Source organism: Schistocerca nitens, chromosome 7, assembly GCF_023898315.1.
Source record: "Schistocerca nitens isolate TAMUIC-IGC-003100 chromosome 7, iqSchNite1.1, whole genome shotgun sequence".
NCBI lineage: Eukaryota > Metazoa > Arthropoda > Insecta > Orthoptera > Acrididae > Schistocerca > Schistocerca nitens.
In genome coordinates this window covers 427,435,805-427,724,162 of record NC_064620.1, presented here as the reverse complement: position 1 = coordinate 427,724,162, position 288,358 = coordinate 427,435,805, and the positions used below count along the sequence as shown (strand labels likewise).

Below are 288,358 nucleotides of genomic sequence, written 5' to 3'. Positions count from 1 at the left end.
TCGCTGGAAAATCACTTTTGGTATGGTCCGCAACTGCTCCGTAGAAATCTGCATAACTTTTTCCCTGTTTGATATGTGGTCCCTTTCAGACTCTTTTCCAGTTTAGGGAGAAGCGAGAAGTCACTCGGTGGTAGGCTCTGGGAATAGGGAGGCTAACAAATCATAGCCGCGTTGTGTTTGACAAACACCTCTGAATTAATTGAGAACGATGAGCGGGTGCGTTGTCGTGGTGATGATGCCAACTGCCCGCGTATCACGAGTTCGACTGTTTGCGTCTCACTACTTCATAAAGGCGACGCACAACTTCTTGGTAGTACTCCTCATTTACATCAGTATCTTTTGTGGCGTATTCGTGATGGATTACTCTGTTGGAATCAAAAATACCGTCAACATGATTTTCACAGCCCTGCAGACCTGCCTCGCCTGTTTGGGTTTCGGGGACGATGGATGCTTCCATTGCAATGACTGGAACTTTGTTTATGGGCCTGCAATTGAACCCAGGACTCATCACCAGTGATCACTGTGTTAAGCAAGCTGGGTTTTCTATTCACAATAACCAGCATGTCCTGTGCGGTTTCCAAACGAAGTTGCTTCTTCTCAGTTTTTAGCAACTGGGTACAAATTTTGCCAAGATCCTCCTGGGGTCCAAATGTTCCGCTAAAATGGAATGAGTGGATCCAATTCTAATTTTAACCCAACCTGCAAGTTCTCTGGTCGTGATTAGTCTATCCTGCGACACCAGGATTGTTAAGTGATCGACAACAACTTTTTTTGCGGATATTGAGGGCCTAACTCAACGTACTTCCGGCCTCACTGATGAGCAGACCATTCTTTTATCTGTGTAATACCCAGTGATTCGTCCCTAAACTCTTGTTTAATCTTGCAGAGTGTTTCAGCTTGGGAAGCATCAAGCTTAAAACAAAATTTGATGCAATAACGTTGTTCCACTTTTTCTGTCATTTCGCACATAACACAAAATCCGACAAGTAACACTTACACGTCTTCACTTGTCAACTTCTAGTCAGCGACTGGTTGTTTCCGCAGTCCAGGGTTGCCAGGTTTTTCCATTTCTCTGTAGCAAGTTGCTGAAAAAAAAAAAGCCAAAATATCGCCATATTTCTATCAATAAATATCGCCATTTTTAATCAGTTAACTAACTTTTGCTGATTCTAGATCAAATTATCCTATAACTGGTTGTTCCAGCACGTTCGAATTCACGTATGTCAGGCTGCACATGCCAAGAAACATCCTTCTTCAGAGAAAGATTTCCCGAATCCATATGTGTCCGCAGCTCGTGGTCGTGCGGTAGCGTTCTCGCTTCCCACGCCCGGGTTCCCGGGTTCGATTCCCGGCGGGGTCAGGGATTTTCTCTGCCTCGTGATGACTGGGTGTTGTGTGCTGCCCTTAGGTTAGTTAAGTTTAAGTAGTTCTAAGTTCTAAGGGACTGATGACCATAGATGTTAAGTCCCATAGTGCTCAGAGCCATTTGAACCGAATCCATATGTTACGTAAGTATCTATGAATGGTAAACCTTTAAAATTCGCCTTTGATGCTTGTCACAGGCCTATCTTATGACTGAAATACTGGAGTTCCTTAAAATAATTCAAGATTGTGGACAATCTGTTTAGGAGTTGATAAATAAATATCGTAACATATTGCTTTGCTCTGATCTGCAGTTGAAGCAACTTACTTGTCGAGCTTAATTTTTGCCAACACACGATAAAGTACTGACCTTAGGTCAATATCATTATTATCTAGCTACGCCAGATAGTTACTGAAAGAAGCTGTTATTCCTTGCAAACCATTTTGCACATGTTCGAAAACCATTATAATGTAGGTAGCAACGTGATCAACATTTTGACATCATGATAGACAAGCATAATTTCGACATTTGCTTGCTAAAAAATTAGATTGATTTCATTTAAAAAATAATGGGTTTCAAAACTGTTAAATATGCATAGTTGATATCATCTTTCAAAATCTGATTTAGTGTCCTTAACATAAATAGTTTTTCTTTGTGTACCACATTATGAAAACGCAGTTTTAGTGCAAGTAAGAAGGGCGTACCATTGTTTTGCTTGTAGAGTGTCACGTTTTGTTGCATCATGAGGTAATGCAACATCAGCCATGAGAAACAGGGCAGTTAACATATGTTTAGCCGGTATCATAAACAATGATATCCTATATCACAAGAAGGACTGCTTTACTTTCGTTTCATTTGCGTTCAAGTAAAAGAAAATAGCCAGTAAGTCGCGAAATAATTCTTTTAGCAGCCAAATTTAAATGCTGATCGCCACTAAAAGAAGAAAAGATATCCCGGCAAATGTAGTGAAAAAAAAATCAGGCATGCACATTACGTTTGGTTTCAACCACAAAAAAAAGGTTGGATACTTTTTGAACAGCCCTCGTAAATGTCATCTTTTCATCTGTTTCTCTCTCTCTCTCACCTTATGTTAAAGCTACCAACAGTAATGAGGCGGAGCGTTGCGGGACAGACGGTGTAGGTGGAGATTCCTGATTCTGTTCCAGATGTACAAGTTGTCACCTGATCGCTTCAAGGTTCAGTGTAACAGAACAATATATACTGGCCTCAGTGGGTAGAGGCTGAGACCACGTCTCTAGGCTAAGGGCTGAAACTGAGAAAGAGGTGTAGCAGCATACGTACACTTCTCTAGGCCCCTCGAGTGAATGTAGTATTACGACATAAACATAAAAATGTGATATGATAATAATGGTAAATAAATGGTAAATAATTTTTCTAATGTCAAGAACATATGTAGCTGATCACAGAGGATTTAACGTATTAACGTAGGTTTATCTTACAGTGTATTTTTAATTTAGGCATAATGTACTGTACTAATACATCAACATAATACCATAAGAAACACTACCAAAGTTGGATAATATCTTTATTTTGTTTAGCAGAATACGTGTGCAATCAGTTAATAATTCGGTAATAATAATGAAGGGTGGATAGGAAGCTCCCATACCCCTGTAACGCCTGTTCAGTATCAATTGTTAGAATTCATATTTACATGTTTTATAGTCCCAGTAGATTTTTAAATTTGTAGCCGTGACAGTTGTGAGCGCTCGTAGTTTCACTGTTGAGAGGAGGAGGAGGAGGAGGAGGAGGAGGAGATACGCAACGTCCCGCCGTCATCGAGGTGATTAGAGATGGATCACAAACTCGGATTAGGCAAGGCTGTGGAGGGAAATTGGCCATGCCCTTTCAGAAAAAGGATCCCGGCGTTTGCCTGAAGCGATTTAGGGAAATGACGGAAAACCCAACTCTGGGTGACCGGATGCGGGTTTGAACCGTCGTCCTCCAGAGTGCAGTGGCCTAAGGACTGCGGTATCTCTCTCGGTTACACTATTGAGGAGCGATTAGTAGCGTCTGGGTAGCCGAAGGACAACACACAGGGCAGACAGTGAGGCAGATTATGGGAGCATTCCAGGAAAGATTTAATAAGGGTCCAGAGCGAAAGGCAGCACTTCTGGGTTGGGAAAGACGCGCTTCTGCTCTAGGTAGTGTTGTAGACAGGCCGCGGAGTGGAAGGAAGAAGAAACATATCCTGGAGTCTCTGTTTCGATTGAACAGTCTTCTATGAAGTCGACATATAAACGTGCTTCGGATCTCAGTGTACCAAACAACAACAAAGCAGGATCATATGACAAAAATGTCAGGCCTTTTCGACCGACATTGTAAACGGAATGACCGGAATGACCGCGTTTTAGCATGCCTTGCTTTATTATCTCAGTTTTCAAATACAGTGAACAGTACGAAGATAATGTTTTCAGATGAATATGGCATTTACCGCAACTCAGGTGCTAGAAATATTGTCGTTTGGGCCAAAGAAAAATCCTCATAGCACAATCGAGTTACAAAGGAAACTGCCTCACATGATGATATGGGCAGCGATGACATTACAACAGCCGCTTGGACTGCACTTTTTTTGAGTGGACTGTGGGTAGGGCAAATTATTTACACATGTTATCCTCAGCTTGAGGGGGGGGGGGGGGGGATAGCCACACAGAACGCATAAGGTTGCAGCAGGACGGAGCGCCTCCTCAGTATGCTCTTGAAGTGCGCGCGTTTCTAAATGAACATTTTCCAGGACGGTGGATAGGTCGTGGGTCATCAGGAACATCAGTTCCTTTGAAATGGCCACCGAGAAGTGCTGACCTGACCACACCTGCCAATCCGTTATGGAGAGTCATTAAGGCACATATATCGGCGAGCCACTATGCTACCAACGAAGAACTGCTCAATGCAGTTGAGAACGGATTTCACACTATAACACCGACATGCTCAAGACCATGTAAATAAGAACATGGAAGCATAAGGAAATGTGCTTATAGGATGATGGGAAACATACTGATGTATTGGGCACTTAATACGTAACTACGATACTTCCCTGCCTCTGTTATTCTAAATTACGATGCAACGTTCCTTCGGACATGGATGAATATTTTTGCCATACCGGGACTCGAACCCGGGTTTCTTGCTTATCGCGAGCGGTCGCCTTACCATTAAACCATCTGAGCACAACTCACGGCTACACTCAAAACTTCCATATGTCGTCAACCATGTGTCCACAACCTCCACTCGCATATGCATTAAGTGTGTTCCCGTCCAGCAGGGACATTTTACTTGAAAAGCGCTTACTCGGTGTCGGCGGATAAATATGATATTGCACTGACTGTGTTATTCTAATTTACGATGCAATCGACTTTCAAGTAAAATGTCCCCCCTGTACGGGAATATACGTACAGCTTGGGGGCGCAAGGTTGAAGACATATGGGAGTTCGTGTGTGGCCATGAGTCATGCAGGGATAGCCTAATGGTAAGGCAACCGCTCCCGATAAGCGGGAAATCTGGGTTCGTGCTCTGGTCATTGTTGTCATTCCATTATAGTGCTGATGCAAGTGCGAGTACATTTCATGTGCTTAGTACGTAAATTAGCATTCGGTACTAGGGGCTACGGGGATTTTTCTCCAATCCTGTAGATGTTACACGACCTTCCAGTGTGCTTACAAAGATTAAAATTTAATCTCGTCTATTAAATAAATAATGTTAGTAACAGCATGATTAAATTAAATTAAATTTGAGGTGCCTTTTCTTTTCATAGCAGGACACCTTTGGTTGTGATCTGCCCCTCTGCCAACAGCACAGCGGTGCGTCAGCTATATTCTACGCCCCGTTTTGTTACCCTTAATGGCGAGCCATCCTGGGCTTACATTTCAGCAAGATAATGCCCGCCCGCACTCTTGTGAGAATTTCTACTGCTTTCCTTCGTGCTTGTCAAACCCTACCTTGGCCTACTAGGTCTACGGGTCTCTTTTCAATTGAGAAAGTGTGGAGCTGTATGAGCATGGCCCTGCATCTGTCTCCGGACTTTGACGATCTAGTGCACCAACTGTACTGAATTTGGCACGATATCCGTCAGGAGAACATCCAGTAACTGCGTTAATCAAAGCCAGCTCGAATAACTGATTGCACAGGAGCTAGAGGTGGACCAACGCGTTATTGACTTGCTCAGTCAGTGAAGTTCTATCACTTCGATAATTCATCCAGTATTTATGAAATTGTAATTATTTGTTTGTGTGTATGTACACCACGTCTACTGATTTCCGTCCAGTTTGGGTAGTTGCTACACTACGTGATCAAAAGCATCCGGACACCTAAATGAAAATGAGTTAAAAGTTCGTGGCGCCCTCCATCGGTAATGCTGGAATTCACTATGGTGTTGGCCCACCTTGATGGCAGCTTCCACTCTCGCAAGCAGACGTTCAATCAGGTGCTGGAAGGTTTCCTGGGGAATGGCAGCCCATTGTGCACGGAGTGCTGCACTGAGGAGAGGTATCGATGTCGGTCGGTGAGGCTGGGCACGAAGGTGTTCTGTAGGATTAACGTCAGGGTTTTGTGCAGGCCAGTCCATTACAAGGATGTTATTGTCGTGTAACCACTCCGCCACAGGCCGTGCGTTACGAACAGGTGCCCGATCGTGTTGAAGACGCAGTCGCCATCCCCGAATTGGTCTTCAACAGTGGGAAGCAAGAAGGTGCTTAAAACATCAATGTAGGCTTGCTGTGATAGTGCCACGCAAAACAACAAGGGGTGCAAGCCACCTCCTTGAAAAACCGACCACACCGTAACACCATCGCCTCCAAATTTTACTGTTGGCACTACACACGCTGGCAGATGACGTTCACCGGGCATTCGCCATACCCACACCCTGCCATCGGATCGCCGCATTGTGTACCGTGATTCGTCACTCCACACAACGTTTTTCCACTGTTCAATCGTCCAATGTTTACGCTCCTTACACCAAGCGAGGCGTCGTTTGGCATTTACCGGCGTGATGTGTGGCTTATGAGCAGCCGCTCGACCATGAAATCCAAGCTTTCTCACCTCCCGCCTAACTGCCATAGTACTTGCAGTGGATCTGATGCAGTTTGGAATTCCTGTGTGATGGTCTGAATAGATGTCTGCCTATTATACATTACGACCCTCTTCATCTGTCGGCGGTCTCTGTCAGTCAACAGACGAGGTCGGCCTGTACGCTTTTGTGCTGTACCTGTCCCTTCACGTTTCCGCGTCACTATCACATCCGAAACAGTACCAAGGTATGTTTAGGACTGTGGGAATCTCGCGTACAGGCTTGTGACACAAGTGACACCCAATAAGCTGACCACGTTCGAAGTCCGTGAGTTCCGCGGAGCGCCCCATTCTGCTCTCTCCCATTGTCTAATAACTACTGAGGTCGGCGATATGAAGTACCTGGCAGTAGGTGGCAGCACAATGCACCTAATATGAAAGACATATGTTTTTGGGGGTGTCCAGATACTTTTGATCACATAGTGTATGTGAGCGTCGTTTTTTTGCGTTATATAGAAATATAAATCAAGAGGATGGAGAAGCGAAGAAAGACACCAAAACAGATGGATGAATTTAGTCTTGTACCCAGAGTAAAAGGCGAAGCCTAAGAGCCTCTCGTAGCTGCAGAAGAAGGAGAAAAAGAGGAAATACAAAAAAAAAAAAAAGTGTTATAAGTTTGGCTACGTAGTGTTTCGCGCCGGAGTCCGTGCATAAAAATGTCTCGAATTTCCGAATTTGATGCGGCAACTGAACCTACGAAGTGTTTATACAAGTCTTATAAGTTGTTTAGTCCAGTAATCACGATAGTTAGTTTACGACAGAGGTACTCGTTCACCATTTGTTATTTCCAGCGTTGCGCGAAATCCCCTACATTAAAAAGAACTGAACCACATGCCTCATTCCAGCGAGCATTCCACGGAAGGTCCGCAGTCGCTCGTCACACGCGCTAACCCCTCCCACCCATTCGGAGACCGCGGTGTATTGTGCTTAGCGGGCCACATTTTGTGGCGTTATTAGATATCTGCTGCCGCGGCGGGCACGAGCGAAAAAAAAAAAAAAATAGAGAAAGGAAAAAAAGAAGCACGCGCGCTGGGCGCAGGGAAAAAGAATGGGGTTGGAGGTGATGGGTAGTGTGGCTGGCCAGGTAGGGCGCAGCTATTGTCATCGAGCCCAACAACAGTATTTCAATGAGAAGGGAGGCGCGCTGTCGTGTGATAAAAAAAAAAAAAAGAAAAGCATCGCTGCGGGGAGTTTGTTTGGGCTGCGTGTGTGCGCTGGGGCCTAAAATAGATTAACGCTATCTCAGCACACGAGGGCGGCTCTGCGGCGGAACTGAAACGACCGACTGACAAATTCAGTGTGGGCGCAGCTGCGCCGGCGCACATGTGGAGTTGTCGAGAGTGAAACGGTTCGGACCGTGTAGCCGTGCTAAACGGGAGACCGCTGTCTGCGCACACCAGCCACCTGGACTGTCGAAAGTGCCCGTCTCTCGGAGTCTGTATGAGGGCACTTTTTAATGGCGAATAAATTAAATATTCCGCCTCCCCCATCCCCTCGCTTTCTCATCCTCTTTCTAGTTGTAATACGGGGCCACTATAACTGATTCATTCGTTCTTAGATTTCTAATTTTCCAAAGTATTACATGTACAAATGTGTTGTATGCACGAATAGAACCGAGTCTGCCTTCTGACCAGCGGTTGGCGCTACGAGTGCAGTGCCTTGTCAAAATGGCGACAAAATAAGAAAGGAATTTTTGCGTGTTGGAATACGTGGGATGTCTATCTTTTTCAACAGTGCAACGTGCGCCGCGCGGGGTAGCCGCGCGGTCTGAGGCGCCTTGTGACGGTCCGTGTGGCTCCCCTCGTCGGAGGTTCGAGTCCTCCCTCGGGAATGGGTGTATGGGTGTGTGTGTGTTGTCCATAGCGTAAGTTAAAGTTAGATTAAGTAGTGTGTAGGCTTAGGGACCGATGACCTCTGCAGTTTGGTACCATAAGACCTTACCACCAGTGCAACGTGCATTCAGAAGGAATTATGGGAAAGAAAAATGTTTGAAATGGCTCTGGGCACTATGGGACTTAACATCTGTGGTCATCAGCCCCCTAGAACTTAGAACTACTTAAACCGAACTAATCAAAGGACATCACACACATCCATGCCCCAGGCAGGATTCCAGACTGTAGCGCCTAGAACCGTTCGGCCACTCCGGGCGGCTCGTAAAACATGGTGCCAGGAGCATAAATCCTGCACGGCTTATCAATGGAAACTCGTCATATTGTCTGACGAGTGAATGTTTTCGTTATTTTCAACATCGAGCGGGATTTACGTCTAGAGAACGCCAAAACAAGCCTACATTCCAACGGTTAAGCATGGAGGTGGAAGTGTGATGGTGTGGGCAGCCATATCGTGGCATTCTGCTGATCCCATAATTACTCTCAAAGGCCATGTTACAGCCGACGATTATGTGAACATTTAGGTGATCAGGGTCACCTCATGATTCAAATGTTATTCCCCAACAATGACTCCATATTTCAGGACGGTAACACATCTATTCACACAGCCAAGACAGTACAATCGTAGTATGAGGAGCAAGCAACTGAACTGTATCGTCTTTCCTGGCCAGCACAATCCCCGCACTTGAACATTATCGAACCCTTGTGGGCGGTATTGGAGAGCATACTCCGGAGCAGATTTCCACCTCCCTCGTCACTGCAAGGGTTAGAAGAGGTTCTGATCGAAGAGTGACATAAAATTCCCCTGAAGACTACACACACTATATACCGGTCTTTCAAGAAGAATCACAGCTATATTACGGGCAAATGGGGCTCCAACCCCTTATTAATAAACCATTCCCAAGTAAGTACAGTTGTTCACATTATTTTGCCTGTCCCCTGTAGCTGAAGACTGAGGCAAGGCTGATGGGGTGGTAGGAATAGGTATCTTTGGACGGTTTATTGGGTTCGACGAAGTTTGATCCAGTTCAGGCACTTAACCCGAGGAGTGATTTCTCGCGAGTGTGAGAGTGTGGCATGTGCGTAATTTCATTTCACTGACGCGTCAAGCAGACAGTAGAGACTCACCGATTTTGGCACGTCTTTGGCGTGAGTCTGGTGTGTACCTAGATGTAACAAATGTTGTTCTAATATAACGCACTTCTCAAAAGTTTTCTAGAAATCGAAGTTCAGTGATTAACGAGTCTGGTGAATACTAGATAAAAGCGAGATCCGTCGAGCTGCGGCATTAGCGCAACAGGCTAAGGCGTCTGACGATTTTTGCCCGCACCGCATTTTTCTGTGGTATTCCACAGAACACTTCAATCACTACAACGAATCATGTTTATTAGCAGAGGGTCAATGAGTACAAGAACGTTTTCGCCACCTGCTCAAAATCTGGTTAGCTAGCGACAGATTTATTCCGTATTTCTGCAGTCTCCCATGAAGTCATACACTGAGAACAACAGATTCCTGTATAAAGTGCGTGTGTGACCATCAGCTGCTTTTTTATTTAAAACCCAAATATCGACCGGTTTCAGTCCCAGACCATCTTCACGGATTATCGTTAAAACAGTTTAAGCAACAGCTTTACATCTGTCATTACTTAAATAATGGCCACGTCTCATATGTAGAGCATGCCATGAATTCCAGTATAACACACAAGACTTTCAAAGGCAAACATAATGTATATTTGGATTTTTTTTAAAGCAAACATGCATCTTATACGTTACTTGGCGGCTGATAATACACTACTGGCCATTATAATTGATACACCAAGAATAAATGTAGATGATAAACGGGTATTCATTGGACAAATATAATTCTACTAAAACTGACATGTGATTACATTTTGACGCAAATTGGGTGCATAGATTCTGAGAAATCAGTACCCAGAACAACCACCTCTGGCCATAATAACGGCGTTGATACGCCTGGGCATTGAGCCAAACACAGTTTGGATGGCGTGTACAGGTACAGCTGCCCATGCAGCTTCAACACGATACCACAGTTCATAATGAGTAGTGACTGGCGTATTGTGACGAGCCAGTTCCTCGGCCACCATTGACCAGACGTTTTCAATTGGTGAGAGATCTGGAGAATGTGCTGGCCAGGGCAGCAGTCGAACATTTTCTGTATCCAGAAAGGCCCGTATAAGACCTGCAACATGCGGTCTTGCATTATCCTGCTGAGATGTAGGGTTTCGCAGGGATCGAATGAAGGCTAGAGCCACGGGTCGTAAAACATCTGAAATGTAACGCCCACTGTTCAAAGTGCCGTCAATGCGATCAAGAGGTGACCGAGACGTGTAACCAATGGCACCCCATACCATCATGCCGGGTGATACGCCAGTATGGCGATGACGAATACACGCTTCCAATGTGCGTTCACCGCGATGTCGCCAAACACGGATGCGACCATAATGATGGTGTAAACAGAACCTGAATTGATCCGAAAAAATGACGTTTTGCCATTCGTGCACCCAGGTTCGTCGTTGAGTACACCATCACAGGCGCTCTTGTCTGTGATGCAGCGTCAAGGGTAACCACAGCCATGGTCTCCGAGCTGATAGTCCATGCTGCTGCAACCGTCGTCGAACTGTTCGTGCACATGGTTGTTGTCTTGCAAACGTCTCCATCTGTTGACTCAGGGATGGAGACGTGGCTGCACGACCCGTTACAGCCATTCGGATAAGATGCCTGTCATCTCGACTGCTAGTGATACAAGGCCGTTGGGATCCAACACGGCGTTCCGTATTGCCCTCCTGAACCCACCGATTCCATATTCTGCTAACAGTCATTGGATCTCGACCAACCGGAGCAGGAATTTCGCGGTACGATAAACCGCAGTCGCGATAGGCTACAATCCGACCTTTATCAAAGTCGGAAACGTGATGGTACGCATTTATCCAATTTACACGAGGCATCACAACAACGTTTCACCAGGCAACGCCGATCAACTGCTGTTTGTGTATGAGAAATCGGTTGGAAACTTTCCTCATATCAGCACGTTGTATGTTTCGCCACGGGCGCCAACCTTGTGTGAATGCTCTGAAAAGCTAATCATTTGCATATCACAGCATGTTCTTCCTGTCGGTTAAATTTCGCGTCTGTAGCATGTCGTCTTCGTGGTGTACCAATTTTAATGACCAGTAGTGTAGTAACGTTCCAAAAATGTTTAAGACAATTTCTTCTCATTTTCGATTCATGTGAAGATAAATCCATGATAAAATCTTTCGAAACAACATGTGCGTAGATCATTCCATGGAAATGCTCACTTTTGTGTTTAGCATTGCGATGTATAGTTTTGTCACCATATCAAAAATATCTAGAAACGACTGCAAAATGCTTTTAGAATATAGGAAAGGGAGGAAAGTATATCATCTGGGATAGATGCTGTTATCCTTCACTCCCTGGTACCGCATCACTTAACAGCTTCGGTATTCGTAGGTATGTGGAAAGATGCACGGATTGTCTCAAAAGAGATTTCTTAATGGGCAAACTATTTAAATGTTATCGGTATTAAAAGTAATTTATGGTAGATACCCGAAATGCTGTCGGCCAAACCGTTAACGACGAAGGATTATGTCTATTGATCTCACGGAGATAAATTTTTAATAATTGGATAAATAAATGTCGTGCGAATAGGGCCTCCCGTCGGGTAGACCGTTCGCCGTGTGTGCAAGTCTTTCGATTTGACGCCACTTCGGCGACTTGCACGTCGGTGGGATGAAATGATGATGATTAGGACAACACAACACCCAGTCCCTGAAGGGAGAAAATCTCCGACCCAGCCGGGAATCGAACCTGGGCCCTTAGGATTGACATTCTGTCGCACTGACCACTCAGCTACCGGGGCGGACAATAGTCGGGTGAATGTATCCATAAACTTGTAATCAAGTTTCGTTATACTTCGATTATACCCTGCGAAGAATGTCCCTTTGCGAAGAAACAAGATTTTTTGCAGAGGTACAAATGTATAACGGACTATTATAGGGAAAAAATGACGAGACCCGAACGCAGTACAGGCAGACTTCTAGTTACAATGGCACCGACAACGGTCGCCAGACGCCATCGCCAGAGGTCGGCCGATAACATCGAAGGCAGCATGGTCTTAGCACATCTGACATTCTTCATCAGTTTCTTGACGAGATGAATTTATGTCGTATGTAACACAGAGCAAAAACTGAGAAGTGAATCGCCAAAGAACAAATCGGAAATTGTTTTCTTTTACTATCAGCTTTAAGTTATTTGGAATTTATCGACCTTTAGCTGCAAGTGAATGAGTTACCCAAACATATAGGGCAAGTCAAACGTGTAGACGGAAAATCGGCCGCGAACGTGTACTAAGGGTAGACTCTATGGAAAGTCAATGGAAAGAACAAAGCCGAAAAAAAAGTGGAGCTCCAAGAAGGACAGAGAAAACGAAATAAAACCTTATGGGTCGAGGGGTAACGTGACGTTATTTGTCTGGTTACAATATCAAGTCAGATATACAAAGAGCTTGCTATTATGAGCCCATTGATCAGTATGACGTTGTCCCCCCCCCCCCCCGGACTGGCTACATGCATTCGTTTTGTTCGTAAGTGTATCGTAAAGGCCGGCCGCGGTTGCCGAGCGCTTCTAGGCGCTTCAGTCCGGAACCGCGCGACTGCTACGGTCGCTGGTTCGAATCCAGCCTCGGGCATGGATGTGTGTGACGTCCTTAGGTTAGTTAGGTTTAAGTAGTTCTAAGTTCTAGCGGACTGATGACCTCCGCTGTTAAGTCCCATAGTGCTCAGAGCCATTTGTATCGTAAAGTCCTTGTAGCCTCTCCTGAGGCAATCTGACCCACAACTGTTGTGACTGATCTCAGATATCCGGGATACTGGCACTGCGGTGGAGTCGACGTCCAATCTGGTCCCAATTGTGTTCTATCGAGATCTTTCTGGACGTGGGAATACCTCAACATCATGCAGACCAGAGACACGTGCCGTGTGTGGCCGAGCAATGTACTGTCCAAATATGGCATCACGATACTGCCGCATGAGTCTTAGCATATGAGGATGTCGTACGTCAGTGGCATGCGGTTGCACCTTCAGAGTTCCCTCAATCACTACCAGCTGCGACTTAAAGTCATACCCGTTGGTTCCCCACACAGTGATGTTGGGAGTAACGCCGTTGAGTCTCCGGAAACATTGCAAGAAGGGGATCCCCCAGGTCCGCCCCACACTCGCGGACGATGGTCGTCCAAGGGAGTGCAGCACAGCGATTCATCGCTATATACAGTGCGACGTCATTCGTCAGCAGCACATGCTTCCCGATCACAACACCACTCCAAACGCAGCCTTTTGTGTCGGGTCAAGAGGCAACCTATGGGACGACAATTCTCTAGTTTTTCTATGTTCATCCTCGTGATTGATGGTCTGCGGGACGTCGGTCGTTCACTTGCATAATAAAAAGAAACACCTGCATCTGTCGTTTTTGACGTTATTTTATTATATTGCAACCATATTCGCTGTACTTAGTCACAGAAACTGATTGCAATTTATTAAACTAACATCAAAACTACGGCTACAGTTGTTTCGTTTTATTGCGATAATTCGCCAGTTCGACTGCTGATAGTCTCTGGCCAATGGTGCAGGATGACAAAGAATAGTGTATGGGATCCATTACTTGTTTTATGGTGGTAAGCGCAAATGTGAAGGGGTTCGATATGCTTGGTCCACAATACGGCGATCCTCCCTTGTGGTGGTCGACTGGGAGGTTGATGACAAGAACTGAGCGAGGTGGTCCAGTGGTCAGTACATTGGACTTGCATTTGGTAGAGCTCAGATCCGCCTCTGGCCATCTGGATTTAGGTTTTCCACTATTTCTCTAAATCGCTCCAGGCAAATGCCGAGATGGTTCCTTTGAATGGGGACGGGGGCTTTCCTTCCCCATCCTTCATGGGTTCCGATCTTTATCTCCGTGTCTCATGACCTCATTGTCGATGGAACGTTAAACCCTATTCTTCCTTCCTGTTTTGACAACGAATGCACCTGCCCTCATGTTCCCATGCGTTCAGCCATCTGGACAGTGCCATCTGCCGACCAAACAGAGACCCACAATGACGCCCTTTGGAAAATTTGTCAGGTGGGCCAGCGGTCACTCGGCATCTGACGCTGTTCAAAAATGTTTCAAATGGCTCTGAGCACTATGGCACTTAATATCTGTGGTCATCAGTCCCCTAGAACTTAGAACTACTTAAACCTAAGTAACCTAAGGACATCACACACATCCATGCCCGAGGCAGGATTCGAACCTGCGACCGTAGCAGTCGCGCGGTTCCGGACTGAGCGTCTAGAACCGCTAGACCACCGCGGCCGGCTCTGACGCTGTTCCTTTACCTTTACGCGATCGGGCCCAGAGGACATGCGGAGCTACAAGGCTCCTCTTCAACTGGATTTTGTTTACTGCCTTCGTCGCCAATCGCTGTCTACGCCGATCTGTAGCAAGTCCTCATGGTTTCCATCTCTTTACCTTTTATTTGGTCTTCCTAGAGGCCTTATTTCACAGAGCATAAAACCCATTGATTTCAACAGCCACTGATGTTTATTCATCCAAACGACACATCCTGCGCGTACAGGCTATTTGGTTGTGGTCAGGCCTACAGTGTTTGGCCTGTTGTAGATTACATGCAGCTCACACTTAGTCGAGATCCTCCATTCTCCAGTGATAGGCATTTGCGATTCATTTATAAGGAGGCAGATCCTTTCCGCTGCCGCTTCCAAGCTTTCGCTCTTCTGCACCAGTTTTTCCTTAAATCTGGGCAATAGGACCATGTCGGAAAACATGAGATTGATTTTTCCTTCTCTCTACCTCGATCCTGCCGAAGTTCTTATGGAAAGCTTCCCTCATTATTGTTTCGTCAGGTTGAAGAATATCGATGACACGCCATCACCTTGTCTAAACCTTGTGTTTATGTAAAAGCTGTCTGTTACCTGCTTCCCAAGCCTCACTTTGCCTTATGAACAGTGGGATAAACTTGAACAAGACTGACGAGTTTCTTGGGAATTCCAGACTCGATTAGGCCATTCATCAGGCTCCTCCGGTGGATGCAGTCATATGCCTTTTTTAAAATCTATGGAGAGCACAGGATATCTGCCATATTCCTACGTCTTCTTGGTTAGCTGTCGCAGCATGTACTCGTTGATGTCCACAGTCGAACGGCCCTTTCTGAAGCACCCCTGATATTCACCAATCGCTTCTTCTCTAAGTGGCCAGATTCTGTCCAGTATACAGTTGGACAAGGTCTTATGACAGACTTCCAAGAGGGCGATTTATCACCTTTCTTGTATATAGGTCGATGACGCTGTTCTCGCCACTTACATAACCTACCAGGCCTGGCGACAACACTAGACACTAACAACACTAATGCACTTTGGTGGTCGTTGAACCTGTCACAGAGAATTGCAAGTGTAATCATTTACATACCAGCCAATGTTGCGTACGTGTACTAAGTTATATTGACAACCGACCATGTCTTCTGGGCGCTTTTCTTTTTTTGTCATGTAATGAATTTAAGGCTGTCTGACGGCTTGTGAACAAGGTCTGGATCGCAAAAGCACTGCAACTGTTAGTGAAACACTAAATGGTGCAAGATCTAAGGTAAAATTCAGAGGGAGAAATTCCTTAATATTTTGACATTAAAACAAGAGTGAGATAAGGTTGTGGAGTCTCTCTACTTTTGAACTGTCCCTTAGAAAAAGTAATCCATGTGCAGCGAAAACTAAAATCGGAGCTTAAAATTAACGAAACGATGAAATTAGAAAGAAAAAATATTAGCCCAGACTGCTTAGTTTCTGTAGGCGACCAGGCAGTCATACGTCAGCAGGTAGATTGTTGACAGCAGGTACTTTCACTCTGTGAATATGCGCCTTCACCTGGTTGAAATGTACCGGTGAGGACAACAGCAGGGCATACCATCGAATAAGTAGTTGAAAAGTATCCTGTGTAAAAAGTGACTTGTGATTTCTAGAATTCCTTGTTCCTTGCCATTTTCGTGACTCCCAGTTTTCGTGCTTCTACACTGACGGAAAAAAATGGCATCACAAAAAAAGATAAAAAAAAGTTAATGCAGAGAACAGAAATTTCGGGAATGCATTTGTCTAGGTAACATATTTAAGTAATAAACATTGCAGGTTCACCCGTTAATGTAAGCGCGAGATAAGCCATTGCAAATGTAAAATGCTGGTACATTAATAACGGTGTCACCGCCAGAATGTTGAATGCAAACGTGCATGCATTGTGTTATACAGGTGCCGGATGTCAGATTGTGGGATGAAGTTCCATGCCTGTTGCACGTAATTTTGTGGATGGAGTTGCATGACTGTTGCATTTGATCGGTCAACTAAGGCACCTTTAATGGTGTTTGTGGATGACACTGGAGTTGTTGTCCGATGATGTTCCATATGTACTCGATTGGAGAAAAAAAAATGTTCAAATGTGTGTGAAATCTTATGGGACTTAACTGCTAAGGTCATCATTCCCTAAGCTTACACACTACTTAACCTAAATTATCCTAAGGACAAACACACACACCCATGCCCGAGGGAGGACTCGAACCTCCGCCGGGACCAGCCACACAGTCCGTGACTGCAGCGCCTTAGACCGATTGGAGATAGATCTGGTGATCGAGCAGGTCAAGGTAAGACGTCTACACCCTGAAGAGAATGCTGAGTTACAACAGCGGCATGTAGAAGAGCGTTATCCTGTTGGAAAACACCACTCGCAATGCTGTTCATGAATGGCTGCCAACAGCTCGGGTTGGTGTACAGGTTTGCAGTCAGTGTGCGTGGGATAGTCACGAGTGTGCTCCTGCTGTCATGTAAAATCGCACTCCATACCATAACTCCAGATGTATGTCCATTATTTGTAGCACGCAGACGGGTTGGTTGCAGGCCCTCAACTAGCATTCTTCTAACTAAGACAGGGCAATCACTGGCACCGAGGCAGAACCAGCTTTCATATGAAAACACATCGCCACCCCCCTGCCCTCCAATGAGGTTTCTATTGACACCATTGAAGTCGCAAATGACAGTGGTTGGGGTCAGTGAAATGCACGCAAGGTGTCTGGCTCGGAGTTGTCCTTAAATTAACCAGTTTGTAACAATTCATTTTGTGACAGTAGAGGCAACTGCTGCTCCAATTGCTGCTGAGGTGCAGGACGATGCGCCAGAGCATACTCCGAACACGATGGCCCTCCCTCTCAGCAGTGCCAGGTAGCCATCCGGAGCCCCGTCTTCTTCAGATCGTGCTTTCTCGTGACCACTGCTGCAGGCAGTCATGTACAGTGATTACATTCCTGGCAAGTCTTTCCGCAATATCGCACAATGAACATCGAGCTGCTTGTAGCCCTGTCACACCACCTCGTTCAAATTCAGTGAGGTGCTGATAACGGCATGTTTGTCGCCGTAAAGGTATTCTCGACTAACATCAATTTACGAGGCCCAAAATGAGAGGTAACTACCGCTCACGCCCATTACTGCGTGTATTTAAAGCAAACCTGATTTGCATCCTTATAATGAAGCTACTAGTGCCACTCTTACGCGACTAGCTGAATAGACATCGTCTTTCAGATGTAGAAACACGTCTACCAACTTTCGTTTTATGTCGCATAACTCCTCCTTAGTGCTGCGATTTTTTTCCGCCAGGGTATATTTGCCGAATGTCAGCTGTGATATCTGGAATTTGATAGGAGTACGAGAATATGACCGCTTCTGCTTCTTTTCTTTTTCTTGGGAGGGGGTGTGAAGACCTACAAATCATGCTCCGCCCCCCCCCCCCCTCCCACGTTGCCCACCTCTCCCCACATTGGATACGCAACGAGAGTTCACAGTTCCCTTCTCACAACTCAGATGCTTCTTCAACCTCCTGACTATCGGCGAGTCCTTGGGCTGAGTCAGCCCTTCAGGGCCACCGGCGCGTATCTCGGCCATCGCCAGGCTGCTATCTGCAGGCAGCATCTTATTGTCGCAGCTACGGCACGGCGCGGCCCCTTTGATCATAGCCGCCTTTGTTAAATCGGGACCCGCCGGGACCTCAGCAGGAGCACCGCGAGAAACCTGGAACTCAGGGGGCGCAGTGATTGCAGACTCCCCCATTAATGCCTGGCTGCGCCACGGGGAAGGGGGGGGGGGGGGGAATTCAAAACTCGCGACCTGCGACTCTTAACAAACCGCTCCACCGAAATAACACATCGCACGCAGCTTTTTGTCTTCTTTCCCACCTCTTGACTCCGTGCCGTCAGCATCCCGTTGCGCCGTGATTCCTTTTGAAGCCTACGGTAAACTTCTGTAATGTCTGTGCGCGCACACTCACCGCGAAAAGTAATGCCTCTGAATTTTTCTTCTGTGAAAACTCCTTAACCTTTTTAAATAAAACAAACGTTATTAACATTCTACATCTCTGTTCATCGTGTCTACATATTTGTTTCTCAAAATAATCCCAACGAGATATCGTCACCATAGAATGTTTGTTGACGGAGGCACAGCCTCATCTCTGTTTATAATGCTTCATCGCTATCAAAGTGAAGTCCTCGAAGTGTTCTTTAAGTTTTGGAAACAGATGAAATTACGATGGGGCAAGTCGGGACTGTATGGACGGTGAACGATGGCAATGAATCCCAAGGCGTCGGATTGTTGCAGAAGTCGCAGTGTCCGTCTGTGGTCTGGAATTGTCATGCTGAAAACGCGGTGCTCAACGTGTGGACGAACACTTAGAAACTCAATTTCAGCAAGCTGTTTCTCACGAAATAACATAATTACTCACACACCGCCATATTACACGCCACAATTCGTAGTCCTCTGGTGGCAGAGGCTTGCGAAGCGGGAAAGTCGATCGAGTAATACCACATGTAATACCTCAACCGATATTAAGAATGGAATAAACAATTTAGAGGCATTACTTTTCCGAACGCCCTCTAAAATGTGCTCTGGTGTCCAGAATTAAAACAACAGCTGTTGTCTCCTCGACCTGTGTCTAATTCACGATATAATCATGGAAACTGTCAACAGATGTCATTACTATCGTGTTCTACACGGAATATGGCATTCCTACCAACGAACAACCACGCCAGCAATGACGTCAGTGCACCTACCAAGCGGGGTAGTGTTTGCAGGGTAGTCCCACATCCACAATAGCTGTGTACACAACTACAGGCGGTGCAGTATGGCGCAGAGAAGACGCCTACAGAATCTCTGCTTTGGAGGGCCATAGAAAGAGTGGAAGCAGGAGAGTCACTAACTGATGTGGCCCGGTGGCTTAATGTGAATGGTTAAAATGGCTCTGAGCACTATGGGACTTAACTTCTGAGGTCATCAGTCCCCTAGAACTTAGAACTACTTAAACATAACTAACCTAAGGACTAAACACACATCCATGCCCGAGGCAGGATTCGAACTTGCGAACATAGCAGCAGCGCGGTTCCGAACTGAAGTGCCTAGAACCGCTCGGTCACAGAGGCCGGCTTAAAGTGAATGGTTATGTCGTTTCTCGGATGATGAGACGGTTTATAGAGACCGAAACTGTATGGGGGAGACAAGGACAAGGCCGACCGCGTGTGACATCAGAAAGCGTAGACCGTTATTTGGACGTAAGGACACGACGGTACCGCCTTTGTACTGCACTGTATCTGGCATCTGACCTCGCAGCATCCCCTGGTCGTGTTGTATCCAGGCAAACGGTGTACAGAAGGCTTCAGCTGAGTGGTCACTATTGTTGGAGACCTGTTGTCTGCTTACCTCTGGCGGGTCTTCAAAGAAGGGAACCTCAAGAGAGGAGCCATCAACATGCCACCTGGACGGTCGAACGATGTGCCAATCTTCATTTCACAGATGAGTCCCGATTTGATCTGGAGAGTGATTCTCGGTGCATTCACATCTGGAGGGCACGTGGAGTACGATTTCGAGACCCAAACATTGTGGAAAGAGGGTCCCTAATGGTGTGGGGAGGGATTATGCTGACCACTGGAACACGTCATCGTGAAATTGTACGGGTAAATCAGCAAGATTTAATTGCTGTCAAATACACTGAGGAGATCTTGGGATCTCATACGCAGTTGCTGCGAGATGCTGTGGGCCCGGACTTCGTATTGATGGACGATAATGCTCGACCTCGAAGAGCACGGGTGGTTGGTGTTGTTTTTGGAAACGTAAGATATTGCACGCATGGCGTTGCCTGCTCGCTCTCCCGATTTGAATCCATAGAGCATCTCTGGGATGCATTAGGGGGACGGGTTGCATCACGTCAGCATTCACCAACCACTTCCGAGCAGCTCTGCGGGAAGAATCGGCGTTATTGTCTCACCAGGAGATTGATGACATCATTCACAGAATGTTCCGCCGTTGTCCTTCCTGTATCGGTATCAGAGGTGGTCGCACCCCATACTGAGCACATTTAACAGTTGTCAAAATGTGTGTGCAAATCAATTTAAGTTGGAAAAAAAGGAGAAAATTTTTGTCTACTGGTATACCTGTTGCAGTTGATTACGTTATGTATTCTTTACATTGTTTCTACTTTACTATCACCTGTTTATACTGTTTCGTGGCACAAAAAACGTAACCTTGCAGTGCAGGATCGTGCACCCATTTCAGGTACGCTGAAACAAGAAAGGGACTCGCTTGTACCGCCGGCCGTGGTGGCCGAGCGGTTCTAGGCGGTTCAGTCCGGAACCGCGTGACAGCTACGGTCGCAGGTTCGAATCCTGCCTCGGGCATGGATGTGTGTGATGTCTTTAGGTTAGTTAGGTTTAAGTAGTTCTAAGTTCTAGGGGACTGATGACCTCAACAGTTGAGTCCCATAGTGCTCAGAGCCATTTGAACTTAATGTTATTAAGAGCTGGTAGTTGACAGCAGTTTTTGATTCGAATTGTGGAATGTTTATTGTGTCTTCTTTGATGAAAGAATTTCTGGAAACCGTGTTTAGTAATTCAGCTTTAGTGGCTTTGTCATCTGTAACATTACCTTTGCTAACTCACAGTCAAGGTATTGATTGCGTTTTGCCGCTGGTATACATACGACCAGAATCGTTTTGGATTTTCTGCAAGATTTCGAGACAGAGCCTCATTGTGAGAATTATTAGATCCATCTGACACTGAATTTCCCGCTAAATTTCGATCTTGTGTAAACATTTACAATCTTGGAGATTTTGCTTTTTTGTATATGTCGCATGCGTTTTTCGTTGCTTCTGCAACGGTGCCTTGACCTCTTTTGTGTACTATAGAGGGTCTGTTTGGACTCTCAATTGCTGTTAATTCTATTTCTTTGAATTAAAGTCACATCTGGTCTATGCTTACATAGTTCGCAAATAATGGAGGCTGTTCCTGAGGAAGGCGTCAAGCGAATTTTTATCTGCTTTTTTTTAAGTAGATATATTTTTGATGTATTTGGATGTTTCAGTATTCAGTCCGTCGCAACGACCTTGAGGTAACTAATCCCTATATCCGGTACGATGCTCCGTGTTTGCTTAGGGCTATTTGTTGCTAAGAGGTCAAGTATGTTTTTGCAACTATTTACACCTCGAGTGTACTCCTGAACTCAATTGTTCAAAATACATCAATACAGTGAGGTGACAAGAGGCCATGGGATAGCGATTTGCACATATACAGAAGGTGCTAGTATCGCGTAGACAAGGTATAAAAGTGCAGTGTATTGGCGGAGCTGTCATTTATTCAGGTGAGTAATGTGCAAAAGTTTCCGACGTGATTATGGCCGAATGACGGGAGTTCACAGACTTTGAACACGTAATGGTAGTTGGAGCTAGACGCATGTGACATTTCATTTCGGAAATCGTTAGGGAATTGTGTGTTCTGCGGTCCACAGAGTCAAGAGTGAGCCGAGGGTCCCGCCGTATCGATAAGCTCCGGCACGAAGACGAAGATCACAAGAGTAAAGAAGGCGGTGACACGACATCAGCCAGAAACCCGCTGACAAGGACCACACAACGACAGGAACGCCCTCTAGCCGAAGAGAATATAAGTGCCGCTCCTGCCAGCCTCGTCCGGACGGTATTACGACGATCACTCCAAAAGAAATGCACACTATTTTTGTAAAAATACAGTTTTCATTTTGCATATGTGAAAGTCTTACAGTGTACTGATACATCGTTCCCGCTTGTTTTAAACTTAGTTCAACCTGTTCCCGTGAGTGGCGCCGTCACAGCATGTCTTCAAGTTGGCTGCTACACTTGCCGTTCGTCAGAAGCAACGTGCTGTCATAGAATTCCTGTGCTGTGAAAACGAGACAGTGGGAAACATCCACAATAGGTTGAAAAAGGTGTATGAAGATGCTGCTGTCGATCGCAGTACAGTTAGTCGGTGGGCAAGCAGGTTACGTGATGAAAGCGTGCACGGCAATATTGAGGATTGTCCTCGCAGCGGCAGGCCTCGTACTGCACACACTCCAGACAATGTGCAGAGAGTTAACGAACAGGTGACTGCTGACAGACGCATCACAGTGAACGAATTGTCACGCTACGTTGGGATAGGGGAAGGATGTGTTTGCAGAATACTGAAAGTGTTGGCGTTAAAAAAAGTTTTGTGCCAGGTGGGTTCCCAGGATGTTGACAGTGGCTCACAAAGAAACAAGAAAAACGGTATGCAGCGAACTTTTGGAACAGTACGAGAATGGTGGAGATGAATTTCTTGGAAGAACTGTGAGAGGTGATGAAACATGGCTCCATCATTTTTCACCAGAGGCGAAGAGTCAGTCAATGGAGTGGCATCATGCACAATCACCCAAGAAAAAAAAATTCAAAACCACACCTTCTGCTGGAAAAGTTATGGTTACGATGTTTTTCGATTCCGAAGGATTCTTGCTTGTGGACATCATGCCAAGGGGAACCATCATAAATTCTGATGCTTATGTGACGACAATAAAGAAACTTCAAGCTCGACTGAGTCGTGTTCGACCACATCGGCAAGAGCAGGATGTTTTGCTGTTGCACGACAATGCACGGCCACATGTCAGTCAAAAAACCATGGAAGCGATCACAAAACTCGGATGGTTCAAATGTCTCTGAGTACTATGGGACTTAACATCTGAGGTCATCAGTCCCCTAGAACTTAGAACTACTTAAACCTAACTAACCTAAGAACATCACGTACATCCATGCCCGAGGCAGGATTCTAACCTGCGAACGTAGCGGTCGCGCTGTTCCAGACTGAAGCGTCCAGAACCGCTCGGCCACTCCGGCCGGCAACTCGGATGGACAACACTGAAACACCCGCCTTACAGTCCTGACCTGGCTCCATGTGACTATCATCTCTTTGGGAAACTGAAAGACTCTCTTCGCAGAACATGGTTTGAAGATGATGACTCCCTTGTGCACGCTGCCAAACAGTGGCTCCAACAGATTGGTCCAGAATTTTACATTGCGGGTATACATGCGATGGTTCCAAGATGGCGTAAGGCAGTTGGGAGCGATGGAAATTATGTGGAGAAATGAAAATATTGTTCCTAAAGGATGTATCTACACACTGTAAAACTTTCAAACACGTAGAATAAAAGATGGATTTAAAAAAAAAATAGTGTGCATTTCTTTTGGAGTGATCCTCGTAGGACAGCACTAGGAGAGCACTATGCGTGGATTGGCCGTGCGGTTTGAGGCGCCATGTCACAAACTGTGCAGCCCCTCCCGCCGGAGGTTCGAGTCCTCCCTCGGGCATGGGTGTGTGTGTGTGTTGTTCTTAGTGTAAGTTAGTTTAAGAATTCACACACGTTTGAACATTTTTGAGCACTACGATAGCAGTGACGTGTGATCCGTATCAATCGCTTACATATACCTTATATACAGCAAAGGACTTTGTTTGCATGTCGCCCATCACTTTAGACACCATCGTAAATTCACAGTATTGTCAATCTGCTTATTTGTGATAATAACTATTAATGTGATTTCTTTGAATTGTTGTATAGCATTCCTTTAGGGACCGTATACGAGACGAGTGGGCGGGACACCCCACACCGAGAATACCAAATTTCAGGCATTACCTCTCACCCGGCCATTCCAGTGGCCGACGGCCTTCAATTAACGACCGACAGTAGCGGCGTTTGCGTAGAGTGGTCAATGATAACAGACAAGCAACACTGTGTAAAATAACCGCAGAAATCAATGTGGGCTGTATGACGAACGTATCCGTTAGAGCAGTATGACGAAATTTGGCGTTAATGGGCTATGGCAGCAGACGACAGGCGCGAGTGCCTTTGCTAACAGCTCGACATTGCGCCTGTAGCGCTTCTCCTGGGCTCGTGACGATATCGGTTGGACCCTAGACAACCGGGAAAAGGTGGCCTGGTCAGAAGAGTCACGGTGGTAGAGCTCGAGTGTGGCGCAGACGCCGGGAAGCCATGGACCCGGGCTGTCAACAGGGCACTGCGCAAGCTGGCGGTGGCTCCATAAACGTGTGGGCTGTGTTTACTGCTCCAACTGAAATAGTTATTTTCGGCTGCTTGGAGACCACTTACAGCCATTCTTTCAACAATGATGGAATTATGCATTACAATGCGCCATGTCGCCGGGATACAATTCTTTGCGATTGGTTTGAAGAACACTCTGGACAGTTCATCTACATCTACATTTATACTCCGCAAGCCACCCAACGATGTGTGGCGGAGGGCACTTTACGTGCCACTGTCATTACCTTCCTTTCCTGTTCCAGTCGCGTATGGTTCGCGGGAAGAACGACTGCCGGAAAGCCTCCGTGCGCGCTCGAATCTCTCTGATTTTACATTCGTGATCTCCTCGGGAGGTATAAGTAGGGGGAAGCAATATATTCGATACCTCATCCAGAAACGCACCCTCTCGAAACCTGGACAGCAAGCTACACCGCGATGCAGAGCGCCTCTCTTGCAGAGTCTGCCACTTGAGTTTGCTAAACATCTCCATACGCTATCACGCTTACCAAATAACCCTGTGACGAAACGCGCCGCTCTTCTTTGGATCTTCTCTATCTCCTCTATCAACCAGACCTGGTACGAATCCCACACTGATGAGCAATACTCAAGTATAGGTCGAACGAATGTTTTGTAAGCCACCTCCTTTGTTGATGGACTGCATTTTCTAAGGACTCTCCCAATGAATCTCAACCTGGCACTCGCCTTACCAACAATTAATTTTATATGATCATTCCACTTCAGATCGTTCCGCACGCATACTCCCAGATATTTTATAGAAGTAACTGCTACCAGTGTTTGTTCCGCTGTCATATAATCATACAATAAAGGATCCTTCTTTCTATGTATTCGCAATACATTACGTTTGTCTATGTTAAGGGTCAGTTGCCACTCCCTGCACCAAGTGCCTATTCGCTGCAGATCTTCCTGAATTTTGCTGCAATTTTCTTATGCTGCAACTTCTCTGTATAGTACAGCATCATCGGACGAATGATTCGGCCACCCAAATCGCCCGACAGCAAAACTGTCGAACGCTTATGGGACATAACCGAGAGGTCAGTTCATGCACGAGATGCTGCACCGGCAACTCATTGGCAATTGTAGACGGCTATAGTGCACCATGTCTGAATATTTCTTCAGGGGACTTACACGACGCGTTGAGTTCATGCCACGTCGAGTTGTACGGAAGGAGGTCCGACACGATATTAGGAGTATATCACCTGAGTGTAGGTGTCTGCTAGGAAACTTGGTGGTGAATAAATCTGAGGCCGAAGACAACCTCTGATCGGCCTCAGTGACTGCCACACACGTATTGCTCTGTCGCACCGCCTCGACGTCCCAGTGGAAGCTGGAAAGGCAGCACTTTCACCTGCCAGAGGCCGGCACGTCTCTGGGCAATTGTGTCGGCAGCACGCCCGTGGGAGTCCCGGTCCGGCCGGCGGAGAGGACTCGGGTCAGGGGAGGCTGCAGCTGTCGAGTGGTTAATGGCCGCCGCGCCGGCACAATGGCCCTCCTGACGACGTGCTTCTCTCGTCGAAACGGCCGCAATTCTGCTCGCGCCGCCCTGCTCTGCCCTGCGTTACGTGTGCGGTCAAACACGGGAACGTCGCTCTCTACGTGTGTGTCGTTTGTACAGAAATTAGTCACTCCTCTGCTTCAAAGCTCGACGTTAACTCATACGCAGTAATGGACGTGCGAAGTAAAATCACAGATTTCTAATATTTTTTTTTACAACTGTTCATTCTGGATATGCTCACCCTTTTGATTACTGCAGTTTCAAAGATAAATAGGTACGAATGTCATATTTATGTAAGATACAACAACAATAATAATGGCACGCGGAGTGGTCGCGCGGTTAGAGCCGTCATGTCACTGATTGTGCGGCCACTCCCGCCGAAGATTAGAGTCCTCGCTCGGGCATGAGTGTGTGTGTGTTGTTCTTAGTATAACTTAGTTGTCCGCAGCTCGTGGTCGTGCGGTGGCGTTCTCGCTTCCCACGCCCGGGTTCGATTCCCGGCGGGGTCAGGGATTTTCTCTGCCTCGTGATGACTGGGTGTTGTGTGATGTCCTTAGGTTAGTTAGGTTTAAGTAGTTCTAAGTTCTAAGGGACTGATGACCATAGATGTTAAGTCCCATAGTGCTCAGCGCCATTTGAACCATTTATAACTTAGTTTAAGTAGTGTGTAAGTCAAAGGACCGATGACCTCAGCAGTTTGGTCCCTAAGGAATGCGTACACATTTGAGCAATAATAATGATAATTTTTGTTTGTTTTCGATGTTATTCATGACATTGCGCTAAAACAGAATTACTAAACGCGGTGAAATCCGGTTTCGCGGGACAGTGCGGATCAGGTTGTGGAAAGGGCCCAAGGTCAATTACTGTTAGTTATACAAGAACACACAACTTTATTCCTCAAACCAATGCACAGTTTTCTCTTTAAAACAACAAAGAGCAGTTCACAGCTGAGGGCCCAAGTAACTTCTCCAGAATAAGTTTAAATGATTGCTTTTAAAACACCGGGATTCAGAGTAACGGCTGAAGGCCTTACTTAAGCAAAATTGCAATATCTTCTCGGCTAAAGACCGAAATAATATTTCAGATCTGGTAAGGAAATTCTTTAAAAGCCAAGCATTTACAAATTTCGGCTAAAAGTCATATTAAGAGAAATTCAAACTAATTCTTCGGCTCAAAGCCCAATAATTTTTTTTTTTTTTACATAATAAAAGAGAGGTTTTAAGGATAAGCTTTTACGCACTACAACAGAAAAACATCTTAAGAAAACTTGAAGTATCTTGTCGGCTGAAGGCCCAACTAATTACTCAAGAATAATTAAAGACAACTTTAAGATAAACATTTACAGAACACGGCTGAAGGCCGGTTCAAGAATCCAAGATAATAAAAGAGAAACCTTCGGACAAGTATTTACATATTAAGGCCACAGATTCAGAAACAAACGCGCTGAACCCGACTCGGTGTCCGTTCGGAATTCGGAGACACGGCGACCCGGCCACACCGGCTCGGACCCATCCATCCAGAGGTAACTCTTGCCCATTGGCCACGACATCCCTGCGCAAGGAAGGAACCGCCCCACGTCCGGCAAGATGATCTAACTGACGAGGCCCAGAAACGGTCAAAAGACAATACACGTCGCCCGCTGAGACGACCAACCGAACGACCGACCAACGGTCGTCCCGCTCCATTCGGCGAGCACTGGCTGTCCGCACCCCACTGGCGCTCCGTCCCGACTGCTGCTGCTCCGTCCCCGACTTCACTGCTGCTGCGTCCCGCCTGAGCTCCCAACTAAACTCCAGACACGCGACGACCCGGAAATACTAGCGGTCGCTTCAACGATAATACGGCAGTGCTCTTATCGATTAGCGCTGCTGGTGCCACTCACGGGCAGGTGAGACAGGAACTTAGTGACGCTAGTAAATCGAATAAGAAAACGAGGCGGTAGTATCGTAAAGAGAAGATGACGTACAATAAAGGCCATGAACACGAGCCGCGCACGGCTCATACGGTTTTCCGAATTTCCTTCCCAAAAGAAAAAGTAAATACTCCAGAATTCGAATCCAGTACAACTGGCAACATGAGTAACTTATGTTACTTGAAGGAATAATACATTCATGGTAGAGACAGGCGACCATTTTGATTTGACACAACTTTGAAATATAGAAAGGTCATGAATACACAATTCTTTTTTAAGCGTTACACTTATCAAAATTTCAGCATCAGACGGAAGATTAAAATCCAACTTTAGTACAGAGCTCACGAAAGTCTATCTGCTTTCGTGAGCTTTGTATTTTTGATTTTAGTCTTCAGTCTGATGATCAAATTTTGAAACGCGTAACGCTTAATAAAAAACTGTGCGTCAAGACCTTTCTATATTTCAAAGATGTGCCAAATGAGTAACTTACAAGTGGATATCCTCGGTGTAGCGAAACGACTTAAAGCACTTAAGGAAGGCAAGGTTTCCGATCCCGATTGTATACTAGTCAGGTTCCCTTGAGAGTATGCTGATACAATAGCTCCATACTTAGGAATCATGGACAGCGCTCGGTAGCAGGAAGATCCGTACCCAGAGACTGGAAAGTTGCACGATTCACAGCAATACCTAAGGAAGGGAAGAGGAGTAATCCTCTGAGTTACAGGCTCGTATCATTAACTTCGATTTTCAGTAGGATTTTGGAACATATACGGTGCTTCAATATTATGAATCACTTCTAAGAAACCAACGATTTACTGACAAATAGCCAACACGGATTCAGAAAATATCATTCCTGTGAGACACAGCCAGCTCTTTATTCTCAGAGTAATGTGTACTATCGACAAGGTACGTCAAATTGATTCCATATATTTAGATTTCCAGAAGGTTTCTTTACTCCGTTCCTCACAAGCTACTTTTAATTATATTGCCTGCCTATGGAGTATCGTTTCATTTGTGTAACTGAATTCATCACTTCCCGTCAGGCGGTTCACAGTTCGTAAGAACTGATGGAAAGTCATGGAGTAAAACAGAAGTAATATCTGGTGTTCCCCAGGGATGTGTTATAGGCCCTTTGGTTTTCCTAACTACATAAACGATTTAGAGGAAAATCTGATTTGATTGTCTGCAGGTGATGCTGTGATTTACCGTCATGAAAAGCCACCAGATGATGAAAACGAATTGCAAATTGATTTAGACAAGATATCTGTATAGTGGAAAATGTGGCAATTGACTCTAAATCATGAAAAGTGTGAGTCATTCACATGAGCATTAAAAAGAATGCACTAAATTTGCGTTGCACGATGAATCACACAAATCTAGAGGCTGTAAACTCAACAAAGTACTTAGTGATTGCAGTTACGAATAACTTAAATTGGAGCGATCACATATATAATGTAGCGATTATTGGCAGAACACCCAGAAAACGAAATAGGTATACTAAAGAGACTGCTTACAATACGCTTGTCCGACCTCTTCTGGAGTAATTCTGTGCGGTGTGGGATCCGCATCAGATAGAACTGACGGAGAACATCGAACAGTTTCAAAGAACGGCTGCTCATTTTATATTATCACGAAATAAGGGAGAGAATGCTACGCATATGATATACGGATTAGATGGGAAATAATTAAAAAAAAGGTGTCTTTCGCTGCGGCAGGACGTTCTCATGAAATTTCAATCGTCAGTTTTATTCTCAGAGTGTGAAAATACTTGTTTGGCGCACACCTACAGAGGGAGAAATGATTATCATAAAAAAATAAAAGAAACCTGTGCTCGCACGGAGAGATGTAAGTTTTCCTTTTTCTCGTTCGAGAGCATAACGGTAGAAAATTGGCTTAAAGGTGGTTTTAAAAAAAAGTTCAAATGGCTCTGAGCACTGTGGGACTTAACATCTGAGGTCATCAGTCGCCTAGAACTTAGAACTAATTAAACCTAACCAACCTAAGGACATCACACACATCCATGCCCGAGGCAGGATTCGAACCTGCGACCGTAGCGGTCGCGCGGTTCCAGACTGAAGCCCCTAGAACCGCTCGGCCACCCCGGCCGGCCCGATCAATCGAGAAAAGAGGAAGAAGTTGTGTGGAACTATGAAAAAAATAAGCAAAATATACAAACTGAGTATTCCATGCGCAAGATAGGCAAGATCAAGGATAGTGTGAGCTCAGGAGCACCGTGGTCCCGTGGTTAGAGTGAGCAGCTGCAGAACGAGAGGTTCTTGGTTCAAGTCTTCAATCGAGTGCAAAAATTTAATTTTTTATTTTCAGACAATTATTATCTGTCCGTCCGTCCGTCCGATGCGAGGTAACTGCGCCGTAGTATGGGGACACATAATCAACTTCGCTCTCCAAAATTCGAGGACATGTTCAGATTTGCTTGGACATATGTTGGATTTGACGGTCTACACAGGGAAAAATTTGAAAACGTTAAAAACATATGTTTTGACAGAGCACAGGGAAAACTATGCGACTGTGAAACTGTTGCCTTCATTTGTTGGAGTTTATGTGACAAACTCTTATGTTTTCATCACTTTTTTGGGAGTGATTATCACGTCCCTAAGAAAACCTAAATCGGGAAAGGTAGAAGAATCTTTTTACCCATTCGCCAAGTGTACAAGTTAGGTGGGTCGACTACATATTCCTGTCATGTGACGCACATGCCGTCACCAGTGTCGTATAGAATATATCAGACGTGTTTTCCTGTGGAGGAATCGGTTGTCCTATGACCTTGCGATCAAATGTTTTCGGTTCCCATTGGAGAGGCACGTCCTTTCGTCTACTAATCGCACGGTTTTGCGGTGCGGTCGCAAAACACACACACTAAACTTATTACAGTGAACAGAGACGTCAATGAACGAACGGACAGATCATAACTTTGCGAAAGTAAGTAAACTTTTCACTCGTGGGAAGACTTGAACCAAGGACCTCTCGTTCCGCAGCTGCTCACGCTAACCACGGGACCACTGCGCTCCTGAGCTCACACTATCCTTGATGTTGCCTATGTTGCGCAAGGACTACTGTTTGTATATTTTACTTATTTTTTTCATAGTTCCACAAAACTTCTTCCTATTTTCTCGATTGATGACTTTTCTGGAGACTAGAAATCTACTCTGTAGGAATCAGCATGGGTTTCGAAAAAGACGGTCGTGTGAAACCCAGCTCGCGCTATTCGTCCACTAGACTCAGAGGGCCATAGACACGGGTTCACAGGTAGATGCCGTGTTTCTTGACTTCCGCAAGGCTTTCGATACGGTTACTCACTGTCGTTTAATGAACAAAGTAAGAGCATATGGACTATCAGACCAATTGTGTGATTGGATTGAAGAGTTCCTAGATAACAGAACGCAGCATGTCATTCTCAATGGAGAGAAGTCTTCCGAAGTAAGAGTGATTTCAGGTGTGCCGCAGGGAAGTGTCCTAGGACCGTTGCTATTCACAGTATACATAAATGACCTTGTGGATGACATCGGAAGTTGACTGAGGCTTTTTGCGGATGATGCTGTGGTATATCGAGAGGTTCTAACAATGGAAAATTGTACTGAAATGCAAGAGGATCTGCATGGTGCAGGGAATGGCAATTGAATCTCAATGTAGACAAGTGTAATGTGCTGCGAATACGTAGGAAGATAGATCCCTTACCATTTAGCTACAATATAGCAGGTCAGCAACTGGAAGCAGTTAATTCCATAAATTATCTTGGAGTACGCATTAGGAGTGATTTAAAATTGAATGATCATATAAAGTTAATCGCTGGTAAAGCAGATGCCAGACTGAGATTCATTGGAAGAATCCTAAGGAAATGCAATCCGAAAACAAAGGAAGTAGGTTACAGTACGCTTGTTCGCCCACTGCTTGAATACTGCACAGCAATGTGGGATCCGTACCAGATAGGGTTGATAGAAGAGATAGAGAAGATCCAACGGAGAGCAGCGCGCTTCGTTACAGGATCATTTAGTAATCGCGAAAGCGTTACGGAGATGATAGATAAACTCCAGTGGAAGACTCTGCAGGAGAGACGCTCAGTAGCTCGGTACGGGGTTTTGTTAAAGTTTCGAGAACATACCTTCACCGAAGAGTCAAGCAGTATATTGCTCCCTCCTACGTATATCTCGCGAAGAAACCATGAGGATAAAATCAGAGAGATTAGAGCCCACACAGAAGCATACCGACAATCCTTCTTTCCACGAACAATACGAGACTGGAATAGAAGGGAGAACCGATAGAGGTACCCTCCGCCACACACCGTCAGATGGCTTGCGGAGTATGGATGTAGATGTGGATGTGGATTGATCGGTGTTCAGTTTCTCAAGGCCTATCCACCGTGACAACTTATAACTAAATCTGAGGGGGGTGCGATGGGGAGGTTCCCTTGTCAGTATGATAGAAATATGATATAATGTCAAGATTTAGGTGTAAGAGAGTTGATTGCAAAGCTTCGTACCGCAACATCCTGCCGAAATGTGCAGTCGGGGCTCGGCCCGACCGGAATTACGGGCCGTTTCGGAAATGCATCGCCTTTTGGACAGGAAGTGGCGTTGCCAGAGCGGTGGTAACGCGCGGCCGCCTCGAAGCCGGTGACGACTCGGCCACAAAGGGCGGCCTTTATCCCATTCCCAGCGCCGCCGAGTGGTCCGGCCGATGCGGGGGAATTTAATTTCCGCCCGCTGCGGCAAGGCGCTCGCTCGCCTGGCCTGACGACATCGTCAGCGCCGCCGTCCGAAACGCTCTCGCCGCCGCAGAACCGCGTGATTTTTTCCTCTTTGCGTCCACTGCGGTTTCGCCCTCCGAAACTTCGACAAACGAAAGCCAGGCAAACCAACTGATGGTACGACAAAAAAAATTTCAAATAGTGCGTTATTTTCAACTATTTCATTGAAAGGGGTTGTAACGTCCTTCGGATCTTCGGTCTTTGCTAACACTCAGCGCAGAGCAATGAGATTGTTATTTCTTATGTATCGGTATCGACGTTACACACACAAACACAAAAAATTGATGAACTGAACTCGCGACTTGTGCGAGATATTTACTTCACCAAATGTCGTAATTAAATCGTTTATAATCGATGGTTTATCAGTTGCTATTTAAATATTAATGATAAGTTCAAATTAGTTCCAGCGACACCAAATTCCCTATAGATTGAATGTTATTAATTCCTAACGTCAAGGAGTTTCTATAGAGCTTCAGTCAAATAATATCGCAGCACGTCATCTCTATAAATAATATTGTAAAACTTGAATGATAAACGCGTGAATTGACAGGATATGCTAATTTATTACCCAATATTAGTCACTTCCTAACAGAGCTGTGAGGAAGAAGCTTTCCCAGGTCTTGGGGAGAATTATAAATTATAAGAGGAAGCCGCCTGGTAGAATTTTGCACAGAGCACAGCTTAATCATAGCTAACACTTGGTTCATGAATCATGAAAGAAGGCTGTATACTTGGAAGAAGCCTGGAGATACTGACAGCTTTCAGATAGATTATATAATGGTAAGACAGAGATTTAGGAACCAGGTTTTAAATTGTAAGACATTTCCAGGGGCAGATGTGGACTCTGACCACAATCTATTGGTTATGAACTGTAGATTAAAACTGAAGAAACTGCAAAAAGGTGGGAATTTAAGGAGATGGGACCTGTATAAACTGACTAAACCAGAGGTTGTACAGAGTTTCAGGGAGAGCATAACGGAAAAATTGTCACAAATGGGGGAAAGAAATACAGTAGAAGAAGAGTGGGTAGCTTTGACGGATGAGGTAGTGAAGGCAGCAGACGATCAAGTAGGTAAAAATACGAGGGCTAGTAGAAATCCTTGGGTAACAGAAGAAATATTGAATTTAATTGGTGAAACGAGAAAATATAAAAATGCAGTAAATGAAGCAGGCAAAAAGGAATACAAACGTCTCAAAAATGAGATCGACAGGAAGTGCAAAATGGCTAAGCAGGCATGGCTAGAGGACAAATGTAAGGATGTAGAGGCTTATCTCACTAGGGGTAAGATAGATACTGCATACAGGAAAATTAAAGAGACCTTTGGAGAGAAGAGAACCACTTGTATGAACATCAAGAGCTCAGATGGAAACCCAGTTCTAAGCAAAGAAGAGAAAGCAGAAAGGTGGAAGGAGTATATAGAGGGTTTATACAAGGGCGATGTACTTGAGGACAATATTATGGAAATGGAAGAGGATGTAGATGAAGATGAAATGGGAGATACGATACTGCGTGAAGAGTTTGACAGAGCACTGAAAGACCTGAGTCGAAACAAGGCCCCCGGAGTAGACAACATTCCATTGGAACTACTGACGGCCTTGGGAGAGCCAGTCCTGACAAAACTCTACCATCTGGTGAGCAAGATGTATGAAACAGGTGAAATACCCTCAGACTTCAAGAAGAATATAATAATTCCAATCCCAAAGAAAGCAGGTGTTGACAGATGTGAGAATTACCGAACAATCAGTTTAATAAGCCACAGCTGCAAAATACTAACACGAATTCTTTACAGACGAATGGAAAAACTAGTAGAAGCTGACCTCGGGGAAGATCAGTTTGGATTCCGTAGAAATACTGGAACACGTGAGGCAATACTGACCTTACGACTAATCTTAGAAGAAAGATTAAGGAAAGGCAAACCTACATTTCTAGCATTTGTAGACTTAGAGAAAGCTTTTGACAACATTGGCTGGAATACTCTCTTTCAAATTCTAAAGGTGGCAGGGGTAAAATACAGGGAGCGAAAGGCTATTTACAATTTGTACAGAAACCAGATGGCAGTTATAAGAGTCGAGGGACATGAAAGGGAAGCAGTGGTTGGGAAGGGAGTAAGACAGGGTTGTAGCCTCTCCCCGATGTTATTCAATCTGTATATTGAGCAAGCAATAAAGGAAACAAAAGAAAAATTCGGAGTAGGTATTAAAATCCATGGAGAAAAAATAAAAACTTTGAGGTTTGCCGATGACATTGTAATTCTGTCAGAGACAGCAGAGGACTTGGAAGAGCAGTTGAACGGAATGGATGGTGTCTTGAAGGGAGGATATAAGATGAACATCAACAAAAGCAAAACGAGGATAATGGAATGTAGTCGAATTAAGTCGGGTGATGCTGCGGGAATTAGATTAGGAAATGAGACCCTTAAAGTAGTAAATGAGATTTGCTATTTGGGGAGCAAAATAACTGATGATGGTCGAAGTAGAGAGGATATAAAATGTAGACTGGCAATGGCAAGGAAAGCTTTTCTGAAGAAAAGAAATTTGTTAACATCGACTATAGATTTCAGTGTCAGGAAGTCAAAAAAATCAAAATCTGTGTGAAATCTTATGGGACTTAACTGCTAAGGTAATCAGTCCCTAAGCTTACACACTACTTAACCTAAATTATCCTAAGGACAAACACACATACCCATGCCCTTGGGAGGACTCGAACCCTCGCCGGCACCAGCCGCACAGTCCATGACTGCAGCGCCCAAGACCGCTCGGCTAATCCCGCGCGGCCCAGGAAGTCGTTTCTGAATGTATTTGTATGGAGTGTACCATGTATGGAAGTGAAACGTGGACGATAAATATCTTAGGCAAGAAGAGAATAGAAGCTTTTGAAATGTGGTGCTGAAGGTTAGATGGGTAGATCACTTAACTAATGAGGAGGTATTGAATAGAATTGGGGAGAAGAGAAATTCGCGGCACAACTTGACTAGAGGAAGGGATCGGTTGGTTGGACATATTCTGAGGCATTAAGGGATCACCAATTTAGTGTTGGAGGGCAGCGTGGAGAGTGAAAATCGTAGAGGGAAACCAAGAGATGAATACACTAAAAGAGTCAGAAGGACGTAGGTTGCAGTAGGTACTGGGAGATGAAGAAGCTTGCACAGGATAGAGTTGCATGGAGAGCTGCATCAAACCAGTCTCAGGACTGAAGACCACAACAACAACAACAACAACTAGCTTCGATACTATCGCCAAGTTCCATAGTCCATTAGTTATTACGAATTAAATTGTCTGTCTGTGTTCACTTGCTAAATAGTGTTAACTTCAGGTTATCTAATTAAAATTCACTTCTGTCTAATAAATGCAAGTCCTCTATCTGAATTCTAAATAACATAATATTTGAAGTCAAAGTATCGTATCACTGCGTCATACTAGGTCGCAATAATTAATTCTGAAAAAACAATCTAATTGCGCCTACATATATGAGCATTCAAAAGTATGACCTGCTTCGGCTAACTCTCGTAACGTAGTGATAATGGATTGAATTATCCTTAGTCATTACTCACCAATCTCAAAGAGTACTCACAGGGAGTGTTCTTTGGGAACGTTGGTTATACTTCGCGAATTTTAATTATAATGATTCTGCTATTTACTATGATTTTGAATTTTGAGTTTGATTTTACTCGAATCCTATCTTTCTTTCTTTTTTTTTATTATTTTGAGATTTTCCTCATTACAGAGGCTTATCTCCAACATAACAATTTACTTGGAAATTACAATACAAACAATCAACGTTCTTAAACGATATTCTCAAAATATTCCTCCAGGTGTTTCGATCTTGTGTGTCTTCTTCCTCTGCGCCCATTCTCCTCATTGTGTGCTGTACATTTTGGAGCCAGGTGGTCATAGGTCGTCCTCTTCTTCTTCTCCCCTCCGGTTCCCACTCCAGTATCAATTTTGGTATTCTGGTTTTCTCCATTCGTCGTACATGCCGGTACCACTGTAATTTCTTCCTATCCATTACGTCATATATTCTTTCTTTTATTTCCATTCTCCTCATTACTTCGGTGTTCCTTATCTTTTCTTTCCTGGAGATTCTTGCCGATCTTCTCCAAAAGTCCATCTCTAGAGCTTGTAATTTTTTAATGTGCTTCATGTTAATTGTCCAGGTCTCCGTTCCATACAGAACCACACTCTCTAATATGGATTTTTATATTAATTTTTTAGTTCCGCTCATTACATTCCTGCTCCATAAGACTGAGTTAAGCATCCCAATGACCCTCCGTCCGCTGCTAATTCTTTTATTGATTTCTGACTCTGATTTTCCCTCGATTTCTAAAATGTATCCCAAATAACAGAACGTGTTTATCTTTTTGATTTTCTTTCCTTCAAAGTATAACTCGTCTGAATCATTAGTCAAGTATTCTGTTTTTTGGTAATTAATCTTCAAACCCCAAGTTTTGTATGCTACTGCTAGTTGATTGCACATATAGTTAGCGTCCTCCCCATCTTGTGCTACGACTACTTGATCATCAGCAAATAATAAATGATGTAGGTAAACTCCATCTCTTATTTCTAATACCTTACTATTACATTTACGAGACCATGTTCTAAGGCTAATATCTATATAGATTTTAAATAATGATGGTGACATGGGACAGCCCTGTTAAAGGCCTTTGCTTGTTCTAAATTTCTGTGAAAATTTATTACCAACTTTCACCTGGCAAACGTTATCTTAATACATCTGTTGTATTATTTTAATCAAGAAAGGGTTTATGTTTGCCATATGTAGTGCTCTCCAAAGTAATTTTCTTGGAACAGTATCATACGCTTTTTCTAGATCTATGAAAATTAATCCTATATTTTTTGATTTTTTCCTATGTTTCTCCAAAATCTGTCGTAATGTGAAAATATGGTCTACAGATGATCTCCCAGCCGTGAATCCACATTGTTCTTCTTGGGTTCTAAAATTTTTTCCAGTTTGTTTTTAATTACTTTCGCAAAAATTCTCATTAATGTGTTTGTAACACAAATTCCTCGATAGTTTGAACAAATTTTGCGATCCCCTTTCTTAAATATTGTATTAATGTAACCTAGCTTCATCTCGTTGGGTATTGAATCTCCATGTATCATTTTGTTGAAGAGCTGTGTTATCAGTTTCACAATTTTGTCACCACCATATTTTAGACACTCCAGACTGATATTTCCTGGTCCCGGTGATTTGCCATTCTTTCCTGTTCTCAACGCCTGAAGTGCTTCACTTTCTAAAATCTGGATCTCATCATCTTCAATGCCTTTATCTTCCCCTGTTCCTTCTTCTAGATATTCTTCTCTGTCCTCATTTAATAATTTTTGGAAATACTCTTCCCATTCCTTTTGTGTTATCAGTTGGAGATTAGTTTTGCTTTTTGTATCCTGTCGAAGCCCTTTCAATACTGACCATGCTTCTTTTGCTCTCCCAAATCGTAATTTGCTATTCACCTTGGCACATGTTCTTTCCCATGCTTCATTTTTTGCCATCCTTATTTTTTTCATCACTTCACTCTTCTTTTCCTGGTATATTGATCTTGTTTCTTCTGATTTATCATTCAACCACTGAAGGAACGCATTTCGTTTTTCTCTAACGAGGACCTCTAGTTCCTCTGACCACCACTCTGCTGCACGGTTGTGGTTGCTATCTTTTGTACCCAACACCTCTGTTGCTATGATTTTCACATTAGCTTTTATGTAGTCATATATTTCCTCTATGCTTCCTTCAAATGATTCAACCAGTTTCCTTTCCGTCCTGGCCGCAAAGAGTGTTCTGATACTTTCGTCTTGTAGGCTGTCAATATTAAAAGGTAAATTTTCATCTTTCTCAGTCTGGTTCGTTTTATTTATGTTACTTGTATCACTCCTTGCATTATTCCATGGCCAGAAAGACTTCATTTTAACTAGACAGTGGTCTGATCCACACTGGGCTTCTCTATAAGGTCTGACGTCTACTGCTTTGAAACTACTTGTTTGCCTATCTTTCTTTCGTATGTTAATAAATTACTAAGTATTAGATTCCTGATTCAATTACTGGTTAATATCCAAATAATAGTGTTGACTGGAAATTTGTTTGCTTGTTCATTTTTCATGGAATTTGGAACTTGTTTTGGTGAAATCTTTGGGAATTTTGGAGCTAATTTTTGATTTTCATTTCTCGTCGGAGGAAGTGGCATTACATGGTTCAGAGATATGCGGGTCGCTTTATAAGTTTTTTCAACAAACTAGTAACGGGCCCTATTTGAAAGAGGCATTATTATGGTTCCACAATACATTTATCATTGACGAAGAACGCACCGAGTCACAAGTATATTCGCTTTATAAATAAAAACCGCCTTTTTCTTGCTGCAATGTGGTTTATTTATTCCATGCTTTCTGCTTTAAGGCATCTTCACCGGAATAATTATTCGGCTGGCATCTGCGTTTCCTCTCAACTGGTCACATGCTGGAGATCGCACTGTATCTTCACTTACGAAACATAGCACACTTTCGCGTTACGAACTTTTTTCTTCACAATTTTCATGTTGTTTGCGCTAATTGTTATGGAGCTCTAACATTGTTCTGTCACTAGTCACAGACATTTTATTGAAAGCCGTAGTTGCTGTATGTTTGCTTCATGTCTCTTCCCACATTGCATGTGAAACACATGTCTGAGGCTGCAGCTTACTGATATTACGAAGTGTCTGTGTACCACAGTGGGTTATTTAGAATATGTGTGGCCGGCCGCGGTGGCCGATCGGTTCTAGGCGCTTGAGTCCGGAACCGCGCGGCTGCTACGGTCGCAGGTTCGAATATTGCCTCGGGCATGCATGTATTTGATCTCCTTAGGTTAGTAGTAGTAGTGAAACCTCCCCTTAGAAAAATTTATGAATGATTGTGCTGATAAACCCCTTACGTTATTTGATTTTCAAACAGCTGAGCAAAACTGAACGTGTACAGACATTTCTCTCTTTACTTATTCAGATCATCAATAAACTGACACACAATATTTTTAGCGCAACGCAGTCTAACTTTCAATAATCCCTATAAAAGAATGGCCCTGACTAACAGCCGGCCGGTGTGGCCGTGCGGTTAAAGGCGCTTCAGTCTGGAACCGCGTGACCGCTACGGTCGCAGGTTCGAATCCTGCCTCGGGCATGGATGTGCGTGATGTCCTTAGGTTAGTTAGGTTTAATTAGTTCTAAGTTCTAGGCGACTGATGACCTCAGAAGTTAAGTCGCATAGTGCTCAGAGCCAACCCTGACTAACAATAACCTATACCTTTCATGAATCACTTACCTCACAAAAATCTTCGTTACTCGAACTACTGCAATACAGCGAGCGCCAATACTGCCAGCTAAATAAGAGATTCTAACTACTGAAGTCACTAACTGCTGATAGGTATACATAGCAAATGGAAGATTTTGATAGAGAACAAACAATGTATTTACCTTAACAGTGTTCAAAAAAAAAAAAAAAATTGGCTCTGAGCACTATGGGACTAAACTTCTAAGGTCATCAGTCCCCTAGAACTTAGAACTACTTAAACCTAACTAACCTAAGGACACCACAAACATCCATGCCCGAGGCAGGATTCGAACCTGCTACCGTAGCAGTCGCGCGGTTCCAGACTGTAGTGCCTAGAAGCGCCCGGCCACCACGGCCGGCAGTGTTCAAAAGTCATAAGATATATATATCAGTTCATGAGATCCATTCTTACAAATTTACTGTCTCTGATGGACACATGTCCAGATCATCCGCTCTCAAAACTCCTCCATCTCTCTCCCCACATCCACCACTGCTGGCGGCTCACCTCCAACTGCGCAACGCTACGCGCTGTTCACATCCAGCTGCCCAACGCTACAACAGCAAACAACAGTGCAAACCAGCCACAGACTGCACACAGCACAGCCAGTGATTTTCATACAGAGCGCTATGTGGCGTTACCAATAAAAAAACCTAAACAGCCTACTTACAGTAGTTCTAAGTTCTAGGCAACTGATGACCTCAGCAGTTAAGTCATATAGTGCTCAGAGCCATTTGAACCATTTAGAATATGTGTGCTGTTTGCATCCCATCAGTCTGTGCTTCGCCCTGTAAAGGGATAACGACTGAAGCAAGACGAAACGCCGTACTCGGAAACGGGTTAAGAGAGTGTTGTTATTGTTGATATGATATTCAGTCCAGAGACTGGTTTCACGCAGCTCGCCATGCTATTCTGTCCAGTGCAACACTCTTCATCTCCAAGTAACTACTGCAACCTACATACTGAATATGCCTAGTGTCTTCATCTCCTGGTCTCCCTCTACGGTTTTTACCTTCTGCGCTGCCCTCCAGTATTAAATTGGTGATCCCTTGATGCCTCAGCATGTCTACCAATCGATTCCTTCTTCTAGTCAAGTTGTGCCACATATTCGTCTTCTCCCCAATTCTGCCCAGTACCTCCTCCTTAGTTGCGTGATCTACCCACCTAATCTTCAGCATTCTTCTGTAACACCACATTTCAAGAGCTTCTATTGTCTTCTTGTCTAAACTATTTATCGTCCATTTTTCACTTCCATACAAGGCTACACTCCATACAAATGCTTTCAGAAAATACTTTCTGACCCTTAAATCTATACTCGATGTTATTAAATTTCTGCCGGCCGGTGTGGCCGAGCGTTTCTCGGCGCTTCAGTCTGGAACCGCACGACCGCAACGGTAGCAGGTTCGAATCCTCCCTCGGGCATGGATGTGTGTGATGTCCTTAGGTTAGTTAGGTTTAAGTAGTTCTAAGTTCTAGGGGACTGATGACCTCAGATGTTAAGTCCCATAGTGCTCAGAGCCATTTGAACCGTTCGAACAAATTTCTCTTCTTCAGAAACGCTTTTCTTGCCATTGCCGATCTACATTTTATATCCTCTCTACTTCGACCATCATCAGTTATTTTGCTACCCAGATAACAGAACTCATCTAAAGCTTGAAATGTCTCACTTCGTAATTCCCTCAGCATCACCTGATTTAATTCGACTGCGTTCCATTGTCCTCGTTTTGCTTTTGTTGTATTAATTTTATATCCTCGTTTCAAGACACTGTCCACTCCGTTCAGTGCTCTTCCAGGTCATTTGCTGTCTCTGACAGAATTACAATGTCATCGGCAAACCTCAAAGTTTTTACTTCTTCTCCATGGATTTTAATTCCTGCTCCAAATGTTTCTTTTGTTTCCTTTACTGCTTGTGCAATATACAGATTGAATAACATCGGAGATAGGCTACAATACTGTCTCACTCCCTTCTCTTCTCAACCACTGGTTCCCTTTCGTGCCCGTCGATTCTTATAACTGCCATCTGGTTTCTGTACAAATTCTAAATAGTCTTTCGCTTCCTGTATTTGACTCCTGCCACCTTCAGATTTTCAAAGAGAATATTCCAGTCAACATTGTTAAAAGCTTTCTCTAAGTCTACAAATGCTAGAAACGTAGGTTTGCCTTTCTCTATCTTCTAAGGTAAGTCGTAGGGTCAGTATTGCTTCACGTGTCCCAACATCCAAGCTGCTCTTCCCCGAGGTCGGCTTCTACCAGATTTTCCATTCGTCTGTAAAGAATTCGTGTTAGTATTTTGCAGCTGTGACTTATTAAACTGATAGTTCTTTAATTTTCACACCTGTCAACACCTGTTTTCTTTGGGATTGAAATTATTATATTGTTCTTGAAGTCTGATGGTATTTTGCCTATCTCATACACCTTGCTCACCAAATATTTTTGTCAGGGCAGGCGCTCCAAGGGCTATCAGTAGTTCTAATGTACTATTGTCCTAGTCCCAGGGCCTTGTTTCGCCTTAGGTCTTTCAGTGCAGTGTCAAACTCTTCACGCAATATCATATCTCCCATTTCATCTTTATCTACGTCCTCTTCCAATTCCATAATATTGACCTCAACTACATCGCCCTTGCGTAGACCCTCTATTTACTCCTTCCACTTTTCTGCGTTTCCTTCTTTGCTTAGGGGGTTTTCCATCTGAGCTCTTGATATACATACAAGTGATTCTTTTTTCTCCAAAGGTCTCTTGAGAGTATGTGATGTTATTCCAGTGATTACAAAATCAAGTCATACTAACAAGGAAATTAGCAGTATGAGCCCACTCATCAGTATGACGTTGCTCTTCCTCTCTCCTGAATGAATGCACTCATTGGGATGGGAAGAGGGTCATAAATCTGTGGTATGCTCTGCTGAGGCAAGCTGGCCAATAACTGTTGTAACTGGTAATTGATATCCCCTTTGCTGGCACTGGGATGCACGTGTGGGCTGGTGCCAGATATATTCTATTGGGGACAGATCTGTGGATTGTGATGGCCATGGGAGTACCTCAGCATTACGCAGGCAGTTCATAGAGACATATGCCATGTGTCGACGAACCATTATCCGGTTGAAAAATGGCCCCACGATACTGTTACGTGAGAGGTAACACATGAGTACACATGAGGCCCGGGACGTACCGTTGTGCCATCCGAGCTCCCTTTGTCATTACCAGCCGTGACTTGAGGTCACACCCGATAGCTTCCAACACCATCACGCGAGGAGTAACACCGCTGCGCCTCTCCACAACGCTGAAAGAATGGGGCCTCTCTCCAGGTCGCCGCCATACACGCCGAAGATGGTAATCTGGAGTAATGCAGAACCGCGATTCACCGCTGAATGTAGTGCGACACCATTCGTGGTCTCTGATCACGGCACCTTTCCAAACGCAGCTGTTTATGTTGTGGTGTTACTGGCAGCCTTCGCATGGAACAGTAATTTCGTAGTCCGGCTGCAGCTAGTCTCCAGTCAATTGTGTGGGCTGACAAAGAATATTACAGGGAGTCCAGTACTTGTTGTCAGATGGCAGGCGCTTGTGTGAAGGGATTACCTTGTGCTTGTTGCCACATATGGCGATCCCCCCTGGTGGCGGTCACACGCGATCGATCGTAACCCTGGCGACGCGTATGCCTGCTCTCACGTTCCCAAATTTTGACGGAATAGACGTTCACTGTGACTACGGAACCATTGTTTCTAAAGTACTGCTCGACAACGAACACACGATGCTCTACGCTCCAACATTCCATTACGACTGAAACTGCATTCTATGGGCAGTCTGCCAACATTCATTCAAGGTCAATACCCCCTCTCGTCGCCGCGTACTAGCGGTTCCAAAAACATGAGTTTCCTCTGCTCCACCCTGTATAACCTATTAGTCTGTCTCTATAACCGTCCGTCATTACGAACGTGTTTCCAGTGCACTATTTTGTGCCCAGACTGACCTCTCGGTTATATCTCATAAATGTTCGATATTATTCGTATCAGGCGATCTGGCTGGCCAAAACATTCGCTCCCATTGTTCAGAATTTTCTTCAAACCAATCACGGTGGACTGTGGCCTCCTGACATAGTGAATTATCATCCATAAAAATTCTTTCATTATATGGGAGCATGGAGTCCATGAGTGGTTGCAAATGGTCTCCAAGTAACCGAACGTAATCATTTTCAGTCAATAAAATGTTAAGTTGAACCAGACGACCCAATCCATTCCACGTAAACACAGCTCACACGATTATGGAGCCACCAACATCTTGCACAGTGCCTTGTTGACAACTTAGGGCTATGGCTTCGTGTGGTTTGCGCCAGATTCTAAAGCTACCATCAACTCTTAGCAACTAAAATCGGGACCCATCTGACCTGTCACGGTTTTCGAGTCGTCTAGGCTCCAACCGATACAATCACGAGCCCAGAAGAGGTGTTCCAGGCGACGGTGTGCTGTTAGCAAAGGCACAGAAAAGGCACTCGTGTCGGTCGTCTGCTGCCATAGTCCGGTAAGACCAAATTTCGGCACACTGTCCCAACGGATACGTTCGTCTTAGACCGTGCATTGATTTCTGCGGTTATTTCAAGCAGGATTGCTTGTCTTTTATCTCTGACAACTCTGCGCAAACGCCACTGCTCTCGGTCGTTAAGTGAAGGCACCAGCCACAGCATTTTCCGTGTTGAGAAGTAATGCCTGAATTTTGGCATTCTCCACACACTCTTGGTACTGTGTATCTCTGAAAATTGAATTACCTAACGATTTCCGAAATGGAATGTCCCACGCATCTAGCTCCATCTACTATTTCCCTTTCGAAGCCTGTTAATTCCTGTTGTGCGGCCATAATCACGTCGGAAACCTTTTCACATGAATTCCCTGAGTACAAAGACAGTTCCGCCAGAGCAGTGCCCTTCTACACTCTGTGTACGCTATAATACCGCTATCTACGTGTGTGCATATCGCTACCCCATTAACTTTTGTCACCTCAATATACTCCTATATACCTGCCCGGGAGTAGACAACATTCCATTAGAACTACTGATAGCCTTGGGAGAGCCAGCCCTGAGAAACTCTACCATCTGGTGAGCAAGACGTGTGAGACAGGCGAAATACCCTCAGACTTCAAGAACAATATAATAATTCCAATCCCAAAGAAAACAGGTGTTGACAGATGTTAAAATTACCGAACTATCAGTTTAATAAGCCACGGCTGCAAAATACTAACGCGAATTCTTTACAGACGAATGGAAAAAACTGGTAGAAGCCGGCCTCGGGGAAGATCAGTTTGAATTCCGTAGAAATGGAGCACGTGAGGCAATACTGACCCTACGACTTATCCTAGAAAATAGATGAAGGAAAGGCAAACCTACATTTCTAGCATTTGTAGATGTAGAGAAAGCTTTTGACAATGTTGACTGGAATATTCTCTTTGAAAATCTGAAGGTGGCAGGGGTAAAATACAGGGAGCGAAAGGCTATTTACAATTTGTACAGAAACCAGATGGCCGTTATATGAGTCGAGGGGCATGAAAGGGAAGCGGTAGTTGGGAAGGGAGTGAGACAGGGTTGTAGCCTCTCCCCGATGTTATTCAATCTGTATATTGAGCAAGCAGTGGGGGAAACAAAAGAAAAATTCGGAGTAGGTATTAAAATTCATGGAGAAGTAAAAACTTTGAGGTTCGCCGATGACATTGTAATTCTGTCAGAGACAATAAAGGACCTGGAAGAGCCGCTGAACGGAATGGACTGTGTCTTGAAAGGAGGATATAAGATGAGCATCAACAAAAGCAAAACGAGGATAATGGAATGTAGTGGAATTAAGTCGGGTGATGCTGAGGGAATTAGATTAGGAAATGAGACACTTAAAGTAGTAAATGAGATTTGCTATTTGGGGAGCAAAATAACTGATGATGGTCGAAGTAGAGAGGATATAAAATGTAGACTGGCAATGGCAAGGAAAGCTTTTCTGAAGAAAAGAAATTTGTTAACATCGACTATAGATTTCAGTGTCAGGAAGTCAAAAAAATCAAAATCTGTGTGAAATCTTATGGGACTTAACTGCTAAGGTAATCAGTCCCTAAGCTTACACACTACTTAACCTAAATTATCCTAAGGACAAACACACATACCCATGCCCTAGGGAGGACTCGAACCTCCGCCGGCACCAGCCGCACAGTCCATGACTGCAGCGCCCAAGACCGCTCGGCTAATCCCGCGCGGCCCAGGAAGTCGTTTCTGAATGTATTTGTATGGAGTGTACCATGTATGGAAGTGAAACGTGGACGATAAATATCTTAGGCAAGAGGAGAATAGAAGCTTTAGAAATGTGGTGCTGAAGGTTAGATGGGTAGATCACTTAACTAATGAGGAGGTATTGAATAGAATTGGGGAGAAGAGAAATTTACGGCACAACTTGACTAGAGGAAGGGATCGGTTGGTAGGACATATTCTGAGGCATTAAGGGATCACCAATTTAGTGTTGGAGGGCAGCGTGGAGAGTGAAAATCGTAGAGGGAAACCAAGAGATGAATACACTAAACAGATTCAGAAGGACGTAGGTTGCAGTAGGTACTGGGAGATGAAGAAGCTTGCACAGGATAGAGTAGCATGGAGAGCTGCATCAAACCAGTCTCTGGACTGAATACCACAACAACAACATACCTACCGATGGTGTGTATGGGTATGAAAGGCGGGGGGGGGGGGGGGGCATTGACATCCGACCATGTCTTCTGGGTGCTTCCCTTTCTTTGTATTTACCGACTTCACACTTCTCCGTTTGGAGACATTGTCTGCGGATGTCTTCGCCCGTAGAAATGAGATCTAACTACAAACTGAAATATGGTATAGGTATGTAGTGTTATAGCAGATAAGCTTTGGGTGCTATAGTCCTGGTGATGTAACGACTCACAGGTGCGGCTCCACAACGAGGCCAGAAAGCACTTATTGCGTCATATTTCAAGGTAAAACACGCACCCCGCTAAGTTCTACAAGATTCAAAAGTGCTTATCTTCCGGAAACCGAGTTCGTTTTTATAAGAACTTCACACTTAAAATGTTCAAATGTGTGTGAATTCCTAAGTGACCGAACTGTAGAGGTCGTCGGTCCCTAGACTTATACACTATTTAGACTAACTTATGCCAAGACCAACACAGTCTCCCATGCCCGAGGGCGGGGAGGGGGGACTCGAACATCCGGCGGAAGGGGTCGCGTAATCTGTGACGTGGCGCCTCAAACTGCGCGGCCACTCCGCGCGGCACGCACTTGAAGAATCGACTTGATTGCATTTCGCAATTCTCTTTCCCTACACTACTAAGGAGTTTGTAAACGCTGCGCTAGTGCACACGCTACTCCTCAAAGCCTGTACTATAGTAAGTTGACGGGCTTCACCTTAAGAGAAAGGATTTTTGTACAGGCATTGACCGCGTGTACCTGAATGGAGGCAAATCAGACTTACACCCACTCAGTAATAACAATGATACGTCAAGCAAGTCCGAAATGCAACTACACGTCTGGACGGACAATAAACAACACAGAGGATGTTACCAATTTGTTAATAATACGGTCGCCAGACTAATTAGGCATTAACTGAGTTTCTTCCCTGTACAAGTTGATGTACGTTCGAGCATAACAACACGTAGTAACACTGCATAATATGGTAACTTTTAGAACCGGAAAATCTACTGAACTGATAATTTCACTTTCTGTACCAATATGGATAAACCATAAATATACAACATTATACTATAATGTTTACTACGAAACTTCGTACTGTCTATTGATCTGATTAAAATCGGGCATAGGTTACCCTAGAAATAGCACTTTCGAAACACACACACAATGTCAATTTTGATAAATGTAAAACACTGATAAATTTTGGTTTTTTGTATTGGCTTTAACTTTGCTGGTCTAATCAGTTTAGAACACTTCAGAATTCACATGAATAAGAAAGAAGGGCGGGGGGGGGGGGGACCCTGAAACTGTTACGATCACTGTATTACTTGACTTTACACGTGGCTAAGGCCTTATCGACCATACACCTGCTCTACGAGCCTCTTCCAATTATTTCTATCCAGGGAAATTGTTGTCCAATCAGAGTTGATGCCCATCCTAGCTGCATCTTCCCGGATATTCTCCATCCACCTAATTCGAGGTCTTCCTCTTCTTCTCTTTCCTTCTAATTTCTTAGTGGATGCTATTTTGGGTAGTCTGTTCTCCGGCATCCTTGCTACATGACCAGCCCAGTTCAGTCTTCTCTTCTTTAACATTTCCACAATGGTACTATGTTTGTACAGCTCCCGTAGTTCTTCATTTTTCCTTATCCTCCACTCCATGACATTTTCATCGAAGATTGGTCCAAATATTTTTCTTAGTATTTTTCTTTCAAATATCAACAGTTTTTCTTCTTCTTTTTTCCTGAATGTAATAGCTTCACATCCATATAATGCTACTGGTACAATAGTTGACTGATAAAAACGGATTTTGAATTCAGTACTAAGTGATCTCATCCTTAAAATTTTGATACAGCTGTAAAAAGTTCTATTAGCTGCTGCTAGACGGGCGTCTATTTCTATTTCTGCTCTATTGTCTCTGCTAAAAAGACTCCCTAAGTACTTGAAGTGGTCGGCTGCCTTGAAAGTGAGACCATTTACGGTCAGTGGTGTATTCTTTTGGAGTTTTTTACTTATGACTAGATATTCTGTCTTTTCATTCACATGAAGTCCAGCTTTCTCAGCTATTTTGTAATAATTTTGCATCATCCTGATTAATTCAGCTTTTGAAGTGCTTATTAAGGCTACATCATCTGCATAAGCAAGTCTAGTAATGTTCTGTCCCTGCAGTTGGATCCCTTGTGGATTAGTTTTGGTGAATTCTCTATCAATCTTCTCTAAGATAATATTAAATACACTCCTGGAAATTGAAATAAGAACACCGTGAATTCATTGTCCCAGGAAGGGGAAACTTTATTGACACATTCCTGGGGTCAGATACATCACACTGACAGAACCACAGGCACATAGACACAGGCAACAGAGCATGCAAAATGTCGGCACTAGTACAGTGTATATCCACCTTTCGCAGCAATGCAGGCTGCTATTCTCCCATGGAGACGATCGTAGAGATGCTGGATGTAGTCCTGTGGAACGGCTTGCCATGCCATTTCCACCTGGCGCCTCAGTTGGACCAGAGTTCGTGCTGGACGTGCAGACCGCGTGAGACGACGCTTCATCCAGTCCTAAACATGCTCAATGGGGGACAGATCCGGAGATCTTGCTGGCCAGGGTAGTTGACTTACACCTTCTAGAGCACGTTGGGTGGCACGGGATACATGCGGACGTGCATTGTCCTGTTGGAACAGCAAGTTCCCTTGCCGGTCTAGGAATGGTAGAACGATGGGTTCGATGACGGTTTGGATGTACCGTGCACTATTCAGTGTCCCCTCGACGATCACCAGTGGTGTACGGCCAGTGTAGGAGATTGCTCCCCACACCATGATGCCGGGTGTTGGCCCTGTGTGCCTCGGTCGTATGCAGTCCTGATTGTGGCGCTCACCTGCACGGCGCCAAACACACATACGACCATCATTGGCACCAAGGCAGAAGCGACTCTCATCGCTGAAGACGACACGTCTCCATTCGTCCCTCCATTCACGCCTGTCGCGACACCACTGGCGGCGGGCTGCATGATGTTGGGGCGTGAGCGGAAGACGGCCTAACGGTGTGCGGGACCGTAGCCCAGCTTCATGGAGACGGTTGCGAATGGTCCTCGCCGATACCCCAGGAGCAACAGTGTCCCTAATTTGCTGGGAAGTGGCGGTGCGGTCCCCTACGGCACTGCGTAGGATCCTACGGTCTTGGCGTGCATCCGTGCGTCGCTGCGGTCCGGTCCCAGGTCGACGGGCACGTGCACCTTCCGCCGACCACTGGCGACAACATCGATGTACTGTGGAGACCTCACGCCCCACGTGTTGAGCAATTCGGCGGTACGTCCACCCGGCCTCCCGCATGCCCACTATACGCCCTCGCTCAAAGTCCGTCAACTGCACATACGGTTCACGTCCACGCTGTCGCGGCATGCTACCAGTGTTAAAGACTGCGATGGAGCTCCGTATGCCACGGCAAACTGGCTGACACTGACGGCGGCGGTGCACAAATGCTGCGCAGCTAGCGCCATTCGACGGCCAACACCGCGGTTCCTGGTGTGTCCGCTGTGCCGTGCGTGTGATCATTGCTTGTACAGCCCTCTCGCAGTGTCCGGAGCAAGTATGGTGGGTCTGACACACCGGTGTCAATGTGTTCTTTTTTCCATTTCCAGGAGTGTAGAATAGGTGAGATGGCATCCCCTTGTCTCAGTCCAGTGTACACCTTAAAATTTTCAGTCTCTCCTGCAGGTGTCTTAACTTTGCATATGGTTTCTTCCAAACACATTTTAACTAATTTGATTAATTTTAATGGTATTTCAAATTCTTTCATGGTGTTTAAGAGTGTCTGTCGGTGTATGCTATCATAGGCCTTCCTGAAGTCTATAAATAGAATATGGATATCTACATTAAATTCCCATGCCTTCTCACTTATTTGTCTCATTGTGAATAAGTGATCCAAAGTGGATCTGTTAGTGCGGAAATCACATTGGTAGTCCCCAATCAGTTCTTAGGTTATGGGAATCAGTCTGTGTATTATACACATCGACAAAATTTTACACGTGACATCGAGTAGGGCAATTCCTCTGTAGTTATCACAGACAAGGGGATCATTCTTCTTAAAGATGGGGCATATAATTGCAGTTTTCCAATCGGCCGGTATGTTTTCTGTCTCCCAAATTGTTTCAATTAAGGAATGTAGTTCTATTTCCAATTGTGGTCCTCCATTTTTTAAAAGCTCAGCATATACCTGGTCTTCCCCACAGGCCTTGTTGTTCTTTAATTTCTTTATTGTTTGTCTTATTTCATTTACTGATGGTGTGTTGACTTGTATATCAACTGTATCTGGTTCTTCAAATGTAAAGTAATATTGTGGATCAATGCAGTTGAGCAGCTGTGTAAAGTATGTCTTCCATGTTTCTTGTATGTCATTCTTGTTTGTAAATATTTTCCCATTATGGTCCTTTATAAACAGTTCCCTTTTAGTGAATTTTCCCAAGGACTTTTTTATATTCTGGTACATCTGCCTTGCTCTGTGATGCTTGAAATCATCCTCCGCTTCTGTTGTTGTAGTGTTTTCTCTTCTCTTGTCTTAGAGTTCGTTGTGTTTCCTTGCGGATTTTATAGTATCTCTCCTTTAGTGTAATATTGTCCATGTCTTGTAACCATGCCTTCCTCGCATTTTGCCTCTCCAGTACTCTTTCTTGGCACTTTATATTAAACCAGATTTTGTTAGTTCGTTTTCTTTTACCTATATTTTTGGAAGCTACATCTTGAATACTGTTTCTGAGGTGTCTCCATCTACTTTCCACGTCTTGCTGGTCACTGTGTGTCAGTCTAGATTCCGATAGGTTAATTTCTATTTCTTTCCTAAAGTTTTCTTTTATTTTTTCTTCTGCCAGATTTTCTACATCGTACCTTTTAATTTCAACCCTATTTGTACTTTGTTTCTTTTTTAGCTTTATTTTCATTTGAGCTATGATTAACATATGGTCTGTCTCACAATCTGCTCCCCTAAAAGTTCTAACGTCTTTAATACTGTTTTGAAATCGTCTTTGGATGGCGACATGGTCAAATTGGTTCACTACTTTTCCATCTGGTGATATCCATGTCCCTAAATGAATGCGTTTGTGTTGGAATTTTGTGCTGCTTAATGTGAGACCATTTGCCATTGCAAAGTTTATGAGTCGCACACCATTCTCTGAACTTTCATCATGTAAGCTGTAATTCCCAATGGTTGGTTTGTAGATTTCCTCTTTTCCTACTTTGGCATTAAAGTCTCCTAACACTATTGTTACGTTATGTCTACTTATTGAATTATATGTCTGTTCCAGTTGTCTATAAAATTCTTCTTTCACGTCATCTTCCTTATCTTCTGTGGGTGCATGAACATTTATAAATGTAATATCAAACCACTGAGCCTGAACTGTAATGTGTGATATTCGGTTATTAATTGATTTGAATTCCTTTATTGTGTCAATTGCTGTTTTATGAATGTAAAAGCCCGTTCCAAATTCATGGCGCTGACCGCAGTCTCCATACATTATTGTCCCGTCTCCTATTTTCATTGATCCCGTTCCCTGCCATCTTATTTCTTGGAGCGCTACCAGTTGTACCTTGTATTTTCCTAGTTCGTTTATTAGTATTTGTGCGCTTCCTGGGCGGTATAGACTTCTGACATTCCACGAACCAAAAGAGAAATCCTTGTAACTTTGCCAATTTCTGTTCCAGTAAATTCTGTCCTGTTTCCGAGGCATACCTTGAGTGTCCTGACCGGCCATTGTTTTACATGAGTGGGTTGGTAGCCCTCTGCACAACCCCCAACCTGGAGGACCAGGAGTCTTGATTTTGGGGTACTCCACCCCTAGGGATTTGCCTTCACCATGGCTTAACGAGTCTTCCCTACCCGTGCTAGTTTTGGTCCGCCCCGGGTATTTTATTTCCTCGGTACCCCCCATATCTGGAGAGCATTCCCCAATCCGCCACCCGGGGAGGCGCCCGATGGGGGACTAGCAACCCCACACGATCACTGTATTAAAACAATTAATTTATTGAAATAATTAAGCACTCAAAATTTCCACTATATGAGTTACTACTCTTTTTAGCTTATTTCCTGCTCATTTAATTACCATTATATCTGCCTCAAAATAATTAAACTTCATTACTAAACCAATTTCAAAATTATCTTCCCACTTTGTCAGACCTTTGTTATTTACCTATAGATTCATTAACAAAACAGTTCTTTAAACATCATTCTAACATAGCTAGGTCTGCAAGTAATTATTATTAACATAACTTTAAATCTTCATCTCGGGACACTCGGATTGCACAACATGTGGAAAGGACCCTGTCTAGGTTAGTTGTGAGGATAATTAAATGATAGGACAGTTCTGGTAAAATTTAAGTTGTTATTGAACAGTATGGAACAAAAGTAACACTGGTCCACACGAATACAGTACTAAAAGTTTCAACCTGTTCGTATCGATGCGGCGGTCAGCAGGCAGCGAGATGGCGAGGCACAGGGCACACATACAATCACAGCAATGGCTCTTGATGTATCGGCACTTTGCTTCTTCTTAGCGTCGCAATTCTTTTCCATTTAGTGCCTATGGAATTTTGCCATGCTGTATAGGCGTCGGGACGGCACATTTGAGGCTCAATGAAACTACGTCTTCCAGGAGAGCCTCCTCGATCCAGAACGTGTGGCTCAGACCAATGCCCAACTCCGACTACTACTGCTGAGCCCGTTAGGCCGTGCAGCGCCCGTGTGCATTTTCCCGCTCTCGCCTGCCATCCACCTTTTACCGCTCCCCTACAGACAGGGTATTCACCAGAGGTTTTGCATTCTACATATCCCAATACATTGCCTACGTATGGACCAGACGCACAATTACAATTTTAACATCTTACAATAGTTTCAACGTTTCTTATATTTCAATTCTGTTATAATATTGCTTGAAATTTGACATAAACATTAATATTCACATCGAAAATTGTTTACAGTTTCTTTAACATAATGGCATGAAACAAAAAAAAATGAAATGAAATCACAACATCGATTACACTAATTTATCGAAAATCAGAAGAAAAAATTATTTATTTGTACAATAGTATAACGTTGTTGTTGGTACAAGTTCTTTTTCGTGGGTACCGTGGCGCCTCTCGGTAGAGTTGAAATTAATTTTATTGTGCGTAACATATATTATTTTACATGCTGCTGAAACGCAGCAGTGCAGAATTATAATGTCTCATCTTATTTTAGGTGATACGTGATTGGCTTACATAATTTGGTCGTTGTTATCCTGAGACCGAAGACTAATTTGATGTAACTGTCTACGCTAGTGATATGACGGGTTGTCAGAAATAAATTGTTTTCTGCACGGATGATAAATGACATGATTGTTGCACGCGTAAAATTTTTAGAATTGTGATGGATTTACATTCAAAATGAACACTTATCTTTTCTTATACAACTTCTTCTTTGCCGTGATTGTATGTCAGAGCGTAGATACATTTATATACACCGATGGAACCAATTGGTATGATCTGGAGCGTCGTTTGTAATACAGTTCGAAGTACTGCTTATAGACGAAGTTCACAACCATATGCAAAGACTTGCAGATTAACTTGAGAGAGTCCACCTGATCGCCTGTAACTCTGTTGTCGCCGAACAGGCTGACTGGAACGTAGCCTGGTGTTGAACTGACTGTGTCCGCTTGTCCTTCTGTTTGGCGACCGGTCGTAGTTGGTGACAATGCGAACTTCTGTGAACGTATCTTGCTACTTCCGTCTCATTGGTGAGGCCAGCGATAGCAAGGAGCATCTTTGTGGTGTTGACAGCACGCGCCAGTGCTACGCCAGCGACTACACCACAGTTAGCCTCTCTTTTCCAATCCTCGTCATCTCTTGATGACTACATTCTAACCTACTCGCTTAACTCAAGTCTTGGCCTCGCTTTGGAACTTTTACCACTTCATCACTTACCTCCATTACCTAATTAACTATTCCTCGATGCTGCAGGTTGTGTCCTATCAATGAGTCTCACCTTTTAGTCAGGTTATTGAATAAAGACGTCTTCAGTTCAGTACTTTCCCGTGTTTCTGTGCTGTTCGAGGCTTTCCCGACGCAACAACTACTTGAAAGGTTGTCGGACGAAGCGTCGAATCGCATTGCCTAAACTGCATAATATTTCCACGAGGCAGCAGCTCGTCGTCGTCTTCAGGTGCGACTCTGTCTATTTGTTCGCTTGCAAAGTGCCAGTGCTATTGCGGGGGATGTTGACATGTAGAACCTCCTGTCAGAGAAGTTATCGGCGGACTCGGCGCTCCATATGCAGTGGCAAGGTATTGGGGTTCGCGTTAGCTGCCCTGGCTACGATTCTCCATCGGTGTTGTCTTGCTAAATTCATCTACCTACAGCCGACGATTCCTTAGTGCCGCCAGAGCTAGTTCCCATACTTTTCTTAGTTTAAAACTCGTGTCTTTGAGACTTAAGTTTTTAGTCATACGTGTTTCGACTGCTTCTTTAAAGACAGAGTCCTAGTACGTGGAGACGGACGAGGGCATATACATGAGTTCCCCATCAAGATAGTGTTCAGCACCACCAGATTTTTGTGGCTGAAATAGACTTATGTGATATCTGTGTTCGTCGTATCTGTATTTTACAGTGCGACGCGTCTGGCCAGTGTATGATTTTGCACACTGGTATGAAATCTCGTGTATGTTGCTGGTCTTCTCAGACCGTGATTGTCTTTTACGGAACCCAGCATGGTTTGCAATCGTCCCGGAGTACGGAAGGCACATTTTACTCGGCATTTCTTGTAGATCTTGCCGACGTTGATGGACACTACGCCAGTATAAGGCAAAAATACCATCCTAGCGGAGTTCTCCTGGTAGAAATGCAATGCGTATCTGTCTCTCGTAGTAAACATTCTAGACAAACACAGTTTTTATTATTTCTCTCCGATCTTTAATGGTTTTTTTAAATTTCTACTTGGTTTTCCTTTTTATATTTTTCTAGCTTCTGGTTACACATATGTTATCGTAACATATTTCAGTTTCTTAGAAATCCATTACTACGTTTGTTAGGTCGCTACATTCGACTGGAGAGTGCTGCCATCTCTAGAGACATTTGTACCTGAGGGATACTGGTCAGTAGGCCGCATCTCCAAGGGAACATAAACGGTAAACTCGCGGCTGCGAGGTAAGAACAATTGTGAATGGTCTCTCGCCCGATTGGCTGTCCTAAGCGTCATACTCGCTGAATGGCAAACCTGTATATTTTAACTTGTGAAAATTAGCTTAATGTAAATAATAAGTGATTATCTATCAGCTGTCGTCATTCATTTACAATTCGAATGGATTCGAATCATTATACAGTCGTCCTCCGGTAACATGTAAGATTTACATTTTCGTCTGCCGGCGTAAACAACGTTGTTTACATTGTATAATAATTCGCCAACGTAAAACGGAACCGGCCCAGAGAGGCACTCAAAACAGACCCGCGCTCTAGCTATTCTAGACACAGATTCAATAACGTGGCAGTAGGTTAGAATCCTCTCTCAGCTACTAACTCCCTATAATGTCCTTCGACTGTTCGAATTCAATCTGATTTCTGTACAAGTTCTAGGTAAGGTTATAGTTCATGTATTTATGTTGATGAGAATTTCAAAGTGAATGTTCCAGTTAACGTTATCAAAAGCATTTTGTAAATCCGCAAGTGCCAGTATCTACACTACTGGCCATTAAAATTGCTACACCAAGAAGATGACGTGCTTCAGATGCGAAATTTAACCGACAGGAAGGAGATGCTGTGATATGCAAATTATTAGCTTTTCAGAGCATTCACACAAGGTTAGCGCCGGTGGCGACACCTACAAAGTGCTGACATGAGGAAAGTTTCCAACCGATTTCTCATACACAAACAGCAGTTGACCGGCGTTGCCTGGTGAAACGTTGTTGTGATGCCTCGTGTAAGGACGAGAAATGCGTACCATCACGTTTCCGACTTTGATAAAGGTCGGATTGTAGCCTATCGAGATTGCGGTTTATCGTATCGCGACATTGCTGGTCGCGTCGGTCGATATCCAATGACTGTCAGCAGAATATGGAATCGGTGGGTTCAGGAGGGTAATACGGAACGCCGTGCTGGATCCCAACGGCCTCGTATCACTAGCAGTCTAGATGACAGGCATCTTATCCGCATGGCTGTAACGGATCGTGCAGCCACGTCTCGATCCCTGAGTCAACAGATGGGGACGTTTGCAAGACAACAACCATCTGCACGAAAAGTTCGACGACGTTTGTAGCAGCATGGACTATCAGCTCGGAGACCATGGCTGAGGTTACCCTTGACGCTGCATCACAGACAGGAGCGCCTGCGATGGTGTACTCAACGACGAACCTGGGTGCACGAATGGCACAACGTCATTTTTTCGGATGAATCCAGGTTCTGTTTACAGCATCATGATGGTCGCATCAGTGTTTGGCGACATCGCGGTGAACGCACATTGGAAGCATGTATTCGTCATCGCCAAAATGGCGTATCATCCAGCGTGATGGTATGAGCTGCCATTGGTTACATGTCTCGGTCACCTCTTGATCGCATTGACGGCACTTTGAACAGTGGACGTTACATTTCAGATGTGTTACGATCCGTGGCTCTACCCTTCATTCGATCCCTGCGAAACCCTACATTTCAGCAGGATAATGCACGACCGCATGTTGCAGGTTCTTTACGGGACTTTCTGGATACAGAAAATGTTCGACTGCTGCCATGGCCAGCACATTCTCTAGATCTGTCACCAATTGAAAACGTCTGGTCAATGGTGGCCGAGCAACTGGCTCGTCACAATACGCCAGTCACTACTCTTTATGAACTGTGGTATCGTGTTGAATCTTCATAGGCAGCTGTACCTGTACACGCCATCAAAGCTCTGTTTGACTCAATGCCCAGGCGTATCAAGGCCGTTATTACGGCCAGAGGTGGTTGTGCTGGGTACTGATTTCTCAGGAACTATGCACCCAAACTGCGTGAAAATGTCAGTTCTAGTATAATATATTTGTCCAATGAATATCCGTTTATCATCTGCATTTCTTCTTGGTGTAGCAATTTTAATGGCCAGTAGTGTATATGTGAGTTAGTCCATCTTCAGTATAGAGAGTTCGCCTCGTAAGAGTCGTGAGGCGCATTTTCTCTGGTGTTTAGGCAAATATTTGCAGTTCTGTTTTTTTCAGTTAGTTTAGTGCGATATTCGTGCCATCGATGTGTATTAACAGGGACAGTAAAACGCGAAGAATAACCAGTATTCCAGCTGCGAATTAGTAGCGCTACAGTTGCATGGCGTTAGCAGTCAGCGAGGGCCAGGGCAGTACCGTTGCTGCCGGATTTCTGGTTATTCTTTGTGTTTTACTGTCCTCCTAATACATATCGATAACACAATTATCGCACTAGACTAATTAGGACCGTTATAATAAATGGGCACGTAAAATTCCGCTTTGAAAAACATTTTCTTCGTAGCGGGAAACAAACTGACGGTCTCTGGCGACACTAGGCGTCGCATGGACGACGTGATTAGTACTATTTGTTTGGGCTGACTTCGAAACACCAGAATGAGAGACACAGTATAATGTTAGTGAATTAACTCTCATAATATCTTGCCTGTTACAAACCCGCCAGGTTAGCCGAGCGCGCTAACGCGCTGCTTCCTGGACTCGGGTAGGCGCGCCGGCCCCGGATCGAATCGTCCCGGCGGATTAACGACGAGGGCCGGTGTGCCGGCCAGCCTGGATGCGGTTTTTAGGCGGTTTTCCACATCCCCCTAGGTGAATACTGGGCTGGTCCCCATGTCCCGCCTCAGTTCCACGGCACGCAGACATCTGAACACTAGTCGCAGACAGTTGGGGTACACTAATTTCTTCCCGGTGGGTACGGGGTGGCGGCAGGAAGGGCATCCTGCCACCCCTTCAACTAACATTGCCACATCCGATTAACCATGCCGACCCTGTGTATCCGCGGTTAAAACGGCACAAGCAAAAGAAAGAAGAAAAGAATTTCTTGCCTGTTACAGTTATCGAATAAGAGTTCTTTATTACTAGTGGCTAACGGTATTAACTGCAAATATATTACATTCCAGTAGATTTTCAGGAGGTGGTGCTCCAAACCATCATCAGGTTCATAAAAGTATTCACAGACTCATTTTAGGCGAAATATAAAATCGTTATCGTCAGGTGGTAAAACCATGAATAATACGCTGTTATCATATCGTAATATAAATTACGTCGTCAGTCTACAAAAACTATGCTAGGGAGTGTTCTTAAAACTGTAATCGGCGTTAACACTGTGTACAAATTTATGCCACGCAGCTGTTCAGTTGCATCTACTGGAAATGAATCTGTTCACAGCATTACCGTCGATTACAATTTTAATATAAATAAATATACTCCGTAGCAAAGTTTTTGTAGATTGACGACGTAATTTATATTACGAGATGACAACGATTTCATATTTCCCCTAAAACGACGCTGTGAATACTTTTATGAACCTGACGATGGTCAGACGACTGAAATTGGTTGTATTACCGCCAGCTTGAGGTGGTAGTACGACGTTTTTCGTATTACATTCCGTGTACCTTCGCGATCGTCTCCCTGTTGGTATTCTGTGTGCTCCGCCCTGTACGGCATTTAGCCTTGGCGCAGCTCAGGTCCGTCAGAAGTAAGCCCCACATGCAGGAGGGGAGCTTGTTGGTTGGTAAACAGAGAGGGCCGCTTGCAGAGTGAATTGGCGAGTGTTCTGGCAGGGGGCCGGCTGCTTCGAGAGCGGAGCAATTACCTGCCCGCTGCCGCTAACCAACCTGTGCCCCCTGCTGCGCGGCTGGCCAACGTGGGCCGGCACATGTGCCAGTAGTAGTGGCGCGCTACCTGCAGAGACGGCTGGAGCCCTTAGAACGGAATACGCTACAGCTTATGAAAATAACAACAGCCAGAAGGAATTGTCTGCACTACTACAGAATCTGAGGGTGTACAGCAAAGTGGAAGATCACAGAGTGATGGCGTGCAGGCAGGCCCAGCAGCAAACTATCAACTCGCAGGTCATTGTTGTTTGTCTAATTTGGCGGAGACATGGGCTTAGCTATGAACGTTTCTAGAATGCAATTTTCACTCTGCAGGGAAATGTGCGCTGATCTGAAATTTCCTGGCGGATTAAAACTGTGTGCCGGACCAAGACTAGAACACGGAACCAGGCGAATGTTCAAAAAATGTTCAAATGTGTGTGAAATCTTATGGGACTTAACTGCTAAGGTCAACAGTCCCTAAGCTTACACACTACATAACCTAAATTATCGCCGGCCGGGGTGGCCAAGCGGTTAAAGGCGCTACAGTCTGGAACCGCGCGCCGGCCGCGGTGGTCTAGCGGTTCTGGCGCTGCAGTCCGGAACCGCGGGACTGCTACGGTCGCAGGTTCGAATCCTGCCTCGGGCATGGGTGTGTGTGATGTCCTTAGGTTAGTTAGGTTTAAGTAGTTCTAAGTTGTAGGGGACTTATGACCTAAGATGTTGAGTCCCATAGTGCTCAGAGCCATTTGAACCATTTTTTTTTCTGGAACCGCGCGACCGCTACGGTCGCAGGTTCGAATCCTGCCTCGGGCATGGATGTTTGTGATGTCCTTAGGTTAGTTAGGTTTAAGTAGTTCTAAGTTCTAGGGGACTGATGACCTTAGAAGTTAAGTCCCATAGTGCTCAGAGCCATTTTTGAACCTAAATTATCCTAAGGACAAACACACACACCCATGCCCGAGGGAGGACTTGAAACTCCGCCGGGACCAGCCCCACAGTCCATGATTGCAGCGCCTTGGACCGCTCGGCTAATGCCGCGCGGCCCAGGCGAGTGCTCTACCATCTGAGCTACCCAAGCACAACTCACGACCTGTCCTCAGAGCTGTAATTCCGCCAGTATACCGTCTCCTACCTTCCACACTTCACAGAAACTCTCCTGCAGACCTTGCCGATCTCTGCAGTCCATTGCAGAGTGAAAATTTCATTCTGTTGTTTGTCTAACTTTGAGCTTCCTGTGGTTTATTTTTCCAGAAAATAAATTCATGAAATTTTTTGGGGGTGAAAGAAGTATTTTGATTAGTTGGAAGACCTTTCCCATAGCCACATTACTAAGGCAAGTATCTTTTGTAAAGTTTTGGCCACCAGATGTTGTAATCTATATATTCTTCTGTTTTCATAGGAAAACACAAAATTTGTGTTTCTTCGGAGGTCTGTCGCCTCACTAACAATGTAATATCGTTGCTGTTTTCTCAGTTTTCTCGTGATGACACCGAAATCCCGATCATCCCTATACCGTGCAGTAAGCGATACACTACATCTATAGCTAGAGCCGCTTTATTGACTGTGGACAGCTTCCTTATCTGCAGCAAACAACGCGCCTACCGAGTTGGATTGCGAATCTTGATAATTTCGGGTGTGTTTCCCTTCTGCAGTGTGCGCTTCATATACAGATATAAACGGGGGAACGAAATTAAACGAAGTGCTCTTACGATGTGACGAGCTGCCGGAAAAAAGGATCCCTGTCCCAAAATACTCGCTAAATATCCCCGAACAACCTCCGAATTTTTTCCATGCAATTCTGATTCATTCTGTGGATGAGATCCCCATTCTCTAAAAAGGTCATGATGCTAGAGTGTAAATGCGTATCACCGCCGTTCAGACCAAAGACGTGTCATCCTCAGCGGTGCCAACGATATAAACGGGTACCCGCAACGAACATGTGACGTCACACTACTCGGTTTGTCCGCCACACTTCGCGAATGGTCATCTCCTTGCAGGACCCCTGGGAAATCAGTATTTAATTGAAAAGGTGTCCTGTAAAGGCCTTATTTTTGTCGTGTGCTATGGAGAGCTTCTATGCGTTTAAACGCTAAGTTAAGAACTATGAAATTCGTCTGATATAGTTACTCGCTCCCCGTTGGAGAGGGCTGCTGGCACTCGTAAGACCTGCAGTGTCACGTGCTGTGACGTACGCCCCGTGGCCTTGTCTTCCTCGTGGGCCTCGTACTCAGCCAGTGACGTCATTTGGATGCTGTAAGGACGGGCGTGAGGGGCAGGATACCGCTTTGCCGGCTTTTGTCAGTTCAGCAAACCAGGTGCCGCTGCTTCTGACTCAAGTAGCCCCTCAGGTACCATCACGATATTGAGTAGACACCATTTCAGTCCTTCCAACAAGGAAAAATCTCTGGTGATACCGGGAATCGAACCCACCTCCTCTACATCGTAACTGACCACACAGCTACGGAGGCGGACCATGAACATAACACGTGTTCCATAATTCTACAACGATCTGACGTTAGCGATATATGCCTTCTTGAAAACGGAGATGACGTGGACTTTCATGGAGGTAAAGCAGTGTATATACAGGGTAATTCTTATTTAACAATTAAAAACTTCCGAAACGAAGTAGATAACGCTGAGACAAGTAATTTAATGTGAGACACATGAGTCCTAAAATCTGGGGAAATACCCCAAAAGTGGATGTCCTGCATCTGGCAGGACGCAATTGTCATGCAGTATTTTTTTTCATTGCGTTAGACAATTATATGTTTACATTGCGATGTCTCGCTGTCTCCGCTGGTTTATTGCAAAGCACAGTACAGAAAAAACCTACCGTACTGCGTCACAAGCAAATGAGTATAAGCTTCAGAATTTCGTCGTTACCAGTAAATGATCTACGGGTTCCGTACTAAATGATGTCTGTAAACAAAAAAAGAAGGGGAAAAGAAGGAAAGAAACATAAAATAAGGTTACAGGGAGGACAGTAATTTTGTAACATGTACGTTTACAACAGATCACATTTACAAAAGGTGTCAGAAATTTGTACCGTTGCGCATCAATGTGAAGCAGTGCCTCCTACCGGCGCGTGTAGCATCGTCAGGCCCAACCGCTGCACGTACGGCGAGGTACGTTATCTGACGACGTCACATGTTCAACGTTTGTCATCCACTTTTGGGGTATTTCCCCTCATTTTCGGCACCATGTGTCTTATATTAAATAACTTGTCACAGCAGCGTCTACGTCGCTTCGATTGTTTTTAAAAGTTAATAAGAGTCACCCTGAGTGTCCTGTGTCAATCACGCAACAAAAGACATTCAGAATTTGAAGCAGTCAGATAGGGTGTAGCATACGTTTGGATTCTAGATCCTTTGTTATTTCTAACACACGTAAATACTGCCAGTTCCAGTTTCAGAAGGTGGAATTTTATCCTTTTTGCAGACGATAAAAGTATGGGAATAAAAAGTAGTACCAGTACCCTCGCCGACGAGGCAATTAATGAAATATTTGAAAACATCAACAGATTGTTGAAGGGAAGTAGGTTATTATTGAATTTCGGGAAGACTCAGTACGTACAATTCAGTACTTGTCATGGAACTCTACAAGCTATAAAAGTTTCTCAAAGAGTCAAAAACAAGAAGAACAGAATGTTAAGTTTTTGGGACTAGAGATTCATTGCAACACCCACTAGAATTAATGAAGCGTTTCATTTCAGCTATGTTTGCAGTACGTGTGGTTATTCTTACAGGAGATTTAAAATTGAAGAAACTACTTTGTTCTGCATATTTCCGCTAACAAATGAGTCATGGAATCATTTTCTGAGGAAACTAAACTCATGGTATTCTCAGAGTTCAGAAGCGGGTGGTAGGAAATAGATATGATGTTAATTATCGAACGCTCTGCAGAGATCTCTGGAAAAACTGGATATTTTGACAACTGCTTCGCAGTATATATGTTCATTAATGTCCTCTGTCTTCTTCTCTGTATACAAAAGGAAAGTCCTGATTGATCTACTGACTCATCATCGCTTACCCCAAACCGCTAAGAGTGTGAAATAGCGGATGAAAGGATTTGTCGTTATTAAGGCAGTTTTAAATCAAAACTACGAAAATTTGCACCTGGTTTCTCGATCAGAAATTTTAAAAAAATCCTGTTGCAGTTTTGGAAATTCAACACGTGAGGGGTTGAAATAGGAGATCAAAATTTATGAAAATATTTCGTTATATTAAAACATTTTTAAAGTTAAATCTTTGTAAATTGGTAGTTGTTTCTTGGTTAGAAATAAATAAATATGTTTAAAAAAATCTATCTAGACCATGCTGTCTACGACAGCGAAGCAGCGGTCGCTAAGCTAGCTAGCGGTATTTCCCATTCGTGAAAAAATAGTAAGAAGTGACGGGTGACACTGGGACCAAAGAAAACTTATACAAAGACTTCAAGAGACAAGAAACCGTACAGAAACTAGTCAGACACATGGGTACATGTGTATTCAACAACCTATCAGAGCACATTCAGTGTCGTGTAAATAATATGGTGAGCTTAAGAGTTAATGAACTTCTGTTGGTCAGCTCCTCCTACTCTGTTGCAGAGTACCTAGTGTTTTAGTTTATAATTAAAATTAGCACTGTAACACAGTTATGTAGTCATTTCACAACATTAAAGAGAATGTACATTTTTTACTTTTTTCTCATCTAAGAGACAACTTTCCGTGAAATATGTGGAAGACGACTATTTTCTATACACATGTCGTTCCTTTTTTTTAGGCCTCTTTTTCTGCTGTCGGAGTTATACAAGTTGTGGTGTCACAGCCAGACACCACACGTGCTAGGTGGTAGCTTAAATCGGCCGCGGTCCTGTAGTACATGTCGGATCCGCGTGTCGCCACTGTGTGATCGCAAACCTAGCGCCACCGCAAGGCAGGTCTCGAGAGACTGACTCGAACTCAGCCCAGTTGTACGGACGACAGAGCTAGCGACTAGACGTACGAAGCCTTTCTCTCTCATTAGCCGAGAGACAGAATAGCCTTCAGCTAAGTTAATGGCTACGAACTAGCAAGGCGCCATTAGCCTTACAGTGATTGTAATTAAAGTCTCCTTTGTGCGATGTACCACAATGAGTGATTAAAGATAAGTATTATACCAGCTACGTACTTTTCTTCATAGCATTAATTACGTATCCTGTTCCAGTACTTCACGCCCGTCTGCGGTAGTCTAGCGTGCCTTTTAAGCCACCTCTATCTACAAGGTGTTGGCCCAGCTGCCGACACATCACAAGTAGTACAGGTTATCAGCGGAAAAATGCTCCTATCGGAACAGAAAGAAGGCCAATATGCTCGTCTTTATTGAAAGCCTCTGGGATACCAGCTGCCTCGTTCTATCTTCCTTAGAACCTATATAAAATTTCAGATACTACTGTCTCCTCTCATTGTCACAGTCTCCCTCTTGTTCTCTCTTACTGCTACTCTGGCTCTCACCCAATTCCACTTCCTCCTTCTCTTTACTTCTCTCCCACTGACATTGTTTCCTTCGCTCTTCTCCTAGCACTGTTCTCTCACTGTCTGCCAAGTTCCACCGCCACTGTGTTCCTCTCTTTCTCTCGCACTGCTATTGTCTCCTTCGCTCTTTCTCTATTACAACCACTGTCTGCTATCTTCCAGCATTTATTACTTCAACGTCTATTTCCCGCTGCCACTTTCTCTTTCTCTCTCAGCACAAAATAGCACGAATATGTTGGCATGCCAATATATTTGCGAAACATTTTAATGGTGCTGAGAAAGATAGGAGGCAGCTTTTACCTCACTCTTCAGTCAGAGTATTTTAATAAAGACGAGCATAGCTGCACTTTTTGTGCTCCAATAGGAGCGTTTTGCTTCTGGTTCCCTTCTTTTTCCAGACACAGCAGAGCATGTCACTGATATAAAAAGGACTTGCTTTGTCAGTAAAATTTTTATAGTTTACTTTTGTAAAAATGAAAAAAATGAAGTAACGCAAAACTAATTTTACACGTCAGACCAGATTTTATGCGCACAAAAATTCTGCATGTGCTTCAGTACTACAACGTTGAGTTCCCAGAACTCTTCTGATGATAACGGAGACGCTTTACATTGTATTTCTCCGTGCTAAGTCGCTTTATAAACTACGTTTTTGCCTTATGCCGCATTTTAGTGCACAAGTAGCGTTATTTTGAACCTCTGAATCTCGGAAACGACTAAAAATATCTGGAAAATTTTCAAGCTTATTCGAGAACAGAATCTTTTCATTCCGGAACCGCGCGAGTGCTACGGTCGCAGGTTCGAATCCTGCCTCGGGCATGGATGTGTGTGATGTCCTTAGCTTAGTTAGGTTTAAGTAGTTCTAAGTTCTGGGGGACTGATGACCTTAGATGTTAAGTCCCATAGTGCTCAGTGCCATCTTAGGAATGTATTGTTAAAATTACAGCCATTTGCTGTACAGAACCGTCTTGGAATCCGCGACTGGGATTTGGTCCTCTGCTGACGACGAAAAAATTATGAAAAACGCTTTAACGGGGGTTTCCTCAGGAACCGCGAATCAATTTACGCCAGTGCGTCATTCATTCATTGATTTAGTGACGTGTATACCCGTCAGTTTAATTGAATCACGGGTTTATCACGGATATATTCGTCATCAATAATTTTATTTAATTTTTACGTGATATTTTACATGCTCGAGTTGGGTAATTTCGAACCTCTGCATCCGGGAAAGGGATAAAGAAATCAAGAAAATTTTCATGGCTATTCGAAATCTGGATGTTAGGAACACATCGTAAAAGTCTCAACCATTTGCTGCGCATAGCCATCTTGGAACCCTCGGCCGAGTTTTGGCTCGCTGTTAGAGGCGAAAATATAGTAAAAAAAAAAACTTCTTTTTGAAACATCCTCAGGAACCACCCATGAACTAATGCTGCCTTCAAAAGTCCCATGAAGCTCACTGTAGACCACATCGAATGCTAAAAGCACCAACCGATTTGCTCCATTTGCCTAAGCATGAGGAATGTAATACTCATAATTTGACCTTGTACTTGACCGTACCCTTTTATCTCCAATAGAACCCGAGGCGCTCTCATCGGAAAATCCTGTTTTAATGCAAAGTGTTTTGAAACTTATTGGTAAACATGCTGTCGCATGTAAAAGTAATATAGGGTATACAGGATGATTCAGAAGTAGCTACACACACTTGGTGGGTGTGATGTATGCATCAAAATAAGAGTAACACGTTCAATAAAATTTTGTCCGAAATTGCTTTGTTTCAGAGTTGTACAGCAGAATAGGGTTCACAAGTGCAACACGAAATTAATTCTCCTTAGAGAGCAACGACACAAAGGGACTCGAAATTCAATTCAGTTGCGTACTGTACGTTTACCCCAGGAAATGTTCGAAATAGTGTCCGAGTAGACGAAGCCAGTGATGTGGTCGACGTTTTCCACTCTCGGAATGTTACAGATTCCGTTCATCTCGTTCTGCACAGTAGCACAACTATTTTCAATTGGGTGCTGTAGTTGTACTACATTCTCATCTGCAGTACCATACGCGAGCTCCTTGATACCGCCGCAAAGGTGAAAGTCCAGGGCTTAAGATCTGGAGATCTGGGGGACCAGGCAACTTGTCCTGCACGACCTGTCGACATATCGTGATAAGCAATTTTGAGGTACTATTTCGTCTCCCAACTGAAATACGCAGAGGTATCGTCGACAAAGAAGATCAGTCGATATGCATGCGAACGCGACACACCAAAAGCCCGTACTGGCTCATCAAATGTTTCAAATGGCTATAAGCACAATGGGACTTAACATCTGAGGTCATCATTCCCCTAGACAGAACTACTTAAACCTAACTAACTTAAGGACAGCACACCGAAGCAGGATTCGAACCTGCGATCGTAGCGGCAATGCGGTTCCGGACTGAAGCACTGGCTCATCATGGAACGCCTACTACAAATGACAGTATGCATCACAACCCGGAAATAAAGCAGTTTCAGACAAAACTTTATTTAAGGTTTTACTCGTCTTTTGATTCATGCGTTACACCCATGAAGTGTGTTATTTTTGAATCACCCTGTATACTGCGAAAGGCAGGAACGTAACCTATGGTACTTGTAATGTCCATATGTGTCTGACTTTCCTCTGCAGACGGTACAAACCCACATCCACCCATTCAGATTTAGGTTTTACGTGATTTCCCTAAATCACTTGAGGCAAATGCCAGGATGGTTCCTTTAAAAGGGCACGGCCGATTTCCTTCCCCATTCTCCCCTAATGCGAGCTTATGCTCCGTCTGTAATGACCTCGATGTCGACGGGACGTTAAACACTAATTCCTCTCCCGCTGCAGGTGGCGAATCGCGCAGCTAAGTAGCCACCCGTAGCCACCACGGAGAGTGTTCCCCACTCGTTCGTCGTCCCTTGGAAAGCGCCTGTGTGTGTGTGTGTGTGTGTGTGTGTGACCCCACGCCACTCGTCCCATCCTGGAGTACTTGGTAACCACAGCCCGACTGCCGACTCGCAGAGAATTAAACCCCGGCGACGGCCGCGGGCTCGGCTGCTGCGACCGGTGGGAGCGCGTTTGATGTGTGCTGGCTGCGCCGTCGCAGCTGCCGACCACTTGCCGGGATTCCCCCACCGGACAAACTTTGCTCCGCAAACCGAAGCCCGCCATTTTATCCCTCCTTTTGTCGCCGGCTCTCAAGTTCCTACTTCCGTCTCTTCATAAGAGTTTGCCAGGCGAGTGTGTTCTCCAACTCCACGAGCGTCAAGTTACGACTCCGGGAACGTTTGTAGACGGGAAAATCTAAACGAGTTGAGTGCCACTTTCGTAAAGATACGTTTCCGAACGAAGAAAAGCTACAAGCATAGCCGAGTACTTGCTTAAATAAACTATATCCCACCATCGCTTCTAAATATTTTTAATTACAGAATTTCAATTATGTCCTCTAATAAGGGTTTCAAACAAATGTTGGCTTCTGGCATATTCTAGCATGTTATTACGTAGTTTTCCCCGAGATATACGAGGAGTATTCAATAAGTAGTGCAACACTTTTCTTTTTTTTCTTTTCGTTTTTTTTTTTTTTTTTTTTTTTTTTTTTAAGCACAGTAATTGTGAGAGGTTCCATGCCCTCTTTTGCATGTCCCCTCCCATTTCCATCAATTTTATTAATGTTCTATGTTTATGTTTAGACAAGAAGAGAATAGAAGCTTTCGAAATGTGGTGCTACAGAAGAATGCTTAAGATTAGATGGGTAGATCACATAACTAATGAGGAGGTATTGAATAGAATTGGGGAGAAGAGGAGCTTGTGGCACAACTTGACTAGAAGAAGGGATCGGTTGGTAGGACACATTCTGAGGCATCAAGGGATCACCAATTTAGTATTGGAGGGCAGCTTGGAGGGTAAAAATCGAAGAGGGAGACCAAGAGATGACTACACTAAACAGATTCAGAAGGATGTAGGCTGCAGTAGGTACTGGGAGATGAAGAAGCTTGCACAGGATAGAGTAGCATGGAGAGCTGCATCAAACCAGTCTCAGGATTGAAGACCACAACAACAACAACAACATGTCATTGCACGGTAGTAGCAGACCGAATAAGATTATTTTAATGAAAGTATTTTTACTGAGAGCTCAAAAATACTTTCCACTTGATTCTTAAACATGTTGTTTTACTTCCCTGCGCGAGGCGAGCATCGTAGGACGCGGCACACTGCGTTTCCGGTTGCGAGCTGCACTTCCCTGAATTCTGAGGGGTTCGTACAATGGGCTTAAGCGCCTGGCGGAACGACTGACGTCGGTCGAGTTTCGCCTATTGTATGCAGGGTGAAACGACCTGCGAGACGTCAGAGTGTCGCCGCAGTTTATGTGTTGACCGTTCCGGCGCGTCCGGAACGAAGATTCCTGGCACCGACTGACTGCATTGTCCTCTTGATTCGGAGAAAACTTGTGGACTGTGCCCTGCTGAGTGCGACTGTCTGGAACCGGACGGCCGGTGGTCTAGGCAGGTTGTTTTCGTAGCCGGTCAAACGGCAAGATTAGTGCCCTCAGCTGAGCAGCAGAGGCATATCATGCCTCTGGTCAACTTAAACTGAGGCTAGTTGATGTCATAAAGCCCTGCTCGAAATTGGAGGGAACGGTCGCTATTGGCGCGAATGATGTTCTGAGACAGTGTGGGGGAAGTTTGGAATCAGAGCTGAATGCTGATTCGCGATTTTTCGAGGAGAGTAGGGAGTAGAGCAATGCTGGCTTCGCTGCTTGCATCGCATCACAGAGGGAGATTCGGGATCTGATCTTCGCCGAAGTCGGACGGTCTTGCGACTTGGTCGCTCTTTTTCGGAAGAACTTAGAATTCTCTGACAGCTTTCGAGGCCAGGAGTTGACACAGAGTTGCTGCACGGCTGAAGTCGGCGCCTACATCAACAGGACGCTGCCTACCGACGACGTGCTGAGATTTCAGCACTGGTACAGTATTTTGCGGCTCCGGCGTTGTAGGACCTTATCAATTTTATACTGAATCCCTCAGCAGCACGCGCGCTCGCTTTGCTACAAGTCCACCTTGATTATTTCTCCATGTGATCCCGTTTGAGCTCTCACTACTAATCGCGATAGTGCTATATAGTCGGGAGATTAATATTCGATTCTTTAGGACCTCCAGTCATTATCGTCAATCTACTGCATCGCAGAGAGTAGGAGCCCCTTGTTCTTGAACCAACTGTTATTCTCGTAATATTTCAGTATACCCTATCCTTTAACTTACTGTGTGTGTAGACAGTCATGTGCATTTATGTCCTGATGTATAATAAATCTCATTGTAATTTAATCCGCATATCATTTCGTAGATATAGGTAGAATCCCATTTCCTGTTTCTTATTATGATAAAGTTCTCTTTTTTTGAGTAGATAACGATTTTTATTAAATTATTGTGAGTGTGCACTCCTTATTTTACCAACTAGCAGGGTCCACCATCATTTCCTTCCGTTACCGTTGCGCGCATAATCAATTAGCTGGTAGATAAGGAGGGCGTCGAGTGCATGTTCCGTTCTCATGCAAAATTCGTCTGAATTAAAGAGGTACAAACTCTTCTCCACGCTGACACCTCGCAATTGTATTCGCGATTCCAATACACCAAACTATTTCTCACTCTATTTACTTACAAAACCCCATTTTCCAACATAACCTCCGTTCATTGCTGCGGTATTACGCCCCCGTGCTGGCAGGGGCTGTATGCCCGCATGATACCACTCTACTGGTCGATGTCGGAGACAACTTCTCGCTGCATCGATAACCTCCCCATCATAGGGCCAAACAGATGGAACTGGAAAGGTGCGAGGTCCGGAATGTTGGGTGGACGGGGTAGAATAGTCCAATGTTGTTCTGTGAACTACTGTCGGGTGCGCAGGTCTGTGTGACGCCTTTCGTTATCATGGAGAAGGAGAAGTTCTTTCTCATTTTTTTGGCGGTGAAAACGCTGAAGTTGTCTCTTCAGTTTGCCGGCCGGAGTAGCCGTGCGCTTCTAGGCGCTACAGTCTGGAGTCGAGCGACCGCTACGGTCGCAGGTTCGAATCCTGCCTCGGGCATGGATGTGTGTGATGTCCTTAGGTTAGTTAGGTTTAATTAGTTCTAAGTTCTAGGCGACTGATGACCTCAGAAGTTAAATCGTATAGTGCTCACAGCCAGCCGTCTCTTCAGTTTCCTGATGGTAGCACAAAACATTTCAGACTTGATCGTTGCACTATGACGGAGGACATCGAGCGGAATTACCCATTCAGAGTCCCAGCAGGCCGTCGCCATGACTTAACCGATTGATGATGCGGCTTTGAACTTTTTCATCAGGGGACAAGGGGTGTGGCACCACTCCACGAATTGCCGTTTTGTTTCCGGTTCGAAGTGAAGAGCCCATGTTGCATCGCCTGTGACGATGTTCGACAAAAAATTGTCACCATCAGCCTCTTAACGCACAAGCAATTGCACACAGATGTCCGTCGTTGCTGTTCATGGTCTTCTGTCAGGCGGCGGGGAACCCAGCGGAATACACCTGCCGTGCGGAGTGGCCGAGCGGTTCGTGGTGCTTCAGTCTGGAACCGCGCGACCGTTACGGTCGCAGGTTCGAATCCTGCCTCGGGCATGGATGTGTGTGATGTCCTTAAGTTAGTTAGGTTCAAGTAGTTCTAAGTTCTAGGGGACTGATGAAATCAGAAGTTAAGTCCCATAGTGCTCAGAGCTATTTGGACCATTTTGGAATACACCTTAGATTACCGCAACTGCTGGACATGTGTGTCTGCATTACCAACAGAGACGTGCAGTTGTGCATCGAGGTGTTTATTTGCGATCCATCGATCATCTCCAATGAGTGTGTCCGCATGTTCCTACACTCGAGAAGTCACAGCTGTGTGCAGCCGACCGACACACCTCCTGATATCCCATCATCCCTATCTTCCGTCTGCTTAAAAGGAACAGTTTTCCCCACTTTATTTTCTGACGTTATTCTGATTTGGTGTATGGTTTGCTTGTAAATAAAGCTTATATTACCTTCTCATGTTGAACAAATAAATAAGTAAATAAGGAAATATAAAAACAAATAAATGACAAACAACAATAAATGACAAATATAAAAATTTCTCCGGAATCCCTAGCAATACATATTGGCCAGATAAAGAGGGTAAATAAATTTAAATATTTTGGAGAAATTATCCAAGAAAATGGCTTAGAAAAATTCGCTCTAGAAGAAAGATAACATAAAATGGAGAGAGCTTATGGAATAACTAGGAATGTCTAGAACAAAAGGTGTCTGTCTAAAAATTTGAAGATACAGCACTACAACACAGCAGTAAAACCAGAATGTCTTTATAGAAATGAATGTTTAGTACTGTACTAGAAATTACACAAACTTGAAGTCCTAGAAAGAAAAATCATTCGAAAAATACTTGAACCACCAAAAAATACAGAGGTATGGATATTAAGAAGCAATGAAGTAGTTTATCGCAACATGGAAAACATAAATGAAACACTACGAAAGAGGCGACTGCTATTTTGTGGACACTTATACAAAATGAACAGCAACAGGTTAACCAAACAGATTTTTAAATATCTTTGGGACAAGAAGTCAACAATAGCCTGGCTTCAAAAATGTTCAAATGTGTGTGAAATCTTATGGGACTTAACTGCTAAGGTCATTAGACCCTAAGCTTAGAGACTACTTAACCTACATTATCCTAAGGACAGACACACACACCCATGCCCGAGGGAGGACTCGAACCTCCGCCGGACCAGCCGCACAGTCCATGACTAAGCCTGGATTCAAGAAGTTAGGAAAGATTTGGAAAGAAACAATATAAGTGAAAAAGATGCAACAGAAAGAGAGAGTTTCAAGAGAAAAGTGGTAAAAAATGGAAGGATTCCAAGGCAGGAGGGAGAAAAAGACAGGGTCAGAATGGTCTGAGGAGTGAAAAAGGATATTTATAGTGAATAGATGAAAGAATACTGGAGGAAAAAGAATGAACAACAAAGAAGGAAGCATTGAAATTGGTGTGAGCTCCTTAGATGACGCAAACGAAGAAATAAGAAGAAATATAAAAAAAGCGGGGGAAAAAACAAAAAAAGGTCTTGAGAGCATTTGCCTAGTAAATAGGAGAGCCGGCCGGATTGGCCGTGCGGTTCTAGGCGCTACAGTCTGTAGCTGCGTGACCGCTGCGGTCGCAGATTCGAATCCTGCCTCGGGCATGGATGTGTGTGATGTCCTTAGGTTAGTTAGGTTTAAGTAGTTCTAAGTTCTAGGGGACTGATGACCACAGCAGTTAAGTCCCATAGTGCTCAGAGCTATTTGAACCATTTTTTAGTAAATAGGAGACCCGGGTTTGAATCCCGATCCGGCACAAATTTTCGACTTTCCCCATTGATTTGAGTCAGTGGCCTCTCGCAGGTTATGTCTGCACTTCCACTGTTCCTTGTTTTTCATTTATTTTTTCCTGAGGAAGGTTCAAACGTCTTGTTATAGCACAGTAAGTAATTTGCTGTGGAAAAATGGTAAAGATATTAGATGAAGCCTCTTAACAAAGATAAAATAGTTTTAGAATATCAACAAAAGAGACCCAACTCAATGAATTAATTAATAAATGCCTAACAACACAATACATTCAAGAACAGAGCTACATTTCCATATTACTGCTCTATTGCCTATAATGCAACTACTGGCAATATTAGTAACCGGAAATTTAAAGGGCCCTTATATTATTTCAGTGTAAGTTTTATAGGATTCTTTTAAGTGTGTTTTTTTCTAAAGTATTGCATTTTTGAGTTGTGTGACTGTTCCTCCCGGGTTCCGACGGCGTTCATTTCGCGAGGACGAGTTTCGTTTAGTGGGTGGCGGTGTCGATACGAATCAACATCAAGGTAAAGGCGCCGTCACCCATTTTACTGTTTCTTGCACCGGAGATGGGTGACGGATTACCGGTCTGGGAGAGGACTGCCGGCTGGTTGCGCTTTCGAGTCACGGAGCGCTCTCCAGACAGGCGAGAGAGGAAGCCCGGAGCCGTGATCCCCGAGGAGCTGTCTCGCTTAGGTGGAAGGAAACCGGGCGAGCGGCGGAACAAAGGAGGGGCCTCCCCACACGTCACGCGGGTGACGGCTGGCGCCCCGCGATGTTTGTCGCTGGCAGCTCGCCTCGCGCGGCACAAAGGCCGCCGCGCATCCGGCGCCGCCCACAACCCGCGAATGCCGACGGGGTACCGCACGGATCATCCCACCGGTGAGCCGGGCCGGCGCACAAGTTGGCTGCTCGCTGTTTCTGAACAACTCGGAAAACGTGGCAGCTCCTGGAGACAGGCAAAACGACGGCTTGCCGACAGCACTAGACCTGCTGCTTTCGTCTCTTGTACTGTGCCCACGTGGAGTACAAACGATTAACCCTTCGGGGCGCTGTGAGCCAGGAAGGAGTGTGTTTTTATACCGTGTTTATGCGAGAAGCGTTCAATAAGTAGTGCAGCGCATTTTTATTCTGAAAGGGGGTTCGTATTACTCAGGATATGGATTGGGGCTAAGAAATGAAAGAGGAAGCCGCCTGGCAGAATTTTGCCCAGAGCACAACTTAATCATAGCTAACACTTGGTTCATGAATCATGAAAGAAGGCTGTATACTTGGAAGAAGCCTGGAGATACTGACAGGTTTCAGATAGATTATATAATGGTAAGACAGAGATTTAGGAAACAGGTTTTAAATTGTAAAACATTGCCAGGGGCAGATGTGGACTCTGACCACAATCTATTGGCTATGAACTGTAGATTAAAACTGAAGAAACTGCAAAAAGGTGGGAATTTAAGGAGATGGGACCTGGATAAACTGACTAAACCAGAGGTTGTACAGAGTTTCAGGGAGAGCATAACGGAAAAATTGTCACAAATGGGGGAAAGAAATACAGTAGAAGAAGAATGGGTAGCTTTGAGGGATGAGGTAGTGAAGGCAGCAGACGATCAAGTAGGTAAAAAGACGAGGGGTAGTAGAAATCCTTGGGTAACAGAAGAAATATTGAATTTAATTGGTGAAACGAGAAAAAATAAAAATGCAGTACATGAAGCAGGCAAAAAGGAATACAAACGCCTCAAAAATGAGATCGACAGGAAGTGCAAAATGGCTAAGCAGGCATGGCTAGAGGACAAATGTAAGGATGTAGAGGCTTATCTCACTAGGGGTAAAATAGATACTACCTACAGGAAAATTAAAGAGACCTTTGGAGAAAATGGAACCACTTGTATGAATATATCAAGAGCTAAGATGGAAACCCAGTTCTAAGCAAAGAAGGGAAAGCAGAAAGGTGGAAGGAGTATATAGAGGGTCTATACAAGGGCGATGTACTTGAGGGCAATGTTATAGAAAGGGAAGAGGATTTAGATGAAGATGAAATGGGAGATATGATACTGCGTGAAGAGTTTGATAGAGCACTGAAAGACCTAACTCGAAACAAGGCCCCGGGAGTAGACAACATTCCATTAGAACTACTGACAGCCTTGGGAGAGTCAGTCCTGACAAAAATCCGCCGTCTGGTGAGCAAGATGTATTAAACAAGCAAAATATCCTCAGACTTCAAGGAGAATATAATAATTCCAATCCCAAAGAAAGCAGGTGTTGACAGATGTGAAAATTACCGAACTATCAGTTTAGTAAGTCACAGCTGCAAAATATTAACGCGAATTCTTTACAGGCGAATGGAAAAACTAGTAGAAGCCGACCTCGGGGAAGATCAGTTTGGATTCCGAGGAAATATGGGAACACGTGAGGCAATACTGACGCTACGACTTATCTTAGAAGCTAGATTAGGGAAAGACAAACCTACGTTTTTAGCATTTGTAGACTTAGAGAAAGCTTTTGACAGTGTTGACTGGAATACTCTCTTTCAAATTCTGAAGGTGGCAGGGGTAAAATACAGGGAGCGAAAGGCTATTTATAATTTGTAGAGAAACCAGATGGCAGTTATAAGAGTCGAGGAGCATGAAAGGGAAGCAGTGGTTGGGAAGGGAGTGAGACAGGGTTGTAGCCTTTCTCCGATGTTATTCAATCTGTATATTGAGCAAACAGTGAAGGAAACAAAAGACAAATTCGGAGTAGGTATTAAAATCCATGGAGAAGAAATAAAAACTTTGAGGTTTGCCGATGACATTGTAATTCTGTCAGAGACAGCAAATGACTTGGAAGAGCAGTTGAACGGAATGGATAGTGTCTTGAAAGGAGGATATAAGATGAACATCAACAAAAGCAAAACGAGGATAATGGAATGTAGTCGAATTAAGTCGGGTGATGCTAAGGGAATTAGATTAGGAAATTAGACACTTAAAGTAGTAAATGAGTTTTGCTATTTGGGGAGCAAAATAACTAATGATGGTCGAAGTAGAGAGGATATAAAATGTAGACTGGCAATGGCTAGGGAAGCGTTTCTGAAGAAGAGAAATTTATTAACATCGAGTATAGATTTAAGTGTCAGGAAGTCGTTTCTGAAAGTATTTGTATGGAGTGTAGCCATGTATGGAAGTGAATCATGGACGATAAATAGCTTGGACAAGAAGAGAATAGAAGCTTTCGAAATGTGGTTCTATAGAAGAATGCTGAAGATTAGATGGGTAGATCACATAACTAATGAGGAGGTATTGAATAGGATTGGGGAGAAGAGAAGTTTGTGGCACAACTTGACTAGAAGAAGGGTTCGGTTGGTAGGACATGATCTGAGGCATCAAGGGATCACCAATTTAGTATTGGAGGGCAGCGTGGAGGGTAAAAATCGTAGAGGGAGACCAAGAGATGAATACACTAAGCAGATTCAGAAGGATGTAGGTTGCAGTAGGTACTGGGAGATGTAGAAGCTTGCACAGGATAGAGTAGCATGGAGAGCTGCGTCAAACCAGTCTCAGGACTGAAGCCCACAACAACAACAACAACAACAACCAATACGCCATATTATTCCCCACTCTTTGGTTCAAAACCATATTGTTCAACTTCATTTCCGTTCAGTGCGACGGCCTTACGCCACCTTACTGGGAGGGTCTGTACGTCCGCATGCTACCACTCGGTCGATGTCTGAACCAATTTCTTGCTGCATCACAAACCTGCTCCGGCCGGGGTGGCCGAGCGGTTCTAGGCTCTACAGTCTGGAACTGCACGACCTCTACGGTCGCAGGTTCGATTCCTGCCTCGGGCATGGATGTGTGTGATGTCCTTAGGTTAGTTAGGTTTAAGTAGTTCTAAGTTCTATGGGACTGATGACCTCAGATGTTAAGTCCCATAGTGCTCATAACCATTTGAACCATTTTTTAATAACACGAAGAGCAGCTGGCACGGTTCTGTGGGGAAAATGGTAGCAGATACACTCCTTGCCCAAATATGGAGTACTACCGGACGAGGAATGAAGGGCCTGTGTAGACTGTGGTGGTGCAATGTGTGTAAAACTTCGTAAGAACAGTTTCGATTCTGAAATCCCGTTACAATTTCATTGCGGACTGTGCGGAAAGCGAACGAGTATCAGGAAGAATACATGGTTCGACTCCTCCAAATTATCCATCCAGACCACCGTTATGGACTTTCATACGACGGCAAATGAGAAGTTAGAACCTAATTTTAAGGCTATTATAACTTTTAATAATTTGTAAGTATTATGCCTTTAAATACTATTTGGGTCATTATGACCCGAAAGAGTATACATGTGTATAGCGTTTTTAAGGAAGCGAGCAGAGTTAATGGATTGAAGGTCGTACCCAATGCAGGCAGGGAAGGGCAGCTGCCTCCCCCTCCCCCCCCCCACACACACACACACATTAATATGCAAATTTATGATGGAATTCTCACTCTCCTGTGCCACACATACAGACCTATAAGTTCAATTTGTTTCAAGAAAGCCGGAAAATGTAGTCGATACTGATCAGTAGCAGATGTATCCGGAGAAGGCGCTGATCCACTGTTGTTTCTGGAAAGAGGGGTCGTAATTCGTTTAATTTAACCCCCCCCCCTACCCCGCCCACTCACACAGACATACACACACACACACACACACACACACACACACACACACACACACACACACCAGACATTACTGTTGACATAAGATCTGTGCGAGATTGGAAGAAGCACTGAAAAAAAGTTGCACATAATTAACAATCTTGCGAGTAAAATCTCATACAAACTCCTAGTAGGAAAAAGGAAAGGTGTCACCGTGGGCATCGCAAGGTTCTGGTAGTGCAAAACAGGGTGTAGGACCACACAGTGGATGCGAGTGAACTGGGAGTGTAAGGTAGCGCTAGTGAAGTGATCAGTGACTATACTGCGTGTGTGGAGCTGATACCTTCATGGTCAGTTGTCCACATATTTAAACCCTACCTGAAGAAGAAGACGAAGGGCGGTAGATAGATAGATAGATAGAGAGAGAGTGTGTTACGATAGCTGCTGTAGATCAAGCACAAACTATAGATTTGTATTATTCTTCAATACAGAAGCTATAAGATATTTTCTATGCAAAATTCATTAGTGATTTTAGAGTGCAGTATAATGTTCCATAGTGAGTACTAACAACAGGGCTCTTTATCTTCGGAGCATGAATCACACCTACAAGACCGCAAGTGCAAACATTAATAGAATTTAAGCAACTAGCTGCCGAGTTTCTTCATACAGTGCTGACGCAGTCTTTGTCTTTACCAAGTGTTTGATACTTTGCAATTGTAACACCTCACGATTAGTACCTCAGGAATATTTAACGGGGAGCCTGTACAGTTTAAGTGACCCACGTCAATAATATAAGATAAAAGAGTGGAACGAGGCACCCTTTCAGGAGGAGGGGAAGGAGGAGATTGGTGTTTAATGTACCGTCGACAATCAGATCATTAGAGACGGAGCACAAGCTCGGGTTAGGGAAAGGTGGAGAAGGAAAGATCGCCGACATTTGCCTTAAGCGATTTAGAGAAAGCGCGCAAAATCTAAATGAGCCTTTGATGAAAAACCGAGCGAGGTGGCGCAGTGGTTAGCACACTGGACTCGCATTCGGGAGGACGACGGTTCAATCCCGTCTCCGGCCATCCTGATTTAGGTTTTCCGTGATTTCCCTAAATCGTTTCAGGCAAATGCCGGGATGGTTCCTTTGAAAGGGCACGGCCGATTTCCTTCCCAATCCTTCCCGAACCCGAGCTTGCGCTCCGTCTCTAATGACCTCGTTGTCGACGGGACGTTAAACACTAACCACCACCACCACCTTTGATGAAATGCCTGTTAAGTAAGGTATATGGGACTTTTGTCTGTTGTAAGTTGAAACTAAAGGGGCAAGTGGAGCTCAATGAAGGAAGCAAATAAGGCTGCTAAGCATAGGTCCGGCGGTCTAGGGCGACTTGTCACGGTTCGCTCGGCTCCCCCCGTCGGAGGTTCGAGTCATCCCTCGGGCTTGGGTGTGTGTGTGTTGTCCTTAGTGTAAGTTAGTTTAAGGTAGTTTAAGTAGTGTGTAAGCCTTGAGACTTATGACCTCAGCAGTTTGGTCCCACAGTCCTTACCACAAATTTCCATAGATCCGGAAAGCTATTATTTCCCCTTTACGGTGTACGCGCCAGTGTACTCATGTCTTGGATGACGTTCCTTGTGGTTTTAGGATGCGTATGTGGTACACACATGCAACGGCACACTTTCATGTGGTGTTCGGGAATACGCAGCAGGAATCTTTGTCAAGAAGTGAATCAGTCGTAGCTTGCCAGTTCCGTGACTTCTTAGTTTTGTTGAATGGGTTGTGTTCTTTTTTTTTGGGAGGGGGGGTGTCGGAAGCTTTTATAAAAGCTTTGATGTACTGCAACCCTATTGATAATGCCGATGAACCCTAGGAACGCGTTGTGGATGATTGTCTATGTATTCGGAACACGCCAGGGATTTGTCAACGTGTGCAGGAGTTGGCGATGAAATGCGCTAAAACCTACCTTCGTATGATTGGAGACTCCCTTATAAGGTTGTTCTCGTACTCAGTGGTACTTCGTACTGGGGAAACGACTTATTTCTGGACCTATGTTTATAAGGATTGTTTGATTTCATTGTCCTCTATACGTCCTTACATTCTCCACTAACAAATACATAGTAAACTTCACCATCCAACAACGGATTGCTTTGCGTACAATGCGTCCAAATACGTAATGCAGTGTCGGTATAAGCCACAGCATCTCAGTATTAGCTAATTCTGGAATATCTAAATGGAACATACGGATTGTGCTTTGTACTGAGCTACAAAAATAACAGTGAGCACTTAAATGCTTAAGCCAGTCGGTTCTGAAATAGCATCATGCGTTGAAAAGCTAACCACAGACCACGGAAGAAAATAAAGCGAAATACACCATTCACCACTGACTAAGAGTGTGCGGATGAACCTCCTTTATACAGACTAAGTGGGACTATAGGTTATCCGGATTACCGAAAATTATTACAGTTCTGTCATTTAGACAAAAAATTTACAACTGCGTTATAAAGTACCAATAGAACAATACGTAATATTTAGTTTCACCTAAACACACAAATTACACATCATTTTCACATAAATTCGTTTTATACACTGCAGTAATCAGTCAGTTTCTTTTGAGCCATGAGATGACATTCGTATGTAGTTTATGTGCAGCACGATCACGCAGGCGTTTCAGTAGCAATGGTTTGGCCAAATTGTTTCTGCCTGGCGTTCCAAGTTAACCATTGTTGTATCCATCATCGTCGTCGTCTGTAGACGAACAAGCGGCAATAATATCGTCATCTGAAGTTATCATTTTGAAATAAGTCTTTTTCTTTCCAGTTAGTCTTCGAATCTGACTGTGTTGAAGTTCAAACACCAAACTCAGCTACAATGTTTACCAACAGTACTCCTTTCTCCATCTTTCGCAGTGCATCTAACTTCTTGTCTGTGAATACAACCACTTTCCTTCTCTTGTAAGTCATTTTACACTCGCTACAAACGGGGACAATACTGTAACGTACAACTCAGTTTTGACTTGTTAGCTGTCACCGTGCCAGGACACGAGTATCGCAGTTGGATGAATTTAAATGTAACGAATGTAGTCGTCACTTTCGGATTACCAAATACTGGAAAAAATAGATCGAAATGAAACCGGAGATCCGGATTAATGAAAGCCGTATAAACGAATTTCCACTGTACCACACTTTTATTTGACGGAGAAGTTGGTATCGTCTGCAAAAAAGAAAAAGAAAATCTAGCTTGTCGGAGCCTCGCACGGAGTGATACGTCGCAGACGGCCCGCTTTCGAGGGAAGCAGGCCATCCAGTTGTGGGTGTTCTGTGGTTTCCCTAAGTCCATTTAGGGGAAAATGCTAGGATTCTAGCTTGTGTTTTTAATTTCGTCCACCATTATTGTGCTGTCATATATTGCTCTCTGCCTGTTATGATTTCAACGTTGATGGGACGTTAAAACCTAATGTTCCGGTTTTTTTCCTATCTTTTGGGGTAGTTCTGTATCCAGCAGTAGATGTCAGATGGCTGATGATCGTCGCTACCGTATCATAGAGCAAGTAGGGCTGAAGCAAGGGCGTCCGCAGTAATTTACCCACGAGGGGGCAAGATTCTAAAAAATGGCTTCATTGATAAAATGATTCACAGTTCTCCACTCAGTCGTGTTTATACAGGGTGTTTCAAAAATGACCGGTATATTTGAAACGGCAATAAAACCTAAACGAGCAGCGATAGAAATACACCGTTTGTTGCAATATGCTTGAGACAACAGTACATTTTCAGGCGGACAAACTTTCGAAATTACAGTAGTTACAATTTTCAACAACAGATGGCGCTGCAAGTGATGTGAAAGATATAGAAGACAACGCAGTCTGTGGGTGCACCATTCTGTACGTCGTCTTTCTGCTGTAAGTGTGTGCTGTTCACAACGTGCACGTGTGCTGTAGACAACATGGTTTATTCCTTAGAACAGAGGATTTTTCTGGTGTTGGAATTCCACCGCCTAGAACACAGTGTTGTTGCAACAAGACGAAGTTTTCAACGGAGGTTTAATGTAACCAAAGGACTGAAAAGCGATACAATAAAGGATCTGTTTGAAAAATTTCAACGGACTGGGAACGTGACGGATGAACGTGCTGGAAAGGTAGGGCGACCGCGTACGGCAACCACAGAGGGCAACGCGCAGCTAGTGCAGCAGGTGATCCAACAGCGGCCTCGGGTTTCCGTTCGCCGTGTTGCAGCTGCGGTCCAAATGACGCCAACGTCCACGTATCGTCTCATGCGCCAGAGTTTACACCTCTATCCATACAAAATTCAAACGCGGCAACCCCTCAGCGCCGCTACCATTGCTGCACGAGAGACATTCGCTAACGATATAGTGCACAGGATTGATGACGGCGATATGCATGTGGGCAGCATTTGGTTTACTGACGAAGCTTATTTTTACCTGGACGGCTTCGTCAATAAACAGAACTGGCGCATATGGGGAACCGAAAAGCCCCATGTTGCAGTCCCATCGTCCCTGCATCCTCAAAAAGTACTGGTCTGGGCCGCCATTTCTTCCAAAGGAATCATTGGCCCATTTTTCAGATCCGAAACGATTACTGCATCACGCTATCTGGACATTCTTCGTGAATTTGTGGCGGTACAAACTGCCTTAGACGACACTGCGAACACCTCGTGGTTTATGCAAGATGGTGCCCGGCCACATCGCACGGCCGACGTCTTTAATTTCCTGAATGAATATTTCGATGATCGTGTGATTGCTTTGGGCTATCCGAAACATACAGGAGGCGGCGTGGACTGGCCTCCCTATTCGCCAGACATGAACCCCTGTGACTTCTTTCTGTGGGGACACTTGAAAGACCAGGTGTACCGCCAAAATCCAGAAACAATTGAACAGCTGAAGCAGTACATCTCATCTGCATGTGAAGCCATTCCGCCAGACACGTTGTCAAAGGTTTCGGGTAATTTCATTCAGAGACTACGCCATATTATTGCTACGCATGGTGGATATGTGGAAAATATCGTACTATAGAGTTTCCCAGACCGCAGCGCCATCTGTTGTTGAAAATTGTAACGACTGTAATTTCGAAAGTTTGTCTGCCTGAAAATGTACTGTTGTCCCAAGCATATTGCAACAAACGGTGTATTTCTATCGCTGCTCGTTTAGTTTTTATTGCCGTTTCAAATATACCGGTCATTTTTGAAACACCCTGTATATACTGCGATGGAAAGGATATTTCTTTAGTGTACGTTGAGATCAAACTGTTATATTATTAGTATGAATGTGAATGCGACTAGCTTGATTCAAGAAATATTGAAAACATGAAAAAGTAAAAAATTATTACGACAAAGAAAATCTTGACGGATAGGAGCAAAAATAAGCAGGAAAAATGCCAAGTTGGTACTCCTTAAAGTGGAGAAACAGAATATAAAAATCACAGCATTTGCCACCGCACTAGGCAGTGCTAAATCTGCGATTTAGTAGAATTACAGTCGTCGATAGAAATGGTCGAAAATTTTGTAGTAAATACAAAGTGTACACTGTCAGGTTCCAAAAGGGAGCAAGAGCCCCCCCCCCCCCCCCCCTCCTCTTGTCACTCTCCTGCTGAGTGCTGATGTGGTGGATAAACATGACGACGGATTTCATTGTCTGCGAGAGGAGTGAATGGATTTTGCGTTGGTGGATAATATGTAGAGAATGTAAGTGAAGGTCCGGTGGGATATGATGGTATTGGCTCGACAGCAGGCCCTCTAGAGCTCTTTGTGCATTAAGTTTTGAGAGACTGTCTGGATCCTCTGTCGAGACCTGCGCAATTGGTTTGGTTGCCACGCTGTCACCAGCATAGCCCTTGACTTCATCGAAGCACTCAAACCTTTCCTCCCGTCACAGGCCATGCCTTCGATTTCCACATTTCCACTGAAAGAATAAGTATATTAAAGCAAAGAGTCGTTGTCGAGGTGTGCTGCGGTTGCCCAATACGAGGAGTTGTGCCCACTCCACGTATTAAGATTCGAGTCAAAATATCTCAATGTCTAGTTTCAGTCTTTTATTAACTGTTCTGTATCCATGGTGTGTTAATGAGGTGATGAAGTGGAGTTATTGAGAGCCGGAAACCAGATCTGAAGACAGGCAGGTTATGCGCGCACTTTATCTTAGGCCGTAATTGAGTGGGGTGCGGAGAGCAGAGAAAGACGACTTGCGCACCGTTGAATGGGGAGCGGCAAAAGGGAGCGATTTAGCTCCCACTCCTTCATGCAGGGGAGCCACGAGGTAAGGGAGCTTGCTGCTTTGTGCTTGTATCTTCAAAGGTAAAGGCGGCGCGTGGAGATAACGAGCGCCTGTTGTTAGGTGTAATCGCAGTTGAATACGCATTTTTCATTGACATGATAAAAAAGCTCGGGTTTAATTCAAATAAGTGTACCTAAATATCTACTAGCGCACTGCAGTATTTTTGATCACGAAGGGTTGCTGCGAGCGAGAAAAACGATATTGAGGAGAGTCTTCCGACTTCTAGTTATTATACTAATTATAGTTGATGATAAATAGCCGGCCGAAGTGGCCGTGCGGTTAAAGGCGCTGCAGTCTGGAACCGCAAGACCGCTACGGTCGCAGGTTCGAATCCTGCCTCGGGCATGGATGTTTGTGATGTCCTTAGGTTAGTTAGGTTTAACTAGTTCTAAGTTCTAGGGGACTAATGACCTCAGCAGTTGAGTCCCATAGTGCTCAGAGCCATTTGAACCATTTTTGATGATAAAAACATGCCGGAAATATGTTTACCAGCATTCTGTACGTTATAATGGTACTATCAGACCCTGCGAATATATGACAGTATAATTCCAGAAAGTCAGTTTTCCCCTTACCCTGTCAGAAACAAGCTGCTAAACTTAAAAGCCGTAACAAGTTACTGGAGAAATTAGTTGCTAGTTCATGGGGGCCAGATGAGTTCACGCTTTAGCACTAGTGTATTCAGCACTAGTTGAACAGTTCTCTCGCGTACCAGACAGTGATAATCATAGTATGTGATACTTTGAAACTTCCAGGCGGAACAAAATTATATGCGGGACTGAGACTCGAGCCAGGGACCTTTGAAAAGACCCCGAGTTCGAGTCTCGATCCGGCAAAGAGTTCTGTTCTGCTAGGAAGTTTCATATCAGCGCACACTCCGCTGCAGAGTGAAAATTTCAGTCTGGATGTAATACTTTGTTCTCTACTCCTGGCCAGTGGTTAATCATACTGTTCAAAATCCAGCCTCTATACACCAGACAGCAAAACGTAATTGGTTCGGTTGTGGTCCAGGGTTCTACAGAACCGTTCTCTTTCCAACTGTCGGTAAACAAAAGAAAGTTATGCAGTAAGGCTGAAACTCGGTAAACTTGCGTGGAGGAAAGCTCATTTAGCTGATACGTCCTTTACACCTGACGAAGCGCAGAGACATTAATGAGTTCAGTTACTTCCTCGTGAACTAAAAATGGCTCTGAGCACTATGGGACTTAACATCTGAGGTCATCAGTCCCCTAGAACTTAAATCTACTTAAAACTGACTAACCTAAGGACATCACACACATCCATGCCCGAGGCAGGATTCGAACCTGCTACCGTAGCGCTTGCGCGGTTCCAGACTGTAGCGCCTAGAACCGCTCGGCCACTCAGGCCGGCCCTCGTGAACTACCAACATCTATGAAAGTTTTTCAAAAATAGCTAGTTTCCACTCTAGTCTACTCTTTGCTTGTGGACGATGTGATGCGGGAAGAAGTGCGTCTGCTCTTTATCAATCGGACTGTTCTGAGTGTCGTGTCGGTGAGAGTGATACTGAACGGCAAGCCATCGTTTCAGCGAGCGCTTCCTGGTTTCATGAAAGACCTGAATAGAGCATCACTGATTTTTTGTAAACTTTTGACCCTCTTAACGAGTAGAGCTGGCTGTTCAGGTCCGGTCCATTATAAGAGACTCGCTTCTTTTCAGCCAGCTGCCAGGCGAGCTAGTATTGGGACAGAGAAGTTTGCAGTTTCGAATAAATAGAAGAGGTTTGCAGCCCAGTATTTTCCTGATAATCAAGTAAAACCTACCAAAACCCTCGGTCGTAAATGGGGAACTATTTTAATTTATTTTTGCGACAGAGTTTTCCAATGTCTCAAAAATAATGTGGATTGTGCTGTAAGGTAATACTTTTTGTGTACTTTTCACTGTCAGAATAAACACGTATTAAGCGTGTTCACTTCTTAGGAGACAAAGATAATTTTTTCCTGCATCCAAATGAAATATAATTTAAGTACGATGTTTATAATCTATGTGGGAAAATAGGGAGTAGGAGTTAATTTCTTATTTTCGTTTTTTCGTGGCGAAAAACAAAATTTGTGATTCACGCGGAAGAAACTGTCCGTGACAGGCGAGGCTATTACCATTCTATATGAATAATGAGAACGTGAAAGACAGAAACTATGGACCGCCGACTCGAGTGACACATGTGAGTGAGTGAAAAAATTTGAACAGAATCAGAGATTTTTTTTTGAAAATAAGTGGCAGTGATCTAGGTATAATAAGTGGAGTTGCCGTGGCGTCACAAACTTGAAACCAATTCCCCTACACTTAGCTTCTGGTGGAAGCGTTTTATCAGAACTGTCACCTTGCGTCATTTATGGACATACTAAACCTAAGTGTAAGTGAATCACATTTCATTCCTGAGTGGATACTTCCAAGCGGTATTTTATTTTAAATTCATAAATTTTAGTTGTGCTGTTTACTTTTACTGTAATGGTTTTACACCAAAGCGCCAAAGATACTGGTATAGGAATGCGTATTCAAATACAGAGGTATGTAAACAGGCAGAATACGGGACTGCCGTTGGCAACGCCCATATATAAGTGTCTCGCGCAGTTGTTAGATCGGTTAATGCTGCTACAATGGCAGGTTACCAAGATTTAAGTGAATATGAACGTGGTGCTATAGTCAGCGCACGAGCGATGGGACACAGCACCTCCGATGTAACGTTGAGGTGGGGACTTTCCCGTACGATCATTTCACATCCGGTAAAACATCAAATCTCCGACATCGCTGCGGCCGGAAAAAGATACTGTAAGAACGGGACAAATGACGTGACAGAAGTGCAACCCTTCCGAAAATTGCTGCAGATTTCAATGCTGGTCCATCAGAAAGTGTCAGCGTGCGAACCATTCAACGAAACATCATCGATATGGGTTATCGGAGCTGAAGGCTCACTCATGTACCCTTGATAATTGCACGACACGAAGTTTTACGCGTCGCCTAGGTCCGTCAACATGAATCCATGGGTAGGTAGGTGGTTAGTGTTTAACGTCCCGTCGACAACGAAGTCATTAGAGACGCAGCGCAAGCTCGGGTTAGGGAAGGATTGGGAAGGAAATCGGCCGTGGCCTTTCAAAGGAACCATCCCGGCATTTGCCTGAAACGATTTAGGGAAATCACGGAAAACCTAAATCAGGATGGTTTGAGACGGGATTGAACCGTCGTCCTCCCGAATGCGAGTCCAGTGTGCTAACCACTGCGCCACCTCGCTCGGTATGAATCCATGGACCCTGAATATTAGCAGGGGACTGTTCAAGTTGGTGGAGGCTCTGTAATGGTGTGGGGCGTGTGCAGTTGGAGTGATATGGGACCCATGATACGTCTAGATACGACTCTGACAGGTGACACGCACATAAGCATCCTGTCTGATCACCTGATGCCATTCATGTCCATTGTGCATTCAGAAGAACTTGGGCAATTCCAGCAGAACAATGAGACACCCCACACGTCCAGAATTGTTACAGATTGGCCCCAGAACACCCTTCCGAATTTAAATACTTCCGCTGGCCACCAAACTCCCAGGCATGAACATTATTGAGCATATCTGGCATGCTTTGTAACGTGCTGCTCAGAAGAGATTCCACCCCCTCGTCCTCTTACGGTTATACGGATCGCCCTGCAGGATTCATGACGTGAGTTTCCTCCAGCATTATTTCAGACATTAGTCGAGTCCATTATACGTCGTGTGGGGAGACTTCTGCTTGCTTGCGGGGGTCGTACACGGTATTAGACAAGTGTACCAGTTTCTTTGGTTTTTCAGTGTATTTCTATCATTTGACATTATTCCCATTAATCCAACTCTAAAAGCACTCGGGTTGAATGCTGTAAGAAGGAAAGACTTAAGACCGACCAAACAAGAAAAAACATGTTCTCAGCATTTTCGGGAAGAGCCGGCCGCTGTGGCCGAGCGGTTCTAGTCGCTTCAGTCCGGAACCGAGCTGCTGCTACGGTCGCAGGTTCGAGTCCTGCCATGGATGTGTGTGATGTCCTTAGGTTAGTTAGGTTTAAGTAGCTCTAAGTTCTAGGGGACTGATGACCTCAGTTGTTAAGTCCCATAATGCTCAGAGCCATTTTCGGGAAGAGGACATAGACCGAGCGTCAGTTTCGTCAGTCCGTCTTAAGGAAAATGCGGGCATTACGAAAGCAGCCTTTTCATGTCTCATACTTATCTTCTTGGTTATTCTAAACGTATAGCAAAAAGAAAGTTATTTTACAGAGGTGAAATGCGTCGTATTACTGGTTTAAATGTGCGTTCAAAACCATAAAAACTTCTGAAAATGCTTTCGTGGCGCTTCAAGAAAATTGTGCGACGTTTTCTATTTAAAACAAGTGTTGCGTGCACGCGACAGGAAGTATGAACAAGAAATAATCGTACAGAATAGTCTGAGGCATCTAAAATGACGGTGCGTTTTCAAACCCGCGTGCTGTGTAAGTGTTGGTAGCGCCATCTCCCTTCATTACGCCTTCATGGTGGTAGTGATGTAACTGTAATTAATAAAATAAGCTCTTTTTTTTAGCTACGTAACAATAGGATTATTTTTAATTTCTGTGTTGTTGAGAGTTACGGAAGATTGTTCTGGACTTTTCTGAAGTAATGATAGAGAGGTTTTTGTGGATGGAGTTCGGAGATGTAGTTCGGAGACTGTAAAAGGAAATAGCAGTGAGAATAGATAAAAAGTTTCCAGATACTGTAAACGAAATTGTATTTTTCTCTAAACGACAATACAGCGTAAGTTATCCGAGACATTTCTGTTTTCATTATCCAGGTTACAGGCAACTACTTTTTAAATGACTTCAGTCTCCGCTTTGAAAGAGAGAATGATTACAGGAGTTCGTTGTTGTGTAGGTAATTAATTCTTTAATCAGATCACTTTGCACTTAACGTGGGTCTGCGTGCGGCTTTAAAATAGAGGGCGGCGCAGCTCGACATCTTATACTGAAGTAGGCGGGAATAAAAAAAAAAAAAAATCCATTTCATGAGAACTGACCGCGAGTTTGTGTTATAGGGTGGCAGTGGTGATTTGTAATGGTAATCCTGAGCTCCCGGCGTGTGAATAGCAACATTCATCAAAAAATTTGTATGCATGTTACTTTTTTCTGTAATCTGCGTATCACAGCCTGCCCCACGATAAAGCCGCCAATGCAATTTGCAATTTTAAAAGCAAAACAGCATTTCTCGTAAAAGAAAGGTCTTAACTTCGCCAATCGTTACGTTACTAACAGCAAACTTACTGATTTATTTTCGGGTTACAGCATTTGGCACGGTATCCTGGCTATTGATATTTAAAGCATTTACGACGTAACGTACACCAGTTCGCTTCACGGACGAAATCCGATACACACAACCTTTTTTCTGCAGCTGTGTAATGTACAGGAGGGTGGGCAAAAATATGTAAACACTGTAAAGATAGCACATTACCGCGTCTAATACGGAGAACGAAAACCGTTGGCATTCAAAACAGCTTCCAGTCATCTCGGAATAATACAGGTCCCGCATAGTTTTGAAGGGAATCTTGTACCATTATTCATGGAAAATATTGGCAAGGTAACGGTAATGGAGGTGGATACCAGTCACGCGTTCTCTCCAGAGAAGACCACGAAGACTCAATAATACTGAGGTCTGGGGATGATGGTGGCCAGCGGAGATGAGACAGTTCATCCTGGTGCTAAGAAAGCCAGTCCTGGAGGATGCGAGCTGTGTGAAGAGAGATCCTGTCCTCTTGGAACACGACACCGCCATTGGGCAAGAAACACTGGTCCATAGGATGGGCCAGATCAGTCAAAATGGTCACATAGTCCTGGACAGTAACGCGACCTTGCAGAGTAACCATGGTGCCCACTGAAGACCACGATACGGCTGCTTAAAAATTTCACCGACCCTGCGCCATGTTTCACTCTTGGGACGTAAACTCCGCCAGAAGTTGGCGTAAGATCTTCTACTAAATGACTGTCCACTTTGCAACATATATAACGAGACGACCACGATTATACCATCGATTAAGCGAGGGAAGTTGAGAGGTTACTCTAGAAAATGATAGAATTCGGAGGGACATGTACCATGCTGGGATCTCGTTACTTCCTGTGTGGCCAAGGAAGTATGCTGAAGCAACACTTCTCTCTGGAAATAAGGTGAGCGTGACTTAGATGGGGTGGAGAAGAGAAAAAGAACGGTCAGGAGTGGAAAAAAATGTTGTTGTTGTGGTCTTCAGTCCAGAGACTGGTTTGATGCAGCTCTCCATGCTACTCTATCCTGTGCAAGCTTCTTCATCTCCCAGTACCTACTGCAACCTACATCCTTCTGAATCTGTTTAGTGTATTCATCTCTTGGTCTCCCTCAACGATTTTTACCCTCCACGGTGCCCTCCAATACCAAATTGGTGATCCCTTGATACCTCAGAATATGCCCTACCAACCGATCCCTTCTTCTAGTCAAGTTATGCTACAAATTTCTCTTCTCTCCAATTCTATTCAATACCTCCTCATTAGTTACGTGATCTACCCATCTGATCTTCAGCATTCTTCTGTACCACCACATTTCGAAAGATTCTATTCTCTTCTTGTCCAAACTATTTATCGTCCATGCTTCACTTCCATACATGGGTACACTCCATACAAATACTTTCAGAAAAGACTTCCTGGCACTTACGAGGTGCATTCAAGTTCTTAGGCCTCCGATTTTTTTTCTAATTAACTACTCACCCGAAATCGATGAAACTGGCGTTACTTCTCGACGTAATCGACCTGCAGACGTACACATTTTTCACAACGCTGACGCCATGATTCCATGGCAGCGGCGAAGGCTTCTTTAAGAGTCTGTTTTGACCACTGGAAAATCGCTGAGGCAATAGCAGCACGGCTGATGAATGTGCGGCCACGGAGAGTGTCTTTCATTGTTGGAAAAAGCCAAAAGTCACTAGGAGCCAGGTCAGGTGAGTAGGGAGCATGAGGAATCACTTCAAAATTGTTATCACGAAGAAACAGTTGCGTAACGTTAGCTCGATGTGCGGGTGCGTTGTCTTGGTGAAACAGCACACGCGCAGCCCTTCCCTGACGTTTTTGTTGCAGTGCAGGAAGGAATTTGTTCTTCAAAACATTTTCGTAGGATGCACCTGTTACCGTAGTGCCCTTTGGAACGCAATGGGTAAGGATTACGCCCTCGCTGTCCCAGAACATGGACACCATCATTTTTTCAGCACTGGCGGTTACCCGAAATTTTTTCGGTGGCGGCGGATCTGTGTGCTTCCATTGAGTTGACTGGCGCTTTGTTTCTGGATTGAAAAATGGCATCCACGTCTCATCCATTGTCACAACCGAGGAAAAGAAAGTCCCATTCATGCTGTCGTTGCGCGCCAACATTGCTTGGCAACATGCCACACGAGCAGCCATGTGGTCGTCCGTCAGCATTCGTGGCACCCACCTGGATGACACTTTTCGCATTTTCAGGTCGTCATGCAGGATTGTGTGCACAGAACCCACAGAAATGCCAACACTGGAGGCGATCTGTTCAACAGTCATTCGGCGATCCCCCAAAACAATTCTATCCACTTTCTCGATCATGTCGTCAGACCGGCTTGTGCGAGCCCGATGTTCTTTCGGTTTGTTGTCACACGATGTTCTGCCTTCATTAAACTGTCGCACCCACGAACGCACTTTCGACACATCCATAACTCCATCACCACATTTCTCCTTCAACTGTCGATGAATTTGAATTGGTTTCACACCACGCAAATTCAGAAAACGAATGATTGCACGCTGTTCAGGTAAGGAAAACGTCGCCATTTTAAGTATTTAAAACAGTTCTCATTCTCGCCGCTGGCGGTAAAATTCTGTCTGCTGCACGGTGCTGCCATCTCTGGGACGTATTGACAATTAACGTGGCCTCATTTTAAAACAATGCGCATGTTTCTATCTCTTTCCAGTCTGGAGAAAAAAAATCGGAGGCCTCAGAACTTGAATGCACCTCGTAAATCTATACTCGATGTTAACAAATTTCTCTTCTTCAGAAACGCTTTCCTTGCCATTGCCAGTCTACATTTTGTATCCTCTCTACTTCGACCATCATCAGTTATTTTGCTCCCCAAATAGCAAAACTCATTTACTACTTTAAGCGTCTCATTTACTAATCTAATTCCCGCAGCATCACCCGATTTAATACGACTACATTCCATTATCCTCGTTTTGCTTTTGTTGATGTTCACCAGAAAAAAATATCAGGACATTTTATGTTCCGAGGCGAGGCAACAGGAATCCGCCGTCAAAGTATCTCTGACGTGCGAAATAGCTAGTTATTGAAAACAGAGAGAGGTATACACGTATCGTATCTTACTTTAAATTATTTTTATCACGTCTTGTAATATTAATGTCTACTCCAGGGACACCATGAGCTTCTGTTCTATTTGCTAGTAGATTAGACAACTACCAAAGCAGGAGAAACTTTTTGACATTACAAAGTAATGATCATCGCAAATCCTAGTAGAAACCTAATTTTGGGTGCTTCACAAGATACATACTAGAAGTCTTCTCTGTGCAACTTCCTAGTTAAAATTTATTTTCTTGAGACAGCTTTTCAAATAGCAATTATTCTGTAAATTGGTTTCTTCGTAGAATGCGGCTAATAGGGGTATTAGACACTAATGAAACAGTTTCTAGCAGACGACAAAAGACTCTAGGAAAAGAGGTCGGGAAAAGAGGTTAACGACTGCACAATTGCTTGAGTAGTCCGTTATGGTCCCGGCATCGTATCGCCGACTGAAAGCGGTGTAACTGCTTTGTTCGGTGGCGTGCAAGTTATAACTCGGCCGCTCTGCTGCGGGCATTCGCAGCGCTCGCCAACGTGAAAAGCGATTATTGTTTCGCGGGCTGTTATCACGGTCCACGGTCCGCGCCAGCCGAGCTAGAATTCAATCCGGACGCACAATTTCCGAGGCGAGAGAGCACAGTTACGCCGGCAAAGTGGCTCTGACCTGCAAAATTTCGTTCGCCTGTGAAAGTATCGGAGCAGAAAAGCAGATTGCGCTGTTACGTTCACAGATTCCATGCCACACTGAACACGGGGATACGATTTTCCTTCATGATTGTTTTCTCGCATTCGTGGAAGTATAGTGCCTAACATGACGCGACAGTGTAGATTGAACTATAAAGGGAGATGATTGCTGTTTATAAATGACAAATGCTGTAGAACAATATTAGTTGTTCGCCTTTAGAGATCATTTTTATTGCCTTTTTGTTTAACCAAATGAGAATAGCTCTCTATTACAGCAGATCAGGTTTTTACACATTCAGTACTGTTTATATCGTAGAAATGACATATCGTAAAACGTGAAATTGGTGTATAATTTATTTTTAATTGTACATCAGTTCAGAGGGCATTTTTATTTCTTGTTGTCAACTCGTGACGTGGTATTTAGATACAACTGCAAGTCGTTACATTCATCATAACAGTATTAACAGTATTTAGCGATTGTAGATATTTTATTCCAAATTCACGCTTCCACTGTTTTAATGTTTTAGCGTCGTATATGAATCATCATTATCAACCAGTTGACATTCACTGCTGGTTCAAGAACTACTCTAGATTTCTGCATGTCGAATGGTGTTGGGCTATACGCATATCTATTGCTGCATCTTTTTGATGTTAACTATCATTATCTCTGGTGTATATTAGTTTTGCATTACCTATTTCTTTATTTTTTTATTCATTAGGCTTCCAGTATCCATGTCTCCGTAACGTGAAGAATGTGGAAAGGTACGCAGGTCTCACAACATGTACGTACCAGCTTTTATAATATGGACCCTGCCTGTATGCTTTCTAACCGGCCTGCAGTCTTGTGCTACCAAACTAAACAGTGGCGCTTCCAGATGCCGACGAGAAAATCAGGCACTTTCCTCAACATCGAGACTCGCCACTGCACCCTCGTCACTTTCAGTTATACGCACGAACCGGTCGCCCCAAATTATCACAACTGTATCTAATTACGTCCAGTTGATGTGATGTGCAAATTATCTACTGCGATCTTGTAGTCCAAGAAACCAGTGCAGCACAATCTGCCACAATACTCATCGTTCGCAGGGACTGTACACAAATTTAGCCGCTGTTCCTATGTTGCTATGTCTTCTGACGATTGTATTTTTCTGTGTTTTTTGTGTTCCAGCTTCTCGGTCTTAGCATCCTGGCCGTGGGCATTTGGGCGTGGACCGAGAAGGACACCTTCAACAACCTCAGCCGCCTGACCAACATCGCACTCGACCCCGCCTTTGTCCTAATACTCATCGGTGAGTACTTTCTCTGTAGTTTTTTTCCCCACAGACGCTGTTTAATAGTGCTCTGATTGTTCATTTGACACTTCGGAAATAATTTCCACGACGACTGGGAATGGGATGACACTACCCTAAAGATTATTAGACCAATGAAAACTCCACTACAGAGCCGGACGGATTATTTCCCTGGTTCAGGTTGCATCGATGCATGGGGCACTATAGGCAGAATACTATGACGAAAAAATTGCGGGCCAGGCATGTAAGATGGGCAAAATGTCAGGCCACCGTATAGGCCAGGAAAGCAGTAGTAGCATTCGTTCTTAGAAAGATCAGTAATGGAATACGTAGTTGCCTGACGACAAATACGAAGGGCTCTAAAACCGCTCCGATGTAATAGTTGCTGTTTACATTGCCCTTTGTACTTTGGAGTCGTGCTCGCAAGTCGTTTTTAATAGTGCTCCCCAAACCATGGTATCTGGCTTTGTCCACTGTGCTGACTATTGCAGAGTGGGGTGCGGTCACCAGGACAGCATCTAATACGACTGCCACCCTTAAGTGTAGAGCAAGATGAAGCGAGTCGCATCCAAAACGCAACATTTTGTCTCGCAGTCCACCAGCGATAGGTTTCATTGGAATCTGAGGCGCTTGTAATTTCTGTTCAATCGAAGGCTACAAAATGGGATGGGTGCTACCAGTAGAAGCAAGCAAAAATCGAATTGCCGACGCATATGGGTGTGTCGCAGTGGTGAGCTGATCTTGTAAAATTATCATCGATGGTTAAATGCTCGGCTACATAGATTTCTCTGTAGCTCTTCGGCAAAATGGCATCGAAATCAGTTTCTTCTACTACAATATGCAGAGGGAATGACACCTGTAATTCTGACCTAGACTGCTGTTCCTCAGTAGGAAACTACGTCTATGGCAAGTACCTCTGCTTAGAACTATACATATGCAGAAAACAAGAAAGGAAAAAAAGAAAAAAAGACAGATTTTACTGTACAGGATGATTTAGCTGCGCCCGTATCGTCAGTCATTTCCAGAATTGTGAGAACGGATTCACTAAACGACATACGGTATATCCCCTTGTTATATTAATTAGAAAAATGTCGGTACCAAGTATACTTTTTGAAATGAAACTGTGGGGAATTCTACTGCAAGTATTATCTTTAAGAGACGAATACACGCGCGTTACATTCTCTGAAACCCGATTACTATGTACACTGAAGAGAGAAAGAAACTGGTACACTTGGGGCTAATATTGTGTACGGCCCCCGCGTGCTCGCAGAAATGCCACAACACGGCGTAGCAAGGACTCGACTAATATCTGAACTATATGAAGATGTCCGAAAGAACAGATACCATCGGTGACCATGAGGCGCTCTAGAACGAAATTATAGTTGAATCAAAACACTACGCTGCCGACAGGCGTTGATATACATCAATTGGGACAGTGGAAAATGTGTGCCCCGACCGGCACTCGAACCCGGGATCTCTTGCTTACATGGCAGACGCTCTATCCATCTGAGCCACCGAGGGCACAGAGGATAGTATGACTGCAGGAACTTATCCCTTGCACACTCCCCCTGAGACGCACATTCCCAACTTAATGTCCACACCCTACATTCGTAGTGCCCCTGCTGATTACACTCATTACTTGCGGCAGACAATCTTACCGAGTTCCGTAAGAGTTCGGGCAATACGTGTGCTTCCGCACGGAAGAAGAAGGTCAATGGCCGTTTAGCCGTAACTATATGAAGTTGGTATCTGACCCCGTTGATGTGTATCAACGCCTGTCGGTAGCTTAGGGTCTTGACTTAATTATCATTTCATTTAATATCTGAAGTTGTGCAGGAGGGAACAGACACCATGAATCCTGCAGAAACAGGTATAGGAGGCATGCGTATTCATATAGCTCCAGGAACACTCTTCTGAGTTCAAACACTTCCGCTGGCCACCAAATTCCCCAGACATGAACATTATTGATCATATCAGGGGCCGGCCGGAGTGACCGTGCGATTCTAGGCGCTACAGTCTGGAACCGAGCGACCGCTGCGGTCGCAGGTTCGAATCCTGCCTCGGGCATGGATGTGTGTGATGTCCTTAGGTTAGTTAGCTTTAATTAATTCTAAGTTCTAGGCGACTGATGACCTCAGAAGTTAAGTCGCATAGTGCTCAGAGCCATTTGAACCATTTTTGATCATATCAGGGATACCTTGCAATGTGCTGTTCAGAAGAGACCTGCAGAATTCATGGTGTCAATTCCCTCCAGTACTACTGCAAACATTAGTCGGGTCCATGCCACGTCATGATGCGGCTCTTCTAGGTGCTCGTGGCGGCTCTACACGACGTTGGCCAGATGTACCAGTTTCTTTGGCTCTTCAGTGTAGGATTGCAGTAATCTCAAGCAATAAACAATCAATTTTACAATTGCGGTTCTTCTTCTCTTCTGTTTCGTGCCCTTATTCTGTTCTATTCTCGGGGTGGACACGGTGATCTGGATTTGGCAATATTAGTCGCAGAGGATGGCCGGATGGCTTTCCTGTCGCCAACTCTTCCCTCCCGGGACGGAATTTGTGTACTCCAGCTGTCTGCGTCATCTGGTGCTATCCCGTGTGAAGGTGTGGGAATGTTTGTTCGTAGTGTAACTGAGGTGGACCATGGGCACCAGCATAGTCGGCTGTGGGAAACCGCCTCAGAACCATATCCAGGCTCGTCGGTACAGCGGCCCTCGTCGTTAATCCACCAGGTAGATTCCATTGGGGGCCGGTGCGCCTTCTCAGATTTCTCGTAAGTGGTGAGGTAATCCGCGCGGCTATCCGGCCATAATATATGAATACACCTTAAATCGCCAGGGCCTTGTGTTCAGGAAAACGTGACGTTTACAAGGAAATAAACGAAATAGAACGAACTGAAACATCAAGTTTCGGGAGCTCAGCGTTTATCACAGGAAGCAGTTAGTAACACTTGGTATTAACGTTAGCAAGTTCAGAGTCTTCTGCATCACGTAGGCCACGGCAGTACGGATAGACAGAGGAAGGGTTTCCGCCACCTGTATTCGAGTGCTGCTGACCAAGTCCCGCGGCAGCGTACAGTAATGCAGCAGGGCGAGGCGACGATCTCAGAGCAGCGATGGTGAGAAGACAGCGGCTTAACACAGGTGGCGGGGATCTGCTTCAAGTGAGTGCCGAAAAGGGAGCTCGGTCCTGCTTGCTCTACAGCAGTTTCCGTTGCCGTCTTCTTAGTTGACTCGATCTTCATAGTTGAGTCGCTCCTTGTCGGTATGGCCTTAGTCCATTAAACGTAGTTTTGAGAAAACTTGAAAAACTTTGTTCTATTTGGGTTCTGTGGCCAGCTTCATAGCTGTGTCGATTTTCGCAGATGAATCGCTCCTTTTCAGTGCGGCCCTAGTTGGATAGACATAGTTTCGAGAAAACTTGAAAAACAATATTCTGTTTTAAAAACAATCTTCTGTTTTACCAGTTACCAATTACGACGTGATTTTCGTCTGAAAGATGTAATCTGATTACATACATCAACCATACAAACATGAATCAAAATTATTTTATGTAAAAAAAAAACTAGCTGACAACCCCCGCATTGACCACCTATTATTTTGTCGGCTTTCCATTTGTAGTCTAATATAAAATAATTCACTTCCATGTATTCGTGAAAACACATTTGAAATTATGAAACAGCCGTACAAAGAAACATGCGCTGTAACTGTTATGTCTGAAAAGGCCGCGCGCAGGATCGTTTTTTTTTTTTTTGAGGTGGTGGTGGTGGTGGTGGTGGTGGTGGTGGTGGTGGTGGAGGAGGAGGAGGTGGTGGTGTCCTGTGTACACAGTTCCTATTTCAGCTAGCAGTATGGGGTAAAAAGTTTTTGGTGTACCCCGAACCAGAGGCCATTTGCATAGCCACTTGAAAAAATGGTTCAAATGGCTCTGAGCACTATGCGACTTAACTTCTGAGGTCATCAATCGCCTAGAACTTAGAACTAATTAAACCTAACTAACCTGAGGACATCACACACATCAATGCCCGAGGTAGGATTCGAACCTGCGATCGGAGCGGTCGCTCAGTTCCAGACTGTAGCGCCTAGAACCGCACGGCCACTCCGGCCAGCGAGTGTGTACAGCGCGATTTTGTAAACGACTCTATGGCAACGCCTCTTCATATCGCCTGTAGACGGCATTTGTTTTCGCCTGCAGCCAATTGCGCTTTGCAGTTGGAAGCTGTCAAAAGCGCTACCACGTTCCAGGGATTTCCTTAAGCTGAATCGACTGTAGGAGTGTCATAGTAGTAAAGAATAGATGTATTAAAGTTTCATGCATATTGCGGCATTTTTGCACGCGTCTCAGCGTTTATGACGCCATATCTCTTAAATTATGTCTCATACAATGCTGTATTTGTGTAGGTGCACTCAACGGCATATGTGGATAATTTTTGCAAAATGTGTTACGAATAGAATGATGGCTCTGAGCACTGTGGGACTTAACTTCCGAGGTCATCAGTCCCTTAAGAACTGCTTAAACCTAAGGACATCACACACTTCCATGCCCGAGGCAGGAGAATAGAATTAGTAGCAAAGAAGTAATAAATTTAAATGTTATGCAAAGTGCTGTAGTTTTCAACGCATCTGATTATTTATGAAGTCATATCTCCCGAATTATGATGGGCAGGTGTTCTTATACCGACAGCGATTGTTACCTGCTGATGCGGAATATGTGTACTAAGTTTGCTTGAAATCAACACTGTGGTTTAGGAGGAGATGTGGAACACACACACACACACACACACACACACACACACACACACACACACATTTTTGTCATATGTGTGGATTATGGGCACCTAAATGCAAGTACTTGACGTCCTGCGGATAAAAACTCACTTTTTCACCTTTTATTTTTGTAAAAGGAACGTAAATTCATTTGAAACAAGAAATAATGTTAATTTAATTATTGATTCAGTTCTTTTATGTCATCAGAATACTTCGTTATATCTCTGTTTTACTCATCACCATACTTGTAACTAGCTACTTGCTCGTTCATAAGCTAAGGCAAGGTAATATCCTCATAGAATGCTTGATTTCCTGTAGGGATATAAGGAACGAGTTTTTCTATGTGTTTGATCTTAGCATAAGCAGGGGCTGTTGACAATATTGGATCACGCTGAGAGCGAGAGTGGGCCGCCCTGAATGTACACTACTGCATCAAACCATTAGTGTGTGTGAAGGCCTCAGTACAGCCTCAGAGGTCTGACCTGTAAATGAAATTCTCAAATGATTGGATGAGAAAATCAGCCTTATTCTCTCGAGGCACTGATTTTTTCGCAGTTTCTTAAGAAATGCAGTTTTTTTAATAATAGTCCACCCACCCACTTCTGTGACCTCTGACTGCTATTGAATCACGTATTTCTTTAACTGAGATTTTATTTTTTGAACTGCTACAGACAACCAGTTTGTTATTTTATGAAAACTATACAAACCATCATTCTTTTTCAAAACTTCCTTAATCATGCTGGTATGTGAGTTAGGACATATTAGAATGTCCACATATTGGAAAGAAGTGTTAAATGTCTATTGAATCGTTCTTATCTGTTAATGCTAACAAAAATTTAATAAGAGGGTGCTTTTTGTTCCGACTCCCGCAGGTAGCTCTTCTATCGCAGCTGGCACGTCAGTAAGGCTCATGATAATATACATAACAGCAGTATTTCTTTGTTATGAGTACAAAATAGAGTCATTGTCAATTGCGCCGTGTAAAACAATTCCTAAACTATAGAAACAAACAGCTGAACATTGTATATATAACGTAGTGGAATTGCTAAGGTATTGGAATGTTCATTCCCTTGTTCACTTTCCCTTTTGATAACAGACTATAACCGATTACTTCTTCCAGAGTGAACACTGAGTTCTGCAGCTGCACGTAATTTGTGTACATTACTGAGATGGAGGCTTCTCAGTTTCTGTTTCAATTGCTAACGTGTACTACAAGAGTCTACTTGTTGCCATCCGGATAAGAACTTGAAATTTTGATCGTAAATTGGTAATAAAATCAGCGCAACCGATATAGTGACCATTTTGTTGGAAATGAACTGATTTACTCATCTACCAAGATTTTTCTTTTATTACTAAGTCTCTTTGGGCATACAAGGTTGCCTCTCATGTCTCGAATACTTTTTTCTGCAGTTCACAACTATCTGTTTCTGTTCACACGTTTTTTAGATGCAGAAAACATTGACAAAAGCACTTTGACACACACTTGTTGCCGCTGATAATCATCACTCAAAGCATGCTATTTGAATGCTGCACTGTGTTTGTAGGTTCCTTTTTTTAGTCGACGGCGTCGAATTTCATGTGTATCAAAGAGCCACTGTATGAAGATGCCAGGACGTCCATCGTATGCATTTCATGTAAGCGAATGAGAATTTTGACCCGCTAAACCTCTGGTACCATTTCAAAACATTTTCGTTTCCACGTGCAGTCATGAAAGAGAGGTTGGAATCGTAATATATAGATTACATTGTATGGAATAAATAAGAACAGCACTGAAATATTAACACCTATGAAATGTGATTTATTTTGACACGATGTTATTATACTTGGTTACAAAGTAAGTCCATTTAACTTACCTGCATGCACTTTCTTTCCTGTATAGCTAACATAATTCTCTCCTTTATCTCTAACATTTTTAATTATGTTCTTCTTGTAACACACTTTATTTTTTTCCTCTCTCTTGAGTCATTACTTTTTCTCTTTTCATATTCGCCGACCAGGTTCATTTTAGAATTATTGTACCAAATTAACAGATGATGATGCACAAAAATAATCAGAATAGGCAATTGGTACAGTTGACAGAGCAGAACGAGGACTGTCAACATAGTTCTTGACAAACACACCATGGTCCAGCTACTTCCGGCGAAAAAAAAACCTGGTTATCTTAACATCCGTTTTACTCATAATATTAACGATATTGACGCATTTTTGTGTGGAACGGTGTGTCGACCCCAATCGAAGCCATTTCATGGGCAAACTCATTTTCGGAAAAAAGTGGACTGTGCCCCTTCTGGAAAGGAAGTATTCAGTTCCCCAGACAACCGACCAGCGTGCGTAGCGGGGTCCTGCGGCCTAGTTGCCACCGGTTTTGGTGGAGCTGCTAAATCTACGACATTCATTATCTCTCCTATCGATACGTCTTCGTCCATCGATGGCAAAGATGGAAGGAATGATATCTAAGGGTAATTCACCACTACTGTGGTAATGCTACTGCTCCTGTTTCTGTCAGAGCTTTGACAGAAAGCTGAACGTTAAAAACTGAATTATGCTTTCGGTCTCAAAAGTATCCACACTTCGCTAAGTAATGTGGGATTAACCACTAGGCGTCACGTGAGACGGATCCACCAGTGTAAAAGGAGGCGGGAAGTATTGTCAGCAGAGATGGAGTAAGAGCACAATGTCGGTCATGAGAGCTCACTGACTTCGAACGTGAACTAGTCATTAGACGTCAGCTGAATGACAAATCCATCAAGGACTTTTCAACCCTTCTAAAGCTGCCCAGGTCGACTGTTCGTGATATGATTGTGAAATGGAAAAGCGAAGGGATAACCATAGCTAAAGGACGACCAGGCAGACCTGATGTATTGCCGGATAGGGGCCGCCTAGCATTTTGAAGGGCGGTTGTAAAAAATCTCATGAGATCAGCGGAAGGAATCACGCGTGACCAGGAGTCCAGCTAACACAATGATTGTGCATAGGGAGTTAAAAACAATGGGATATAGTGGTCGAGCAGCCCCTCAAGCGACACGTTTCTGTAGTCATTACTAAGCGCCGCTTTAGGTGCTACAAAGAACGACGCCACAAGTCAGCGGATGACTGGAAACGATTAGTTTGTAGAGACGAGTCATGCTGTAATCTGTCGCAATCCGATGGAAGGGTATGGGTTTGGCGAATGCCTGGGGAACATTATCTACCATCATTTGTAGTGCCAAAAGTGAAGTATGAAGGAAGTGGTGTTACGTTATGGGTTTTTTTTTCATAGTTAGGGCATGTCGCCCCTTGTTGGGCTAAAGAAGACGCTAAATGCGGAAAGGTTCGATCTTATTATGCAGCACTGTATACTGCGTACAGCAGAGGAAAGTTCAGAGAGGATGATTGTATCAGTACTACAGTGCATCCTGTCATAAACCAACATCTATGAGGCAGTGGTTCGTGGGAAACAACATTCCGAAAGTTGACTGGCATGCTGAGAAACCCAGTCTGAACCTGGTTGAATACCTTTGGGGTGAGTTAGAATGTCGTCCAATATCACTGTCTCATCTGATTTTGGCACATGAGGAAGAATGGGCTACCATTCCTCTACAGATATTCAGACGCTTCATTGAGTGGGTTTGCAGGTGAGTTCAAGCCACCACAAAGGTGAAGGATGGGTAGCCCACATATTGATGTACAGAGCAACGAACTATATGAAATCAACGTAAATTAGTTACAAACTACGGCGCGCGCACACTTTATTCAACATGTAAAGGTCACTACAGATTTCGGATTTAGGTTATGACATGTTCGATATGTCTGGTCATCATTGGCGTTGCTGTGGCACAGACGAATAACGAAATTCTGCGTGACTCTTTGAAGTGTCGGAACATCGATGCTGTCAATGACCGCCTGAATGACTGTTTTCCGCTCAGCAGTGGTTTTGGGGTTATTGCTGTACACCTTGTCTTTAATATAGCCACACAAGAAGAAGTCGCATGTTCCCAGATCCGGAGAATATGGCGGCCAATCGAAGCCCATGACTGTGACCTCTGGGTATCCCAGAGCCAGAGTGCGCTCCCCAAAGTGCTTCTGCAGCACATCGTACACTCTCCTGCTTTGAGGGGTTGAGCTGTGTCTTGCATGAATCGCATCTTTTCGAAATCAGAATCACTTTGGATAATGGGGACGAAATCATTTCCAAAACCTTCACGTACCGTTCGGTAGTCACTGTGCCATCAAGGAATATCGCACCGATTATTCCGTGACTGGACACTGCACACCACACAGTCACCCATTCAGGGCGAAGAGACTTCTCGGTCTCGAAATACGGATTCTCACTCCCCCAAATGTGCTGATTTTGCTTTTTGACGAATCCATCCAAGTGTAAGTGGGCTTCGTCGCTAAACCAGACTATATCGCGCATACTAATTCCCAGCATGGCCCGTGGCCAATCGTGCATTTTGAACGTCACAATGCAAACCTTTCAGAATTTATAACGATTTTATTTAACACAGTTCAATGATTGTCGTCCTGTATTTCCATATACTTTACAAGATAGTGTATTTCGTAAAACGGGGAATTGTAGAATAAATATTATTAAACATTTACTACACGCGAATAAAACCATTACTATTAGTTCTGTTTCAAGAAGTACACTTGTATTTTAAAATTTTATCAGCATCAGTAGCAAACAGAAAATTGTAAGAAATACACTCCTGGAAATTGAAATAAGAACACCGTGAATTCATTGTCCCAGGAAGGGGAAACTTTATTGACACATTCCTGGGGTCAGATACATCACATGATCACACTGACAGAACCACAGGCACATAGACACAGGCAACAGAGCATGCACAATGTCGGCACTAGTACAGTGTATATCCACCTTTCGCAGCAATGCAGGCTGCTATTCTCCCATGGAGACGATCGTAGAGATGCTGGATGTAGTCCTGTGGAACGGCTTGCCATGCCATTTCCACCTGGCGCCTCAGTTGGACCAGCGTTCGTGCTGGACGTGCAGACCGCGTGAGACGACGCTTCATCCAGTCCCAAACATGCTCAATGGGGGACAGATCCGGAGATCTTGCTGGCCAGGGTAGTTGACTTACACCTTCTAGAGCACGTTGGGTGGCACGGGATACATGCGGACGTGCATTGTCCTGTTGGAACAGCAAGTTCCCTTGCCGGTCTAGGAATGGTAGAACGATGGGTTCGATGACGGTTTGGATGTACCGTGCACTATTCAGTGTCCCCTCGACGATCACCAGTGGTGTACGGCCAGTGTAGGAGATCGCTCCCCACACCATGATGCCGGGTGTTGGCCCTGTGTGCCTCGGTCGTATGCAGTCCTGATTGTGGCGCTCACCTGCACGGCGCCAAACACGCATACGACCATCATTGGCACCAAGGCAGAAGCGACTCTCATCGCTGAAGACGACACGTCTCCATTCGTCCCTCCATTCACGCCTGTCGCGACACCACTGGAGGCGGGCTGCATGATGTTGGGGCGTGAGCGGAAGACGGCCTAACGGTGTGCGGGACCGTAGCCCAGCTTCATGGAGACGGTTGCGAATGGTCCTCGCCGATACCCCAGGAGCAACAGTGTCCCTAATTTGCTGGGAAGTGGCGGTGCGGTCCCCTACGGCACTGCGTAGGATCCTACGGTCTTGGCGTGCATCCGTGCGTCGCTGCGGTCCGGTCCCAGGTCGACGGGCACGTGCACCTTCCGCCGACCACTGGCGACAACATCGATGTACTGTGGAGACCTCACGCCCCACGTGTTGAGCAATTCGGCGGTACGTCCACCCGGCCTCCCGCATGCCCACTATACGCCCTCGCTCAAAGTCCGTCAACTGCACATACGGTTCACGTCCACGCTGTCGCGGCATGCTACCAGTGTTAAAGACTGCGATGGAGCTCCGTATGCCACGGCAAACTGGCTGACACTGACGGCGGCGGTGCACAAATGCTGCGCAGCTAGCGCCATTCGACGGCCAACACCGCGGTTCCTGGTGTGTCCGCTGTGCCGTGCGTGTGATCATTGCTTGTACAGCCCTCTCGCAGTGTCCGGAGCAAGTATGGTGGGTCTGACACACCGGTGTCAATGTGTTCTTTTTTCCATTTCCAGGAGTGTATTTATACAGGACATTATTTGTCAAGTGACCTATATGTCGTCGACTGTCTACTGTGGTACACTTCTACAGTTGCTGGTGCAACGTGAAGGAGTACTGGTATCGATATTGTACTCTTTACTTATTCTTCCAAACCGAGCGCACCTTTTCTCTGAGGAAGCATTGTCTTGCTGTATAAGGACAACAATGCCCCATCGCTATTGGTCATCAGCCGTCTAGGTGTGTGCAGTAGAGTCGTTGAACTCGAGCGCGGGGCTATCACGTGGAGCCGCATCGTGGATAAATCAGAATCAAGAATTTGCGAGGAAGTATAATGAGTAGTTGAGCCAACGGCCTTGCCGCAGTGGTAACACCGCTTCCCGTCAGATCACCGAAGTTAAGCGCTGTCGGGCTGGGCTAGCACTTGGATGGGTGACCACCTGGTCTGCTGAGCGCTTTTGGCAAGCGGGGTGCACTCAGCCCTTCTGAGGCAGACTGAGGAGCTACTTGACTGAGAAGTAGCGGCTCCGGTCTCGTAAACTGACATGCGGCCGGGAGAGTGGTGTGCTGACCACATGCCCCTCCATGTCCGTATCCAGTGACGCCTGTGGGCTGAGGATGACACGGCGGCCAGTCGGTACCTTAGGACTTTCATGGCCTGTGCGGGAGGAGTTTAGTTTAGTTATAATCAGTAGTTGAAACTGTTCCGTCGGTTTGTCGGAAGAATGTGAGTCATTTGCGGAAAGGCGCAGAGGATTAATTATGAGATTTAAGGTTGAAACATTATCGTGTTTTTGAATCAATAATTTTCGTGGAGAAACATTTGGCTCGTAGAAAGCAAATGAGTGGGCTTCCGGGATCAGTGTTTACCAATTTAATCAGTGTGGAAACGCAACGTGGCAACGGTTATTTCTGTGTGGATCTGAAACAATTATAACTGTTCACGCGAGACTGGATAAGCGCAGGCGTTGTTAGGGAAATGTGTCTGTGCTAAAGAGACAATAAAACACAGACGTATACTGATATATTCCATTTTTCAACCAAATAGTATTTTAAATTTATAAGAGACACGCAATCGTATTAGACACATGGTCAGGCTGAAGAGATTCCTTCCACATAATTGCACACACTGGAAGAATGCGATGCATTGTTATTGTTATTTGTAACTGTCAATACAAAAATGCTCGACATTTCAGTCACATCCGTTGCTGGGTATACGCAGAATGAAAGCATTCGTGAAAGTTAAGATTGTGGGCTGGAGCTCCAGTCCGGCACACAATTTCGATGTGTCTCGAAGGCTCGTGCTATTGCATGGCCCAAGTATTACACGTTCGTGTTCATTTCGCAGCCACTTTCCCGCGGTGCCGGAATCCAGTGCGTTAGCTGCTTCGCTGACCGCAGGTCGTTCGTTCCTCTCCACTGGTTCGCCCCTCACGCGAGAGACTCGTGGTAACAATAAGTGGCCACTGGAGGAGGCGGATAGCGCAGACAGCGAGATTGGGCGGGCACCGTTGGGAAATCCCGGCCATTGCTCACCGGGAATCCACTTGAGCCGCTGTTGAGTTATTGATGGCGGCTGCTGGGGCGGACAGAACAGCGCTGCCCCGGGACGCTGGATCACTGCAGCCGCACTCCCAATAGTCCTCGCGTAACGCACTCTCAGCGCCGTGGGACACACGCGTTGCGTGTAACATCGCCTGGCTGCTGGCTCGACTAGTCAGGATGCTGCCGCCTCCTCTGTTCGACAGGCATGTTGTACCGGTTTTGGTTTGAGGCAGTTTTCTCTGTCAAGTTTTCTCCGCATCAGGCAGGCTCGAGGGACGGACTGGAAGGACAGGGGGGACTGTAAAGTGTCAGAGAACCGTGGTACGTCCTGTCGTAAAATTGTAGACGCCTTAAAGTATATACAGGGTGAAGAAAAATTGTCACGAAATTTAACCCTGGATAGCTGATGCCTGTAGGAACCAAAATTACTAATGTTGTTTAGGTCGACAACGCACAATTTTTAAACTACGGAAACTTGGCGCCACGTGCTCCGATTGGCCACGGGATTGCCCTGTTGTTGGATGCTCTGGACAAGGCATGACCGCAAATGTTTTGCCTGCCGGAGATCGCGATGCATCCAAGGCGGCCCGCACGCTCGGTGGTGGTGTGCCAGCCTTCCACTCTGGGGGCCTGAGGGCGAATCCACCAGGGTCCCGACACATCCATTGTAGTTTCATGATAAAACGTACCGGGAACAAACCCGTCAACAGCTGTTAGTTCTCGTTCAGGAAGTCTTTAATAAATTATATTGGCCCTGAAAAGGGCCTTTTTGTTGCCAGGACATTGTATACTAAAGGCAGGTGCTGGAACTGACGACCCTCTGATGCGACACATGCTTGGTAACGTCGAACAGTGTTTTACCGAACTCTTTCAAAGATTCCTGGCATTGTCCCGACGTGATTGGTGACATGTTGTATGCGATCCATTAATTCCTCTTAGTTTCTAGGTGGTTCGCATCCAGGTGGGTGAACTAGAACCTTGAAGAATCCCCACAGGAAAAAGTCCGGTGGCATGAGGTCTGGTGATCGCGGGGGCCATGTCCTGCGAGCACCTCTGCCAATTACCCGGCCTCCGAAGAGCTCATTTAAATAACTGCGCAAAGCACGACTGTTATGTGCGGGCGCCCCATCATGCTGCGACCACATGCGTAGCAGGCTGGGTAAAGTTTCTTGCAAAAAGTGAAGTAATTTGCCCCGGTAAGTCGAGCAGGTAGACGGACCGGCCCATCAGATGGCCAACCATAATGCCTGCCTAAATGTTGAGCGAAAATCATTGCTAGTGTCCGTGGACGTACGTGACGTGAGGATTTCCCCTTGCCCAGTAATGAACGTTTCGAGTGTTGTGAAGGCCATCCCGATAGAAGGTGCACTCGTCGGTAAACAACACAATGGTGTTGAAGTCGGGATCTCGTTCAACACGTCTCAGAAACCACCGCGAAAACCCTACCCTGTGTTCATAGTCCGCTACAGGGTTTAGGTTTGGACAAGGTGGAAACTAAATGGATGCTGGCCGTCATCCTTCAAAACCTCCCAGATAAACCGATGAGTGACCCCCATGTCGTGTCCAACCACTAGAGTACTTGTCGTAGGTGCTTCCTCGAGGCGATCGAGAGCATTCTCTTCAAATGCAGCATCCCGTCGTGTTTGAGGTCTTCCAGCATCACCATGATATCCCAATAACGAGTGTTTCGCCAAGTCGCCAGTGAACTGCTGTAAACGTATGCGGGTGTGGGTGGCGTCTAGCGGGGTACCATTCCTCATACAACCGTCGAGCTTCATGCAAATTACCGTTGGCTAGTCGATAAACAAAAACCATATCTCGGTGTTCTTCAAATGAATACGGTGCCGCCATGCTTACTGTATGACTAAATCGCAGGTGACGCGTGTGTGCTTCGAAGTGAAGCTTACTTGTGAATGCCTCTGATGTGAGGTGGAGACGAACAGCAAGACCCTATTCGACACGTGTGCGTATCACTTTGGGGCGGTGGCGGGGCGAGGGACGTTTGCATGTGTGAACCGACAACCATACGTCTGCCCGTCAACCGACGAACGGCAGCATGGAAATCCCACAGCCAATCGGAGCGCGTGGCGCCAAGTTTCCGTAGTTTAAAAATGGTGCGTTGTCGACCTACACAACATTAGTAATTTTGGCATCAGCTATCCAGGGTTAAAATTTGGTGACACGATTTTTCTCCGCCCTGTATATCTTGAGCATATGCTACGGTCGCAGGTTCGAATCCTGCCTCGGGCATGGGTGTGTGTGATGTCCTTAGGTTAGTTAGGTTTAAGTAGTTCTAAGTTCTAGGGGACTTATGACCTAAGATGTTGAGTCCCATAGTGCTCAGAGCCATTTGAACCATATCTTGAGCATAACCTACTGCGCATGTTCTCGGCATCAAACCTGGCTAGGCACGTGATTTTGGGATAACACTTGTCTACAATTTGCGATAACAGCGAATTCTGAATATTACATGTATTCGCCTTGTTTAAAAACGTTTCAGCACGTGTTAGTTTTAGTAACAGATATGGTGCAGTATTGTCGTTGCTACAGATGTAAAAAGACGTACGTGAAAGGGGGACCAGTTATTTTTGTTAGGTATGTACAACAGATGTATAACTGTAAATGTCATATTTATAAGAGGGACTTTGTGTATTGAAAAATATCGAGACACAGTATTATAAAGTCTTATATTGCAAAGATAGTTTCAGCGATTTTGTGGCTGTGTGTTTGTACGTGACAAATGCTAAATAAAATATTTGCAGGTTTGTTTGAATAAACTGACAGTCAGTGTATACATACTGTTGCTATGTTCATATGCAGATAAAATTTATGCGTGGCAGTCTGATTAATTTCCACCAATTTATCCAAGTTTTCAGATCTTTGTGTGTATGCGAATATTTCTGCGTGAGACAGTTTCCTATACAGTGTTATTAATTAGAACAGAGATTCGACAATATGAATAAATGCAATAGAAAACGTGAAAGTATTATTGTTGGTTCTTAATTCTTTTCCCGTCATCGAAGGAAAGTAAATAGAGTGGTAGCTGAGCTACGATACTGTGGCGAAAAATCACAGTAGCATTACTCTTCGCTTCTTGAAGTTAACTTCAGTTTATCTGGTCTACTATTAAAGTGCAACAGTGTGAAAAAACAATGTCAGAACTTCCGAACACAGAATGTTACACTTGCTGTATTTTCTTGCTGTTTGTCGTAAGTGCTACGATACGTGGAATAGACTATAAACCAACTAAGCACTCAATCATTATTGAGTGATTATATATTTGGGCAGAATAGTTTCAGTACTAAATGTCAGTTGCGTTGCGGAGTAAGACCATTTACGATTGATTGGCTGTGAGGATACTTGTGGTTACGATGGCTTCTCTTAAAGAATACTTTCAGTTAAGGGACTTGCACATTAACTTGCCTTTGCTGTTTGAATGTTTTTGAATTGTAGTAAATGCTACATTCTGCAGGCCGACATTCATAATTGTTTCGAAAATGATTTCGACAAATTATGGATGTAATATGTGGTTGAGTAATGAATCCACATTTGCAATCCAATTGCCTTAGATTTTACTATGGCCATACTTTTCAGTTAAATTCTACATAAGTGTCGTCACAAAATATTATGTTTTTCAAATATTATTATTTTTTTCTAAACACTGCAAAACGAGTAATAAACTGAGGTGCGCTTTACACGCCCTGCGCTAGAGACTTATCAGCTACCCGTTCCCCACTTCATCCCCGCTCGTTTAGTTTCGATATTTTTAGTTTTCATATTTCGATGTCCTGATTTGATTAGTATGTGGTATTAATGAGAGAAGCGCAGTGCTCATTATTAGCTTGAAATGACAACGAAACAAATCGTACCGATGCGACTCAAATGGTTCAAATGGCTCTGAGCACTATGGGACTTAACATCTATGGTCATCAGTCCCCTAGAACTTAGAACTACTTAAACCTAACTAACCTAAGGACATCACACAACACCCAGTCATCACGAGGCAGAGAAAATCCCTGACCCCGCCGGGAATCGAACCCGGGAACCCGGGCGCGGGCCGATGCGACTCATCCATGATAAACAGAGAAGTAAATGTATTTTAATGTGAAACTATGACTAGCGGACAGTAACAACACAGCAGTAAAACTGAAGTCCTCAAAGAGGGTACTGAACGAGAGGGTGAAAAAAATTGAAAATAGAATAAAATTTGCCTGCGCTAAATTTAACATTCAGAAATTGGGTACGAGGCACGGCAAATCAAAAGGGCCAGACATTTAAAGTATCTCTGTGAGGTTATAGAATCAACAGTGCTAAAAAAGGTTTTCGTTCATAGAAACTCAAAAGAAAGTACGGGAGAACGTATGACACCTACAACAAAACCTGAGTGACCATTACAGTACGGTGATAAAACCCGGAGCTCTGTACGGGAGCGAAATTTTATTTTCAACAGAAGAGGCGATCTGTAAAACATGCTGACGAAGGAACGAAGGATTCTGAGAAAATTCTTGATGCAGAAAGAAAGGAGGACGGATACGGACTGAAATCCCATATACCAACAGTGAAACAAACCAGGGAGCAAAGATTAAAATTTTAAGAACATGTTCAAAGACTCCCAACGATGAGGCTTACACATAAGACAATGACCAATCAAAAGTATCCGGACAGCCCTGTGTAATGCGAAATTGACCAAAATGTGTCACTAGAGGCGGATTGAGGTGTATGAAAGAAGGCAGAGAGTATTGCGTTGTCAGTAAAGAAGCAGCTTCAGGAGAATGGGTCTGTTAGGAGAGCTCAATGGCGTTGAACATGGACTAGTTTTTTGGATGTCACCTGAATAAAAAATTATCAGCGCCCTAAGAGAAAGCACAGGTAGAATAAGTGGAAGTAGGGGGACAGAAATCTGTCCAGTCAAATGTTCAGGTTAAAACAATGAGGAACCAAAGTGACTGAAGAAAGAAAAATAGTCTGCAGAGAGAGAATGAAAGCCATTTGGGAGATCATGAAAACAAATGTAAGAGCCCTGCGTTAGCCAACATGGTTCATGCATAAATAATAATAATAATAATAATAATAACATCTAAAGTTAGCGTTGCATTTAGAAATCTCTTTGCCCGATCTTATTTTCGGCAAATCCATAGATTGTGTCATGACAGTTAATCCTTTGTACGATCACCTTCAATTGTGAGTACACATAATTTGGCAAGCCTTTCTTTGCATAACAGTAGTCCAGAGATAATATTTATTTTTTTAAAACAGAAAGCGATGTTTACACCGAACAGTTAGATACCGCAACCATGAAATTTGGATATAATTCGTGTAGTACTTTTTCCTGCAACGACAACAAAATGTTCAGTGGGGTTAGTAGAATAATAGCTAACACGGACAATAATGACAACTGGCAGACAATGCAAATGTCATTATGTACACGAATCGATGCGAAACAGAACTAAACAACAGTTGCGACCTAGCGACATTAACAGTCGTTCTGACTGGACTCGTCAATTAGCCAAAGGCGATGCCGAGAGTTCTGCTCGCTTGTCTTCCATTGTTTCAAATTACATGTAATTCTTTTTTCTTTTCCTTGTGCGACGAAATATTCCGGAAATAGAAGCGCCGATCGAAGTCTCTCGGCGCCCTCTGCCTGCGCATGTTTGTCCTTTGCGTGAATTCAGCTGTGTGCGGCTCTACAGCGTCAGTTCATTTAGGACAGGGGCGGCCAAGATTTTGACTTATGGGCCTTGCCCGGGTACGAGTGCTGAAGTGCTCAGCCTCACTTCACATTTCTCCCACCGCCACGCCATGCTGTTTGAGCGCGAGGAGGGGGAGAGGGTAAAACTGCGAACAAGCCGCATTCAAATGGCAGCGCAGTCGCCCTGTGCACTATTTGGTTTTATATTTCACGTTTCTCAACAATGTAGATTACAAACAAAGATATTTTCAGTATAATTTAATTATTGTGGGCATACTGAAGACATAATATAATTTATATCTGGTCCAAACTGTTGGCATATGCTCAGGCACAGAAAATTTCAAAGATTTTTGCACTCAAGTTGACACGTATTCGTGACTTATATAGTTTCATAATCGAAAAAAGGTCTTTCACACAAATATGACGATCGAAGTAATGTAGCACTTTAGCAAACTCATTATGGAGACTTGGAAACTGCCTGAGGAAAGGAGTGTCGACGTCCTGCTCAGTTTTAACGTAAAAATATCGGTCATTGAAACTGGAATTACCTTGCAGGTCAGTCAGTTACATCATCATATGCACAGGGACGCTTTCAACTGAAATGGCAAATGATCTCAAGAACAACACAGAAACAGATGTAAGATTGACACTGTACTCAAAATCTTTATGAAACTGTTGTTGTTGTTGTGGTCTTCAGTCCTGAGACTGGTCTGATGCAGCTCTCCATGCTACTCTATCCTGTGCAAGCTTCTTCACCTCCCAGTACCTACTGCAACCTACATCCTTCTGAATCTGCTTAGTGTATTGATCTCTTGGTCTCCCTCTACGATTTTTACCCTCCACGCTGCCCTCCAATGCTAAATTTGTGATCCCTTGATGCCTCAAAACATGTCCTACCAACCGATCCCTTCTTCTAGTCAAGTTGTGCCACAAACTTCTCTTCTCCCCAATCCTATTCAATACCTCCTCATTAGTTACGTGATCTACCCACCTTATCTTCAGCATTCTTCTGTAGCACCACATTTCGAAAGCTTCTATTCTCTTCTTGTCCAAACTGGTTATCGTCCATGTTTCACTTCCATACATGGCTACACTCCATGCAAACACTTTCAGAAACGACTTCCTGACACTTAAATCTATACTCGATGTTAACAAATTTCTCTTCTTCAGAAACGCTTTCCTTGCCATTTCCAGTCTACATTTTATATCCTCTCTACTTCGACCATCATCAGTTATTTTACTCCCTAAATAGCAAAACTCCTTTACTACTTTAAGTGTCTCATTTCCTAATCTAATCCCCTTCAGCATCACCCGATTTAATTTGACTACATTCCATTATCCTCGTTTTGCTTTTGTTGATGTTTATCTTATATCCTCCTTTCAAGACTCTGTCCATTCCGTTCAACTGCTCTTCCAAGTCCTTTGCTGTCTCTGACAGAATTACAATGTCATCGGCGAACCTCAAAGTTTTTACTTCTTCTCCATGAATTTTAATACCTACTCCGAATTTTTCTTTTGTTTCCTTTACTGCTTGCTCAATATACAGATTGAATAACATCGGGGAGAGGCTACAACCCTGTCTCACTCCTTTCCCAACCACTGCTTCCCTTTCATGCCCCGCGACTCTTATAACTGCCGTCTGGTTTCTGTACAAATTGTAAATAGCCTTTCGCTCCCTGTATTTTACCCCTGCCACCTTCAGAATTTGAAAGAGAGTATTCCAGTTAACGTTGTCAAAAGCTTTCTCTAAGTCTACAAATGCTAGAAACGTAGGTTTGCCTTTTCTTAATCTTTCTTCTAAGATAAGTCATAAGGTTAGTATTGCCTCACGTGTTCCAACATTTCTACGGAATCCAAACTGATCTTCCCCGAGGTCCGCTTCTACCAGTTTTTCCATTCGTCTGTAAAGAATTCGCGTTAGTATTTTGCAGCTGTGACTTATGAAACTGATAGTTCGGTAATTTTCACACCTGTCAACACCTGCTTTCTTTGGGATTGGAATTATTATATTCTTCTTGAAGTCTGTGGGTATTTCGCCTGTCTCATACATCTTGCTCACCAGATGGTAGAGTTTTGTCATGACTGGTTCTCCCAAGGCCATCAGTAGTTCTAATGGAATGTTGTCTACTCCCGGGGCCTTGTTTCGACTCATGTCTTTCAGTGCTCTGTAAAACTCTTCATGCAGTATCTTATCTCCCATTTCATCTTCATCTACATCTTCTTCCATTTCCATAATATTGTCCTCAAGTAAATCGCCCTTGTATAAACCCTCTATATACTCCTTCCACCTTTCTGCCTTCCCTTCTTTGCTTAGAACTGGGTGGCCATCTGAGCTCTTGACATCCATACAAGTGGTTCTCTTCTCTCCAAAGGTCTCTTTAATTTTCCTGTAGGCAGTATCTCTCTTACCCCTAGTGAGACAAGCCTCTACATCCTTACATTTGTCCTCTAGCCATTCCTGCTTAGCCATTTTGCACTTCCTGTCGATCTCATTTTTGAGACGTTTGTATTCCTTTTTGCCTGCTTCATTTACTGCATTTTTATATTTTCTCCTTTCATCAATTAAATTCAATATTTCATCTGTTACCCAAGGATTTCTATTAGCCCTCGTCTTTTTACCTACTTGATCCTCTGCTGCCTTCACTACTTCATCCCTCAGAGCTACCCATTCTTCTTCTACTGTATTTCTTTCTCCCATTCCTGTCAATTGTTCCCTTATGCTCTCCCTGAAACTCTCTACAACCTCTGGTTTTTTCAGTTTATCCAGGTCCCATCTCCTTAAATTCCCACCTTTTTGCAGTTTCTTCAGTTTCAATCTGCAGTTCATAACCAATAGATTCTGGTCAGAATCCACATCTGCCCCTGGAAATGTCTTACAATTTAAAACCTGGTTCCTAAATCTCTGTCTTACCATTATATAATCTATGTGATACCTTTTAATATCTCCAGGATTCTTCCAGGCATACAACTTTCTTTTATGATTCTTGAACCAAGTGTTAGCTATGATTAAGTTATGCTCTGTGCACAATTCTACAAGGCGGCTTCCTCTTTCATTTCTTCCCCCCAATCCATATTCACCTACTATGTTTCCTTCTCTCCCTTTTCCTACTGACGAATTCCAGTCACCCATGACTATTAAATTTTCGTCTCCCTTCACTACCTGAATAATTTCTTTTATCTCGTCATACATTTCATCAATTTCTTCATCATCTGCAGAGCTAGTTGGCATGTAAACTTGTCCTACTGTAGTAGGAATGGGCTTTGTGTCTATCTTGGCCACAATAATGCGTTCACTATGCGGTTTGTAGTAGCTAACCCGCACTCGTATTTTTTTATTCATTATTAAACCTACTCCTGCATTACCCCTACTTGATTTTGTATTTATAACCCTGTAATCACCTGACCAAAAGTCTTGTTCCTCCTGCCACCGAACTTCACTAATTCCCACTATATCTAACTTTATCCTATCCATTTCCCTTTTTAAATTTTCTGACCTACCTGCCCGATTAAGGGATCTGACATTCCACGCTCCGATCCGTAGAACGCCAGTTTTCTTTCTCCTGATAACGACGTCCTCTTGAGTAGCCCCCGCCCGGAGATTCGAATGGGGGACTATTTTACCTCCGGAATATTTTACCCAAGAGGACGCCATCATCATTTAATCATACAGTAAAGCTGCATGTCCTCGGTAAAATTTACGGCTTTAGTTTCCCCTTGCTTTCAGCCGTTCGCAGTACCAGCACAGCAAGGCCGTTTTGGTTAATGTTACAAGGCCAGATCAGTGAATCATCCAGACTGTTGCCCCTGCAACTACTGAAGAGGCTGCTGCCCCTCTTCAGGAACCACATGTTTGTCTGGCCTCTCAACAGATACCCCTCCGTTGTGGTTGCACCTACGGTACGGCTATCTGTATCGCTGAGGCACGCAAGCCTCCCCACCAACGGCAAGGTCCATGGCTCATGGGGGGTTTATGAAACTATCCTTGTCATTCTTTCAAGGCCGCGATGAATTCTTCAAACCTCGCATTTTCGGCAGTGAGCTTAGGGGAGTGGACCGTCCTCGTCAGAATGTCTCTTTTACAACACGATTTTCTTTTTAAACACATTCCCATCAAATCAGAAAGTTGTTACCTTGCAATGTTTAACTGTGGCAGTGTGAGTCAAGTCCACTTGAAATGTGAAGCCTGCAATCCATTCCAGATGTTCTAATTTCCGTTCTTACACTGCTTCTTCTTTCATAAATTCAACAATAGCAAGTTTTAAACAAAAAATTCGTTCTAGGCGTGCCCCTTGACTTAAAGAACGTACTTTGCAGTAATATATGAAGTCTCCATACTCTTCCTTCAGTTTCACTGAAAACGGTTAAAACTGACAATAGAATAATGCGTGCGACTTCAGAAATTTTATTATTCGTGCGACCAGCTTCTTCACGTCCTTCAGCCATGCAAATTTAGTACACAGAGCTTTTTATGTACAGAACAATGAATCCCGTCTGTCGATCGTTCTAATATTTTGCTGCTTCATTGTCAACTAAATCCTTAAATTCTTTCTGCATGGTACTGCTACGCCTTTTCATAGAAAATATGCAGTACCTGTCGTTATGCGAACTGGAAATTCTCATTCTTTTCTACTGTCATTCCTATTCCTGAGCGAGAGGTCCTTGGTTCAAGTCTTCCCTCGAGTGAAAAATTTACTTCCTTTATTTTCGCAAAGTTATGATCTGTCCGTTCATTCATTGACGTCTCTGTTCACTGTAATAAGTTTAGTGTTTGTGTTTTGCGACCGCACCGCAAAACCGTGCGATTAGTAGACGAAAGGACGTGCCTCTCCAATGGGAACCCAAAACATTTGATCGCAACGTCATAGGTCAACCGATTCCTCCACAGGAAAACACGTCTGATTTATTCTGTACGACACTGGTGACGGGAAGTGCGTCACATGACAGGAATATGTTGTCGAATGGGTAGAAAGATTCTTCTACCGTGCCCGATTTAAGATTTGTTGTGGATGTGATAATCACTCCCAAAAAAGTGATGAAAACATAACGGACGGACAGATAATAGTCGTCTGAAGATAAAAAATTAAAATTTTTCACTCGAGGGCAGACTTGAACCAAGGACCTCTGGTTCTACAGCTACTCACGCTAACCACGGGGCCACGGCTCTCCTGAGCTCACATACTCCTTGATGTTGCCTATGTTGCGCATGGACTACTCAGTTTGTGTATTTTGCTTATTGTTTCATAGTTACGCACAACTTCTTCCTGTTTTCTTGATTGATCTGTGTTCAGTTTTTCACGGCCTATCCACTGTGCAACTTATAACTAAATCTGAGGGGATTGCGATGGGGGGGTTCCCTTGTGAGAAGGACCTAGCAAAGTCGAGTCAGGCAATACCTTGGCCCGCCCGCGGTCCGCACATGCTGCACGCGTGAAGTGTGGTATGCCATGGCCAGCCCAGCTTTAGACCCTCACCGCACGGGGACACCACAGCAGTGCTATGATTTGTCGGCACAGGACGCCAGCAGAGACATCAGAGTCATTTCTACGGCTTGTGTGCAGTATCAAAATGGATATAGAAGAGCTAGTAGATTTGTGGGGGGACATGAAAATACACTCAGTAATATTGAAAGTAGCGCGCCCAGATGCAAGAAAGGTACAAACGCGAAACTTTGCAGATAAGTACAGTGAAATCCGAAATGCTCGTGATCCACTTTTGATTCCAGCACCCATGCGCACAGACCCTGCAATGGCGCTGCAATCAGGCAGGGGGACCTTATTTAAATGGCGTATAGTGGACGCGTCAAAAACGTGACGACGATGAGCAGGGAGATAACAGGTGCAGAATGACAGGCAGACGTGTTAGACGACATTTATCACAGTTAAGCAAGATTGTGCAGGGTCCAGTCATCGACATTAAAAATGCACGCTGGTCGACACGCGGCGTGGTTCTCCAGGTGTTCCATCAGATGATGTTGGGAGCTATCGACACGAGATGGCATCCACGTACGACTTACAGAGTCTGGAACGACCAGGAAGTCGGCGAAAAAGAGGATCGGAAAATCGTACAATAGGCGATCAGGACTCCTACAGTGACTCGCTCCACGATAGTAGCAGATGCACAGGCGCCATTTGTTCCACAAACCATTTCCAGACGCCTTGCAGATGCGAATTAGCAATCCAGGCTCTCCTGTCGTGTACGGCCGAGACACTGGTGACTCCGTCTACAACGGTTTCAAGACAGATCGACGTAGACTGCCGCAGATAGGCAAAACGTTGTGTTTAGTGATGATTCCCGATTCGTTTTTGGGACGGATGACAATCGCATACTGGTACAGAGACATCCTGGTGAACGGTACAGATCCTTCCATGCTGTCGCGCGTCACACTGCCCGCACAGCCAACTTAATGGTTTGGGTGGCCATAGCCTACAATAGCTGTTCTGCTCTAATTGTGGTAGTGGTATGTGGCACCTTAACGACCAGCCTTAAGTTGATGATATTCTTCGTCTCCGTGTGAGACTTTCTCTGCATGGTCTACCAGGGGCACTTTCCAGTGAGATAATGTTCGTCCGCATACAGCTAGAGTTGCTCAAGACTTTCTACGTCATGTTCCGACTCTTCCGTGGCCGTCGTGTTCCCCGAACATGTCCGGACTTGTCCTCCTGAAACGCCAGATGCCACTGCGTTATTTGGAGGTGGTTGTTCGTTTCTGGGACAATCTACCTCTGGACGACATCAGACGTCAAATCGAATCGATGCGGGAACGTGTTGTGGGCTGTATTGCAAGAAAAGGTGGACTGACGCGTTATTGATGTTGCACTGTATTTGTATGCTTGTACTCACTGTATTTGTTTACTTGTCTTGATTTTGGGATCAAGTGAATCTCTCATCTGTGTCATTACGTATAATAAATTTCATATCCATTCGGCGCTTCTATCTTGGCGTTCTATTTTCAGTGTCCTTGAGTGTAAAGAGAATGCAGAAAAGAAGTTCTGGGTACATCCCCTTAATGTTAATTTTGACATAAATGGGTTACTTCACACACTGTACAGTGATGTGAGAAATTGCAATTTCAGTACCTGCATTTGACGAGTTAGTGGAGATGCCCGAGATGAACTGAACAAAGAGGATTCTCTTTTAAGGAAATTCATCTCGATAGAAGAAAAGATTTTCTTGGCATTAAGGTATAATTAGTAGCTACTTTCGTGTTATTTGTAGCGAAATGTAAAGTTTTAGTCATATGTGTAAGGTATATATAGAAGTGATTAGTGATTTTTTGGGTATTTGAAAACTGCTTTACTGTAAACTAAAATTCAATTTACAAATATTTTAGATAATATGTTGGAAACCTGCTACATTTTTTGTGTCAGCAGGAGATGTAGCTCTGCTATTTCAGGGTGGAAGTAGGTTCTGAGGAAAACTTGCGTATCCCGGGTTGCAAAGTGATTTTTCTGAGCTGTAAAGCCATTGTGATTGATGTGGAACGTCAGGAGCGGGCTGCAAGGAAGTTGAGGACCGATACTTTCCAGAGTCTCCAACTGGCCAGTGTGCTGAAAGTGCATTATTATAAGTATTTTAAATATGATTATAACAGGATATATTCTTCGATCTGGGCCTCATTTATGACGCTCACGATTACCGACGCTTTTTTTTCCCGTTAGTTGTACGAACAGACCTGAGATCCCCAACCAGAAAGCCATACGTATTAATGCACTGCTTCCGTGACGACGAGGTGCGCTAACCCAGTTGACAGTGAGGGATGGTGTGCCGGCCAACCTGGATGTGGCTTTTAGACGCTCTCCCACAACTCGCTAGGTGAATATCAGACTGGTACGCAAGTCGTGCATCAGTTACACGATTCAAAAATATTTTGAAAAGTTTCTCTCACCTTCACATGAATAAAACTACACGCATACCGTTGGGGTTCAAATATTTCATCCTGGGTGGGAGGGGGAGGGTCTCAACTGAATCTCGCAGGTAAAACTATCCGTAGCGCACACGTGGAATTCGAAGAAAACTACATTTTATTCTGCTGCTGTGCCACCCTATTGCGGTAAACCCCTAAGGGGCCACAGCGGCCCAGCTGGCAGAGACGCCAGGGACGCGGTGGAGTCTCTCGCACTGGCATCTACTGGGTGCGCTATAGTTGCCACGACGAGATTCTGCAAGCAGGTCTTCCTGCCGGGAAGCGCTGCCAGGGGAGTGCGCGGTGGCTTATGGCTGGTACGATCTAGTGCGCCAGCAGAGCTGCCACGCACTTCCTGCCACTCACCCGTACAGTGTTTTCTTCAAATTTCACCTGTGTTCAGAGAATAGTTTTGACAAAGGATCTTTCATCTGCGACATGCAGATGAGACCAGCAATTTGGAATACTTCATTTGAGGTCTATTCAAACCACAAACTGAAAAAAAAGTGTCAGGAATCGTGAACGTCATAAATGATGTCTGTTCGAAGAGGACACCCCCCAACATTACAGTCACATTCAAACTAACTTGTTTGTCTTCAGATCCACAGTCTCACTGTACGTGGTCCAGTCACATTAATGTGACCACCAACTATGTTTGATGTCAACACGCACTAAACGCTCACATAAGTCAGGTGGCATTACCCAGCAGTGGAGGTCATAGGAGTGTCACTCCAAAAGAAATGCACACTATTTTTGTAAAAATACAGTTTTCATTCTGCATGTGTGAAAGTTTTACAGTGTGTAGATACATCCTTCCCGCTTGTTTTCAAACTTAGTTCAACCTGTTCCCGTGAATGGCGTCATCACAGCATGTCTTCAAGATGGCTGCTACACTTGACGTTCGTCAGAAGCAACGTGAGGTCATAGAATTCCTGTGCTGTGAAAACGAGACAGTGGGAAACATCCACAAGAGGGTGAAAAAGGTGAGTGGAGGTGCTGCTGTCGATCGCAGTACATTTAGTCGGTGGGCAAGCAGGTTACGTGATGAAAGCGGGCACGGCAATATTGAGGATTGTCCTCGCAGCGGCAGGCCTCGTACTGCACACACTCCAGACAATGTGCAGAGAGTTAACGAATTGGTGACTGCTGACAGACGCATCACAGTGAACGAATAGTCACGCTACGTTGGGATAGGGGAAGGAAGTGTTTGCAGAATACTGAAAGTGTTGACGTTAAAAAAATTTTTATGCCAGGTGGGTTCCCAGGATGTTGACAGTGGCTCACAAAGAAACTAGAAAAACGGTATGCAGCAACCTTTGGGAACAGTACGAGAATGGTGGAGATGAATTTCTTGGAAGAATTGCGACAGGTGATGAAACATGGCTCCATCATTTTTCACCAGAGACGAAGAGGCAATAAATGGAGTGGCATCATGCAAATTCACCCAAGAAAAAAAAATTCAAAACCACACCTTCTGCTGGAAAAAGCTACGGTGTTTTTCGATTCCGAAGGACTCTTGCTTGTGGATATCATGCCAAGTGGAACCACCATGAATTCTGATGCATATGTGACTACACAGAAGAAACTTAAAACTCGACTGAGTCGTGTTCGACCACATCGGCAAAAGCAGGATGTTTAGCTGTTGCACGACAATGCACGGCCATATGTCAGTCATAAAACCATGGAAGCGATCACAAAACTCGGATGGACAACACTGAAACACCCGCCTTACAGTCCTGACCTGGCCCCATGTGACTATCATCTCTTTGGGAAACTGAAAGACTCTCTTCGTGGAAGAAGGTTTGAAGATGATGACTCCCTTGTGCACGCTGCCAATTAGTGGCTCCAATAGGTTGGTCCAGAATTTTACCGTGCGGGTATACAGGCGCTGGTTCCAAGATGGCGTAAGGCAGTTGAGAGGGATGGAAATGATATGGAGAAATGAAAATGTTGTTACTAAAGGGTGTATCATACACTGTAAAACTTTCAAACATGTAGCATACAGAATAAAAGAATAAAAAAAATAGTGTGCATTTATTTTGGAGTGACCCTCGTACAAAGTGTGTCAGCAAACGCGGAAAACATAGCAGTGATTGTTTATCGGACGTCCAAAAGAGGGTGATGATTACCTTTTGGGCCATGGGTGAAAGCATTTTCGAAACAGATAAGGTTGTAAGTTTTTCACGTGCCTCTGTGGTTAAGGTGTACTGTGCATGGCAGAATGGCGCTATCAAAAACCTATTCTGAGGCAACTGTGATGCACCATGGGCTATATATGATAGGGACGAACGATGGCTGTAGAAAAGCATACGGGAGAATAGACATACAGATGTTGAGCAACCGACTGCTGCCAACAGTGTCTCATCAATGACTATTCACTGAATGTTTCTGCATATGGACCTCTACAGCACGTGCCTGGTTTCTGCACCAATGTTGACTGCTGTTCATCAGCGATGAAGGCTGGAATTTGCACGCTAATCCCTCAACTAGACGTCCACTAAATGACTACATGTGGCCTTTTTAGATGATTTGTGTTTTATGCTCCATTAGACAAAACCCTTCAACAAACAACGGAAGGGGCCAGACTTGAGAAGGGATTGTTATGGCCTGGAGAATGGTTTCGTGACATTCGCTGGGCGATCTCGTCATTCTGAAAGGCACATTGGTTCAACACAAGTGAGCATCTATTTCCTTCAGACCATGAACAGCCCCACTTGCAGTTTGGTTTTCCTCAGCACAATGGCATCTACCAACAGGACAGTGAGACATAGCTCACAGTGATGCGCGTGGTTTGAAGAGCACCAGGCAGAGTTCACCATATTCCCTGGCCAACAACCTCGGTGAATTTTAACCGAATCGAGAATCTGTGGAATCATCTTAAGAGGCTTGTTTGTTCTCTGGATCCTCAACCGAGAAACCTAGCGTACCTAGCCAAGGCACTGGAGTCGGCATGGTTTCACTTCTCTGTCAGTACCTTTCAGAACCTCACTGATTTTCTTCCTCGACGTTCTGAAGTGGTCCACACTGCAGAATGAGGTTGTTCAGGGGTCTGACAGGTAGTCACATTAATGTGACTGGACAGTGCATTTTGTAAAAGAAAAGTATCCTTGTAGGCTGTTAATTTATTGCTTATTATCTGCATTATTTTCCAATTTCGATACTGAAGTCATTTTCAGCCACATACATAAGGACACTACTCACCAATTCACGTAATATATGGCATATGAATCAATTTTTCAGTGCACATGGGGGACCATGTATCAGTGATGTGCATCTTCTGTATCACACATAAACATGGAGGTTGTGAAATATGTGAAACAGCCACATGGAGTACTACATATGAGAAGCTTAACAATGATACAATAAAGAACCACTCTATATCGTGTGTGAAATTGACTTCTCAAATGTGTGTTGTACTATGAGAAGAGAGATAAAGAAAGAGAGCTGCATTGTTGCCAAATTTATTCAGAATGGTGGTTCTCCCTGGGTGGTCCCCCCACCACCTCTCTGTGAGGGGTAGATATGGCAACATTGCATTGATGACGTCACCACCCCATCCTTCCCCCACTTCCCTTCCTCTCCGCCACTTCCCCCTTCCCCTTCACCACTTCCCTCAACTCCCCCTCTTGGGGGATAGGTGGGAAAAAGGCTCAGTCTGTGTAGAGTTGCTGGAGAGGAAGGACATAAGGTACTGTCCTGGGAATTGTGTTTATTTATTTATATGTGTATTATACTGCTAGAAGAATTTACTAAATTTTGGCAGGGAGACCAAACGGACTACTTGCTTCCTTTATGATATGTTGGTTTTGGACAGAGAGGAGTTTACAAAGTGTAATACACATAAGCATACAGCTGAGGACTGCATCCGTAGCCTCCTACACAAGGATTGGAAGGAGATGGTAATGGATGAGCATAAGGGGAACACTTTTCAACAAATAATGATGGTGAAGAAGGATGGAATGAGGTAGCATTTCGCAATTCATAGAGACTACTACATGTGCTTGGGCCGTTTGTGTTTTCTGAAATGAGTGGTCAATCCACAGTGCAGGAGACAACTTTGTCCTTCTCCACTACCCTAGACTGAATAAACCAGAGGTCCTCACCTTAGTGTATAGGGCTATAGGACTCGACTGAGGACACTTCAAATATTATTTGTTCGCTTTTACGATTTTGTGTGTGTGTGTGTGTGTGTGTGTGTGTGTGTGTGTGTGTGTGTGTGTGTGTTCACATATCTGTGTACCTTAGTCCACAATGCCACTCGAAATTGGCAGGGAACTATCCTACAGCCGCCGCTGAAATAACTGTCGCCCACCGATCTACAGATATGTGGTAGAAGGCATGGGACAGCAAACTATTGCTGAAGTGTAGGAAGCCTAATACACACTACCGTAACTGATGGAAAGTGCATCACAGCTCTAATTACACATCGAAATTGTTGTGAAAAACCACCACTCATAAATAGTGGATCATAATGCAACGCACACACTGGGAATTGAGAAAAAACCTTGTGATAACACAACTACCACGAAAACCGACCCCAAAAGATATCGGCAGGAGAGAGTGGCAGCAGCTGCCATGTGTGTTCACCTTGATGTGTGGATACAGACTAAGCATCTTGGAAACAGTCTTGCCTCCCCTCCTACCTCTCATCGTTCCTCCCCCTCCTCCATCTCCTATGTTGGGATACCGATTTTCCAGGCCTATCCTAACCTGTCGATGATGGTAGACAAAGAGCACCGTCTGCTGACAGTGATATACTGTTTCTGGTAGTTGTGTTATTATGATGATTTTGCTCAGTTCCAGTGTGTGTGTGTGTGTGTGTGTGTGTGTGTGTGTGTTGCAGTATGATACATTGTTTATGAGTGGTGGTTTTTCAACAACAATTTCGATATATAATTACAGCAGTGAAGCATTTCCTACACTTCAGTGATATTTTGCTACCCCGTCTTTCTTATCAAGTATGTATGTCTTTGTACAAGTTCTTCAACAGCTATACACTTGTACATCGGTCGGAGACAACTCTTCCTATGCTTTAGTGATAGTTTGTTGTTTTGTGCCTTCTAACCATGTATCTGTGTACAAGTTCCTCAGCAGGTTTTTCACTTATAGATCGGTAGCTGGCTACTCTTCCTACAATTCAGCGATAGTAGCTGTCCCTTCTTACCAGCAGCTACACACTTGTACATCAGTGGACGGCAGTTTTTCCGGCAGATGTTGTCCAACAGTTGACCACCAGTTTTGAGTGGTATTGTGGTCTAGGGCACACAGCAGGATGAACACATGTAATAGAAAGGGGAACAAAACCCGTTTTAAGCGTCCTCATTCAAGTCCCATACATCAAGGCAAGCACCTGTGCTTCATTTAGTCTGGTGTGGTGGAATAGGAAAAGTTCTCTCCTGCTCTGTGGATTGACTGGCCATTTCAAAAAATACGAACAGATCAAGCACAGGCAGCAGATTTTATGAATTGCAAAATGCATGCTCAGTCCATCCTGCTGCATCACCATTATTTGCTGATAAAGTATTCCCCCTTCACTCATCCAGTATCATCTCCTTCCATTCCTTGTGTAGGAGGCTTTGGACACAATCCTTAGCTGTATGCTTACAGGTACTCTTTCCAACACCAACGTATCGTAAATTGAACACATTTCCCAGCAATTTAATTAATTAATTTAATCATTGTTTAAATAAATCGACAATGTGTTGCTCGAATTTGCTTCCCATTTCATGTCATGAGATCCGTTTTTTCACGAGAGCATTTTTCTATTGTCGTGCCAATTTTAAGCCGTTGTGTTTATTTGAATTTCAATCGGGCAGCCTGTAGGATAATTGTCAGTTCGATTTTCCTACCAAAATTTGTAAATTCTTCCATCTGAATAATACACACAAGAATAAATGAACACAATTTTCAAGACAGTGCCGTATCTCTTTTCGTTCCAGCAACTCAAAGCAGACTGAGTCTTTTTCCTACCAGTCCCCAAATAGAGGAGGAGAGCGAAATGGGGGTGGGGAGGAGAAGTAAGGGAGGGGAGTGGAAGTGAGGGGGGAGGAGTGGGGGTGGTGATAGCATAAGTGCGACATTGTCACATTCACCTCTCACAGACAGGAGGTGGGGGAACACCCAGGGATAGCCGCCATCTTGAATAAATTTTTCAACACTGGAAACTGTCCCAGCTCTCTCTTGATCCCTCTGTGGATTTGTCTGTGTTGGTTGCTTTTGTAGGGAATCATGTTTCTATTGTTGATGATTATCAGAAGCAAAGAAAAGGAGAAGTGGGTGATGTTAGAAACATAAAGTGGAGCGTTGAGCCTAAACAGGTCACCTGGTATGCAGAGCACCATAAACGCCTCCCTTTACATGTACTCTATTAGAACGCTCAGACTGAGGGAAGTGGCGTTGTGGTGAGAAATAGGACTCGCGTTTGGGATAACGGATGTTGCAGTTGCCATCTGGCCATCCAGATTTAGATTGTCCTTATGTCACTCCACCGCTTAAGGCAAATGGGGCTCTGGTTCCTTAAAAAAGGTGACAGCCTTTTACCTCCTCCTGCGGTTCTATTGAAAAACAAATACAGAAAAAAGCAATGGTTTTGGGTTCTATGTATGACAGGACATATTTTGTGCACCTCCTAAGTACTTGAAAATCCCATACTTCAACCGCTTTTAATTCACAGATCATCTTCTGCAGTGTTAGTACATTTTACCGTCGACTGTGTAATATATTTTACTTTCGACGACAGAGATTATTTGACATCATCCTATTTATGTTGCCTCGAAGTCTGTTGTAAATAATTTCATGCTGCCTGAAGATCATCTGAATACTGAAACCAGTTGTGAATAAAGAAGGATTTATCGGCGGCTAATGACGCTAGAAATGTCACGTTTTCCAACACAGGTTGTTTTCCCTTCTGTAACGCTCTATGACTGTGAGAGATGTGTTTAACATGGAAATCATTGTTAAATGATGTTCAACCCTCACTAGGAAACGAATGATGTTTGCAGAAGCTTAGAATGAAATTTTTGTTCCCACGAAACGACAGATGGCTTCGTCTGTGCCCTGTACTCAGAGATATGTTAGTTGCCTCGTGTATGGCGAGGGAGAAGGAAGAAAACAAAGACTTATTGAACAGTCGTGGTACATTTAATTTATTTGCAGGATGTAAGCAGACCTGTACATTGTGTATGTGTTGTGTTCCAGGAACGACGACGTTCGTGATCGGCTTCACGGGCTGCGTCGGTGCTCTACGCGAGAACACCTGCCTACTCTCCGCAGTGAGTACCAACCTATTGTGCTGTACTCTATTGTACTGTTCTGTACTAGGCAGGGTTACAATGCATTACATACCGTACGCAGTAACAACCTATTGTGCTGTGGTCTACCGCACTGTACTATACTAGGCAGGTGTACAATACATTAGATATTATAATCTTTATGTAAATTGTATGTAAGTGAATCCGAGTCGCCACAGAACCTGATTGTAATGCCCTCAAAGGATGTAGAACAAATAAAGAAACTGAAGTTCGTTTTCTTTTGGAGCTCAGTGCAGTGTCATAAACATAATAATGTAAAAATTCTAAAATGCGTAACATTATTCCTAGCCTGCTGTAACGAAAAACCACTTAGAACTTATATACAGGGGTTGGTCAAAAACATGGAACATCAAAAACACAATACATTACCACGCCTAATACGGTGTAGGAAACACGCAAGTATTCTAAACAGCTTCCAGTTGTCCCGGAAAAATGTGCAGGTCCTGTATTGTTTTCGTGGTATCTCGTGCAATTTCTCCTGCAAAATATTGGCAAGTTTAGGTAACAGTGGTGGAGGTGGATAGCGATCGTACGTCCTTATTTCCAAAGTAGTCCACAAAGGCTCAATAATAAAGAGATCTGGTGACTGGTGGCCAGGGGAAATACGACAATTCATGAAACTTCCTGACAGATTAAAACTGTGTGCCGGACCGAGACTCGAATTCGAGTTCGAGTCTCGGTCCAGCACACAGTTTTAATCTGTCAGGAAGTTTCGTATAAGCGCACACTCCGCTGCAGAGTGAAAATCTCATTCTGGAAACATCCCCTAGGCTGTGGCTAAGCCATGTCTCCGCAGTATCCTTTCTTCCAGGAGTGCTAGTTCTGCAAGGTTCGCAGAAGAGCTTCTGTGAAGTTTGGAAGGTAGGAGACGAGGTACTGGCAGAAGTATAGCTGTGAGGACGGGGCGTGAGTCGTGCTTGGGTAGCTCAGTTGGCAGAGCACTTGCCCGCGAAAGGCAAAGTTCCCGAGTTCGAGTCTCGGTACGACACACAGTTATAATGTGTCAGGAAGTTTCATATCAGCGCACACTCCGCTGCAGAGTGAAAATCTACTCTCAAAACCACTCTCGGGCAATGCGAGTTGTGTGAAGAGGGTCGTCCTTGAACACAGCGTCACCATTGGGAACAAGCGTTGCACCAATGGGATGGACCTATCTATCTATCTATCTATCTATCTATCTATATCCGAATCCCGCTCCAGCTACTGCCGGGTCTGGGTGCTGATGAGTCCTCTCCATTTGGCTCGGTCCTCCCACCACTTTTCTTCCTCCACTTGCTGCCAGGTCACACCTCCCCTTTGTACAGATATTCTCACTCCCATTTTCCACCGTGTTCTTGGGCGTCCTCTAGGTCTTTTCCCACCCATCTTTAGTTCTTCCATAATTTTGGGGAGTCTCTGCCCATGCATCCTCTTAACATGCCCATACCATCTTACTCTCTTTCTTTCAATTTCTTCTCTCATACTTCCTTGTTTGAGGTCCTTTATAATCTCTACATTCCTTACTCTGTCCGTTCGTGTTTTTCCCTTAACTGGTCTGAGAAATTTCATTTCCCCTGCTTGCAGTCTTCTCCAGTCCCTTTCTGTCATTGTCCATGTTTCTCTACCATAGGTGACAATAGGGATGTAATAATTCTTATACATAAGGAGTTTTGCTCTTTCTGAAACTTCATTATTCCAAATCAGGTGTTTTATTGTTTGGTAGAAATTGCCTCCCTTCTGTAACCTCCTATTAATTTCGTTAGTTATTCTTCCATCCCTTGATATTTCACTCCCTATATAAGTGAAACTTTCTACCACTTTGAGGCGTTCTCCATTCAAGTTAATATTTCCGTTGATTCCTTTCTCTCTTCCAAATACCATTACTTCACTCTTATCTTTATTTATTTTTAATCCATACCTTTTCATTATTTCCTTCCACTCATCAAGCTGTAACTGTACATCTACCTCTTTATCACCCCATATTACCATATCATCTCCAAAAATCATCTTTTTGTCTTTTTCTTTTACTATATCTTTAACTGCCCTATTCATTCCCTCCATCACAACATTAAAAAGTGCAGGCGATAGAATACTTCCTTGCTTAAGTCCTTGTCTTATTTCGAAGTATTCAGAGTTCCCCAATGGTGTTCTAATTCTACAATTGTGTCCTCTGTACATTGTCTTTATAACATTAATGTCTCTATCTTCTATATCTATCTTCTTCATTTCTTCCCAGAGTCGTTCCCTGTCAACTGAGTCATATGCCTTTTCTATGTCTATAAAAACCATTATCACCCTTTTGTTATACTCCCAACTATTTTCCATCAGTTGACGGATAGAAAATATCAGGTCGATCGTGCTTCATCCTTTCCTAAACCCATGCTGTTATTCACTTAGCTCCTTTTCTATCTTTTCACTTATTCGATTTAGTAAAATTCTTTCAAAAATCTTGACTGTATGACTCATAAGGGTTATTCCTCTGTAGTTTTTACAAAGTCTTTTATTGCGTTTCTTGAAGATGGGAACAATGTCTCCTGTTCTCCAGTCGTCAGGTATTGTACTATTTCTCCACACGCTTGATAGTACTCTATACAGCCATTGCATTCCCACTGGACATGCCGCTCGCTCTTATCATGTCCACTGATACTTCATCAGCTCCTGGGACTTTCCCCCCCATTCATCTTCATCACAGCTTTTTCCATTTCTTCCCGTGTAATTTGTCCTGATTCTGCTTCCCAACTTCTCTCAATTTCTCCATTATTTGTTGTTTCCTCATGTACCCGCTCCTCAGCGTTTAACAGCTTCTTAAAATGTTCTTTCCAGAGATCTTTGATATTCCCTGGATCTTCAATAATGGTACCATCCTCTGTTTCCATCTTTACTGGTACTTCAGAAGCATTCCTTTTATTTTTCATCATTTTATAGAACATTTTCTTATTCCTCTTCACATCTTCTTCAAGTTTTTTTGTAAACTCTTCCCATGCCTTTTTCTTTGCTGTTTCCACTATTTATTTGCACTTCTTCTTTTCCTCTATATATCTTTTATGGGATGGACCTGATCTGGCAAAATGGTAACATCATCGTTGCCAGTAACGTGGACTTGCAAAGTAAGCACGGGGCTCATGGACTACTACGATAGGCTGCCCAGAGCATCACCTAACCCCGACCATGTTTCACTCTCGGGACGTGAACTTGGTCAGAAGTTAGAAACAGAATGAAACAGGACTCATCCGACCAAATTACTTTCTTTCATTACTCCATAGGCTAGGTTTTATGGCTTCGGCATCACATTGTGCTGTTGCTGGCATCTGCCTCACTGATGAGTGGTTTTGGAATTCCAGCTGACCGTGCAATTCCCTGCTTATGGATCTTACTTCGTGTTGTTTTGTTGCAGTAATTTTTGCAGTTTTCGTCTCATATTTCGTCGAATTTTTCTTCAGTGATTGTCCGTCACGATCTCTCGACACGCACTTTCTTCCGCGCTGTGACTTAGCGGGTGATGTTTTTGCGCTTTCCCTGTATGCAGTATAAATCTTCGATTTCCCCTCTTGAAACCCAAATGCCTTGGTTCTCTTGGATACGGAAGCATCCATCAATCGAGCACCAACTATTTTCCATGTTCGAATTCACTTAGCTCAGACATAACACACTCACAACTACATCTACATCTACATTTATACTCCGCAAGCCACCCAACGGTGTGTGGCGGAGGGCACTTTACGTGCCACTGTCATTACCTCCCTTTCCTGTTCCAGTCGCGTATGGTTCGCGGGAAGAACGACTGTCTGAAAGCCTCCGTGCGCGCTCTAATCTCTCTAATTTTACATTCGCGATCTCCTCGGGAGGTATAAGTAGGGGGAAGCAATATATTCGATACCTCATCCAGAAACGCACCCTCTCGAAACCTGGCGAGCAAGCTACACCGCGATGCAGAGCGCCTCTCTTGCAGAGTCTGCCACTTGAGTGTATTAAACATCTCCGTAACGCTATCACGGTTACCAAATAACCCTGTGACGAAAGGCGCCGCTCTTCTTTGGATCTTCTCTATCTCCTCCATCAACCCGATCTGGTACGGATCCCACACTGATGAGCAATACTCAAGTATAGGTCGAACGAGTGTTTTGTAAGCCACCTCCTTTGTTGATGGACTACATTTTCTAAGCACTCTCCCAATGAATCTCAACCTGGTACCCGCCTTACCAACAATTAATTTTATATGATCATTCCACTTCAAATCGTTCCGCACGCATACTCCCAGATATTTTACAGAAGTAACTGCTACCAGTGTTTGTTCCGCTATCATATAATCATACAATAAAGGATCCTTCTTTCTATGTATTCGCAACACATTACTTTTGTCTATGTTAAGGGACAGTTGCCACTCCCTGCACCAAGTGCCTATCCGCTGCAGATCTTCCTCCATTTCGCTACAATTTTCTAATGCTGCAACTTCTCTGTATACTACAGCATCATCCGCGAAAAGCCGCATGGAACTTCCGACACTATCTACTAGGTCATTTATATATATTGTTAAAAGGAATGGTCCCATAACACTCCCCTGTGGCACGCCAGAGCTTACTTTAACGTCTGTAGACGTCTCTCCATTGATAACAACATGCTGTGTTCTGTTTGCTAAAAACTCTTCAATCCAGCCACACAGCTGGTCTGATACTCCGTAGGCTCTTACTTTGTTTATCAGGCGACAGTGCGGAACTGTATCGAACGCCTTCCGGAAGTCAAGAAAAATAGCATCTACCTGGGAGCCGGTATCTAATATTTTCTGGGTCTCGTGAACAAATAAAGCGAGTTGGGTCTCACACGATCGCTGTTTACGGAATCCATGTTGATTCCTACAGAGTAGATTCTGGGTTTCCAAAAACGACATGATACTCGAGCAAAAAACATGTTCTAAAATTCTACAACAGATCAACGTCAGAGATATAGGTCTATAGTTTTGCGCATCTGCTCGACGACCCTTCTTGAAGGGTCTACTACAGAGAACACTCTTCTGACCACGTTTCCAACGTATTGTGGACTTTGGCAAGCACATCCGTTTATGTTGAAGGATGCATTTATCACCGTGTTTCCATATTTTTGTAGAAGTCCTGTACATTGATCAGTGGACAGTTAATATACATAGATCCCACACTCAGCGATGGCATTAATAGTATATGTGAATCACTTGTGATAAACAATTCATCAGAAAGAGTTGGTGTCCAGTAGATCTTTCCGGTTTCTCAGAAAGTGCACTTTGTTGGTATATGATCTTCTTAAGATTGGTGAAAGACGAAAATACAAAAAAAATGGGTAATATTCTAGCTACTTTTACTATGAGCATTTGTCTGGCAACAACCGGCTGGCAAACGCTGACATAGTCGAGGTGGAAAGAATGCAATTCTCTGGAATTAATTATTTTTTGTACAGGGTGGAGAAAAACAAGCTGACAATGAGGTTTGAGCCAGTTTGGGACATCTGATGTAACAAAATTTTCGAAATTATCGCAGGTCGTAAATGCAACGTTGTGGAGCTACGACCATAAAACGACAGGCAATCAGCGACGAACGCCTGGAAATACGTGCCTTTAAAGTCACTTGCTTCAACTAATAACCTGTCATGCTAAGAGCATAGTTGTTAAGTAAACGGTTGAAGATAATGGTTTCAGCTGAACAGTCAAAAGTACGCAAACCTCAAATTACGTTCCTTGCCTGGTTACATTAGACGCGAATTTTCTCTGATGATAACTATTCAATCAACTCTGTTAAAATTACCGTAATGCCATTAACACAGGGACAACGCTGCAGTAGGAATGTCAGCGTGAGGTACTTCAAGGTGCAGTGTTATTAATACTGAAATCGAAAGGCCACCTGCTTCAATTTTCAAGCAAACTTTGTCTCGTATGAAACTTCCTGGCAGATTAAAACTGTGTGCCGGACCGAGACTCGAACTCGGGACCTTTGCCTTTCGCGGACAAGTGCTCTACCAACTGAGCTACCGAAGCACGACTCACGCCCGGTACTCACAGCTTTACTTCTGCCAGTACCTCGTCTCCTACCTTCCAAACTTTACAGAAGCTCTCCTCCGAACCATGCAGAACTAGCACTCCTGAAAGGAAGGATATTGCGGAGACATGGCTTAGCCACAGCCTGGGGGATGTTTCCAGAATGAGATTTTCACTCTGCAGCGGATTGTGCGCTGATATGAAACTTCCTGGCAGATTAAAACTGTGTGCCCGACCGAGACTCGAACTCGGGACCTTTACCTTTCGCGGGCAAGTGCACTTGCCCGCGAAAGGTAAAGGTCCCGAGTTCGAGTCTCGGTCGGGCACACAGTTTTAATCTGCCAGGAAGTTTCATATCAGCGCACATTCCGCTGCAGAGTGAAAATCTCATTCTGGTTTGTCTCGTATGTTACTTACTAACTAAAAAAGTACTATTTGGGTTAGGGTACCGATGCTTCAAACAGGAAAATGTCGATGCACACGAAAAGAAGACTAGAGTTTGGAAGTTCATGTGTGGTATTAGATGAGTTAATGATGTCATGTTGGCACTAAATTTTACCAAACAGTTCCATCCAGAGCCACTGTGGGCGTGCCACACGACGGAAATGATGTCACACCTTTGCTTGCCTACATTTCACCCCTTCCCTTCACGTCTATGCAATGGCGGTCCGCACCGCGACGCCAAATGTTGAAATCACGTAGTTTTCTTATGGGTGCTTGAAGAAAACATTTCACACATAGCACCACTCAGAATCGACATGAAAAGGCCTCCTGAGGTGCCATAAAGGACGTCAGTGAAACTACTCCTTCCCTGGAGGAGTTTATTTACGCACATTCCGTGGTCGTAAACGACGGTCTGCAGTTCGGTGAACAGCAGGACGGATTTCTTGGTAAATTTTGACACTGCTGATATCCCCTGGACGATTCAACCCTTCTCTAAGAACCTTGTGGTCCTGCAACGGAACTGAACGTGATCGTACCCCTTGGAGTGTAGTGCGACTGCAGTTTTTTCTCCGGTGTACAGGGTGGGACCACTAGGGACTGCTCAAAACCATTCGACGGAATTTGAACTTGTTCTCAAGCAGCAAAAGGTGTTTATGCTTTTTCAGCCTTCCTGTTTCGCGTCCCCATGTACCATTATCATTTTGTAAGGGGGTAGTGTGCCCTCATGCGTGAATAAAACGTCAAAGGGTCCTCCTAAAACTCCCACATTTTAAGAACACTTTTGTTTGTACCTCCTGCGCACCTTTGTTGAGCAGTTTAAAAATGCACGTATACAGGGACAACCTGCTAACGGCCTTGTCACAGTGGTAACACCGGTGCCCGTCAGATCAACGAAGTTAACCGCTGTCGGGTTTGGCCGGCCGTTGTGGCCGTGCGGTTCTAGGCGCTTCAGTCTGGAACCGCGTGACCGCTACGGTCGCAGGTTCGAATCCTGCCTCGGGCATGGATGTGTATGATGTCCTTAGGTTAGTTAGGTTTAAGTAGTTCTAAGTTCTAGGGGACTGATGACCACAGATGTTAAGTCCCATACTGCTCAGAGCCATTTTTTTGTCGGGTTTGGCTAGCGCTTGGATGTGTCACCGTTCGGGTCTTCCGAGTCCTGTTCACAAGCGGGCTGCGCTCAGCCCTTGTGAGGCTATTGAGGAGCTACTTGATTGAACTGTAGTGACAAGTAGCAGCACCAGTCACAAAAACTGACAACGGCCGTGAGAGCGGTGTGCAGACGACATGTCCTCCGTACCCGCATCCGGTGACGCCTAAGCGCTCAGGATGACATGGCGCGTGGTCGGTACCGTTGGACCGTGAAGCCCTGTTCGGACATTGTGTTTTAGGGACAACCATTCACCAACTCGTAGGCGTTTTCAGTACGGGCAACCACTTGAGAAACGTACAGCGATTAGCACTACACTACTGCTGCTTGCAGGCATCAGAAATCTGAGGGGTGTGAAAGGGGTTGACTATCCCACGGGCGCGTAGAATCGGTGAATGGTTCTACCTATACAGGCACATTTTTAAAGTGCCCTGCAAAGGTGTTCCGTTGACGTCAAGGGTGTTGCCGAACCGGAGGGACCCTTGCCGTTTTATTCACGCACATCAGTGTCGAACCTCCCAACGCATACGCCACAGGAGGGCTGGGAAAGCTTAAACGCCATTGCTGGCTCGAGTCACGTTCAGATTTCTTCGAATGATTTTGAACGGTACCTAGTGGTTGCACCTTGTATACCGGAGCAATAATTGCGGTCGCGCTACAGTCCAAACGGGTGAGATCACGTTCAGGGGATTTCACCCCGCGATGACCATAGAGAAGTGTTGAATCGTCTGGGGGTTGTCGACACTGTTACAGGTTGTCAAGAGCGACGGTCTGTTGCGCAGCACGCTGCATACTGAGGTTTTCGACCGTGAAATGTCCGCAGATGTGCGAGGTGCCGGGGTGGAGAAGAGTTTGTACCTCTTTAATTCGGACGAATTTTGCATGAGAACTGGACATGAACTCGACTCCCTCCTTACATACCACCTAATTGATTATGTGCGCAACGGTAACGGAAGAAAATGATGGTGGACCCCGCTAGTTAGTAAACTAAGGAGTGCACACTCACAATAAATTAATAAAAATCGTAATCTACTCAAAAAAGAGAGAACTTTATCGTAACAAACAAGAAGAAATGGAGTTCTGCCTATATTTACGAAATGATATGCAGATTAAATATTACAATGTGATTTATTACATATCAGAACATAAATGCACATGATTGTCAACACACACAATAGGTTAAAGGATAGGGTATACTGAAATATTATGAGAATAAGAGTTGGCTCAAGAACAAGGGGTTCCTACTCTCTGTGATGCAATAGATTGACGATAATGACTGGAGGTCCTAATGAATCAAATATTAATCTCCCGACTATGTAGCAGTATCGCAATTAGTAGTGAGAGTTCAAATGGGATCACATGCTGAAACAAGCAAGATGGACTTGCAGCAATCCGAGAGCGCATGCTGCTGAGGGATTCAGTATAAAATCGATAAGGTCCTACAATGCCGGAGCCGTAAAATACTGTACCAGTGCTGAAATCTGCAGCATGTCGTCGGTAGGCAGTGTCCTGTTGATGTAGGCGCCGACTTCTGCCGTGCAGCAACTCTGTGTCAACCCTTAGCCGCGAAGGCTGTCAGAGAATTCTAAGTTCTTCCGAATAAGAGCGACCAAGTCGCAAGACCGTCCGACTTCGGCGAAGATCAGATCCCGAATCTCCCTCTATGATGCGATGCAAGCAGCGAAGCCAGCATTGCTCAACTCCCTACTCTCGTCGAAAACCGCGAATCAGCATTCACTTCTGATTCCAAAATTCCCCCACACTGTCTCATTCATGCCAATAGCGACAGTTCCCTCCACTTTCGAGTCGAGCTTTATGATGTCAACTAGCCTCAGTTTAAGTTGACCAATCATGCCTCTGCTATTCAGCTCAGGGCACTGAACTTGCCGTTTGACTGGCTACGAAAACAAGCTGCCTAGACCACCGGCCGTCCGGTTGCAGACAGTCGCACTCAGCAGGGCATAGTCCACAAGTTTTCTCCGAATCAAGAGGACAATGCAGTCAGTCTGTGCCAGGAATCTTCGTTCCGGACGCGCCGGAACTGTAAACACATAAACTGCGGCGACACTTGGACGTCTCGCAGGTCGTTTCACCCTGCATACAATAGGCGAAACTTGACCGACGTCAGTCGTTCCGCCAGGCGCTTAAGCCTATTGTACGAACCCCTCAGAATTCAGGGAAGTGCAGCTCGCAACCGGAAACGCAGTGTGCCGCGTCCTACGATGCACACCTCGCGCAGGGAAGTAAAACAACATGTTTAGGAATCAAGTGAAAAGTAGTTTTTGAGCTCTCAGTGCAAATACTCTCATTACAATAACCTTATTCGGTCCGTTTCTACCGCGCAATGACATAGAACATTAATAAAATTGGTGAAAATGGGAGGAGACATTCAAAAGAGGGCATGGAATCTCTCAAATGGACGCTCCAACGGAAGGGGTGGATGCGCTGACGACCTTCGTGCCACTTCGTGGGGGGCCTTCTCGTGGCGATTCTGAGAGGCGGTGTGCCTGAAATATTTTTCTTGCTCCTTTTCTTGCTTCTTATAAAAGACTTGTCCCGACTTACCATGAAACTTCTGGTTGACCAAAAATCAAGAAAGGAAAGGCAGCCTCTTTTCTCACCCGCATCGTGAAACGAATATTCGGGTGGATGGAATTCAAGTATTGTAAAAAATCGTTCAAATCTTCACTGACATGAAATGAAATGAAATGATCGTATGGCATTGTTGGCCGGGAGGCCCAATGCGGGGAAGTTCGGCCGCCGTATTGCAAGTCCTTTTTAGTTGACGCCACTTCGGCGACTTGCGAGTCAATGATGATGAAATGATGATGAACACACAACACCCAGTCATCACGAGGCAGAGAAAAATCCCTGACCCCGCCGGGAATCGAACCCGGGACCCCGTGCGCGAGAAGCGAGAACGCTACCGCAAGACCACGAGCTGCGGACTTCACTGACATGAGACCAAACAAAAAAAGTATGGTCTACAAATTTGAAAAACACTCTGGTTTCAAAGCCGCCTTCTCTAAGGCACTTTCCTACAAGTCTTCCATAAACATAAATTGGCCTGATTATCAGGACTGTGGAGGAAATTACGACATGTACTTCCAGCTACTTGGATAGTGTTAGTAAGGAAATAGTGGAAATGAAATTGGCAAGTAATCTTATAAGTGGTGGTTTGTGAGTAAACTCTGCATGGAATCTTGCTCTCTCTCTCTCCCTTGTCAAAAAACAGACGAGCAGAGTTAATGCTACCTCACCCGAAGGTAATTAACTTTCAGTATTAGTTACTTCTGACGTCAGTCATCTTGTGTGTGTGTGTGTGTATGTGTGTGTGTGTGTGTGTGAGAGTGAGAGAGAGAGAGAGAGAGAGAGAGAGAGAGAGAGAGAGAGAGAGAGAGAGATACCAGAATTGCTCCACAGTTCCTTTCGAAAGCACTTACTTGCTTGGAAAAGACAGTGTGTCCATCTGTCGATATATCGGCGCTTATGGACGTCGTCACACAGATGCACCGCTCGCATTATTTGAACCTGGCAAAAATAGATAGATGACTACACAAAATACCAGCAATTTACGATGATTTATTGATAGGAATTTTGCAGTACTTAAGTGGAGTAGAAGATTGAGCGTGGCAATGTAGATCAATATTCACTTGCACTGATCTCTTTAAGCAGTGGTATAGTCCTAGACAGTGAACAGTGACTTCTAAAATGTCCATTGTGGCTCTTCTTGGTGGCGATTGTAGATGAGTCCTGAAACACTGTCAAACGGTTCAAATGGCTCTGAGCACTATGGGACTTAAACTTCTGAGGTCATCAGTCCCCTAGAACTTAGAACTACTTAAACCCAACTAACCTAAGGACATCACACACATCCATGCCCGAGGCAGGATTCGAACCTGCGACCGTAGCGGTCTCGCGGTTCCAGACTGTAGCGCCTAGAACCGCTCGGCCACCCCGGCCGGCCTGAAACATTGTCCCGAGACACTGTCCTGAGGTATGGTCAAAGTAATTAACTGGTGAGCGAAGCTGTGTGTCTGGTTATATCCACGTTTGGCTGATGTATGTCCACTTGGAAACTATTAGTGTGACCCAAAGCGAAAACCTGAAATGATTCTTGACGTGCGTGTCAGCTTTGTTGTACAGTTGTCATTTCCTAATAGCTGAATAACAGAAGCATATTTTATGACGACCAAGCCATGTCTGACACTACATTTGGCTCTTAAACCACATTACCCTGTTCCCTTCATCCAACTGATTGTGTCTAGCTGCCATAGAAGGATCTATATTTAATTATCGGTACTGGCAGAAAGTTTTCCTTGTTAGGAGGAGTGAATGGGGGTGGACTCAGCCTCATGGTGCTAATTGAGGAGCTATTTGAATGAGAAGTAGGTGTCACAACGTCGGGAAAGCTGAAAACTATCGGAAGAGCGGTTTGCTGGCCGCGTCTCCACCATGCCGTTTGAAAATGACGTCATTTGTGGGAGGGTCGGGGCCAACGATAGCTCCTGTGACGTACGTCACAGCACGTGACACTGCAGGTCTTACGAGGTGCAGCGGCCGTCTCCGGCGGGAAGGGACTTACTGTTTGACACTAGTTTACTACGGTCAGGCTGTCAATAACACATGAAACAGTTAACGACTTCAGCTGGTACCTTTGCATTCATATACTGATTTCCTGCCTGCTCCCGGACGTAGCCGAGCGTTTGCGATGTACTGGGTGATCCAAATGTCCGTTAACATCTCAAATTTACTAATTCGCGGAATATGATATAGAGTAGAAACTGACACAAATGCCTGAAATGTTGTTGTTGTTCTTGTGGTGGTGGTGGTCTTCAGTCCTGAGACTGTTTTGATGCAGCTCTCCATTCTACTCTGTCCTGTGCAAGCTTCTTCATCTCCCAGTACCTACTGCAGCCTACATCCTTCTGAATTTGCTTAGTGTATTCATCTCTTGGTGTCCCTCTACTATTTTTACCCTCCACGCTGCCCTTCAGTACAAAATTGGTGATCCCTTGATGCCTGAGAACATGTCCTACGCAACCGATCCTTTCTTCTAGTCAAGTTGTGCCACAAACTCCTCCCTAATTCTATCCTGAAATGATATGGTATTCTATTTAAACCAAGAACGAGAACAAAATTGGTCAACAAATGGCGCTGTACAGCAACATGTTAGTGACGCCGCATGAGAATCGTGTATGAAATGAGCTGTAGTGAGAGAGGGAGTAAGATCATCCCTAGCGTGGCTGATAAACACCTGCGGAGGGTACTACTTATGCAGGATGGCGCTCCGTCGCATATTGCTACACGCATGAAATACCTATTGCGCGCATCGTTTACTGACAAGGGAACCTCCCCATCGCACCCCCCTCAGATTTAGTTATAAGTTGGCCCAGTGGATAGGCCTTGAAAAACTGAACACAGATCAATCGAGAAAACAGGAAGAAGTTGTGTGGAACTATGAAAAAAATAAGCAAAATATACAAACTGAGTAGCCCATGCGTAAGATAGGCAACATTAATAACAGTGTGAGACCATGAACGCCGTCGTCCCGTGGTTAGCGTGAGCAGTTGCGGAACCAGAGGTCCTTGGTTCAAGTCTTCCCTCGAGTGACAAATTTACTTTATTTATTTTCGCAAAGTTATGATCTGTCCGTTCGTTCATTGACGTCTCTGTTCACTGTAATAAGTTTAGTGTGTGTGTTTTGCGACCGCACCGCAAAACCGTGCGATTAGTAGACGAAAGGACGTGCCTCTCCAAGGGGAACCGAAAACATTTGATCGCAAGGTCACAGGTCAACCGATTCCACCACAGGAAAACACGTATGATATATTCTATACGACACTGGTGACAGCATGTGCGTCACATGACAGGAATATGTAGTCGACCCACCTAGCTTGTACACTTGGCGAATGGCTAAAAAGATTCTTCTACCTTGCCCGATTTAGGTTTTCTTGTGGATGTGATAATTACTCCCAAAAAAGTGATGAAACCATAAGAGTTTGTCACATAAACTGCAACAAATGAATGCAACAGTTTCACAGTCGCACAGTTTTCCCTGTGCTCTGTCAAAACATATGTTTTTAACGTTTTCATACGACGTCCCCATATTACGGCGCAGTTTCCTCGCATCGGACGGACAGATAATAATTGTCTGAAAATAAAAAATTAAACTTTTCACTCGAGGGGAGACTTGAACCAAGCACCTCACGTTCTGCAGCTCCTCGCGCTAACCATGGGACCCGACACTCCTGGGTTCACTTTGTCCTTGATGTTGCCTATCTTCCACATGGACTACTCAGTTTGTATATTTTGCTTATCTTTTTCATAGTTCCACGCAACTTCTTCCTGTTTTCTTGACTGATCTGTGTTCAGTTTTTCAAGGCCTATCCACTGTGCCAGCTTATAACTAAATCTGAGGGGGGTGCGATGGGGAGGTTCACTTGTGAGGATCGGCTGCTGAGCCGTCATGTCAGTCATGCGCGTTGTCCAATGTCCCCAGACTTCAACCCCTGTAGTTATTGGCTGTGGGGTTAATGTGAAATCGCAAGTCTATCACGATGCGACATTACGGATGGTAAAAGACAACATGCGACGCAAATTTCTCACCATACCTACTGAGACGCTGTACAGTGCTGTTCACAACATTGATCCCTACTACAGGTATTGTTGATGAATGACGGCCAAAATATTGAGTATTTGTTATAAAGAGCATACTGTGCTAAAACTCAATTGTTGTGCGAATTACTGTTTTTGACCCATATGAAGCGCCATCTGTTGGTCATTTTGCGGACCTTATTCTATTTCAATAAAATCCTAAATGATTTCAAGCATGTGTGCTAGTTTTTACCTCCATACCTACGTTATTCCATGGAGTATTCCATGGACTTAAGGGTCACCCTCTTTGTCGAGCAAGGCAACAAGTGTGACGTCACCAGTTCGTTGCGGGGCCCGCATTTCTCGTGCGCCTCGGTGGACAACACATCGTCGGGCCAGCACCGAATATTGTGGAGCCAACTTTTTTTTATTTATTTACGCAATTCCATCCCGAACCGTCCCTCTTCCTAATTGTAGAATTTTCACCCTGCCAAGTCCTGTTAACAGCTGCATACTGTATGGACAGAACTGATACACCACACTGTATATGTGTACATATGTGCACTTTCTGAATTAACTGATAACAGTAGTTGCGGAAAGAATGAAGAACTATAGGTATTTTTAATATAGGAAATAAATTTCATGTATGAGTCCGCGATGATTGTATTTTGTGAACAAAACCTTCTAGATCTGACTGCTGTATGGAGGACCCATGCTGAATATCCTGTACTGCCGGAGGCTTTTCGTTGCTGGGAGACTGGAAGGGGATGCACGCAGCCTCGTTATGTCTAACAGGTTCTAAGTTTTGATCAGCTGAAGGCAACAGCTGAAACGATATTATAAATAGATATTAAGCTGATCCTGATGGTTTTGTTCACGAAACTGTTTATGCACATAGTGAGTTTTGTGAATATACTTTTGTGTGGCAGACTGCCTCAGACTTTTACTTGTTTACTGAGCTGCTGAGCGCCGGCCCGCTTTGTGTTTCAGTATGCCATCTTCCTCGCCATCCTGCTGCTCCTCGAGATGACAGCGGGCGTCTTAGGCTTCATTTTTAAAGACTGGGTAAGTAGCGCTCCGCGCAGCGCAAAGCTCCTTTCCGAAAGTGGCTGCTCCGCAAAATTAATGCGGCGTAATTTCTTTTTTCCGTAGAAAGACTACTTTGCTGCTCGTTTGTTATTAGGTATATTTCTGAAATTGGAGCACAAGAGAGGCTTAATTTGTTACTTCGTACAGCATCTGGTAAGCAGAAAACATATTTCTGGAAAGGCTTGGTCGCCCAAAACACTGAACTGTTAGCGACCCGCTCGCAGTCTGTTTTACCTGTTTCAACTTAATTCTAGTGATGACTTCATCATCATCATCTCCTTCCGGGTGTAATCTCCTGTTCCGGTCTCTAGCATCCATCCATCCATCCATCTCTTAGGACGTGTACCTAGCTGTATTTTTCTAGTGGGCTCATAATTCACTATCTGATTTGGCAATCTGTTTTCTGTCACTGCGTCAACACGATCCATCCATTTCATTTTATTCTCTTCTGTCTTGTCTTCAACTGTCTGCCGCTTGCATACATGCTATTTCTTTTTTTTACTACTGTCCATGCTTGGGAACCATATAAAAGAATAGGTACAGACAAAACTGTATAGAATTTCTTTTGTTTTTCTTCCTAAACGTCTTTCGGTTGTTTCGCGGAAAGCTTGGTATTTTCTAACTTTATTCCCAATGTCTTTGTCATAGTTAATACTAATATCGCATCCTAGATAAATGAAGTGGGACACTTGTTCTACAATTTTCTCATTTATTTTTTTTTTTTCTATCTGACTTGATTCTTTCCATTACCTTTATCGTATTTGCATATGTCGTTAAGATGTAACATATTGCCTTTAGGATCAATCTGTATTCTGAGCACTGTAAATTGTCTAGTATTTCCTGTATAATTATTTGGTCGTCAGCATATAACAGAGCATTTCATGATACATTAGATCCTATTTTATTTCCTAAGGGTGTTTCACCTTTCCATTTCGTCTCAACACTTCGTAACTAGGTTGTCAATATATCAATTAAATAAAGTGGGCGATAGACTGCACCCTTGTCGAACACATTTATTTATTAAAATTTCATTTGACGTTTTTGAACCAGCACTAATATTTATTTTTGTATTTACATATAGATTCTTATTGGTATTAACACATTTTCCATAAAACGGGGTCTGTTTATCTTATTGAAGGCTTTCTCAAAATAAAGAAGTGCTAACTGTGTTTCTAAGCCTTTTTGTATTTGCATATAGACTCTTAATGGTATTAACCTATTTTTCCAGAAAAGGGGTCTTTTTATCTTACCGAAGGCTTTCTCAAAATAAAAAAATGCTGACTGTGTTTCTAAGCCTAATTCCCGACGCTTTTCAATAATTTTTCAATAATTTGTCTTATTATAATCATATTATCATTACACGGACGTCCCTATCTGAAGCGTGATTGCTCTTCTGAGATCACTGCATCAGCGATACTTCGTAGACTTTGATTAAGAATTTTCCCATCAGTTTTATATCCCGCATTTAGTAAACTTATTCCTCAATGACTTATTCAATTCAATTCAGACGATTGACATTTATTTATTAAACTTGTATCTAGTCTATCTTCTGAGTAGCATGACCGGATTATTGAATTGGGATAATTAATCTCACCGTTTTAAATAAAATATTTCAGGTGAACCGAACAGGAGAACGGTGCATCATTAAACAGTAACCACTAGAAAAATGTGCCATGGATTGTACAGAAACTGTAAAACTGGAATGAGATTTAATTTTTTTCCGGCATTTCCAATAATTCTTGCACTAAATGAAAATGTCCTGCGTCTAGTTTCAGCTGAGAGTCACACGAACAGGTAACGCGGGTGAATGATTGCTAAATAATTTTGACAACATTAATGGACTTGTTCCAATAACAAGTGGGAATACAGGCGGGAGAGGTCGTGGACAACCGCCGATTATTTTGGCAGCAGCACAATCTGCCATTTTGAACATTGTATACGCCAAGAGACTCAGGTCTAATTAATGCGCTTCATCATCAGAGTTTGGTAACAGATGATAAAATAAGAAAACATGAAAAATTACTCTTGTTACGGTTTAGGTTTCGCAGCTGGAGATGAAGTATAAGGAGGACAGACAGAAACAGTAATTGCAGTCCGACCGACAGAACCCGGAGTGGTTTGTTTAATCACTATTAAGCGAAACTGTATGCAGATAAGTCGGACAGAGCTGTGGAAAGTTGAGTTGGCTGAATACGAAATATGTTGAAGACGTCAAAAAACAGTCGGTGAATGTGTTGTAACTGAAAATCGTCCTTATGATGTGTAGCCCGACAGATAGATGGATGAGACTAGTGCTGATATGGAGAATTAGTGACCATATAGTATCAGGCGGTTGAAGGCAGTGTCTAGACGAACAGTGAAAACTACAGACAGCAGTAGTAAGCTAAACGGGGTTTCAAAATTAAGCTCCTGATGTGTCGAAAAAAGAAAATTTACAATCAGTGAGTATTACCAGATTTGACTTATAACCGAGGGACATGGAGTTTTTCATGTAAAAAACAGCTATTAGTGCTCAGATGTGTGATAGGGATTACTAGGAGGGGTAAGAGAAAAAAAAAAGATGGCTGGATCCGGGAACGGATTGGTGTGGAGAACTGATTATGACCGTAATTAAAATACAATGATGGTTAAAAATTGATATCTTTGGTTTTATTGGTAGAAACTACGTTATTCTAATTATGTTAATCTAACTACCTCTGGAGTCCAAAAAGTAAGTTATACACCCTAAAAACGCCTGTAAAAAACGGTCGGACTCTTCTATCAGTCGTTCAGTTCCTCAACGATATATTCTCGTCCACGGAGCTGTTCTAGAACCTCTTTATCCATGGAAAATCCCTTTCCCACCAGGTGTTCTTCGTCGATTCCTGGGTGTTGTCCTCTGCGGTCGATCTCGATGGCCTTCCTTCACGATAAGCCGTGGCCACGTTTGTGTGCCCGTGGTCAAATTGTTGGCACTATTTCACTACGGCTGGACGCGAAATTGCATTCGGACCATATACCGTCAGAGTTTCACGGTGAATCTGAGCGGAGATTAGATTTTTTGCCCACAAGAATGGTATTGTCCCGTGTATCTGGACTTTGGAATAGATTCCACAGCCACACTGAGATGCATTTGTCATCGGTACTGCAGAAGAAGTGTATCTGCAGGGGCCCAGGAACATGTAGTGCCTTCTGAGAATCTGCCACTCTTGTTGCATAGTGGGCTTGCCATGGGATGGTACACTATGTGATCAAATGTATCTGGACACCTGGCTGAAAATGATTTACAAGTTCGTGGCGCCCTCCATCGGTAATGTTGCAATTTAATATGGTGTTGGCCCACCCTTAGCCTTGATGACAGCCTCCACTCTCACAGGCGTACGTTCAGTCAGGTGCTGGAAGTTTTTTGGGGAATGGCAGCCCATTCGTCACGGAGTGCTGCACTGAGGAGAGGTATTGATGTCGGTCGGTGAGGCCTGGCACGAAGTCGCCGTTCAAAACATCCCAAAGGCGTTCTATAGGATGCAGGTCAGGACTCTGTGCACGCCAGTCCATTACTGGGATGTTATTGTCATGTAACCACTCCACCACAGGCCGTGCATTATGAGCAGGTGCTCGATCGTTGTGAAAGATACAGTCGCCATTCCCGAATTGCTGTTCAACAACAGGAAGCAAAAAGGTGCTTAAAACATCAATGTAGGCCTGTGCTGTGATAGTGCCACGCAAAACAACAAGGGGTGCAAGCCCCCTCCATGAAAAACACGACCGCACCATAACACCATTGCCTCCGAATTTTGCTGTTGGCACCACACACGCTGGCAGATGACGTTCACCGCGCATCCACCATACCCACACCCTACCATCGGATCGCCACAGTGTGTACCTCGGTTCGTCACTCCACACAACGTTTCTCCACAGTTCAATCATCCAATGTTTACGCTCCTCACAACAAGCGAGGCGTCGTTTGACATTTACCGGCGTGATGTGTGACTTATGAGCATCCGCTCGACCATGAAATCCAGTTTTCTCACCTCCCGCCAAACTGTCATAGTACTCGTAAGTGGATCCCGATGCAGCTTGGATTTCCTGTGTGATGGTCTGGATAGATGTCTGCCTATTACACATAACGACCCCCTTCAACTGTCGACAGTCTCTGTCAGTAAACAGACCATGGTGGCCTGTACGTTTTTGTGCTGTATGTGTCTCTTCACGTTTCCACTTCACTATTACATCGCAAACAGTGGACCTAGGAATGTTTAGGAGTGTGGAAATCTCGCGTACAGACATATGACACTAGTGACACCCAATCACCTGACCACGTTTGAAGTCCGTCAGTTCCGCAGAGCGCCCCATTCTGCTTTCTCACGATGTCTAATTACTAATGAAGTCGCTGATATGGAGTACCTGGTAGCTCAATGCACCGAATATGAAAAACGTACGTTTTTGGGGGTGTCCGGATATTTTTGATCACATATGTAATCCCTACTTATTATGATTTTTATTTCTTTAAGAACACTGAAAGAGTAATTTATTAGGTGTGGTTTAATGTTTTAGGTTTGATTCCATGAGTAATCGGATGTCCCAGAGACTGTTTTTACAAGGGCTTCTCGGAAAGTAAGTTGTGATCGGTAGCGAAATGGAAAAAAACTGCGAAAATTTGATGAAGCCTTGCACAGATTTGTTGCTCAGTGTGTCTAATACGCCCGTCGATCGCGTCACATCGCTCTTTTCAGTTCTGAGCGCACAGTGAGCACATAAAGATACCCAGAAAACAGTATCTACCGCCACGTACAAGGGCCTGGTGAGAAATTTCGAGTGCAGGTATGCAACCCACATAACATAACTATTGTGCGTTTCCTTATTCAAGACAATTGTCAGCTGCATTCTACAGGAGCAATGAAGAGGGGAAGTGGTTGATCACTCACAATATAGCCCGTAATTAGCTCCCTGTAAGTTTTATCTCTGCCCGCATGAACCGCTGGCAATGAAGACAACATTTTGGCACAGACAACGAGATCTATACCAGCATAGAGGATTGGCGGAAAGCACTGGTGGCTGCCTTCTATGACAAGGGTATTGGAAAATTGATACAACGCTACGACAATGTGTAAGTTTGAGTGGCGACAGTGTAGGTAAGTAGCTGGACGTTGAAGCTAACGGTTGCAAACGAAACATTTTTGATTTTCACAGTAGTTTCCATTTCGCGGCCGATCGGAACTTACTTTTCCGAATATCCCTTATATTTTAGTTAGTAAAGGGTACATAAATCTGTCGCAAAAAATGTTTGTTCCATATCCAGATTTTGGTTCCTGTGTGGCCATCTTCAGTGCAGTAAATGTAAGTGAAAACGTTAAAACCACTCATATATGCACATAGTTAAATTCATTCAACTTTTGACATGAGTAGTCGAGTTGGGGCTATGTTCATATATAAGTTGTTTCACTGTTTTAACGTACATTTACTGCACAGAAGCAGTGACCACACAGTGGCTGACATCCGGATGTGAAATAAACATTACTTTCGATCGATTGCCGTACCGTTTACTACTTGCTTTAATGTTCTGTTTGAAAAGAGGGTGTCTAGTTAGATGTAAGACGGCCTGACGATCCAACGTTTCAGGATAAAATAAATACATAAATAAATAAAATAACTATTAGGAGTTTTGGCACGGCACCGTGCTTTTAATTTTTATTAAAAAATAGAAGCCTAAACCGCAGTTAATGAGAGGTTATGACCACTTTCGTTACGTTTTGTAGCGACCATGACATGAAAATCTGTACATGTTTAGATCATGTTATCTTCCTGGAATAAGTATTTACCAGTGCATTGCTTACCGATCTGTTGTTAAATACAGTTATAGAAATTATATGACAAAGTGCAAATTCAGGGTCTTTCATTGGCGATAACATAATCGCGTCGTTGCGTCATTTCTTGGACTGTCCTGTCGGTTGTATTCCCGCGAAATGTAAGTGTGATGTTGCAAAGCTATTTTCTACTGATGCTGAAGCGCAGATTGTCTTCTACCAATGTTGAAGCGCAAATTTCCTTCCGTAGAAGATGCATCAGACGAACTGCAGTGGCGAAACTAAAACACTGCAAAAGCACTTGTTTAGAACCGTGTGCTACATACAACGTTCGTCCAGAAAGTCAGTTACATTTGGTAATAAAAACGAGTATAGTTACAGAAAAAACTATGTATTATGAGAAAACTGCCAATCTTAAATTACCTTTGTACATAGCTGTCATCATTTTGTAGTCACTTGTTATAGAATGGCACAAGTTTTTGTGTGCCTTTCTCATAGAAAGCTGCCGCCTGTGTCATCAACCATGTTTTTTGAGCTCGTCATCGTTGTTGAATTTTTGGCCACCAAGGTACGATTTCAGATGCAAAAAGAGATGCAAGTCGCTTGGTGACGAAGTCATAACTATGTGGAGGTTGGGCAAACTGGCTCTGGCCAAAGTCCTGTAGTTGTATCTTGCTTGCAATGTGAGGTAGGGCATTGTCACGAAAAAAAATACGTTTCGTGGCACTTATTCAGTTTTGCGCGTCGCAGTTTTATAAACATCTCCTAGTGTAACATTTGCAGTGGTTGTTTCACCTCGCGGTACGAAATACACCGGTAGAAGGCCATATCTACCCCAAAAGACTGTTCACACGACTTTGCAAGTTGTCAACATTTGTTTGATTTTAATCTTTACTAGTGACGCACTATGTCGCAATTCCATTGATTGTCTCTTCGGTTGAGGGTTTTCAGAAGCGATCCTAGGGTCATCCACAGTAACATCAACATCCTTGTAAGGTGCCGAAAGGCAAGTACACTGTCTAGGTGTTGTTTTTGTGCTGGTCGGTATGAGTTATTGACATCCAACGAATACACAGTTGTAGAAAATGCAGATTTTCGGAAACATTTTGATGAAGAAGTGATCTTGAAATTTGCGGGAAGTTCTTGCAAAGATCGGATACTATGGAGCGACGTCTTTCCTTTGCGAGTTCTTCAACTGCATGAATCAGTCCTTCATTATTGAAATATAGACGCCAACATGATTCTTCATGGTACACTTGATGATGTCCTTCATTGAACAATCGGAACGATCTCCTTACCACTGAATCGCGCCTGGCAAATCTATTTAATGCTTAGTGTTCGTCACATTCATAAAACGAATTACAGATCTAATATCACAAGAGGTGGAATTTTCAAACAGCTGCTCCATACTAAACAGGCACTGTACAGCGTTAACAACACACAGAAAACTCAAAATGGTGTCATCTCCTCCTGTTTGGCTCATAGCAACTAACGGGGTGCGCCGAACTGCGATTGTAGGACTGCTGTGGAAAGAAATACAAACAGCGCTTACTTTCTGGACATATCACTTGTTACTGGTAACCTGTAGAATAAGAACGTTCGAAGGTGTAGTTAACCATAGTAGTAACATCCAGTTCAATAACACGGCGTGTTTTTTAGTCAGTCTAAAACTACACTCTTGTCTCCAACAGTTCCATTACCGATTGGACTTGAAACGCAAATCTTACGTTTTTTCTTTTGCAACCCCAGTTCAGAATAATGGCCTCCTGCAGGCTTTTCATGCATTACGGTTTTCAGCTTTAGGCATCGATACTGCTGTTTCGTGTATTCATATTTCATCCACCGACCTTCCAGAAGTTCGTCAGTCTTTTCTGAAGTCTTAGGTCCAGGAAAGAGCTTCTTTGGTCCATTGACAATCAGTTCACCTTTGGACATGTCCCAGTTGCTTAAATTTCGTTTCATAACTGTCCTCATCCGCTCCATACCGGCCCCAGCAATGGTTGTAGAATTTATAGTCCGTGTCTCACTCCCGTGATAAAAAAAGGTATTGCCAATTGTTGTTTGTAATCTTTCCTTTTATATAGCCATTGGAAGTTTGATTTTCAAAATGCTGTATGGCAGTGTTCGAGGCTATTCTTATTGTTCTGTTTACTTTTCTATTCGTCTTTTCTGTCTTTTCCTGGTTGTATGATTTCACAGTTAATTTGTACTATTTTTATCTGGTATGTTGCTTATACGTTATTTTAGTCTTATTACAATACCTTCTCTAGTCTATCCCCAACTCTATTCAGTACGGTGTTAACAGCAAAACGAAGGAAGAAACGGGTATGAGGCTTGATGAAACGTTGTCGGGCGATGACATTATTACTAGACAAAAAATCTGTGAAGGTTTTGTTAGACGTTTACACGGATTAACCTGCAGGAAAATCAAACTGTTTACCATAGTTATTCAACATATCATTCTTCCAATTTCAGGGCTGCAGTGTCACTTTTAAACTAAGCCTTTGTTTCATAGAGCTTTTTTTATTTCTTTCTCATTGTTTGCGTTCGTTTTTACAGATAAAAAACCAAGCCACGGAAGGTTTCCAGGCTTTCATAATCCACTATCGGGAGGACCCAGACCAACAAAACCTGATAGACTGGATACAGGAGGACTGGGTGAGTAGACAAGCTACGGACGCCCATTGAAACATCGTGCTGCAAGCCGCTAGGTAGACACAGTAGTGATGTTTTTTCCTTCTTCTATATGTTGCTTGTAATTTACTGAAACACATTTAAAAGAAACAGAAAATATTGCGTCTCCGATTGGCGGAGCGATTGCACATTTTCAGCAAGTATACATCATATAAATCGATGATCCGAGCTGTCAGTTCTCCACACTAACGAATTCCACGCAGTCATTGCATAGCGCCGTGCCTTGAAGCATCCATGTGGAATGGACCACTTTTATTATTTTCTGTTATGATGTTGCGCAATAGTTGGTATGAGACTTGTTATTGCGCACTAGAAACAAAATTGCGTAATTACATGACGTGTTCATTGCGTTACCACATACAACACTGCGCTAAGAATTACAAGCCTCAACTTACTGACACCCTGCGATTCGTGTGTTAATGTATTTTTAAACAATAAGCAATGCATGTGGCTCAGAATTATGCCTACAGCGTAGACCTACTTGAATGGAAAAAGGGGAATAGAGGTCTTAGGAAACGACAGAAAGGGCGTCACTCTGAAAGGGTGCTGGGAAAACACTGGACGAGGGTAGACCTAGCAACAATCAGTGTTTTAGTTGTAAATTGTCGAAGATGCGTTAGGAAAGAACCAGAGCTCCAAGCGCCAATAGAAAGGATTCAAGTTCAAATCGTTATAGCTACGGAAAGCTGGCTAAACCAGGAAATAAGCTCAGCCGAAATTTTTACAAAGGACCTAACCATGTTCAGGAAACATAAAGTTGGTGGTGGAGTTTTTATTGCTGTCCGAAGTAGTTTGCCTTGAAGTGGATAGTTCCTGTAAGTTGGTGTGAGCAGACAACCGGAATAAATTAACCTCAGCAGTAGCAACGCATTTTCCAGTTCGCGTACTACGGGGGGGGGATACTTTATTCACTGCCTAAAAGGTAAAAAAAGCAAATCTTGTTGTTTGTTCTTTGCTTACGTCAACAACATACTTTTTAAAGACGTACTGATGTGTCAGTAGGGCTCAGAACTTGAACATGTCTTTTAGCACTCATTATGAATTACTTTGAAGAAATAGATTTATTGACAAATAGGCAACACGGATTCAGGAAATAGCGTTCCTGTGAAACACAAGTAGCTCTTAATTTTCAGTGTGTGTCAAACTGATTCCACATTTGCAGATTTCTAGACGGCTTTTGACACCGATCCTCATAAGCGTCTTCTAATCAAATTGCGTGCCTACGGAGTTGTGCGACTGTATTCGTGGTTTCCTGTCAGAAAGGTTACAGTTCATAATATTTAACGGAGGGTCATCGAGCAAAACACAAGTTTTATCTGGCGTTTCTCAAGGAACTGTTACATGTTCTCTGTTGCTCTTGAGCCATATAAACGTTTTAGGATACAATCTGAGCAGCCCTCCTAGACTGTTTGCAGATGATGCTATCATTTACCATCTAGTGAAGTCATCAGATGATAAAAAAGAATTACAAAATGATATCTGTAAGGTGCGAAAAGTGGCAATTGACTCTAAATAAGGATAAGTGTGAAGTCATCCATATGAGTACTAGTAGAAATCCACTAAATTTCGGTTACCACTATAAATGACATAAATCTAAAGGCTGTGGATTCTACTTAACATTTAGATATTACAATTACAAGTAACTGAAATTCGAATTAAATTAAAATGAGATCGTAGATAAGGATGTGGGGAAAGTGAGCCAAAGACTGCGATTTATTGACAAAACACTTAGAAAATGCAACAAGTCTACTAAAGAGACTGTCTAGACCAAACTTATCCGTCCTCTTCTGGGGTATTTGTTGATTGCGGTGTGGGATTTGCATAAGATAGTATTGACGGAGGAAATCGAAAAAGTTTAAAAAAAAAGCAACTCATTTTGTATTATCGCGAAATAGAGAGAATACCACGAATGTGATACGCGAATTAAGGTTGCAATCATTAAAACAGGCGTTTTTCGTTGCAGCAGGATCTTGTCATGAAACCTGAATCACCAACTTTCTCCCTCGAAGGTGAAATTATATTGTTGGTGCCCATCTACAAAGGGAAGAATGATGATTTACTTCCGCCAGTAAAGCTCTGAGGACGGGTGGTGAATCGTGCTTGGGTAGCACGCGAAAGGCAAAGGTCCCGAGTTCGCGTCTCGGTCCGGCAGACAGTTTTAATCTTCCAGAAAGTTTCGTATCAGCGCACATTCCACTGGAGACCGAAAATCTCATGTTGACGGTAGGCTAAAGTCACTGCCTAGTGTAATTGTATGAGTGGGGTAATTGAAACCAGACCCAGAACTCCGTTCAGCAACTGTATCATCTAGATCTGGGGGAGTGGGAGAGGGAAAGGGATCGTTAAAAGGGGTCAATAATTAATTTATTCTGGTTGTCAACGTAACCCAACCTTAACCCATACTATAGTTGGAGTCACGAACGATGTCCTGCGCACTTACGTCACGTCTGCTCCGACAGCCAGTGAGCGTTCAGTACGTTCTGAGCACCCTGCTGTGAATGCCGTAGCTAATGCGAGCGTTAAACGTGATCGTAGCGAGCTGTTCAGTGAATTTCGATTCCATTTGTTGCGAGTTGTCATCGCTGATTGTGGTGATAAGTGATAAATGCTGCATAAGTAAGCGAGAGACATAATTTATAGGATATACGCTTTCTTTAAGCAGAAGCCACATGCGTACCTGACCGCAACTGTCGCTTGGAATCGTCACCAATGTAATTCCCGCCCGTGCCTCGACATTCGCGAACTGCCATCGTTCGTGGATCGCACTATAACTCACAGGAACTATCTCCTTGAATTTCACTACATATAATGCCTTACGTGCTCCAGGAATTCGGTTATTTAGTGTTCTTACGGTGACATATAAGGGCGTACTGGAAAGTAACGCCTCCGAAGCTTTCTAAATAGCACAACCGTTAGTAACATTTTATATCTTTATTCTTCATGTCTACATATTTATTTCTCAAAATTGTCACACTGGTGACGAACACTTCTCCCAACGAGAGACCAGTTTGGTGACACTACCTCTTTAGAATGTTCGACTTCTTTGACCGAGCGAAAACCTCACCTCTGCGTGCACAGCTTTATCACCATCAAAGTGAAGGCCTCGAAGGTGTTCTTTAAGTTCTGGAAACGATGAAAATGGGACGGGATCAATTTGGGACTACATGCAAGATGAGCGATTGGAGTGAACCTAAGACGAAGGACTGCTGTAGATATCACAGCAGTCGTGTGTGATGATGTATTGTCATGCAGGAGGAGACGGTGCTCCACGCGTGGAGGAACTTTGCGAATTCGAAACTTGATTACAGCATGCTATTTCTCACTCACCTACATAGTTATGTTACTGTGCTTACATCTACAAACGGGGTGTTTGCGAGGCCTCGGCTGTTCAGTATAAAATGACAAATCACAACACCGTCAGCCGTCTAAATTTCCAGTTTTATTTTGTTTCAGCGTTACACTACGCAATCTTCAAGCCCCCAGACCGACGAGTAGGGGGTATCCCACCTTTTGTACAATCGAAATAGGGACCAGCATTTAGTCACGGTATTCGTAAACTTCTTTTTAACACAGTGATCTCTTCGATCATCATTGCAACTGGAAATTTAGACGGCTGAAGACGTTGTGATTTGACATTTTAGTTACGTTGCAGAACGCCATGTTACACGTTAAAATTCGGAGTTCTCTATTGGCATTTGACTACCAATATGTAGACGTTAAGATTAAATATATCAAATGTTAACGACGTTTGTCTTTTTAAAAAGCTTTAGAAGTTTCATATAAAAATCCAGAGGCAATACTTCTCAGTGTGCCCTCGGACATAGCCAGAGTTGACGACAGGAGGGGAATCTAGTCTCCCTGTACATCCAAAATCCAGGTTAACAGGCCGACCACCTGTGGATATGGCCAAAGACCAAAGAAAAAGAAGATACATAGGCAGAGACGGTTTATGCAAATGCTCCCATAGGCAGAAAATACACTATTAAAAGAGGAGAAAACGCGATAGTGAGTAATCACATTGCTTTGAAGTTTTTACAAAAAATAATTAAAACTTTGTTAGTACTGTTCGTTTAATTACTTCCCAAAATACACTTTGTGATCAAAAGTATCCGGATAGCTGGCTGAAAACGACTTAAAAGTTCGTGGCGCCCTCCATCGGTAACGCTGGAATTCAATATGGTGTAGGCCCACCAATAGCCTTGATTACACTTTCCACTCTCGCGGGCATACGTTCAGTCAGGTGCTGGAAAGTTTCTTGGGGAATAGCAGCCCATTCTTCACGGAGTGCTGCACTGAGGAGAGGTATCGATGTCGGTCGGTGAGGCCTGGCACAAAGTCGGCGTTCCAAAATGTCCCAAACGTGTTCTATAGGATTCAGGTCAGGACTCTGTGCAGGCCAGTCCATTACAGGGATGTTATTGTCATGTAACCACTCCACCACTACGAGCAGGTGCTCGATCGTGTTGAAAGATGCAATCGCCATCTCCGAATTGCTCTTCATTAGTGGGAATCAAGAAGGTGCTTAAAACATCAATGTAGGCCTGTGTTGTGATAGCGCCACGCAAAACAACAAGGGGGTGCAAGCTCCTCCATGAAAAACATGACCACACCGTAACACCACCGCCTCCGAATTTTGATGTTGGCACTACACACGCCCACAAATGACGTTCACCGGGGCTTCGCTACACCCACACCCTGCCATCGGATCGCCACATTGAGTACCGTTATTAGTCACTCCACACAAAATTTTTCCACTATTCAATCGCCCAATGTTTACGCTTCTTACGCCAAACGAAGCGTCGTTTGGCATTTACCAGGGTGATGTGTGGCTTATGAGCAGCCACTCGACCAAGAAATCCAGATTTTCTCACCTCCTGCCTAACTATCATAGTACTTGTAATGGATCCTGATGCAGCTTGGATTTCCTGTGTGATGGTCTGGATAGATGTCTGCCTATTACACATTACGACTCTTTTCAACTGTCGACAGGCACTGTCAGTCAACAGACGATGACTGCCAGTACGCTTTTGTGCTGTACATGTCCGTTCACGTTTCCACGTCACTATCACATCGGAAACTGTGGATCCAGAGATGTTTAGGAGTGTGAAAATCTCGCGTACAGACATAAGAAATAAGTTACACCCAGTTACCTGACCACGTTCGAAGTCCGTGGGTTCCGCGGAGTGCCCCACTTTGCTCTCTCACGATGTCTAGTTACTAATGAAGTCGCTGATATGGAGTACCTGGCAGTAGGTGGCAGCACAATGCACCTAATATGAAAAACATATGTTTTTCGGCGTGTCCGGATACCTTTGATCACGTAGTGTATTTATCTTTAAAACTGATAGTTTTTTACGCATTAGAACCAATCTTGGAAAAGTTTCTCCTGCTCAGATGTTGGTACCTCAAAAGCAAGGACTGGGAACGATTCAACAGTATTTTGGAAATCGCCGCTCACGCAGTTTTTTTTTCTTTTTTTGCTGTAAGGGAACAAAAAGGTGATAACTGATGCACATGCAATCATACATTAATTCAAATGGACACTGAATGTCTTCCGTTGCTGGGCTGCTATTCTGAGGCGTCCCAGCGGTTGTTGTCCAGTGCCCGTGCCGCCCTGAGTGTGCGCCCTGTGTGTGTTGCAGCTGCAATGCTGCGGCATCGAGGGCCCCAAGGACTGGGACCGCAACAACTACTTCAACTGCTCCTCCCGCGAGGTCGGCAGCAGGGAGGCGTGCGGCGTGCCTTTCTCCTGCTGCAAGCGGAAACCCAACGTAAGTACCCGCTCACCCAGTGGACGTTCTGCTCACTCACCGTTTGGCGGCTTATAGATATTTGTGTTCGTTGCTCACGTAGCTGAATAGTCGGAGGAACCTAGCTAAACGGGAATAAACGTCTCTCCTAACCATTCGTAAACTTAAATGAAACTTTCACGCTTTTGGTGGTAATCTCGAATTATTTATTTGAAATTTTTCTGTCTAAAATAGTGCCACGACAGGATTAGCAGCAGCACAGGGCGAAGGGTGGAAGTTACTGTGGGTTGTGGAGGCCTATATGTTTCTTATGAGAATCCACAATTTCTTAACAACAGAATCACAAGACAGTTCCAAACAAGTGACAAAATCTTCCATAAGGGACAGTGACCCATACCGATTACAATGGGAACATGAAATGTTGTCATTCAAAAGTAATCACCACACACGGTAAGACATTTATCCCACTGTGAGACGAGACGATCAATTCCTTTTCGTAGGACAACGTTGACCGCTGATGGATACACAACAGCACCCACCCTGAAATCGACGTCTACGCTTGTCTTTCTTCAGGTCGCCAAAAATCTGAAAATCACACGGTGAACGATCAGGGCTGTGCAGAGGATGTTCATTGTTTCTGAACCAAACCGTTGAAGTGTCCAATTGGCCGTTGGGGGGATGGCGTTCAAAATGGTTCAAATGGCTCTGAGCACTATGGGACTCAACTGCTGTGGTCATAAGTCCCCTAGAACTTAGAACTACTGAAACCTAACTAACCTAAGGACAGCACACAACACCCAGCCATCACGAGGCAGAGAAAATCCCTGACCCCGCCGGGAATCGAACCCGGGAACCCGGGCATGGGAAGCGAGAACGCTACCGCACGACCACGAGATGCGGGCGGGGATGGCGTTATCGTGCACCGAGTGAGGTGGCGCAGTGGCTAGCACACTGGACTCGCATTCGGGAGGACGACGGTTCAATCCCGTGTCCGGCCATCCTGATTTAGGTTTTCCGTCATTTCCCTAAGTCACTCCAGGCAAATGCCGGGATGGTTCCTTCGAAAGGGCCGACTTCCTTTCCTAATCCGACGAGACCGATGACCTCGCTCTCTGGTCTCCTCCCCCAAAACAACCCAACCCGTCCGTTATCGTGCAGCAAAGTGATTTCGTTCGACAGCGTTCCTGGGCGTTTCGACTTCAAGGCGCCTCTCAGTTTTTGCAAAGTGTCTTTGTAGCACGCCGCTCTGATTACGGTTCCACGTGAGGAACTCAACAGGCAGAGGGCCCTTGCAGGCGAAGAAGGTTACGCGGTAACAGCATTTCGAGCCCGAAGGCAAACGGCGAAGCCAACAGCGAAAACATCTCCCCAGCAACAGAAATCCAAAGCTGTTCAAACATATCGGGGGTCATGATGACCTTCTCCGACTGCAATGGCCCGTTGCTCGACGAGTTCAGCAAGCGTGGAACCACAGTTAGTGCGCAGTGCTATCGAGATACTCGGCAGGAATAGCAGAGCGCCATAAAGTCGAAATGCCCAGGAACGGTGTCAGGCAGAATCATCCTGTTGCATGACAATGCCCGCCTCCCACACTGCAAATTGGACGAAAGCTACCCTTCAGCGATTTGGTTGGGAGACACTGTAGCATCCTTCGTACAGCTCCGATCTTTCACCACGTGACTTTCACTTCTTTGGCGACCTGGAAAAAAAAAAAAAAAAAGAATGAATGCGTGGACGTCGGTTTCTGTCGGACGACAAAGTCCAACAGTGGGAGCAATTGTGGATCCGTCAGCAGCCGAAAATGTTCTACGAAACAGTGATTCATCATGTCGTCTACACTGGGTTAGGTGTCTTAAAGTGTATGACGATTACTTTTGAATGAAACCATCCTATGGTTCGCTTGTGGCAGTGATTGATTTTCATTAGACTGCCCTCACATGAAACAGGTGCACGGATATTGTTGAACCTTAGTAGATATTTTGTAAATAATGTACAACGAATATAGCAAGTCCGGAGACACAGCAAGGCCTATGTCAAAGGTGCAAGAACCGAACGACATGTGTGGCTGTACACGATATGTATAGATTATATACATATTTTGTATAGCCGGTTACTTGTTCACCTAAGGAAATATTCGCTAAAGACTTAATTCTTGTAAGATAGAATTCAGGGTCGCCATTAAAATACGAGATAGTCGTTGGTACATAGTTTTACCTTGCATAATAACTGACCGATCAGTTCCCTTTTTTTTTTAAGTAATAGGTCAAATGAGTCAGTGGTGCAGTTGCTCGATAAATCTTAGGATCAACAGAGTATCTCCAGCAGCACAATTTTCTTACTCGACAATGAATAATTTGGATTTAACAAGCAGAGGACAAGCGTCTCTTATCGAATGATACTGCACAATCAGAATAATATCTCTGTTGGGCGTAGAACTAGAACTCCAACCGAACTGGCCATGAACGCCCAACAGTACCGACAAGGCGCCGTTTCATCCTTAGCCCATAGACGTCACTGGATGCGGATATAGAGGGGCATGTGGTCAGCACACCGCTCTTCCGTTCGTATGTCAGTTTACGAGACCGGAGCCGCTACTTCTCAATCAATTGGCTCCTTAGTTTGCTGGGCATGGGTTAATAAATTAACTGGAAGTATGAGATGCTAAAGACATGGAAAATGAAAAATTTAGTGCAACATTATGAAATGGCTCATGCAGAGACCTTTCAAGGCTTGCTAAATAAATGCGGAATAACTAGTACAGATTTTATGAGTAACGAAGGTCTATGCCAAAATAAAATCCACAATGGATAGAAGAAGAGTAAGAGCTCAGTATTAATCACAACAAAAACAGCAGAGTTAAGTTACGCTATGCCACAGATCATAGAGCCAACCGCCGTGGACGAGCGATTCTAGGCACTTCAGTCCGGAACCGCGCGACTGCTACGGTCGCAGATTCGAATCCTGCTTCGGGCATGGATGTGTATGATGTCCTTAGGTTAGTTAGGTTTAAGTAGTTGTAAGTTCTAGGGAACGGACGACCTCAGATGTTAAGTTCGATAGTGCTCAGAGGCATTTGAACCGTTTGAACAGATTATAGAATCCACAGAAATCGAATTGTAGTTTGACATGCTCGGAGCCCCTCATGGACAAAATGAAGCAATTAAATGATACTTGTGAATCAACTAGCAAATTGCGATTATGGTTCCGCATCAGCTGTACAATATTTGAAAACAAATGAAAATTAGTTAAAAAAAATGGCTCTGAGCACTATGGGACTTAACATCTGAGGTCATCAGTCCCCTAGAACTTAGAACTACTTAAACCTAAGGACATCACACACATCCACGCTCGAGGCAGGATTCGAACCTGCGACCGTAGCGGTCGCGCGGCTCCGGACTGAGCGCCTAGAACCGCGAGAGAAAATTAGTTCCCGACCGGCGCTAAAGCCCCGGTTTCCCTGCTTGTCGCTATCGGTCGCTTAACCAATTCGGCTATCGGAGTTCGAATCCCGGTCCGACATAAATTTTCATTTGTTCTCAAATATTCTACAGCTGACGCCGAACATTCCTTCATTACAAGAGGTCCTCCACCTCTGCTGTTCAATGCGGTCGCTCACTGGCATCCATAAAAATCCAGTCAGTGCCGAATGCACCCCCTGAAACGATGCATGTAATGTAGCAGTACAGTGTCACAATAACGCTGACCGGTGAGTGTGCCGTATTCAAAGAAGCGACCATCACAAATCGCGTGATTTCAATGTAATTACTGTCTTTGAATAAAATTGTCGTTTCTACTAGTCTCATTGCGTATTTCTTTCAGTTACCTTCTGCACTATGCTGTAGCAGTTCTTTCTGTGTATGGTCCATATTTCGTCTAGATATTTTGCGTGGCAGATACACTACATGAGAAAATTACTTCCGTCCTTAGGTTTTGCACACTGGTGTACTTGGATGGGCAGGCCGTTTAGGTCTAGAGTTGATAATGTTTAGGGTTGTGCGGAACCAAGATGTAACCCTACTCAGCAAGCAATTCCCAAATATCCTTTACAATGTAACTAAGTATTTGACTGAGTGGTGCCAATGGCCTTGCTGTAGTGGAAAGACCAGTTCCCGTCATATGACCGAAGTCACCGTCCAGGTCTGCCGAGAGCTGTTGACATGCGGAGTGCACTCAGCCCTTGTGAGGCCACTTGCGGAGCTGTTTGACTGAGACGGTCACGAAAACTGACAACGGCTGGGGCAGCAGTGTGCTGGCCACATGCCCCTCCATATCCGCATCCGATGACGCCTATCGACTGAGGGTGACATCGTGATCTGTTGATACTGTCGGACCTTCAGAGGCATATTTGGATGGAGTTCAGATTGACTGATAATGGAGGTGCAAGTGCCTCCGTTCAGTATGAACTTGCAGTTCACTGACGTCGTTTCATTATTTATTTTTATTTCCCATGTGGAACACCTCTCGTGGATTTTCCCAAATTGCGTTGTTAAATTACTTGTGATGCAGTTGAGCTTCTGCTTGCTATTAGCAAGAACAGTATGCTCATGAGCGTAGCCAGGTGATTACCGCCCCTCCCCCCTCAAAGATCAGCCTTCATCGAAGAAATAAGGATTTTTAACATGTTGCAGCCCTGTCAGCAACTGTGATAAATTAGTACTCCAAAGATGTTTCAGCTAGAGTTCCAACGCGTTGGAGTTCCAACGCAGCGTCCGCGGCTAACCGACTGCTTTCCATGAAGTGGGGCGCGGGCTGTTCCTCAGCTAAGTAACGTAGCTTGACATGGTACCACGGTACTTTAGCTTTTTATGTTTGACCGTGCCTTATTCTGGCATGTATTAGTTTATTTACTGTAGCTGAAACCTGGGTAAAGACCAGTACCTTTTCGCAACTGAGGCGGATCTTTGAAGTATTATTGAAGAAATAAGGCGCAGATTGTAAATTGGTGAAGGGGACTGTCATATTGGGCGTATATGACAGGGCGTCACGTCGTGCCAAACATAAGGGCTTCGTCTTCGCTTTCTCGCAGTGGTACCCCTATACCATGGGCATCCTTTCTGGCACGACCAGCCTTCTGTTTCATTCTTGTGGCTTGTCGATACAACATGAGATTTAAATTTCTTTTAGAAAATTTGTGGCTGGAATAAGAATGGATGCGTGTCAACACTTATTTTTAAAAAGTTTTCAATTTTTAAGCTGATGAGTTTATTGAATTTTATTCGGTTTCACGTAGTGGAACGACGTACCTTTCCAGTTACTCTAATAAACACTGAAACATGTTATTCACATTTTAATGTATTTTCTGTTTTGAGCATTTCTTGTTGTTACAGGAAATTATCAAGAACAAACAATGCGGATATGACGTCAGGAAACCAGGTTATGTGAGTATCTGCATTGCCAAATAGCTTGATTCTATACATATTCTGCAGAGTTCCAAAATCTAAGTAACAGAAGCCTGTATCAGTGAAATAATATGCCATCTCTAACTAACACCCGTATCATAGATGGTACATGGGCAGAAAACTTTTCTGATGTAGTTTTCAACCATCTTGTACTTCACCAGTAAAAGCAGATGATGAAGTTTGTTTCGACTTAATGACTGAGTAATTTAAAACTGACCATTGTTTCATCTTTGAATGGAGAGGCGAACTTGCAAACGCGGCTCGTTACCGGTAAGACGCAGCGATCAGCGCTGCGCGCTTTGTATCAGACAGGGGCAATGAAATGCTTCCTTTCTCTGGGCCTGTGATGGGTGGAGCGTAACGAAACTCAATACTCTCATCACACTGGAATAACTAGGAACGAAACAATGTAAAGACAAATTAATTGAGGAAGAAAGGACAAAGGATACATGATCCTCTGCTGGAGAGGTACACTGCTGGAAGTATCCTACGTAATTTTACCATATTATTTACGCTTGTGGTGAATACTTACGACAGTTGTTCGATAAGTGCAGTAAAGTTCTGTGAAAGATCAAGAATTCTTAGTAAAATGGTCTGGTATTCGTAATCAACTTCAAAAAGCCTTCGAAAGTCTCAAATGTATATGAACTGCAGTTATTCATTGGCTGCTATTTCAACGGCTTAACGAGATCTGTGATATACGAAATAGGGTAAAAAGGAAGAAGCAGCTTTTTTTTCTGTCCAGAAACGATGTGGATGGATTTGATTTGAGCCTGGAGCCGTAAGCGACATCTATTTGAACGTGTATTGATGAGTTGCGTCGGAGGCAACGAGGTTGAAACGATAAGCGGTCTGTCACTGGACGTCACTATGTGTAACGGAAAATTTCAAAATGAAAGTGTACGAGATGAATAACTGTATAGGCATGTTCTTGCGTGAAAATACTTGTCACTTAACACAAGATACAATGGTTGATTACTTACATAAGACTCAACTGAGAAAAAGAATATTTGTATCATTCTTTTGCTCGAACTAGAAGGTACCGTGAATGTTCAAAGAATTTGCACAGCACAGATATAACGGTGATATAAGTGATGATTTGCTGTCTACATCTCTCCTCACCAAGAGCCGACCTAATTTGAGGTTGAAGGCTGCGTGATGCAGGGAAAGAATAGTTCTGCACGGAGCGGGCGACGCGAAAACTTATGTAAGGTGGATTTTATCGTACTGGGGCGCGATGCAGTAGTTCTGGCACACGATATAGTCGTTCTGGTTTGTGATTCGCGAACTCGGAATTACAGAATGTCGTGTGAAAGCACTATTTATTTAACGCAACATAAACTCTTAAGTACCACACATAACAATAATCTTAAAACGTTTGTAGTATTCATTTATTGGAATCCCAGCGACAAAACGTATAATCGAAGAATCTACAAAGCACATAAAACGTAACTGAGGCTTACTACCTACTTTCGACCGGTAATGGATGCGGGAGAACATTTCAAAGCACAATCTGTCGATAAATACACGCAACAGCCAGGAAATTTCACATAGATTCCTGGCTGTTAATGAATTTTGATTCTAGGACACTCCAGAGTCGACGCATAAATCAAAACTATGGACAAATACTCCTGAGAGTAAAACAGGGTGATACGGGTCTAACGCTCCACCAATAACGTGATCGTCAGAGATGCAGCTCTATCTCGCATTGGACAAGGATGTAACAGGACTTCGGACGTGTTGTTTTGAAAACAACACGGTATTCATCTTAAGTGTTTTGCGGAAATTGCAAGTAACTTAAATCTGGATTGAGAAATGAAGATTTTAACGCTGCCTCTTACGAATGCGAGTGTTTGTCAGACTGCATTTTCGAAACATGGGCAGACGATGGCTACTGCTACTTCTGATTTGGAGGACATCATCCTGATAGATTTCTTGGACAGAGACAAAACAATAGCTAGCCTTAATGTGCTACGTTATTGGTTCAGTGCAGAACCTTAGATAGGCCGTAATACCCTTCATTACTAAATCGTCTGTGCGGGACGTCGACTGAAACAGGACTGGTCTTTCACGAGTATAACGCTCCAACCAACGCAGTAGCACTCGCTATGACAAAAGGGCATCATTTATTATTCTAACTGATCCTTTCCCATCTTACTCGATAAAAAATTTTCGCATGTCCTGTAACATGAAAATTTGAGTTGGTGGAAGATATAGGTAGCAGACTAAGACGGCATCACTTCCACAACGTCGTATTACGCAGAATTTTACAAAATCTACTTATGGGATGAAAAAAAAAGGGAGCTTTGTTAAGCTGTGTGCATAATCGATGGAGAGACTGTAGAAAAATAGTGTACTGTTTTCACTAGCGAAAATCATAGATCACTTTTATACAGGACGTAGCAAACAAGCCTCATAATTTGAGCGCCAGTGATGTTGACGTATTTTCAGAATAGGACACACGCATGCATTTCAGTTCTTTTTAAGAATTTTAGTGGAGCAGTTGCGTTCACAACTGTTGACAGATAGGTCTGCTTTGGAGCTTTCCAAAGGGCATTGGGTTTCATCTCAAAGATATTAGAGTTTGCTACCAAGATAAGGTTACGTAGACGAAGGAAAACAATATCCTCTCAATGTCTCGATACTCGCAGTCCTTACGGACCGAAGGTACGGGCTCTGCCTTCAGGGATGTATAAAAATATTATTCACAGTTATTTATTGGGAGGTATCGTCTTTCGAAAGGCTCAGTGTTGTTAAATATCTGTCTCGAAACGAGAATTCCATAAACTACCAACAAAAGAAATTCTGGATTTTGGTGAATGCGTCCGTCGTTAAAAATTATCTGGAAGGAATTCTCAGAAAGCAAACAACTTCCCACAGGTGAAATTTGCGGACGATTCTTCAGTGTGGACGTTTCAAACACAGATTAACAAATGTTTCAGCCTTTTGATGGAAATCGTTTCCTAGTATTCGTTTGATAGCATAAGTATAATAGTTGACCGGGGTGGGGGGGGGGGGGGGAGGGGGCGGAAAAACACCTCAGAATATTGTCTCTGAGGAGCATACTGTGGTGCTGAATCTAAATAATAGAAGCATTCAGAGAGCAGATCAATACTGTATACAGATGATACTTAATGCAGAGTATATGTACATGTTGAATATTATTGTGAAAGATAGGAACTACTTTTAGGATTATTCAGTATAAAATGGAAAAAGTCGCGAGAGGTCTGTAACATTGTGGATAAATATTATATGTCCATTACATAACTTTACACTCCATGGAGCACATATAATGGAATGCACCATATCACTTCCACAGGAAATTCGAAGTAATTGAAACCTGCTTGGAAATCCTTATGCGAGTAGGTGAAACATGTTAAGATAAATAAAAAAAAGTCCACAACCAGGCAATTGGCATCTAAAATATATAAAAATAAAGGATAGAAATGCATTTGATCGAAACTGAAATAAGACTCGACTGAAATAAGTTGTAAACATTCACATATTTTATTGTCATACTCATAAAATATTTGTAGATTCGCAATCTGTGTGTATTAGATTGTGTTCTGGATCCACGAAGTACCATATCGAACGGTATGCTCGATTTTAAGCTCATCATCGATTTATAGAGAGGAGACAGGCGAAGTAAGGTAGGTGATATGCAGGTGCGTGAAATATCAGGCGATTCTGTAATAATTGATTTTCAAATTCTCTATTTTGGTGAAGCAATGGTCGTGTTTTAAATAAATTCGATGGAGAAAAAGAAAACAGATATATTATTATGTTTATGTGCAGGGTGGTCATAAATTATTGACTTGATTACATATTACGGTAACTGTAATGCAGAAAGGGAAACAGAGACAAGTTTTATGTTACGTCATAAACTGAAAACGTTTTCAGTGCGAGTTATTAGTCTGTAAAAGATTTCTAGGGTGTCCTGATAACATTGAATTTACGTATTCATTCAACGTTTTGGGAATTACGTCCACTATTACTGAGTATACATCATTTCCAGAACTATTCCATAATTCTGGCAAGTTCTTAATTTTCGTTCCGTAAGCTGTGTCTTTAATGTGATCCCACGTAGAGCAGTACGGGATGGGAAATTTTAATGGAGGGGGGTAGGGGGTTGTGACTCCATGAGTGAACGGATTAATGATACACTGTTACCCTACCGTTCGACGGAAAACTACCGGGCACACAGCTCATCAACATCTGTAACCAATTCACATATCACTGATACGACTCAACTGCATATGTCTGTTCCACGCGATACCTGGAAGACGACTGCCCTCGCCCTCGCATCATATAAAGGCACGTGAGCGGGAACACTAGGGCATTGTTGAATGAAACAGCAAGACAATTGCCTCCTGCCTGAAAAGGCGCATTCCGAATACTCCGGAGAATCAGTGATGCGTAAAGTGTACAATTGAGTACGTCATATCACTATTGACGGTAGTAGCCTTACAGTAGGAAAGGAAATATGAGAAAAGCTTTAATTGAGAGAATAATTTATGGCCACCCAGAATACTGTACTTTTTAAGTTGATAACATGAAATAAATTAGCTATTTTGGATTGTGATATGTGTTGGTGTGCGGGTTTCTGCTTTTGTGTGTTTCTTCCCTGTCCCATTCCTCTCTGCCCATTAATCGCAGTGTGTCTGTTTGTGTGCGTCTGCGCGTGGCGCGAAATGGATACTGCAATTTGTGGCCATGATTGCAGGCCCTTGGCAGGCAGCCAGCCGCGGTTGCAAGGGCCACTGTTTAAATTACTTCCTCCGCCTCTGCGGCCGGCCGTTTCCCAATTAGAACTTGCTGCCGTGGCTGGCTGGAATTCTTACCCGACTGCGGGATTGCAGCTCCGTAACCGAATGCCCAGCTTGCACCCAGCATCCCGCAGCCTAACTCGTATTAACCCAGCTCTCCACTTTGGGCACTAACACGGGGCTTGCGCCGCCACGCTCGCGGATAGTAACAGCTGTTTTTGCTACGTGGCCACCTCGAGCGGCGCCTAACTGTCTTTCTCACCTAACTAGATGCAGCAGCCACAGAACTTGTTTTGGAATTTTAAATACTAATATGTGGGCAGCGAAAACCACGATCTTGCATGCTAATACAGCAACATGAGCGCACCCCAAAGACTGCAAATCTACATCTACAACCATAATCCGCAAGCCACATGATGGTGTGTGGCGGAGTGTACTTCTGGCTCCACTGACTGATCTTCACTCCCTTATGTCTCTCGAAAATGGCACGTGGGAAGAGTGATTGTAGATAAAGCCGCTGTGTTAGTTCTAATTTATCAAATTTTCTCACCGTGGCCATTTCCCGCGATGTATGAAGTAGAATTTTTCACAGAGCATAATTTAATCATCGATTACACTTGTTTTAAGAAACGTGAAAGAAGGTTGTGTACGTGGAGGAAACCTGGAGACACCGGGAGGTTTCAAGTTGGTTATATAATGGTAATACAGAGATTTCGGAACCAGGTTTTAAATTGTTAGTCATTCATAGGGGCAGATATGGACCCTGATCACAAGTTATTGGCCCGCATCTCGTGGTCGTGCGGTAGCGTTCTCGCTTCCCACGCCCGGGTTCCCGGGTTCGATTCCCGGCGGGGTCAGGGATTTTCTCTGCCTCGTGATGGCTGGGTGTTGTGTGATGTCCTCAGGTTAGTTAGGTTTAAGTAGTTCTAAGTTCTAGGGGACTGATGACCATAGATGTTAAGTCCCATAGTTCTCAGAGCCATTTGAACCATTTTTTGAACAAGTTATTGGTTATGAACCGTAGATTGTAACTGAAGAAACTGCCACAAGGTAGGAAATTAGAGAGATGGGACCTAGATAAACTGAAACAATGAGACGTCGTTGGAAGTTTCAGAGAGAGCATTAGTCAACGGCTGACTAAAACAGGTGAAAGGGATACAATAGAAAACGAGTGGGTAGTCTTGAGAGATGAAATAGTGAAGCCAGCAGAGGATCAAATAGGTAAAACGACATGGCCTAGAAGAAGTCCTTGACTGTCACTGGAGATATTGAATTTAATTGATGAAAGGAGAAAATGTAAAACTTCGACAAAAGAAGCAGGCGAGGGAGAAACAAACGTCTAAAAAATGAGACTGACAGGAAGTGCAAAATGTGTAAGCAGGAATGGCTTGAGGGCAAATGTAAGGAATTAGAAGCATATTTTACTAGGGGAAAGGAATTTGGGCAGCAAAATAACTGATGACGGCCGAAGTAGAGAGGATATAAAATTTAGTTTGGCAATGGAAAGAAAAGATTTATGAAGAAGAGAAATTTTTCAACATCGAATTTAGATTTAAGTGTCAGGAAGTCTTTTTCTCAAGGTAGGTGTGTGAAGTGGAGCCATAAGGAGGTAAAACGAGCACGATATAAAGTTTAGATTAGATGAGAATATAGGCTTTTGAATTCTGGTGCTACAGAAGAATGGTGAAGATTGGATGCGTAGATAGCGTAATTAATGAGGAGATACTGAACGGAATTGCGAAGACAACAAATTTGTGGCGTAAATTGACTAAAATAAGGAATCAGTTGATAAGACACGTTATGAGGCATCAAGGAATCACCAATTAGTATTGGAGGGAAGTATGGGGTGGGGAGGGGGTAAAAATTGCAGAGGGAGACCAACAGATGAATGTAGTAAGCAAATATTGAAGGATGTAAGTTTCAGTAGTTCTTCCGAAATAAAGAGCCTTGTACAGGATAGAGTAGCTTAGAGAGCTGCATAAAACCATTCTTTGGACTGAAGACCACAACAACCACCACGTGGGTGGTGGTAGTAGTAGTAGTACTAGTAGTAGTAGTACTAGTAGTATGCTGTTCCACTCTTCCCGGAAAGCAGCTTCTCGAAATTTCAATAGTAAACCTCATGTAGCGTCTGCCACTGGAGTTTGTTGAACATCTCTGTATCGCTTTGGTAAATGGTCCCTTCTAACAGTCTTCCCGGTAATCATCCAAGTTTGATGAACTGTACTCAAGAATCGGTCGAACAAGCGCCTTGTAATTAATTAATTGTAGTTAAATTTCCTTAAGATGCTTCCTATGAATCTTAGTCTAGCATTCTGCCATTCCTGCTAATTGTTTTGTCTGGTCATTCCACATAAGGTCGCTCTGGATAGTTAGTCCCAGATATTTTGCGGTGCAATTTCGAAGATGAAAAAAGCTATAAGAAACGACATACGGGAAGGTTAATTTCGATCCAGAGAAATATAGGTACATGACAAGCAATACTGACCGAATAATCATAGAAGACAGACTGAAGGAACATCTAAATTTTTAGTATTTGTGAGAGGTAGTCATAAAGTTTTAATTACCGCTTCAAACAAATAAAGTTAGGTAATAATTTTTTTGGTGTTGTTGTTGTTGTAGTCTTCAGTCCAGAGACTGGTTTGATGCAGCTCTCCATGCTGCTCTATCCTGTGCAAGCTTCATCATCTCCCAGTACCCACTGCAGCCTACATCCTTCTGAATCTGCTTACTGTATTCATCTCTTGGTCTCCCTCTACGATTTTTATCCTCCACGCTGCCCTCCAATACTAAATTGGTGAACCCTTGATCATGTCCTACCAACCGATCCCTTCTTCTAGTCAAGTTGGGCCACCTCTTCTCCCCAGTCCTGTTCAATACTTCCTCATTAGTTATGTGATCTACCCATCTAATCTTCAGCATTCTTCAGTAGCACCACATTTCGAAAGCTTCTATTCTCTTCTTGTCCAAACTAGTTATCGTCCATGTTTCACTTCCATACATGGCTACACTCCATACAAATACTTTCAGAAACGACTTCCTGACACTTAAGTCTATACTCGACGTTAACAAATTTCTCTTCTTCAGAAATGCTTTCTTTGCCATTGCCAGTCTACATTTTATATCCTCTCTACTTCGACCATCATCAGTTATTTTACTCCCCAAATAGCAAAACTCCTTTACTACTTTAAGGGTCTCATTTCCTAATCTAATTCCCTCAGCATCACTTGACTTAATTCGACTACATTCCATTATCCTCGTTTTGCTTTTGTTGATGTTCATCATATATCTTCCTTTCAAGACACTATCCATTCCGTTCAACTGCTCTTCCAAGTTCTTTGCTGTCTCTGACAGAATTACAATGTCATCGGCGAACCTCAAAGTTTTTATTTCTTTTCCATTGATTTTAATACCGACTCCGAATTTTTCTTTTGTTTCCTTCACTGCTTGCTCAATATAGAGATTGAATAACATCGGGGAGAGGCTACAACCCTGTCTCACTTCCTTCCCAACCACTGCTTCCCTTTCATGTCCCTCGACTCTTATAACTGCCATATGGTTTCTTTACAAATTGTAACTAGCCTTTCGCTCCGTGTATTTTACCCCTGCCACCTTCAGAATTTGAAAGAGAGTATTCCAGTCAACATTGTCAAAAGCTTTCTCTAAGTCTACAACGTAGGTTTGCCTTTCCTTAACCTTTCTTCTAAGATAAGTCGTAAGGTTAGTATTGCCTCACGTGTTCCAACATTTCTGCGGAATCCAAACTGATCTTCCCCGAGGTCCGCTTCTACCAGTTTTTCCATTCGTCTGTAAAGAATTCGCGTTAGTATTTTGCAGCTGTGACTTATTAAACTGATAGTTCCGTAATTTTCACATCTGTCAACACCTGCTTTCTTTGGGATTGGAATTATTATATTCTTCTTGAAGTCTGAGGGTATTTCGCCTGTCTCATACATGTTGCTCACCAGATGGTAGAGTTTTGTCAGGACTGCCTCTTCCAAGGCTGTCAGTAGTTCTAATGGACTGTTGTCTTCTCCCGGGGCTTTGTTTCGACTCAGGTCTTTCAGTGCTCTGTCAAACTCTTCACGCAGTATCATATCTCCCATTTCATCTTCATCTACATCCTCTTCCATTTCCAAAATATTGTCCTCAAGTTTATCGCTCTTGTACAGACCCTCTATATACTCCTTACACTTTTCTGCTTTCCCTTCTTTGCGTAGAACTGGGTTTCCATCTGAGCTCTTGATATTCATACAAGTGGTTCTCCTTTCTCCAAAGGTATCTTTAATTTTCCTGTAGGCAGTATCTATCTTACCCCTAGTGAGATAAGCCTCTACATCCTTACATTTGTCCTCTAGCCATCCCTGCTTAGCCATTTTGCACTTCCTGTCGATCTCATTTTTGAGGCGTTTGTATTCCTTTTTGCTTGCTTCATTTACTGCATTTTTATATTTTCTCCTTTCATCAATTAAATTCAATATTTCTTCTGTTACCCAAGGATTTCTACTAGCCCTCGTCTTTTTACCTACTTGATCGTCTGCTGCCTTCACTACTTCATCCCTCAAAGCTACCCATTCTTCTTCTACTGTATTTCTTTCCCCCTGTCTTGTCAGTTGTTCCCTTATGCTCTCCCTGAAGCTCTGTACAACCTCTGGTTCTTTCAGTTTATCCAGGTCCCATCTCCTTAAATTCCCACCTTTTTGCAGTTTCTTCAGTTTTAATCTACAGTTCATAACCAATAGATTGTGGTCAGAGTCCACATCTGCCCCTGGAAATGTCTTACAATTTAAAACCTGGTTCCTAAATCTCTGTCTTACCATTATATAATCTATCTGAAACCTGTCAGTATCTCCAGGCTTCTTCCATGTATACAATCTTCTTTTATGATTCTTGAACCAAGTGTTAGCTATGATTAAGTTGTGCTCTGTGCACAATTCTACCAGGCGGCTTCCTCTTTCATTTCTTACCCCCAATCTATATTCACCTACTACTTTTCCTTCTCTCCCTTTTCCTACTGACGAATTCCAGTCACCCATGACTATTAAATTTTCGTCTCCCTTCACTATCTGAATAATTTCTTTTATTTCATCATACATTTCTTCAATTTCTTCGTCATCTGCAGAGCTAGTTGGCATATAAACTTGTACTACTGTGGTAGGCGTAGGCTTCGTATCTATCTTGGCCACAATAATGCGTTCACTATGCTGTTTGTGGCAGCTTACCCGCAAACCTATTTTTCTATTCATTATTAAACCTACTCCTGCATTACCCCTATTTAATTTTGTGTTTATAACCCTGTAGTCACCTGACCAGAAGTCTTGTTCCTCCTGCCACCGAACTTCACTAATTCCCACTTATCTAACTTTAACCTATCCATTTCCCTTTTTAAATTTTCTAACCTACGTGCCCGATTAAGGAATCTGACATTCCACGCTCCGATCCGTAGAACGCCAGTTTTCTTTCTCCTGATAACGACATCCTCTTGAGTAGTCCCCGCCCGGAGATCCGAATGGGGGACTATTTTACCTCCGGAATATATTACCCAAGAGGACGCTATCATCATTTAATCATACAGTAAAGCTGCATGCCCTCGGGAAAAATTACGGCTGTAGTTTCCCCTTGCTTTCAGTCGTTCGCAGTACCAGCACAGCAAGGCCGTTTTGGTTAGTGTTACAGGCCAGATCAGTCAATCATCCAGACTGTTGCCCCTGCAACTACTGAAAAGGCTGCTGCCCCTCTTCAGGAACCACACGTTTGTCTGTCCTCTCAACAGATACCCCTCCGTTGTGGTTGCACCTACGGTACGGCTATCTGTATCGCTGAGGCACGCAAGCCTCCCCACCATCGGCAAGGTCCATGGTTCATGGAGGGGGGGGGGGGGGTCCGAAGACCTACTGAACGAAATCTAGGAAAGCGGTTTTGAGATTAACAGAAATGAAAATCAAACAAAGATAATGGAATGTAGTTGAATTGTCTGGAGTCATGCCGAAGGGATTAGTTCAGGAAATGAGATGAGCTCGCCGGACAAAAGATTTGTCACCGCAGTGCGCACGCACAGATGAATCGTTAAGCCTTTACAGATGGTGCAGCGATAGAGTCGAGTGATGAACTTTTCGCGCACTGCCTCTACGTGAGCATAAGGCAGTAGCGATCAGTGAAACGTTTGTGTTTCAAGCGAACATTGTATGTAAATGTGGGTAACTGTAAGGAAGTGACAGAAAGTGAAATTGAGTTCAGCAGTGCCCATGCCATGTGGTGTGTGAAGTCGCTGTACTTGTTGGTGTTTCGCTGCGGTGTGTCCGGCTTGTCTAAGGCAACGGCGTAACACACGTGGCCACGTAAGACGACGTCATAATTGTGTTCGGTAAAATTATCTGACTGAGAGGGACCGGAGACAAGTTTGACGGCTTGTGAATCAATAACTCTTCCCAACCCGACAGGATCTGCTGCAGGCAGCGGATGAAGGTCCATCCCAACCTGTTAACAAGAGAACATTGCGATGGGCAGTATATTTATAGTCGATCACCTCTCAAGAGGCCAAGCACATAGAGACGACAGCAGAAAAGTTCATCAGACTAGAACTTTATGTGATTGGTCTTCTGAACACTCTCCCATTCTATTACATAGATGTGTGATTAAAAGTATCCGGACACACCCAATAACATACGTTTTTCATGTTAGGGGCATTGTGCTGCCACCTACTGCCATGTACTCCATATCAGTGACCTTAGTAGTCATTAGACTAGAATGGGGCGTTCCTCGGAACTCACGTGGTCAGATGTTTGGGTATCACTTGTATCATACCTCTGTACGCGAGATTTCCACACTCCTAAACAGCCCCTAGGTCCACTGTTTCCGATGTGACAGTGAAGTGGAAAACTGAAGGGACAGCACAAAAGCGTACAGGCCGACCTCGTCTGTTGACTGACAGAGACCGCCGACAGTTGAAGACGGTCGTAATGTGTAATAGCAGACATCTATACAGACCACCTTACAGGAACTCCAAACTGCATCAGGATCCATTGCAAGTACTATGACAGTTAGGCAAGAGGTGAGAAAACTTGAATTTCATGGTCGAGTGGCTGCACATAAGCCATACATCACCCCGATAAATGCCAAACGACGCCTCGCTTGGTGTAAGGAGCGTAAAAAATTGGACGATTGAACAGTGGTAAAACCTTGTGTGGAGTGACTAATAGCGGTACACAATGTGGCGATCCGATGGCAGGGTGTGGGTATGGCGAATGCCAGGTGAACGTCATTTGCCACTGTGTGTAGCGCCAACAGGAAAATTCGGAGGCGGCGGTGTTATGGTGTGGTCGTGTTTTTCATGGAGGGGTCTTGCACCCCTTGTTGTTTTGCGCGGCACTATAACAGCACAGGCCTACACTGATGTTTTAAGCACCTTCTTGCTTCCCACTGTTGAAGAGCAATTCGGAGATGGCGATTGCATCTTTCAACACGATCGAGCACCTGTTCATAATGCACGGCCTGTGGTGGAGTGGTTCACGACAGTAACAACCCTGTAATGGACTGGCCTGCACAGAATCCTGACCTGAATCCTATAGAACACGTTTGGGATGTTTTGGAACGCCGACTTCATGCCGGGCCTCACCGACCGACATCGATACCTCTCCTCAGTGCAGCACTCTGTGAAGAATGGACTGCAATTCCACTAGAAACCTTCCAGCACCTGATTGAACGTATGTCTGCGAGAGTAGAAGCTGGTCCAACACCATATTGAATTCCAGCATTGCCGATGGAGGGCGCCACGAACATATAAGTCATTTTCAGCCAGGTGTCCGGATACTTTTGATCACATAGTGTACGTTGTAGGAGTTAAGCAGACGTGGAAAATTGCATCTGAACAGTCTTCACAGTTGAGAACTGTAATTTAAAACGTGGATGGTAAACGGAGTAGACAAGAGGTGGATAGCTCTTAAAATACGATCCCACAGGAAATGGTAAAGATTAGATGCATAGATCGGATAACTAACGAGGAAGCATTGAAACAAATTGTGAATAAAAATTTACGGCACAACTTGATTAAAAGAAGGTGTGATAGGATATATCTTAAGTCGTCAAGGAATAGCAAGGACGGAAGTGTGGCGGGATTCAAATAATAGAGGGTGACCAAGGCTTTACTACAGTAATCATGTCCAAACTGATGTATGTTGTTGTACTTACTCAGGGATGAAAACACTTGCACAGCATACACTGGCGTGCTGCGTTAAACCAGTCTTCAGGACAAAGACTACAAGAACAACAATGAAAGTAATAGAGCTCTGAAACATCACAAGGAAAACCAGTTGTTGGTGGGGAAGTGACGTGAGGCAGTAAAGACAAAAATCCTGATAGCCATGTTGTGAGCGGAGTAACAACCACGTACTGAGATGGAAATGCAGATATTATCGGTTTGTAAAATAAAATATTTTTTTCATAATCTCATTGTAATCTTGATTGTAATCGTAAGCCTGTTCTTTCTCTGTACTTTTGACGCAGTTTAAGTCACACTCAGTGGAATGAAACAGATCAACTTTTTTTGATGTTGCTTAGTGTATCACGTCCAGGGAAGTCGGAAGTGAAGAAAATATTACGCTGAAAAAGGGATAATACACGACTGCAATGTCGTCAGATTTCATGAACGCGTCCTTCAAAAACGCGCGAGCAATATTTTTATTGTTTAGTTTCGCTTACGACAACGGCAGACCCAGAGAGTAATTACTCCTCTGAGACTTGGCTTTCTATACACTACGTTCGTGCAGTTACGCAGTCTTCTCAAACTTACTACTGATGGTTTGCAATTAAATCTGAACAGTGTTGTCTTGTCACGTTTGAGTAACGTATGAAAGAGCATAATTTTGTATAATGAGTTATTACGCAGTTAGATGCTATGTAAAATGAAAAAGTCTGGCAATTCTTTTTAAATGTAGTGCGTCTGGTAATGTTCACGTTGCGAAATGAGCATGTCTGGCAGAAAAATGCGCAGTAATACCGCTCAGCAGTCCCGCGGAACAGAAAAAAAGTCTCTGTGAAGCTCATACGCTACCCTCCAGATTGCCCACATCGCGTTTCAGCGACAGCCGGAGATAAAAAGAATAAAATTGTCCACAAAATTAATATACTCTGCGAGTTTTAATATTAGAGGGGTTTATTAACTGTACTGTCACCAGCAACATTAGGTTCCGTCATGAAAAAAGTACTGAATTCAAGCACAGGAGTGCACTGTTACTAAAGACATCTGGATCGTGCGCCAATATTCGTTCAAAAATTTCTAACTTCCTTCTCAACTCTGAATTTTTTTTTAGATCAGCCGTGTTAGCGTATCCGTGATCAGAAGGTGGTGCCAACTCCGCCCACAACATGGCTCTCTGGATCATTATCTTAACTTCCTCATGTCAGTGCTCCACAAAGAAATGATTGTCCTACGTGAAGATTTTAAAGCAACTTTATTTTCATCGCAACCAATCGTAAAGGTACATTCATCAAACACTTTCAGAAAAGGCTTCCTAATACGTAAGGTTATAATTGATGTTAACGTATTTCTCTATTTCTAAATATTACATCGACTTTTAGTTCTGCCTTCTTCAGGTGTTTCGCTGCCCAAGTAGCACAAAATGTCCACTACTATCAGTATCTCATATCCTAGTGTAATTCCTTCAGCATCATCTGAAATGGTCTGACTGCACTCCATTGCCCTTAGAAGCAGTCTTTTGAGAACTTCAGCATTTCAGATTTCCTACTGTGCTGTCTGTAGCAGCGTTCCACATTTTCGAACGTAAAGGTCTTTTTGTCGTTCCCTGAACTCCCGTCTGAAATCTTGTTTTTCTAATCCATGTGTTGTTTCTGGCTTGAGAACAGGCTGTCTACATTTTAAGGGCATGACAATAGTGCTATCTGCTGTCTGTAAACTTCTTGTAACGGTTGGCAATTAGCGACTTATTATTTTCGACTAGTCATCAGCACCAGTCACATGAAGATATCGTGCGTATGCCTGGATGAAATATTGCTGGATTTATAAGACGCGTTACGGCGGCTGACGCAGGCATGGCCCTTCATTTGGGAAAAGTGAAGATTCCAGACCACTTCCAGCATTTCGAATTTAAATTTCCTTAAATAAATATTGAGATGACTCCTTGCAAAAGCCACGGTTGATTTATTACCCAGTTTCTCCCCTGCAGATCTGAAGTAGCTATTGCTCCGTCTTTAATTACGACGATGTCAACGGAACGGTAAACTGAAGCCTAATTACTTCCTTCATTGGAATGGGAAGAATGGCATCCCTTGTAAAACATCACCTATTGTGTGGAATGTGGAACTAGTTCTCCCACACCGTATTTGCGTCAGAAGCTGCCTAAACTCCCCATGCTGCTCCGTGTTTAGTGCTTGGTCTTCCCGAAGTCGCTGCATCGTCAGTTGCATTCGAAAAGTTTATTTCTCTCTCAAGTAATATATTAATTCCCCTGTGCGCTGTAACAAAATCCACATGCTGTAGCGTGTCTCTATGCGAGCGCGCAAGTGTTGGAATAAGCCCAACAGAGAACATTGTCACCTGCGAAGACAAGGCTGGTATAGCAAGGTGGACTGTCCAACGTATGGAATGATGGACCACTTGCTGCCACGCAACACGACTAAGAAGACTGGTGATCCTAGCCGACACTGGCGCAGTTGAGTGTCACGCCTTGTCAATGACAATCGGCTTCAAACCACAGCAACGTGCTGAGTGAGCGGAGGTCGATCTCATCCAAGTTCTGAGCGAACACGGCAAAGGGAACCGCGTCCAGTGGACATTTTGAGTCTGGTAATCCGCAAGAGGCCGTTTCTCACAGCGACACATAAGCTGCACGCCTTGAATGGACAAAACACAAATTGAACAATAGCTAACTCGAGGTGCGTAATGTGGTACGACGAATCGCGATTTTGTGTCTTTTCAAATGATGCAAGTCTCCGACTGTACCGAATTCTCCTGAATAGAAACCGCATTTCCCCCCGCGGATAGGCAGTTTCTTGATCCCAGTTTCGTGGAATAAAAGCTGCTGTGACACCAGCCATTTGCGCGCGTAGACTTCCCACAGCGCCATCGTCGTCAAATCTTTGTCCTCGAGCTGCTTGCTATAGTGGTGCAAACAAATGAAAATCGCAGGGCTCTCAGTCTAGACTGTGAAGAGGATGCTCTATTGTGGTCCAGCACATTTCTGAATTTTTCCTTGAGTTCGGGCACCTGTGTGGAGTTGAGCGTTATCATCCCGGATTGGAAAGGCTCACCTTTTCTGACGATGTGCTCGTTTTGTTTGAGGTAAAAGTTGGCAGTAGTGTGCACCGTTCATAGTACGGCACCCGTGCCGAAAATCGACGAGAAGAACTCCTTTAAAATCAAAAAATACTGTTGCGATAACCTTCCCCGCGGAGAGACGGGTTTTGGCTTTGACAGGTGCGGATTTATCCTTTTGCCCTTTTTGCGCGATTCCGTGCTGCTTTTTTTCGATTTCTGGGTGTAATGGTACACCCACGTTTCATCGCATGCGACAGTCCAGTGCACAAAATGCTCCCTTTCAGTTTCTTAGCGCGTCAATTGCCGTTTGCGCACTTCGAGACTACGCAATTTGTGCTGTGCGGTGAGAAGACGAGTCATTCACTTTGCGAGGATTTTCTGAATTGCGGGGTTCTCAATAATGATCGGCCAACGACCTTGCCGCACTGTTAACACCGGTTCCCATCACATCACCGAAGTTAACCGCCGTTGGTCTTGGCTAACACTAGGATGGGTTAACGTCCGGGTCTGCCGAACGCTGTTAGCAAGCGGGGTGTACTCAGCCATTGTGAGGGCTTGATTGAGAAGCAGTGAGAAGTAGCGGCTCCAGCCACGAACACGGACAACGGCCAGGACAGCGGTATGGTGGCCATATGCCCCTCCATATCCGCGTCCAGTGATGGCTGTCGGAGGTCAGGCGCTACCATTGGACCTTACGGAGCTTGTTCGGACGGAGCAGTACTGATCGCGTGAGCACTACCGTGTCTTATGCGAACCTCAGTAGCAATTTCGGGAACTGTTATTCGGCGATTGCCTTCTGTAATCTGGCTAACAATGCCGTGGTCCTGGTGCGATGACCGTGAGGAGCATTCTCAACGGCCTCTCGTCTTCATAAAAACTGTTTTAGCTTTGCGGTACATTTGAGTCTACCGTAGTGTGCTGTCCCCGAACTGTCACACCACTGTTTTTCAAATTTCGGACGGTTTTACGCGCTTAATCATAATACGTTGCGCAGCAGATGACTATACGAGGTGTGGCTAGAAAAAAACCGGACTAGTACTGGTGAAACAATAAAACGAATGCAATAAGGCTGAAAGTCGCGTGGCCTGTCACGTGACTCGCTCCGCCTACTGCTCGAGTTTCATCTGCCTCCTGCACTCAGTCTGCCCGTGGCGTCTGTTTTAAGTAGTTGACGTTTTGTCTGTGCGTCGGAAAATGTTGAGTGTACAGAAAGAACAGCGTGTTAACATCAAATTTTGTTTCAAACTAGGAAAATCTGCAAGTGAAACGTTTGTAATGTTACAACAAGTGTACGGCGATGATTGTTTATCGCGAACACAAGTGTTTGAGTGGTTTAAACGATTTAAAGATGGCCGCGAAGACACCAGTGATGACACTCGCACTGGCAGACCATTGTCAGCAAAAACTGATGCAAACATTGAAAAAATCGGTAAACTTGTTCGACAAGATCGCCGTTTAACAATCAGAGCAGTGTCTGAGTTAACAGGAGTTGACAAGGAAATTGTTAGGCAGATTCTTCATGAAAGTTTCAACATGAACAAAGTGTGTTCAAAAATGGTTCCAAAGTGTCTCACAATTGAACAGAAGGAACGCCGAAGAATGATTTGTTCTGACATCCTGGAAAACATTGAAAGTGATCCCACCTTCTTACAAAATGTTATTACTTGCGATGAATCGTGGTTTTTTACTTACGATCCCGAAACTAAACGCCAATCGATGCATTGGAAAACTCCTGGTTCTCCACGACAAAAAAAAAAGCACGAATGTCAAAATCGAAATTCAAGGCAATGATGATTGTTTTTTTTTTTTTGACATCAAAGGGATTGTGCACATTGATTGGGTACCAGAGGGACAAACAGTGAATCAGCATTACTACATTAGCGTCCTGGCTACCCTACGTGAGCGAGTACGGAGAAAACGGAACGATTTGTGGAGAAAAAAGTCATGGATCCTTCACCAAGACAATGCCCCAGCTCACAGTGCGTTGTCAGTGAAGACGTTTTTGGCAAAACACAACATTCCCATCTTAGATCATCCACCCTACTCACGTGATTTGGCCCCCTGTGACTTTTTTCTTTTCCCTAAAGTCAAGTCAGCTTTGAAAGGAACTAGATTTGAGACTGCTGAAGCAGTAAAAGAAAAAGCGACGGAAGTAATGTATGGACTTACCGAAAATGATCTGCAGCATTGCTATGAACAGTGGAAAATTCGTATGGTGCGGTGTAGAGACCGAGGAGGAGAGTACATTGAAGGCGATAACATGAAATTGTAAATAATTGTAAATAAATGTTTTTTTCCAGCATCAGTCCGGTTTTTTTCTAGCCGCACCTCGTACTCATTGCTCCGACATTGTGAATCTAACTAAAGAAACGATACGACATCGTTCTAGATGTGGAGAAGAATCGCTGGAAACGAAAACAACGATGAGCAGAGATCGCGCCGCTCTCCGTTCACAAAAAGGCGCGTGAAACAAAAATTCCAGCTTATATTTGATTCTCCCTCTTATATCTTTGATACACTGTGAACAGTCCCGTCTTCCAATATGACGACAGCCGTGTTCACAGAGCTACAAACATTTGTCGCTGGTTTCGCGAACACTCAGGCACCCCACCACACGTCGACAGGCCCGCTAAATCGCGCTATCTTGATCCTGTAGGTAATGTCTGGCACTACTACACGCAGCTAAAGACACTCATTGAAAAATACATCTCACAGAGCTACGAAATTATGGGGAAGCTTTACCCACTGTTCGAAATAGTTCAAGGCATTTTTCGTGAGCGTAAGAGCGGGCGATTTAGCGAGCTAATCGGAGGGCGGCCCTGCGAACATGGCTCTTGTCATGTTGGAAGAAGGGAATGCCCACAGCATACGCATCATGAAGATATTGAAGAAAGGAAAGCACTTGGTTAGCAAGTATGTAGAATCCAGCGGAAAAGTGCTCCTATCGGAGCACAAAAAATATAACATGCTCCTCTGTAAAAGATTCTGACTGAAAAGAAGGGTACTAGCTGCCTCATTGAACCTCTCTTAACACAGTTTAAAAGATTTTCCGAAAATTTTGGAATGCGAACACATTCCAGCTGTATCTAACGGTCAACTCACGTCTCGCTCCCACAAGCTCGCGCAACTGTGAGACGCTCATATCCACTAGTGCATCCCCGTAAGTCGCTCATGTCCATCCACTCCCACTTGCCCATTCCCACTCACTCAGTCAAATTCACAGTCGCTCTCTCTTTGTGTCTCGCTAATTGTCACTGTCTTCTGTCTCAAAGCCACAGTCTCCATCGTTCTGTCCTATTATCACTGTCTCCTCTCGCTGACATTGTCTCCCACTTGCTGTTCTTATAGCTATTTTCTCATTCATTCCTTTCCACTGCTCCTGTGTCTTCTCCCTCTCATTATTTCCCTGTTCCTCATTGTCATTAGAATAGACACTGTCCCTCATTATCAATGGCACTCATCCATTTCAACGTTTTACTTCTATTTATTTCTCTCCCACTGGCACTGTTTCTTCACTCTTTGCCAAGGACTGTTCTCTGACATTCACACATGTTCCACTGCCACTGTGTCCCTCTCTTTCTCTCACACTGCCATTGTATCATTCGCTCTTTCAATACCGCAGTCACTGTCTATTATCTTCCAGTATTTGTTACTTTTCCGTCTCTTTCCCTCTGCACACAGCCTTTTCTCTCAGAATAAAAAAGCGCATATATGTTCGCATGACAAAATATTTGGGAAAATTTTTAAACGTGCTGAGGAAGGTAGAATGAAGCAGCTGGTATCCCACTTTTGAATCAGACTTTTAAACGGGAACATATTGTAGTCTGTATGCTGGGATAGAAGCATTTTCAGCTGGTTTGCTTCTTTTCCCTACTACAGAAGGCAGTGTCACTCATATGAAAAGAACTGTACGAGTCAGTAAAATTTTAGTGAATTTGAAATAACGCCAAACTAATTTTTCTCCGCAGACCGGACTTTACGTGCACAAAAATTTTGCCTGTGCTTCAGAGCAGTAACAACATAGGGTTCCCAGAACCTTTCTGATGCTAACTGAGACGTTGTACAGCATATTTATCCGTGCCTCGTCACTTTGTAAAATACGTTTTCGCCTCACACCGTATTTTAAGTGTACAAGTAGGGTTACTTTGAATCGCTTTATCTCGGAAACATAAAAATATCAAGAAAATCTTCTAGGTTGATCGGGATCTTAGAAATAAATCGCAAAAATTTCAGCAATTAGCTGTGCATATCATTCTTGGCATCGGCTGATCGGTTTTGGTGCCCAAAAACCATGCTTCTCGGGTTTTCTCAAGAACCGAACATGAACTAAATGGTGCCTACATAAGCCCCTGCTGTGAGTTAACAGACTCTGAATGTCCATGGCATGCATTTCCATTCGCATTGTTTGCTCGGAACCTGACTGAGATGGACCGGCATTGACTGACAGCAGGAAATGCTGTCGGTTTTGAAACTGATTTTCGTTTACAAGGGGTGAATCTCGTCTCCAATCAGTGTCTGCTAGGATCGTTTTACAACCACTTCTCTTACACCGCCTTACGCAGTTTCGTGTAGACACATTGGACAGACAGGGTTGCTGCATCTGCAATCCATGCAACTGCTTGCACAGTGTAGTCACAGGCACGTGAAAACGCGGTAAGTCCTTCTTTGCTATTGTGTTTATTCACGCGTCGACCCATCTCGCTGTGCTGATTGGATAAGAACGACTAGTACATATACATCACCTCACGGACTTGACATAGCGATGGAGGGTTCCATATCTGCCTAATACCAGTTTGCGACATGTACAGCCCTACAAAGCGACGTTTTAAGAGGATGAGAAATATTTTCTCCACCGAACTTATCTTCCCTGTGTGTGTGTGTGTGTGTGTGTGTGCGGGACAGCGCGCGCGTGTATGGTACGTGCGTGCGTGCGTGCGTGTTTGTGCGTGTCGTGTCCTGTGTCCGTGTGCTTGTGCGCTTGGCTGCCTTAACCTTGCCGGTGCTCGTGTGTCCAGTCTGGCGAGCGCAACATCTATGACAGAGGGTGCTTGCGCGCGGGGGAGGAGTGGGTGGAGGCTAACCTGGTGCCCGTGGCGGGCGCGGCCGTAGGGGTGGCGGTGCTGCAGGTAACAATAACCAGCGTCCCGGCGCCTCCAGCACTGCATGCAAGTCCACTGTACATTCTGCATCCTGCATCTTGCGTGCATGTCTCTTTGTTTCACGGCGTGGACACTGCGCGTGCTCCCTGTGCGAGACTAAGGCTGACACGTGTATGTCGCTGCAAATATCTCTTGTTCTTCACCCAACGGCTGTGTACGCGAATGTAACACTGCCGCGTTCAGGTATGCCACGAAAACATTATCAAATGTAGCATGTCAGAGGTGAGTAAAAAACACAGTTTGTGACGAATTTGAATGGTCTTGATCGCAGTATTGTAATAAAGGCTAGATGATAAGTGGTTTCGGTTGACCAGCAACCATTCTCAGGTCGTTCTTGCTCTGTAATAGGTAACAAAGTAGAGCGCTAATCACAATAACATCATTAATAAGCGTAACTTGTTAGTATCCAGAGGCTGGCCAGAACAAGACTGTTAGCGTATTAAACCAGTAGGAGAATGTGTACGTTAACAGTCGTGCTTTGAACAGCCTTTGGATATTGAGAATAACGCTTATTAATGATGCGTTGGTTAGCATTGTACTTAGTTATCAATTACAGGCCGGCCGCTGTGGCCGAGCGGTTATAGGCGCTTCAGTCTGGAACCACGCTGCTGCTGTGGTCGCAGGTTCGAATCCTGCCTAGGGCATGGATGTGTATGAGGTCCTTAGGTTAGTCACTCAGTCCGGAACCGCGCGACTGCTACGGTCGCAGGTTCGAATCCTGCCTCGGGCATGGATGTGTGTGATGTCCTTAGGTTAGTTAGGTTTAAGTAGTTCTAAGTTCTACGGGACTGATGACCACAGATGTTAAGTCCCATAGTGCTCAGAGCCATTTGAACAATTTGAACCAATTATAGTGTAAGAACGACCTGACTGTGTTCGCTAGTCAACCGAAACCAGTTATCATCTAGTTGTTACATTATATTGCAAGCAACACGATTAAAATTTACAATAAACTGTACAGATCGCTGTGTGTCCATCACCGGACGGTGTTAGATCGAACAAAAAATACAATTTTTGCAAGGAGTCACTGTACCCATAGGACAAAATACTATATTGTACAATTCGGTGTGGCAGGTAGCAGACTCACTAGACTCACTAGACTGTGTTAATGAGAACACACGTGCTGGCTGTTCTGCAGTTTCAAGGAAACCATTTGGTAAAATAGATCTCATACATCTCATCTTCATGATGAACAGCCTGTCGTTTCATTAATGATGATGACATTTCGAAATTAAGTGACTCGTTGAACAAAATTCGAGTATTTTCCAATGAAAAATGTGAGTCTCTATGACTTTACATTTGGTGTATGTTAGGGTATACAGTGCTGTATACGAGATGTAGCTAATACACTGAATTTTCCTGTAAACTTGGAGGAGATCTACATCTTTCGTTAAAACTTGAGAAAAAGTATTTTTTGGAGCGCACAAACTTTTGTGCGCACGAATGATACGGCGAGACTAAAATAATCATAACATCTCTCGTATTTTATAAATACTTTGAGATATTAATAGGAATTTTGGCTAATGGTAGCATACGAAGAGGAGACTATTTTACCAGATGGTTAATATGAGAGACTTCCTTATTTACTATGATATAAAATCATCTAGCGATATTTTAATGAAATTATATAATTTTTTAGGCCCGTCGATAGCTGGTGAAACAAGCTGTGGGTATTGCAACAAAATAAGCGAAGAAATTACGTATATTTTTATACCATGTATGATCTTTTTCACAAGCTATTTACCTGTCTTGCCCTCAGTTGCTAGTTTAATAATACACTGTTTCAGGATTCTGTCCCGATTTCAGCTGCATTTCAATCATAGTGAGATGAACTTTTTTTTGTGAACTCCACTGTATTATCATACAGAAAGCAAATTGTAACATCGCAACAAGGAAGTGTAGGTTTTGTCAGAACTCTTGAGAACGGATTTCACTGGAGACTGATCAGTTTGTTGAGCGACGGTGTCAAACGTTTCCACTGCTGCTTCCTTAGGCTCACTATGCGGCCTGTCTTTGACATTGCATGCAACACAAGCATGTTTCTTCGAATCAACTAGTATTTGTTTACGACATGGGGACTTGCCAAAACGATCTGCAAATGCAGTCATATATATGCGAAAATATGAAACAACACTACAAATCACAATTTATTTACTGCGGGTAAACGGCTTCGGTTATAATAACCATTATCAGACCAAGTTTCTGAAAAACATAATACAAAAATGGCTTATAAGACCGAATGACATAGTAAGCAGCAATGAATCTTAAACATTTGTCGTCGTTGGTAACATACATATAAATAAAATAAACTCCGTCCAGTGCACGGAACTGCTGTGAACGCCATAGAGTGTCCGCCACCAACTGCAGACTAAGTAGCGAGGACTTGAAGTTATAAAAACGTGGCTCCGCCCATTTTTTATTTTAGCAATCTTCTCTCTGGCTTAATGTGGCACGCCCGAATTCATTTCCTGCACCAACCTCTTCATTTTAGCGTAACACATGCACACAATGTCCTAAATTATTTCTTCGATGTTTGACTATCTTTGTCTTCCTCAAAAAGTTTCTATCTTCTGCAGATTCCTCAAGTACCGTAGAAGTTACTCCTTGAAGTCTTAACAAATGTCTTATCATCCTGTGTGTTATTCATGTCAGTGTCTTCATAGGATCTGTCCACGTCGATTCTGTGGGGAACCTCCTGATTCCTTATGTTATTGCCGGCCGTTGTGGACGAGCGGTTGTAGGCGCTTCATTTCGGAACCGCGCTGCTGCTACGGTCGCAGGTTCGAATCCTGTCTCGGGCATGGATGTATGTGATGTCCTTAGGTTAGTTAGGTTTAAGTAGTTCTAAGTGAAGGAGACTGATGACTTCAGATGTTCAGTCCCATAGTGCTTAGAGCCCTTTGAACCTTATGTTATTGGTCCGCCTAATTTTCAACTTTCTTTTACATCACTGCACTTCACTCTTCGATTCTCTTCTCTGTCGATTTTTCCACGGTCCACGATTCACTTCTATACAATGCTGTTCTCCAAACATACGTTCTCGGAAATTTCTTCCTCAAATTAAGGTGAATGGTTGATAGTAGTAAACATATTTTCACCAGGAATGATCTCTTTGCCAGGGCTAGTCTACTTTTGATGTCGTTCTTGCTTCTGCCATCAGGTGTTATTCTGCTTCCAAGGTGGCAGAATTATTTCATTTCGTTTACATCGTGGCCCTTAATTTTGATGTTACGTTTATCGTGAAACACTCGCGACTAAATTGGCTGTTGTTTGCGGTTGAATAATGTAACAGTCTCACCTTTATTTTCAATGGTCGTGACCTAATGGATAATGGCTAATCCGTTTTAACTGCTACGGGAGTTGTTACTGCTCAGTAACACTGTTTCTGAGATTGGAAGTTATGCATTAATCAAGGTAGTGAAAGTTTTCACCAAGAGAAATTCTTATATTTTCGTTTAAAATAACTGAAAAGAGTCACCACCATCGTCGTACACATCTGTTAATGTGTAATCTCGACACAGCAGGTCAGATACATTGAAATATTGTCACATGGTGTTATAATAATTTGCACACGTTATCCTCACGGCAATCCATTGCACGCCACTGTAGACGCGAACGCGTAATATCGGCACTCCGTATTTATAATCAGCTTTTGGTAAAGACGCTTTGTCACCATGCGGTATAATTTTTAACGCCATTAGAACAACCGCTTACATGCTGACTGAACTGTTCTCGCCTCAGTATCACTCGCGGGGCGCATTCGGCACTTGACCATCGATTCTTGGCCTGTCCTCGACCTTTGCGAGTCAAATATGGTTCTCTCTAAAGAAGGGACCATGCATTCCATACAATCGCTAATCTCTTTTCAGGTACACCTTATTATCTTCGTCTTTCTTCGGTTTTCTGTCAGTCTATAATGTATGCTTACGCGACTGTTGTTTGCATTCATTAAGTCCAACAAACATGTTCCTCACTTTCCCCGAGGATAACAATGACATTAATCTTGTGACTGGTGTCCTTTGATCCTGAATTTTGATCCTACTCCAGAATCTTCCTTTTATTTCCGTCTTTGCTTCTTCGATTTATAGGGCTTCATTCCTGTCATATACTTTATCTAATCCGACCACTTCCTTGTTGGTATTTCATTCTTGTTTTTCCCTCTTTGTTCCTGATCTGTACACGAAACGATTAAAAACTAAAAAATAGTTGTTGTTGTGGTCTTCAGTCCTGGGACGGGTTTGATGCAGCTGTCCATGCTACTCTATCCTATGCAAGCTTCTTTATCTCCCAGTACCTACTGCAGCTTACATCCTTCTGAATCTGCTTAGTGTATTCATCTCTTGGTCTCCCTCTACGATTTTTACCCTCCACGCTGCCCTCCAATACTAAATTGGTGATCCCTTGATGCCTCAGAATATGCCCGACAACCGATCCCTTCCTGTAGTCAAGTTGTGCCACAAACTCCTCTTCTCCCCAATTCTATTCAATACCTCCTCATTAGTTATGTGATCTACCCATCTAATCTTCAGCATTCTTCTGTAGCACCACATTTCGAAAGCTTCTATTCTCTTCTTGTCTAAACTATTTGTCATCCATGTTTCACTTCCATACATGGCCACACTCCATACAAATACTTTCAGAAACGACTTCCTGACACTTAAATCAATACTCGATGTTAACAAATTTCTCTTCTTCAGAAATGCTTTCCTTGCCATTGCCAGTCTACATTTTATATCCTCTCTACTTCGACCATCATCAGTTATTTTGCTCCCCAAATAGCAAAACTCCTTACTACTTTAAGTGTCTCATTTCCTAATCTAATTCCTTCAACATCACCCGACTTAATTCGACTACATTCCATTATCCTCGTTTTGCTTTTGTTGATGTTCATCTTACACCTTCTTTCAAGACGCTGTCCATTCCGTTCAACTGCTCTTCCAAGTCCTTTGCTGTCTCTGACAGAATTACAATGTCATCGGTGAACCTCAAAGTTTTTATTTCTTCTCCATGGATTTTAATGCCTACTCCGAACTTTTTTTTTCCTTTACTGCTTGCTCAATATACAGATTGAATAGCATTGAGGGGAGGCTACAACCCTGTCTCACTCCCTTCCCAACCACTGCTTCCCTTTCATGTCCCTCGACTCTTATAACTGCCATCTGGTTTCTGTACAAATTGTAAATAGCCTTTGCTCCCTGTATTTTACCCCTGCCACCTTCAGAATTTGAAAGAGAGTATTCCAGTCAATAAAAAAAATATTATATACAACATTATGTTTTGGTATACTGTACAAGCTAATTGAAGGTTTTAATTGCCTTGTATAAAGATAAGTTGGGGAACGATGGATGAAGCGTTGATTTCATAATTGCTACCCGTGCTGATCAGTCATCAGTTGTGATGGATACCCTCTGACAGTACACAGCAGCTCCAGGCAACGAAGCACTGGGACCTGTGCAATTCTTTTTTCTTAAGGTTGTTTACTGTTTAAGATTCGGTTTTTCGAATAGTATAGCATCCACTTCTATGGCCTATTTTTATGTATTCCTCCAGAATCTTGATCTGATGATGGTTACTCTCTTGTAGCAGATACACCAAATTTCAGCATTATACAGAAAATTCTGAGTGATTTTCAGAAATAGAAAAAGAGCTGTTCTCGTCATGTTGCCTTAGACTCGCACATGTAACGCGTATGTGTCCTGTTGCTGCACCCGAATGTTGGTATGCTGCATGTTGAGTTAGGTCCTGGCGGCGGGGCGGCCTACTAACTGACTCAGGTAAAGCTGTCCGCGGCTGCAGAGTGTGTACGAGTGCGTGACTTTGCAGCAATACGACGTGGCCAAGATCATCAACGAGAAGGGCTGCATCCAGGCCGGCGAGGAGTGGATCGAGCGCAACCTGCTCGTCGTCGCCATAGTCGCAGTGGCCACTGCCTTCCTGCAGGTCTGTTACCTTTCGCTAGCGCTCTCTCTACGTAGTACGCCACGCTGCTAAAGAGGTAAGCGTGGAGGCGATCTTACGACAGCATCACTTCTGCGTCATCCAGAAATCTTATCTTTTGTACCATACTGCTGTTGTCGCACGAGTATTAATGGATTCTTTCGCCGCTGCCTGGTCTTTATACTCTGCAAATGACTGTGATGTGCATGGCAGAGGGTACTTAGTATGGTACCACAGGCTATGGTTTCTTCCCGTTTCAGTAGCGTATGGAATGCGGGAAGAATGTTTGCACAGACCTCTCAGAATATGCTAGTCTTCGTGGTGTTATGGTAAGTGACACGTAGGGGATGAAGAATCTCTCTAGGTCAGGGCTCTCCAAACTTTTTAGTCCGCGGGCCACATTGACTCCACCACGAATTCATAAGGGCCCAGTGGGATTAAAGCATCCTAGCACTCCATGATCACCGTAATGTAAGGCTAAAGGAAAGATGAAATCGCAAAAATCTAAGGTTGTGGGAATAGCTAGCACTGAAACGAACTACGATTTTTATGCTGGCTTAGGTGCTGTAAAGTTCTGACTCGTTTTTTTTGAACTCCGAACAGTAACCGAAATTTTTTTGAACGAAACGAATCGCCCTCTGGCTGATTTACGGAACGGTGAGTGGTTATGGAAGCTAGCATTTTATACAGGCTTAACTACGAGGGCAGTTCAATAAGTAATGCAACACATTTTTTTTCTGAAACAGGGGTTGTTTTATTCAGCATTGAAATACACCAGGTTATTCCCCAATCTTTTAGCTACACAACACTATTTTTCAACGTAATCTCCATTCAATGCTACGGCCTTACGCCACCTTGAAATGAGGGCCTGTATGCCTGCACGGTACCATTCCACTGGTCGATGTCGGAGCCAACGTCGTACTGCATCAATAACTTCTTCATCATCCGCGTAGTGCGTCCCACGGATTGCGTCCTTCATTGGGCCAAACATATGGAAATCCGACGGTGCGAGATCGGGGCTGTAGGGTGCATGAGGAAGAACAGTCCACTGAAGTTTTGTGAGCTCCTCTCGGGTGCGAAGACTTGTGTGAGGTCTTGCGTTGTCATGAAGAAGGAGAAGTTCGTTCTGATTTTTGTGCCTACGAACACGCTGAAGTCGTTTCTTCAATTTCTGAAGAGTAGCACAATACACTTCAGAGTTGATCGTTTGACCATGGGGAAGGACATCGAACAGAATAACCCTCTCAGCGTCCCAGAAGACTGTAACCATGACTTTACCGGCTGAGGGTATGGCTTTAAACTTTTTCTTGATAGGGGAGTGGGTGTGGCGCCACTCCATTGATTGCCGTTTTGTTTCAGGTTCGAAGTGATGAACCCATGTTTCATCGCCTGTAACAATCTTTGACAAGAAATTGTCACCCTCAGCCACATGACGAGCAAGCAATTCTGCACAGATGGTTCTCCTTTGCTCTTTATGGTGTTCGGTTAGACAACGAGGGACCCAGCGGGAACAAACCTTTGAATATCCCAACTGGTGAACAATTGTGGCAGCACTACCAACAGAGATGTCAAGTTGAGCACTGAGTTGTTTGATGGTGATCCATCGATCATCTCGAACGAGTGTGTTCGCACGCTCCGCCATTGCAGGAGTCACAGCTGTGCACGGCCGGCCCGCACGCGGGAGATCAGACAGTCTTGCTTGACCTTGCGGCGACGATGACACAAGCTTTGCCCAACGACTCACCGTGCTTTTGTCCACTGCCAGATCACCGTAGACATTCTGCAAGTGCCTATGAATATCTGAGATGCCCTGGTTTTCCGCCAAAAGAAACTCTATCACTGCCCGTTGTTTGCAACGCACATCCGTTACAGACGCCATTTTAACAGCTCCGTACAGCGCTGCCACCTGTCGGAAGTCAATGAAACTATACGAGACGAAGCGGGAATGTTTGAAAATATTCCACAAGAAATTTCCGGCTTTTTCAACCAAAATTCGCCGAGAAAAAAAAAGTGTTGCATTACTTATTGAACTGCCCTCGTAAACATATGAATGACCTTAATTTAAAATATCGAGGTGAAAACTAGCTTCTGCCTGATTTATACCCGCATGTTAAGTTCTTTCGACAAAAGATGCTTTGTTTCAATCTCAGTTGAACAAAGTATGCTTCACGCATTTTAATACATGCCAAACATTCAGTCAGAAAACTGAGATTCCGTTTCCTGTAACTTTCGCAATTTAAGCTTTGGGCGCCTTAAAAATTAATTTTGAATCAAGTTTTTCAGATATCGATGCCAATTCAAACGATATCAAGATATTTCAAAATCCCTTTGACGTCGATATAGAAACGTTGCCCGTAGAACTTCAGTTTGAAATTATTGATTTGCAATGTAGCGACTTTTTTAAAGAAAAACATTCGAAGTCAACATTACTGGAATTTTATGTGTCTTCCATCCACACAGTTTCCAAATTTACATAAATTTGCCAGTGGCTTTTTTTCCGCTTTTGGCACTACTTATTTGTGTGATAAAACTTTCTCCAAAATGAAACATGCAAAAAGTATTTACAAATCAAAATTATGTGATGAGCATTTGAAGTCGCTGATGATTTTTTCTACCAGTAAACTTGATCCACAACTGGAAGTAATTATGAAAGGAAAGTTACAGCTACATAAAAGTCACTAATTATCACTAAGATGTTAAATTAATTTACATGAATACTCTAACACACTGACTTTTCAAGATATACATTAATTAGTTATTTTTATACATCAGTTACAACTAAAATATCCAATATCATTATGTACATCAGGTATTGTATTTTCTTTAAATTGCCTTTAAATAAAAATATTTTATACGATTTACTTGCTATGCGTATTTTACAACGTAATCAAAAGAAAGTGAAACCTCGCTTAAGAAGCATCCTCCATAATGATTGATTACTAAGGCTAGTCGCCGAAGTGGCGTCCATTTGAAAGACTGGCACCAGACTCTTGAGTAGAATAAAATGCAAAGAATTTTTTTACTTAAAATGTTTTCGCCAAACTAGTCTGTTAACCGTCCTTTTTTTTCACTATCGCACGGAGAATGGTCTGTCTGTTTATTGCGGATAGCCACAAGTTTAACCATGACCTTCCGCTTTGTAATGATAGGGCTCCGACAATGTCGCGGTGTATTTGGTCGCGATAGGCCTCGAAACTCATTTGTTGGCGGTATAGGTACCACCTCAAATATTTGGCGGGCCGGATACCGGGGATTTTCGGCCAGCTAACGCGGGCCGGTTTCGGCCCGCGGGCCGTAGTTTGGAGACCCCTGCTCTAGGCAGTTCACTTTACATTGCTTATCGAAACTTTGTAAGTAGCCTTTCGCAGCGCAACAGTTTCAAATTTGACCATGTAAAGCACCTATTTTAAATCTTGTACGTAGGCTAACTTTCCGCCTAGCTCATTACCTACATCCCTGCCCTTCAAGCGCAGTCCATTACCAATTGAGCTACCAAACCACGGCTCAGGGGCAGTCTCAGAGCTGTAGGGAGACGATGTATTCCCTGTGTCTGCCCCTCATATAAAGCTCTTGAGCACTTGTGGGCAGCCGGCGCCCTGCAGCCTGATCCGGCCCGCGGTTGGTTTCAGTCCAGCCCACGGAAGAAATTCGTGACACGTATTGAACCTGTGAAGGCGAATATTGCTAGTTTGGCCGATCTAAATTCAAGCATTCTCAACTTTTAAGCTTCGCAAATCATACACTGTTTGATGACATTCATTTAAAACTAAAAAGTCTCCCAACATAGTATCGATTAACTGGGTATTTTACAGATAAAGGGAATGGTAACCAACATTGGTTGCTGTACCCCTTATTGTACCGTAGCCCAGTAATTGGAACCAAGTTGGGAGGTTCATAGCGTCTGCCATGGTACATTTACGCGATGTCGTCGTGCCGGCCGAAGTGGCCGTGCGGTTAAAGGCGCTGCAGTCTGGAACCGCAAGACCGCTACGGTCGCAGGTTCGAATCCTGCCCCGGGCATGGATGTTTGTGATGTCCTTAGGTTAGTTAGGTTTAACTAGTTCTAAGTTCTAGGGGACTAATGACCTCAGCAGTTGAGTCCCATAGTGCTCAGAGCCATTTGAACCATTTTTTGATGTCGTCGTATTTCATATTTTTTCACTTTTCTCTCCGCAGTATTAATTGCATTATTTTCAGGATGAACATAAAATGAATATACTCTTAAAACCCCTGTTTTGAGGCATAATTTGTTGGCTTGGCGTGTTCGGAAAGGGGTGCCATTCATAACGGTGCATTACACCATAATCTGTAATGCCACACACGATATAGTTTTGACTTTATGCGCTAGGAGTACAGCTGTCGCTTCATATGATTAGGTGGCCCACGAGGTTAAGTAAGTATGTGAATCAGGTCTGCAGGTCACCAAAGGTTGCCCATACTTTCTCTGGAGAACGAGGCTAGTAACAACTTCACACACAACACTTCTTACTCCTAATAAGGTTTCGGTATTCTAATGGGTAAGACGGTCAGGAACTTCCTAAAGACAGATGAATTTTTGTCGCTCTTGTTGTGATCTTCAAATTGCCTTGTTAATCAAGGTCATTAATATACGTCAATGTGGTGGCGCTAGACTTGGAGGTGACTCAATTCGAACCATGGTGGTGGATAAAATTTTCATTGCCAGTATTTGCCTGGCAAGGGGAGGAGAGGTCCAGACGTAAAGTTTCTGCTCACTTACGTCTGCGACAATGTCGTGGATTAAATTACAGAATTCTATGTACTGTCCCTCAGGGACTCACACCTAGTGAGTACGTGGCTGGCGACCACGGGGCCCCGAGCTGAGTCCTGGCATTACTTCCACTTACGTATGCCAGGCTCCTCACTTTTATCTTTCCTATCTGGCCACCCTCAGCCAGCTCTTGTTCTTTTCCGACCCTGACGCTATTAGGTTTCGAGGGCTAGGGGTCTTTCATTCTCCAACCTATACTTCTCATGCAGCGTCTGACCCGTGGCGGGCGACTGCGAAAGGCGTCTGTATCCCATGTTAGGGGTGGCCTCCAGAACTGCGGAAGGCAACGGAGTACCACCGCAGATTATCTTCCCTGCATAATGCAGTCTCCATTCTATGCACAAAAATGGCTTCCTCTCATGTAAAATCAGTGTCTGGAGGTAAAATAGTCCCCCATTCGGATCTGCGGGGAGGGGGGACACAACTTGAAAGAAGGCAAAAAATCAAAACGAGAAATGGTACCTGGAATGTTAGATCTCTGCTACAAGCAGGAAAACCTTAAAAGAGAGATGGAATCATATGGACCTCGTAGGAGTTGCTGAGGTAAGATGGAATGGACGTGGAGAATTTCAGTCAGATGAATATGTATTGTACTATTCAGGAGGAGAAATAAAAGGAATGAATGGAATAGGAATGATTACGACAAAGGGATTGGCTAAATGTGTGGAATATGTGGACTGTGCAAATGACCGGGTTATTGGTGTAAGGCTGAAAGGAGCACAAAAAGATTTATTGATTATCCAGGTGTATATACCAACTTCAGAACATGAGGACCAAATTGTAGAGGAAATGTAATAGAGAGAATAATGGACGAAAATAAAAAATGCTGCAAAGTAGTAATGGGAGACTGGAACGCCATTGTGGGAAAAGGGAGAGAGGGAAACATATTAGGCAGCCATGGTCTTGGAAAGAGAAATGATAGAGGTGAATGGCTAACTGACTTCTGCAGGGAAAGGCAGCTGATAGCGGCAAACACATGGTTCAAGAACCACAAGAGGAGACTCTACACTTGGAAATCACCAGGGGATAAATACAGAAACCAAATCGATTTTATACTGGTAGAAGAAAGATACAGGAATGGAATCAAGAAGGTGCACACATTACCAGGTGCAGATATTAATAGCGACCACAACTTACTTATGGCAGAAATAGAAATAAGAATGAAAAAGAACCCTCTGATAATGTCAACGAGTACTGGAATATGCTGAAAGAAGGAATCATTAAAGCAGGACAGCAAAATATAGGATATGTAAAAGGTAAAAGGTCAAAAAAACCATGGGGCACACAAAAAATGATTTCCAGGATGGAGGAGAGAAGAAAATTTAAAAATAAGAACACTGAAGATGCAAGGAAGGTATACCGAAGGTTAAATAATGAACTACGAAGAGAAATAGAGCAGGTTAGGAAAAAATGGCTAAAAGAGGAATGTGATGCAATCGAAGAACTGGGCAGGAAGGGAAGATACGACTTAAAAAACAAGGAACCAAGAAATGCAGTGAGCACAGGACAATCAGCCTCATTTCACATGCAGCTAAAGTGATGTTAAGAATAATTAATAAAAGACTTGAAAAAGTAATGGAGGAGAATCTTGGCGAGGAGCAGTTGTAGACGGAATACTGGCACCGGAGATGCAATAGGGCTCCTACGAATCCTGGGAGAAAGGTTTATTGAAAAAGAAGAGCTCGATGTATGTGCTTCATAGATCTAGAAAAGGCATTTGACAGTGTGGTTTGGGACAAGCTGGCGACTATAATGAGGGAAAAGAGAGTGGACTGGAAAACCAGAAGACTTGTAAACTCTTTATATCTTAATCAAAAAGCCTCAGTTAGAGAAATTACAAACTGGATCGAACTACGAAAAGGAGTAAGACAAGGATGCTGTCTATCATCTACTCTTTTCAACCTCTATATGGAAAATATGATTGATCAATGCTCATTGGATGACAAAGGAGTAGAAATTGGAGGAAGAAGAGTAGGGTGTTTGAGGTTTGCTGACGACGTGGTCCTTCTAGCCACAGGGGAAAAATAATTGCAGGATTTGGTGGACACCAGTGAAGCTAACGGAAAAAATTATGGAATGAAAATTAACACAAAGAAAAGAAAAGTATTGGCACTAGGAAGAAATAAAGAAATAAAAATTATGCTGAATGGAGAAATACTAGAACAGGTGAAAAATTTTAAGTATCTTGGAAGCAGGATAGACACCGACTGGAAGTGCACCACAGAAATTAAAACGAAGATAGCAATAGCAAAAGAGGCATTTTATAAGAAAAGGAGAATTTTCTGCAGTGGTCTGGACAGAGAACTCAGGAAGAGACTCATGAAACGTCTTGTATGGAATGTTCTTCTATATCGCGTTGAAACATGGACTTTGAGGAAGAAAGACAGAGAAAGGCTGGAGGCTTTTGAGATGTGGACATGGCGGAGGATGGAAAGAATAAGTTGGATGGACAGAGTAAAAAATGAAAAGGTACTTAGAAGAGTGGGATGGAAGAGACAGTTACTAGAAGTAATAAAAAGAAGAAAAAGAAATTGGATTGCGCATATATTAAGAAAGAATGACGGACTGATAACAACTGTTTTAGAAGGTTATGTAGAAGGGAAAAGGAAGCGAGGAAGGAAGAGATTCCAGATACTGGGTGACGTGATGGATGGTACAACATACACGAGCCTTAAGAAGGAAGCAATGGATCGCAGAAAATGGGGAGGCAAAGGACCTGCTAATATAGCAGAAAACTGATGATGACGCACTGTCTCATGGGGTGAGGTTATGTGACGACACTGTTGATGATGATCCGTCTGTCGGATGGGAGTGTCAAGTTTGGCGGCCCCCATGGTGCTATTCGAGTGACTGTACTGAATTTTAACTTCTCCTTCTCTCATTATTATCATCATGCAACACGAACAAAACAATACACTATATTTGCATCCACTTCATTTGCCTGTACTCTGCAAATAGATATACAAAGTGTGCCTCGCTTATCTACAAGGAAGGGATCAACGTGCGCCGACAATGAACACCCTTTCCGACTGGCACCTGACCCACCCCGTGGAATAACCAGCAAACAATGCCATACTGCTTCTCCATGTGTGGCCTTCAGTCCGAAGACTGGCTTGATGCAGCTCTCGATGCTACTCTGTCCCGTGCAGACCTTTTCACTTCAATTCAGCAACCGACATGCATTTGAACCTGCTTACTGTAGTCGAACATTGGTCTCCCTCTACAGTGTTTCCCCACGCACTTTCTTCCATTACCAAACTTACGAATCCTTGATAACGCAGGACATTTCTTACCAACCGATCTCTCCTTTCAGTCAAGTTCTGCCATACATTTCTTCTGTCCTCACTCTGGTTCAGTACATCCTCATTAGTGTCTGTAGTTGCCCACCCAACCCATTTAAACTGCTATTAAAGCTTTTCTTGTTATTATCGGTCTACATTTTGTAACTTCTCCAGTTCGGTCATAGTAAGTTTATTTTGTCATCCTAATAGCAAAATTCATCAATCGCTTGTAGTGTCTTATATCCTAATCTAATTACCTCAATATCTGCTTTGTGTCTTTTCAAGACAATGTCCGTTCCGTTCAACTGGTCTTCCAAGTCCTTTGCTGTCTCTGACATCATTGCAATGTGATTTGCGGATCACAAGTTTTTTCTTGTGAACTTTAATCAACTCTCCAAATTTCACCCTACTTTCGTGTATTGCGTTCTCCACGTACAAGCTTAACAACACCAAGGATAGTCTACAACTCTCTCAACTGCGGCTGGTCCCGGCGGGCATGGGTGTGTGTGTGTGTGTTTGTCCATAGGATAATTTAGGTTAAGTAGTGTGTAAGCTTAGGGACTGATGACCTTAGCAGTTCAAGTTGTAGATACATTTCACTTCCTACATTATACCTCCATTACCTTCAGAATATCGAAGAGTGTGTTCCAGTCAACATTGTCAACAGGCTTTATTTCGAGCTACAAATGCTTCAAACGAAAGTTTATCTGCCTTCACTCTGCTTTCTAAGATAATGTTGCAGATTCAATATTGCCTTATGTGTTCGTACATTTCTGTGGAAACCAAACTGATCTTCCCCTAGGTCGGCTTCCATCAGTTTTTTTCATTCTTCTGTAAATAATTCTTGTCAGTATTTTGCAACCATGACTTACTAAACACATCGTTCTGTAAAAGTGATACCTGCCAGCGCCTGCCTCCTTTGAAACTGAAATTATTGCATTCTTATCGAAGTCTGAAGGTATTTTAGCTGTCATACATATTTTTCTTAAGAGGTAGAATTGTTCTGTGATGGTATGTTCTCGTAAGGATCACAACAATTCTGAAGGAATGTCTACTCCGCTGTTTTGTTTCGACTTACACCTTGCGGTACTCTGTCAGATTCTTCTCAAACTGCCATATCTCCCATCTCATCTACATCTCTTCCCCTGCCAGAATACTATCATAAAGCTTTTACATTTGTATAGCCTTTCTGTATAAACATTTCACATCTCAAGCTTCCTTCCTTTACTAAGTACTGGTTTCCCATCTATGCTCCCAATATTCACACAAGTGTTTCTGTCTTCTCCAAACGTCTCATTAACTTTCCTGTAGTCTGTGTCTTTGTTTACTACGAATACTATACATGCTTCTACAGTTTTGGATTTGTTCGCTAGCCATTCCTGCTTTGCCAGTTTGCTCTTTCTCTCACATTTTAGACGTATCTATTACCTGTTGTCTGTTCCACTTACTGCATTTTTATGTTTCCTCTTTCTGTCAGTTAAATTCAGTATCTCGTGTATTATGCATGGATTTCTACTGGGCCTTGTCTGTTTTTCTAGTTGTTCCTTTGCTGTCTTGGTTATACCAATTCTCAAACCTATCCATTCGTCTTCTGCTGGCTCCTGTTCTCTCTTTTATTGAGTTGCTGTCTACTTCACAGTTTGAACTTCTCGATACCCTTGGATTCTTTCAGCTTATCTGGTTCCCATCCTTTTAATTTCCTAGCTTTCTGAATTTTTCAGTTTCGCAGTTAATATCCAATACATTATCATAAGAGTCGACGTCTGCTTCAGGAAATGGTTTGCAGTTTAAAATCTGTTTCGGGGTCTCTTTTTTTCTACTATGTAATCTCTATGTCTCTCCAGTTTCTCCTACGTACGCCGCCATCTTTCATTGTTCTTTAATTGTGTTAGCAACGATTATATTGCGCTCTGTGCAAAATTCCACGGGGCAGATTTCCGTTTCATTTCTTTGCTACAGTATATGTAATCCTACTTTTTTCCGTTTCTTCTAGTGCGTCATAATTAAATTTACATCTTTTTTTACTACTTGAATATTTTCTTTTATCTCATCGTACATTTTTTCAATCTCTTCATCATCTGGGGAGGTATCGGGCGTATAGATTTGTGGTGCCGTGATGGGTAATGGTTTTGTTTCTGTCTTGTATACGATAATGCGTTCACGATGCTGTTCTTAATGGCTCATCATCATTCCTATTTTCTTATTCAGTATTACACTAACTAATGCCTTATCCCTATATGATTTTGTAATGATAACCTTGTAGTCACGTGAACAGAAGTCCTAGTCTTCCTGCTGCTGCACTTCACGAATTTCCTCTGCATCTAACTTCAATCGAGCCCTTTCTCTATCTTAATTCTTTGACCTAATACCTGGCGACAATATCATTGTGAGTAATTACAGATCAGAAATTTTTCCTCCAACATTTGTTAGTCAAGAGGATGCATACATGGTAAACCATGCAGTAGTGTTGTATGTCTCAGAAAATGTAACAGCTGCAGATTCTCCTAGTTTTCAGTCATTCACATAACTACACTACTGACCATTAAAATTGCTACACCAAGAAGAAATGCAGATGATACACGGGTATTCATTGGACAAATATATTATACTAGAACTGACATGTGATTACATTTTCACGCAATTTGGATGCATAGATCCTGAGAAATCAGTACCCAGAACAACCACCTCTGGCGGTAATAACGGTCTTGATACGCCTGGGCATTGAGTCAAACAGAGCTTGGATGGCGTGTACAGGTACAGCTGCCCATGCAGCTTCAACATGATACCACAGTTCATCAAGAGTAGTGGCTGGCGTATTGTGATAAGCCAGTTGCTCGGCCACCATTGATCAGACGTTTTCAATTGGTGAGAGATGTGGAGAATGTGCTGGCCAGGGCAGCAGTCGAACATTTTCTGTATCCAGAAAGGCCCGTACAGGACCTTCAACATGCGGTCGTGCATTATCCTGCTGAAACGTAGGGTTTCGCAGGGATCAAATGGCTCTGAGCACTATGGGACTCAACTGCTGAGGTCATTAGTCCCCTAGAACTTAGAACTAGTTAAACCGAACTAACCTAAGGACACCACAAACATCCATGCCCGAGGCAGGATTCGAACCTGCGACCGTAGCGGTCTTGCGGTTCCAGACTGCAGCGCCTTTAACCGCACGGCCACTTCGGCCGGCCCGCAGGGATCGAATGAAGGGTAGAGCCACGGGTCGTAACACATCTGAAATGTAACGTCCACTGTTCAAAGTGCCGTCAATGCGAACAAGAGGTGACCGAGACGTGTAACCAATGGCACCCCATACCATTACGCCGGGTGATATGCCAGTATGGCGAAGACGAATACACGCTTCCAATGTGCGTTCACCGCGATGTCGCCAAACAGGGATGCGACCACCTGGATTCATTCGAAAAAATGACGTTTTGCCATTCGTACACGCAGGTTAGTCGTTGAGTACACCATCGTAGGTGCTCCTGTCTGTGATGCAGCGTCAAATGTAACGGCAGCCATGGTCTCCGAGCTGATAGTCCATGGTGCTGCAAACGTCGTCGAACTGTTCGTGCAGTTGTTGTCTTGCAAACGTCCCCATCTGTTGACTCAGGGATCGAGACGTGGCTGCACGATCCGTTGCAGCCATGCGGATGAGATGCCTGTCATCTTGACTGCTAGTGATACGAGGCCGTTGGGATGCAGCACGGCGTTCCGTATTACCCTCCTGAACCCACCGATTCCATATTCTGCTAACAGTCATTGGATCTCGAACAACGCGAGCAGCAATGTCGCGATACGATAAAGCGCAATCGCGATAGGCTACAATGCGACCTTTATCAAAGTCGGAAACGTGTTGGTACGCATTTCTCCTCCTTACACGAGGCATCACAACAACGTTCCACCAGTCAACGCCGGTCAACTGCTGTTTGTGTATGAGAAATCTGTTGGAAACTTTCCTCATGTCAGCACGTTATATGTGTCGCCACCGGCGCCAACCTTGTGTGAATGCTCTGAAAAGCTAATCATTTGCATATCACACCATCTTCGTCCCGTTGGTTAAATTTCGTGTCTGTAGTACATCATCTTCGTGGTGTAGCAGTTTTAATGGCCAGTAGTGTAACATAGCAAGATGTCAGTGATTAATGTTGCATGAACAGAGCAGCCGATCATCCAGGCTTTTACCCCTGCAACTAATGACGAGGCTGCTGCTGTCTGTACTCAGGAATTTGTGACATTCTGACCTCTCCATAATGAGTTACACTGATCAGCCAGAACATTATGACCACCTACTTTATAGTCGGTATGTCCGCCTTTAGCACGGATAACAGCAGCAATGCATCAAGGCATGGAAGAAATCAAGCCTTGGCAGGTCACTGGGTGGCGTTAGTGCCTCATCTGCACGCACAAGTCACCTAATTCCTGCCGGCCGTTGTGGCCGAGCGGTACTAGGTACTTCAGTCTGGAACCGCGCGACCGTGACGGTCGCAGGTTCGAATCCTGCCTCGGGCATGGATGTGTGTGATATCCTTAGGTTAGTTGGGTTTAATTAGTTGTAAGTTCTAGGGGACTGATGACCTCAGATGTTAGGTCCCATAGTGTTCAGAGGCATTTGAACCATTTGAATCTAATTCCACTAAATACTGGGATGGGGGCGACGAGCTCTGATGCCACATTCAGCCACATCCCAGATGTGTTCGATCAGGTTCAGATTTGGCGAGTTGAGAGGCCAGCACATAAATTGGAACTCGCCACTGCATTCCTCCAGCATACTCTTGCCTTGTGACATGGCGTATTATCTTGATTGGATAACATGACCTTCATGAAGGGATGTGCGTTGTCTGCAACCAGTGTACGATACAACTTAACTGTCATGGTGCCTTGCACGAACTCCACTGGACCAATGGATATCGACGTGAATGTTCTCCAGAGCATAATTCAGCCACTGCCGACTTGTATCCGTCCTGCAATACAGGCTTCAAGGAGCTGTTCCCATGGGAAACGAGAGATTGGCGGCCTCCCATCGGCATGAAGAAGGTATAGGGATTCGTCAGACCTTGAAATGCTCTTCCACTGTCCCAACGTCCAGTGCCGATGGTCATATGTCCATTTCAGTCATAGTTGTCGATACTGTGGTGTTAATATTCTCGCAGATGTAGGTCGTCGGCTGCAGAGAACCATCGTTGGGAGTGCCTTTAATAAGTTCCATAACGAAACATTGTCTCGAAATTTGGTAGAAAATCCGAAGAAATTCTGGTCGTATGTAAAGTACACAAGCGGCAAGACGCAGTCAATACCTTCGCTGCGCAGTGCCGATGGTACTGTTACCGACGACTGTGCCGCTAAAGCGGAGTTATTGAACACAGTTTTCCGAAATTCCTTCACCAGGGAAGATGAATGGAACATTCCAGAATTTGAAACATGAACAGCCGCTAGCATGAGTTTCTTAGAAGTAGATACCTTAGGGGTTGCGAAGCAACTCATATCGCTTGATACGGGCAGGTCTTCAGGTCCAGATTGTATACCGATTAGGTTCCTTTCAGATTACGCTGATACAATAGCTCCCTACTTAGCCACTCATATACAACCGCTCGCTCACCGATAGATCTGTACCTACAGATTGGAAAATTGCGCAGGTCGCACCAGTGTTTAAGAAGGGTAGTAGGAGTAATCCATCTAACTACAGACCTATATCATTGACGTTGACGTCGTTTTGCAGTAGGGTTTTGGAGCATATACTGTATTCAAACATCATGAATCACCTCGCAGTGAACGATCTATTGATACGTAATCAGCATGGTTTCAGAAAACATCGTTCTTGTGCAACGCAGCTAGCTCTTTATTCGCACGAAGTAATGGCCGCTATCGACAGGGGATCTCAAGTTGATTCCGCATTTCTAGATTTCCGGAAAGCTTTTGACACCGTTCCTCACAAGCGACTTCTAATCAAGCTGCGGGCCTATGGGGTATCGTCTCAGTTGTGCGACTGGATTCGTGATTTCCTGTCAGGAAGGTCGCAGTTCGTAGTAATAGACGGCAAATCATCGAGTAAAACTGAAGTGATATCAGGTGTTCCCCAGGGAAGCGTCCTGGGACCTCTGCTGTTCCTGATCTACACTCCTGGAAATTGAAATAAGAACACCGTGAATTCATTGTCCCAGGAAGGGGAAACTTTATTGACACATTCCTGGGGTCAGATACATCACATGATCACACTGACAGAACCACAGGCACATAGACACAGGCAACAGAGCATGCACAATGTCGGCACTAGTACAGTGTATATCCACCTTTCGCAGCAATGCAGGCTGCTATTCTCCCATGGAGACGATCGTAGAGATGCTGGATGTAGTCCTGTGGAACGGCTTGCCATGCCATTTCCACCTGGCGCCTCAGTTGGACCAGCGTTCGTGCTGGACGTGCAGACCGCGTGAGACGACGCTTCATCCAGTCCCAAACATGCTCAATGGGGGACAGATCCGGAGATCTTGCTGGCCAGGGTAGTTGACTTACACCTTCTAGAGCACGTTGGGTGGCACGGGATACATGCGGACGTGCATTGTCCTGTTGGAACAGCAAGTTCCCTTGCCGGTCTAGGAATGGTAGAACGATGGGTTCGATGACGGTTTGGATGTACCGTGCACTATTCAGTGTCCCCTCGACGATCACCAGTGGTGTACGGCCAGTGTAGGAGATCGCTCCCCACACCATGATGCCGGGTGTTGGCCCTGTGTGCCTCGGTCGTATGCAGTCCTGATTGTGGCGCTCACCTGCACGGCGCCAAACACGCATACGACCATCATTGGCACCAACGCAGAAGCGACTCTCATCGCTGAAGACGACACGTCTCCATTCGTCCCTCCATTCACGCCTGTCGCGACACCACTGGAGGCGGGCTGCACGATGTTGGGGCGTGAGCAGAAGACGGCCTAACGGTGTGCGGGACCGTAGCCCAGCTTCATGGAGACGGTTGCGAATGGTCCTCGCCGATACCCCAGGAGCAACAGTGTCCCTAATTTGCTGGGAAGTGGCGGTGCGGTCCCCTACGGCACTGCGTAGGATCCTACGGTCTTGGCGTGCATCCGTGCGTCGCTGCGGTCCGGTCCCAGGTCGACGGGCACGTGCACCTTCCGCCGACCACTGGCGACAACATCGATGTACTGTGGAGACCTCACGCCCCACGTGTTGAGCAATTCGGCGGTACGTCCACCCGGCCTCCCGCATGCCCACTATATGCCCTCGCTCAAAGTCCGTCAACTGCACATACGGTTCACGTCCACGCTGTCGCGGCATGCTACCAGTGTTAAAGACTGCGATGGAGCTCCGTATGCCACGGCAAACTGGCTGACACTGACGGCGGCGGTGCACAAATGCTGCGCAGCTAGCGCCATTCGACGGCCAACACCGCGGTTCCTGGTGTGTCCGCTGTGCCGTGCGTGTGATCATTGCTTGTACAGCCCTCTCGCAGTGTCCGGAGCAAGTATGGTGGGTCTGACACACTGGTGTCAATGTGTTCTTTTTTCCATTTCCAGGAGTGTATATAAATGACCTGGGTGTCAATCTGAGCAGTTCTCTTAGGTTGTTCGCAGATGATGCTGTAATTTACCGTCTAGTAAGGTCATCCGAAGACCAGTATCAGTTGCAGAGCGATTTAGAAAAGATTGCTGTATGGTGTGGCAGTTGACGCTAAATAACGAAATGTGTGAGGTGATCCACATGAGTTCCAAAAGAAATCCGTTGGAATTCGATTACTCGATAAATAGTACAATTCTCAAGGCTGTCAATTCAATTAAGTACCTGGGTGTTAAAATTACGAACAACTTCAGTTGGAAAGACCACATAGATAATATTGTGGGGAAGGCGAGCCAAAGGTTGCGTTTCATTGGCAGGACACTTAGTAGATGCAACAAGTCCACTAAAGAGACAGCTTACACTACACTCGTTCGTCCTCTGTTAGAATATTGCTGCGCGGTGTGGGATCCTTACCAGGTGGGATTGACGGAGGACATCGAAAGGGTGCATAAAAGGGCAGCTCGTTTTGCATTATCACCTAGTAGGGGAGAGAGTGTGACAGATATGATACGCGAATTGGGATGGAAGTCATTACAGCAAAGACGTTTTTCGTCGCGGCGAGATCTATTTACGAAATTTCAGTCGCCAACTTTCTCTTCCGAATGCGAAAATATTTTGTTGAGCCCAACCTACATAGGTAGGAATGATCATCAAAATAAAATAAGAGAAATCAGAGCTCGAACAGAAAGGTTTAGGTGTTCGTTTTTCCCGCGCGCTGTTCGGGAGTGGAATGGCAGAGAGATAGTATGATTGTGGTTCGACGATCCGTCTGCCAAGCACTTAAATGTGAATTGCAGAGTAGTCATGTAGATGTAGATGTAGATGTGTTAGGTGCACCATGTGTTCAGACACAGCAGTGAAGTTTGATGTTAGTTCCGCCACTGTTCGCGCCCTGTCGTGTTTTACCAGTCTGCCCAGTCTGCAACGTCTGACCACTGTAACGAGAGATAGCCACCCCACGACGTCTGGACCTGTTTTCACCTTGGCTTTGCCATGTGATGAAGACACCACAGCACTTCTTGAACACCCGACAAGTTGTTCCGTTTTTGAAAGGCTTGTGCTGAGGCTCTGTGCCGTTACGATCTGCCCTCAGTCCTACTCAGAGAGATTGTGCACCTTCGTCATTCTACACGTGGACAGCATGCTCACTGATACTACATGCACTGTGCATGTGTCTAACATTGCTCGCCAGGTGGTGCTGCCATCGCCTGGATAGCTTTATATCGATAGTAGGTCGGTGCTCATAATGTTATAGCTGATCAGTATATGTATTCTAAATGCTAAAATCACTCTACTCCACTCCTGTGTGTCAGTGATATGCCCTTCAATTCTCACAAACTCTCTCAACTGGTTCGCATTTTCCTGCTCTGTAGATACTCTGTCCAGTTACATTAATAAGACCACCTGTCAGAATCCTTTGGCAGTGCAGACCACAGCAAGATATGCAGGACGAGAGTCAGTGTGGTTCTGGAAGCTACTGATAGGGATGTGGAGTCATGCCGACTCCAGGACTGTGGTCTGTATGCACCTCCACAGTTGCCATTCACCCCTCCCATCTATGGCCGTGGTGCACCACTGTTGATTCGGCGCCTGTTTTGAATAGTGCCGTTTTGCCAGGAACTGTATAGTTTAACCATGGCGGTACACACACACACACACACACACACACACACACACACACACACACACACACACATATTTACAAACTAAGCTGCTTCAGAAATGTTTACACCCTTGGCCCAAAAGGAAGTGATGATGCTCATTTGGACGTTAGATATATCACCCTGCTTCTGCATAACGACAATGTCCACATCCCCCAACATGCTTTATATAACTTCCACTGCTAGTGCTGTCATCTGCCGTCTGTGAGTGACTACTGCATGTTGACGTCGAATGTAGGCAGTAGTCACATTAATGTGACCGTGTATGACACAGAGAAATTTTCAAATAAAATTAATCAAAATGAATGCAGAGAGAAGCAATGCAATATGTACAACTGTTTGTGTCTGATCATTTTGGTAACGTTCAGAAACAGACAATCACATTATCCTCTTTGTCGTTACTGACGTATGTCAAAGGCCATCGAAGAAGACCACAGAACCCCGTGGAGTATTGCCATTCTGCAGTGCTGGGCAGGCATATGGCTCTGGCTCTCACGTGCTGACCATCTGCAGAATACCTGTCAAGTTTGCTTCTACCGATGGCCAAATACTGACATTTATAAAAAAGACTAAGAAGAGAGGTCATGACGTGATTCTGAACGCCCTGAATCGTTTCACGAAGTCCACAGTAGAAGAGGAGATCTCCAGCAGGAGCTTGCGTGGGAGAGGGACTGTGTTTAGCTGCTGATGTAATGCTGAGTGGTCAAGATACACAGCCCAGGCAGTGGAAGAGCAGTTCACAACACAGACCGTGACCATCAACGAGAATCCACTCTTCTGTCATCACAGGCATGTCGCTGAGATATACAGTTGGGCCTATGGATTCTACAATGAAGAAAGAGCTCATTTCAACACTGTCTGCAGCTCATGACATGGGTCCTGTCATAATAAGCAGCGTTACATCATGCTGCTACTGTCCACGAAACATAACCCAAAGGCTCCTCTACATCTTTTTTTTTTAAAAAAAAACAGGGAACTAAAACAATTCAGAAAGGAAGACGATCTTAATTTGCCTTTTTAAGGAGGACCCGACATGCTGTCATTTGCAATAAAAATTACTTGGATAGGATGGTGAACCACAATCTGTGTAGGCCATTGAATCAGGTCTGCTCCACATTCATTTACGTTTTGGGTTTAGAAGATATCATTCCATCATTGATAACCTTACTAGAAGAAAGCTTTCTCACACAAACAACATCTTGTGTTACTTTACTTTTTGATACCATTTTAAGCATAATATGTTCTGATAGCTACACCAGTGTGGCTTAAGTTACTGTCATTCCAGTCAGAGCGTGAGAATGATATTTTACAAGGAAACTTTGGTTACCATCTTTGCCATTGCCAACTATAAGATCCACATTAAAAAAAGATTCAGTAGAGTGCTCCTTGTTGAGTTCATCTTTTTTGATACTGAACAGTCCAGTTGTACTGACCAGTGAGACCTTCTCATCTGAGTATGATAAACGCTATCCACTACGATTATAGAGGTTTTGGCACTGGTACATGCAGAACAACCATAGAAGCTGTCATCCGTATGGAGTCTGGAGAAGTGCTGCTATTAGTCATACAGTGACAATCTTCACGGTGAGTCGGTCTGTTGGCATATTTTCTGATCTACAGTCGTTGATATTGCCCACTTATGGAAATGGCTTTGCAAATCACCTCTGAGAGAAAGAGCCACTTGGAATTTGTGCTGAAGCTTGGTGGTCATCAGATTTCAGTTCTCTCCCGGATGTGAAGTTAGCTGTTTAACCTTAACGAAAAGGCGCACAATTATTTTCGATTTAGAGAAGTACAAGAGGGCGTCTACAATGGATTTCATTGAAAAATAACATTTCTTAGCGCATTGTGACAGCTCTGTAATGATTTGTCAATTTGCACTGACGGTTCTAAGCAAGAGGATAACCTCAGCTTCTGAATGGTTTGCTCCAGTCATTTTGTAAAGCACCACTTACTAAAGCTTAAACTCTATGAGCTTACCAGAAATGAATGCAGTCCGTTCACGACATTCTCCTTGACGAAACACTTTTTTGCGAAGAAGGTGATATTCCACTGAGTAACCGGTCTTTTAAAACTTAGGAAAGAAGCAGACAGATATTGCAGTGGAAGAGGTCAACACCATATCCATGTAGAACACTGTTCACTTCCTCTGTATTCATTGACCTTGAAGTTGATGCAAAGGAGGACTGACTTCAAAAGAAAATGGTAGCTGGCAACATCTATGTTTCACCAAGAGTATTGTCTTAATGTCCTATAGGCAATGTGATAATTGGAGCCAAAGCAGAAGTTTTGTTGTTGGCACAAGATCAAGAAAAGATATCACCTGCGTCCTTTGAATCCATGGTGGCATTTGTCTTACTTGACGCAGCAAAGTCACGGAAAATCTTCATCTACTTGCAAGGAAGGGTATTCACACCCTCTGCCCCCCCCCTCTCTTCTTGAATATGAGCCCATGGTATTACCCATTGGGCAGTCTCTCTGAGAGAGATTATCCATGGTCCACTACCAGCTATTCCCTCTCTGACATAAGCAGCATCACCTGTTTGGCCATTCTTTAAATGACTTATTACCATATGCAGAAAACTTCAAGAACACCTTGTTCCTGTATATGATTATGGTCTTGTGTAACATCTTGAGTAGGAAATTAAAAGTTATCATCTTCTTCTTAGACAATTTTATCTTAGAAAATAAAATATCCATCTAAAGATTAGCATTATAGTTACACAGTTTGAAATATGTAGGAGAAATCGGATGAAATATGAGATAAAACTGTCTCTGCCAGAGTTGTCACAACAACATAAGTATTGCATACTGATTATAGTGATTGTGAATTGTTTTTGACTTACTGAATAGGGGATAGCAGTCACTGGTGCAACTTACACTTTACCTAATAGACAGTATAGATCAGCTATAAACGACCTTCACACATCAGTTCTTGGCGACTTTTGCAATAACTGACTTTCACGCACTGACTTTTGTTACTCATCTGCATGTATGTAAAAAGGAGAGCTCAAGATGGAGACTAAAACATCAAAAAATGAAGGAAACTGAGATGTTTTGACATTCGTTGAATTGTTCATTACTGGACTGAGGCCATATCAGAAGCTTTTTGTAAAGACGAAGACTACAATGGTTTGTAATACAAGATAGTAATATTTGTCAATAGACTGAATGAAGAGAATGATAGATTTTTAAAATGAAGCAGTACCTCTGTCATTTCCTTGAATATACGTCTTTTGTGAATGATGTAGGTTGTTTCTTATGAAGTAATTGAAAAGCAGTTGTGTTTTTACAAAGCTAGAAACTGAAAAACAGAAACCTTCTGATCAGAATTGTAATACTTAAACGAATCCCATTGGTTCTGAGTTCTAGAGTGTGTATGTCTGTATGATGTTAAAGTGTATTTGACTTAAAATTTCTTAACAAAACATTTTCAGAATTTTTACAGCCTACAAGTCATTTCTTGAAGTAATCCTGGGAGTTGCTGTTACAAACTTTCTTTTGGGAGGTGTTGAAATTGAAGAACAGGCAATAGGTACCCTACTAACAAAAACTATATGTGAGCCATCAGATTATCGCTCCTGTTAATATAGTGTTCTGTTGTAGTATTAGTGGAAGTAGTAGTTTTGGTCGAAAGTGCACTACTTGGTAAATTCAGAAGAAATAGATGTAAATTGTAGATTTTAGACGACATACGAAAGTGGTTATGGGCAGATTTTTATTTTTTGTTGTACACAACTCATTGCTACTTTTTTATTCAGCCATTTCTTGTGTAACAGTAGTTTTGACATTGTTTTCTACACTTCTTTTTAAAGTCCATCTTTTTTGCTTGTATATGTAGGATGGTTTAATAGCAGTCACAAAAGACACACACTATTTAAAAAATCAGTCAATACATTAATACTTCTCACATTCTGATATTTGTTGAACTATTTATTAGGGGACAAGTGTTTGTCAAGTTGTCTGTACAGGTAAGACAATCAAAGACAACTGTGATGAGATGATTTTTATGTTCATCTTGTATATATTTCTTTGTACTTTTTCAGTCACATACTACAAATAGTGTTTGAAGTTAGTGTAATAACCTAATAACATAATAATATTTTTCTAAAAATTCTATACTACTTGAATAAACACATTTGATCATATTTATGAATAAAAAAGAAAAAATATGTATCATTATGTACCAGTATACTTATGCTTATGAAAGTGATGCAAGACTCAGAAATCAGACCATGTATCAAAGATAAGGAAAGATAAACATTATTCAGTGCATGAACTAAGTCCTTAAGTTTCATTGGATGAGCACTACATCCAAATTATTTTCATTTAAAGTACAGTACTTAAGTTTTGAATAGGCCTTACATCATATATTCTTATACACAAATATATCTATAGTTGTCAATTGATCATTTTTGTTACAGATACTGGGGATCTGTTTCGCCCAGAACCTCAGGGCCGACATATTTGCACAGAAAGCAAAATGGCATTGACAGTTTCGGGCCCCCACTGCTGTCTAGCGACAAACATTTTTGAAGCAAGGTGTAAGAAGGATGCATAAACCAGTGCAGCTTTAAACTGCTGTTGGACATCCTTCCCATCTTTCTTCTCAGTGTGGGGCCCGTACAAAAACTGTTGACAACAAACTCAACTATTGAGTTTATGGACTGCTAATGCATGGACAAAATAATATTTGCAAGATTAACAATACTAATTCAACATTCTACAGTGATGATGCAATTGTAATAAAATGATATTGTAGTGCTGTTGCTGATTTATAAAGTGATGTGTCAAACTTCATATATCCAAACAGTGTGGAATATAAATAATATTTTCTGGAACAATTGGATATAAACTTGGAATAATAATATTAACTGAGTTCTATTGCTGTGAAACAGTATTTTCTGTTAAATGCAAAGTGCTATTCCATATGCAAAGAATATATTATGCTATCTGTTTACAAAATGTGCTATTGCATTTACTATAATACCTGCAGGGATGAAAAAACTCTTTGCCAATGTAATTTTTCATCACATGGTACGTGAAATATTAAACTTGTATAGTGATTGAACAGTGCATCTTGGATTACTATGCTGGAACATTTTTATCCATTTGCTTCTGTTGCAATGCAAACTTTTTACAAACTTTTTTTAGGGAAACTTTTTTTACAAATTCAATATATTTCTGCATAAATATCTTAACTCATGAAAATTCAAAAATAGTTTTGATTTTCTATGTTTCATAATCCTGTTTCAGGATTAAATGGGCTACACAGTGGCTGCAATGTTATAACTAGGAATGTTGCATTGATTTTCTGTCTGGTCTCCAGAGAAGTAAACATAATTAGGCATTAAAACTAGTTTCCATTGACTGGGCATAACATTGATCATGCTATAGTATTTACATTCAGTTTGTTTCAAAATTATTGTGTTATTGAGAATATATAGTGTAGCCCAGTAAAAATTAATTTTTAAGTGTCACTATTGCTATAAGCAAATTGACCTGCAGAAGTTCATTCAGATTGATACCTTCATTGTGTTCTACAGGATGTTTACAAAGTGTATTGACTTATAGGTTGTGGCGTTGTTACACTTATTTGTTAACTTATTTAATTTTTTGTGACCATTCAGTAATACACAAATAATATTATCAGTCATTTCTGTAGAAAATATTGGATTGTAGGTGTTAAAGAAATACAAAATATGACCACAACATATCCAGGATAGGATACAATACAAGTGAAAGCCTGCTGCAGTATTGGTGAAAAATTTTTCCAACATGTAGCTTACTGCAACATAAATAAATTTTTGTATGTTGAAATGTTTGGTTAATTATTTCATATTTTTTTAACACAATTACCTTTATTACATCATATAGAGTCTTCACTGTTAATGTTGCAAAGTTGAAGAAATATTGTCATTTTAAGGTTAGTGATAGTATCTGAAAGAATCCAGATAAGTCGTAAAGTCATCCTTACCAGATATAGTACACCATTGTGACAGGTATCACATGTAAATTCGTTTATAAAATATTGTTCAGTAATATTATTATGTGAAAAATACTCATTCATTTGCTTAAAGATTATGATATACATTCACTCTCTGAAATTGTATAAAATTTAAATTTTTATATTTGTGTGAATAATGTGTGAGGCTGTGTAATCTTTTCCAGAAAATAAGGTTTATTTCCATGTATCATATTTCTCAGAGCAGAAGATGATGTACTCTCTCTGTGAAATTTTTAGTTTATTTTGGTGGTGGCACATCTGTGATTCTAATATTAAGTGGGTCACAATTTCAGCATTAATGTTTTTGTAATTTCCACTGAACAGTTTCCTCCATTGTACTAACACAGTTACAGCATTTCCGGCTTTTACTTTTATTTGTAACTGATATAATTTATTGTTACATAACTTAAAACTATTGTTTTCATATAAATGTGAGAATGACAAATCAGATTCCAGAACTCCAATGTATTTTGATGAATATAAGCAGTTTAAATGGATTAGCATTTCATATTTTTATATCTTGAAATTACTAATTGAATATTCTGTAACCATAAATTCTTTTGTACATGACTGTGTCCTGCAAATTATAAGCTACTATGCAGCTAAGGAAATACTCGGCTTTAAATTGCATATGTTTTGAATCTTTTGTATTTTTTTAGTATTCTATCATTTTAATTTTTTATGAAGGACCTATAAAAAGTTATTTTATTGTGCCTTTGTTAAATTTCTTTTAGTGAATTTTGAAGTACTTTAAGGAGAGTGTACTAATGATATAGCTAAGTAATGTTAACTTGTTGAGATGCATCTGTTGAACCAGATGAAAGGCTTGCTGTGTGTTGAAATCTGTGCTGACCAATAGATTCTGACAATCATTGTTTCATATTAATGTAATTTTGTCCTTAAAAGAGATGGGCAGCTATATATGAATGTTCAGAGGTCTTTTTGACATTGATTAGTACAATTTTGATTGAGTAGCAATAATTTTAGAAGGGGTAAAATGTAATCAACAGCATGCCATTCACATTGTCTTTGAGTTTATTAATTTAAAAACTTACATACCTTATGTACTCACTCTTCCCTCAGACATAATTATTCATTTTTACATTTCGTAGACATTTCTTACATGTGTCATAATCAAAATGTTTTCCTTTAATGCTAAAAAACATAATCTAAGTAAGTTTCAAATCGTACACTTTGGAATTGGGCATGGTTGTATTCCAAAGTTAAATATATAGAAGTGTCATATGGAATAACTGATTTTGGTTCACAGAATCGTCATTACTGTGGTTATTTATTACTGTCAGAAATAATTATGTTGCATTGCCCAAAGCTTCTTAGCTACTTTCATGCATGCTGTCTATACAGTAACATTTTTCTGGTAAATCAAATGTGTCACAAGTTAACAACATTTTGTTATTATTTATTTGAGAATGATATTAACAATCAGTATTGCCACAGGCGTATGTATTTGTGTACCATCTATGAAAAGTTCATTTAAAGACCAACTTATTATGATGATATGTCTGCAGATTGACTATTGCATGTATTTGTTCCTGATAGGGTTGCCAATAAAGCAGTAGAAAAGTATACTAGTTAGTATTTGTCAGATTTTCAGGTGTGATTTAATTTGTGTGTCAATGAGAAATAAATATTTCATGTTCTGATAACTTATCCCAAACTGTTAACTTCTCAGTATTTTGTGTTTGTTTAGACATAATATTATTATGATAGTTTCAGTGCAACATCTATTTGCCGTTGCCTCATTTTGCTCAAAATTCCTAACTTGGAGTTTGAATGGCAGATAGGACTTTCATTTTACAATTACATTACTATCATTTTGCTGTCTGTTTTTATATTACTGAAATAAGCACTACATTGGAGCTGTATACCTTTCTTGAATATAACTATAATTAGTTGACAGTATTGTTTTTAACTGTTATTTTAGTTGCTGTTTCACTCTACGCACAACTGAAAATTGTTAGTATATCATGAGTGTGTAGTGGTTCAAGTAAATATATTTTGTGTATTGTATTGTAAGTGGCCAATGAATACAACCTTTACACAGTCTTAAGAAATAGTCACTGGAGGTGTTTGTCAAAATAACCTGTGAACTACAAATCATTTATTATACATCCTTATACTGATCAAGTTGTGTATTATTTTCACAAAATTATAAAGACTCATGTTCCTTCTTCCATTGGTACACCAGGAAATATATGCAAATAACTCATTTTGCAGATGTAATATCTCAAAACAAAGTTGTTTGAAACCAAGGTGCCATTGCTCATACGAGCTTCCAAAAGCTAATAAATAGACTATGATTTTCACTCAGGTTCAAAACACCATATTTGTGATCAATCTGTGTGTCATTTGAGTGGTTCTCGTGGAATTAGCAGCAAAATATAAAATTATCATCTAAAGACATGTCTTTTGATATTTTTGAGTGCACTTTTTGCTGAGTTCCATGTGAAAGTGGAAGCTATGTCACGAGTTTCAACTGTATGCCAGAAATACTGTGTAATCCAAATTGTAATTTACAAACTGCTGTTTTATTAATAAAAACCATTTGTACTGTAATAAACAAATCATCAGACATTCACCAAACTTTCTCTTTTCAGTTAACTTAGTCAGAATGGCGTTTTCAGTGACAATTATAATTTTATATTAAACAATTTTTCTATGTGAGGAACTGTATGTAGTGAACCTAAACTGTATTATTAAATCATCCTGATTACAAAGTTGGAGTTGTATATGAGTATTTATGGGATCAATTTGAGATGTCTGTGATTACAAGCTTTGTAAATGTCACCTACAGTTCTTACAAACCGTAGGCTAGCTGCAACACAAACTAGTTCCATCTAGACATGTTTTCAAGGTCCTTGCACTGGATGCTTGCTTACTGTGAAAGTAATTTGCTTATCACAATGTTTCCTTATAACATAGGATGATCGAACAGTTTTATTGCCCTGAGCCTTCTTACTTCCCAATGAGTTACTAAATGGATATGTCATGATGCACTTGGCTGTTGTGGTTTCTGGTTAGCCTTTTGCAGACAAAAGGTCACAGAAAACTATTGTTTCTCTATATTGGTAATCAAATGGAAGTAGTTCAGTTTTAGAAATGTTTGGATGAAATCTTCACTTATACTACTATAAATTTATGGTTTCTAGGCACTCTCACTACACTTTTTCTGTCTTCTATCATAGTAATTAGAATGGCTAGGGTTGTGTGGTTCACATAACCAAACTGGATGCAAGTGAAATTAGTCAAGTTATTTGTGTACTTGGACTGTCACTGTCTAGGCCATGTGGTATCATATGTAACAATTAGAATGATGAAAAGCATTAATGTTTTCACCTTCTTTTCATATTAGATTGTATAGACTCTTTAGAAATCCAAATATTTGGAAACACTGTTTACTCATTGGAACCAGTAATCAGGTAAAGGGTTACATGTTTGGCATTCTCTAACACCCTAATTTTTAATGTAGTGAGATGTGAATATTGGTTAACTGGACTATCGGAAAGGTAAGTGCCTATTAGATGCTTAAGGGATATTAGTGAGATCATAACTTTTCGTCTGTTTTTGTCTAATATATCGTAACAGTGGGAGGTAGTGGGAAGATTTATGCTCTAAATGCCCCTCTTCTGAACTGTGAAGTAAAATTCACATTCCCGCAATGACAAAGAGTAGCTAACAGCCCAAAAACCCTAATTTCAGATATAAAATACTAAGAATGTGTGGTTGGAGCACAGTATTATGTGGACATGTATCATTGACTATTGGGCAACCAGAAAAGAATTAAGCTATGTGAGATATGGTACTATAGAAGGATGTTGAGAATAATGTGTACTGATAAGACTAGGAATGAGTGAGGAGAGGAACACATTGAAAACATGGAGAAGAAAAAAGGGTAGGGTGATAGGACAGGTTTTAAGATGCCAGGGAATAACTTCCTTGGTACTTGAAGGAGCTGTAGAGGGTGAAAGTTGCAGGGGAATACAGAGACTGACTTATATCCAACAAATTATTGAGGAGGTTGGGTGGATGCGCTATTCTGAGATAAGCAGGCAGGTATTGGAGAGGAATTTGTGCTAAGCCATATCAAAACTAGTCTGAAGACTGCTGAAAATGAGCCCAAACACCATTGAGGAACCAGCAAGAAATTTTTTGCGTCACCTGATCACTAACCAATGTTCGTGAAAGCTCTTACAGTAGCATTTAATTTTTTTTTTCAAATATGCGAGCATTTTCTCAATTATTGAGTGTCGGGAGACGCTATAAGAAAGATGTTATACATTGCGAAGAGCCATGACGATCATTCCACTTGGGACTTGTGGAATGGTACATTAGCTTATTTGTTTTAGTTGTAAATATTTGTCATGTATTGTTGTTTTCTGACATGTTCTACATCCTGGAGGACCTCCTCACTACGGATCAATTGGAATGAAAGTAAATCTAATTTAATCTAATCTTATTCTCAAAATTCTGAGAGGCCAGTCACCAGTACTGGTATGTGTCAACAAACATTTAACAAATCCAAGAATCACTTTGCTTAATGATAATGGTGAAAAAATTGGAGACATTCTAACCTATATAAATTGTTAGGGATAAACATTGTTTAGAAATATTACACACGAATAGAGTAGTGTGTGGGGAATATTTGTGGTATACGATGAACCTTTGTGAAATATAGATGCAGTTGTAGACAGTTGGTGTCATAAAGAAGGATAGCCGCAATAGTTTTTCGTGCATAACATCCATGAATGGGAAAGGACGAAAAGGCCTGGGGGGTAATTTTAGTGTACTACATACCCTTCATCATACACTAAGCGATGGCATGCTGGGTACAAATGTTTTGTGTATTCAAATTTTGACTACAGTGATCGTTTGGAAGGAATAGTTTCAGATTTTGCGATTGTTACGGATGTTCTGTACCGTAGTCCTCTAATCCAAGATCAGCCCAGTTTTCAGAAACTCGCCCCCAGCGCAGTTTTCAAGGAGTATGTTGTTTGCTCCTCTTATCCAAGATTGGGCCAGTTTTGAGAAATCCGCCAGCAGTAAAATTTTGGAGGAGTATCTTTTTTGCACCTGGTCACATAAACTTGTTGCTCACCATGGCCTTAGACGCATGTTGCCTTCATTGTGCACATAGACTTGTGACAAACAAACTATAGCGTATTTGTTCAGCTACCTTTTGGTACTCCTAGTTGTATCTGCTTGTGAGTCAAGGTGCTGTGGTGAGGTGAGATCCTATTTTTGTCCTCTTCCTACTGCAAGAAATTCGTACGCTCCTCTTAGACGAGCATAATGAGTCCTTCTGCAATGTGATATTGTGGTGGTGTTATGGAGGAACAGGAAACCCATTACCGGCTCATAGGTAGCTGTGCCTGAGGAACGTCAAGGGCACGAACGGTCGAATCATCAGAAACCGTGTTGCACGTCTCACTCTGTGAGAACCAGTGGAGAAATTTTAAGTGTAACTAAGAATTGGCAGATTCAGGTGATCAAGAACCATCTCGGCTCCTCATCTGCCTGGGTACACACTGCAAGTGAAAATTTCTTTTATCAGCAGAGAAAGAACTTGCTCCTCTTCTAGCAGCAGGGTACTGTAGGTTGATGGAGGTGGGAAGCATTCCAAAGTGATTGGAAAAGTATCAGGTCATTCTCATTTTCAGGAAGGGACATCGAATTGCCACGAAGTACTACAGGCCTGCAGCTCTGACGTCTGTCGATTGCAGAATTTTGGAACATATTTTAAATCTGCGTATTATGACATTTGTCGAGACCGAAACTCTCCTTTGTAGGAGTCAAGATGGCACCAGAAAATAACCGTCGTGCGAAACCCGGATCACTTTGTTCGTCCACCAGACTCAGCAAGCTGGAGATAGCGCCGCCTAGGGTGACGCCTTGTTTCCTGACTTCGAAAGGCGTTCGATACGGTTACACACTGCTGCCTGCTGTGCTGAACAAAATAAGAGTGTAAGGAATATCAGACCAGCTGTGCCACTGAATTGAAGACTTTCTAGCAAGCAGAATGCAGCAAACGATTCTCAGTGGGGAGAAATCTTCAGACGTAAACGTAACTACAGGCGTACACCGAGGGAGCTTTTTGGAAACATAATCTTTCGCAATACATGTAAATGATTTAGTGTATAACGTCTAGGATCCATGAGGTCGCTTTGATATTTTACCCAGAGAGGTTGCAAAGTTTGAAAATTTACCGCAGTGCAGGAGGACGTGGATCTACGATTGGTACAGTGATTGTCAGGTAACCCAGAACATAAACAAATGTAACGTAGTGTGTGTAAATGATGAGTACTGTAGGATACCGTGTTGGCGATGCCGTTGTCTGGAGAATTATATCGCCGTTGGGTGTATGTTACAGAATACGTAATAACTAAGGTCTAGGCGTATTGAATGTCACCTCACTCAAAATGTAGATACGAGGGTAATCCCAAAAGTAAAGTCTCGTATTTTTTTTTATAAGTACAGAACTCTGTGTGGCAGTTGGTCACACTGTTATGAAGAGTGCTTCACGCGCAGTGTGTAAACATGCGCACGCCGCGCTAGGTCGCTCAGTCTTGGCTTGGCAGCCGTTGAGAATGGAGATCCCGTCGGATGTTACCGCCAAGTGCGAATTGCGCACATTTATTCGGTTTTTGAACGCAAAGGGCACTGCGCCGATTGAATCCATCGCCAATTGACGGAAGTGTATGATGAGTCCTGCATGGGAAATTCAGAACCGGAGAAGAGGAATGTTGATCAAGGACGTACACATTCTCCATGACAACGTTCGCCCACATATCGCTGTTGCTCTCTTGCAATAGTTTCAGTGGAACATAATCACTCACACATCCTATAGTCCTGACTTGGCGCCCAGTCACTATTATCTGTTCCATAGGTTAAAAGAACACTTGCCCGAAAAGCGATTCAGCTCCGACGACGAGGTGAAAGAAGAGGTTTATAACTTTCTGAACAGCATGGCGGCGAGCTGGTGTGACATGGCATTCAAAAACTGCCACAGCGTCTACAAAAATGCATCAACAGAAATGGTGATTATGTCGAAAAATAGCTAAATGTTCAAGCTGTAAACTGATGTAAACCATTGCAGAAATAAAAAGGTATATGTACTAATAAAAAAATAGGAGACCTTACTTTTGGGATTACCCTCGTAAATGCTCCGCAGAAGTCATAAAGAAGAGAATGAAGCCAATGGTATACGATTACAACGGCAGTTCTGAAATTCTGGAGCGCCTTGAGTAGTCCTTCCATATTTTAGGTCCTGATTAAGTAAATATCGGAACTGTTCCGATGCGCCATACAAGGATCTGCGCGTAATACGTCGGTTTAGCTATATTCCACACCGAAGTGCCAAAGAAACTGGTATAGGCATGCGTATTCAAATACAGAGATATATAAACATGCAGAATACGGCGCAACTCCTATATAAGACAAGTGTCTGGCGCAGTTGTTGGATCTGTTACTGCTGCTACAATGGTAGGTTATAAAGATATAAGCGAGTTTCGACGTGGTGTTATAGTCGGCGCACGAGCGATGGGGCACAGCATCTCCGAGGTAGCGATGAAGTGGGACATCTCCGAGGTAGCGATGAAGTGGGAATTTTCCTATACAACCATGTCACAAGTACACTGTGGATATCAGGAATCCGGTAAGGCATCAAATCTCCAACATCGCTGCGGCTGGAAAAGAATCCTGATAGAACGGGACCAGCGACGACTGAAGACTATTGTTCAACGTGGCAGAAGTGCAACCCTTCCGCAAACTGCTGCAGATTCCAATGCGGGGCCATCGACAAGTGCCAGCGTGCAAACAATTCAACGAAACATCATCGATATGGGCTTTCGAAGCCGAGGGCGCACTCGTGTACCCTTGACGACTGCACGACACAAAGCTTTATGCCTCGCCTGGGCCCGTCAACACTGACATTGGACTGTTGATGACTGGTAACATGTTGCCTAGTCGGACGAATCTCGTTTCAAATTGTATTGGGTATGGAGACAACCTCATGAATCCGTGGATCCTGTATGTCAGCAGGGGCTGTTCAAGCTGGTGGAGGCTCTTTAATGGTGTGGGGCCTGTGCAGTTACAGTTATATGGGGCCGCTGATACGTCTAGATACGACTCTGACAGGTGACATGTGCGTAAGCATCCTGTCTGATCACCTGTATACATGCATGTTCATTGTGTATTCCGACGGACTTGGGCAATTCCAGCACGACAATGAGACACCCTACATGTCGAGAATTGCTACAGAACGGCTCCAGGAACACTCTCCTGAGTTTAAACAGTCCTGCTGGCACCGCACTCCCCAGACATGAACATTATTGAGCATATCTGGGGTGCCTTGCAACGTGCTGTTCAGAAGAGCTCTCCACCCCCTCGTACTCTCACGGATTTATGGGCAGCCTGCAGGATTCATGGTGTCAGTTCCCTCCAGCACTACTTCAGACATTAGTCGAGTCCATGCCACGTCGTGTTGCGGCACTTCTGCGTATTCGCGGGGGCCCTACACCGTATTAGGCAGGTATACCAGTATCTTTGGCTCTTCAGCGTATATCGACGGCCGTCAAACTGCGCCCCGCGGGCCACATGCGGCCCTGATCAAGTATTCATTCGTCCGCAGTTCTCAGTCATATTTAGTAGTAATGTGCATCGAGCAACTAACAGGCTAAGCCAAAAAGTCAGCTAATGTTGAGAGCTTCTTAAGAGTGAAATTTTTCTGTTTAGTATCAAACAAAGATACATAGAGAGAGAGAGAGAGACAGAGATTTTATCTGACGTTGGTGATGTCGGCCGGCAGCAAAGTAAAGTTGGGAGTGTCCCTGAGGAGCAGAGGTCTAAGTAGTACAGCCACTCCGGGACCTGAGACGGGGAATGTTCTACGGTTTTTTTTTCACTACTGACAACTCACAGTCTTGCGAATTGTTAACCGAAAGGAGCTGGGTTCGATTCCAGGCCGGGTCGGAAATTTTGTCTGTTCTGGGACTGGGTGTGGTTTTGTCCTTACGTTCGTATTGTCATAATTGACATTCCACTATTGAGATGACGTTCCGAAAGCCAATATATTAATAAAAAATAATAATTAAAAAATCGAATGGGCTTGTGTGACTCGTACCGACCAGCTGCTATGGTGTAAATTTTTCACATGAAAGTAACATGGGTTCGTTAATGTCTGTTATAGAGACTGTATTTTCAAATGCTGTACATATTTTCGGCAAAGAATATGAAAATAGAATATGCCAGTTGAAATGCAACGCAATGAGTAGAAGTAAAAGACATTCAAAACAACTGTGGCAGTCTCTCATATTGCAAAAAGTATTTTAAGTACAATTTAATCAACAATGGGCTTCCAGATGTTTTACCAAGTTGTTTCCATTTTCTATACAATATTTCGACGACCGACACAGCCGTCTTCTTCAGATGCTGCGAGTTTTGCTTTTATGTGTACTTACCGCCTCAACTCCAGCCGAACTGTGAACTCTTGGTCTCACGCTGTTTTTTATAGGTGAGTTCGAGTCCTGACATCTATTACATCCTTTGACGCTAATTTGTTTTTCAGAGCTCTCTCTGTTTATTCCGTCAAACGCAAATTCTCTCAGCGTTTTCCAACTCTGGACGATATGATGACAGAACATCCGCAAGTATACTATTATTATCAATCGCGTCGAGAAAACCTGGGAGATCACGTAAGTACAATTATTATTGTTAATTAATCGTGCGCTCACACAGCAGACTTCGTTAGGCAATTACAGGGTCTCAACTTCGGGGTCGCTGAATGTAGAAGGAATCAGAACAGTTGACACGATGTGTTCCGAATAGTGCCGACTTCTAACGACTAGAATTCACGATTGGCGCCATGTTATCGTCCCCTTGTTACTGGTAGTCTATTTGTGGCTCATCACGGAGCAATTTGTGTATATTACCAATTAAAAATAAGATCGGTAAAATATGCGGCCCGAGCTGTCCCTCAAAATGCCAGTATTAGCTCTTGAGCAAAAACCTTTGACGACCAGTGGTCTACATGGCCAGAAAAGATCCCTGACAGTTGGCAGGTTTCAACCAGGAAGCGCGAAAGGTTGCCATCAGTGTGCTGCCTGAAATTCATAATTGACTAGATCTGCGACCACACTGAGACATGCCCATAGAATAGGAACCAAAATCCCGTTACGTGGTTAGTCGTGATAGTCGCACAAAGCATGGGAGCAACCAACATTTCAACAGTCAGAGATCTTCTCTCATCGTAAGAACTATAAATGCGGAAGTGTAACAATCGTGCCCAGGTAATTACAATGGATTTGTCTGATGAAAGGCGAGATTGTTCTCGCTAAACGCCGGTAGGGTAAATTTAGTGAACCGATTTTGAGACAGATCGTTGAACATTGTTACTGGCTGCAAAGGACTTGACAATAAATAAAAGGAATAAGGCCCATACAGAGGGGTGCAATCACTACTTATCCCGAGCTAAATACATGAAAGCAGTAGGGTGGAGAATGGCTCAGACAAGTATGTTTCACCAAGCACTGTCCAGTGTACAGTTGCTTGATCAATACAGGAGGTTTCAAAAAGTACTTTACAAATTTAAAAATTCTTGTAAATTTATTGGTAGAGGATATAGAGCTGGGTTTAGTGTTCCTTTGTAGAGAAACGCATCAAGTTTTTAACCTTAAACTAAAGATGTTGTATGTGGCTTCCGTTGGTTATCCTACACACATCCCATTGGAAGTCAGTTTCTTCCCAAACTCGCTGTAGCAGTGCATGTGTATCTTGCTCAGTGGTGGCGTAATTTCTTGCTCTAAGTTCAGGTAGAGAAGCCGGCACAGGAAGTACAAATACGATATCCTTGATGAATCCCTATAAAAAAAAATCGAGTGGTGTCAGGTCTGGGGAACGTGGGGGGCACACAATTGGCACATCACGGCCAATCCATTGACCAGGAAAGCGGTCACTGAAAAATTCCCGAACGTCAGCCAGGTAGTGCCGTGGTGCACCATCTTGCATGAAGTAAACATTTCGTTCTTGGTCATCCTCATCAATTTGTGGAATCGAAAATTGTTGTAACATATCCAGGTACGACGTCGTCAGATGTGCTTGGATGACCCAATGATTTCTCGTTCTTACCGAGCACTCTGTTTCTACAACACATTTATGCAGTTCATGAACTATAGGCCTACTAGGAGGATCTTTGGCGTACTTGGTACGGAAATTACCCTGAACTGTTGTCGCCGACTTCGGTTCTTCAAACCAAAAGACACAGCTAGCACGATCGGGTCCAGTGAAGGTAGCCATCTTTAATGAAACTACCACTAGCTTTCCTTACGGTGCGATTCGGCACTAGCCAACCTCGCGAGACAAAGCTTGATGTTTTTCCCTGCAAATTGACAATACAGTCATCTCTGTAGGTACTATGAATTAATTTATATGAATTTTCAAAGTTATTAAGTCCTCTTTGGAACACCCTGCGTTTATGTAGATGTAACCCCAGTAGTGTGGTTTCACTTCATGTAACTCGATCTGTAGTTTACAGTCAACGCTTTGGGAAATAATGCACCAAAACAGGGTATTACGAGGGTCACTCCAAAAGAAGTGCACACTATTTTTGTAAAAATACAGTTTTCATTCTGCATGTGTTAAGGTTTTGCAGTGTGTAGATACATCCTTCCCGCTTGTTTTCAAACTTAGTTCAACCTGTTCCCGTGAGTGGCGCCATCACTGCATGTCTTCAAGATGGCTGCTACACTTGATGTTCGTCAGAAGCAACGTGCTATTATAGAATTCCTGTGCTGTGAAAACGAGACAGTGGGAAACATCCACAAGAGGTTGAAAAAGGTGTATGGAGATGCTGCTGTCGATCGGAGTACAGTTACTCGGTGGGCAAGCAGGTTTCGTGATGAAAGCGGGCACAGTAGTATTGAGGATTGTCCTCGCAGCTGCAGGCCTCGTACTGCACACACTCCAGACAATGTGCAGAGAGTTAACGAATTGGTGACTGCTGACAGACGCATCACAGTGAACGAATTGTCACGCAACGTTGGGATAGGGGAAGGAAGTGTTTGTAGAATACTGAAAGGTTTGTACCAGATGGGTTCCCAGGATGTTGACAGCGGCTCACAAAGAAACAAGAAAAACGGTATGCAGCGAACTTTTGGAACAGTACGAGAATGATGGAGATGGATTTCTTGGAAGAATTGTGACAGGTGATGAAACATGGCTCCATCATTTTTCACCAGAGACGAAGAGGCAATCAATGGAGTCGCATCATGCAAATTCGTCCAAGAAAAAAAAAAAAGATTCAAAACCACACCTTCTGCTGGAAAAGTTATGGCTACAGTGTTTTTCGATTTCGAAGGACTCTTGCTTGTGGACATCATGCCAAGTGTAACCACCATAAATTCTGATGCATATGTGACGACACTGAAGAAACTTGAAGCTCGACTGAGTCGTGTTCGACCACATCGACAAAAGCAGGATGTTTTGCTGTTGCACGACAATGCACGGCCATATGTCAGTCAAAAAACCATGGAAGCGGTCACAAAACTCGGATGGACAATAGTGAAACACCCTCCTTACAGTCCTGACCTGGCTCCATGTGACTATCATCTCTTTGGGAAACTGGAAGACTCTCTACGTGGAACAAGGTTTGAAGATGATGACTCCCTTGTGCACGCTGCCAAACAGTGGCTCCTACAGGTTGGTCCAGAAATTTACCGTGCGGGTATACAGGTGCTGGTTCCAAGATGCCGTAAGGCAGTTGAGAGGGATGGAAATGATGTGGTGAAATGAAAATATTGTTCCTAAAGGATGTATCTACACACTGTAAAACTTTCAAACACGTAGAATAAAAGATGGATTTAAAAAAAATAGTGTGCATTTCTTTTGGAGTGACCCTCATACTAGTATCAGATGCTGATGCGTTCTGGGGTCTTCGGTGACAGTAATTTTCCAAGATTACCTATTTCTGAAAACCAGAAATTGAGCACTCTGTGGAGTTCAGCGTTCAGAATTGACTAATAATTGACTAATAATTGTTAATGTTAAATTGGTTACAATCCATTTTCATCTTTTTTCTAAGGGCTCAAATACACTAGCCAATCAAAAATATGTAGACACACATAACTGGATATTAATATGGAGTCTGTCCAGTCTACGCATTTCTACCTCCACATCTACGTAGCGGAACGTACCATATACCACTACTAGTCATTTCCTTTCCTGTTCAGCTCGCAAATAGAGCGGTGGAAACACGACTGTCTGAAAAGCCTCTGTGCGAGCCCTAATTTCTTGCAGTTTACCTTTGTGGTCCCTAAGCGAAATGTGCGTCGTTGGCAGTCGGCCGCAAATGCCGGTTCTTTTACTTTCTGCAATAGTGCCTCACGAAAAGAGGCTTGAATTCCACTGGGGACACTTTCAGTGAGTTGTGTGGATGTGTATAGACGAATAGCAGCCTATACTTTCGTAAGAGACGAAACCAGAGAAGGTACTGATGTTGGACGCTGGGGTCTGGAGCAAATTCGACGTTCTAACTCATCCAAGAGGTGGTACGTTGGATGCAGGTCAGGATTCCGCGCACGACAGTCCATTTCAGGAATGTTATTTCCACATACGATTCCCTCACACATGATGTTATGAGCGGTGGCATGAGCCCCCTCTCATATTTCTATATTACGATTCTCCTCTCTAATTGCATGCGGTGGAAAGTTGCTATTCCTTCACACGCCGACTTCCCACGCAGCGTCTCTCGTCACCCGGGTGGTCCGGTGACAGGCGGGCTCTGTTGAACTGGAGAGGGTTAAGCCGACGGGTGCGAGGAAGTCGAGTGAATGCTTTGCAGACGCCGACATTGTCAAAAGACACGCCCGGAGGGGTTTGAAGTAGCGGCTGGGCTAGAGGTTCCGTTACTTCGCAGAATCTTAGCGAAAACACTTTCTGGCGGGCTACCAGCGAGGCGTGGGAATGACTTGTGTACCCAGGCAGTTGTGGCGGGAAAATTCCCGCGCTTTCTGCAAAATAGTAACTGTGATTGGCTTGCTCAGGGCATAGCTCCGTGACGTAGCAAAATCAGCACAGAAATTGGCGCCAAGAATCTCCATTGGTGGAATGGTAGTGCTCCGGCAATGGAGTGGAATTTTCCGCCGGTTTTCGAGTTGCTGATTGGAACGTTTAACCATGGCCACTGTCGTGGGGGCGGGAATGTTGTGTGTTCGGCCTGTACGGGTGCTCTAGGTAGTCGGCTCTCACCTTTTGGTCGAGGACGTCGAAGCAACCAGCCATCGCCTCCTGTACGCCAGATCGTGTTCGGGCAGTTAAGAAGACAGTTTGGTAACGTATGTCCGCAGCACCGGCAGATAGGGATTTTCCTAGGTGATAATCAGAGCTCAGCAGAGCGCGCCTGTTCGTCTTTTTCTAACTTTGTTCTGTCTTGAGTAGCAGCAATTACTGTTGGGTTAGCTGTGTGTCTCTCTTGAGATTTGAGTGGCAAGGAATTGGCTCCACATACCACTTCGTCTTAAACCTCACGATCTAGTTTAGGGACAACTTCACCTTTACAGTGTTTGTATGAGTCTCCAATTTGAGCCAATTTGATGTATTATAAATATTTCATGTGTTTCTTTTATTATTTTGTGTTTAGTCTTAATAAATCATATTGTTATTTTGGACAGAACTTTCATTCTGTTAATCGGTAGAGCAACCCATCATTTCTCACTATGTTAATGAAACCTTCGTTTATTTAACTTATTTATCAAATTAAATTATTGCAGGTGCCAAACTCTCTTCTACTCCACTGGCAGGGTTGATTAGAGTCAGTTCGCGTGTTTTTTTTATCCTTGTGCAACAGCAAAAGTCGGAGTTAGAATAGGGGGGGGGGGCTTAGAGCATCATTTACATATGTAGATGCTTGAAGAATTTAGTGTTAAATACACTGCTAGCCCCGGCACCTCGCATAAAATGGCGACCCTGCCAGGATCTTTCCTGGAATCTTCTGATAAGCAAGCAGTAATATTAGTAGGGACACTCAGAATTTTTTTGCTTAATTTTTTATTGATTAATACCCAAGTTCTTTTTCTGGTAGTTCCGCGTTTAGTTTTAAGTAGCGGCGCATGATTACAGTTTTTGTTTTCAGTGTATATATTTTTTTTGTTTGTTCATTGTTTTTTTTGTGTTCCTTTGATGGTGTGTCTGTACCACATCACAATTTGTCGGGTTTGTGTGCGGTTTCTGTACCACAACAAATCGTGCTTATAATTACAGCGTTGGAGCGGCGTTGTTGAAATTTTATGTTTATGTGTAAAAATATATGGAGTAGATTAATTTTATTGTGCATTTTAGATAAATTTGTTTTTCATGAATGATAACGAGAAGTAAGGCACGACCATTATCGAGCGAAGCTAAAACAAAAGAGGATAGCATAATGGATAAGGGGCAGTTTACTGACGGGAATAGGTTCGGAGATGAGATGGGCACATTTTTAGCAGGACAGGACGCCAGGGTCATTGATGAGGAAGGTGATTTGGACGCGATCTCAGAGCAGCGTTGCGGCCGGGATTGTGATAGTGAAGTAGAGGATGAAACAGAGACAGGCACACAGGTCGAGACGGTAGGAGAAGTTTATAGTCTAACGAACGAGAGCAGACAGGGACCAGCTCGGTCACGTCAGAGCTCTAGCGCCCAGGTGTCCAGAGTTATATCGCCCATGTGTGACGAGGATCAAAATGATGACATTAACCCAATACTGAGCTTCCTACGATCAATGAAAGAAGAAGCTGACGAACAGCGTAGGAAGGAGAAGGAAGAAGATGAGAAACAACGTAAGAAGGAGAAGGAAGAAGATGAGAAACAATGTAAGAAGGAGAAGGAAGAAGATGAGAAACAACGTAAGAAGGAGAAGGAAGAAGCTGACGAACAGCGTAAGAAGGACACTGAGGCAATAATTTCGCATATAGGAGAAATTCGTGGGGAATTATTAACAATAAAGAAAGAATGTGGAGAAGCAAAACAAATGTCAATGGTAGCACAAAAAGTAGCAGGCCTAGCCAAAACTGCAGCAATAGGGGCAATGAAAATCGCAAGAGTAACTTCTCAACTCGCAGGGCGCTTGCGACGTGCGACACAAATCCACTCAAAATCCCTAGCGGCCTTAAAGGCTCAAGGTAATACTGCGGTTACGAACATCACGAAACGAATGAAAGAAGTAGAGAGTCGGATAGCAAAACTAGAGCGAAACGGGCACACGAGCACTGCGCGTTCGGATACCAATGATGGAGTACACAGAATTGTGTCTCCGAGGAAAAGCCCGCCGTGCTCTAGCCCAATGACAGAGTGCGGAACTAACAATGCACACACAGAAACACCTAGTAATAGCTCCAATAATTGTAGCCCACTTAGGAGAGTGAATTCGGAGTGCCACCTCCACTGTGATACAGAGGTAGTACATCACAGTTATCAGCAAGATAGATCAGGACACTCAGCAGACGTGCAAGTATCGGAAACAAGTGACAACACCAGTGCGAGGATCGGACAGGATTTTGATCAGAATCACTTCCTGTTGATACTAAAATTCCAGAAGTTCAAAGATAATGGAGGATCGATGCATCCGAAAAGCTGGGTGATGCAGTTTACAAATTCATTACCGTCGTCATGGCCAACCCAGGCAAAATTAGAATTCATGTGTGGACACATCGAAGGCCAAGCTGCGGAAAAGATGCGGGGTGTGGCAGCGACGTGTCGGACTTATCAGGAATTTGTTGGTGCATTCCTGCGGACCTACTGGTCAAAGGAAACGCAAGACAGGATTAAAGAGGAAATAATATTTTGTCCTGAACTGGAAGTGTCCGGGCATAGGAGCGCAACCAAATTTTTTGATGATTTACTCAAGAAGAATCAGTTTTTAGATAGTCCATATAGCAACGGAGAAATCATTAAATTTTGCTTTTCCAAATTGCCAGTTAGGTATCAACAGACACTTATCGGGAAGTGTGGATCTGACATAGAAGCATTCAAGAGTCTATTGCGCGAACTCGAAGTAGTCTTCGATAAACAAGACGCAAAGGACAGGAAGAAGGCACAAAATAACAAAAACCACGGGCCAGCAAGGGCAGACGACAACAGATCGCATAATCGCACTGGTCAGTCAGGAAACCAGGGTTACGGAAGCCAAGGTTACGCTATTCAAGATTATGGAAACCAAAGACACGGAAACCAGAACGTCAGGGAGCAGGGTCAATCTAGACAAGGAATCTGGGACAGGAGGAATAACGAACGGCAAAGCGACCGTAATTGGAGAGAGCGAAACCAAGGACAACAGGAGAACCAGGAGATTGAAAGTAGACCCGCAAATCCTATTGCACGTCTGAGGAGGGGGAGTCTGACAAGGGATTGGCGCTAGTCCATAGGACTCCACCACATCTCTCACACAAAGAAGTTCGTGGAATAATAGTAGTTTAGGTGGTGTACATAGTAGAATAGGCAAATATATGAATCTTTGTTCGGGGAACAATAATCGTTGCATTAATAGATTAAGATTGTTAAAGTATTAACACGCTGCGTTGTCTTGTAAAAGAATTTACGGCTGCTAGTCTTCTTTTTGTTTATGTTCGCGACTTCCAATGTCGATGGAGTAGGAGACACTACCTTTCCATGAGCAATGTTTTTGTCCTTTCCTATCTGGTGTCCATGTTAAGGGATAAAGATGAGTGACGAGATGTCGCACAAACGGGCGCATACAAGAACGTGCTCTTAGAAGCGTTCTGAGAAGTCGTGATACGCTCCATAGCGGCCACAACCAGTTCGTGAGACGTTCATACCAATGCTTGCAGGCACGCGTCAGTGCACTGCAAGATTGTGGTATATTGCGTGATTTCGAGGATGAACATGTGCAGTATAGTTTTTATAGTGATGCGCCAGCATCGTTGTCTTGCAAGTCGGGGTGAACTTGTGAGCGTTTGACTCCAATGGTGCCCTAGGGCCTAGACGGTAGAAATGCGGGCATAAAGCCTACCATGCCAATGTGCTGGTTGGGGATTTAGCTTGCTGCTTGTGACTGTCACAGATGAATAACCAAGGAATTATACTTGGAAATTCGTGACATACTGTGTAGCTGATGTGTAGTGGGCGACGGAATCCTCAACAGGAACCAGTCCTGGCTTGGTCATATTACATTGCGTCTGGAAAGGTGTGCTTTGATCGCAAATACTGCATAACATAGAAAAAGAAGTTGCAACTATAAATTTATTGTCTTGTATAGCCATGGCTAACCCAGTCTCTGGAGTTTCAGTGAGGTGTAGTGAGAACTCGGAGGCCATTTCGTACGGCGCGCACATCACTGTCGTCAATAGCGGCGAGCAGCGAGACATCTCAGCGTAACAGGAATTATGTAAGAGTATTGTATAAGGTAAACAAAAATAAATAAATAAATAAATAAATAAATAAAAAAGGGTACGATATACTAGGTAAGTCAAACTGTAGGATTTAACAATAACTGGATTAATATTGTGGGGGTTTTCTACCACAAGTGTTTGGCGCGCGCCTGTTGGGATGTTATTTTTCAGGTCATCAAATCACAGACCCGAGATGGAGGGATGACCGGCGAGCGAACGTAGCATAGTTGCATGTTCATTATAGCACAGTAAAACTTAGACCTGCATAACAACATAATTGAATTAAAAGACATAGAATGTAGATCGTTGGCAAATGGTAGTTAATTCTTGAGCATGTCTACTGTCGATCTATATAATTAATAGTAATATTAGTGCGGGCCCGCACGTTTAGTTCTTCATCCAATATAGCGTCACACACCATGTACAATAGTGAGATCGTCTCTACACAAATATCAAGATAAATTATTTCCATGATTTTTGTTATGATAGCTACAGATAAATAACTATAAAATTAAAATTAGAGTGTCTGAAATGACAGACCATCAATGTATCGTGATGTGAATTTATTATAACATAGAAGGTCATGGGGAAAAGTTAGGCATAAGATTTTTGTAAGAATTGTGCAGATGACGGGGATCGTGGCAATGCAGGGGCCAGCCGGAAGTCATCGGCTACCTGCAAGAAGAAAGCGTCAGCGCGCTACCTGACGTGAAGGGCGGGAGAGCATCCGGTCCTACAAGCTGACAGCACCGGGCCGTGTACCTGAGGGATTAGGCGGCAGACAGCCCTCGCCGGTCCACAAGTGAAAGTGGGGCTGGCCGTTGACACTGACACGTGACCCACACGCGACAGCCTGCTAGCTCTCCGGATGCGGCAGCCGTTTGGAGGGATTCCCTGCGGCAGACCACGTTGTCGTGAGTACACGAAGAAGATCACATATCGTGTCAGAACCTGCGCCTCATATGCCTCAGGACAGAAAGGGACGCTATATACTCACCTGTTTGGGTTTTTACAACTCACTAGCAATGGCCGATCTGCATACACAAAGCAGTATCGTGCCACACTAACAAATGTATGGTCTCATTTCTAACTTCTCCTCTCTATTAGAGAGCAGTTTTAGCAATCGTCGCTCCTAGTTCGATCCTGTAAGGATGACCTCACACAGTTGTGGAGTCACTCCACGTGCCATCATCCCTCGTCGAACCGCAATATTGGGAAACATAAAGTACTGTCCAGCGAGAGAAGAGGCCTAGACTAGTGATGTATCCCAACAAGTAGACCTCAGAGACAATTAATCGACGTGAGGAGAGCCTATCACTGTGTCTTCCTACCATACTGCTGTCATCATATGCGTGGGTCTTGGTCCAATCTCAACAGAGTACTGCAGATGCTCCAGCATACCCTATTGCCGTTGCAACAACGTAGCAACAACACCCGACGTTTAGCCCTATGTGATGTCAGTAATGTGTAATTTGTGAAGTGCTTCGAATATTTCTAACAATGTGATTTAGTGCCTCATTTTCAGCACAGTCGTGAACATTGTGCAATGTGCACGCACAACTTGATGCCCCATGAACCTTGTTTTTTTTCTTTCTTTTCTTTCATAAATTTCTTTCTCTAGTGTTGTTTTTGTAATGTATGTTATGCCTTGTATGTGTTGTTTTACACTGTAATTCTTATTACAAATTACTGTATTGTTCTCCACACCATGTTTTTTTTTGTATTTTGTATTTATTGTTGTGTGTATGCAAACAGTGTGCCTGAAGTCCCCATAAACTGAAGCAGATACCACCACTGTCATTGTGAATGGACCATCAGTTCAGGGAACATTTTGTAAAGGTTATTCTTGCTGCAGGGAGACAGAATGAATCGGAGGTTGTAATTAGATTCTGAAAGCTCACAAAGAGATTGTTAACTTAAATAGTATCATGTGTGAGTGAGTTCAGGTTAGTTTAATGATACAAATTGTTGTAACATCTTGGGCATTTAATTGCGGAGCACTCCAACTCTGATTGTAAAGAATAAACTGCTCCATATTTGGCTCAGATGCCCGGGCCATATTTAGAGCGTCAATGTCTGTGTGAATCGGTGTTTGGAAGGGGCTCCCTGGGTATGGATGTGTGATGTGAGTGTTAGTGTTCCATATTAAGAAGGTGAAGTTGGCTACATCATAAATAATCCTCCCTCTATGAGCTTCATTTTTCAGTTGCAGTGATTTTCTTTATAGAGTGCGGCATGTGGAGTCAGTTTGCGAGATTGTTCTTGGGCGATTGACTCACTACCTTGCTCCTAAGTGACCCAACCGCTCACCAATCACAATCTAAAAATGGCGTAGGGGCAATGAGAGGTGGCATGAGCCCCCTCTCATATTTCTATCTTACGATTCTCCTCTCTAATTGCATGCGGTGGAAAGTTGCTATTCCTTCACACGCCGACTTCCCACGCAGCGTCTCTCGTCACCCGGGTGGTCCGGTGACAGGCGGGCTCTGTTGAACTGGAGAGGGTTAAGCCGACGGGTGCGAGGAAGTCGAGTGAATGCTTTGCAGACGCCGACATTGTCAAAAGACACGCCCGGAGGGGTTTGAAGTAGCGGCTGGGCTAGAGGTTCCGTTACTTCGCAGAATCTTAGCGAAAACACTTTCTGGCGGGCTACCAGCGAGGCGTGGGAATGACTTGTGTACCCAGGCAGTTGTGGCGGGAAAATTCCCGCGCTTTCTGCAAAATAGTAACTGTGATTGGCTTGCTCAGGGCATAGCTCCGTGACGTAGCAAAATCAGCACAGAAATTGGCGCCAAGAATCTCCATTGGTGGAATGGTAGTGCTCCGGCAATGGAGTGGAATTTTCCGCCGGTTTTCGAGTTGCTGATTGGAACGTTTAACCAAGGCCACTGTCGTGGGGGCGGGAATGTTGTGTGTTCGGCCTGTACGGGTGCTCTAGGTAGTCGGCTCTCACCTTTTGGTCGAGGACGTCGAAGCAACCAGCCATCGCCTCCTGTACGCCAGATCGTGTTCGGGCAGTTAAGAAGACAGTTTGGTAACGTATGTCCGCAGCACCGGCAGATAGGGATTTTCCTAGGTGATAATCAGAGCTCAGCAGAGCGCGCCTGTTCGTCTTTTTCTAACTTTGTTCTGTCTTGAGTAGCAGCAATTACTGTTGGGTTAGCTGTGTGTCTCTCTTGAGATTTGAGTGGCAAGGAATTGGCTCCACATACCACTTCGTCTTAAACCTCACGATCTAGTTTAGGGACAACTTCACCTTTACAGTGTTTGTATGAGTCTCCAATTTGAGCCAATTTGATGTATTATAAATATTTCATGTGTTTCTTTTATTATTTTGTGTTTAGTCTTAATAAATCATATTGTTATTTTGGACAGAACTTTCATTCTGTTAATCGGTAGAGCAACCCATCATTTCTCACTATGTTAATGAAACCTTCGTTTATTTAACTTATTTATCAAATTAAATTATTGCAGGTGCCAAACTCTCTTCTACTCCACTGGCAGGGTTGATTAGAGTCAGTTCGCGTGTTTTTTTTATCCTTGTGCAACAGCAAAAGTCGGAGTTAGAATAGGGTGGGGGGGGGCTTCGATCATCGTTTACATATGTAGATGTTAGAAGAATTTAGTGTTAAATACACTGCTAGCCCCGGCACCTCGCAGTTATGCGACAGGATGCATTGCCACACTGATGCTAACAGTCGTCGTCTCCGAACTGTTCCCCTACTGAAAGCAGTATGCAATATTGTAAAGTATGTTTATAACCCTTCTATCAGATTGCCACAGAATATGGAGTGGTTCAGCTCCTGTCATACAGTATACAACGGCGTAGCTCTTTGCACCACCTCAAGCACTCCGTAGCATTGACTACAGGAATATGTGACTTTTGAGGAACTTCTCGACCGTTGTACGTATCCCATTATTTTGAACTCTCTACTAACAGTCTTTGTGTTAGCTGGACTCCTGGTAGCATTTTGGAACTCACGAGTGATTGCTTCCGCCGACTTCATTCTTGTTTTTACGATTACCCTCCGCAATACTCGGCGGTCCCTATCTGTCAGTACATAATATCTCCTTGGTATTGTTTTATGTTGTGGTTATTTCTTCGCGTTTTTACTTCACAGTCGGATCACCAGCAGTCGACTTGGTCTGCAGTATAATGAATGAAATGCTAATGCTTCCATATTACATAGAGGTATTCGGATACTTCTCATCAGATAGCGTGAAAATAAGGGGCACCACTATTTAGCTAATCATTTGTCACCTGTACATTATAGTTTTCTTTTGACGGCAGTGTTATAGGATGAAGTTATCGTACATAAAAACCACCTTACAAGAGATAATGTGGACGATCACAAGTGACTTTCCATGCTGCCAGTATTTTCAAAGTCAGTTATCTTTATCATTTTTTCGCATTTTTTTAGATGCGTGAAGAGAATAGATTCGCAGTTTGGATCTGTGGGTGAGGTACATGCATGGTCAGTTTATAAACTGAGGGCAGTAGGTACCTCCTTCTATTTAAGGTAAATATCTGATTGCGTGGGCTGCAGTCTGGAACCGCAAGACCGCTACGGTTGCAGGTTCGAATCCTGCCTCGGGCATGGATGTTTGTGATGTCCTTAGGTTAGTTTGGTTTAACTAGTTCTAAGTTCTAGGGGACTAATGACCTCAGCAGTTGAGTCCCATAGTGCTCAGAGCCATTTTTTTGATTGCGTGGGCCGTACTACATTTCTGTCTGTTATTGTTTTCGTGAAATACTGGAAGAAGCTCAGTATTGGTTCATTTAGTATCTGGAAAATTGGAATCAAAAGGTGGTCGTCCACATAACAGATTTTTTTCTGAGAATGATGCTGTAAAGAGGGGAGGCGGTGTATCTCATGATTCTGTTCTAGGTCAGCTGCTTTCCTTGGTGTGCTGGTGTATCACTAATCTGCCACTAACCATCGCAGATTTTTTCAAAAACTTCCTTTTTCATACGCCACAGTTTTCATTGTGTGTGAGTAGTATGTAAATTAATGAGTGTGGTCACGCTGTACAGAGAAATATTGTTGTTTAGCTGCACCAGAACACAGTCGATATAGCTTCCGACTCTTTCTCTCATAGAAATAGGATATTATGATTACAGTGGTGGTTCAAATGGCTCTGAGCACTATGGGACTTAATTTCTGAGGTCATCAGTCTCCTAGAACTTAGAGCTACTTAAACCTAACTATCCTAAGGACATCACACACATCCACGCCCAAGGCAGGATTCGAACCTACGGCCATAACGGTCGCGCGGTTCCAGACTGTAGTGCCTAGAACCGCTCGGCCACTCCGGCCGGCGATTACAGTGTAATCAAATAGCTAGTGAACTCAACGCTTTATATCAGTGGTCGTGAATCTCGGTTGCACAAGAGCCAATACTTACACTGTGTTTTGGCACTTTGAACCACATAAGTAGCGATCGTATTATAATTGCTAAGCAACATACATTAGTATATTGTTAGCATATTGTCAGACAGTTGAAAAAACGTATTTTAACATTTGAAAATTCGCTTAAGAATAGCTTTAAAGCCGAAATCATGAATGTGAAAAATAAATGAGTAATTAATAGTCAAATGCGGAAATTTTTTTCAAAACTTTCTACGTGTATATGATCCCCTACAAAGGAAAGGTAAAGGTTGTGAGAATGATCAAGGCTGTGATGCTGTAATTTCAAGAAAAGGTGTTGCTGTGTTTTCTTTTTTGAGCGGATGATTAACTGATTGGTAATACTACTTGTACATATACTTAAATGAATTATGTAATGCCGGCCGAAGTGGCCGTGCGGTTCTAGGCGCTGCAGTCTGGAACCGCGAGACCGCTACGGTCGCAGGTTCAAATCCTGCCTCGGGTATGGATGTGTGTGATGTTCTTAGGTTAGTTAGGTTTAACTAGTTCTAAGTTCTAGGGGACTAATGACCTGAGAAGTTGAGTCCCATAGTGCTCAGAGCCATTTGAACCAATTATGTAATAAGAGACATCATCACAAATGTTCGCTGAATGTTTTTAATATCGTTTTTCTTCCACACATTGCGTTTTATTGCAACAGACTTAATTTAATTTCATATTCCTTGTTACATATACACTGATTAGGCATAACATTATGACCGCCTGCTTAATCGTTTGTTTGTCCGTATTTGGAATGAAATACATCACTGATTCTGCGTATCAGGAATCTGACAGTTTGTTGGTAAGTTTGTGGAGGAGGTATGTGGTTTTAGACGTTTACGTACAAGTCACGTAATTCGCATAAGTAGCGGGCAGCTGATTAGCGTACGCGGTGGTGGCGTCCGATAGCGACCGAGGTGGGTTCCATAGGACTTACATCACTATAATACTCCTGAAACCACTGTAGGACAGTTTTGGCTCCAAGACACGGAAAATTACGCTGCTAAAAGAAGACATCGCCGCCGGGGAGGACATCAAGCGTAAATGAATGCATGTGTTTCGCAGCTGTCAACATGTCTTCGTTTACTACCACAGGTCCCATGAAAGCCCAAGAGAATGTCTCGCATAGCATAATACTGCTGCCACCAGCCTGCGTCTGTGGCGCGCTGCTCGTTTCGAGCCGCCGTTCACCTTCATGACGGCGTTTGTAGAGACGACCATCGACCTAGTGTAGCAAAAATTTGATTCATCCGAATATCCGACTCATTTCCATTGAATGAAGGTCGAATCACAATTGTCCCATACCCACTGCAATCGCAATTGACGATGTCGTAGGGTCAACATGTGAAGCTGACTCTTTCCCATTGATCGACGGTCGAATCTCGACGGTCCCGCGCCCATTGAAATCGTATTTGACGATGCCGTTGGGTCAACATGCAAACACGTACTAGTAGGTGTAGTTTACTGCAGAGCTCTATGTTCAGCAACGTATGGTGAACGGTGTGCTGCGAAACACTTGTGCATGCACCAGCATTGTGCTCTTTGGGCAGAGGTGCCATAGATCACCATCTATCCCACTTCACAGAGCAGAAAATCCTCCAAACTCCACGTTCTGTGAAGAGTCGTGGACGTCCAGTCATTTAGCGCCTGGGGATAGTTTCACTGTCCTGCCTCTTTCTGTAGATGCTTACGACAGTTGCACGTGGACATTCGCCTAGCTTCGTCGTTTTCGAGATCCTTTTTGATAGGTTCTGCGTAATAATAATCTGTCCTTTGTCAAACTCGCTCACCTCAATGTATTTCCCCATTTGCAGCCCATATCTTCGCTAGGGTAATCCTCCGTCCATGTTTTCTCCACTTACATACTTTTGTTACCGTGCCACGTATCAGAAATGCCACCAGGCTGCATCCAACGTCGCGGTGGACGGTGGTCGTAATGTTTTGCCTGATCGGTGTATGTCCTGCGTTTCAACATGGCCGTCTCTGTAATGTGCATTCATGAATCTACGTATATTACTTTGGTGCAAAAAAATTATACCACTCCAACTGATTGGCATTAGTCGCTCACACCCATGAGTTGTTAGTGCTGGAAGACAGACAATGAGACATTTCCCCTCTGGCATGCTGTAATTCCGCAGTGGCCGTGCTACGTATCTTTCTGCGCCTGAGGTAAGCGGTAAACTTCACTTACTGAATTCACTAATGTCAATTAAAATTAAGCACCTTTTAAAATATTACTGCCTCTGTTATTCCTTTCTTTTTTATTTTTTCCGAATGATAAAGAAAACTACTCTCTTAAGAATCTCTTAGCGTTATTTCCGTTTTTGGATTCGGCGGTTAGTTGTGAGATCTTAACACTGAAAGGTGGATTAAAAATTTTCTCACATGTCACTTTCGTACTTGTTCAGAGACTGAATGCTACTGATTTAGCAATAAGAATGCTCTCGACTGTCATTGTGCAAGGGGACACCCCTAGCTGAGAAAATAATCACGACTATGTACGTCCGTGTTCTCAGTTTGTGCTACGATTTATTGATGTCTTCCAGTGAACATTGACTCTGGCGACAAAATATGGCTCTACAGTCGCACGAATGGGTCGTCTGCCGCAGTAATTCTGACCCAATAACAGCCCTAGCTGTCTACTATGGTTTTTGGCGAGCACGTACCGATTAAGCACATGAACTGTATCATATATTGGAGTAATTAGTGAACAAACAAATACGTTAAAGAGAATGAAGAAATCCGTCCAAATGAAATAAAGCAGAATGTAGTAAACACAGTTGTGTAGTTAATTGCACTTTCAGTTAAAACACAACAACAAATGTGATGGCATCACATAAAATTACGAAATGCATATAAGATTCCAACTGAAGTTTAAGGAATTGTTAAGATCATATCTAAGTGTAGTTACGATGGCATGAAAGGAGAAGAATATTTGGCCGATTCCTCAGCTAAATCAGCTGCCTTCAAAGATACCGTGAAAGCGAAACCGAAGTCAAAGTCCTAGCTGTACATTACTGTAATCTTTCATCAATCATGCTGCTGCACTGTCCGCTAAAGTTTGCCATGAAATAAACTAACATTGACGCCAGATTAAAGGTCTCCAGTGGCGACAGCAGTGTGAAGTCCCAATGTTCTGCTCGAAGGACAGACAACTAGACAAAGAAAAAGCTCAGAACACAGGAGAAACCCACAGATAAAATCAACAGATCAGGAAATATGAACTCACATGCAACACTTGTCAACTGGTGTACATAGGACAAACATCCAAGAACTTTGAAACAAGATACTCGGAACGCCTCAAAGCCATAAAAAGAAACAGCACCCATAGCCCATTTGCTAACGACCTAATGGCCCATAACCACCACCGAACCACAATAGCAGCAGATTTAAAAATACTGAAATCCAGCCACAACTTATACCACAAACTGACAACAGAAGATAGCTTTCATGTACATAAGGCAATAGCAAAAGACAAACAAGTTTTAAATGAAAACACTACACTCTGTAAAGCCACATCAAGTAACACATTGAAGAACTTTACACAAAAGGCAACACAAACAGCTAAGCGAGCTCACATACACACACACACACACACACACACACACACACACACAAATATACACACAGAAAGGCAGAGAAAAGTAAATAAAATTCAACTTCAGCTCCAAACTCTCTTGGAAACAAATGAATGCTGACATTAATATGTGTGTGCAATGTCCTCGGAATGCAAAAGAAGAAAGACCAGTCGCAACAAAACGTGAGTAGTAACAAATATACATGCAAAACATTTTGCCACACCAAAGTCATGGTTTTTAAAAAATCAAAGGATGTTTTAACTCGCCAAAGAAATTCGCATTGCATCGTTTGGTTTGCAGATGACCAGCTATCAGAGCAGGACACCATGCAGTTGGGCCTGCAAATCCATACAATGTAAGACCACAATAAGAAGCAAAACGAACAAAACCTTTCTTTAGGCCTCACATTGTTAGATCAGTTACAAGCTAATATATGTTCACTTTTTCAGTTTTCAAAAACAGAAACCCACTGATGATGGCACAGAGGTGCTGAAACACGTTTGGATAAAAAGAAAAAAAAACAGTGTGTTTGTAAGAAGGGGACCCCTTGACTTATAATTTAACTGCAAATGCTGAAAGAAAGGACAGCAGGTACAGATCCAAAAGAAGAAAAACTCCAGTAAATTCACAACCAGCAACAGAAAAGGAACTGTTTGCATGTATTCCCTTTCTAGGCGCAATCTCATATCAAGTTGTCAATATTTTCCAAATGACAGGAGTTTAAATGAGCTTCCGCAGCAATAACACACTGCAAAATAACGTTATCCATAGCACAAAAACCACCTATCAAGGCCTTTAAAAATCAAGAATTTACAAGATCGTTTGTCACAACTATCCCAGCTTTTGTATATATGGTTCTCGGGCGAGACGTCGGATAGTGAAAACTCCACAATATTTCGTCAGCGCAACTGGCCGACATCTTCAGGTGCGACGAGGGAGGACCAGGGCCCCCTATTTATGCCAGTTTTAGGCAGGAAGTGCGTATGCCTGGACGCGCCAAATTCGATGGCCAATAGCGACGATATCAACTGATAGCTGGAAGGACAGTAAGGCCACCTACAGGATGAAGAACCAAATACTTCGGCGCACGCGCGGAGGCTGCCGCCGCTGCTCTGCGCTGCCATCGGCCGCCCCAGCGACCTCTGTCGGAAGCCGCAAGCAAAACTGCGCGTCCACGTAGGCGCCTTGATTATCCTCCCGTTGTCAACAGAATATTTATGTTGCTGGCGAATCGTCGTCTGTCTTATGACCAATAGTATTCCTCTCTGCTCGAAGCGACTTCAATATGGCCAGTGCTGGATCCCATGCTGAACTAAGCTGAAAGCCCGTGTCTCTGTTTACAAGATTCGTCGAGCTACGTATTTCCACTGCTTCCTTAATAACACTGTCCCAGTACGAACTCGTCGATGCGAGAATTTTTGAAAGTGTGAGCATCATATCCGTAACTCACAAGACTTTATTCGTCGGCTCAAGAACTTACGACTCGCACCATCAGATATACTCGTGAGTTTTGACGTAGTCTCACTTTTTACTCGAGTACCATTGCAGGAATCGTGGTTGCTCATTAGCGAGAAGGTGGATGGGGAACTTTTAGACTTATTCCAACATGTGCTCACCTCGACATACTTTTTATTTAATGGACAATACTTTGAACAGACTGACGGCGTTGCAATGGGTAGTCCCCTGTCACCCATTGTGGCCGATCTTTTCATGGAAGACTTCGAGGAGAGAGCGCTCCAGACGTCGGATTTGAAACCTACGTGTTTTTGGCGATATGTGGACGACACCTTTGTTACCTGGCCTCACGGCATTGCATCGCTGAATGTTTTTGTTGAGCATCTTAACTCGCTTCATCCCAACATCAAGTTCACGATGGAGATGGAGAAAAACGGCGAACTTCCATTCCTGGACGTGTTGGTACGGAGAAAAGAAGATGGCACATTAGGTCACGCAGTGTACCGTAAACCAACGCACACGGACTTATACTTACAGGCCACCAGCTGTCACCATCCCTCGCAACGAAGTGGCGTACTGAGGACGTTGGTCCACAGAGTTCGAGCCATATCAGACTCAGACAGCTTATCCAATGAGCTACTCCACCTGCGTACCATTTTCCAACAAAATGGATACTCCGAACGGGAGATTTGCCGTGCCTTACAACCAAAGCGGGTTACCCAACGTGAGGAAGTGGAAGAAGGCGAAGAACAAAGGGGAATGGTCATCTTGCCATACATCGGCGGTGTCTATTCAAAAATAGGGAGACTACTGAAGAGGCATAAAGTTAAATGTGTTTTTCGTCCGCCGGTAAAACTCAGAGCTCTCTTGGGCTCATCTAAGGACAGCCTTGGCCTAAGAAGACCCGGTGTTTACGAGATTCCTTGTAGCTGCGGCATGTCGTACATCGGACAAACTTGTCGCACTGTAGAAGAGAGATGCACTGAACACCGACGCTACACTCGTCTGGAGCAACCAGAAAAGTCTGCAGTGGCCGAGCATTGTCTCAGTACAGGCCATTCTATGAATTATCAACATACAAAAATTCTCGCATCGACGAGTTCGTACTGGGACAGTGTTATTAAGGAAGCAGTGGAAATACGTAGCTCGACGAATCTTGTAAACAGAGACACGGGCTTTCAACTTAGTTCAGCATGGGATCCAGCACTGGCCATATTGAAGTCGCTTCGAGCAGAGAGGAATACTATTGGTCATAAGACGGACGACGATTCGCCAGCAACATAAATATTCTGTTGACAACGGGAGGATAATCAAGGCGCCTACGTGGACGCGCAGTTTTGCTTGCGGCTTCCGACAGAGGTCGCTGGGGCGGCCGATGGCAGCGCAGAGTAACAGCGGCAGCCTCCGCCCTTGCGGCTTCCGACCAGGTCGCTGGGGCTGCCGATGGCAGCGCAGAGTAGCGGCGGCAGCCTCCACGCGTGCGCCGAAGTATTTGGTTCTTCATCATGTAGGTGGCGTTACTGTCCTTCCAGCTATCAGTTGATACCGTCGCTATTGGCCATCGAATTTGGCGCGTCCACGCATGCGCACTTCCTGCCTAAAACTGGCACAAATAGGGGGCGCTGGTCCTGCCTAAGCCCCCTCCTATGTTACCATCCATCATGCCAATTCCCACACCTTCTACCCCTCTGCGAGTGTGCCCCAGGGCTCTGTCCTCTCCCCTCTCCTCTACCTCCTGTACACGGCAGATATGCCACAACCCCCCCCCCCACCAGTACACCTCTTGCAATATGCTGATGACACAGCATTCCTCGCCCTCGCTCCTACCCTCCAACGCTCCCAACGCCTTCCCCAGAATCACCTTGACCTTTTTGCTGCGTGGTGTAACCAGTGGCTCCTGAAAATCAATCCTTCCAAGACCCAGGCAATCATCGTAGGTCGTACCACTCGCTCCTTCCGGCTCCTGGATTTCTCCCTTACTGTCTGCGCCCGTCCTGTCCGCCTCACCCCCACCCTCACCTACCTTGGCATCAACATTGACCGTCACCTCACCTGGATCCCTCATCTCAGCTCCATCCAATCCAAAGCCCACGACCGCCTCCGACTCCTCAAACTCCTCTCTGGCCGGACATGGGGGTTGCACCCCTCTACCTTCCTCCACACCTACAAATCCTTAATCCGTCCCATCCTCTGTTATGCCAGTCCTGCCTGGATATCTGCCCCTCCCCAAATTCTATGTCCCTCCAGATCCTTGAGCGTCATGCACTCCGCCTCGCCTTCCGTATACGCCTCCCGTCCCCCACACGGATCCTCTATGATCTCATTCCTTTCCCCCATCTGCTCCTCTTCCTCGAACATATCCACATCCTCTACACCTCCCGCCGCCTTGAACCCCCTCACCCCCTGGTTGCTCCTCTCCTCTCCCATCCCCGCCCCCTGCCACATCTTCACTGTTGTATCCCCCCTACCCTCCATCTCTACACCCTACATCTCCTTTCCCAAGGTGGCTTCCATCAACTCCCCCTCCCAGATGGTGCCCTCTCTCCTTCCATTTATCCCTCGTATCAACTCTGATCCTCACCCCCCTCCTTTCCTCCGTCCTTTCCGTGGGCTCCCTCTTCCTCCCCCCTTCCATCCTGTGTTTTCTCCCTGCCTACCCTCTCCCTGTCTCCTTTCTCCCCCCCCCCCCCCCCCCGCGTCCTTTTGTACTCCCCTCCTCTGCCTTTCCCACTCCCTGGCATGTCTGCTCAGCACTCCCCACCCCTCTTCTGGATCCTCCTCTTCCATTGGCTCTTTTCCCCCCTCCCACTTCACTTTTCCTCTCCTTCCCCCCCTTTTTTCTCGTCATCTGACTGGTTTCCCCCACCTGCTCTCGGGTGTGGTATGTCATATTTGTGCCAACTTTTTAGTGCAGTGTTTAAGTGAGTGTTCAGTGTTGTGCGTCTTTCCACAGTGTTGCGAACGGAAATCATGCTGTCGCTGGGTGTGCCTTTATATCTCTTGCGAACAGAACCCAGACTGTCGCCGTGTTTTTTTAATTGTCTGTCTATTATTTTTCTGCTTCCTGTGTATTTCATTAGCATCATCAACCCTGTGGTTTATGTTTTAAGCTCCAGCGTTTTCTGCCATTTTACCTGTACGTCGCCGATTTTATCGCCAACTGTTATTATTTTTTCTTATCTTCATCTTTTTAAAACAAATTCTGTAGGCTGAAGAGCAGCGTAATAAGCTGCTGCCAGCCGCCCCCTTTAGGGGGAATCGAAACTCAATAAAGGAAAAAAAACTGCCTTAGCAGTGTGTTCGTCGCACCTGAAGATGTCGGCCAGTTGCGCTGACGAAATATTGTGGAGTTTTCACTATGGCATCCGACGTCTCGCCCGAGAACCATATATACAACATGTCCATCGGGAAAGCCTCAAGCAAAACATCCCAGCTTTTATCTTAGACAGAACGGCAGAAGGTTCAGTATGCGATACTGTGAACACCTGGATGTCTTTAGGCCAAAATTTTTGATTAAATTTGCAATAGCCACTCCCATGAATCGGCAATGTCACTCTGTTTCTAAAATTAATGACAACTTACAGGTATTACAGACCGTTAACAACGTCAAGAAAATGGATCGCTTAGGAAAACCAGAAATGTGTAGTCTCACCCTCAATCCACCCCAGTACATTCTAAATGAACAGTTGGAGCTAGTCAATATAATATTTCTGAGTAATTTGACTGGGCTGTTCTCGGAAATCAAACACAAACTGGACCCCTAACAGTCAGAACTCTGACAAAAGAAACAGCTGTTTAAGATGTCACTACAAAATTGTATAAATATGAACTGTCATGATGAACAGATGTGTTCCTCTAAGCCTACTTTCCTACTTTTTAATTCTATATGCAACTAACTTGTAAACTGTAAAGATAATCAAATGTCTGTGTATATTGATATGTGTACATATATGTCTAAATTATAATAGGCAATCAGGTAACTAAAAAGTATCCATCAAAATTTTTGTTGACAGTTACATTTCCCTGGTCGATAGAAAATGAGTGATATATTTGTGTGTTTGTTTAATTATAACCTTTGCATTGCAAGCAGAAACATCAAGTGTGCATCACATGTGTGATGTTCACACTGAGGTTAAGAATATTATGAAGTGTGCCACAGTCATTTATTTGTAATATGTGTGCAAATTTATATTTCTTGTGCACCATGAACACACAATTGAGGACTAAATTTGACAACCCTGTGAGCAGACTCAGTCGTTTTTAGACAAAACTGGGCCAGAGACAGGAATAAATCTGTATGTTTTGAGGAGTGCCACAGAGAGGGAAACTGATAGTTTAGTAGCGATTGCAACTTGAGAATACTGTCACGATGGTCGACTAGAAAACGCAGTTACTTTAAAATACCTTCCACTGACAGAAAAATTCTCTGTCCAACAGTCACTATGTTTTTCGTACAATTTTCAATCTGAAGTATCTCAATTTTTTGTCAGGCAGAGCTTGACATGAGTCAGTTAATGATTCAGGGCTTTCATCTCCTCTTGAAATCCCAGTCCCAGGGAGCATAGTCATGGGTCACATCTATCTTAAAGATTATCCGTTTGCAGTTCCTTCGCTGGGTATATTGAACTGAATGGGCACTTACGTTGTAATGCTTAAACTTTCACATCCAAAATCTGAAATCTTCCTGTTTTGTACAAATCGTGTATACAAGTCTTCATAATAATTTTTATTGCAGTTTGATGGTCATCCCGTATCACATTTTTAACAGGAAGTGCTTTGCAGCCTAGGAAACGCTAGTGCCTTTCGTCATTGGAATTCTCTATGGACAACAGATTATCCATTTCACATGCAATCTTTCGCTAACAGATTGGTAGTGCCCTTACGAGGTTTGAGAGTAAATCTGTAAGCTTATGTTGACTGCCATTGATGTTGATATTTTCACATCATACACAACTGAACACTTTTAAGTTTTCAAGATGATCATAAGCTTAAATTGGCAGCTTAAAACTTGGAGGATTTTGCGTATGTGAGTATCTATTTTTACGTCTTTACTTAACATGTAATTGCGGTGCATTGTGGATGGTACATTATGTACCACAATAATTAACCTCTCTCTGTCCCCCCCCCCCCCTCATCCGTCTTGCTGGAATCGTAAATTACATGTTGAAGCCATTGGTAAACCAACGTATAAGACGAAGTTTCTCTGATTGCCCTTACCTGAGGTTAAATTGTGGTGACGGTGTTCCCCACTCAAGAAAGTACTGCACTAGAATTGATAAGATGTGCTCGAAACACCCATAGCGTAGCAGCTGTATGGGTTGGCAGTACCAACTATACTGATGACGTCCGCCAGGGCCCCAGCTACCAACGAAAGGGCATCGTATGTGTGGACAGCGGCTGGTCGACGTCTCGTTAAATACTGGAGCACTGAGCTACGGTGGACAGTTCTCTTGAGACCACCGAATCATTTACAGTCTCCAGATACAGCCGAGTCTACAAGCCGCAATGTTCATCAGTCATCTCCGAAACTAGTACAGCTCTGGACTCTACATAGACATCACTCAGAGGCGCAGTGATAGGATTTTAATATTCTAAGGGACTCGTAATAATTGTGTTGGACACTCCACAAGAAGTAACAATACTTAAGTAGAATGTTTCTTCACATTTAATAAATATTTTATTATTAATTGTTGGAAATCTTTCTGATTGACGATAACCTACACCGTTCTCCTGCATTCCCAACATATATTGAACGAATTAATATAATGTTTGACTGTTCGTAGGATGGGAGATTTCGGAATATGAACATAAGTGGCTAATACGCGACGTTCAATTCCTCTCTTGTACTACATGGCACTGGAAGTGGTTGAATATATATGTGAAGTTATTTGTTCTTCTTTGACACAATTTGAATTTTATATTATTTTTATCTCAAGGAAACTTAGGAACGTTTTCCAAAATTAAATTGTTACTAGCGATGCACATAAACAAAATTAAACATTTTCCAGTTAACATACCTCAAATGTCATTATTCGCTTATGTTCTCCTAAGGTTGTTATTAATACTCATTGAAATAAAAAAATCTACTTACATTTTAACCTGCAACTTGATGAAAGATAACAGAAGGTAAATTACTCCTTCTCTCAAAATCTAAAGCTGACATGGAGAAAGAAGAGACAACCAATAAATTCCCTTGACACCTACTCCAGTACGTTTCACATAGATTATTACTGAATGCTGGTTGTATAGTTTGGTACCTTGAATTACTGCGCAAAACATTACATATGGCTCAGCGCAGGGTCAGCTACCAATCCCCATACGAAGCATCAATCATATACAGATCTTACTTCATTTTATTACAGTTTTCATATGCTAGCGATACTATTCGTTGGGTCATTCATAAGTACTGTGAACATTAACACATCGTAGGAGTACTCTTGTAGCTGCTTTCAAATTCGACAACTTCTTCTCATTGAGAACGACGTCCTAAGTGCTGTTCTCTAGGACATCTACAAACTAGCTTTCCTTTGACCTTTGAACTGACTTATCCATCCAGTTATAAGAGCGGGCTTACAGTTCAATGTGGATTCTGAAGCATGGTGCAACTAACCATTTTTCACATCATCAAACATTGTGAAAGAAGAGGTAAGTGACAGATAACAATCCTAGGATTGAGTAGGAATCGAATTTGAGGCGTTTTTGATTTGTAGTTCGGTTCTTTACCATTTTTTTCCCTCTGAGCCACCTACCCACACAAGTATATAGTACAGAGTATGTGATAAAAAGTATACGGACATCCATCATTGAACATTAATATGGGGTGTATCCACCCTTCGCCTTATGATGGCTTGAACTCTGCTGGGCACACCTCCAGAGATATATCTGAATATCTGAGAAGGAATGGCAGCTATTCTTTTTCTAGACATGTTACGAGACTCATGTTGGACTCTGGGCTATGGAGTGATGTAAGCGATTTAACTCATCCCAAAGGTGTTCCATTGGATTAACGTTGGCGCTCTGAACAGGCTAGTCCACTGCAGGAATATTATTGTCCACGAACCATTGCCTCACAGATGCTGTATTACAACAGAGTGTGTTATCATGTTGACAAAGAATCATCGTCTCCGAACTGTTCCTCTGCTGTATGTGGTACAATGCTGTAAAATACGTTCATATCCTACAGAATTTAGCGCTTTCCTAAGCGCAATAGTAGAGCCACGCCATAACTGCGAAAAACATCTCTGTACTGAAACACCACCTCTTCTGTACCTCTTTGTTAGGATTACATATGATGGCGAGTAGAGGTCTCCAGGCATTCGCCAAACCTAAAACATTCAATAGTGTTTTCAACACTCCATGTCACTCCTTTACAGTCATTCAGTGTCCAGTGGCGTCGCCTTTACGTAACCTCAAGCATCGCGTGTCATTGACCACAGAAATGAGAAAATGCTTCACAATTGTACCCCAACCTTTCTAGCTCTCTATGCATAGTCATTGTGTCAGCTGGACTGTTGTCAAGAGAATTCTGAAGTTCTCTGAATTCGGACGTTAACTGAAGAAGATCAGCTTAGAACGTAATAGTCATTAGCCTTTGACCGACACAAGCTATAAGGATTTTTTTGGGTTATATTTTAAGAACTGTATCTCTACAACTGATAAACACTGGACTCATTTTATATGGAGTATTTTTATTCTGATTGGCATATATACTAGTACATCATATTGACTATTCATCCTGAAACGACCAGGATACGTCTGTTAGGTCTAATTGATGAGTAAAGTTAGCTTACCTTGAGACAATTTACTCGTTAGGAGTCTACTGGTATGCTGATTTCCACAGGGGCGATTTGGTGTCTCCAGAAACATCATCGTCATAAGCAAGTATAAGTTGGGTTCCTTACATGTACACTGCACAAAAAAAACCATTCATCACCATGTAATGTAAAAATATAAAAACAGTGATATGTAAAAAATATACTGCAATCTGCCAATGTATTCGTATTTTTAATGACTCAATAGTAGCGGTTCAAAACACTTTTCTGAAAATGACTCACAACAATGTTCGTAACAGTGCAATATCTTTTAAGGTAGCCCAACACATATCAGTAATTAATAAACCAGCTCAGTTCTCAGGGTAATTACGTAATAGTCGATAGTTAATTGTCGTTTTCTTCTTTACCCAACACCACAGATATTATTCCAGGCTCGTGAGAAGTCGTGTGCTTATTGCACCAGAGAATATTTAACAAGTCTGTTAGATTTAAACTATTGTAATACGTAACTTAATATCGTGGTTTCGTCGTGATTCCCCAATTCAAGATAACAAGAGCAGCATCTACAAATGAAATCCTATAATTGAACTAGAATCCTGTGATCAGACCTTTTCTGCCTGCATTGTTATCTCGTTATATAAAGAAAGTCTGTAAGTAAAAATTGTTAAATTATTATCTGCAGACGCTGGGCTTGTAGGATCGTCAAGACAGTTAATTGTCCCAACCGACGGCACGTCTCGTAGATATGCTAAAAGAAAAATGGTAAGATTTTGTAACATGGCGCCTAACAATGAAACTTCTTTGTTAAGGCCCATATCTACTTAGAACAATCCAGGTATCAGATTACAAATTGATTGACCGCATACACAAAATCTTTTGACAAAAAACCATTATATTTTTCTGGTTTAAGTACAACCTACATTATTAGCTGGTACAGCAAGATGAGCTTTACACAAGAACGTACTCTTAGGTCCAACTCCAAGCAGTAAGATAAGAGAATGACAAAGGAGAGATACTTCATGCATAGACGCGCAAGAATCCATGGAATAACATGTCCATTGTAGTTCTATCTCTTCCTTGGCATAACTTGTTGGTTGTTTACAAAATTTATCGTAATATTTAGTTTACATTTTTTTAAATCCAGGATCACCCAGGAGAAACTGTACAACCATCAAGAGCCACATCCAGTGGCACCAGGGTGTAATATGTGTGTATTGTGTGTTTGTAGTGTTAGCAATGTATTCATCATGGTCATTAGCGATGTGATTGAGCTCAGGATGCCTGTCTGTGTGACCTCCGTTTTGTGACTACAGTTTAGAAGTGAACAATGTTACATGCCTCCACAAACATGCCTCGCCTACGACTAAGTACTCCTACTGAACAGTTCTTGAGTTCAATTGAATGTCTGCAGGAAGCTGGACAGAGATATCGACGGTTTGTTGCACATGTGGGACACTGTGTATCAGTGGTTCTTTTCTGTTTTTACCGTTCATCTGCGGAACATGCCTACACTTTTAGATCAGGTTCTGGACGTCTGCGTAGTGTAGACGCACGTAAAAATCGATGCATTGTGCGATCAGTGACAGTCCACCGAACATCATACAGGCGAAATCCGAACACATGTTACACTTACTGTGTCATCATGGACAATTGGGAACTGTCTGCTTGCAACAGGGTTTAGATGACGTGTACCTCAGCCCAGGTTACTAATGACGCATAATACTACCAAGTGTAGATCTGTCAGTGTGTTTCAATGATGAGAACAGATTTTGTCAGTATGTAACTGATCTACAGACACATGTATACCACAGGCCTGGTGAGCTACCTGTCCCACAGTCCATTTGTCCATGTTACTTACGTCCCAACCCAGGCTTCATGGTGTGGAGGGCTATCAGTTACAGCTCCTGGTCACATTTGATGTTTCTGAAGGCTGAATCAATTGCTGCTCACTACATTGCACAGGCTGTTCTCTCTGTCCTACTACTGTTTCCTCAACAAGAAGGTTAAGTGCTTTTACAGCAGGACAATGCACATCTAAATATGGCTTCCCTGATGTGATGTGCTTTCTATAGTGCACAACAACAACCCTGGCCATTAAGATCACAAGATGTCTCGCCAATTGACCATGTGTGGGACATCATGAAGAGGGAATGTATTTGTTTTTCAGGGCCTTCAAGAACCACTGCCGAATTTCAACAAAAGGTGCAAGTTGCTTGGACAATCTATTCCATGATGTCATTTGGATTCATTATGATTGTTTGAATGTGAGAATACATGCCTGCGTTCAAGCCAGATGAGGGTAGACTGTGTATTAATGGATTGTTTGGGCACTCTTTACTGTGATGTGTGTTTAATTTCGTTTGAATATATCATGTATTCCTACAATGATGCACTATCTCACCACACTTGTCACTAAAATGGCATTGTCAAGCAGGGGGTTGCATTTGTTTTTTTGGCAGTGTACAACAGTTGTATATTTATGACGATTCTGGGCCAATGGACATATTGGTTAAAAAATTCTAGGACAGAAACCAAGATTTTAAACTTGCTGTATTCCCCAACCAAATCTCATTTGTCTATAGCATAAAAACGAAATTCTCCTTTTCTCATTTAAAATTCACAAATGTAATTTTATTCTCTATGACTAAGAGCGACTAAACATCATTTGTCTATACTGAAACAACCAAATTCCAATTTGTTAAAAGAATAATAATTTGATAAATTTTTCCCTTTATAAAAAAGATCTCTCAAATGTTGCCTATCTGTATCACTGATTGAAATTTATATTAAAAATGTCAAATGTACATTTTAACCATAAACGTTTTAATAATGAAAACTTTTATTTCTTTATATATAAAGAAAACCAAAACAAAATGAACAAACCTGAGCTAGTTCAAAACTTTATAGTAAAGGAAAGAATGCATTGAATTATAGAGATATAGAATATTACTGTAGAGAAAATAGTTAGTCAGATGTGACTTGGAAGATCCATTGGAACTTATTGATAATTTTAATAGGAAAGACATGAAGAAATGAAGAAACTATAAAACCAAACTAACAGCATACTGTCATATTTTCAGAAAATCCAATAGCAGTTCATTTGAAAAAATTAAAGTATTTTTCAATAAAAGGAATTTATATTGGAATGAGTATTCTAGATATTTATGAAATAAAAATCTATGATTTCCCTATAATGTTATGAAGTCAAAACATGATGAAAATATTGCTTGTGTTATATGGATACTAATTCTTTCATTTATATAAGAACTAAAGACTTCTGTAAAGACTTGTAGTCAATGATTGATTACTTAGAAAAAAGTGATTCTACAAAAGATAATATTTATGGGCTTCCACAAGTAAATTAGAAAGTTTTAGGAAAAATGAAAGATGAAAATTGTGGAAAAAATATCTTAGAACATGCTAGTTTAAGATTAAAAGTTGGAGACACAGAAGTGAAAAAATTTAAAGGATGTAAGAAATCTGTTGCAAAAAATTAAATTAGTTTTGATAAGCATACAAAACATTTAACTGAAAAAATGAAACAATATAGAAAATAAATTTGATTATGTCATTTAAACATGAATTCTATACAGTTGATTGTACTAAAATTATGTTCAGTTCTCTTGATAAAAATGTTATATAACAACATGGAATTAATACATTACTCTATGGTCATTATAAATTAAACCAAAACAAAGTATAAGACAATGAGAAAAATTACATACAAGAATTAAGCTGTTGCTTGGAAGCATAAATGAAATAAAAATTAATTGCTTTTAAGCAATCTTTCATGTTATGGTAATTTTCAATGTTTTTGCAATAAATTTTCTACATAAACATTAAACCTTTTAATAATCTTCTTATTTATTTATTTTTATAAATTGTGGCTATTTTCTCATTTTTCGATTGATCATAGTTATGAATATATTTTGAAGGGTTTTAATTTTCTTTCTACATTTTTCATAAATAAATGTTTTACATGCCTAATACAAATAGGTTAATTTTGTTTATTTTTTTACAAACAATACAATTCTATTTTGAAGGTATATTCGGTTTTGTTGTTTTAATTTCTGTATGAATTTCTCTTTCTTGAATGCATAAAGGACAAATCATTTTATTTTCGCTTTCCATTTATGGGGAAAAATTTATTAGGATTAACAAATAGATTCGTGTTAAATTTTATTAAATATAAATGGAGGCTCTTGTAGACAAAGAAATGATAAATTACTTTTAAATGATCAAAATGTTTTAATACTTATTGATGAAAGTAATAATTCACAGATAAAGCAAAAGATGTGGCTAAGATTTTAGAATATAAAAAATTGACAAAGCCATTACATATTTTGGTGATGAAGATACTATTACATGATAAAAGTTAAGCCACTCAAATTTTAAGGAACTGAAAGGAAATGAAAAACCAACTATCTTTATCAATGAGAGACTCTTTATTTTAATTTTATTAAATTTTAAAATCTAAAAAAGAAGAAAAATACAATTTAAAATATGGTTTTTCCTGATGTTTTACCATCAATTCGAAAGCACTGCAATATAAATTAAAGATTAATGTTAAACGACTCTATAAAGGGGATATAAATTGTTTCAATGGATTAAATAGAAATGATGATAATGATAAAGGAAAATAAGATGAACAATTGGATAGAGTTGTACATATTTTATGTGAAAGATATGAATGAATAAGTAGTTTATTACCACAAGTTGTTCCTTAATTAAGTGAATAAAATTGAACTTTTGTTATTTAAAGATCACATGATTTTAATATGAATACTATATTGTTTGAGCACAATTTAAAAATGTTCAGAATCTAATAGATATTGTCAGAAATAGACATCTAAATTGTGAAATTTTTTAAGAATTAATTACATACTAAATTCAGCAATTATATAACACTAAATGAAAGAAACTTTGCACTCAAAATCATCTGAATAGTTTGGACAATTATTCATAAGAATAGTTGTATGAAGATACCAACAATCTGTCAAACATTTCTTAGAAAATGAAACTAAATTTCCAAGTACTTTTTCAAATTTAAATTTAAAATAATATTCATGAAGATTTTTGTATACATCTAATAAACAAACTTCATTAAAACCATACGATTACATCAACTCTAAATTAAAATCACCGCCTTTGTTAATCTCTATTTGAATATCAAAAAAAGTTAATCTTCTTTAATAAAACAATTATCATAGTGAATACTACAATCATTGTCAAATGTGTTGAGATTATAACAGTCTCCATTTAATGTTAAATTTTTTATTAACATATTAAGAAACTACATTAGTTGTATTTACCCAACTATTACATGAATATTAGAACCATTCATGTAACATATGCTTTATAACCTTTCTTATTTAAAAGTTTTTCCCAAAAAGATAAACATCTGGAAAGTCGTTTTCAGTAGTTCCTGTTTACAAAATTTTCGTTTTATTTGTTCACCATTTAAATCTTTCATTTTATACATAATTGGATTACAATGAATAAATGTTTCTTTGCAGAAATATCTATTGACCAGTTGACAGTATATCCTTTCCAAAAATCTTTTTAAGTCACTTATTCTTCTTTTATCACCACTTTAATGTTTAGGTTCAGAATCTAACAAATTTGTTACACAAACAGTTTTCAATTGGGTTTGCTCAGCTTCTTTATTGACATATTTCGGCGCCATTTCTATAGTTGAATGTTTTGTGTTATTATTTTCATCAACTAATTTTAAAATTACGTTGACATATTTATAATTTCATTGAACAGCAAATTTCGTTCAATAATCTATTAAATCATTCAATATAAAATGCTTTTAAATAGCTAAAATTTGAATAATTTTAATGTTAAATTTTTCCATTAATTCTTGAAGTCTTCATTGTAAAATTTCTTACTATTAGCTGTTTACGAACATTTTGGTGTTCTAGCAATGAGTATTTTTGCGAAAGAATGAACTGTATTCTTGCTCTACAGTTATACTGCCAGTTCATAGTGTCCAACAGGCACAATATTTCGACGATGAGACCTGTCGCCATCGTCAGGTGGGATGACGAACTGTATTCTTACTCATTTAACTTTAACTGGAATAACCCAAGCGAATTTTGAAACAACATCTATTACTGTCAATAATTATTTTCGTTCTATTTTTTTAAATTCCTTTAATTTTCCAGAATCCATTACTAATAAATCAGTTTGCCATAAATCATCTATCCTGAAAGAAATAGCATTTTTTTAAAATTTTTGCTCATTGGTTTCAATAATAATACGTTCATGAACATTTAGGTTTTCACCTACATTTTATTAACGAATTTACTCTCTTTAGTTTTACATAGTTTAGAAAGGCCTCTGATTCCTTGTCTTTCTTTTCTAATTGTTGATCTATGAGGAATTAGTGTTTCACTTAAATTTCGACACTTCAAAAAGTAGATGTGATTATCACTGCTCATTTATATAGAATAAAGATAATTAAATTATTTCACCAAATACAATTGTCTTTATATCAATGGGAACAGTTTTAATAGAATATATTAATGCTTGAGTTAGGAAATTTGATTTATGTATTGTTTTTATCGATTGAATATTAGAAGTTATTTTGTAAAGTTTTTTGAGAACACTCACCCAACTAAAAAAAGTCGTTAAATGTTAAATCTCTCTTTATATTTTCTCCATCAACAACAAAGTTATAAGAATAAAATTTAATTAAGTGAAATTGTGCATAATTTGCTCTCCTCTAGGCATAAAAATAAATTAATTAATTTGTTTATCATATACTTTATGATGAAGATTTCTTAACTCATTTAAGTGTGGAATTAATTCTATTTTTGAGAAAAATTCTTCAGTCTCCTTTCTTGTAAAGTATTTACTTACTCATTGTTTAGTAATGTAATTATATAGCTGTGTTATAATACTTGTGTATTCAGTTCTGTGAATAATGTTTTTTACTACATATTTTGAATCTATTGAACCATTTACATTCGCAATTTGTCTACCTTTCAAACCAATGTAACCTCTGGTACTTTAAAAATGGCATTTAATTCTTTATGAAATTGTTTAATTAAATTTATTATTTTTGAGTGTACTGTTGATTGAAATTTTTGATTTGGAAAATAATTCATTATAAGTGTTTGGTTCTAATAACCGAAAATCTTTTATTTTTTCTTAGTTGTTATTGAGCTTATTTCCAAAAATTTCCATTTATTAAATTTAAAGGATCATAAAATTTATAATTCAAGCACAATAGTCTTGAAACAAATGGACACAAATGTCTACAAATTACTTCATCAAATTATTGTATTCCCTCAATACAGTAGTATGGATTAATTTTTTGCAAATTGTTAAGTAGTTATTTAGGAATGTTTCCTCTATATGAATGAAAAACAGATTTTATGTCTTTGTTTCTATAATAATGAATCCAATGTGTCGCAACATGATCAGGTGTACCTAAATTTACTATTCCACCTTCTAAATTTTTGGTTCATTAGGTAAATTATTAGTCATAAAAATGCCATGAAAATACTTAATTTTTAATTGTTTAACTAATTCCTCTATGTTAAAATTACATAAAGGATTATTAAATTTTTTGATTACTTCTTTGAAAACTTTTTTCCACTTCCTTTCTTTTCTGTTGCTAAATTATGTCTTTTTTGTTCCTTTAATTCTTTATCACCTTTCTTGTTATTTATAACTGCATTTACAATACTGCAGAACCACCAGCAAGTGAACCAAGAGCAGTTAAATGTGGTAAAGAGCCAAAAGCAATGGTAAAAATCTACCTTTGTGTAGCGTTAGTCTTTTACCTTCTTTATTTTTTGTTAGATATTCAACAGTCTTTTTCACAACAGGCATAGCCAATGTAACAAGTAAATTTTTAGACTGTTTCTTTACCTTTCTTATCTGAGCATCATGTAAAAATTGTGGAATACTTTTTAATTCCTTATTATTGAGTTTAAGTGATTTTGTTTTAATTTTGCCACTAGATAGCACAGTATAATTGATTGTAAAGTTAATGTATATAGATAAAAAATTAATAAAGATTTCTTTATAATCCTCAGTTTTCAATACCCAATTCTAACTTTTGTTTTCCATACATTATTCTCTAACTGCAGTTGAATCTATTTTCCCCAAATGAAGCATCTGGAGAATGCATTCATTCTTTACAAATAATTGAAGTTTTTTATCAGCTTTCTTTCACCTAAACTTTATTATCTCTATATGAAATATAATATTCTTTAGATACTTCATGTAATGGATTCCTTTGTCTTGTGTAGATAATCTTTCTTCTGATTTTGTTCCCAGGCCACAATAATTATAACCTGGAAGATGCATTTCAAATGGTAACTTGTTAATTAAAGTATTAACCAGTCCTTTACCATTTTTCTCACTTTTCCAAAATGTGTGTGGTAAATTATTCAAATAATTAATTAAACATGGAATTCTTTTGTATCATTAATAATAAAATCACTAGGTCTATTAGTTAACATCTGAGTTATACCAACTTTTTCTTTGACATAATTTTGGTTCCCCACTAATTATTCTCCATAGATTACTGCTGATCTATCGATTAATTGATGAACATCATGCACCTAAACAATTTGATTTCTTTTTCTGAATTTTTTTTTTGCTTAACCTTTGCCAGCTATTTCTAATGAACCATAAACATTTCTTTCTGAAAACTGATATTCCTCAAAAATTGTTTTTAACAAATTGTTATATTTACTTCCTTTACTTGATTCTATATGTACACTATGAGTCACATAAAATTCTAGCATAATTTTCTAAATCAAGAGAATGAAATTCTATACGTAAGTATTCTACTTGTGTTTGTAGCGAAAAGATCCATTAATCCATCTGTTCCCTTGTATTCTTTCTCACCAATTTTTAAGTTATCACCATTTAATTCCAGTGATAATTTACTAATATATTTATCTGAACCAACAGGTCTTAATCCAAAACATTATCTTCATTACAATTGATAAAAATTCTGACATTCTTTCACTTATATTTACTTTTTTAACATCGTTTAGTTTTAATTGTGTTCTTTGTTTTTCATAATACTCTAACGAATCATTTATTTCTGTTGCACTTAATGAATAATTTCTTTTATCACTACCACATTGTTCAATTGATGGTAATATAATTAAATTGTTCTAAATAATGTCAGTTATAAGGAACCATTTGTTTTTCAACTTCTCTATTTTCTTCAGTTGCTTTTAAAACTTTTTCTCCTAATACTTGAAAAACTTTGTTAAAATCTTCAATTCTATCGATAGTTGGTTGACCCAGTTTTTTAAATTCTGATAGTTAGTTTTTGGTTGTTTTTTCCATTTCTTAAACTCTTCCTTTATTTGTTACTTTTGTCTGCTACTTCGTTTGGCTTTTTTAACAATTTCTGGATAGTATTTTGCAAACATTCATTAAATATAAAAAATATGAGAATGTTTATGATAACACTTCCATTCAATGTATATGTCCAACATTTATGATCAATCAATTTCCATTAGGAAAGTGGGTGCACTCTGCAAATGTGATATTATTTACGAATAAATAGAGTGCAGCAATGAGTCATCCATTTTTGCAGATTTTATTTGGCAAATGCAGATTTTTGGCTAGTGCCTAGACATTATCTGCAAAATAGGACACCTGATAACTGCACTGTATAATTTATAAATATATGTTCAACCTTTCCGTTCAGCAATTATGTTCAACTTTTAAAGAATTCTTTACCTTATCTCTGTATTTACTTCCTTAATGTATCTTGTCATATCTCTCATAATAAAGCGAAATTTATCTCTTTTCCAACATTTACTAAATCTTTCTGTAAATTCATTGAACTTTAAATCTCCAACTACAAATTCATGATAAATGTGATTTAAATTTGTACAATCTTGTCTAAAAATATTTTAAAACTTGAAGTTACCTCTAACAAATTGTTTTGGAATTTGTCAGTCAGTTTGACTTAAATAAAAACAAACTATTACCTTATCTCAACACCTAGTGAAATTTTCTCTAAATATATTTGATTTTTGAGAATGAAGTCATCAAAAACTACAACTGAATTATCATCATATTCCTGTAATGGAGTAATTTTATTATTATTTTCAATATAAGTTACAATTTTTTCATTAATTTTACCTTCTTATAAATCTCTAATATTTCGGTTGACCTAACTTTTGGAATAACCACACATAGGTAAATCTTTTACCAGTTTAACCATACTGGTGCTAGAATATAGTGATCAATCATTAATGCTGTTTCTCCTCAATAACTTTGTACTATTATTGCACATCAAATAGAATTTGGTAATAATTTACCACATTTCTTTTATAATTTATTTTCTGGAACTCTTCGTTCTGGTTGCAATATATAATATATTTACATAATTTTTACTAATATAAATGAGTATTTTATTTAAATTGATCTGTAATTCGTCTGTTGTGAAAAAAGATGAATTGTTCAGTAAGAGAAACTTATAAAAATGTTTAACTAGTTGGTTTTATTCAAGTTTTTTAATTTTAAATATTACATCATTAGATAATAAACTTTACTTTGATGGAGAGACAATAGAATTCCTGTTGTTCCATATAGATCGCAAATTTTTGAAAAATTTACGTAATCTAAGAAAACCTAGTATTCACATTAAGGAAGATAAAATTTAAAATGGAGTTTTATTGAAAGTGATGTAAGATTATATATGAGTATAAATGATGATTATATTACAAGTGTGATGGAATTTAATAATCAAATTACTGAAGCTAATAAAGAACCGTTTGGTAAAATGTAGCAATTTAAATTAATTAATGTGAATTTTAATTTGGCTGATGGATTATTTGTTTATACATAATGATCATTTTCATAGGGAAACTAATGTTGTTGCTTCATTTAAAAATAATGCTGTATTTGTTGGTTCAATAGTTTATGTACAAAATCATTCTAAAATATTTTTTTTATACCATTCAGCATTTAGAAGTAACTTTAACTCAAGAAAATGAAAATTTGATTGGCTTCAATGGTGCTTTTGTAACAGTTGTTTCACAAATGAATTAATAAATTTTCCCCTTAATAAATCATGCACAGCAACGAGAGTTATCAACTTTGATCATTTCCTGCTAATGAGAGAACGATAAATAATTTAAACCTTCCTAACAAGGAAAAAGAAATTAATATTAATATTGTTGATGGTTGGATTCATTCTAATAATATACAACTTTATATTAATATATGGAATATTTTTGTATTTTATATATTAACTATTATTATATTAATATATCACTATATATTAATATTGGTGTTGCTTGGATTCGTCGTAATAATTCACATTTTTATATGACACAGATGAAACCGATTTTTCAACATATTATGGTAAATCGAATATTAGATTAATTGATAATTATGTATTAAAATTGTTTCATGTTTTAGAATTAAAAATGGAAATGGTATTTTATCTAGATCGATCATCCTTATATTTCATTCTCAACTCTAATTCAATTAACTTTGTCCCTATCAAATAAATTAAACATCAAAGGACATATTCTTCACAATGGTAAAATGAGAACCAAACAAAATAAAGTACTTTATTGACTAGAATTATATGGGGATTTTAAACATTATAAAGAAATTATGTTGAAGGAAGATTTAACTGTAATTTTTACTTGGAGTTCGAGAAAAGATCAAGGAAATTCTTTTCTTCCTTGGACTACTGATGAAAATAATAGTACACTTCCTAAAGATGGCTAAACAGTTGTTAAAAGTGTGGAAATTCGTGCTCCTGTTGTCAAATACCAACCAAAATATTCACTTAACTAGAACAAGAAAAACTTAAAATTCTAATAATGACAATTTGTTTCTTTGAACTACAAAAAACTGAATTTGCTAGATTACAGGGAATAAGAGATTTTAAACTAGATAATACCAATTATAATTCTACCAAATTTGATAAGCATTACTTTATTTTTTTTTGTTTTCCAAAGTAATTGAAAAAATAATCAGGTAAATGGTTCTTCTTTACTTGATCACGTTAAATTACAAAATATCTATGTGAAAAAAGCAAGAAATTAAGTTTTCCGGCAAGAATGAAGGAACTTTGATCCTCTAAATAACTTTAGAAAAGATTACAACGCTTTTATGGATTTTAAAATAATAACCCAATTTACTAATAATATAAATGTAAGTCCATTCAATTTTATTCAAAATTATCTTATCTGGGTAGTTAGTATTTCTAGAACAATGAATGTTGTAACTAGTCAAAAAATAACATTCAAATTATGTGCATCCTTTAATGAAAATGTAGTTAATGGCAGAAATTCATATCCTATTGTGTATGGTACAAAGAGTTTGTCTTATGATTTGCAACACAGAATTCTTTCTGAAAATTTTTAATTACATACATAAATAAAAAATAATAAAAAATAAATAAATTAAAACTCAATGTTTTCATTTTCTTTCGAAGTATTTTCAGAAAGCAAAGGAAGTTTAAAACTGAAAACTTTAGATTTTTCAAAAATTAAAACATTTTCCAAACATTTCTATATAAATAAAAATGAATGTGTATGCTAGCATTGAAAATCTTTTGACTGAACTTAACAATTATAGTAACAGTTGTGGAGAAGTGTTTACCACTTTATCAGAGTTCAAAAAATATAAATATTGTACCATTTCTAAAGTTGAAATTTTACGAGTCAAAATTTGTTGATAAAGTTTTATTACTTTTAGACGATAAATATAAAATTTATCTTCGAGAGCTATATACTAAAATCTTTACAAATAATGATGATAAATTAGATAAAATTCTTGGATTAAATTTTATTTATCGAAATAAAGAAAGTATATGATGATTATTTTATTGATGTTATTGAATTTGAATACATTTAGAATTTTTTGGCCTTTCAAATTTAATTTTTGATTATTAAATTTTAATTACATAAACATTTTGTTTTTAGATAAGATAGATACTACAAAATTAGAATCTTGGTTTGTATTTTGAAATTTATTGACCAATATTCTCTTTGGTCCAGAACTGACATAAATATATTGCTTATAACGACTGTTTGGCTCAGTGGCACAGTGTTGGTTATTAAGGAAATTATGCTCATATGGTGTAGGAAACGAAATTATGGATTGGGTGGAGGATTTCTCAGTACGGAGAACACAGCATGTTACCTTGTGTGGAGAGTCATCAACAGATGTAGAAGAACATTAGATGTATGCAAGGGAATTATGATGTACCCCTGCAGTATGTTAATGACCCAGTAGGCAATATTTTTGGTTGATTCAGACATTTTTCCGATGATGCAGTTACTTAAAATTTTGTATGTCTGAAAGAATCTAAACAAATGAGCAGCCTGATTTCGATAGGAATTCAAGGACGGTGGAAAGATTGCCAGCCTGCTTTAAATATTCAGAAAAGTGAAACTGTGCACTTCACAAATCAGAAACACATTATCCCAGGACAACATGATCAGTGGGTCACGACTGGAATCACATAACTCAAGTAAATGACTGTGTGGAACTAATTGTGAGGGTATGTCATGGAATGATTAGAGCAGTAGCAAGTGGACGTCTTCAGTTCTTTGGGGGGATATTGGCAAAATGCAATCAGTGTACAAAGGAAACTGTTTACAAACACTCATGCAACATATTACAGAATACTGTTTAGGGGTGCCTACTCCATGCAGAAATAACAGAAGGCACTGATCGTATGCAAAGAAGGGCAGGAAAAATGGTCACAAATATGTTGACCTTTGGGAGAGTGACAAGGAGCCACTGAAAAACTTGAACTATCAGATATCCTAAGATGCACTAACTATGCAGCAAAGGCCTATGTAAAGGTTACAAGAAACAGTGTTGTATATGTAATCTAGGAATATAACACTACCTATCGATCCTGTAGACATTATAGATACAAAAGCAGCACTCAGAAGAAAAGCATCGAGGAGAAACAGGTTTGTGTGATACACACATGTGTGGTTAAATATTCGGATCTGTGTACTTGTGTGTGTGTAGCTGTATGTGAGACTTTATTGTTTGAGAGACGCAGAGTTAGTCTTTTGAACCCCCCTTCCTCTCATAACCTCTCCAGGCTACCTTCATACTTCACAGTGGTTTGCAAAGTTTGGATGTAGATGTAAACATTACGATATGCAGGTTAGGCACTCTAATAAAGGGTATGCCATAAATAATGTAACCCTTGGAATGACTACCATTTCAATTCTACACGACCCACTCAAATTAATGTTCGACATCAATGTGCAGTAACCACTCTCAGAAGGCAGGTGGCATTTCTGGCAGGGGAGGATATATAAAGCATGTCAAGGGTGGGGGGGGGGGGGGGGGTGGGCGTCCAAATGGGGATGATCATTGTTTTCAGGCCAAGAGAGGAGGCATTTCCGAAACGGCTAAGTTTGTAAACGGTACGTGAGCTGCTATGGTTAAAGTATACTGTACATGGTAAAATGGCGCTATCAAAAATTGGCGCCGAGTCAACTGTGGTGCAGTATGGGCCATAGATGACAGGGGTAAATGATGACAGCGGAGATGTATAAGGGCGAACAGACATGCAACCGTTGAGCAGCTGACCACCCTGATGAATCAAGGGGCTACCTACAGTGTCCGCTCAATGTCCGTTCAGCGAAAGTTGTTGCATCTGGGCCTCTGCAGAGGCGCCCGGTGTATGCTTTCATGGTAACTGCTGCCCATCAGTGATGAAGACTGCAACTGGCACGTCAGTATCGCAACTGGACGTCCACTGAGAGGCGCCAGGTAGCCTTTTCAGATGAATCATGTTTCATGCTCCGTTGGGCAGATTACAGGTGGCGCCAAACGTCTGAAGGCCAACAAGTAGGTAGCGTTATAGTCTGAGAAATGTTTTCATGGCATTCTCTGGATGATCTCATCACCCTGGAAGGCACAGTTGGTCTTGGCCACCCTGTCCATCCCTACATGCAGTTTGTTTTTCCTCGGCACAATAGCATCCACCAGCAGGACAATGTAAGCAGTGCACACGAGTGGTTCGAAGAGCATTCAGGATAAGTTGGCTGTACCACCCTCCCCGCCCCCCCCCCCTCACCTGGGCCGCCAAACTTCTCCAATTGAAACCCATTGAAGAATCTGTGGGGCAACCTGTCTCGGACTGTTTGGGCCATGGATACTGAGCGGAGAATGCTAGCACAGCTGGCCACGGCACTGGAGTCTGTACCATTCAGAAACTCACTGACTCTCTTCCTGCACCTGTCGCAGCGTTCCACACTGCAGAATGTGGTTATTCAGACTTTTGACAAGTAGTTGCATTAATGTGACTGAATCGTGTAGTTATTTGGCATCAATGAAACTTGGTACATTTTTCATCTATTCTCTTGGTGGTTAACGGTGGAGCGTCCCACGACGGAACAACGGATTGTCATAGTGAAACCTTTGAGCAGTGTTTGTGTTAGTCGTTCTGTGGCAAACATCGCCATCGTGAGCTATAATGTTGTGGTGGTCCGATGAAATCTGTTGTCCGATGTTCAGAAGGACTGGAAGAAGATCTGCACTATGGGCCTATAAAATCCAACTGACACAAGAACTGAATTCAAACGGTCACTAAAAGCGCCGAGCAATTGTGCACTGGATGTTTGCGAAACAAAGAGGAATCAATAATTACGCTGGAAAATAATGTTCACCAACGAGGAGCCCTTTCTGCTGAGTGGCTTCGTGTCAAGCAAAATCGCAGGCTCTGGATTACGGATGCCCTTCGAGTTGTTATGCAGAAACCGTTATGCCCACAACGAGTGACTATGTGGTGTGGCGTTTGGGCTGAGGACATTAAGTTGCCATTGCTACTCCGAAGATGGCTACGGAAATGCATTAACAGTGGACAGCGAACGCTATCACTGTACGGTTTTGTGATAAGTGATCGTGTGGATGCTGAAGAGGTTGGGTTTCAGTAAGATGGCTCAATCTGTCACATATCAGTTGCAACAATGGACTTGTTACGAGAAGTTTGCCGGCTGGGTAATTTCTCGCAATGGTGACGCGAATTGGTCATATAGATCTGCAATGTGACACCATGTGATTTATTTCTTTAAGGCTATTTGAAATGTCGAGTGTACACCAACAAACCTCACAATCACTTCCAGAGTACAAGGCCGAGATCTTGCATGTACTTTCAGAACTAGCGGTGCAAGCACGCCGAAAATTTATGGCAAATTTCATCGCAAGAACGATAGTGTGCCTGTAGACTCGTGGAAGGCATCTAAGCAATAGAGGAGTGTCCAGACAAGAATGTTGCAGTCATAAATTTTAATGGTATCAACTGTAAGCATTGTAGAGTGTTTATTCAAGGTCAGAATTAAAGATAACTCACACACTCTTAGATCAGCGCATGCACAGTTACTGGTCTGTTGTTTACCCACATGCAGCGCTGCACACACCACGTAGGTAAAATGGCGTCTCCTGAGCGTAAAGCATTTTGTGTCCTACAGTTTGCATGAGAGTGAATTTGTAATTTCAGTTCAACATACGTTTAGTTGAAAGTTTAATTGTGGTTCCCCATATGGCAAAAACATCCGCCGCTCGTATAGTCAATTCGGAACGACTGGATGTATGTGCAAGGATAAAAGCACGGGAGGACAAAATGTGGTTGAGGAGGATGTTGACTATGTCAAAGCCTCTTACCCTTGTAGTCATGAGACGTCTGTTCGGAAAGCAAGTTTTGCACTTACGTTGCCAGAGATGAGTGTGGAAGGTTTTAAGAACACATTTACACATGCAACCAAATAAAAAAATGGTTCAAGTGGCTCCGAGCACTATGGGACTTAACACCTGAGGTCATCAGTCCCCTAGAACTTAAAACTACTTAAACCTGACTAACCTAAGGACATGATACACATCCATGCCCGAGGCAGGATTCGAACCTGCGAACGTAGCGGACGCGCGGTTCCCGACTGAAGCGCCTAGAACCTCTCGCCCACAACGGCCCGCACATGCATCCAAACCGTTTGTAGTTGGTATGTGCTTTAAAACCAGATGACTATATGGCGAACGTTATTACTTTGCAAGTGAAGCGTTGCAGCGGGAAGATTTTCTGCTCACATATTATTCAGTGATGAGAGGCAAGTTTTCATCTAACTGTTATCTGTACAATATCTAAGATTTACTATTAAAAACAGTCTTGATCACGATTTATTTATCAAGGTGACCGGTTTCGACCACTACTGTGGTCATCTTCAGACCATTGAGTAGGAGCCTCTTTCTGTTGGAGAATCATTGAGTTTCGACCACTACTGTGGTCATCTTCAGACCATTGAGTAGGAACCTCTTTCTGTTGGAGAATCATTGAGTAGTGATTCTCCAACAGAAAGAGGTTCCTACTCAATGGTCTGAAGATGACCACAGTAGTGGTCGAAACCGGTCACCTTGATAAATAAATCGTGATCAAGACTGTTTCTAATAGTAAATATTTATAAGACATTGATCACTGCTGTTCCCGTAATGCATTCAAAAGTAATATCAAAGATATTCCCCAAAATTAAATGTTTTCTGTGATGTGTCCCGACGTCCAGTGTATGGACCTTGCTTTCGCTGAAGTTACTGTAGAAAGGGTGGCTTATTTGGATATGTTGCAAGAATGTTTGTTTCGCCAAATAGAAGGTGAACCAGCAAACTTCATTTGGCAACAAGGTGCACCCCTTCACAATGGCACCTATTTCTACGGGAGTGTTGAACGTCAATGTCTATGACTGTTGAATTGGTTGTATGGTCAGCCTCCATATTCACGTGGCCTCACACCATGCCATTTTTTTCTTTTGGGGATTTAGAAAAGATCGTGTCTACGTTCCGTCACTATCAAACAATTTACCAGAGTAGAGACTCAGAACTGAAGAGGCTATTGCTTCCATTACTCTGGATATATTAACCAAAGTGTGGGATGAATTGGATTTTAGGTTGGATGTGTGCCATATAACTAAAGGCGCACATATTGAAGATCTGCATGAAAAACTACGCTTTGGTACATGATTTGCTCTAAATAGTGTAAACTCTTGTCATACACCACAGAAATTGGGATATTCTTTTATGGACACCTGTATACTTAATACATAATCGCAGGTAGGTTACACTGAAGTAATATGTAAATTACCTAATTCTTTCTGTCATATATTTTTTTCTGGATGAAGGAAAATTTTTCGTTATGATGTACTGCTCTTAGGTGATATTTTAAAATGATTTTAGATGCAACACTTGTAAGAAAATATGTGCCTGTTTTCAAAATATACTTTTTACACATGGCTTCTTTTTTGTGGGTCTGCCTGAGCGGTCAGCGCAGATGGTTGGCATGTGAAAGTCCCGGGCTCGATTCCCAGTATTGTCAAGGATTTTTCCTTGATGGGAAGACTGGCACTCAGCTTTGTGATGCTAACGGGGAGCTGCTTGACGGAGTAGTAGTTGCTTCACGGTCTGGAAAGTATGCAAAATGGCCGGGTGAGTGGTTTGCTGACCACATGCCTCTCCTCACTGCATCCGCATATCGCCGCACGGTAGAGGATGACACGGCGGCCAGTAGGCATCCCTTGGGCCTTCATGGCCTGGCGAAGAGCTCGCTATGTTATGAACTAAAATAACTAATTTTGAAATATTTGTAACGAATTGTTTGTAATTAAGCGATCATTCATTAATTGCTACGCTAGAAAATAATAATAATATTCAGTTCTACAGAGGATATAAGGAAATTTGGAAGTTTGTGGTATGTTCCTATGGGACCAAACTGCTGAGGTCATCGGGCCCTAGGCTTACACACTACTGAATCTAACTTTAACTTACGCTAAGGACAGCACACAGACGCACGTCCAAGGGAGGACTTGAACCTCAGACAGGGGGGAGCTGCATGAACAGTAGCAAGGCGCCTCAGACCGAGGATATAAGGATCCAACCACTTTCGTGTATTGTGGCGATCACAAGCGTCAGCGTACTGACTTATTGATAATTTTATACTGATGCCCAACGGTTGGCAGCACTTGTGCATATAAATAGACTGAACATTAACAAATGTATACATGAGGTTTGCATCGGGGAAAAATATTTCTGTTGCAGTTAAGACACACAAGGATTAATTACATCAAAATTTTTTTTGTTTTATTATGCAATCAAAACTTTTGTTCTTTATGGGACACCCTTACTGTGGTACAATGGGGCATATTTTCTGCCATGTACTTTACAGTAATTTGCGGAGTGTAGATGTAAGTGCAGAATGCTCCGTTCTGATTTAGGGCAGTGTGAAATACAGTGTAAAATACGTTTTTCCCTTTCTTATCGGTTTTCGGTCATGGCCACACAGTCATTCCGCTACATGGGGGTTGTACGCGGGCCAATCAGGAGGGCTAGCTGTGCCGCCATGTTTAGTTAATACGGCGCGCGAACGTTACGTGCCCCACGGGCGCAGTTTGGCCAACTCCCAAATATAATTACAGCTGCCGCAGCAGCAGCCCACCATCCCACACGCCCCAGCTCATTTTAAATTACGCGCAATAATTTAAAACTCACGTGGGAAGCAGCAGACAACAGTGCGGTTCGTGATCGGCATCCTCTGTGGCCCAGTGGATTGCTCTCCGCACCAGCGAGTCGCCGTCGGCAATCAGTGACGTTCAACTGCAGCAGGCCAAGTACCAAGTAAACAGCTGGCCTGAGCGAGGGCGTAGAGGCAGCGAGGGAAATGTTGATACGGGGAGAACAGTCGCAGTGTTCTTTTGTCACGTCGTTGCTGCCTCTGCATTCTGGTGGCACTGACGATGCAACGGTAGCCTGCGCGGCTACGTGGGAGTGGCAAAAGGGCGCGGCGAGGGAAGGGAGGGGAAGGGGGGCGTGTCGCGAGGTTATGCAACCCTCATCCCCACCCGCGCAAATAAGATTTTGTGGTTGTCTTTTTACATAAGTCAGTTTCCAAATTTCACCGCTTTCGGAGAATGAAGTAGCATGAAAACCGAAGTACCTCAAAAATGACAAGATATTATAAAAATTGTAGGCCTTTTTTAAAAAAAAACACAGGATATTTTTCAGTGGCCCGAGTGTTGGCCTGTCCACGGGGATGACCTGTACAGTGACAGCCATGTAAAGACGCCCAGTCACAAGCGGACAGTACCTGTTGTCCAACGACGAATCCGGAGAGACTCGTGAAACCACAGGTATGACAGACGACCTACAGTAACTTGTATAAGGGAAGACAGAAGGGAATGATCCTCCACCAAGAAAAAAAAATGGTAACCGAAAGGTTATCTTTCGAAACTACTGAAAGAAACAGCTTTACCCTCAGTTCCATGCTCGTACAGGCATAATCAGTTCACACTCGCAGTGTTACTTGAAATACTGGTATAGGTAAATGCATAGTTTGATTTTGCACGATCTATATTATGAAGCTGTTAATGACGTACTTAGTTTATTGCTGTCATACACTGCCCAATCACATTAATGCGACCACAGGCTATGTTCGACGTCAGTGTGCAATAACCATTCAAACCATTCACAAACGGCAGATAGCAGCATTATATAGACCATGTCGTGGCGGGGGGGGGGGGGGGGGGGCTAGAGAGAGAGAGAGAGAGACACGCGGGGTTGGTACGCGATAAACACTGTAGTCATTGTCGTAACGCGGAAACAAAGCAATTAATCTGACGTCGGCATGATCATTGTCTTACGGGTCAGGGGTGGAAGCGTTTCCGTACGGCAAACTTTGTAAATGGTTTGTATGTCGGGCATGGCAAAAGAGCGCCATCCAGAATCGGTGCCGAGGGTCATAAATGACAGGAGTCAACGACGCCTGCGGAGGTGTTGTACAGCCAAATAGACATGAAACTGCTGAGCAGTTGACACAGAGATGAACCAAGGGGCTACCAACTGCGTCTTGTCAACTACCGTTCACTGACCGTTGTTGCATATGGGCCTCCGCAGAAGGCACATGCTTCATGCACCCAATCTGACCGCTATTCATCGTCAACGAAGGCTCGATTTTGTACGCCAATACCGCCACTGAACATGCACAGCACGGCGACAGGTGGCCTTTTCAGATGAATTACGTTTTATGCTCCATCGGACAGATGGCGTTTGGCTTGTATGAAACGAAAAGTGTGAAACCCAAAAAGGTGGGACCATTATGGTCTGGGAAATGCTTTCGTGGCATTAGGTGGGCGTTATTGTAATTCTGGAAGACACAGTGGATCAACACAAGTACGCATCTATTCTTTGGGACCATGTCTATCACTATTTTTTTTTCCCCTTTGGCACGATGGCATATACCAGCAGGATAATGCAACATGTCTCACCGCTAGCAGTGTACACGCCTGGTTCGAAAAGCACCATGATGAATTTACCGTCATCTCCTGGCGATCAAATTCCCCGGATTGAAACTCAATCGAGAAACTGTGGGACCACCTTGATCGCACTGTTAATGCGACGGATCGTCAACTGAGAAACCTAGTGCAGCTGGGCGCGGCACTTTTAGAACATCACTGACTCTTTTCCCTGCACATACGCACTGCGAAAAGTGGTTATTCAGACTTCTGACAGGTGGTCATATTAATCTGACTGAACCGTATAGTATTATCTCTGACTCCAACACATTTCGACAGTTTCTTATACTCCCAATAGTTTAAAAATCTTTTGTACCACAGACCTACAAGGATATTATGCTGTACACTGAGAAACTAAGACATTATAAGCATTGGCAATCCCGAGATTGAATGCCACCTGGTGCACGTTTCAGAGTAGGGAAAGTATATTAGTGGACAAGAGACTAATGGGAAATATATACAGCCTCAATACGAGCTACAAATGGGAAAAACCACTGAAATATGCAACTATGGCAAGGGGAAGACTATTATACCTGATGCCTGAGAACGAGCATATGGATAACGGCGAATGTGGTCGGCTGTTCGCGTTCTTAATGTCGTGAGAATCTATGGAAAGTGGTTGAATTGTGGTGATATCACGAGTGGGCGACAAGGAGGTGGGGGGAGATGCCTCATCACTGAACGTGGGGGCCGGAGGCTACCCCATTCTGTAAAGTAGGTTAGGAGGTACCCTGTGGCAGATCTGACGACAGTACGATCCTGGCTCAGGCTCAAGTGTTTCGTGCCACGTTGGTGAAAGCACACTATTGAACATGGGGCTCCGCAGTAAATGATCACTACATGTTCACGTGTTGACCGGACAACATTGTCAATTACGATTGCAGCGGGCAAGAGATCATCTAGATTGGGCCGTGGATCAACGAAAACGTGTTGCCTGGTCGGATGAGTAAGTTTCCTGTTGTCCCAGATCGATGGTCAAGTCAAATATGCCACAATTCGGGCGAGCTGCAGCTCGAAACATGCGCTACGGGCATAGATCAGTAGAGCAATGTTACGTTATTGAGGACATTCACCTGGTGCTCCATGAGACCAGTGGAACCGGAGACACCATGGCACCTGCGGACTACGTGAACATTAGTGTGTACCTCGCGCATCCCTTCACGCTCGATGTCTTCCCCAGCGACGGTGGCATCTTCTAGTAGGATAACACACGGCTTCGTAACGCCAGAATCGTGCTACAGTGATTTGAGGCCCTTGATACTGAACACACACTGTTGTCTCGACCACCAGATCTGCGTGATATGAATCTGATGGATCACATCTGGGGCACTATTGGGAGCCAGCCTCGCGTACACAAACCAGCGGCCCATAATTTACGGGAGTTGTGTTAGTAATGCGTAGATATCTGGTGGGAACTTATCAAGCACTTGTCGAATCCATGCGAGGCAGAACAGTTGCTGTACTGCGTTCCATAGGTAGCCCAACACGCTATTAAATAGGTGGTTATAATGTATTGGCTGATTAATGTATTCCCATCAAGCTATAACTTTGCTGATTATTTTCAATTATTGCTTTAAATAATAATTTGGTACAATGTGATGATACTATTTTTTAGGGAAAATCTTTGAGCTGAGTGTAGTTTGCTACAGCTCTCTAGATGTACTTCCCAAGCGAAAATATGTTTGGCAAAAGAGCTCATTGTAGCACAAATGATACAGCATACATAGGCGAGTCAGGAACACAGTTTCTTTATCCGCTCCACGTGTTCTTTCCACCAGTAACAACTGTGTGACAGCAATGTCAGTGTTACTGATGTGCTCCTCACATAGGAGTTCATCTATTCTTGAAGTTAGTGATAGTGAATCTGACGTGCTATCTCATTTCATTTGAATAAATTAGGCAATCGGAAACGTGTCTTGTCTATACTGAAATACCTCCCAGTATCTCTAAGCGTTCAGCGAGAGGCGCCATAAGGAAATGCAATTACCCACATATATCTGCTTATATGATAAAATAGTTTAGACAAGAAGAGAATAGAAGCTTTCGAAATGTTGTGCTACAGAAAAATACTGAAGATTAGGTGGGTAGATCGCGTAACTAAAGAGGAGGTTTTGAACAGAATTGGGGAGAAGAGAAATTTGTGGCACAACTTGACTAGAAGAAGGGAACGGTTGGTAGGACATGTTCTGAGGCATCAAGGGATCACCAATTTAGTATTCGAGAGCAGCGTGGAGGGTAAAAATCGTAGAGGGAGACCAAGAAATGAATACACTAAGCAGATTCAGAAGGAAGTAGGTTGCAGTAGGTACTGGGAGATAAAAAAGCTTGCACAGGATTGAGTAGCATGGAGAGCTGCATCAAACCAGTCTCTGGACTGAAGACCACAATAAAAAACATGATAAAATAACGACAAAAAAGACATTGTTCACACATACAGGGTGATCGTGAAACAATGCTACCTTCTCAACTGTTGACAAAAACTTTATTAATATAGCCGGCCGGCGTGGCCGAGAGGTTCTAGGCGCTTCCGTCTGGAACCGCGCGACCGCTACGGTCGCAGGTTCGAATCCTGCGTCGGGCGTGGATGTGTGTGATGTCCTTAGTTAGGTTTAAGTAGTTCTAAGTTCTATGGGACTGATGACCTCAGATGTTAAGTCCCATAGTGCTCAGTGCCATTTGAACCATTTTCTTGGCGTGTGGGGTGTCGCATTGTCTTGTTGGAGTTGCTCACGTCCGTCTGAATGTACAATGTACATGAATGGACGCAGACGACCAGACAGGATGCTTACGTCCGTGTCATCTATCAGAGTCGTATCTAGACGTATCAGGGATCACATATCACTCCAACTACACACGCCTCACACCATTACAGAGCCTCCATCAGCTTGAACAGTACTCTGCTGACATGCAGGGTCCATGGGTTCATGAGGCTGACTCCATACCCATAACCTTCCATCAGCTCTATACAATTTGAAGCGAGACTCGTCCGACCAGGCAACATGTTTCCATTCATCAACTATCCAATGTCGGTGTTGATGGACCCAGGCGAGGCGTAAAGCATTGTGGCGTGCAGTCATCAAGTGACACCGAAAGCCCATAACGATGATGTTTCGTTGAATAGTTCATGTGATGACCCTTGTTGATGGCCCAGCATTGAAATCTGCAGCAATTTGCGGAAGGGCTGCTCTTCTGTCACGTTGAACGATTGTCTTCAGTCGTCTTTGGTTTCGTTCTTACAGTATCTTTTACCAGCCGCAACGATGTTGGAGATTTGATGTTATACCGGATTCCTGATATTCACGGTACACTCGTGAAATGGTCGTACCGGAAAATCACCACTTCATCGCTACCTCGGTGATGCTGTGTCCCATCGCTCGTGCGCCGACTATAATACCAAGTTCAAACTCATGTAAATCTTGATAATCTGCCATTTAGCAGCCGTAACCAATCTAACAACTGTGCCACACACTTGTCTTCTTTTATAGGCGTTGCGGAACGCAGTGCCGTATTCTGGCTGTTTACACAACTCACTAATTAAACACGCATGCCTATACCAGTTTCTTTGGCGCTTCAGTGTAAATGCCACCTTTGTGACTGATATTTGGTTAACAACCCAGGAAGCAGCCTTTTGACCTGTGTGTTATATGCAGCCGGTCTCTTAAGTTAAGTAATCTGGTTTTCAATTTGTCGTGTTGTAGGCTATTCAATGTTTTAATTTGTCATGCTGTAAGCTAGTCATGGCAATTACTGCTTGGTTTTAGTTATAGGAAATCACTATCTGATTCTAAGGTGTCACAAATGTTTTCTCGGAACTACCACTATTTGAAATAGCTGTCGCCTGCGATTTACTTTATTTGGTAATTGTGTATTCAAACCTAAATTTTTAATTGTTCGCTAGCTGAGGTTATGCAATTTTTTGGTCTTTTAAAAATCTGTTTACCACAGTGAACTTTGCTAGAACGTCTTTTAAAAGCTTTAATAATTTGTATGGTACTTCAAAACTGTGTGCCGGACCGAGACTCGAACTCAGGACCTTTGCCTTTCATGGACAAGTGCTCTACCAACTGAGCTACCAAAGCACGACTCACGACCCGTCCTCACAGCCTTAATTCCGCCAGTACCTCGTCTCCTACCTTCCAAACTTCACAAAAGCTCTTCTGCGAACCTTGCAGAACAAGCACTCCTGGAAGAAAGGATATTGCGGAGACATGGCTTAGCCACAGCCTGGGGGATGTTTCCAGAGTGAGATTTTCACTCTGCACCGGAGTGTGCGCTGATATGAAACTTCGTGGCAAATCAAAACTTCGTGGTAAAGGACCCGAGTTCGAGTCTCGGTCCAGCACACAGTTTTGATCTGCCACGAAGTTTCATATCAGCGCACACTCCGCTGCAGAGTGAAAATCTCATTCTGGAATTTGTATGGTAATTGCAAGTTCATTCTTCTGGAATTGGAGTATATGAAAATTTACGAAAGCGCAGTTAAGTTTTCTACATCAGGCTTTAACTTGCGTAGTTGTTATCTAAGGTCTGTGAAAATGATGTCAGTTTTGAAACCTTCTTTTCCTGAGCTACAGTCAGTGTGTAAAACTTGTAATTTGGCTTGATTTCACGTGCGAAACCATCGAACTGTTTAGATGTTATTCTTGTAGCACGGTATCATTAGAAACTGTAATATGGAGTAAGGGTACGTTATGCTTCATTGTGAATGAAAACTAAGTTTTGAGCTGTAGTATTACAGTCCAGTCTTCGTGTAATAAAATATTTTTTGGTAAAATTTCTAAAGTAATTTCGGGCCGTACTTTACCACTTTCTCCCCGCTCCTACTACTGCATTCCCGTTCAGTAACGTACGAAATAATTCTTCTGGACAATTCTTCATTTAGACACACTCATTTATTGCACAGAAATAATTGATGGAACCATACTAAAGTCTAGAGTCCATCCTGAACCTCTTATCGGCAGATGTTGAAAATCTAGGGATACTAATAACAGTCTCAATATAGTCAAACAATTTTGAGAAAACTAAAATCACACACCAGCATTCAAACGAAGTGACTGAAGTGAACTACAGGGTGGGCAGAAGGATATTTGGACACTGCAGAGACTAAAATTGATCTATCCACCACTACGTCGGATCCTCGGCTGTAACGGGGGCATGGCGACATAGGACTCGTTTTGTCGCAGTTACAGAGGGGGCGCAGAAACTGACCAGGAAATAAAATAAAAAGTGAAACAGAAAGAAAGAAGGTTTAGTACTTAACCGGGAGACGTATATGATTTCTATTATCTTTCGTGTTGATAACCTCTGCCTACCTCAAGAAAACTTGAAGGCACCACGTAAGAGCGACGGATCACAGCCATCCGTCGCATGCGATATCGTCTGCAATCGTTCGCTGACCTCGGCACTCTACACACGGGAGATTTTCCAAGCAATATCGGTCAGTATGTGTTATGAACGTCACTGTGGCGAGAGGTTCTGCTATGGAAGATGAACTGCTATGTTTAGCAGCAGATGCAACTGATTCACATATCCCCACGGTTACCGATGAAACTTGTTTTGGAACGCTTCTCTCGGGAGCTGTACGTTACTGTACAGATCATTCTACATTTTCGCTGAAACATTTTGCGTGCATCTCTCCAGTGTGCTAATACAATTCATAGGAAGATTATTGGTCCTCAGTCCCTTGTTTATTCATTAGTCTTATAATTAAACTGGAAATATTTTACACAGTGCACTCGATGTCTGTATAGCGATGTTGTCATTTGCAGCACTACCGATTATCGTAACTCTTGTTATAAATTACATCAAGGAGGGTTAGATTATACGAAATGACAAGAGATTTGAGTACGACAGTATAATACAGTATAATACTGGTCATTAAAAATGCTACACCACGAAGATGACGTGCTACAGACGCGTAATTTAACCGACAGGAAGAAGATGCTGTGATATGCAAATGATCAGCTTTTCAGAGCATTCACACAAGGTTGGTGCCAGTGGCGACATCTACAACGTGCTGACATGAGGAAAGTTTCCAGCCGATTTCTCATACACAAACAGCAGTTGACCGGCGTTGCCTGGTGAAACGTTGTTGTGATGCCTCGTGTAAGGACGAGAAATGCGTACCATCACGTTTACGACTTTGATAAAGGTCGGATTGTAGCCTATCGCGATTGCGGTTTATCGTATCGCGACATTCCTGCTCGCGTTTGTCGAGATCCAATACAGGTTCAGCTTACAGCATCATGATGGTCGCATCCGTGTTTGGCGACATCCGGTGAACGCACATTGGAAGAGTGTATTCGCCATCGCCATACTGGCGTATCACCCGGCGTGGTGGTGTGGGGTGCCATTGGTTACACGTCTCGGTCACCTCTTGTTCGCATTGATGGCACTTTGAACAGGGGACATTACATTTCAGATGTGTTGCGACCCGTGGCTCTACCCTTCATTCGATCCCTGCGAAACCCTACATTTCAGCAGGATAATGCACGACCGCATGTTGCAGGTCCTATACGGGCCTCTCTGGACACAGAAAATTTTCGACTGCTGCCCTGGAGAGCACATTCTCCAGATATCTCACCAATTGAAAACGTCTGGTCAATGGTGGCCGAGCAACTGGCTCTTCACAATACGCCAGTCACTGCTCTTGATGAACTATGGTATCGTGTTGAAGCTGCATGAGCAGCTGTACCTGTACACTCCATCCAAGTTCTGTTTGACTCAATACCCAGGCGTATGAAGGCCGTTATTACGGCTAGAGGTGGTTGTTCCGGGTACTGATTTCTCAGGTTTTATGCATCCAAATTGCGTGAAAATGTAATGACATGTCAGTTCTAGTATAATATATTTGTCCAATGAATACCCGTTTATCATCTGCATTTCTTCTTGGTGTAGCAATTTTAATGGCCAGTATGTATATTTGTAGTGAACATTTAAATTATAATGTCATCGTTCATATCTCATACTGTTTGGAAGTTAAAAACTTTAAAAAGGCATATAATTATTTCATAAATAACTAAGTTATAAGATGGAGCCCTTGTATCGCCCCTAATATTGTCAACTTCCCATCTATTCTGCTTCTATAGCACAAGCTTCAAATGCTCATCACTGCAAAATTGGAGGGTGTGTTTTGTATTACGTTTGAATATAATTGAGATCTTCGGCTTCCACTTAATTTCTCAGAGTAGCTCGTAGTTCCTGGATAACTACAAATTCTAACATAAATTTTATACTCACCGTGGGCAAAGCGAAACGAAACACGATTCCACAACCACAATTGATAAATAGAGAAACGAACCGCAGCTGCATTTCCACTCACCGCTGCTTGCTAGCCAGGCAGCCATATTGGCTGTACGAATCGCATGCGATCAAGCAGACTGTCTGGAATTTCTATGCTATCAGGAGTCAGTGACCGATCGCTGGGATTTGCCCACACGCGTGCGAACTACGAAGCGATCGGTCCCCCATGTGACGGATCGTTGCGATCCGTCGCTCGTGTGTGGGCCCTTAAGGCTTCCCCTCGGCCTGAGACTGTAAATACATGCGGTTGTCACAGTTTCATTTCCACATTGTCATTTCGTCCTAGTAGCACAGCAGCGTAACGACCACTGTCGAGCAGACGTCTGTCGCTAACATGGTTAATGTGGGAACATTGCGCCACATTGCGCCTTATTCACATAGCTGTCGTGCACATAGCTCGCTCGAGAACAGAGATATTGCCGGTACTTTGCTCGGTATTGTAGAATGTCAAAAGGTCTGTGAAGTGGAACTGAAGAAAATAAGTTCATTTGACCGATAGATTTGGAGTTTTGCTGATTTCTACTACCTGAGGACTGGAGCAAGAGTGTCTGAAACGCAGTGGTTCAAGGCACAGCGCAGTAAAACTCCCCTTAACGGACACTTTCAATAGTGGCTTCTTCTCAATGGCGGAAATCTTAGAATTTCCCTGATCAATAACATTAGCCCTTATAGAAAAATTCTTCCGAATAACGGGCATTCTCAGTAACGGAGATGGAGACAGCTTAAGTACTGTAGAGCTAAGAAGTCACAAAAACGGAAGCGGTTAGCGGTAAACGAAAAGATCGAGATCATCGACGTCAATGAACAGGAAAATCTTATTGTCAGATATATGGCCACAGGTTAGTGACATTTTAAGATACGGGAAGTACATTCTGAAATAGTGGATTGCAAATGAAAACTTTGCCAGTAAACGCGCTTTTCCCAACGCACCAGGCTTAAAAGTTGACAATTTGACTTTTTAATAGTTTTTCGTGCTCGCAGCATTAACTTGGCAGTTAGTGGACCTCTGATTAGAGAGAAAGCATTCCCAATCGCCAAGGAGTTAGGACTTCACGATTTTAAAGCATCTGTAGGTTGGCTTGACAAATCTGGAAGTAGAAAAGACATCTCTCCTCTAATACTGTGTGACGAGTCCAGTTCAGTGGACTAAAACATGGTTATGACGAAAGTAAACCATTTTCGTCGTGACGAGATTGGTCTTCCCTTCAGAACTCTTTCCAGTAACACCAGTAACCTTGGAACATGAAAACCCTTCAGGAGGCAAAATTTCAAAATACTTTGTGTTGATGTGACAGGCGAATTTGAAAAGCCTTTAATTATTGGTAAGGCTGCGAAGGGCAATAAAAGCTGAATGGCTGCTATCATTCGATAGAAGAACGGAAAGAAAAAGGTGGAAGTGATTTTGTTTATGGTTAATGCTACTTCTTATCCGCGATGCTGCACTGAAAAATGCGAAAATAATCGTTTTGCCGCAAAATTCAACCTTATTTCGCCAGCCACTGCATCAAGCGATTATTCAAAATTTCAAAGTGTGTTTTGCCGGCATATTTTGTTTCTAATGGTCAGTGTTAAATCTGGACGTGATTCAGACAATATATCATTGTATTAAATGCAATTTTGTGAATTTCTTCAGCCTGAAAAAAAGTAACATCCACTACAAATAGCAACCGTTTCAGAAAGGCGGGATTCATTTTCAACGAGCCCACCTGGCTAGCCGCGCGGTCTAACGCGCTGCTTCACGAACGGGAAGGCATGCTGGTTTCTGGCACGAATCCGCCTGGCGGATTAGTGTCGAAGTCCGGTGTGTCGGCCAGCCTGTGGATGGTTTTTAGACGGTTTTGCATCTGCCTCGGCGAAGGCCGACTGGTTCCCCTTATTCGGCCTCAGTTACACTACATCGGCGACTGATCCACAAACACTTTCTCCACGTATGTGTTCACCATAATTACTCTACCACACCAACATTCGGGGTACACTCGTCTGGTATGAGACGTTCCCGGGGGGAAGGGGGAGAGTGGGGAGGGGGGGGGTACCACTGGGGGCCGAACCGCACAATAACCCTGGGATCGTAGGGGGGCGGTGGTGGGGTGGGTGGACTGCTGTGGCCTGTTGTGGGGTTGTAAACCACTGATGGCTACGGCAGGACGAAGTCTCTCCATCGTTTCTAGGTCCCTGGTTCAGTACACACACAATACACAATACACATTTTCAATGACTGTGTGTCAGCGATTGACGACGGTGTCGAAGAAAAAAAAAAACCTCACGAAGTACGAGCATGAACTTCAGACTTTAATAGAGGAATTTGTTGGACCTGAGGAACTGAGGAATATACGGCAATATCTATGATGCACTTTTCACAGAAAGTACTCAAACAGCATAAGTGAACTCATACAACAGCTTCATGAAGGAGGGTGCGGTGAAAATGTCGAGAATGGACAACAGGATAAAGGTAACGTAACTGAGTCGGACTTAACTCCACTTTCAAGTAAGCAGGCAGCTGAAGAGGTAAGAAAATTGAAACGTTACTCTTTAGTGAAAAGTGACAAAGAGGGTCTCAGTTTAACGTTAGCAGCTGAAACACGTACTGACAAGACAATTATACACGACTCTGGTTCAGTAAAGAATAATTATTTCAAATGAACATTCCAGAAAGCACGAAAGAGATTGTAATACTGAATTATGCTAGTGTTTGGAAATTTGTTAATGAAGTACTGAAGAGTACTTGAAGATAATTATTCATTAATTTACTTACACAGTACAGCACTTTCCCATCTACAATACATTGTATGCACTGTACTGTATACTGTATTTTTATCCTTTTCTGAACAGCAGACACTTCTTAAAAGTGGTCAGTTTTATTTTCCCACTAGGTGCCAGTTATTTAGAAGTTTTACTGTATTTGAAAGAATAATAATTGAAGTGAAAACACGTCTCACATATATTAGGCCATTTCATCTGACTTTAATTACCAGTCAGAACGCCTGAAAAGTAAGCACCGTGCCTTACGTTGATAAATATGGAGCTGATTTTGATGGCAAATATAGCTAAAATAGTGATACATCGGAGCTAGTTAACGAAATAGCTGGTTTCCAGTCAAAGGTGAAGGAGCTAATGAAGAGAATTGATAGGGTTCCTATTTGGATGTTTTGAAGATTTTTTTTTCTAAGTATGGTTTTTAAGAGATGGTTAGCCAAACATCGAAGTAACTTTGAGGATACTTACAACAATGTCAGTGACTGCAGCATCTTGCAAAGGCGATTTCAGCTTATCAAAGATGATAAAAAACTTCTTAACGTCAATGTTGGGTCATTACAGACTCTCTAATTTAACTGTTTTACTTACAGAATACACACCTTTTAATACTGACTTCAACGACATAATCGATGATCTTTCTTCACCAGAAGCGAGGAAATGCAAATTAAAATTATAATAAAACCACAGTTCCTGTAAACGCATATTTTCTCCATTCTTAGTTTCCGTCTTTTTTATTTCATTTCTATTTCATGACTGATGTACTGCTAATAATTTATGAGGAGAAAATGAAATCTGTGCTTTATTATGCATCAGACTAAAATTAGTTCTAGCAGCTTCCATAGACAGTAAGGTACAGATCTGTTTTTACAGTCAATTTTTTAGGGAGTTTATACAATTTGTAATTTCAAACTTTGTAATATGGGCACCCACAGCTGGACGTATGCATTCTTCAAAAATAAACTGAAAACAGTTGTTATATGACCCTTTAATAGTCCTAACAGTTTCTCATTTTTTCAACAACATAGACAAATATACTTTTAAAAAAATAGGCCCTCTGTTTCACAGTAGTTATTCTATTATACTGAAAATATCGAGAAAGATTAAGACAAATATGTAGCCAATTAGATTTCCGTACCCTGGAAAGACTTCTAATAGGATCGCTTCTAGTTTGAAAAGAAAACATATAACTTCTGCGTTTTCACGTCTGACAAGGTAGGAGACTCGTATAGAGGGAGACAGCCTTAATTTCCAAATTTTATATCACCGCTGATTACCGAATTCGGTGTGACAACTGCCTGGTGTAATATGTACATGGGACAGATTGGTAGGAGTTTCGAGATCAGACTGCGAGAGCACCTAAATTTGACAAATTCCAGATCAGCGTTAAGTATCCATTTACGAGAACAAAGTCATAGCATCATTAATTTGTTAAATGACTCAAATTTTTACGTCGACAGATCAAAAGCCTTACTTTAAGTGTATTGAAAGAGATTGAGATTTTGCGAAATAGGAATTCTGATACATAAAGTATAGTAAATAGCCAAACTGAGTTGAAGCGTTATACGGGTAATATACTGTCCATTTTCTATTGTTTGCAGTGTAATTAACAGATCGTTGTTATATTGCAATAGTCATTACTTCACTTTTTAAAGTTATAGTTCTGTTGTAAGGAAGTCTCCCAAAATTCTTATTCAGATTATTCACAATTTTACGTGCCGTCTGTCTCTTCCGAGTAAGCTCCGTCCGCTGTTTACTTGTCGATCAAGCTCGCGCTCAGTATTCTGCTGTCAACAGTCTGTGATGGTTTTCACCGACATGCATCACATTCGCTAAGATAGGAGAAGTTTTATTTGTTTTACATCTATCGATCGTACATTTATTCATTCTAATTTTATTGTATTACCCTTTTTTGGTGTTTTGCACTACATTGTGTTTTTTTGATCTGGACTACTATTTAATATCGCTGTTCATCTTTAACCTCCTTTCTCTCATTTTGCAAATTTATTGTCCTTTGAGATTTGACCTACTTTTATGGCTGCCTTTTTGATTCCACCTGCTTTAAATTTTGACTCTCTTCAGTATTCCTGCGAATTTATTATAACCTGATTGGGAATGGTGGGACGTCCAACACGCTCAGCTTTTTCATGTACGTGATCTGAAAATGATTGAGTTGACTGCTGTATCTGAATCTGTTTTGTCAGTAACGGATGGTACATAACATTATATTTTCTTCTTCCTAGACTCTCGCCATTTCTAAAAAAAAAAAAAAAAAAAATATGATTTCTAAATTCCTCATGTGCTTTTCTTTTGCAGTTAGATGTACCTGAAGATGCATCTCTAACGTTTTGAAACGCGCAGTACTGTTAAAGGATCCTAAAACAGCTTTTTGGGGTTTATTTTTTAAGAATCTGTAATTTATTTACTACAATGATACATTTAGTTTGTGATGATACTTTTAACTTTTCGTCAATGTAATTCGTTTACATAATATTCTTCAGTAACGCTTCATTTTCATTAATCACACTCATAAAATTTGATTTGACGTACCCCCATAGAAAAAAATTTCAGAAAGGGAGGTGGAGTGGGGGAGGTGAAGGAGAGGAGGCAGGTGTATCTCCTCTGTACGAGCCTGGTCATGTCCCCAGCTTACAAGTTGAAAATCGCGTTTCGTGACCAAACAAGTAATAAAAACAAGCGAATAAAATACATTTAGTAAATAATATACCACGTACATGATTTTTTAAAAGACATGCTGGAGCGTTTGTGGAACAGGGGACGGACTTGGTGCGTGCCGTGTCGCAGTGTGCCCCTGTTATGGGAGCGACGCAGCTGCTGCCGGAATGTATCATGAGGCGGCGGGAAGTTCCGTCAGGTGCAGCGGTTGAATATTTATAGCTTCATTCCAGCTGGAGCCCTGTCCAGGCCGTGCACGCGTAGCGAATGGCGATAAGTCATACCGCGGTGTCCGCCGAGAGCGGCGTACTTCTGAACTGGGGGCGGGGGCCAGTTACGTTGCAGATCAGCTCGTGAGCTGCGGCCAGTAGCGTATTTTTCTCCATATACATATGTATTATAACACTAAAAATTTTCCAGAATATTCATTAATAGCAAACCATTTTGGGAAGAACAAACGGTGGAAAGTAGTGCGCACGAATAAAGATATACCGTTAACCTGGGCAACACACAGAGTCACGCTGGAAAGTAATACCTCCGAATTTTCTACGTGGAAACTCTTAAAGCTTTTTTAAAAAAGTAAAACAAACATTATTAACACCCTGCATCTCTATTCTTCGTGTCTTCATATTTACTTCTCAACGTAGTCACCCTGGCGACTAACTCATTTCTCCCAATGACAGATCGGTTTGTCGGTATCGTCACTGTAGAATTAACTTTGGTTGACGGAGCCACAACCTCACCTATGCTTGCACCGCTTCACCATTATCAAAGTGAAGTCCTCGAAGAAGTTCTTTAAATTTTGGAAACAGATGAAAATCGGACGGGGCCAAGTCTAGACTGTAGAGGACGATCGGTGACAGTGAAGCCAAGACACCGTCTTGTCGCAGATGTCGCAACTCTCTGTGTGATCTGACATGCTGAAGGGGAGAGCGCTCTGTGTATGGAAGAACTCTTCGAATACGTGCTTTCAGTTTTCTGAGGATCTCGCAATACCTTGCAGAGTTTGTGGTGGCGCCTTTAGGCATGAATCCCAAATGCACCACACCTTGAACCTCCCACTGCGAGCATGAGTTTGCCTGCTGATGGCATGATCTCGAACCCGATTCGATGACACTCGTTGGTTCCCGTACGAGCTAGGGATGGGAAAAATCGACCCGTTAAAACTGATACCGGTATTGTTGTCCCAAACAAGCGGTATTTTTCAGTGGTTGTTTGATCTCGGGTATAATAGGTGATTTTAATTTTTACTAAAAGTCGGGTACAAAAACTGAAATATCAATTTTTTAAAGAAAGAGTAATTTTTATTCGTAAAATTTACATTGCTGTAAATACAGCGTGATTGTGGTATAGAAAATTTGGAAAAGAGATCAGTGCTATTTTAGTAATAATGCAGATAGAAACGAGCCTTAAGAATTGGGACTGGTTTGCTGAGACAATAATGTCTCTGCTGTCATTTGACGTGGTCTAATAGGTGATACGCGTGTACATGCAATACTCGTCCTATCTGGTCTATATGGTGGATTCTCAATATCGTCGGCGGATATCAATTGTGTTACAGAATGGAACCATCTCTCATCTAGAAGTATTTTGTTAAGTGCGGTGTCAATGAAGTACAGTGCTCCGTTTGCTTCAAAAAATCAAAAACGATAGGAGTCACAACAAAATTCGACATAATATAAGCAGAAAACTTAAAACTTTACAGCTCATTCATAGTTTACAATAAAAATAGCAAGCAACCTGATTTACTGGCTGTGTCGACACAAAATGCCTTTATATGCTTTTAGCCCTTTAAAACGGATTAATTAACTCGAAGAATAGATTTCTTCAGCTTCAGTTTTCACCCTTTAGCACTGACTATTCGTAATGTTCAAATAAAGGCTTGAAACGCTATTGCAGCATGATTTTTTGAGCGGCGTTTCAAAAAATTAGAATCAATAGGAGAATACTGGTAATTTTTTGTAGTAGTTAACCACTTAGCACTTTTCGAGAAAAACAGCGAATGGTGCAAGGACTAAGTTACCTTTTATTTGCCTATTTAATTTAATACACTACTGGCCATTAAAATTTCTAAACCACGAAAATGACGTGCTGCAGACGCGAAATTTAACTGACGGGAAGAAGATGCTGTAAAATGCAAATGATTAGCTTTTCAGAGAATTCACACAAAGTTCCCGCCGGTGGCGACACCTATAACGTGCTGACATGAGGAAAGTTTCCAACCGATTTGTCATACACAAACAGCAGTTGACCCGCGTTGCCTGGTGAAATGTCGTTGTGATGCCTCGTGTAAGGAGGAGAAATGCGTACCATCACGCTCCCGACTTTGATAAAGGTCGGATTGTAGCCTATCGCGATTGCGGTTTATCGTATCGCGACATTGCTGCTCGCGTTGGTCGAGATCCAATGACTGTTAGCAGAATATGGAATCGGTGGGTTCAGGAGGGTAATAAGGAATGCCGTGCTGGATCCCAACGGCCTCGTATCACTAGCAGTCGAGATGACAGGCATCTTATCCGCATGTCTGTAGCGGATCGTGCAGCCACGTCTCGATCCCTGAGTCAACATACGGGGACGTTTTCAAGACAACAACCATCTCCACGAACAGTTCGACGACGTTTGCAGCAGCATGGACTATCAGCTCGGAGACCATGGCTGTTGTTGCCCTTGACGCTGCATCACAGACAGGAGCGCCTGCGATGGTGTACTCAACGACGAACCTGGGTGAACGAATGGCAAAACGTCAATTTTTTCGGATGAATCCAGGTTCTGTTTACAGCAACATGATGGTCGCATCCATGTTTGGCGACATCGCGGTGAACGCACATTGGAAGCGCGTATTCGTCATCACCATACTGGCGTATCAACCGGCGTGATGGTATGGAGTGCCATTGGTTACACGTCTCTGTCATCTCTTTTTCGCATTGACGGCACTCTGAACAGGGGACGTTACATTTCAGATGTGTTACGACCCGTGGCTCTATCCTTCATTCGATCTCTGCGAAAACCTACATTTCAGCAGGATAATGCACGACCGCATGTTGCAGGTCCTGTACCGGTCTTTCTGGATACAGAAAATGTTCGACTGCTGCCCTGGCCAGCACATTCTCCATGTCTCCACCAACTGAAAACGTCTGGTCAATAGTGGCCGAGCAACTGGCTGGTCACAGTACGCCAATCACTACTTTTGATGAACTGTGGTATCGTGTTGAAGCTGCATGGGCAGATGTACCTGTACATGCAATCCAATCTCTGTTTGACTCAATGCCCAGGCGTATCAAGGCCGTTATTACGGCCAGAGGTGGTTGTTCTGGGTACTGATTTCTCAGGATCTATACACCCAAGTTGCATGAAAATGTAATCACATGTCAGTTCTAGTATAATATATTTGTCCAATGAATATCCGTTTATTATCTGCATTTCTTCTTGGTGTAGCTATTTTAATGGCCAGTAGTGTAGTTTGATTCTATGTGTCTTGACACTGAGAGTACCAAAATTTTTTATTTATTGTTAACGCACATATGTGGTGCGAAGGATTACTTTCACATTACTTGTCTTTGCTGTAAGCTACGATGGATTTCTGTCTATTCCTGAATTTTATAATATAGTATCGGTCACAAAGTTCCAAGTGCAACTCACACACATACTCGTCATTTGGTTCGTGAAATAATTTGTTGCAACACACGTTGTGGTGAAAACCATGGGTTGCCTGGATCGTCGTCACGTGTCGCATTTCACGGTTAGCTTCCATCCAGGTCCTGTCTCGCATAGCAGACGTTGCATAAAAGTCCTCCGGTATGTTGTTTTTCTTCTCATGCAGATCTTGAAGAAGCTGTTTGAAGCCGGTACTAGTTGCGAGTAAGAGCTCGCATCTTAGATTCTCTATCAGGAAGGTCTCGCTGGTAAGCTTGTACACTAGCCTCGATCTTGAGTTCTGCGTGACTCCTAAAATTCTCTTCAGCTATCTAGCCTTCACTCGCTAGAATTCTTCCAGCTGTTTGTATGTGAGCTATTCTCCCACCGATTCTAGGTCATACGTCAGAACAGGTAGTATCTTTAGCCTAAACAGGTCCATAGCTGTGATGTTCGATAGCTGTGTGATGCTTCTGATTCATTCATAGTTCTAGCGACCGCCACTGCTATAGATCTTATGTAGTCTGAAACTTTTGCCCGTTGTTTGGATTGTGGTGCCTAGATATTTGAAATTGTTAACCCTCTTGAGTGGTTTTCCATTGCATTTGACGTTCTCTGCTTCAGTGAGTCTTCCTCCTTTCCTAAACACTACCAGTTCCGCCTTCTCTTCGTTTATC

The 288,358-nt window shown here is 42.8% G+C and overlaps 1 protein-coding gene across 1 annotated transcript; it reads left to right on the top strand.

The window, feature by feature from the left end:
• Positions 1–74,169: 74,169 nt before the first annotated feature.
• Positions 74,170–216,007, top strand: LOC126195672 (tetraspanin-17). The gene is made up of 10 exons (XM_049934298.1): positions 74,170–74,559; positions 94,655–94,787; positions 127,970–128,043; positions 143,241–143,315; positions 151,682–151,780; positions 157,459–157,587; positions 162,894–162,944; positions 184,019–184,129; positions 189,986–190,102; positions 211,821–216,007. Exons 1-10 carry the CDS (start codon positions 74,170–74,172, stop codon positions 211,887–211,889), a joined length of 1,248 nt encoding a protein of 415 aa, XP_049790255.1. The 3' UTR covers positions 211,890–216,007.
• The last annotated feature ends 72,351 nt before the right edge of the window (positions 216,008–288,358 follow it).

Bases quoted from the DNA above. Each gene is read 5' to 3' on its own strand.
- LOC126195672 (XM_049934298.1), top strand. From the start codon at position 74,170: ATGGGTGACGGATTACCGGTCTGGGAGAGGACTGCCGGCTGGTTGCGC. The intron at 184,130-189,985 runs GTAACAATAACC...GTGACTTTGCAG, and splicing joins TAGGGGTGGCGGTGCTGCAG to CAATACGACGTGGCCAAGAT. The intron at 190,103-211,820 runs GTCTGTTACCTT...TTTTTGTTACAG, and splicing joins TGGCCACTGCCTTCCTGCAG to ATACTGGGGATCTGTTTCGC.